General features: G+C 45.2%; 2 protein-coding genes across 3 annotated transcripts; one reads left to right on the forward strand and one right to left on the reverse strand.

Moving 5' to 3' along the window:
* The first annotated feature begins 33,379 nt into the window (after window positions 1-33,379).
* ATRN (attractin) lies at window positions 33,380-164,557 on the forward strand. 2 transcript variants are annotated; one of them, XM_065735982.1, is made up of 29 exons: window positions 33,380-33,729; window positions 61,802-61,885; window positions 65,347-65,460; window positions 72,040-72,168; window positions 74,134-74,339; window positions 75,373-75,541; window positions 76,792-76,882; window positions 78,087-78,330; window positions 79,382-79,565; window positions 81,130-81,284; window positions 85,743-85,827; window positions 88,423-88,643; window positions 89,559-89,680; window positions 90,175-90,313; window positions 91,427-91,608; window positions 93,142-93,358; window positions 95,310-95,495; window positions 96,368-96,601; window positions 97,517-97,654; window positions 102,178-102,271; window positions 103,174-103,226; window positions 104,242-104,336; window positions 105,206-105,284; window positions 105,673-105,830; window positions 126,394-126,455; window positions 136,352-136,430; window positions 148,895-149,002; window positions 162,332-162,446; window positions 163,693-164,557. In XM_065735982.1, exons 1-29 carry the CDS (start codon window positions 33,395-33,397, stop codon window positions 163,815-163,817), a joined length of 4,203 nt encoding a protein of 1,400 aa, XP_065592054.1. In that variant the 5' UTR covers window positions 33,380-33,394; the 3' UTR covers window positions 163,818-164,557. The 2 variants fall into 2 exon arrangements, with proteins under 2 accessions (XP_065592054.1, XP_065592055.1); XM_065735983.1 differs by lacking the exons at window positions 126,394-126,455; window positions 136,352-136,430; window positions 148,895-149,002; window positions 162,332-162,446; window positions 163,693-164,557 and adding an exon at window positions 111,218-111,529.
* Window positions 164,558-174,076: 9,519 nt separating this feature from the next.
* On the reverse strand, window positions 174,077-237,372 carry GFRA4 (GDNF family receptor alpha 4). The gene is made up of 8 exons (XM_065735996.1): window positions 237,035-237,372; window positions 186,961-187,239; window positions 184,191-184,271; window positions 181,006-181,351; window positions 178,093-178,202; window positions 177,048-177,182; window positions 176,802-176,959; window positions 174,077-175,146 (listed from the first exon to the last, which is right to left on the reverse strand). Exons 1-8 carry the CDS (start codon window positions 237,072-237,074, stop codon window positions 175,000-175,002), a joined length of 1,296 nt encoding a protein of 431 aa, XP_065592068.1. The 5' UTR covers window positions 237,075-237,372; the 3' UTR covers window positions 174,077-174,999.
* Between the last annotated feature and the right edge of the window lie 50,986 nt (window positions 237,373-288,358).

The raw sequence follows: 288,358 nt of genomic DNA on the forward strand, positions 1-288,358 counted from the left end.
TGATTGTCCTTTCCAACTTGGGATATTCTATCATTCTGTGAATGCTTCCTAAAAATACATCCGAAAGAAGGAGTGAAGGGGGAGAAGAAGGGGTGTCTGGCAGCATGGCTGCAGTGGACACAACATCAGCTGCTGTTCCTGAGCTTCCTGAGCTTCACTGTCCCACTATTGTTCCATGTTTTGTAGGCTACAAAAGCTGAATGAAATCCATAACAGCTGCCAAGGAAAGGAATATGAATGCAAAGTGATAGGGAAAGAGGGCAAGTTACTAATGATGTTCCTTGGAGGGTTCTCCTGACCTAAATCTTGTCCAACAAAAATCTGGGTAAAGTCTCTGTTTGCTTGGCCTGGATAGGGCTCTAATTATTCTTTCAGCTTGTGTAACTCAACATTGGCATCTGCCTATGGAAGCAGCTGCCTTCGTACCATCTCCTGTGAATATGTTCTTATTTTTAGTAAATCCCTTCAGCACCAATGGAGAAAACAATGCTGGAATGAACATAGAGGCCAAAAATAGCTTTTGTTTGACCCGAGATATGCACCTGGAGAGATCCTTCTTTCCTCCATTTAGGGAACACCTAAACTTTTCACCCCAAACTAATGGCTGCTCATTGCATCTGATTAAAAAATGATTACCTGTATGCCATCCTACTGGGATGTCCCAAACACTGAAATATTTGTTCTGCTTGTTTTGTTGGCTTGGGGGCTGGTGGCCATGGGAAGGCTTGGATCTCCATGCCCATGCCAGCCATGATCCATCTTGGAGGACTTTCCAGGCTGGTGGAAGCCCCATTTTGTAGCTGGAAGCTATTTCTCCATCCCTCGTGTTCAGGCAGAAGCAGCTCCAGAAACAAAGCTGGAGGTCAGATCCCTGGCCCTGCTTCTTGCTACTGGTGCCAGGCACAGCGAAATGCAGCTGGTAACTGGTGGCACTGACAGCACAACTGTTGCAAGTAACAACTAACAGAAAAGCTTTATGGCTTACACAAATCTCACAGTCAGCCTTCAGCCTCCTCTAAGACAAGGGCATGCCTTCAAGGCTTTCAATTTTATTGCATTATTTCATTTTATTTTATTTTTTATCCCCACGTAGCATCAGAAATACAACGAGCCACTCACCCACCGCAACAGCATGTTTAAGGAAATAATTCAAACTTCCTAGAAAGAAAAAGCAAAGAGTGCTGTCCTTCATGGTAAACAAACATGGTAGCCACCTGCTGTGTTTTGTAACAATTGGTTTTCCTCCTTTCCATTCCGATTTATGGGATCCTGTGGTCTTTATGGGATCCCATAAATGTTTCAGCAGAGTCCACCTTCCAAGCAGTGTCCTCAGAGCCACGAACAGATGCACTGCCTGAAGAGCTCCTGATGAAACATTTATGGATAGCACCAGCCAGGGACAGAAGAAGACTGGGGAGGGACAATTAAATAATAAACAGTGGTGGTGGCAAATACTTCCTACTCCATTTATCCAAGTTCTCCAGGCTAGAAGATATTAGTTCTACTCAAGCGTTATTTTGGGAAGACAGATAGGAAGATTTCCTCTACCCTTAAGTTATTGTTTTGTTCTCCTTGCAAAAGTCAAAGACAATAAAAAGGCGAGCTCATTCTCCACCAGGATGAAGCCTGTGTGTTTATACCACTGGGAATCTGGCGCCGAGTGCCCAGGAAATACAGGGTGGAGACACAGGAGATGATAGAGACATAGCACACACCAAGATCCTGCAAGCACAGGAAAGGCATTGCAAAAATAGCATTGCTGACCCTGAGTTACCTGGGTGTCTTTTCCGTTGCTCTTAGTAAGTGAAGAATTTAACTAAGAGAGATGCAGGGCCGAGGGCAGCTGTGAGCTGTGAGGTGTATGGGATGTAGTGATGCATAGAATCACAGAGTACAGTAGTGTATGGAAACTGCTGAGTTTCAGCCTGAGCCACGGATTGAGCTCCTGGAGAAAAGATCAGCCCTGGGAACACAGGTGAAGGCAACTCACCTGTGTGACCAGAAGGGGAGGAGCCAGGCTCAACCCTTCCTAGACCACATTTAAGGGCTGGCTGCCACAGAGGTGGGCTCTTGTGTTGGAGATCTCTCATCTGTGAAGTTTTCTCTTGTGAACTTCAATCCTTGGAGATGGGTGAGCATTTTTTTTTTCCTTTTCTTCTTATCATCTACTTGATTGCTCTGGTCCTATTGCTGTTACAAGCAGGTTGGAAGGGACTCATTATCCTAAGCAGAAAACCTGAATTTGAGGCCATTAGTGGTAACTGCTGAAGTTGCCTTTGACCTTTTTAGTAGGTGGTTGGAGCAGGGAAATAGTTAATGCTGGATGGGGGAAGCACTGTCTCCAAGAATAGTTGAGTGCCTCAGCTTCTCCATCCCAGTGTGTTCTGGGTCATCTCCAGGTGCTATACTTCTTGGTGAAAGAAGATGTAAACGCTTTCTTAAATCTGCTCATCTTCAGTTCTGTGGTGCTGTTCTGCCTGGCTCCACAAAATAAAATCCAGATCTTCTCTGTTTACTCACAGTGTGACCCTGGAGGCAGTGTTTTGACAATGTCAGATTTTTCCCCTGTGGTGTTTTTGCTGATGAAAAGCAGGAAATAATTGTCAGGAATTATCCAGAGTGCTGTACCCTATATTTTAGGATCATAGGGTTGTGCTGGAAGGAACCTGAGGTGGTCTCTATCCCAGACTCCTGCTCCAAGTGGCGTCAACCATGAGGCCAAACCAGGTTGCTGAGGGCTTTATCAACTCTTGTCTCAAAAAATCTCCAAGGATGGAGACAGTGCAACCTCTCTGGGTCCTACAACCCCAGGCCTCATAGACCTGCTTCTTCCTGAGTGCTTAACCACAGCCACCACCACCTCAGCACTGCAGCTGTTCTCCTGCTGGGTGGCCTTCACTCCTGGATGCAGCCAACCCTACACCCATCTTCTTCCCACCCTTTGATGCAGTCATTCTGGCTTCAGGTGCACCAAGGAAGCCAGGACCTGCTGTGCTTGCTGTGTGGCCTCCCGGCACCTTGTTATCTCTAGGAACAACTTCCCACCTCTCCCACCCCACTTCCTCCAGGGCTCAAATCCCAACCTGTGCTGTGCTTCACCCTTCCAGGAGCCTCTGAATGTTGCCTGGGGAAGCACTTCCTAAAACATGATTTAAGTCAACAGCAGCAGATCCTGCAGCAATCCAGCTTGCTCTCAAGTCTCTACCTGCTGGCCTCGGCCATCAGGCCAGGGAGAGGCTGCAACTCCAGGCAATGTACTGCCTTCAAAGGCAGAATGTGTGGGCCAGGAACATCTCTGAGCCTCCATGTGCACAGCAGAGCTCCTCAGCTGGTGGTCCTGGAGAGCACAGACAGTGCCTGAAGAAAGTGAATTTGTCAGCATGCTTAAATTTGCTTTAACTCCATTGCATCATACTGGAAAATTTTTCAGGGCTCTTCAATGGTATCATAGAATTAGAAGAGAGCTGTGTTTGTGTACGTCTCTTAATTTTTCTCTGCTGAACAGACTCCCTAAAGCTCTTTCTGTCTCTCTGAAACCATTTCCCTCTTCTTGCAGTGCACTTTTCCCTGAAAACAACCAGCATTTCTCTTTATCTGGCATTTCCCCTGTTGGACTCTGTTTCCAGTTTGCAACGGTTTCTGGCTCAGCGAGGCTGTGAGCTGACAAAGCCAGGGATGTTAGCAAGGGGAAAATCCACCTAAGCTTTACATCTCCTTTGCCAGCATTTCATATAACTGATGTATTCATGCTGCCCATGCCAACATCTTCAGCTGCTTCCTGCCCACCTCCATGCTCAGTCCACTGCTGTCCCTTTCCTATGCAAGAGGAGGAAATCACAAATGGTGCAGTGATAACAGAGACCCAATTCCTCCGAATCCCTTTCTTCTACAGAGGTCTTCTATGCTTTCATGCACCCTCCCACCACTAACTTCCAGCCTGTGGTCCCCACTGTCTCTCTCCCCTTTCAGCCCCCTTGTATGGTGTGACCACGTACCCCTCTGGATTCCCAGCTCTCAGTGAAGCAGCACCAAGCTCTGTTTGTCAGCAGCTGGGGCCAGGGGAAGGAAACAGCAATGACATCATTTGCAAAGCTATTTTTTTCTGATTATACTTGCTCAACGAGAAGTCTGGGGGCTGATCAGCGAGAGCTGAGTGATGATTGCCTTCACCCTCTATGATAAATGGAACTTAATCTCACAGGGCATCATCTGTGAAAGCACAGGTGATGATGCAAACCAGCGGTGGTCTGTTTTTCTCCTCCACCCTGCCTTGCTGCAAGGGAGGTCCCATGGTGGGGCTTTGGGAACCAGTGGGGGTCCCACGGGTGGGACAAAGCCAACAGCTGAGGTCCCACACCAGGCTCAGCTCATAGGTTTTGTTCAGTGATGTATGGGGCTGAACGCCTGGTGTCCCCTGAGTTGTTTAGTCACAGATTTGATGTTGGGCACAGATCCTCATGATGTACAGCACTTGGCCGTGTGCTCAGCAAGCTTCTCTGCGTGTCAGCATTCAGCACTCATGGGCTGCCATGTCCCACTGTTACCAAGACAAATTGGAGGAATATGGCTCATTTTACAGCTTGCTTTAATTGGATCATCCATGAAACCACTGGGAAAAGGATTCCTTGCAAATTGAAGATGTGCTTCTAAAGATTTGGAAACGGGGAAAGTGTATTTGGTCAATGTGCTGCCCTTTGGCATAGGGCGTTTTTGTATCTACGAGCAAGAAGAACTGAAACACCCCTTTGTGAAACAACAAGCAGAGCCTAAAATCCAGCCCTGGGAGGGGAAGCTGCTCTGTTCTGAGCTATTCGTGTGAACTATGCAGCAAACGGGTGTAACTGCCCATATATCTTCATTTACTAATAATCTCTCCCTACCTCTAGGATAGTTGCAGCTGGAAAGTGAAACTCTGCTGCATGTTGTGTAAAGGCTCGGGAAATCTCCACCAGAAATCAGAGCTGTTGGGCAGGCTTTGGAGAAACTCTACTTCAGCCTCAGTGAGCAGCCTTTCTGCTTTCTGTGAGTTGAACAGTCTTGGGAAACTTGGGAGAAAGCATCTGGAAGCAAGACCCGGTCGTGGAGAGCCCACAGGGGAGGCACAGCACTGCTGCTGGGTCACACATCTTAGGCAACAGTGGCTTGAAATCTGCCTTTGGACCCCAAATCTGCTTTGTGGCTGCTGTGTGCTCCATGCTGAGTGTTGGAGGGGTTTGCTTTGCAGCAAGAGCAGAAATGAGGATCCCATGGGCACTAATTTATTAATCATCATTAATAGCAATCATCCCAATACATCGGCGGAGAGATGAAAGCACCCACCGCACAGGCACGAAACCCTCCCCGGAGCTCTCTCAGCTAGCAAACCCCGCAGGCAGGCTGCCCGAGATGTGCTGCCGCCGGTCCTTTCACACCGAGTAACGCCTTTTCCTCCTTCGCCCCAAACACAACAGCCGTCTCGTCGCCCACGAGTTAAATCCCACGGAGCAAATGCTCTTTGCGCTGTCACCCGAGGTCACCAGCGTTTGAGTGGCGGCTGCTTTGCCCGTTCCCCCAGAAACCGCGGCACGGAGCAGAGCGGGCAGCCTCTTCCCAAGGGTTTTCCCAGCGCTCCCGCTTGCCCTCTCCAGCTTTCCGTGGGGACGGGGCTTTGTCGGCCCTTTCCTGGCAGTCATGCGTAGCAGCAGCTGGGTTATTTATGCGGCTCTGCCCGTCAGCTGGCGGCACAATGCACGGAATGGTCCCCGGGAGCTGCTCGTGCAGGGAAGCAGGGGGCGCGGGCCAAGCCGGAATTTAAATTCCATCTGAGCAGCAGCAGCTCTGCGTGCCTCTGAATAATAGCAATAACAATAAATCTTGAAGAAACCCACTGCCTTTTCGACTCGAGCCTCCTTCAAAGGGAGAGTGTGGTGAATGAACAGCAGCTATCGCAATCTTTCCTTGTGTAAAAGCTTGCTTTCCCACGGATACTTTAAATGGAAACAGAAAGTGCATCTATTGACTCCTTTCCTCGCTGTCTGATGCAGCTGTATCTCAGCTGACGTTTGGTCACCAGCTACATGTCAATGTAAAGACTTCACTGTATATTTGAGGGGCAACGCTGAACGTGCAGGGGATGCTTTGGGATGGGGTGAGGAGAAATAGTTTCAAACTAAAAGAGGGGAGATTTAAGCTGAGTGTAAGGAAAATGTTTTTTGTGCTAAGAGTGGTGGCACAGGTTGCCCGGAGAGCTGAGGGATGCCCCATCCCTGGAGACACCCAAGGTTGGGCAGGACGGGGCTCTGAGCACTGATGGAGCTGTGGGTGTCCCTGGGCAGGGCAGGGAGGGGGAGCAGATGGCCTTGAGGGGCTCTTTCCAACTCAAACCATTCTATGAAAGCGCCTGCTGAGTTCGCTCTGCATCAGCCTTGGGGCAAAACCTGGCCAAGATGACACAGGCATGTCAAAGTGGAGCGGGGAGGATGGGGAGGAGGAGGATGCCAGCTCACAGCATCACTCGTACACTCCCAGATGCATCAGGAAGCAAAATCCATCATCTCAGTGTAATGAGAGCACAGCAGGATCTGAGAGATTCGGTGCTCTTGTGCACAAAGCTCTGGATGCTCCCACAGAGGGGCTGCTTGGTAATGGCTTTTAGGTGGACGAGCACCCAGTGTGCTGCATTTCGCTGTTGGTCCCCTGCAGCTCCCTCCCCTGAATCAAAATCATTTTTCCAGCTTCTGGGGGCAGTTTTGCTGCCAATTTGCCTGGCAGTAAAGCTTCTTGCCAATAGCCCTCGGCAGGCAGCACAGAAGGGGAATTTTGTCTGTAAGCCTGCTAAACAGGCAAAAAAAAAAAAAAAGTCTTGGGTCTCATTGAACAGTGCTTTCGCATGGCTTTTTTCTTCTTCCTCACTCGAAAGGGCCTTTTGTGTTCATCTTTCTCCCAGAATAATATTGCTCATCTTGGTTGTTATCAGCACCGTGAAGCTGGTTATGCCCCAGAATCACGGAATCACAGCATGACTGGGTTGGAAGGGGCCTTATAACCCAGCCAGCCTCACCTCTGCTGTGGGGTGGCTGCCCCCCCAGCTCAGGCTGTCCAGAGCCCCATCCATGGCCTTGGCCACCTCCAGGTATGGGGCACCCCGACTTATTAGGGCACATGACATTGCTGCGGGACCCTGAAGAGGGATCAATATCTGTGCACACTGTGGTCCAGGTGATGATGCTTCTCCCCCTGTCCCCACCCAGGAGGATAACAGTGGGGCTGGACAGTGCTTGAAGGGCTGGAGCACGAGTAGAGCTGTGACAGCTTTCCCAAAAAGAAGCAGGTTGGCACGGAACAGCATCCAGGCATGAACCCAAAGGCTTTGCTGTGAGCTGCAAACATGTACCAGGGCCTGCAAGAAACATATGGGGACAGAAAGGCAACCTCCAGTGTCATTAGCTGGGAAAATAAATAAACCATAGGTGTCTCGCCTCCGTTGTCTCGTTTTATATCTGGAACTAATTGTGTCATCATTCTGATGAGTGACGAGATAATTGCTGCAGCTGTGCTATTCAGCCCCATCCAAAGAAACCCTTTTTTCATTAATTCAGGCGGTGATTGCACACTCTGAGCCAAATTTCTCCTGTGTGTAACCCCATTAAGGCAGTGCTTTTACCCCGGGGATGGCTCAGCCCTCCCTGTTCAAGCAGCGCCTTCACGTTCCTTTGTTCTCCTGGAGACAAAGGGAGAGCTTTTTTTCTTTCCCTCTATAGAAAATATTAAGGAAACCTGTTGTTTTCCTGCACAAAACGAGACGATTGAGATGCAGAGACAGCGAGAAATGAGCTACTCCTGCCCCAGAGATGGCGATCCGGACAGATCTTCAAAACACATTCGACATATTTCTGGGGGAAAAGGAGGAGGAGTGGAGAGGACAGCCACTGGAGAGTGTCCCTTGGGCAGCTGGGAGAGCTCTGTGCAGAGGGAGGACTGCATAAAGCAAGAGAAGGGATGAAGAGGAAGCTGTATGGGCAGCGGTGAGGCGTCTCCCATCTTTGACCTTGACCTTCACCTCGTCTGCCTTCTGCCTTACTGCGCCCGGAGCTCTTCACCCAGGCTTCCCCTTGCTTTGTCCTTCAATGGGAACAATGGGAAGCGGGCTGGCCGATCAAACTGCAGTTTATAGCTGTTGCCCACCTCCAAAACTTGAGTTTTCCTCGGCCTCCTGGCAGCACTGACGGCAGGCCAGCTGCTCCTCCCACTTTCCGACTTGATAAAACGTACTCTCTGTGTACATTCACTCCCATTTGCTCCCAAATAGCCCCAGATATCCGAGGCTGGAAACGTGGCGGGTGGGAAATGGGGTCTGCGGTGCCTTTTAGGTGCCTAACGCTGCAACAGCTCGTCGCTTTGCAGGCACCAGGAGGCAGCAAGTGCACAGTAAAGACGCGGAGCTAACTGTTGAACAACCTGGCCCCAGGAAAGTAATCACCCCCCTGGCTTCTGCACGGCTGTGATGCTCACTTCGGGGGCTCTCCCATTGCTGTGCCCGTTTGGTGCCTTAAAAATCAGCCGTGTGGTTCGTTGTCACAGGATTACTGCTCCCCCAAAGCAGTGCAGCTCTCGCTCACAGCTATTTCTGATACCCCGAAGTCCTTGGGGCGCGCTGGGAGCGCAGATGTGGCACAGATGCTCAAATCCTCACCTTCCAGAGCTGGCTCAGGGGTGCTGGAAATAAATGCCACCTTTATTGAAGTGTCAACCCACAGATTCCCTTGGACTTTTAAGGGGTTAGCCTTGTGTGTCCTGCTGTGGCTGCGTGGAACTGAGCTTTCACTGCCAGACAAATTGGAGACTAAAATCACCTGTGCCGGAGCTGTACCTCTGCAGGGATTGAAAATCCAATTTCAAGTTATTCAACCACTGCAAAGCCTTTAATGCTTGCAAAATTCAAGTTAAAAAATAATAATAATAAAGCGAGAGAAAAAAAAAAAGACCGGAAGAAAAACCCAACAACAAAAACAAGAACAACACACCGTTAGCATCTTTACTGGCACGGCAGGATAAACAAACCCTGCAAGGTAATGCAGTGGGTTCTGTGTGGGTATGGAGCAGGGCAGTGGGTGCTGGAGCCCAGGGAGCACTAGGGCTCTGCTCTCAGCAATTGGGTTTGGGTGGTGCTGTGTGGAGGCAGGGGTTGGGCCCAGTGATCCCCGTGTGTCCTTTCCAGCTCTGTCATTCTGTGATTCTCATGAGTCCATCTTGGAGCTGAAGACCACTTTCCAGTACCCTGGGACCAAGCTCTTCGTGGAGCACCTGCTGAGCTTCAGGCTTTCTTGAAAGACCAGGGGGCAAGCATTTTCTGGTTTGGAATGAAAGCACAGCAAAATATTGTTCTCCAATCCCCCCCAAAATCATAGAGGTCTTTTCCAACTTCAGTGGCTCTAAGACCATCTAGGCCAACCAACAGCAATACTCCACACTAAGTAATGTCCAACCCCTTTTGGCTCTGCATGGACATTGTGTTGGAATGGCTCTTCTGCTGTGGGGTGGCAGGCAGAAGGGAAAGCTGCCAAAATAAGACCTGTGCATCCCTCCTCTCTGGTGCTGGGCTGAAGCTGTGTGCTGGCTGATCTGAGCTGCCCTGCTGACTCCAGACCAGACTGCAGAGCAGGACGAGCTGGGCTGCAGCCCTCCGTTTGGGAATAAGGACAACCTGCCCACAGCCAGGAGTGCAAGCATCACATCACACCCCAGTGCCACGAAGCTTTCAGCAGGAGCATGACAGCTGCTGTTCCAGCAGGCAGAACATAAAGCAGCCCCAGCACAGCATGAGCTCCAGCAATCCCACCCCACACTGCTGTGAGGCACCTCCATGTCCCGACCTGTGAGTCCTTCCAGCCTTGTCATGGTGGTTAATAACGACAACATCTTGGCCCCATTGCCCCTCGAGCAATTCTCATTCCTATCTCCACCCTCCCTCCACCCCGTGCCTGTCAAACCCTGGGTGCTCTTTGAAGTTTGGTGCAGGAATATCAGCTTTGGTTTCTTCATCTGCTCCAGGTCCCTGGACCACGAAGAAACATTTGGTCTGTGCTGGACAGAAGGGATTCAGCATAACCTTTTCCTCCTGCAGGCTCAGACAGATTCTCTGCTTGGCCTCTGTAACCTGTCCATGCATTTCCCTTCTCCTCTGCTGCCCGTACACCCAGGCTGCTGTAAGTAATGCTAAGAGCTGCCAAAACCACAGCAGCCTCCCTTTAGGAAAAACAAAAGTCATTAAAATTAATAATAACCTGTCAGGAACTCATGATACAGTGAATAATTTTAAATCAGATCTCACTATGCTCTCTGCAGCCTGGCCTCGGAGGCCTTGGAAGCTGGAAGAAACAAGTTTCAAGTAATTGTGTGTTCATGCTTGGATTTTAATTATATCCACACGCAGACACTGTTTGACATTTTATGAGCAGCTCTCTTAAAGGCACGAGCTTGGGATAACCACAGAATCCGAGGGAGGCAGTGAGTGAATTAAATACTTTACTTCCAACGACGTATAATTACACTCCTTCATTTCGCATGTATATGTCTTAATGCTCTTTACCCATCCATCCCTCCACCCACCCACCCATCCATTAATTTTGTATCGCTGTCATTTTAAGACCCTCTCTCTGCTGAGTAAATCCTGTGCAGAGGTGATGGGAGGAAAAATACAGCCCTGAAGTGCAGGGTTTGTAAGGAACTCCTGCATAGCTGCTCTGTAAATCACAAGGCTTGCATGACCCTATAAATCACCATCCTAAATAGGGTCAGGGGCTGCACGTGCTACACGAAGCAATGCCAGGTCCTGCTAGGATTGCTGGGTCCCATGGGAAGAAAGCCAGTGTTTCTCTCCACAGCAAACTGCAAATTACTGCAAAGTCCTCATCTCCCAGGGGCCCGGCACTTCACCCTGGTCCTCTAGGGATTCTGCTCTCACCTGACCTAGACGTCTACCTCTGGAGGATGAGGACAAAGAGATGCATTGCCAGATTCAATATCTTACTGTGGCTCCACTTGGAAGCTGCTCAGAGGTTTGCAATGTGAGAAGCAATCCCTGTGGAAATAGGACTGCAGGTGGAGGGGTCGGCCATGCAGAAGAGAAGTCTCTTATCCACATTTCTGACTGCCAGTAGCTACACAGAGCAGAGCAGTTCCCACACTACTATCTGCCATCCAAGAACCTCAGCATGCTTGACAAGCAGCAGATCACAGCTGTCCTGCCCCCTCAGGTAGGAATTCCACGGTTCCTTTGAATCCAAGGAGATGAGGAAGCTGTGAGATTAAGCCAACGTCATCACTACCTGTGGCAAATAGATAATGTTCCCCGCTGTAGTCACATAACTGCAGCTCCCTCAGTCAGCACGTGTTGCAGTGGGGTTTACTTTAGAAATAGGTTGATAATAGGATCTCAGACAAGCTCTCGTGCCAAATTCTTGATGACAGGAGATATCGTGGTTTCTTTATAATAAAGCTCTGAACCTCTTCTGATGTGAGAAGCATGTTGGTGTAGGATTCTTCCTTTCCTTCCAAGACCTTTCCTTTTGTGCAGGAAAAGCTGTCTGCTCCCTCTGGACACGAGCACATCCCATTCCAAATCCTTTTCCCATTGAGGCCATTGCAAAGGGTGCAACCCCAAAATCAGGCCATGTAGCTGACAGTGTTGTCCCCAGTGTTGAAAATGCATCCTCTTCCAGGAAAATGTAGAATTCTCCTGCCAAAAAAAAAAAAAAAGGAAAAAAAAAAATGGTACAAACGGTGCACAGTCATTCACGGGCACAACGAAGGCTGCCAAGTCCAAATGAAGCCACAGATGAAATTTCTACCAAAGGTTTTCGGCATCAGGAGTCTAAATTTAACACCTGAAATCAGCAAAATGGGATCCCAGTGGTTTTCTTGGCTGAGATCTGATGATTCTCACCCGCTTCAGCCAGACTCAGGTTATCCCCACACGGACTGTGCTAATTATGGAGCTGTGCCATTGTGGGGGCACTCCCCTGGACAGCCTGCTCCAGTACCTGTGGTGTATACATCAATCCCAGGATGTGGGTTTTTAGGGACACGAGGTTGAGTTTGTAGCAAAAGAATACATGAGTAGACCCCAAGGTCAGAACCTTGGGGCGATGAGATGCCTTTGGTTCCTTCTGATATTACTCACAGGTTTTGGCATCCCACAGACAGTTGCTTCTTTAAGCAGAAAGAGAAGGGAGATGGGCTGCAATTCTCTTTGCCAACAGCCAGGCCCAGTCTAAAAGGATGGAGGCCCCATCCCTGGAGGTGTACAGGACCAGGCTGGATGGGGCCCTGAACAACCTGAGCTAGTGCCAGATCTGGAGGTTGGTGGCCCTGTCTGTGGCAGAGGGGTTGGGACCTGGTGATCCCTGGGGTCCCTTCCAACCTGAGCCATTCTGTGATTAGAACATACCAGGGAGGGAGTTTTGGAGGAGCTGAATCTTTACCAAATGCGCTGCAGGAACCAGACAGGAAATAAATAAAATGAATCCAGTTTCCCTGGAAGGCTGGAGAAGTTTTTAGTACTTACTGCGAGGAGACGATGGATCTCTTGGTTGGACTCAGCCCTGGACCATATGGGAACGGAGCACAAACCACCGGAGCCCACGCACCTCTGCTCCTTCCCATCACTTGAAGCTCTTCATCTTTGGACTGAATGAGCTCAGAGCTCTTCCCAACCTCAGCAACCCTATGACTCTGTAAGATTTTGCTGGATTTAAGGCACCTCGTTCACTGCGTTCCAAGAAGCGTGAGTGAGCATGCGGTTCCTGGGCAGATTTACAGAGGACCAACCATTTATCATCCTCCTGGTTCTTACAGAGTGCAGACAAATCCGCCCTCCGGTCAGGGTAATTTGTGGCCTTTTATGTTGCATTTTGGAATGTGTCATTCTGTGTATTTTGCAGGAGCAAGAGCAGCATTAAATAATAAACGGCCCTAAATAATAGCCCTGCTGATACCACTAAGGACTTGAAATCTCGTCGTCTTCGGTTAGGAGTGAAATAGAGCCCGGTTTACTGGCAGATACTTTAAGCATGCATCAGCAAAACATCTGGAAGTTTAGCTCTGCGATTAAATAACCGTCTGTGCATCTTTCAGGGCGGTCGTTTCGAGGAGTTATTACTTTGGTAAATAAGCCCACGGACACAAAATGATATTACATAAATAAACATGCTTAATCTTTGGCTCTCTTGTTTTTCATGCCTCTTCACAAGCCGGCCTCTGCAAAAGCTGAAGTGCATATTTTTATTCTCCCGTTGATAACGGGGCATAAAATATCGAGGAAAACGGAGCTCCTGGACCTGCTGGCTATGGAGGGAACAGTGGCAGAGCAAAATCTGTCTTGATTCATGTACACTGAGATTTCTCTATGAACTTGTGATGTTGAAATGCTGTCTGGGTAGAGACAACAGCAAGATAAGCAGCACATCAGCAATGATGTACCCTATAAATAACGTGCAGGAAGCCCTCCTTCCCCACCTCTGCAGGAACAGCACAGAGGAGGGCCATTCTGTCAGCATGAATCAAACCAAAGGACTGGGCAGGCTGGTGGGGACACTGGGTGGTGTGTAGAGTGAACACCCTGAAAGAACAGTACCCACACAAAATAATGAAGGTGGATGTTTGTTTTTTTTTGGTATGGCTTATCCAGCTGGTATAAAGACAACCAGTAAATTAGGAAGGGCTCACCTGTCACTGAAGGTCAAGGCTCACCTGGAACTCCACAGGGCAGTGATCTCCAACAAGAGATCCTTCCCCAGTGGTGGTCAGCCCTTAAATGGGGTCTGGGAGAGGTGGAGCCAGACTCCAACCCTTCTGGTCACACAGGTGCATTGCCTTCACCTGTGCTCCTGTGGCTGACTCAGTGCTCACCTCAGGTGATCCATCAGTGGTTCAGGCCGTGATTCAGCAGTTCCCATACGCTGCTGTCTCTCCCTGGCCATTGTCCAGGGGAAGATTTGGTTGTAAGGTGGATTTGGGTGAAAAGGGCATGGCCAGGAGGTTTTTGGGGGGTGAGGTCTACAGCCCCTTGGCTCCTCTTCCCCATCAGGAGTAGATTACAGAGCTTCCCATGAGGATGGCTGGCAGTTCATATGGAGAACAAGCACTGGCCAGCAACAGCAACCAGAGATCTCTGACCCTTCCCCAGTCACATTTCTAGGTGCTTCCCTAGAACTGATTTTCCCATGCCCGTCACGATGAGAGATCCCTGTCCTTCTTCCCCATGCAATAATACCTCTAAGTAAACCATCCATCCTTTTAATTTCCTTTGATTCCAGCTCTGTGGATTTCTTTTTCTCCCAGAGATCGATATCTAAATGACTGTCTGATTATTACAGCTGCACAGTTCTACAGCTGGAGGTCACCTCCAGGCTTGTTCATAAATAAATCATTACATGTTATTATTTATATAATGTCAACAGTATGATAAGTGCAACATAAGGCAAATTCACTGTGGCAGCCAACTTCCCATCTGTTTTCTTGTTTTCTTCTTGCAGATTTCTGATGCAGTGAAATGGAACGCTCTCTGCGCTACTGTTCAGCTCTTCCAAGAGGTGAAATCAAACCCCATTGCAGTCAGTGGGGATCCAACCCATCCGAACATCTCCTCTCGTGTCCCAGTGCCCACGTGAACACGTTGGGAGCACCACTGAAATCCCATTTTCCCCTTTTCAGTCCTCAGTACTAATGGCTGCCATCGTGGTGTTGGTCAACGGCCAAACAGTTGGAGAGGTTTTCCATTTCTTCTTCATCTGACAAGAAAGGAAGGCTGGACACGATCCTGGGCAACGTGCTCTGGGTGTCCCTGCCTGAGCAGTGCTATCAGACCAGATGGACCCAGAGGTCCCTTCCAACCTCAACCATTCTATTATTCCTCACTGCAATGGAGATGCCCACATCCTCCTGGAGAGCCAGGGGTCAGAGGAAATACTTTTTTCCCACTGCACTAAAAATGTCAGCAAATAGAGGTTCCAATTAGGCAGTGCCTCAGCTGCCCAATTAGACAGCCTCTTCCAAGGAGGTTTTTTTTCCACTGAATAAGTAATCTTCACTGCTGGGACAGTCTCCGATGAGAGCTAATGGCAGCAGATTTGTTATTTTAATTGCTTCATTTGTTCTCTGTAAATATTATCAGAAAGTGACCTTTAGCAACTCTCATCACGGCACAAAATCCTCCCCTGCCTCAGAGGCTGTTCCACGGAGCCCCTGAACCATTTACCTTACATTTAAGCCAGCCACGAGCTGTTTCATTCTGAAAGGGCTGAACAGCCAATTTGCAATGACTCAACACGTGCTGGGTTAGCACCTACAGCCCTGCTTAGCCCTTGCATTTTAAGGCAGCAAGCTCTGACTGGAAGGTGCTGGGACTCAGGAGCATCCCCAGAGCAGTGCTTGCTTCAGTCCCATCCATCTTTTTGAGACGGATGGGGCCATGGAGTGCTATGAGAACCCGACATCTCCATATTTTCTGTAGTTTGTAGTTGTTAACAGAGCAGGCTGAAGAACTTGCAGAGGCGAATCAAAGAGGTAATCTTCCCTGAGACCGAAGATTTAATTAAATCGCAGCTAGGAAACCCACACAATTGTTTTCAAGGCATCAAAAGAGAACATTTTAACATTCGAGTGTGAAGCCCTTGCATTTTTTCCTTTCTTTTCTTTCTTTCTTTCTTTTTTATTTTCGTGTCAGTGTCTTGAGGATGAAAAAGAAGAGTCTAAATAGAAACAGAACATTTTGGCTGACCAGAAGGTTCGGGGGATTTTCAGTGATGCTCACCAGGAGAGGTTGCAATGTTTTCTCTGATTCAGAGCAGCAACGTGATCTGAAAGCGTGGCATCATTTCGCTCTGAAATCATGTGCCCCCCATAACTCAGCAGCCATCGTATCCCATTTCCATGTGGGGCTGCATCTGTGCAGTCCCGTAGGGCTGGAAACAAAGAGGGATACTTCATCGAATAGGGATGCAATGACAGGTTGGGAAGGGGGGCTGGAAAATTGGATTTCTCATCTTCAACCTTTGGAAACAGTGCAGAGACCTCTCAGTGCTGGCAAGGCATCATGTTCCCAGTTTCATCCAGAAGGGGTGGGTTGGGGTTGGGGATCTTAGAGGCCTTCTCCAGCCTTAATGGTTCTGTATCTCTAAGCAATGCATCTCACTGCATCCCTAGCAGGATGCTGAAGTATGGCCCTGTACAGGTTCAGGGGTGTTATGGCCTGAGCCACTGCAGCTGGAAGAAAGTAGTAGTTGGGTAGGGATAGTGATAGGAGGATGGTTGGACTAGATGATCTTGTAGGTCCTTTCCAACCTTATGAAGCTATGAACCTATGAAAAGGTGAGGGGGGGCAGCTGAAAGCATGGGAGAGAGTCCCATCCATAAGAAATAACCCCAAAAACACCTTCCTCCCTCATGAATGTAAAGGTATGAAAAGGCGACGGGGAAAGAAAAAGACAGAAATGCAATGCTGAGTGGCTGTAAGTGGGAAGGAGGGGAAACTGAGAAAGCAGTGGTGAGGGAGGAAATAGGGATGGTGAAGGGAGAAAGGGGAATGTTGGAGGCATCCTTGGTAGGAAGAATTAAAGCTCACATCCTCAGGGATGCTCCAAGGGAAGAAGAGACGCGAGCAGACACCTCCATCACTTGTCCTTCAGCTCCGTGTCCCCTTGTCACTGGGGATGAGACCACTTCAAAATGTGGGGCCCCACAGAGAGGTTAAAACCATGGGTTAGGAGCTGCAGAGAGGGCAAAAGCAAGAGATGGTAACCTGTTTTCTGGGCTAAAGGAGGGCACATGGGTATTTCTGTGGTGTCCTTGTCTTGATTTTGGGCTAAATGGTCTTAATGGCCATTTCCAACCTTACTGATCCTACGATTCTGTGATCACTCAGGGATGGCCGGGCTGAGATCTGCCCATCACATTTCCTTACAGCCAACGCAAACTGAAATTCAACTCCTTTCCACACTGGAACTGCTCATTGCCTTTCCAGGCATGAGGAGCCTCACCGCGCTGCTCTGCTGGGAGCAGGAGCTCTCAGCCAAGGACACTGTGCCAAACGAGACCAGAGGAGGGGCCATCTGAAGAGAGACAGGTGGCAAAGAAGGAGACCCGAGAGGTCCGACCCTTCTGGAGGAGGCAGAAATATCAGAAGTGACAAAGGGAGAAGCGAAGAGCTGAAGAGGCGGGTGATGTATTTGGGTGAAATCCACAGCAACCATCGCTCTCTGCGTGGCAGGCACTCTCTAGGTGAGAAAAAAAAGGGATGGAAATGGAATGTAAACCCAGCGATTGCATGTTTTATGTCCTGTTTTTAGTGCTGTTAACACAAAAGAGAAAAAAAAAAAACCAAACACCAAAACACACCACCACCCCGTCTGCGTGGCTGTGGTGGGCAATGGTCAGTGGGCATGGCGGGGGAGGATGGGTGGGACTCGGTGATCTTAGAGGTCTTTTCCAACCTTCATGATTCTGTGACTCTGATTTTATACAAAGCTGTCTCGTGCAAGTTGTGGCTGTCACAGTGGGACCAGAGGTACATCCTTGCATACACTACGCCGACACTGGTGGCTGGAGCTGGTGGCTGATAGCATGGATTTAATGAAGATCTAACAATCTCACTTGCAAGGGAATGGACTTGGGATGTGAAGTCCAGTGGGCAAGAACAAAACCATCTTTGGCACCACCTCCTTCCTATATCAGCACAGTGGATGCTAAGGGAGTTTTCAGACCTGGGCAACAGAAAGAAAATGTTAAAGGAATCAAAGAATCATCTGGACAGGCTGGACAGCTGGGCTGAAGACAATGGGATGGGAAAACAAGCGAAGCAGCGTGTCACAGATTAGTTCATTTTCCATCATAAAAAGGTCATTTCCTATTAACTGTCCCTGTTAATATCTTGCACTGCCTGGTAATGAAATATTTAATGCCGAGGTCTTTATGCCGCCCTTCAACTTGCCAAGACCACGAGGAGAGGAACGAGGATATTAATTGCAGCAAAAGAAAGATGAGACCTGGAGAGGCCAGAGAAGCGTCTCAGGAGGAGCCTGGGAGCAGCAAAAGCAGAAATGTTGTGATGAACATGTTATTTCCATGGAAATGAGGCAGCTCTCTGGAACGGGGAGCAGGTCTGTAGCCAGCCTGACTGGTGAGCCCATCAACCCTGAGGGACACAGCAGAGACAGCTCCACAACCAGCTCTGCTGCACCGGATGATGCTTATGGGTGGTCATTTTTCCACCTTTATTTTATTCTCAGAATCCCTCTGTGTGGCAGCACGAGGCCCCGTTCTTCCCAGCTCTGAAGCAGAGCAGCCAGGGAAGGGAAAACCCTTCAGTCCTGCCCTGCACCTCAACACCAAGAGCTTCAGCGCAGGCAAGTCGATGCCTAGCAGGGCTGATACACAGGTGCAATGCCTAAGGATATTTTTTCCTTTAGGTTTCTCTCCATAGAAGGAATGCTATTCCTATTTTTTTTTTATCTAATCCGTCTGGATTTCCCCTCCATCAGCTGAGCTCCTGAGTCACTTGTAGCTCAGCAGAGGCAGTGACAACAAGTGATGCTGAGCCAACTCCAGCTCCAAAACGAACCCAACCCTCACAGAGATTTCAGCCTCCCTCTGCAGAGAGAAGCTCTCTGCTTCTTCTTCTGTCCAGTGGGATTAGAAAAAAACACCAGTTTTTCTCCCTCCGTGACCTTCATGAATCATTCGTACGATTCCTGGCTTCTTTGAGATGGAGAGGGCTCAACTTGAAGCCGTTATTATTCTCCATGGGCCAGATCTTCAATGGACAAAAGAATGGTTCTCGTGGGTTTCACACACCTCATTCACACCAGCTGCCATCTCCCATCCCAGGCTGTCCCACCCCTCCAGATCAAGGTGCTGAACCCCAAGCTCAGGTGAAGCACTTGACTTCTCACCAACGAACATGTTTCTTTGGCTAATAAAATAGACTCTGCCTAGAAGGACTCAAGGAGTCCTTTGATTTGCTCTCCTTGAGCAGAAATCAAGCTGCCTCCAGCCGTCCTTGAAGAGGAGTAGTGGATGGGGACAGAATAACTTCATGCAGCTGCTGGTAATAAATTATTAAAACCTTTATGAATACAACATATTATCTGTCCCAGTGCCTTCAGGCATTTTCTGTTCCTTTTGTGCTTTCAAAGCAATTCATCTTGCAACTTCTTATTGCTTTCAGAGCCGGTATTACAAGCCTGGAGAACGTGTGAATGTTGGAGAAACTGCAGACAGTGAAGTGGCAGACGAGCACCGGTGGCCGACCTGCCCTCCGCTGTGGGTTTGTAGGATGGGGCTGTCCTCAGCAGGACGTCTTCTGGAGTCGTGCCTGCTGAAAAAATACAAGTTCCCCACGCCGGGACTCTCCTCTTTTTCTTGGAGAGCTGTTAGAAAATGCATCTTCCTTGCCAGCCCTCTGTTAGTCCCATTACTCCCAGCTCTCCCATCTGTGTGACCCCTGCATCACGTATTCCTTGTTGGCAATGGTTGTGTAGCCCTCCCCTCCCCTCGGGATTTCCCCGTTCTTAGCAGGGTTGGGGAGCAGTGGGGTTTGCAGAGCAGCCAGGAGATGGAGCCCACATCCAAGGCACCGGGGATGGAGTTGGACATCTCATCCTGCCAACCCACAGCAAGCGGGGACCTGCTGGATCCCGGGGTGCTCAGGGAAGCATCCTCACACCAAGGGGTTGCAGAATGGCTTGCATCACCTCCTCCATCTTCTCAAGGGGTCCCCACATTTAAGCAAAGAGCCACCGCTGTGATATTCGCAGTGGCCCCAACACCCCTTGAGGCACAGAGCCAAAAGTAGGAGAGCTCCAAGTGGGAGACCGTGTGCGTAAGGTTGGGATGAAGACATCTATAATTTATTGCCTATAACAACTCATCTTTCCCCCCAGAGAGCAGTGTTTCACAGCTGTTAGACCTAATTTCTGGTGACAAGTGATCAAAGGGGACAAAAATCCTTTCTAGAGCCCATGGCCCTGAATTGGGATTGGGGTATAAGTGCTAATATGCCATTAAGATCCAAGGACTGGATTTCACCAGGTGTTTGGGTTGGCTTTTTTTTTACCATTTTCACAGGAAAACGGGATTTTCTCGGTCTGGGCAATCCAGGAGCCTTCATCCATTTGGGTTTCAGACACATTGGGCAAGTCACATTGCTCAGCTTCTCAAAGCTTCTACGTGATCAGATCGTGATAGGACAAGGGGGAACAGCTTTACACTAAGAGAGGGGATGTTTAGATGTTAGGAGAAAACTTTTCACTCAGAGGGCACTGAGGCCCCGGCACTGCTGCTCAGAGAGCTGTGGGTGCCCCATCTCTGGAGGTGCCCAAGGCCACAGATGGGGCACTGAACAACCTGAGCTGACGGGGAGCACTCAGCCCATGGCTGAGGGTGCAGTTGGGTGGACTTCAAGGTCCCTTCCAACCCAACCATTCTGTGATTCTATGATTTAATGACTCTCTGTTGAGCTGAGCAGGGAGATGGAGCAATGGTCCCATCCCAGCTCACGGGATCTTGGGGCGAGGCTGGCTCCAGTATAAAACACTTCCTGGTGAATCCTGCTTCCCTCCAGGGAGAAACGCCCCGGCACATCCCTCTGCCCGTGGGGCCCCCTGCTCATAATGCCCTTTTATAAGGCTTCACAAAGCCCTTCTTGGTTCATATCCAGGCTGCTAGGAAAGGTTGCCAAGGGTGTCTCTGCAAACAATAAGGGGCCTCTGTTTGGAAGGCGGCTGTGGTCACAAATGCTTTTTTTGTGGCCTCCAAATGAAAATAGCTTCTTCTTTCCCAGCAGATCTCCCAATTCTGTGTCTTCAAGTCACATCTGATTGCTGAAGCACACAAGGGCCATTCTGCTAGCGATGATATTGCCCGGGGGAAGAGAGTCCTCTCGCTTTGCCAATGTCCTTGCCAGCTGCATCCTTGCTGCAAGCTTTTTCATTGCCTGTGGAGCCCGAGAGCCCCAAGGAACAGTTGGCTTCGTGTGGCAGTGCTCTTCCCAACGTGACTCTGCCAATCAGTGCAGGACAGAAATCCTGCAGCACTCCTGGAGAAGTGCAGGTGGGCAGACCAGGTTGTGCTCGGTCTCATGTGCTACAGCTCCTACTTAGGGGTTCTCAGAGTGCTCCAATAAGTCTCCAGCTGTGGCCACTGCTGCACATGGCTGTTAGCATTTATTAAGCTTCTTCACGAAAGCAAGTAGCTCTTCCCAAAGCTCAAAGTGTCCTTTCAACATCAAGGTTCCTCAAAATCTCTCTAGAAAACACTGTCATTTCCTGCCTGGTTGCACAGGACTTTCCCTTTAGGGACTCTTCTGTGACTCTACTGATGGTACACACAGGAAAGCACCGAACCTACAGTGTGAATCATAGCATCACAGAATCACATTTAGATGTTGTACTGAGGGATGTGGCTTCACGGGAAACACCTGTGATAGGTGGATGGTTGGACTGGATGATCTTGGAGGACTTTTCCAACCTCGGTGATTCTGTGGTTCTACGATTAAGGTTGGAAAAGAGCTCTAAGATCCCCAAGCCCAACCCCAACTCATCCCACCGTGACCACATCCCTCAGTGCCACATCTCCATGGTTCTGGAACACCCCCATGGACGGTGACCCCACCCCTCCCTGGGCAGCTGTGCCTGACTGCTCCTTCAGAGGAGAGACTTTTCCTGATATTCAACCCGAAAAGGGAAAGGAAGCACAGAGATTACGGACAGGCTGCTGAGACATGGAGAAGATGCCACTTGGAGCAGAAAGATGCGCAGCTCTCTGCTACCTTCCAGCACTGACTTTCTGCCAGCACATGGGCTCACATGGGGAATTTGGGATGAAGGCAGGCTTTTCTTTCCTTGGTTGAACTGCTAAAGCCCCGTAGAGCTGAGAACACCTCTCTGCTGGCAGACAGATCCAGGGATGCAAGATTTATGAGCACATGTTGCTGCGTACCCGTCTGACCGATGCTCCTCATCCCGATGTGCTTTCCCTATCTCGCTCCCTAAAGAGCAACATCATCTATTAATTAACCTAAATGGTGGAACACATGCTTTCCTCTTAGTGAATGATAAACAAAACCAGATGACCCGTGAATGAAAAATAAGGTGGTGACATGCTCTAGGCAACACTGTTCCATGATAAGGAGATACCGTCAACACAGGATGGATGGTCCCACGATAAAAAATGAGACAGGGCAGTGATGGGCTTGGCTTACAGACACAGCTCTTGAGCAACCTGACACGAGCTTAAATAAATCAGTGCAAGAACTCATCGGGGTCAAGAAGGGACCAGAATCCACAATGGCAGTGCAGCGCTGAGCATCATCTCCAGGAAGGGACCGCTAGCTTTGTGTGATGAGTTTGGTGGTCTCTGCAGATTACAAAGCTGTCGTGGTGAGTAATTGTCTCCTTTCCTGTTCATATCAGAAGGATTCAATGGTGGAGACCGAACCCCTCCCTTCCCATTACGTGCTATGTGTGGGATGAACCACTTGGATGGAGACTTGCTCTGCTGGCGAGTCCTCTGGGACTCATCTCTATGTAATCCAAAACCATTTCTATTGGGAATATTCTCTCCTGACCCACAGCAATGGGTGACTGATTTTCAGCCTTGGGGGAGAGCACTGAGGCAAAACAGACCACGACTCTCTGTGCAAACTCTGAGCTCAGATGTGCCATAAATTCACGACCCTGCTAGCCCAAGGCAGAACCTGCAGAGGAATTGGAAAGGTTTGTCTTTAGGTTGTGCTGAATTCACTGTTTTTTCTCCCATTACTGTACTAATTGTTGTAGGTGCTGTTTCCTTTGGGCCATCACTGGTGGGTCACTGGTTCCCTGTGATGGACATCCTGACAACGCCCCTTGCAAGACCTTCAGAACAGCAGTGGGACTCCACAGTGGCACACACTTGCTCCTCCATGGAGAAGATTGCCCATGCTATCACTGGGACAAGTATCCCAGTGGCACACACTTGCTCCTCCATGGAGAAAATAGCCCATGCTATCACTGGGACAAGTATCCCAGAAACCTACGGTGTTCCCACCAGTTTTTTTTGGTCAAACACGGAAGTATGGAATCACTGAGGTTGGAAAAGATCACTAAGATCGTCTCTGATGGCTGAGGGTGCCAGGAGCAGTGTGGGTGCAGATGAGGAGGAGGATGGAGTCTCCATCAGCTCAGTGTTGAAAGAAAATCTCTGAGAGAAGAAATTAGAAACTAAGTGCACAGCCCTTGTGTTAGTGTGGCAGTTCAGCTCTGGCAATTCCTGACTGCAGGGTAGGAGAGGGTTAAAAGAAAGCTCTGAGCAAGGCCTCAGACTGCATGGGATGATCTCAAGGACAAGCTGCAATCTCCCCAGAAGGCCTCCTACCCTTTTGACCAGGCTGGAAAGAGAATGTCTCTCATCATTAAAGTCAATTCTTCCAGGACGGCAAGGAGGGGCATTTTCATGGCTGATTAGCTTTGTAAAGCTCAGGCCAATTCAGCTGTTATAGGCAGATATATTGCCTTTCTGCCTTGCAACAGCCAGAGCAGGCAATCAGTGTGCACAGAGCAGGAGCCACGGCACCAAGAATAGATCCAGCTGGGGACCAGAGAAAGTCACAGAGCTCAGAAGCCACATCTGAAGCCCTGAAGTTTCCCAGCCACACTCTTGCTCCCTATTCTGCAGTGGGTAACCATGACCTGAACTGCATCTGGGGAACTATGCTAACTACAGCGGCCTGCGTACAATGGCTGAAGGCAACAAATCCACGGGGCCTGGGCAGAGGATCTCAAGACTCGTGCGTCAAAAACTGGTCCTCTTTCTCCAGCACTGCTTTGCAAAGCAGTGAAAAAAAACAAGAGCACTGCTGAAAGCATTTCCAGCCCCCAGTTAGAGCCTTCCCAGCACGGGGATGTCAGCCTCCAGTGATGTTGGCTTCTCCACCCAGCTGGTATCGAAGCTTCATTTGCTTGACCATGCCCTAAGGAACATTCTTCTGCTGACTAACCCATTTCAATTTAAGTCCGAGCTCATCAACTGAGTCACAGAGAATGTTTTCTCCATCCTTTTCTCTGGGATCAAGGACTGGCTGCTGATGGCTTCTCACCCCAAGGATCTTGTCCCCGAAGAGATGCTCATCCCAACACCAGGCGAGCTCCCCTCCCAAAGCCTGTTTAATCCTTATGCCTCTACCATGGGCTGAAGCAAACAACATCAGCAGCCCCAGCTCATGAATTAGGTGTTTCCCAGCAGCTTTCTGAATTTCTCTAACCATCAGCCAGGAGTCCCCCACATCCTGTTGTCTCATGCAGAAGAAGAAGCTGTAAAAGGGTATATAGAAATAGGAATAATACGTTAGTGACAGAACTGCTCTTGCAGAAATATCCACTCTCCCGTGCAGATGCCAGACACTCATTAATCATGACATGGTGTCTGTGTGCAAATTAAGGGGTTTGGGTGTTAAAGCTATGGCAAAGGATGTGGAAAAAAGGTTGGCATCTGGATAGCTGCAGTGATACATTTCCCCTTCACCTCTATCCTGACGTTTTTATGACAGTGTAAAAAATTTTATATTCAACAGCGGCATTCACTGTTTATTTAAGTAATAACCATCGAGCTCGCAGATATTTCCTGGAGATAACCTTCTGGTGGGGAGCTTTTGTGCTCTAACTGCTCATCAGTCTCCCAGATAATATCCTCCTTTGATATTCCCTGTACAGGAACTGCTGAATCATGGCCTGAACCACTGATGGATGACCTGAGGTGAGCACTGAGTCAGCCACGGGAGCACAGGTGAAGGCAATGCACCTGTGTGACCGGGAGGGGTGGAGTCTGGCTCCACCTCCCTGAGACCCCATTCAAGGGCTGACCACCACAGGGGAAGGATCTCTTCCTGGAGATTGCTCCCTTTGGTGTGTCAACTATACAGATGCCATTACTGAGACTGCTGGGACTCTAATGGCATCACTTAATGGGTGGTTGTTTTTCAGCACTTCCTTATCACAGTGTGCTTGCTGTGTGTCACTCCTGAGCAATCACCCCTGCTCCTGACCCCCTGTTCCCACCCATGCCGTCCACATTCAGTTGTTTTCCCCTTGTGCTCCTCTCCCTTCAGCTTGAGATCTGCCTGCAGGTGAAGGATTTTTTTTTTTTGCTCCCGAGCAAAGGGAAAGTGAAAAAAATCCCAGCCATAATTCATGTGTCTGGCTATGAGAAAGAGCCCTTTTACACGATCATGAGATTTCTGTGCGAGCTGAAGGGACGTGTGCTGGCCCCAGGGGCAGGGTTATTTATGGCACCTCTCCAACAGCACACTGGAACTGTTCCGCAAGCCATCACTGCTGGGGTCATTTTCCAGCTCATCCCTCAAACACATCATCCTCGTGACTCCATCCTTCCCCTGCCTCGCAGGCTGAGCTCGTACCAAACAACAGCTCCTTCTTTTCCATCTTAATTCCGTTCTCCAATGAGCTGCATCACTTTGCAACCCCTCGAGTTCGTTATTTCTGTCTGCTTTTGCCTTAGTTCCCTCCCCACTATGGCTTGGAAGGACAGCCCAAAGTTTGTGCACCACAGAAATTCGGTAGCCCTTAGAAAAGGGAGCACAGGACCATTTTGGCCACCAGCTGCATGCTTACATTATGCCTGACAACAGAAAAATTCAATACTCTTTTCACCAACATGTTGCCACTTGAAGCGCATCGATCTCTTTAATGGCAGGATGCAATGCTTGCATTCTCATTATGAGATGTGATTCAATCGTATCTCAGAGGAAACATGTGACCATCATCCAGTGAAAGCTATGTGGGACAACCTGAAATGAGTCAGCTTCTGCTGGGACACCCCTCTATGTGGAGTTCACACCAGGTCCAGGCATGTGGTCACAAGCATATTGGCAAGTGGTAGATTTTAAGATACATGTATGTAAGTCTGGAGCTCAGTGGAGGGCTCCTGGCTTGAGAGACCACCCCACAGTGTGCTGGCAGGGCAGCTCCAGGCTTTCCAGACATTTTTCCATCATGTTCTGTTGTCTCCAAGCTCTCGTGAGCTACCTCTGACTTCTTTATCCCTAAAGCTGAGATTGTAAGGGACCCAACACCTTGCTCAAGCATAGAGTAATAGAACAGAGTAATAGAAGGGACCTTTCCAGGTCATTTGGTCCCACTCCCACAGGGACACCAACTGCTCCACCAGCTGCTCAGAGCCCCGTACAACCTGACCTGAATATCCCCAGGGAAGGGGCATCCACCACAACCAGTATGGACTCATGTCCAACTCACAGCATGGTCAGTGTTTCCTCCCAGGGACCACAGAGCAGACTGCTGCTCCCCTGGTCTATAACAGTGCAGCACCCTTGGCATGGGACAGAGGGTGGGCCAGGGACCTCCTGCTGCTCCTTATACACATACAATTTTATGATTGCATCTTGGAATCATCTAGAGGCACAAATAAACCTAGAGTAGTGATTTTGCCTTACAGGCAGAAGCTTGTTTTGGAAGCAGGATGCTCAATAAGGTGTTCCTCGGGCAAAATTTCCCACCATCACAGCAATGAGACATAGTGCTGGTAAGGGAGCTGGTGACCCCATTCTGAGTGAAAATCCAGGCAAAAAGGAATTTGCAGCTTTGAAAACTGCTGAGAGCACTGTCCAGAAGCAAAGAGGACTCATCACAAGCAACCCAAGGCATTGCTGAGTGTCTGAATCAGGAGTCTTGGAGCTAAGGCAGATGTGATAGATTGTCCTCGTTCAGGATCAAGCATTCTGATAGGGAAGCAACACTGCTATGCTTTAGTTTGTAGGTAAGCATGAGTGGGATCCATGAGTGGGATCCACTGCCATGCAAAGCAGTGTCTATACAGATCATTCAGACACCTTTTGCAGCCCCATGTAGACAGACCCCTCGAAAATCCCCTTCTGAACTACCTATGGTTCCCTACTGCCCACAGAGAAAACCTCCACGACCCGCTCAGACGGAGACATCCGCGCTCTCCATATCCCACGAGAGATGAGTGGCAGCCTTTGAGGCAGAGGCAGCAGTATTGAAAAAACATCAAATAACGTGGAGCAGATGCAGCACTTCTGGGTTGGAGCAAGGACAGCGTTCACGACTTTGCCAAGGCCACCACTGCCCACTCATCGCTGGAAAACGGTTCAGCCAAGGAATGCATTTTCTTGGCTCTCCCCAGCGGCTCCGGGCTTAACCACAACAACTCCTTCACGTTGATCTCTGCATGAAGTTAGCAAACGTGCTGGTCGCATCGAGCATCTGAGTCTCGAAGCTGTTCCCTCGAAGGTGGGTATTACCACATGTACTTAAATAGCATATTTATCCCCCAGCGCCAAGCTCCAGCTGACTCACAGATCCGCAGACAAAGCCTCGATGCAGCGTTGCTTCTGAAACACACAGTGCTGCTCTAAGGACACCTCTCGGGTGCTTCGTGTTGCTGGAGAGCTCCCTTTCCTCCTGCATTTTCTGCAGCATTCACTTTTGTTGCACACGGAGTAGATGCTTTCTAGTCGATGCATGAGGCATTTCTGCTCTCCCCACTCTAGCCCCCATCTGAACGAGGTTGGTTTTTTTCTCTTCCTCTGCCCCTCTTCTTTCCCCTTCCTGCTGCCTCTTCTCAGACTGGACACACACAGTAATGATGCTCAAAAAAAAGCAGGAGAGCCTCTTTTCCTTGGATGAATCATAACAGATTTTACATTTTAATAATGTTAAACTGAAAAAAAATAAAAAGAACCAAACCCAACTCCCAGCTCTTCTTGGATTATAATGAGACACTGCTTCCTCCCAAGAAGCCCGAGGGATTATACAGCAATATTCTGCTTGTGCCAAACCCTCTGCTTCCTCCAGCAGCTGCTCAGGGCTCACTTTGCAGCAGCAGTGCCCCTGAATTGTGCCGTGGCACTGAGCTGTTCCAGCACCCCAGAGATGTGAGACCCACAGCGTGCAGGTGGGGTGGGAGCACGATGCAGTCCTACAGGGCTTCTGGATGGAGGCACACAGCCACAGCCCCTCCAGTTCCTGGAGCCTATCAATCCTACACTGCACTGGGGTCACATCCATTCCCTATTCTTCTCACCTTCCCTCTCTCTGCCATCACATCCCCTCTCCTCCAGATTTTGCAAGGACTCATCCCTCTACTCAGAGACCATCTGCGCGCAGTTTATTCCCCCTGCCCATGCCTCCCAAACCCCACGCCCTGCTCTTGAAGGAGTGACACTGACTTAAACAAGCGCAGAGCGAGCATTCCTCCTTCCAAGTTTCTCTCACTCATAAAATTGGTTTAATCCTCTGTTAAGCCCTGTAATATGTAGGTATTGACAGCTGTGCTGGAGTTAAGTAGCGTGAAACTATTAATCTTGCTTTAGTGGCCAGAGGTGGTGACCAGGCATTTATTTTCAAGCCCCGAGCACTGCTCTGAGGTGCTCTGAGAGCTGGGAGGGGCTGCACCTGGTGATACCTTCCCAATCTCAATGTTTTTTTCCCCCAACTGCACGCTTCTGGTTGCCCCATCCTTTAAGACAAATGCATCCCCATACATTGCGTGTGGTCTGTATATAATTGTGCATACCCCTATGTACCTTTCTGTCATTTCCTACTCCCCAGTGATGTTCACGCTGCTTCTAATATAACACTTGCTCCCATGTTGTCATTAGAGAACTGGTTTCAAACCTGGGTTTAAAACCAGTAACTGCATACTGGTTTGGCCTGTCACGATAGGAGGAAGCAGAACGGGTTGATGCAACCTGGAACCAAGTTCACTGTGTGCTATTTCACCAGGGCACGAGGAGGTTTCGCTCTTGTTAAACTGCAGGCACAAGTTCAACCACACATGCAGGCACTCCCACGGAAGTCGGTCGGAGCATTCAGGCTCTTAATTACACGTGGAAAAATTTGGGTGAAATGTAAATTAACAAGCTTTGTGTAAACACGAGGCTCCAGGTCCCACAGGAACTTCTGGTGGAAACAAATGAGGTTGAGGTGGTTGGACAACATCCCTTGTTACAGTTGGACCAGATGACCTTGGTCGTCTTCTCCGACTGTAATGAATCTATGGCTGAGCAAACACAGTGCCCAGCCCATGATGACACTGGTTTAAAGCAGCACAGTTTCACTTAGGAGAAGGCATTAGGGCAAGGCCAGACTCACAGAATCACAGAACTGTAGGGTTAGGAAGGGACCTCTAAGAGACTGTCTAGTCCAACCCCCGTCAGAGCAGGGTCCCCAGTAGCAGAGAGGCTTGGACATACTGGGGAGTGCCCATGGCCACAAATCCCTGAAGGGAGGTGCAAAGGGATGGAGCTGGCTCTGCTCAGCAGTCCCAGAGCCAGGCTCATAGTCAGTGGGCAGAACCCGGAGCCCATCAGAACCCATGGTGGGGTCAGCAAGCCTTTAGCAAACCCCCACAGGCACCAGCTGCTGCCCCAGCTCAGACCCGAGAAAGCATGGCAGCCCAGCCTGTCTTTGCTGTTTTGTTGGGCTTTTGTTTCCAGCACACAAAACCTCCTTGCCTCCCTTTGTTCCTGCCCAGAACGCCTCGAGGAATCGCGGCGGCTCCTCTCCTTTCAGCTGAACGCTCCACATTGTGCCGGGCTGCCTCAATGCACGGCCCCATTCTCTCCCTTTTGCACGGAGAGCAGACAGAGCTGTTTTCATGGCACGGAGGCTTTCCCCAGACTGCATCTGATGCTGCATTGTTGGTCAATGGTCTTTCAGTCACTTACCACACTCGGGACTTCGGTCTCTTCTTGCAGAAAAGGGATGATGTATTCAGAGCACTCAGTCTGGAGGGGATGGCTATGCCAGGCAGAGGACTGCATGCAAAAAACACGTTGCCTTATAAACAGGAAGAGCTTTGGTAAGTTTACCCTTCCAGGGTACTTTTCCAAATATATCTGTTGGGAACAGCATCTCAAAATGATTCTTCTTTTTCCAAGGAGTGCAAGCTACTTGCTTATCTTTCTTAATTATCCCGGAATAGACAGAGATGATGGCTCTGTTCTGGGATCCCCACTTCCCAAATCCCGACCTGACCTCTGTCCCAGGCCCACGCACACCCACGTTCTCCCAAACACACTCTGTTCTCACAGCCACCCAACTCGAGGCCATCAAATGCTGCTTTTCAGAGCCTGCACATCTTCCCACTAACACAGGCGAGATATATGGGACAAATCTTTCCATAAAGCTCTTTCAAGACAACCTGGAAACTAGAGCACTTTTGATCAAAGAGGCAGCTCAAGGCAGCTGAACGTCATCCTGATAAAGCTTTCCACACTTTGGTCTCATCAGGAAGTCTGGCTCAGGCTTGGCCAGTGTTTGAATGGAAAATCTATAAGAGCTGAGAGTAACTCGGCCACCTCAGTGCCTTCTACTGAGCTGGACCACGTGGCATTGCAGAACTGCATAGCACGAAAGATGCTTCAGGATCATCTACTTCCATCCCTCTGCTGCGAGCTGGTTGCCCCCAGACCAGATCAGGCTGCCCAGGACCTCATGCAACTTTGAGTGTGACCACATCTGTCATTCTCTGAATTTTCTGCTGTCACAGTGGAATTTCATTACTAGTTTCCCCCGACTCTAAAAATAAAGGCATCTCAAGCATCTGTGCGCATGCGAAGTCATTTTCAGCTACTCATCATTATTCACCAGACCTTTGTCCCCTGCAGCACTTTATTTACTATATTACACCCTTTATTAAGCATATTGTCTAAAGACCTTTGGTCACTGCGTTCACATCTAGAGAAAGGAAAAAGAGAGGTCAAAGCAGAACTCCAGCAACCTCCAAGCTCGTGCCTGTATGCACTGTAATAAGTGAATGCACGATGCCCACCATGCTCACAGCAGGATTTCCCTCATGGTGTTTGGAAGACTGCACGTGGTGTTTGAAGATTGTGCAGGGATTGCACACCTCCCAGGCAGCCACGGTGGTGGTGGTGGTGGTGGGGTGCAATGGTCCCAGTGATAAATGGATGGATATTCTTCTGTCCTGCCCATCGTAGAGCAAGGAGTTCTGGAGTTCAGCTCCTCAGCGGGGCTCACTTGAACAGAAGGAAAAATGCACTTATAAGGTGGCATTGGGGCTGTGGCTTCATGTGGTTTTTGACCCCGTGGATTGCTGTGACTCGACCCATTGGAGCTGCAGAGATAAAGAGGCTGAGGGATGGGCCTCGCAGGGCAGCTCTGCTGTTTACAGTCCCAAGACACCCAGCCCAGCCCTGACTCAGCCCTCAGCAATGATGGTCTGATCCTATTAATATCAATGGAAGTCTTCTTAACGAGGACATAATTTCAGCCCAGAGGCCAGCTGGTTAACGAGCGTCTTGGCTATCCTGTCATTGGGCATGTGAAGAGGGTAGCAACTTGACTCAGACACTGTGCAAATATGTGCCGAGTAAATATCTATTTAATTTAAGTATAGTGACAACACACAGGGTCATAAAAGTTTGGCAGCAAGAGTGAAAAAGGGGCGAGTGTAGCTCCTCACATCTCTAACTCAGCGCTGGTGGTTCTTGCCCACTGCAGCCTTGTCTGAAATCAGTATCCAAGGAAATGCTTGCTTACCAATTAATTGCTGTTTTCAAATTGTGTGACAGTCACCCAAGCGTTATTCTGATGACAATTTCTTTTTTGCTGTGATACAGGAGACTCTTCCATTGTCTTGCTGCGCCTGCTGCCAGGAAAGGGCGTTTTAATCATTTGAGTATGTCTATAACAAAGAATTTCTGCTTTCCAACATATAAATAGCCTAGCTTGCCTTCTGAGATAACCTAGCCCCTCCCTTTCCAACCTGTATTTGTGTGTCGGAAAGTTGCTTGACACCAAAGAAAAAAGACATTGTGAACATTCTTTGCACGTTAAAACTGGACAGAGTAAACTTAATTTAACAACGATGATCTCCCACAGTTAATGTTTTATTCCAGATAGCAACAGGGCACAGTGTGATCCCAAACAAGGTCAGGAAAGGATTTCTTCTGTTGTGCAACGCTCACGGATGTTAGTCTCCTCTGAAGCATTTGAGATTGGCCACTGGCAGCCGATGAATGCTGCAGGATCTGAGCGACCAGCGAGCCACGGTGTGGTAACACTTTCACCCTACTCTCATGTGCCGGATGATCCCATCCAGCTGAGCTGATCCTTCTTAACCCTTCATTTAAGAGCTGCAGTTGGCCTGATAACGCCAACCAACCAACTCACTCCTGCACGGATTTGATTCAGTCAGTTATTTAGTAGAATTTCTTCCCCTCAATTTATCCATTTTAAGGGACAAGTTGCTATAGGAAAAGGGCAAGGGAGAGATACGAGGAGAGATGGCGTCTTCTGTTGTGCTAACCAGCTTTGGTTGAAAAAATCCCCGAGCCGTGCAGCCCAAAAGCCCTTCTCCAAGTTGGATGCAGAGAAATTCGACTTGAGGATGTGAGCAGTTCGTCCAAGTTTATTCTCACTGTGTTTTGACTTCGGTCCCAGCTAGCTGCATTTGGGTAAGCAGGTGTTGTGAAAATAAAAGCAGTGTTCTCCCCAATAAATACAGGTGGGCAGATCTGGGCAGAGGACGGAGGTGTTGTTTTGGACAGAGCAGTTAAATCTCTCTGCCCGAGATAAACTTGCAGTGGTGGGAACTCTTTGACTCCAGCTGGGAGCACCTGGGAGCCAGGCTGGCTTTTGCTGGCAATTCTTTGGGCACTGTGGTTTTGTTTATCGAGTTGCTCAACTGTCAAGAAGACACACACAGCTTTAAGATCTTATTTTTTCTGATCTGCTCAATACTGCCTTTTCGGGTAACACACTTGGAAATGAACCCTTTAAAGGCACTGAAGAGTGTCCAGTTTGCTCTCTGCCCCTGATTTCTTTCCGCAGTTGAAACGAGGGATTAATTACCCAATTTATGAGATTGGGTGTAAGGAGAAAGTATTTTCACCCACATAGGGGACCAGGGTTGGATGAGCGCTGATGGGACCCCTGTCCTCTATGAGTCCCTTCCAGCTCACACCATTCCGCGATGCCACGGCTGCGAAGATCAAAATGGAAGAAGCACCTTCCCATTTTGAAGCAGCAAAACCTCCGCCACCATGTGACGGCGTAAAGGAGCTGTGTTGGGACGAGATGAACTTTCAGGTCGTGACAGAGCCCTTAAGGGTCTGCAGGACTGATCCTAAAGGGAGCAAGCTGAGAACGGACACAGCTCCACACAGCCCCCCTCCCTCACACACACACACAATAAATGTGAGGGGCGGGAGGAGCGCGCCCGCCGCGCTGTGACGTCATCGCCCGCGGCCCGGCGCTGCGCGCTCCCCCCCTCCCCCCACCCTCCCGTCCCCGCCGCCTCCTCGCGGCCACCGTAGCGGCGGAACCCCTCCTCGCCGGCCACCGTCCCCGGGTGGAGGCGGATGGTCCGCGTCGTCCCGCCGCCCCCCGGCCGCCCCTCCTCCCGCAGTCGGCGGCAGATGGCGCGGGAGCGCGGGGCGCGGCGGGGCCCGGCATGGCGGGGCGGGAGGCCGCGGCGGTTGCTGCTGGCCGTGCTGCTGCTACTGCTGCCCGCCGTGCCTGGGCTCGGGCCCGCCGCCGCCGCCGCCGCCGAGGAGAAGGAGGAGGATGGGGGAGCGGCGAAAGAATGCGACAAACCGTGCGCCAACGGCGGGCGGTGCCAACCGGGCAGCGGGCAGTGCGAGTGCCAGCCCGGCTGGGTGGGAGATCAGTGCCAGCATTGCGGGGGACGCTTCAGGTGAGGGCCCTAAGCGGGGTGGGGTGGGGAGGTGTCCCGAAGAAGTGGGTCTGGGGGTTCCCGTAATGTGAGAAGGGGTTGTTGGGGGGCGGGGGAGCGGTCTGGGGGGGTCTCAGTGGGGTTAAGGTACAAAGAGCCCACGTGGGAGCGCCTGAGGAGGTGTTGTGGGGGGTCGGGAGGGGAGGGAGAGCCCGTTTGGGGTGTGAGGGGCGGGTGTGGGCTCTCACGAGGCACAAGTGGCAGGTTAGCGGGTTGGGAAGGGGTTTACGAGGGGCCTGGAGCCTGTCTGAGGGTTTTTCGAAGGGGTGATGGGGTGTGAGAAGCGGGTTTGGGGGCTCCCACGGTGCAAGGAGCAAGGTTGGCAAGTCGTAGGGAACTGAGGGCTCGCAGAAGGGTAATGGTAAGAACTGGGTTTCAGTGTTCCTAACTTGCAAGGAGCTGATCTGGGGGCTCAAAAGGGGTGTCAGGATGTGAGGAGCCCATCTGGGGGTTCGCGGAGGCAATGAATCTCTGAGGTTGCTCGTGGAGTGCATGAGGGCAGTGGGGAAGAGAGGCAGACCCCGGCTGGGGTGGAGGTGGAGGGCAGCGGTGGAAGGGGATATTGGAGGCATGGGTGTCCCCAGCTGGGTCTGGGAGCAGTGGGATGTGGGTGCAGGGCAGTGGGGAGGAGTAGGATTTGGGGGCAGGGCTGAGCGTGGAGAAAGGGAGAATTGGGAAATGGTAGCAGTGGATCGGGAGCGGTTGGGTTTGCTTTGTGTTAGGGCTGGAGAGAGAGTGAGGAGGGGATGATTGATGGGGGAAACGTGGCGGGGGGACTGGAATTGTATAAGCAAAAGCCTGAAAGTCTGTGTGTGAATGAGTCCTGTTTGGAGCTGCTCTTGGATGCGTGTGGGGGAGGTGCATGGGGTAGGGGCAGGATCCAGCTGGCAGCAGGTTGAGCAGGGGTAGCACAGGAGGAGATGCTGCTTTTAGAGTGGGTAATGGCCAGCGTGCAGGGTTTGTGTCTCAGCTGGGGCATTTTGGAGGGGGGAGGGAGGGCGAAGAAGTGGTTCTTGGCAGGGCAGCCCCGTGCTTGTTCACACCACATGCGTGTGTGTGTGTGTATGTGTGTGTACAGTGCTGAGGAGTGCCTCCAGGGTGCTCTGTGGGTTGTACTGTGCTGGTGTACAGCAGTGTTGAGACCGTTTCTGGTGTTGATGGGATGCTGAATTGAGCTGCATCTGTCCCACAGCGTGCCGGATTGCACATCCATATGGAAATAGACGGGGAATGCTCCCTGGCTTCCCTTACACTTGCAGCAGGAGCAATTGTAAGATGGTTACCTGCTCTGGTTTTTATCAGTGTGTGTCTGCATGCATTAGGAGAATTCTCAGCAGGATTGATTCTTAGGGAAGAAGGGAAGGAAAATGTTATCCTGGGCAGGGCTGCCTTCTGGGGGAGCTCCTGTGGAAAGCATCATCCGCTCTCTGGTGATGCTGAATGTAAATCTGGGGGAAGACGAGCAGCATGTGTGTGTGAGGAGAAACACTTTGTGTGCTGGAGAAGTTGAGGTTCATATCGATATATGTGATTATTTTTTTTTTGTCTGATTTGTATTTTTATTTACACGGGGTGGATGTGCGATGCAGCTGATCGCAAAGGGATTTTCCAAGGGAACTCTGGAAGCTGAAAGCTTCCTTTTGAATGCTTGTAGCCAGCATCACGACAAGTATTTCCTTCTCATCTTGAGCGTTTTGAAATAGCTACTTATGCCCTTACCATCCTCAAGCACTTCAGGGTGTTTGTAAGTTGAAGGGAACCAAATGTGAATAGAAGCAGAGTGAAGTAAAGTGCTGCTGAGTAACAAAAGAGCTGGTAGACGTGTGCTGCAGACTGCTTTTGTCTGCTCCAATGAAGCTCCTTGTTCCTCCTTCCCACAAATTCCAGTGTAAAATCTCGACTGAAAATACAACCCGTGTTGTTCTCTCCATCTGTTCCACGTACCTGTCTGCATGTTGATTTGTGAATCAAAGTTCCCTGTAATGCTTTTTGACTTTGAGCCCTGAGAAAAGCACTGGTGAGTGTTTTCCAGCTGTGTGGTCAGAGCTTTGCAGCCTTGAGCTTATCCTTTCCCCTGTCAGAAATGGCATTGCAGCTTTTCTGTCATTTTTAATGATATATTTTTGTGGTTGTCAAGAGGTCAGCTTTTAAAGGTTTGCTTAGTAGATGCTGCAGGTAGGAAGCATGAGGACAGGTGAAAATTACTTAGCAAGCGTGGTATATTCCACTTATCTATGTGACTTTGAAATGTAATTACATTCAGCGTGTTAGTCACTCTGTTCTTTATCTAGGTGTTTGTATCTGGGGTCTTGCCTGTTTTATGTTGCACACTGGAGCTGTCATGGCACAGCCCATGCTTCACCTTCACTTCTTCCTATGTTAGCAGCTGGAACCTCATGGCTTCATGCTACAGCCCATAACACTCAATGCTGAGTTAAGCCTTTGTAGTTACAATGTGGTAGAAGTAAGGCTAGCAATCCAAGGGTGGACTGCTTTCTTTCTTTCTTAAACCCAGGGTCAACCCTGGAAGTGTTCAGGAGCTGTGGATGTGTGGCTCTGAGGGATGTGGTCGGTGGGCATGGTGGGGTGGGTTGGGGTTGGGCTCGGTGAGCTTAGAGGTCATTTCCAACCTTAATGATTCTGTGATTCACGGTACACTTGGGCGTGTGTAAGATTGAGGTTTGAATGACTTTAGATGTCCCTTGTCAGGCTGAGGAAGCAATCACCTGAGTTTGTCTAAGGCAGAGCCCAAAAGGTGGTTTCACGCAGTGCTTTGTGAAGTCTTCTTGTTCAGGAGGTAAAACCCATGCTCAGTAATGCTGTGTACATGGCTTTATTGGTTGGAGGTCGCGTTCGGGGTGCTTGCTTTCTGGAAAGATAATCATGTGCCAATTGTCTGTAGGATTGTACAGTCATTAAGGTTGGAAAAGACCTCTGAGATCCCCACCGTGCCCGTAACCACGTCCCTCAGTGCCACATCTCCACGGTTCTTGGACATCTCCAGGGACAGTGACTCTGCTGTTGGGCGATCTGATGTGTAGTTCTAGTTGGAAACGTGAACAGATGATATTTTGAGTTCATAATCCGGTTGCAAATGTTTCCAGAGAACCAGGTCCTGTGCTTCTTCTTTCCTGGTAAAACTTATTTGGTTTACGGAGTGGGAGATGGAAAATGCAAAGCAGTGCTTAGCAATGGAACAGAGCAAGGGGAGGGAAATACCAGAGACGAGCCTATCTTTTTAAGGGCCTTTTTTAAATTAATTCAATGGAGACAGTTACAGGCTGATGACTGCACGTTATGAAGGAGGAGTCTACAGTAAGGTAGTTTCCTTGGCCGAAGAATATTACAGCAAAGAGGGATTTTATCTGCAGATTTGGGGTAAATCATCACCTGAGAGAGCTGCAAGCTGGCAGAGAGCTGTCACAGCCCCCTTGTTAAATAAATGGGAACTTTGGTCGAAAGCTGGTACACAGGACTGCTTTCTTTACGGAGCTACCTGATGCAGTCTGGAGCTGTAGGAAAGTCAGAAGGCTGCTTAATAAATTAGAGGATGCTGGCAATTGGAATCAAATCACTCTAAGTGCTGAAATTAGATTTGGGTGCTGCGTTTGTTCCCGATCCCAATTCCATTCTCTCTTATCTTTGTGCTTGAAGATGATTTTCTCTTCCGCTTTGCTGAGATCTTACTACGGTTACTTTGAGAACAAAGACTCCTGTGTGAAATTATGCTGTATTTTTGACGTATCTGAGAGGTTTTACACTGCTGAATGGCCAACATAAACATCTGACTGAGGTGCAGGTTTTCTTTAGACGCTGCAGTACGCTCCCTTCTGACTGAAGTAACCAGGAGGCAATAGCAGGAAACACAGCCTGGAAGAGAGGCAGTGCAGTGCAGGCTGCATCCGCCTTCCTCTCTGCTTTGTGCACGTCAGATGTTGTCACCGTGGGAGCACAGGTTGTTGGAAGCAGCTCACAGCTCAGCCCAGGAGCCATCGGAGCAGTGTGTGCTTGCCAGCTGCTGAGCACAGAACTCCAGGATGGATGCAGGTAGAGCATCACACCCCCATGCCAGCTCCCCTCCTGCCTGCAGGGGATTTCCTTAGCACCTGGAGCACGGGGCTTTTCAGTCCCATTTCTCTCTCTGAATATCACTCCACCAACTGAGTCAGTTTAGCAGTAGTTTTCTGACGCTGCTCTGGGTTCTTCCAGCATTTCACAATCCGTTTTTTTAATTTCGTTGCAGCTCCAAAATGCCCAACTGGGTGCTTGTTGTTCTCTTAAACAATTTACAGTTCACATAGATGTGTGGCAGATCTCTCTTTCCTGGCTTGTTTCTCTGCAGTGCCTGTGAATAATCGCATTGAAAATGTTGAGCTTAGTGTGTGTAACATCAGCATCGATGACGATCCACGCTGGAAATCCACTGTCTATTGAGATAATGCTGCTGCTGACCAAACTGCTGTATTTCTGCATCAAGTCCCGGTCCCCTTGGGTCTCTTCTTGTAAGCAGTCAGTTTCCTTCAAACATTTCTTTTTTACAATTTGAAGTTCCAGGTGCAGCACTTGGAATTGGCTCCTTGATCTAGTGGGGCTTTGCTTTCTTTCTGTGCTCAAAGTTCTCCTCGCAAGCAGTGCTTTAGGAGCTCTTAAATGATGACTTCTAAACCACGCTGAGAAAAATGCAGTAAAAAAGGGAAAGATGGGATTGAGAATTATGTGATTTGGTGAGGAAAGTGGTTTTGGAGGAGGAGCAAGCCACCTGCAAACTGGAGTTTGCCTGAAGAAGAAGGAGCACTGCCATTTTGTTCCAGTACTTTGTTCTCACATTGCTGTGTGCTGTAGACAGCCCACGTAACCTCCACAGTGCCTTGAAAGCAGAGTGGAAAACTTGATAATCAATAGTACAGCACAGAACAGAGACGATCATTTGCTATTGTGCATGGCTTTGAATCCAATAGTCATGAAGCCACTGAAGTGCTGAAGCAGTGATGTGTGGTTGTTGCTTCCTGCTTTTGTTCCCTTGCTTTGTTTGTGGCAGATCCTCACGGGGCTCCTTTGGATTTGAGACCACCTCTAATATCCTTCCCTCCCTTTGCTTAAAGTAAATGTTTATTTGATATCTCTCTGAACAAATGGAGAGGCAGGTTGCCAAAGGGATTTTAGTGAACGTGTTGCATGCACAGGATTCGGGTGGGATTTTGACTTTTAGAACCTTAAATCCTTGGGATTCATAGAATGAAAGGGACCCATCCTGGTTGTGAAATGATATGGGATGGCAAAGGGACCAGAGCTGCAGGCCGAGCAGTCCTGGTATAAAGCCCCATGAGCTTAGTGTAGTGTGTCAGAACAACAGAGGGTTTTTAGAAGACTGCATCAAAGGAAATAGGACTCAGAATTTGGGACTGGTTGTAGCCTTTGTCATGTGCTAAGAGCAATTCGGATGGTAACGGATGGGCTGAGCCATGTTCCTGTTAAGGAAGGGCAGCTGGTTGCTAGATCACGTGGGAGGAAATACTTTAGGGTGCCCTGTGTCCCATCAGTGTGCCTGGTGCTAGCTGTGGCTTGGTTGGGTAAAAATGCAGTGTCAGCAGAGTCAGAATTCACAGTTCTCTGAAAATGCAGGAGCAGAATGCACTTGATGCAAGGGTGGTGGTGCCACCTGAGGTTTTCCAACATGAAAGATGATGATGGTGATGATTTCTCCTGCTGGGCTTGTAGTACACCACACCCATCAGCTGGGATGTGCTTAATGGGTGTCACAGAGGTACATGCTGGTGTTGTTGCTCTGTGTAGGTATGGAGAGCATTATGCAGTCCACTGAGGTGAGAATTACTTGCAGGATGTGCAAATGCAGTGATGACAGTCGTGCTTCTCCTATTCTTTGCATTCCCTACGTCTCCCATTTTCCAGGAGCCTTAGTTTTTGTTTGCTAGCTTCTCTGCTCTGAAAGGACACACAAGAAGCATGGTGAAGGCAGGAGAAACAGCCTTTGGAAGAGTTTCTTATTAGTCAGTGTTTGTATTGCATGAAAATTTAATACCTGCCTCCGAGGTGGTGCTTGTCTGCTATAAGAAACAGCACAGACAAATTAGCGTTCCTATAAACTCATTTTATGCACTTAAATACAGAAAGCGAGAGCTATTTTTTTTTTCCATTCAGAAAACTTAGCCTGGATTTAATTTTATTTCATTATCAAGAAGAAAGAGTAAGCGTGCCTCCGACTCCAGCACTTCAGAAGTGGTGGTAGTTTTTCCTCCCTGCTTTTTTTTCTTTTTTGCTCCTTAGCAGGCCACCAAAAGATGGCCCAGCAGTGTGTTGTTGCTGATAGAAGGTAGAGCTGCACTGGAGGTGGCTGGGGGTTTTTCAGTGTCTTTGTGCCCACGGTGTTATATCCTTCCTTTCACAGCTTTGCAGAGCTCTCAGCGTCGCTGCGATGGTGCCGTCACCACATTCTTTGCACGCCTTATCTGGAGGGGATCTGTGACTGAGGTTCACTCTGCACACAGGTTTTGGATTTCACTGTTTGCCACGCTCGAGGACGTGTTTGCATTTTTCTAAAGCAAACTTTCACAGCAGCTTTGTGAGAGCCTTTCGGTGGCAGCGTGCAGCACGTTTGCTGTCAAGAGTTGTGCACCTGCCTGTTTAATGATTAATTCACGAGGCTGGTACCTGTGAGTGCAGGCTGGAGGGTACTGTGTGAATTCCAGAGCCACCTCAGTGCTTGGGATCTCCAATATCTGCTGCTGTCACACAGTTGTGATTCTTATTTTTTGCAAACTGAGATGAAGAAGGGGCATAATTATGAGGTCAGCTGCTTGCAGTTTTTCTTGCTGAAAGACGTGGAGCTAAGTTTCTTGTTGTGCAAGATATACCCTCTGCTTCTACATGCCTTTATTTATAGTTGGTTCTTGCGTGCCTGACACTGTTAGCACACTTTTGTTAACTGATTGATTTATAGCATCCAAACACATCACAGGGAGATCTTGAAGCGTGGGTCAGTCGGCGGCTGCCTCTCACAAGCACAGGTTGCAGAGATCCTTTCAAGCTGCTGTTTTTCATTTCGGGAATGGCAATGGGTGTTTAAATGTGCCCTCGTTCAACTACTGGAGTATGAATCATTTTGAGGAGGTGTTGAAGTAGTTCAAAGTCAAAAGCAGAACTTCACTTCTTCCCTATGCACAGTTCCTCTAAAACGTCTGTTCTGACACTGGTGGTAATGTTGGGTGGTTTGGCTTTTTTGTGGTGGCTATAGTTTTGTTGTTAGGTTGGTTTTTGTTTCCTAACAGTGACTATGCTGGTATTTTATTAACACTTTTTGAAGTGATGACATAAATTCAGACAAAATTCCGACCTCGTTATGTAATAATATCAAAATGTCAATTCTTGCATCGTTTGCTGCTCTTCTCAGTAACCTGAACCATTGAAGACTTCAGATGCAGACACGTGTGGTGTTGATACGTGTGTGATTCCCTAATGGTATAACTCCCACCTTGTGCACAGGTTTGGTATTTGACATGAAGGAATGGGGATTTGGTGGAAGTTGGGAATGTAGAACTGGGGGGGTTTCCATTACAAGAAGTCGTGGTGCTAAGTTGCACTGTGAGAGGTGCAGGTTGGATTATAGGAATAATCTCTTCTCTTTCGAGTAGTCAGGCAGTGGCACGGGCTGCTCAGGGAGATGGGGGAGTCACTGTCCCTGGAGGTGTTTAGGAGCTGTGGATATGTGGCACTGAGGGACATGGTCAGTGGTCACAGTGGGTTGGACTTGGGGATCTTAGTGGACTTTTTCAGCCTTAACAGTTCTACAAATAGCACCTCCAGAAGGGTAAAAGGGTGAAAGTGGACTTCAGTCCTGAAACAGGAAAGAGAATGAATCAATTCCCAGTCTAATCTGGCACGTTGTTTCATTTTATAGAGTGCATGAGCCATTTCTTATGAAATTTATGTAACATTTAGACCTCAGTGGGCTGGCTTCGGTTCTCATGTCCCATGTGTGAGCCTTGTGCTGAACTCAGCTGCAGTGGAGATGGGAAATGGGTGTGAAAATGTGGGCTGCCCTCCGTCACCACTAACTGTGAATGCAATGCAAAGATGCTTAGTCTTCATATTCTGTGAGCTGTGGGAGTCCACTTGGAAATGAACTGGCCCAGGTTGCCCCATCGTAGCAGACTTTCAAGGCAAGACTGGATCAGGCCCTGGGCAACCTGATCGAGCTGTGGTGTCCCTGTTCATTGCAGGGGAGTTGGACTGATTGGTTCATAGGTTCATTAGGTTGGAAAGGACCTACAAGATCATCTAGTCCAACCATCCTCCTATCACTATCCCTACCCACTAAGCTACTAAATCAAATCCCTAATGATCCCTGATGGCCCTCAGAGATCCCTTGCAACTCTTAAGGATTCTGTGGTTCTACTGCAACCGGTGTTAGTGTTTCATTTCCTCTTCAGTTCTGCCAAAACCCAAAGTGCCACTGTACCAGGGGATCCATTTTGCTTAGCAAACATGCAGGGTGTAGCTTGAGCATCAATAGGACACGATTGCCTTGAGAGTGAATGACCACACAGCTTTAGCAGTAGAGCAGAAGTACAGCTCATCATCTAATCTTGGTGTACTTTCCCTGTCTATGAAACAAGAATGAGCTATTTATAGATTCAGAAGATGTTCTGATGATGATGTTTCTTTCACAGAAATGTGAAGGTTTAAGAGCACGCTGTAGCAGTGGTTTTTGCGTGGCAAGTGGTATTCAACTTTTGCCTGTTGAGACAATTATCCTGCCCTGCAGAAGAAACGTGGTTAATGTTGCTATAAATATGCCTAAATCAGCATCACTGAGCCTTATGAAAAAGGATGTTGTACGTTAAGAGTGAAGAAGTTTAGGTGTCATCTTAATTTCTCTATTCAGTGCTGACAGGAATTTGTCACGTGGAATTTAAAAAGCCCCAATGTGAAAAATGGTGTTATCTGATCAGAGCTGATAAGAGGCATCAGAGCAGCTTTTGTGCCTGAGGTTTGCTGCTCTCAGTACAAGATGGGTGTGTGTGAGAGCACCGTGCGTGAAATGAGATGCTGTGTTGAAGAAATGATCCATTTTCTGACTGCCTGAAACCTGCTGGTCTTTCAGCATCTCGAGGCATGTTAGGACCGAAACAACCAGGATAAGAGATAATGGCCACGAGTTGCACCGTGGGAGGTTCTGGTTGGATGTTAGGAGTAATTTCTTCTCAGAAAGAGTGGTCAGGCAGTGGCACGGGCTGCTCAGGGAGATGGGGGAGTCACTGTCCCTGGAGGTGTTCAGGAGCTGTGGATATGTGGCACTGAGGGACATGGTCAGTGGTCATGGTGTGTTGGGGTTGGACTTGGGGATCTTAGTGCTCTTTACCAACCTGAACGATTCTGTGGTTGTATCGTGAGTGCAGGCATGAAGGTAGAGGGTCTTGCCCTGTGCAGATGTATGCTTGGCCTCCTTGAGCTGGGTGTTAGTATGAGGTTTGCAGGGGTGGGGAGATCCTGCAGGACCCCCCTGGGCCTTATTTCTCCATCAGATGATGTCCTGTGGAGCTGGAGGGGCAGCCAGGAAGGCTGAGGGAGGGAGGCTTTCCTTTTTTGTTTTCTGCAGCTTGATGAATCTTGGTTCATCATCCTGGGAAAGGAGCATAGCTGTTGGGCTAAAAACAGGCTGTGTCGTGGGACTCACGGTGTGCAGCATCCAGAAATTTCTCCCGTTGATGTCTTGTAACCTCTGCATTCCTCCCCAGTCCGTAGGGCTCTGTGCAGGCACCATGCAGCCTTCCAGCAAGGAGCTGTGGTCCTTATCTCCAGACAATGGATATGAGCTTTTCTTTATATGCTATGAGGAGCTCTGCCTGTGATCCTACAGCTGGAATCAGGAGGGAGCATCCCCTTACTCTCCAAAGTCCCTAAATCTGCAATGTTACCTTGAAAGGAGATACTTCTCCTCTACTGTGGCTAGAGAACCCCAAAACTCAGCTCTCCAAAAGGGTTTGCTCTTTGTGTGTGTATATTGAAGTACACAACGGACATGATGGGGATGGGTTGATGGTTGTGCTCGGTGATCTTAGTCATCTTTTCCAACCTTTATGATTGTATGATTTCTGTCTAACCTTTATACATTTCATGCTGCTTTAACCTTATAGTGGAGTTAGGGGCATCAGAAATCTACAAAAGCATGGACTTGTTGTAGCTGGGCTTCTTGGCCATCTCTGTGGTGCTGTGAGTGCAGGATGGTCACATCCCTCTGCCTCATGGGACTACAGCACTGGCATTGCTCATTCCTGTCGCGTCTTGCAGCCGAGCAGCTTTACAAATGATGTGGCCAGAAGCAACAAATCTGCACTGAAAAATTAGGAGTAGCCAGATGAAGGCCACTTGCCTTCAGTACAGGAGGAAATGCACTGCTGTGAATGGTTTCTGTGATATCTTTGTCACATCTGAAGAAGGAAAGCTACTCATTTCGAGGCTAGCAAGTGACGTGGAGAATTTTTTTATGTTCTGATTTACACATGTAAAGGTGCTGTATCTAATAAGCAGACAGTGCTGGAACCCCTGTGGGAGTCTGAGCTGTTGACAGGCTGAGGATTTACAGCAGGTTGGGGCTGGGACTTGGCACAAGCTGCTTTTACTTTAATCTCCAGTTAAATAAAAAAAAATAAATGGTAGTTTTGATTTTAATAGTGTTATAACGTATATACATCCAGTGTCGTCCTGGCAAGTTGACAGAGGCTTTCCATTCTGCTAATGACTTAGAGCAGAAATCACTTGATAGCAAGAAAAACTTTTGATAAGCCTTTTCTCTAGGCTAAACATGTTGTTAGCTCTTGAGTATTTAGGAAAAGTCTTCACAAAGTCTGGAAAATTGTGGCCCTAATTAGTCTTGTTTAGCTGTAACGGCGGTGTAGGCTGAGAACAGGAGGAGCTACTACTTTCTAAATCTTTTGTTGTTGGCAGTTATCTTCAGGTTGGATATTAGGAAACGTTTCTTCTCACATCTTGAAATTAATCCATGTTTACCATCTAAAAATACAACTAAGTGCTGCTGGGAACTGCTTTTGGAGGAACGCTACCCATGGACAGCTTGGGAGATGACCACACCAACGCAGGCACCAGGAGTTTTAGTTGGCTCAAATTAGATGATGTCAATATGCTGATGCAACCTCATTTCAGGTCATCCTCAGAAATATTTTTGCAGGAGCTGCAGATGGAGCCAAAGGGATCACAGCATGCTTCTCTGCTGTCTTTGTGTCCCGGTGGTATTGACAGCAAACTTGTGGCAGCAAATTACAGCAAGGCTGAAAGCGGGGAAAGGAAAAACCCCATGCATCCCCATGTCTGTTCCTCTCCAGCTGTGGTTTGTATCTTCATTTCTTCTTTTTTTTCCTCTCTTTTTTTTTTTTTTCAATGAAGATTCAGTTGAGCAGGATATAGCACGTTTCCCTTTCTGAGTGAATTAAAGTGGGATGGAATTACGGGATTGATTTGTGAACTGGTTAATTGATTCAACACAGCCCTTGCAGACTGAGCCTTCTGAAGGAAATCAGTGCCATGACTGTCTCAATCTGCAGCTGATAATTGAGAGTCTTTTCCAAATCCTGTGCTGGAGAATGCAAGAGCCCTTTCCCAGAGCCCCAAAGTTTGCAAAGCTCATCGTGGGCACTGGAGATGAGAACGTGGTGCGTCTGCACACGTATCGTATTACTTATTTGTACTGAGGGAGTATGTAGGAGTCCTAGTCATAACATTTGGATTGTGTTTCCCCTAAAATAAGCTATGTTGTAAGTCCTCTCGATTATTTGTAGCAATGAGATTCACGTTCACTGGTTCAAATAAAATTTTCTGGCTCTTTCATTGCTACTCTTTTGTCTTACTGCCTTGGTTATGTTTTCAGAAGTCGTGTTCTCTCTATCATTAATGCACTTCTAAAATCTCTTCTTCACGTAAGCACAACCAAATGTTGCCCTTGGGCAAGCATACTTGTAATTTTTTAGGAGCAGTTTTTAAAAAAAAAAAACATCTTCAAGAGTGAAGAGCTGGTCGTAGAAAATAATGTTAAGTCTTCAGACTGAGGAATAGCACTGTGTTCAGGTGGACTTAGGGACGTGGTTTGGTGAGTCTGGCAGTGGTGGGTTCATGGTTGGGCTTGATGATGGTCTTCCCCAACCTTAATGGTTCTGTTATTCTGTCTTATCCAACAAAAGACCCAGAAGCAGTAATTGGCCTTTGAATTGTTGTTTGCCAGTGCAAAGCTTTGTGTAGGAGAAATAAAAAGGGCAGCAGAGGGAGGGGAAGGTGAGAAAAGCACTGTCAGAGTGCCTCCTATACATCTAATCAGGTGTGGTTTGCTTTTTTTTTTAACCCCTTACTAAGAAGAGCTGTTCTGCCCTTATTATAGGGGTGTAGTCGGGGCTTTCACTGAGACTATTCATGGCTGCTGATCAGCACGTGCTCTCTCCTGCAGCTATTTCTTATCCACATGAGGAACAAGTAACATCACAGTACATCTTGGATGCAACATTTCGATTACAGGAGGTGCACTTTGCCAAGCACGCAGTGCTCATCTTGTGATTCGGAAAAAAACAGAGCAAAGGGCATTTTTTTGCAATGAAGCAATCCCCAACGTATATTATTTTCTAATTGTTCACATGTCAGCATTCTCCCAAATGGAAAAACCCTTTCCTATTATGATTCTAACACTCTTACTACAGAGCAACAGCCTCGAATGGAAATAATTAAAGCCAGATGATGTGTGTGTGCTGTCACTCGGCGCCGGTTGGCACGACAGCAGAGTGAGTGTGGTGTTCTTTCCAGGCTTTGCTTCCTATCAGGGCTTCAAGTCAGCACCACTCCTACCTCAGATTCTCACTTTGACAAAGTCTGAATTTCTTGGGGTACAGGAACTTCAGTTGGGATTGTATTGTTTTTAACACAGTCCTAAAATCGGGAGCACAAACCCACTGTGTGGCTGCTGACTGGGAATTTTTTATGTAAAACTTCCCTGTATTGAGACTTTCATCAATAAAACACTCATCTTTATGGTGCCCCTGTGTTTGGTCAGCATGAAAGCACATCTGCAAGCAAGCTCCCAAGTTCTGTGCAGCACATTAGGGGCAGGACAAGGTTTTGGAGTCTCAGGGCTTGTTTGGCAGAGCAGTATCTGCTTGTTGACAAGTCACAACACTGCTCACGTGGAAATAATTCTGTCTCCAGAGCAGTGAGGGTGAAGAGCCCTGGGAATACACCTGGTTCACAGTTCATGGTGGACCCATGTGGATCCCAGGCAGGAGGCAGCTCTGAACCAAGCCCATAATAAATGAATTAACTGTGGCTTTTACTACCTGCTCTTCATGTGTGAATTGCTTATTGATTATGGTGCCAACCTGCATTAACAGTATGAAGTCCTTTGCCTTATCGACGTAGGAAAGTGGCTGTGCAAATAGCATCTAAATTCATTTGGGTTCAGGAGCAAGAGCAAACAGAGGTATGTTTAACTCGTGTTTTGTACAAACTCTCTAAAAATGTCTCATATCCTCCAGAGGACCTGGATGGGCTGAGGCCAACAGGATGAAGTTCAACGAGACCAAGTGTTGGGTCCTGCCCTTCTGTCACAGCAACCCCATGCAGTGCTCCAGGCTTGGGACAGAGTGGCTGGAGGCTGCATTAGGGGAAAAGAATCTGGTGATGTTAGCTATCAGCTGAACATGAATCATAAACATGAATCAACAGTGTGCCCAGGTGGTCAAGAAGGCATCCTGGCTTCTGTCAACAGTACTGCAGGCAGCAGGAGGGGATTGTCCCCATGTACTGGCACAGGTGAGGCCACACCTCAAGTGCTGTGCTGGTCCTCTCGCTACAAGACGGATATCGAGGCCCTGGTGTGTGTCCAGAGAGGAGAAATGGAGATGTGAAGGGTCTGGAGCACAAGTGTTATGGAGAGTAGCTGAGAAAATGGGATGGCTCAGTCTGGAGGAGGCTCAGATGAGTCATTATGGCTCTGTATAGCTCCCTGGAAGGAGATTGGAGTGAGATTGGGGTTGACCTCCCAGGTAGCAGCAATAGGATGAGAGATGATGTCCTCAAGTTGTACTGGGGGAGGTTCAGGATGAATATTAGGTATAATTTCTTCTCTGAAAGTGCTATCAGCTGCTGGCACAGCTGCTCAGGGAAGCAGTGGAGTCACCATCCCTGGAGCCTCCCAAGAGCTGTGGAGATGTTGCACTGAGGGACCTGGGGATGGTGGAGGTGGGTTAGTATTGGATTTAGAGATCTTTTCCAATCTCAATAGTTCTGTGATTCCTCCCAATGCTAAAAAGTGCTTTTGAGAATGATCTGGGTGGGTGACTGTCATGACTGCCTTTGGCCTTGTCTAGTTTCCAGGATTTTGTGTGTTTGCTGACCAAGAAACGCTTTTGGATTTTACGTTAGAACTGTTCATTGCACGTAACTGGAAATAGAGGTTCTAGCTGAACTTCTAAATTAATAACCCAGCTCTTAGAGTGCTGAGTGTTCCTTATTTATCAGTCTTCTTTCCTTTTTTGGAACTCCTGCCCTTCTGCCCAGTTATCAAGGAGGAGGGAAAATAAAAAATGATGATGTGATTTGTTATGTGGTTGATAGTGTTTAAATGCTGCTGATCCCTGCTGCTTTTGTGGTGTTATTGCCCATTAACCCTCATTTGAAACTGGAGGCAGAGCATGCTGTGCTGTACCTGGGGCAGCTGCTGCTTTCTCCCCTGTAATATTTAACTAGTGAGGAGTGGCTGATGTGCTTTAATCTTACAGCAGAAAGTTCAGTCCCGGGCAATGCCATCTCCTGGTTTGAGACTTATTGGATGCTTGGAACTCTGCTTGTTAAGCTGGAGGTGGGAAGCATACCCCCTGAGCAAGGCAGCTGGAGAATTGGAGTATCTCCACTTTCTCTAGAACAGGGAATGTCATTAGGGGAACAATTTGACAGCAAGTCATTTCAAACAGCCTGGCTTAATCTAAATGAAACCAAAACACTTCGAGCAAGTTTCGTCTCTCTTTTCCTAAATCAGACTTGAATAAGTAAGTTCAGTAATGAGACACAGGAAGCTGAAAATAGTGCTCTAGAGCTCTTGTCAGGCAAGGAAGCATCTGTTTCTGCAGGTGGGATGAAGGGGAAAACATTTGGGTCTCCATCCTCATCCTTCCTTGACTTTGAGTCATGGTGCAAAGTGCAGTGACAGCTCTCCTTTGTCCCTGAGCTTGGGGTGACAATCTGGAGAGCAGGACACCACCTTCCAGGCTGCGTTCCCAGGAGCCACCTTTGCTTTTTGTTCTTCAGAGACAGCTTACAGCTCTGTGTGCTGTGGTGTAAGGGGTCTCTAAGGTGACCTGTGCCATGGGACGAGTACCTGGGAAAGTCCTGGTGCTCAGAGAGGCTCAAGTATGGGACGTGTGTATGGATAACAGAATGAATAATAACAAACAGTACTGTAGCTGAGATATTTTTCAGATGGTACAGTTAAAAAGATTATTGTGATGGAAAGAGACAGTCAAAATAAAATGCTCACCCACGTCCTAGGCTTGCAGTAGGAAACTCCAAAGGAGCAATCTCCAAAAAGAGATCCTTCTCCAGTGGTGGTCAGCCCTTAAATGGGGTCTGGGAGTGGTGGAGCCAGACTCCATCCCTCCTGGTCACACAGGTGCATTGCCTTCACCTGTGCTGACTCAGTGCTCACCTCAGGTGATCCATCAGTGGTTCAACAGTTCCCACAGAGACATGCAAATTTGAAAATTGCAGAGAAAACATTGCATATTATCATCAAAATTTTTATTACATCTTTTCGCAGAGCAATTAGAAACCATTGCATGTGAGTCTTGAAGGTCATAGCTGAGTTTGTAGAGCCCCCTGTGAAACATCTCCATCATGTCAGCAGTGGTTGCAGGTATCTAATCCATTGCATCTGCCTGCCTTTAAATTAGAAGACACCAGTTATGTGACTTCCTATTTATACTTTGCTTAGGTAATTATATCATTAAGGTTGGAAAAGACCTGTAAGATGACCAAGCCCAACCCATCCCACTGTACTCACTAACAGTGTCTCAGTGCCACGACTCCATGGTCTTGAGGACCTCCAGGGACAGTGGCTTCCCACCTCCCTGGGCATCCCGTCCCAGTGCTGCTCCACTCTTGTGGAGCAGAATTCCATCCTAATATCCAACCTGAACCTCCCTTGGTGTAAGCAATGGAAGAACAAGATGGTTCCAGAAAATGTGTGCCTCTGCTGACCTGTATCTTTGTATTACGTGTCAAGGAGAAATTTATTACTGTGATTGCTTCACTCCTTATCCCTTTTTCTATAAATGAGCTCTGGCAGATTAATTTGAAGTGCATGAGACGAGAGGAAATTACTGACCTTATGATGCATTGGTGCCATTCACCTGTAATTGTTGAACTGCTGGGGTTGAGCACTCGATGTCAGAGAGGGTTCCACCTTCTGCTCTGGAGGACTCCATAGAAGTGCTTTTCTACCCAATAATTGGGTATAATTGGAAGTCTTGTGACTTGTTTCTTGGTAATCTGAAAGCAGGAGGGAGCTTTTTCTTAGAGGGCATTAGGGTGCTTGTAGCATTACTCTTTCACGTTCTGTTTTGGGACGTCTTGGTGATGAGTAGAGGTAATGAAATGGCAGTGCAGGAAGCTCATTGGAAAGCTGGGACAAGGCAAAAGCATTCCTGTTTTTCTTAACACGACGAGGAACAGTGTCAACTGAGCAACATTTCGTGCAAAATGTCTCATTAGTGTGAATGTTCTTTTTTTATAGATGTTGCCAAAATGAGGAAAGAATTCGTGATAACTAAATCCTAAATAACGACGTGAGGTTTTTTTCTTTCTCCTGGAGATGTTCAGTTGAGAAGTGGCCTTTATATCGTGCTCAGTTTGGTTGCAAAGTGAGAGGTTATTTCAAAACTTTGCATAGGCAGTGTTGAGCCACTGCCTTTGTTTTTGCTGCTACAAATCTGCTGGGAGCAGATGGAATTTCATTTTTTTCCCACTCCCGTCCAAGAATAACTCCTTTTTAAGGCATTTCAGAGGCAGTGGGAAAGGTGCATATGGCAGGTTTGGGGATGGAGATGATGATTTTTGCAGCTACACCTGCCCTGGGGGTGTTCCCTCTCGGATGGCTGCAAGCCCTGCAGACCTGCCTCGAAATGCCCGGAGGATGCCCGCAGTTGCCTTATTTTCTAGACTGACTCCAGTGTTCATGATGTAGTTCATCTGCCGGGTCAGTTTCTACACTTTTTTTGAAACTGTTATTTGTTTTCAGGGGAAGATTTCGTTGCTCTTCAGCGATTATTGAGAGATCTGTAGATGAAGGCGTTGGCTTACTATGAGAAAAGGAGGAAAATAAACCTGTGTGCACACCCGCCCGCAGCGCTGAGCAGTCGGTGGGCTGGTGGCTCTGACCCTCCCTGCTCTGCCGGGCTGTTCATAGACAAACTGCTCACAGTGTGAAGGAATGCTAGCAGATCCCGGGCTGCAAAGATATTTTAGCATGTCTGTTGCTAAGGCTGCACTGACACAAGCCACGAATTCAGCATTATGTGCAAATCGCTGCCTCCTTTCTAAATGTTCAGCATTAACTCAAAATGGAAAGCTGCTCCTTGGGCTTTGCATGGTTAACGTGCATGTAAAATAAAGAAAGCAGTTTTTAATTAGGTATTTATTTTAGTGGTGATTAGTCCCTTCCCTTCTCCCTTCTCCCTTCTCCCTTCTCCCTTCTCCCTTCTCCCTTCTCCCTTCTCCCTTCTCCCTTCTCCCTTCTCCCTTCTCCCTTCTCCCTTCTCCCTTGTCCCTTCCCTTTCCCCTTGTCCCTTCCCTTTCCCCTTGTCCCTTCCCTTTCCCCTTGTCCCTTCCTTTTCCCCTTGTCCCTTCCCTTTCCCCTTCTCCCTTCCCTTTCCCCTTCTCCCTTCCCTTTCCCCTTCTCCCTTCCCTTTCCCCTTCTCCCTTCCCTTTCCCCTTCTCCCTTCCCTTTCCCCTTCTCCCTTCCCTTTCCCCTTCTCCCTTCCCTTTCCCCTTCTCCCTTCCCTTTCCCCTTCTCCCTTCCCTTTCCCCTTCTCCCTTCCCTTTCCCCTTCTCCCTTCCCTTTCCCCTTCTCCCTTCCCTTTCCCCTTCTCCCTTCTCCCTTCTCCCTTCTCCCTTCCCTTCTCCCTTCTCCCTTCCCTTCTCCCTTCTCCCTTTCCCCTTCTCCCTTCTCCCTTTCCCCTTCTCCCTTCCCTTTCCCCTTCTCCCTTCCCTTTCCCCTTCCCCTTTTTTTATCCATTTCAAGTTTTTCTTGCAGTTTCCTACATTCCAGTAAAGGAAGCAGGGCTGGGTTATAATACCTATCTTGTTCGACTAGGAAAGCTCTCACAGTGATCCAGATTTAGCGCAGCAAAGTATTTGACACTGTGTCCCCAGCATCCTTATAATAAAGTTGAGGAAGTGTGGAATAAATGAGTGGACGGTGAGGTGGGTTGAGTGGGGTCACTGTCCCTGGAGGTGTTCCAGACCCATGGAGATGTGGCACTGAGGGACATGATCAGTGGGCACGGTGGGATGGGTTGGGCTTGGGGATCTTAGAGCTCTTTTCCAACCTCAGTGTTCTGTGATTTAACACGTGTAGCAGTGATACCACTGTTGAGTTATTGGTACTTGGTGGGCACACGTTGAGTTGAGGAACACGTTCTGATGTTTGAAAATCACTCTGTGTCTTCACATGGAGTGGAGATCAGTTGAGTTATTGGGCGCTGTTCACATTTCATTTCTTTTCTTAGGCTATTCAATAAGAAGTGATGGTTTGAGCCGTGTGGGCTTACTTCATTCTTACAAGATATCAGTGGAAAAATTGAGGCTCACTGCTGGAGGGAGCTGAGTGTGGCTCAATCACCATTACCGATGGTGGAAGTTTTGCTTTCAGGGATTGAGGTCAGTTCATCAAATCTATGTCAAATCTGGCCCAGAATCACAGAATCGTAGGGGTTGAAGGGACCTCTGAAGATTCTCCAGTCTAACTCCCCCCAGTAGTTCCCCTACAACAGGTTGCTCAGAAAGCATCCAGGTGGGTTAGTGTATCTCCAGAGAAGAGTCCCCCACCTCTCTGGGCAGCTGTGCCACAGCTATACAGCTCTCAAAGGAGAGAAATTGTTCCCTGGTTCTTCCTGGGTTCCAGCCTATGCCCTGTGCCCCTTGTCCTGTAGTATTTGAGTATAGACTCTAACAGGGGGCTTCCATCTACAGGATGTGAAAAGTATCGTCGTAATCAAAAACTCTACAGTGGCAAGTAAATGAGGGATTCACAGCCCATTCGTACTGTTCATCTTTCAGAGGATTTTCAGGAGGTTTTTAACGTTCCCTAATCAAAATCCACACGTGGGAGCATTTGCACATCTGGATTTCTTCACAGTTGTACTTCACAGCCCTTTTAAGCAGTGATTTTTCTTTCACAGTTGAACACTCAGGTTGGTGTTAATGCACGGATGTGCCAGAGTTGTGTTTTGATCACAAATTACTTCTTCACGTGCTCTGTCCCTACCTTGTTTTCCATGTGTGTGCATCTGGTTGACAAAGTGCTCCAAGTATTCCGTATTTACTTACTTTTTTCCTATCTTGTGGGAAATTGTTTTCATTAAAAGGGAATGATTTGGGGAAAACACCACTCACTTGGGACTGAGGATGCAAACCAGGCCTTGGAGTGGGAAAACAGCTGGTATGAATTGGCAGTGGAAGAACTGATGTGCTAAGTGTTTAGAAAAGGCAGTTACAATTCCCTAGCAAGGGTGTATGTGCAAATGAAGCCCGTGCAAATCCAGCAATTAGAAGAGATGGCTTTTGTTCCTACCTTTCTCTCTTTTATTCTTTAAGGTAATGCACGTGAAGGGGAGGATGCTTTTGGGCCAGCTGTATCCTCATGATGTGGACACACACACACTTTAGGGCACTGCATTTGCCTCTCAAGTTTAAGTTTAATGCTCAGTGCTGATTTGGGCTCCCATGGATGCTGTGCTGTTCCAGATACGTCTGGCATCCCGGTGAACACTTGACTTATTAGCATTTTCATAATGGTATAAATAGATTTCCAGACTTACTATTAATCTGCTTCATTAATAAACATTTTCTTCCATGTTTGTTTTTGAATGCTTAGTTGTCCAACGTTATGTTTGTGCATCACTGATGTCAAGGAGCAGAAGTGAAACCTGTGCAGCTTCCTGCACGTTGTTGGTGTAAGAGCTCTTGTGGATATTCAGTAGAAACAGCAGCAAGTCGATGTAAACAAATCCAGGCTGCTCCAAGCACGTGTTCCAGCCTGGATTTCTCTTTCCCTCTTGATCTCCTGCACTTTGCATGACCTTTTCCATGTCACTTCAGCCAGAAGACTGCCTTAGATTTGTTAGGGATTGGCACTGTGTAGGTACGCAAAACCATCCCTGGATGTTGAGACATCATCTGTGTTTTATTTCTTTCACCATCTGCACCTGCACATCTGCATGAAAACCCTTTTTTTCAGCTCAGAACCCAATGGATGTTAACCTTTCCACCAAGCTGTTTGCTAACTTGTTTGAATTTTGCCATTTTCTTTTTCTTTTAAGGGAACGTTTCCCAGCAGGTAACACCACCTGGAAATTTTTGTATGTCAGGATGAAATAAAGGGAATTATTTCTATCCCTGCTAGGAAAGTGGGTCGGGTTGTGATATTTATTTATAGAATATCTCAGTGTTTTCCTTTTTTTGCTGCAAAATGACTGATCTTTGGCTTTAGCTTTCTGTCAGTGCTGCTGCTGGTTGCTGTGGTCTGTATCTGGCTTAGAAACCAGCAGTGCAGGATGGGGCAAGCTTGCAGCACAGTACACTTGCCACTGTTTCCTGAGCTTAAGTGTAGGACTGGTGGTTTGAGAGCTTGTTGAACTAAAGTGCTCTTCTGCTGGGAGAGAATATTGTTCAGTCTATCAATTCTGAGCTGAGCATCTGTGGTTTAAAAATTATCATTAGGATGCCTCATTTACACGGTGCACAAGTTGGGGGTACTGCACTGGGAAACAGCTGAGAACTCATCCAGCAAACTTTGCCTGCTGTTTGCAACCTCATGTGAATCACAATTAACTTGTGAAGCACAAAGGTGGGATAGCAAGTGGAAAGATATTGACTGCTAACAAAGTGAATTCTCAGGGGCAGAATCAGCAGTGCAAGCCATGTTCTGAAGGAGTGTAAAACAGCTCATCTGGAACATAATATTTTGTGTTTCCTTAAGCCTTCAAGGTAGCAAGATCTTGACTAGTTTCTGTAGACATCATAACTTGGTTTAAAATTCTGTATGGACCAAATGTATGCATTGATTTGTTTCTTTTTTCTTTTTTTTTCTTTTATTCTTTTTTTTTCCAAATTGCACTGGTTGTATTTTACCCTTACACAAGTTAGAGCTCTTGAATGTATGAGCACCTCCCTGGGGGTGTTGCAGAACAGTGGGGATGTGGCACTGAGGGATGTGGCTATGGGCATGGTGGGATGGGTTGGGCTTGGGGATCTTAGAGGTCTTTTCCAACCTGAATGGTTCTGTGATTCTTCCCTCACCCCCTTAGCTTGCATTGGATACCTTGTGTATTACATGAAGCCAGGCAGGATCTCAGATCATGCAGTGAATGTGTTTGATCATCCAGTGGCAGTCCTTGAAGGGACCTGTCTGGCTCAGGAGCTCTTTCATTGTCAGCTTTTGATGATTCTCCTTGAGTAAAGCCCTTTCTCTGTACTTCAGTCTAACAGGGAGCTCAGTTTGGGGTGCTGCTGAAGCAATTAGTGCAGGGTGAGATGGCTTGCTAGAGCTCTTGGCCAAAGGCTGTGTAAGGATTCGTTCTGTGGTTGTGTGCAAGTGAAAGAGGGATGGTTCTCTTCCTTTCCTGCTGCCAAGTTAGATGCTGTGTGATGCACCAGCTCTATTTGTTACTGCTACAATCCAGCAGCCTCCAGGCCTACCGGTGAGCGATGGGAGTTGAGTTGTTCCAGGCAGCATGAACGCTCGCAGCTAAATTATCTTCATTTCAAAGAAGTAGGCCAAGAGCCAATAAATGGGTTTGTGAACAGATGGGGAAAGCATGGAGCAACTGTTAGACCAGCTTCATAGACAACTGCTGGAGCCAACACAGCCTGCACGGCTCTCATCTCAGGTACAGGAGCTGGGCGAAGGTTGGCTTCGAAGGGAGGAATCCAAGTGGCTTTTCAACATGGAAATATTTCCACATATAATATAAGCACTGGAGAGAGTGTTTTGAAAACAAGCACTGAGTCAAGATTGGGATCACGATACTGCTGAATGGTTGGTGTTGAGCTGTGGAGGCAGAGATGGGTGTCTGGATAATAGTGATAGCAGAGAAATCTGCACCTCCAAAGCACTGCTTGTATAAAGAAGAGGATTCTTCAGGGCAACACTGATGTTACTGTTTATTTTTTCCCTCAATCAGTTTGAATGGGGAGAATTTACTGGATAAGATTCAGATTTACACTGCAGCTTGGATGTTTGAGCCAGCAGAGACCCGAGCTCGTGCACTGAACAGAGCCATGGCGTGTGCTGTCTGAGATGGGGCTGGAAATAAAGGTAGAAGGATAGGAAATACAGATACGAATCAAAACATGAGATGACCTCAATTTGACTTTAATTGCTGGACCAATTTAGGAGCTAGAACATCAGGTGGGGCTACAGAATGTTCATAATGTCATTGTTATTGCAGCATCCATAACCTGTGCTTGGGTGACAGTGGGGAAGCAGTGATGTCTTTTGGGATCTGGCATGGATTTTCAGTGCTTGGATTGACATTGGAGGAGGGAAATCAGCTTTTGCTTTGTTGTTTCTACTGTCTTGAATGATGACTTGATGTCTCGTTATGCAATTTGTTTGTGGATATAATTTCCTTAGCCTGCAAATGGAAGGTGTAAGTAAGAGAGGAAACAAGTTTCTTCCATAAAGAGGGGTTGAAGTGCATTTTTAAATGAAATATCTTTGCAGTTCCTTCCCCTGCCTGACAGCAGAGCTGGTAGGACACAGAAAACTTGAAGGGATTAGTGAGACAGCTGGGAGGAGCTGCAGGCTTGGTTTATTTGGGCTGAGGAGGGGACCCAGTTTGAGATCAGCCCTGATGCTGACAGCAGGCCAGGGGCAGCAGCACCAGCCTAAAACGGGGCAGCTTTGGGGTAATTCATTTTTAGTGCCAGCAGAAGAGCAGAAGTCAGGAACAGAATCCTGTTGCCAACTGTAGAGGGGTAAAGTTGGAAAATAACTTGGTTTTTAGCTTGACAACTTAATGATTTTTAAGCCTTTTGGAGCTTTTTCTGCTAGGCTGCAGGCATGGACTCAAGCTTGTTTCGAGCTGAGCATCTTGTTGGATTGAGGCAGATATTTCATTAACAAAGGGATTTAGCATCAGTGGCTGTGGGGATACGTTTCACCTGCTGTAATTTCTCTGACCCTCCTCTCTGACCTTGCTGGGCTTTTTCAGGCTCTGCCCTTCTCTCTGATCAGCAGCCAGGAAATCACCTCTCGTATCTTAGAAATGTCCCACAGAAGGGCAGAGGTAACCTCGCCTTTGAAGAAACTGTGTTGCCTGTCTTAAATTAACTGTATCAGTCGCTGTTTTTTTGAAGCAAGGCATTCTGTGTGAGACCTGGCACAGAAGAGTGGCTCAGCTTGAGCTGTACCTGCGGTGATAGGCATTAGAAATTCATGAAATACATGCATAGATGTTGTTTCCTTCTTTATTTCATCTTGCGTGTGGCTAATTGCTTTCCATGCCTATGCACTGTGTAGGAAACCAGTGTGTGGTTTTTGTGTTTTCATGGTATTCTTTTAGAAAACGAACAAAGCAAAGTTGTTCATCAATTTAGGGTGGAATGCCATTGTTCTGTAATAGGCTGTAACAGCTCTCTCTTTATTGGATGGGACTTTAAATTTACCCAAAACAATGGCTTCTAATTGTGGCATTCTAGGAGACAAGAGGGGAGGGAGGAGGAAAACTCCTTGTGTGCATCAGTCTCTGGTTTTAGCAACTTCAAAATTAGGATGAACAGTTGGTTTTGGGGATGGTTTTGTTTTCTGTTTTCAGCAGAAGGGCTCTGGTGGGAATGCTGGAGTTGCTCTGTTACGTTGTAAGCAATAGAAACCAATGAGATCCACTGAGAATCTCGGGCAAAGTGAGATATATAAAACATCTCACTGCCAGCATGCAGTTGTGGTGTATTGGAAGGAATATAGACCACTCGAGTGGTCCTGTGTGGAGTCAGGAGTTGGACTCGTTGATCCTCATGGGTCCTTTCCAGCTGTGATTCTATGAACGACCTCAACAAATGGTTTACTCCTAAGTTACAAACTCCAAAGAGCTTGCGACTCTTCGTGCTTCGCTGTTTATATTTATTAGATGGCAATTAGAAAGCAGCTTTGAGTCTTCACCTCACTGTGCAGTTCATGGCTCTGTAGGGACTTGGTTGGTGTACAGTAATTTGTATTTAACAAATACTCATGTCTAGAATTGCTGATGTTATTAAGGCAAAAGGATTTCTCTGCTACGCCTGGGTGAAAATCAGTGAGGGATTTACATCAGCTGTAAGGAGTGGTAGCAGCCCTTTGGTAGTGTCTGTGTGCACGTTAGAATTGGCATCTGTTTTAAAATCTTGGGTTTTTTAACCAGAAACGTGCAGGAATTTTTCCACTGTGGTTGTTCTCAAGTCGGTGTCGTTGCCCTGTGGGAGTTCACTGCTCTATCTGTGCTTTGCTGTCTTTGCGTTGCGTGTGTTTTTCCACCGTGTCCACGTATGCTCACACATCACAGAGAACACCTAAAGGACTTTGCTGCTTTGCACTGAGTTAGTTTCACATTTACCCAGGCTGATCAGCCTCAAGAATCGTATCCTCTCCGTAACACTTCCTTGAGCACAGCTACTATAGCTCTTCTCCAAGCAGTCCCTATGGAGGAAATACATCCTTCTCCTCCCAAGTCCATGCTGGAGGCATTGGGAATCCTGACTGTAGTGTATCAGCCGTGGGGATGTGGCACTGAGGGACGTGATCACCTGGTGTGGTGGGGATGTGTTGGGGTTGGCCTTGAGAATATCACAGAGGATGGAAAAGACCTCGAAGATCCCAAGATTTCACACGTGTAGCATGTAGTGGGGTAAAAGACCTCAGACCCCAATGGCATTGGCAGAAGGTTACATGGGTATACGAGGGCTTTTTGTATATATCCTGAGAGCAGCCCTATAGGCATTACCCTGCGAGCATCATGAAGATGTCCCATGCTCAACTGCTTTGCACCTGGAGTGCTTTTCCTCCCATTCCCTTTCTGAGCCTTTTTTCAGAGATGAAACCAAACCAGTGCCTGGGCTGTGCAGTGGCCCTGAGCGAGGCAGCAACACGTGCAGGGGAATGGGATTTGTTTGCTTTTTTAACTAGAGCTGGAGATCAGTTTAGCTTCCTTTATTGAATATAAAGATAAAATCCCAGCATTCCTTTGCTTGTACTGCTTAGTTTTTGTTTCTGTCTGTCTTGGAGCGTGTCACTGCCCGCGTTTCTCTAGCATCCTACCCTTCCCAGCAATGAGAGTATTACACCAATTTCTTCTCCTTTTGGAGGCCTGAACTGATGTTTTTATTATTATTATCTAATGTCCTTCAGTTGTCTGTAGTGGCAGCAGCTTCTAAAGCTTAGCAACCTGAGGAACTTACAGGCTAAGCATTTAACAGCCTATCAAAGAAATAGGATGGGTTATTTTATTTATTTATTTTTAACTAAATCCTGTGTTTTGTTTTTGCTCTGCTGTCATGTGATCTTAAATTGTGTGGATGTTGAAACGCTCTGAGATCAGACACAGCCAGGGTTTAAGGGTTGTTTTCTTGCAGCGTTGCTCTCGAAAGGCGTCTCAGCAGTGAATGATTTAATAATTTGTTGCCAGAGAAAGTTGTTGAAGGAGTTTTCCGAGCTGAGGCTTTTTGAGAGCTTGGCAGGTTGCATAAGGTTGTTTTCCAGCTCAGGTTTCCAGCAACTGTTTGCTCTTGGTTGCGTGCAGAGTGCTGTCAGCACTGAAGCACCGACATGGTCTCATTCCTACCTTTCCACAGTTATTAGATATTATAAAAGGACTAAATGCTATTTTCTACAGTGAGGAATTTCCATCTGGTTTTGCCAATTCCGTGCCAGTAGATAACTACTTCAGATTTTCAAAGATGCTGAAGCCTTAAAAATGCAGTGTGTATTTGTGTGTGTGTGTGTGTCTGTATAGATGTACACACAGATACAAGCACCTATATAATCATATCCATGGAGGGTGCAGATGCTTCCTGGGCTCCTGAACACCAGAATTATTTCTTCTGTTGCCTATATGTAGATCTCTTGCAGTACGGCAGTTCTGGCTCTTAACAATGTCCAGCTGAATGTCTGGGGTTGAGAAGTGCTGTATTAAACCAATATGGAGGAAAAAAAACTGTTGTTTGTTGAGTTGTGATGATGATGATGGTGATGATTATTATTATTTAATTAGGATTGGAAATGAATCTTGTGTAAACCTAAAGCCATTCTACAGAAAGGACTCTGGACAATAATTTTGGCTCAGTCAAGATATTGTAGAAACCTTAGGTGATAACATTAACAGATCACCAGGAAGAGATCACGCTAAAGATACCAAAATATCATTTCTAGAAGCTTCTGATGTTGGTTCCTTCCTTCGTTTTTCTTCCAAATTTGATTTTTCAGTGTGTTTTTGTCTGACTGAAGCTGTTGGAAGTAGGACAGGTGGGATTTGCCAGCAGGCTTTGATCCACTACGGCCGTGTTGGTGATGGGGTGTGTAACCTCCCTGGGTAGGAATCCTCCTCCAGTGCCAGTACTCTGCCAACATGTGGTGGTGAGGCATCTTCAGACACTGCCTCCATTTCTCTTCATCTTTTCCAGGGAATTTATTTGCAATGGGTTTTGCTTCACTTGAGCATGTTGTGAAAGCGGTCTGGAAGTTGTGATTTATTTCTGTGGGCTGGGAGCGTGGCTCTTGGTTTTGTCGTCAGCTCATGGGTGTCTGCACTGAGGCAGAAGATGAAGGATCTCAGTACCTGGCTTTTGGGAACACAAGTGGTATGGAGAACCTTCTGTCTCTAACTCCAACTGGATGCTTCGTTGTCCTCTTGGTTGCCTGTGATCTTTGGAGAAAATGGTGAAGTCATAGCCACAGCCAGTACGTTGCTACCTTCAATGGAGGTTCAGGTTGGATATCAGGAAACATTTATTCTCTGAAAGAGCAGTCAGGCACCAGCACAGGCTGCCCAGGGAGTGGTGGAGTCACCATCCCTGGGGGCATCCAAGAACTGTGAAGATCACTGAGGGTCACGGTGGGGACAGGTTGGGGTTGGCCTTGGGAGTCTTAGTGGTCTTTTCCAACCTTAGTGATTATGTGATTCATTTTGTGTTGCTGTATATGTGTGTTTGGCTGTTAAATTTCCAGTCCGAGTGATGAGGATGTGAAAGCAACCTTTGCATGTCTTTGCTCACTTTTTCCAGTTGCAGGTTAAGCTCAGTTCTGAAGTATGCTTTTCCTGAGCTCCAGGATGGGTTTGTGGCTTCTTCCTTGGTCATCCCACACAGCCTCTGGACAAATGAAGCTGTCAAACACAGAGTGATCAAAAGCTTGTGCCAGAGACTTCATTCGGACTTATTGCAAGCATTCAGTAGTTGATGTAAATAGGAATCATTTACAGATAATTTTATCATTCACATTTTGAATTCCTTTGACTGTCTGTGTCGTGTTAGTCTGTATGTTAGGCTTTTCTGGTAGAAAAACCAGCACTCCTGACTGGTTCTCCAAGTATCCAGTCATCAGGAAGCATGTCCACAGACTTGAACAGGAAAATCCCAATTGATTCACGTTGCATTGTTTTTAGTGGCCCTTCAGTAGGTGCAAACCTAGCCAACGGATCTTCTGAATTCAGGATATCCTTTATGAATGTTGTAACTTTGAAGACTAATGCTTGTCTTTATTATTTTTTGTTTACAGACTCACTGAACCTTCAGGGTACGTAACGGATGGGCCTGGGAACTACAAATACAAAACAAAATGCACCTGGCTAATTGAGGGAAGGTGAGTATAGTCAACAAGTTTGCTTGCAAACAGTGTTGCTTATGTTTTTAGATCTCACAATCCTTTGTTTGTTTGAATTCCTAAAAGTACACAGGGAAACACTTATAGTTGTTCTTGGAAAGTGGGTTGGTTTTATTGTTTGGTTGTTGCTTTATTGTTGTTTTTTTTTTGTTTGTTTGTTTGTTTGTACAAGCTATGTGAAATTGTGGCTTTCTGATGTAAAATTTACTTCACTTGGAAACCACGTGGAAGATCAGAATAAATGCACCAGTCTAAATAAATGAAGGTTTGATACTTACTCAGGCATCATTGCAGTGGGCCATTCAGATGAATGAGATTCAGTCCATGTTCACCTTTGGGCAGCATGAGAGCTCATGAAGAGACAGTTTATGTAATGCTGCACTTGAGATCACAGAATATATATTTCTTAACATGAACTTCAGAATGACCTTCTTTGCAAAGATCTTCTGAACTGAGAAGAGTCCCTTAGACCTCTCCCTTCATTTCCCTCTTGCTGTATATTTCATCTTTGAGATTGTTTCCAGTCTTCACTGGAAGCTTCTTGCAGAAGTTTTAGTTGTATCCCCTTTAGTGTGTACCCTCTGACTGTCACCTGTTGCATGGTACAACAGATGACCTGTTGAAGGGTGTCTTCCACAGTACCAGGACAGTAATCGATCTGTGAAGTCTGTAAAGCTTTGTTTGGTCAGTTATGATGCCCTACATTTACAGCTGTTTCCTAGATCACATTCCATACCATTCCCTGACTCTAAAAGCAGAGTGCTTTGTGGATAGGATCCCGTCTTGTGAGAGCACAAACTACTCCATTTGCATTAAACACCTTTTATTCTGAGGTCTCTCAGCATCTTGAACGCTTAGAACTTAATAAAAGACCAGGGCATGTTTTTCTTTAGTCTCCTCTTTCTTCAGGATGCCTGGTGGGTGGAGGTAGAATGGTATTCATTTCATCCACTCCAGACATTTATTTTGGATGACTGATTTACCTTTGAATGCGTTGGGAGCTTAGGTATGTAAGGGCCAAAGCTGTTCCAGAGAGCACTGCCACTGGGGACCCACCAGCAGCTGTTAACTGGGAGGAGCCCAGTGTTCTGATGTGGTTAAGCTCCCAGTGAGATGCCCTCCATGGCAACACCTCTTAATTTTTGCAGGTAGTAAAAATGCAACTGCATAAGGTTTGAAATTACAAGTGAACAAATGTTTTTAAAGGATATTACAGACAAAGCAGCCTCAGCAATTCCACTGCAGTTGACATAACCCTCAGAGCTTCTTCTTCTTTATTTTTTTCCTTTAGAGGATAATTTGTCTGCTGTTCTTATCAGAACAGAAATGCTTCTCACAGGTCCTTGATAATGTCACCACAACCACTCCTTCAGCCTCTGCTGGTCCCGAGAGGCTCCTTGGAAAGCTACCACATTGTGAGGCTTGAAGTGAGAAATGTGCCTTCTTTTGTAGCCAGGCATTCAGGAAGATGTCCTTTTCCTGCTTCTGGTTGTTTGTACCCTGCTGTCAGATGGACAGAAAGACCACGCTGATTGAAACAGCTGAAATATGCACCCCTGTGAAAATAGCCCAAGCTCTCTGCCAAGTGTGACGTTCCCAGAGAGATCTGGACTTGGAAAACAGCATCTGCAGAGCTGTTAAGTTCTGCTAAGTGCCTTCACCTCGCTGCTAGCACACTGGTATGTAGAGGGCGTTTGAGGTTAGCAAGTAAAGGCACAAGCTAAATAAGCAACTGGAGACACCAGATACAGTCAGCTGTAAAGGAAGCCACGTGCTCCTTACAGCACACGTTTCCTTTTCACACTGCTCCTGACTCTTGGCTGGTGTGTGTGCTGCTCACTCCTCCCCAGAGCACAGGCAAGGCAGATGTGATCCAGCCCAAGGAACCCATCTGAGGCCGAGCCTGTAGCCCCGTGCCTTGCAGCTCTTCAAATGAGTGCTCTCTGTTAATGAGTTGCTAGCTGCACTGTAGGTATTCTTTCTTTTTGTTCTTGGTCTAAACCTTTTATTGGTTAAGGATCCCGTGCTTCTCTCAGCTGTCACGCCATTAAAATAGAAGCAAACCCCCTACAATTTCTTAGAGAGCTTTGTTTTGAAACGACGAGCACTCTCTGTACTTTTTGTGTGTTATCCTCAAGTTATACCTGCCACTCTTCTTCCAAAGGCGTGGAGAAGATCAGCGTGCCTACCAGAAATCATTCTTTTGCAGAATAATTCCCTGAAGAATTCCTCTTCTGTTAGAAAGAAGGACTCGATGGCAATCTGACATTGTATTAATTTCTTTGATTAGGATGAATGGCCATTTCATTTGAATCCAAGGGCAGTATGCTGTTGAGAGATCCTAAACACTTTCATCTATCCTTTAGCAACCATGGGTGGGAAGAGGCAGCGTGGCTGTGGATTCACTGCCTTTCATCTCAGGTCCAAGCACAAAGCTGGTGGGGTTTCCACCCTCCCTGAGCTGAGCGTTAATTAGGTTTCTGCTGTGGCTCTGGAGGGAATCTCTTTAGATTTATCTTTGCGTGTGAGATGTGAAACTAATGGTATCTAAATGTTCCTTGCATGGTTACAGCTTTGTGGGCATTTTTTGTGCACTGAATAGAAGGAGCACTGGTGAGTTTTGGTATCTGAGCTACTCTTCCACCTCCTCACTGAGTAAACCATTTTTCCTGCTGATACATCTCACATCTCTACGTTGAATCATTGAATGGTTTGAGTTGGAAGAGAACCTTTAATACCATCTGCTCCCACTCCCTGCAGCGGGCACGGGCACCCACAGCTCCATCAGGTGCTCAGAGCCCCATCCTGCCTGACCTTGGGTGTCTCCAAGATAGGACATCCACCACTCTCTGGGCAGCTTGTGCCTGCACTTCACTACTCTTGTGTTTCTGATTTCCAGTTCAGAAGGACTTCTTTCAAGACAGCCTTTCACGATCCTGCAGAAGTAATAGGTTGATAAATTTATAGAAGAAAGCTTTCTGCCAGCTCCCAGGCATCTAAATAGTCCATCACAATCGTGCCAATCTTCAGAAAATCACTTGAAGAAGAAAAAGAGGGTTGTTTAATGAAGGCTGTGATACTTTACATGTATTGTACGTGCAGATTTCCTTTACTTACCCCTGCAGAGCCCTATCATTAGAGGTAAAGAGCAGGGGGCTGGTTGTGCCTGCTCTTCAATTTCTTCCCTTGGTGGTGGGGGAAGATTTAAGGACACAGTTGTTTTTCTATCTGTAAAGAATCTGTTCCTTAATAACAGTGGAGTCTGCACGCTGAAAATGAAAGCCATGACACATTTGATGCATTTACATTTATACCAAGCAACACAGTTTCAGCCTTGTTTAGAGGGGAGCTTCACACTGCAGGAGCTTGTTGGAAGGGCTTTGCCATGTTTGGAGTGGCTAATTCCAAATCTATTAATTGTTGTTTTTTTTTTCTTACAGGCCAAACACAATCCTGAGGCTTCGATTCAATCACTTTGCCACAGAATGCAGTTGGGACCACTTATATGTGTATGATGGAGACTCGATTTATGCTCCTTTACTGGCAGCTTTTAGGTGAGTTCACTTGCTAGGAGTCTTAACTGTAAGCAGTGCTATTTCTTTAACTTGGAGCCTGAATCAGATGTGGCTTTTAGCAGCACAAGTATGTTCCAGTAACCTAAATATATAATACTGCCAGTACAGCACATACAGTGTTCTTTTGTGCAGTCATCGGCAACATAAACAATTATGGAGTTGTTTTTGCTTTTACAATGAACAGATCATGTTACTACACTGTGGCATGTGTTAGTTTTTCACTTCCAAATCCTGATTATTTTAGGCACAGTTACTGTCATCTGGTTGAACTTGGGGGTGATTTGGTGTGCTGGCTCCTTCAGAAACATAAAACTGCCCCGTTCCTCAGGTGTAACTGTGTCTTAAGTTCAGTTTGTAGCGTGTCCATGCTGACACAAGGCAGAAGTTCCTACAGAACAGCATCTTGATGTCCAGAAAAAGCAGTGGTAGGTCAACCTACAAACCTCCAAGCTTTTACCTGAGGTCAAAGAAGGGCATGCAGACAGTGTTAGGGCAGTCTCTCTCCATTTGAAGAGAAGAGGAAGCCACCTCTCTTCTAAAAAGAACCTGGAAGCCCTCTCCTGGTCTCATATGCTCAATTGATATGCATGAAGAGGAAGAAATGTCATCTTGACTCATAGTCATTGTGCTCTAATCGAGGTAATTTTTAATACGCTGTTGAAAAGGTGAAATGATCGTGATTTGTGCCTGCAGTTCCTGGTGTGTTTTCCAAAAATTAATAGGCTTTTTAAATTGAGGTTATAAGTAGTTCATAGCATGAACAATTACGGTTCAGACTTGAAAATCATCTCTAAATCACTGGGAAGTCTGTGCCTGAGGACAAGCAGGCGTGAGCTTAATACAATAACATTTTTGAGGTAGGAAAGAAAATTCCTTTTTTTTCTTTCTAATTGCTTCTTTAGATGACATTTGAGTTTCATCTTCATTAGTACTGTGCAGTGTTGTTCACTAAACCAAGTTCAGGATACAGCAGATGCTTCTAATTTTGATGAAGTGCGACAAAGGCGTCTGTCGAAGAATACTTTTCTCCAGTACAAAAATAAATGCTCTACGATTTCCCAGGCAGCATTCATATTTTATTTATTTTCTTGGCTCTTATTAAATTTTAACATTAACCAAAGCCATATTTTACTCTTCACTATTTTTGCACCGTGCGGGAGGAGGACTTGAGAGATTGAGCTTTGTACCTTTGGGCACTGTCAGCTTTCTGAGTTTGTTGGTAAACACTGTAAATTCCTCCCAGAATTCTCCAAAGCTCAGATTTTTTTTTTAACCCTTCCTTCCTTCTCTGCTCCCCTTTAATTTTCTCGACCTTCTGGTGTTCACCTACATTTGTTTAAAACAAGGTATCCGTCCTGGAAATCTTCAGCACAGGATTATGAAACAATTGAAGTCAGTTTTATCCACTTTAACTACAAGAGAGAAACTTCTCTAACCCGATCTCTAACATTTACACAGTGTATCTGCATGAACTAAATTCCTTGTAGCCTGAGTGCATGGGGTGGTCCTGTCCTGTATGCTAAGCTTTGCTTCTGTGAAGCATAATTCAAAATACATTTGCTGGTTTATACTTGCAGTCATAGACAACGTAATAGTGCTTAAATATTTAGCTTCAAAGACACAAGAAAGGAGCAGGGAGCTGATAAAAATCTGGCGTGCTCATCAGCACAGAATGGAGAAAACTGAAGCAGATGAAGCACACTCATTGCCTATGGAGTTCGTTGCTGTTATTTTTCACTTGACTCCATGTTAAACGTTTACTGGAGCTGCTCTTGTGCATTTACCTTCGTTTCGGGCTGGTGCTGTGTTCTTCCTGCTCACAACGACCTCTTTCTGCAAGACCTTTGGCACCTCGCCGTGGGGTCGGGCACAGATGGATGGTCACAGTGACAGTGCTGACAGATGGCACAGGCTGCCCCACAGCCATTGCTGCCCTGCCCTCAGCACACAGGAGCAGTCTTTTTCCTCTGGCTGCTTCTGGGCAAATGTGGCAGTGCCAAGCCCAACTCGAGACAGAACTTGGGGTGATTGGGTTGGAAGGGACATTCAAGGCTCTGAGCTGAGCCCTAACCCAAAGCCTGGCAAGGTTGGATGGGGCCCTGGGCAGTCTGATCTAGCCTGATTTAGTGCTTGGTAGCTCTGTCTGCAGCAGGGGGTTGGAACTGGATGATCCCTTCCACCCCAAGCAGGTCCCTTCCACCCCAAGCATTCGATGATTCCTCATCTGCTTGGCTCCTGGCCATCAGAGTGGTCATTGCTGAACGTGCTCCAGTGTATTTTATGCTGGGGACCTCATACCGGAGCCAGTGTGGTCCCATGAGAGCTCTTGGTTCCACTTCCCACAGCACTTTAGTTAGAAACTTCCTGTTCTTCACTGTTCATCCTTCACTGTGCATCCTTCATCTTCTGTCTCTGACCCCGCTCCTTCCCATTCCCGTGTTAGGATTTGTTTTCCTTCCACTCCCTCAAGTCTCACTTTCTTTGCCATTAATCATAACTTGTATTGCTGCCACAAGCACGTGTAAATACTCGTGCTTTCTTCTGCTTTGTCCTCAGTCCCCCTTCCTGTCCCACTCTGCAAACCCTGCACACATCCCACGGTTGGCTTGTGCTGTATTGCTTGCAGGCATTAATTCACCTGCTGCACGATGTTCCCCACTGCCAGTGACCCCATACACCTGCCTGTGAGGCAGCTGATGCTTTGAATAAGTGTGATTCGATCAATCTGAATGTCTCTGGGGTGGAAAAGGCCACTGTGATCCCCAGCCCACCTCCCTGTGTCCACATCCCTCAGTGCCCCTGATGCTGCATGCCCTGTGTTGGTGCTGCAGCAGCAGTGCTTATTGCTCTCCTTATTGCAACGGGGAAGGTACTTTCAAGAAATAGCTTTCTTTGGGTGTTGCCAGCTCTCAGTAATCAATTGGACTTTTTTTTTTTTTTGGTGATTGGTATTGCAACAGCTTTGTCTCCTGAGGAGCCCACTTTTGGGAGTCATCTCTTTGCCACAAGCACGCTAGCTTTTCCTTTAAGAAAAGAAACATGAGATCTGTTTCCTTATTCTCCTCCCCCGCTTTCTTTTGGCACTGATTTATTTTTAATCTGCTGTAACTTCTATTTTGGGTTTGTTTATTCTCGTTTGTTTTTTGCTGTTGCGAGCGTGGCTGAGACACAGGGAGTGCTTTAATAAGGCACAGTTTTGCACGTGTGTGCCCAGGTAAAAGAAAAAGAATGATTTTGCACTGCATGTCGGGAGATGGAGAAGCCAATGTGCCACCAATTTTTGGTGTCCCCTTTCTCCTTCTGCTTCCCTGGGATCTGAATTCTGCATTCTCCCTGCACCGTGCACATCTTGCTCCTTGCTGAGGCTTTTTTCCTGGCAGGTTCTGTCTCAGGTAGAAGGGATGAATCCACGCTCCTCATCCTGCTTCACAAGGAGATGCCCTTATTTCAGCTGATTCCCATTGGTGTATGGTGCAGGGAAAGAGATGGAGGCACAGTGTGGGGCAGTGGCAAAGTTGGGAGCCCTGCTGTTGTTCTCGCTGACTCCACAAGTCCAGCACATAGCAAAGAGAAGATTTTCAGGCCAAAACAGAGGCTTGCCTTACAGCTTCTAAGCAGCAGTGTCATTGGGCAGCACGGCTGAGTAGGAGTATTTATTTGCTTTGGAGTAGTGGTGGTTGCGAAATGGTCTGCAGCTTTCAAAAATAAATGGAAGCAGTGCATTGTGAAATAGAGTGATCTTGGCCAGAGCCTGAGAAATTCTGGATTGCAGTTGAAGGGAGGTTTCCCTTAAGCTGTTATTCAGATTGTGCCTACAGGGTTTTTTTGCCAGGGGTTGGAAAGGACATCAAGAGATCACTGAGTCCAACCTCCCTGCTAAAGCAGATCCCTACAATGAGTCTCATGGGTCAGCATCCAGATGGGTCTTGAATATCTCCATAGAAGGAGGCTCTGCACCCTCTCTGGGCAGCCTGTACCAGTGCTCTGACAGGACGTGTTAAACTCGTGCAGGTGGGATAAATCACACAGGTCATTCATTTGGCATCGCTTTCCTTATCCAAGTCTGGCTGTGTGTGTGCTTTGGAAATGCCACCAGCTTACAGTGGATGTCCCTCATGCTGTTTTGTCTTCAGGAAAGCAGAAAAAAAGAGGTGAGGAAGGAAGGAATGAGGAAGACTAACACCGTGGAGGTTCCTGCCTTCTTACCAAGCAAATCCCCAAAGTGAGATGTCTGAGAGAAAATGGCCAATCTAGGCCTGGTGTTAATTTTGGTAGAGAAGATGCTTTGAGGGGGGATAGTGTCTGCTTTCATTCCTGCTGTTTGTTCTGTCCTTTGGTTGGTGTTTGCTCTCCCTGCTGCAGGGCCTTCCAGCTGAATTGCTGCGTCGTATCAGAGATATGTGCTGCGAGAATGAGACCAAAGGAGAATAAAACAGAACAAAGGAGTTTTCTCTTTGGTCCCTGAGCTGTAGTTTGCCTTCCCCTGAATTATATTCAGATGTCTGTTTTCCCGAGGTGGAGGCGTGCTGTCCTACAGTTTGCATTACAAAGGAAAACTATATATGAAGCAAATAGCAAAGAGAAGTTTATTAGGCTTTTTGTTCTTTGATATTTTGGGGAGAGGGTCTTTTGGGAGAGATCATCTTCAGATCAGAAGTGTGACATTTCAGAACGAAGCAGGCGCCTCTGATGCACATAGGAAAAAGCGGTGCCTTTTAATCCTGCATCCTTGAGATCTGAAAGGGAAAAATAATTGGCCTTCTCACAAGGAAACATGTACTGAGCTACATCTCTGCAAACGTGCTGCTGTTGTTTAGCCAAAACACGGGGTGAGCTTACAGCATTATTATGGCATGATGGTAAAACAAAGCATGAGTGTTGGTCGGTGAGCTGACTGCGCAGGAAGGGCTGCATATTTACCCTAACATAGGTAACGTGCCTCTGGCATTTATAGGGCAAAAAACCCTCGTTGTAAAAGCCTTCAGTAAGGATCACTGGGTGTCTGCTATTCTTCAAGCACATCATTGTATTGTGTTACGGGCACAGAAAAATTCAGGTCACGAGTAGTGCTTCACAGGTGATGTGAATGCGTCGCTGTGGATAGCTGTGAGCTCTTTCCATAGGTGCAGAAATGCACTTACCCTGTGCCAGGAGCCATCTTCAAAGCCCCCTGTTATGAATGGCTCTGAAAAGAAGAAAAATAAGATATTTTAAGGGGAAAAATTCCTTTCATCCCTTTTAGCTGCTGTTGCCCTTGGATGTGCAGGACGTGAGCACAGGCCAGGTCCTGCTTTTCCAGGACCCCGTGTTTGTGCAGTGTTGGAGGCTCTGCTTTCAAAAAGTTTGCACATGGCCTTCAGTGGAAACAGGACAGACACTGGGGAGAAATAGGTTCTTTGTAAGAGAAATAACAGCCAACTATTAGCAGGCAGTGGTAGACAATATACTTTGCTTAGGTAAAGGATTAAAAAGATTCAGTAGACTTCAAAGTTATGACTGCTCTTGTCTCTTGTGTAAGGGAGGAACTGACTTTGTTTTGTGGGTGTCAGGCTTCTGTTAAAAGAGAGATAAGCATTCCCTTTCAGAGGGAAACTTGTGCAATAGGTAAATGGTGAGTGGTTCATTTTTTTCAAGAGGCATTTACTCTTTCCAGTTTTACTTCAGGTGTTTAGGCAGTATATTCCATAAACCTGTGCTGTGCCCACTTGAGTAGAATCATAGACTCATCTAGGCTGGAAAAGACCTTCAAGAACACCAAGTCCAACCATCAACGTGTCCCATCACTACACCACGTCCTTCGTTGGCACATCTTCTGCATACCTTCAGTGTTGGGAACACGTCCACTTCCCTGGCCAGTGAATCAGAGGATGAGATGTTAATAAGGAACATGACAGCCTTTTGGGTTCAGAAAGATGGGAAACGTGGATGTGATGAGTCAGATAGAGCTCTATAAAGCAGCAGGTGGCAGGAAGGTGGTGTGTGAGGATGGCTGTACTGACTTCTCACAGCGTAGAGCCCAGGAGGCACCAGTAACTGATGGGGCAGCAGAGGTAAAACCAGCAAGGCCTTTCCTCTATCACTGCAGTGTTGAATGGCTGACCATTCCTTCTTTCATACTGAAATCATGCATGCTGACAGCAGTGGTAATGCTGTTTTCAGTGCCCTAGGATTTATCAGGACTCTCTGGTTGGTAACGTGGCCTCTGTTTAGCAGATAGTTAAGACATGTAGGAGGGCTTTGTAAACTGGTCCCTGTGGAATGTAGTTTTATCTTTCTGAGTGGGTCTTGTGGGCTCTTAGTTCGTTTGGAATGGGTTCATTGGAGTGTGCGTACTCACAAGCTTGGTAGATTTTCTTTTCAAATGTTTGAGGAGTTCTGTTGAAGAAAACCTATCTAATAACTGCCCCGTGAAAATTCATGATACTTCAAATAGATGCAAATAAATACCTTTGGTTTCCATTATTCTATTCATTCTGATATCCATGCTGTGTTTGCTCTTGATGTTTTGTTCCCTTTTGTTTCATTTCAACCTTATTTTTTTCCTTTCCTCTTTTGCAGTGGTCTTATTGTTCCTGAGAAAGACAGCAACGAGACGGTACCAGAAGTTGTAGCTACTTCTGGATATGCTCTTCTGCATTTCTTCAGTGATGCTGCTTATAATTTGACAGGGTTTAACATCACATATAAGTAAGTGGTATCACTCCAAAGTGATTTGCACATTACATAAATGTTGCGGGTTGAGCAGAAGGAGGTTTCTTCGTCCCCTCAATCTTGTCTTGGAAAAAACAATTGCCACTCAAGCATGTAATTACGAGCAGATACTTGAATTTAGATTCTATCTTTATTATACTCTTACATTGGCTAATAACTGTAATGTGCTCAACGTCAGCTTCAGTTGCCAATTCTAAGTGTGGGCAAATGTTTGCTCAGAAAAGACATCATCCTCCTTATTTTATATTATTAGATTTATGTGATCATATTCAGGCAGGCAGAACTGATACACTGTGTGTCCTTATGCATTTTGCAGAGATGCTTCTGCACAGAAATGCTTTTGCATTTGAGGATGTGTTTCACTTGGGACACTGGATGGGACCTGTTACTGAGCATCCTCCAGCAGTTTTCCATGGAGCACTGCTTTTTCTTCAGTCCTTGGACTGAATTGCTGAATCTGACTTCTTATTCTAGAATGGTTTTGTTCCATTTAGGTATTTTTGTTTGTTTTGTATTTTAAATATTATAGATGAGTGTTTTCTGTTCTCTGCCTGCATTGGTAAACTTCTAAAGATATCTCTGGGGTACATGGCTGCTTTTAGGAGGTTTTGAGTAAATGATCTCAGTGTGCACTTACTAATGCAGATGGAACTTCTTGCTTCTCATGGGGATCATGCACATTGAATTCTATGCTCATAGAGATACAAGGGATGTATGTGCTACACTTTAATTTGGCTGGAACTTTAAGAAGGTTTTACCTCTATATCTTCAGAAGGAATCAGCTGCAGAGTCCTTGGTCGCAGCTGGGTAAAGCGAGTCACTCAGTTTTGAAGCCAGTTTTGGTGCTTTCCTCCTTTTTAAGCATCTCAGAATAATCAGCTGTTTGAAAACTGTGGGGTGTCCAGAAAGAAACGAGCTTTTGCTGTGTTGCTTGGAGCTCAGGAGCTGAAGCAGTTCATTTTGAAAGGCTGGCTGATAGTGTAAACCACGACACCATCTACTGCCAGCAGTCAGCATTGCACTGTTTCTACGTGAGAAATTGTAGCTGTAGCCATCCCAGTCTTCAAAGGTCTCTTCCAACTGAAACCATTCTAAAATTCTATGAAGTTCACTCCCAAGTGTAATCTGCCTCCATAAGTTCCTCTATAACATCTTCATGTTGCTCTAACTCTTCTCATGATCATTTCAAACCATCTCTAACTATGGCTTTGGATGTTTTTCATCTATGAGTTCTGGTTACTAGATTTCCTCCTAATGTTTTTGGAGAGTGGAGGTTTATTTCTTTTGGCTTGAATGGTCTTTAGAGTTACTAGTGGAGGTAGATATTGTGAAATCGTGATCTTGAAGCCAGTGATTCCACCTGTTGTGTGACAGGGGGAATACTGGGTAGTAGTCCTTGAGTTATTGGGTAGTCACTGAGACTAGTGAAAACTGGATGTTAGGAAAAAATAAGGTCTCAGACTTTGAGTCCTCAATGTGTCTGATTTTGCCCCAGTTAACATTGCAAAAGTTATAGAATTAGAAATGATTAGGAAGAAACACATCTTTGGCTTGGGATTCATCTTGGTGTTGTGTAAACAGATACTACAACAGCATCGCATTGTGAGTAGCTTAAGTCTTCATTGCCAAGACACCACCAGTGGAATTCTTCACTTACTGTTTGGGATTTTGAGACAATTTGTTAGCAGTAGAGCTGGCTAAAAGGCACTCTGGTTATTTTTCAGAGGTTTAATTCATTAAGTGAGGCAGCTCTGCACATTATGGGTGCAGAACAAATGTATGCAGGTCCATTGCATCAAACTCTGGATGATTCCTGTTGAGTTTGCTTATTAAAAAACAACTGAACTGCTCTATTCACTCATGTTCAGCATCACCCTTGTACTTGTTAATAAGAGGAGTCTGTTTCATTACTGATGAACCTTCTTTCTCTGATGTTTGCAGTTTCAATATGTGTCCCAATAATTGCTCTGGCCGAGGAGAGTGCAGGCTCAATAACAGCACCAATGCTCTTGAATGTGAATGTGCCAAATACTGGAAGGGAGAAGCTTGTGATATTCCCTACTGCACAGATGACTGTGGGGCACCAGAGAGAGGGTTTTGCAACTTCAATGATACTAAAGCATGTGTTTGCTCTGCAGGCTGGCAAGGTAAGTGAATATTATGGAGGAGCTCTTGTTAAGAGCATGTCTTATATATATATGGTTCTTGTAAGTGTTTGAGATTGTTCTTGACAACTGCTTGTGCTTTAACTAGGAACGAAGTCAAGCTTCCATCCAGCTTTTCCTACTAATAGATCATTGGGAAGAAGTTCCTGTTAGCAGCTGTGCTACCATGCAAAGTGTTGCCAACTTGATGTGTGCAAGCATCAGATTGAAATAAAACTTAAAAATAATAGTCAAGAAAAATAAACAAAACTGAACCACCCACAACCTTTAAGCCTCAGGGAGCTGGAAGATCCAAATTGGCCATCGTGTGCTGCTTTTTTTCTTGGTTTGTTTTATGAGGATCTGAAGCGTGGATGAAGTCCTGTGGGTCCCCTAGTTGGACTCAGTGATCCTTATGGGTCCCCTCCAACTTGGGGTATTGTGTGGTTTCTCTGACCTCTCCTCTTTCATAGTTCTTAATGGGGTCCCACTCCATGGGGAGCTCTGAAGGGAACCCTGGCAGCAAAGTTGATTTAAAAGCAACAGAAATATAGATAAAACAAGAAATGAGCAAATAAAAAACTCATAAAAGCTCATAAAAACGTAACACTGGGAAGGGAAGGAACAAAAGGAGTGAAAGACAGCAAACAGTGCTCTGTGACTCTCGAGTGTTGGGGCCTCTGAGGGCACACAGCAGCTAGAAAAGGGCTGGGAGAAAGATGGCCTTGTGTTGTGGAGTGGGAAGGGGTTTGCACCATGTCCCCACCATCAAAGGGGCAGAGAACAGAGCTGGGGGTCTGCTTTGCTTCCTGACACCTCTACCTGCTCTGGGTCTGCATTTTGTTTCTGAATCCTCTTCTAGGATGTGGTTGTGGTTGAGAGTTCCATCACAGGAGTCCTTTCGTACCACATCCATCACAGATCATCACCGATGAGCACAACTGCCACTTGGCCGCGCTCTTTGTCACCCATGGTGCAGGATAGTGACCTCTAGCTGAAATGCAGAACCTGTTTAACTTCTAAAACTGTTTCCTAGGTCCTGGCTGTTCAGTTCCAGTTCCTGCAAATCGGTCGTTTTGGACCCGTGAGGAATACTCTCTTCCAAAACTTCCTAGAGCATCTCACAAGACCGTAATCCACGACAATAAAATGTGGATTGTTGGAGGCTATGTCTTCAATCATTCTGACTCTCAGAAGGTTTTAGCGTGAGTATAAACCCCAATTACAGAGTCTGAGCACAAGATCTGAGAATTATTTTTAGAGAACACTGTCTGACATGCTGTGTGTTGGCTTATGCTCCATCTCCAAGGGGAAATAACAATAATAAAAACTTAAACTCAGCACTGAGGTGTGGGAAAATGCTGATAAGGTAGGCAATTTTGGACAAGAAAAATATAACTTTTCTGATGCTCTGTGAGTTTTTGGTTCATCTGCTTACACCAGTGTTGACCTTTTTACTGTATGTTTTGCAGGCTGGCTTATAAATTGCATCTAGCCCTGTAATCAAAGAGAGCAATTCTGCTTTTGTTTTATTAGCCCTTCCTTATACTGTCCGTGTGCTTTCAGTGCTTGTAATGAATTCCTGGGGATGTGGATGTTTAGGGAATGGGATACCAAACTGGGAATGCCATTCATGCAGACTGTTTGGGAGACTGAACTTTAGCTATGATACCAAATAATAATTGCATTTCCTCATTGGAATGCCCCATAAAAGCACATTCATTCTTTCTCTTGATGGCATTTTGGGAGATCCAGGCAAAATCTGAGTTTTTTTGCTTCCATTGACCTAAGTTTTATTTAGCAGGAGTTACAGGGCAGCTGCGAATGTATACATTCTATAATAGTTGCTGATTACATCCATGGTTTACTTTTTCAAAGTCATGCCTGATTTTTCAACAGATAACCTGTGCCTTCATTAAAAACTTTCTCAGAGATTATTTTATCTTGCACAGCTGTAAGCCTGGCAAATACAGTTCATTCGTTTATCTAAAAAGCCAGAGGCCATTTTTCAGGGTAGAGGGTTTATCATTTCTAGTTTACAGAAAAAAATATGCTTGAATGACAAAGACATAATTAAAAATGCCTTCTAACAGTGGCAGTTTTATTTTCATCAAGTAATTGGAATTTACCTGGGCTTAGAGTAACCTTTTTCTGCTCTTTGGGATGGATCATCTGGTGTAAGTTATCATAGCACAAAGATGCTCTTGGTTCTGCAGGGAAGGAAAACTCAGGGTAAAGCCAGTCAAGATGTGGATGCTGATGTGGATGCTGAGTAGGGTTGATGGGATTTTTTTTAATCCATAAGTAGCATGTGTGCATACTTTGTGTATACTGAAATCCTGATCAGGCTTTTGTGAATTAAAAGAATTTCCAACGCGTTCTGGAAAGAGCAAGCACGAATTTTCTCGAGGTGATAGCAACTTCTCAGGAAATCATTTCAATTTTTATTGGACAGGTATGATCTCATTTCTGAAGAATGGCTTCCACTGAACAGCACTGTGAACTCAGTAGAGATGAGATACGGACATTCGCTGGCGTTACATAAGGTGCGTTCTGTGCTGCAGGTAGAGCACCCAGTTCTGCTTCCCCCTTTTCACCCCAACCCCACCCACCCCTTCCATCGATCACTTTTGCTTTGGGAGAAGCCTTTATTCTTCCAGGATTCATCCACGAGTAATGCAGTCTTTGCACTGCAGGGAATCCTTGGGCTGGGATCCTGGGAGGCTGTAGTGCCTTTGCTTGTGTGTTCTTCCATTCCCACTTTTCTCTGAGATTCTAAGGCTGACAGTGGTCAGTGGGTGAATTATTTCCTTCTCACTGTCTGTGCTTGTGAGATGTGCATGATGACTGGGGTTTACTTTTCATCTGGTTCCCCATTTACCTTCTGTGTAGACCACGTGATTATTGTCAGCTCCCAAGGGTCTGATTGTGAGGGATCTGTTGTCCAAAGCACAGTCTGGTGAATTAGGGATTTTGGGGGTCTGTTTTGCAATAAAGCCTCAAAGCTATCCTTCCAGCATCTGTAATAAAGAGGTTTGACCATTTCTTACCTAATTTCTCGCCTGCGCTGTCTTGCTATCAGAGAGCAGAATGACCAAGTCTTTGACTTGCCCATTCATTTGAGAATAAAGTGAACTAACACTTCACTGATCCTTGGTTTTGGATTGTTAAGTAGCTGATCACAGTGGAAGCTGATATAAAGCATAATTTAAAAAACTTGAAAAGCTCTGGACATCACCATTCACAAACAGAACACTGGAAAAACAACCTGAGAAAGATGGAAATCCTTTGCTGCAAGTTATCAGTGTGCATTCTGAGGATAACTGCTTGGAAGTTGGACACTGTAGTAGGTTCACTGTCAGTGACAGGCAGTGCTTTTTAGCAGTTTCCCAGGCAGCACCAGCCATAGTAGTAGAGCTCCCCTTTCCAAGTTTACCATCTTGTCAGCAGCAGCATGGGGCTCCTCTGGACCCTTTGGATTCATGAGTCACTCTGAGGTCTGGAGAAACCCACAGATTGAACTAGATAAGAGTGCAGGAGCTTCACTCTTGAAGAATGATTAATAAAACCTTGTCTAACTCTTCATTCCAAAAGTACTTAGTTTATTTTTTTTTCCAGTATATTTACCTGGGAGACAGTTTTGAATCTCCTGACACAGAGGAGTTTCCATCTTGACTGCCTTTTTTTTTTTCCAGGCTGTTTCCTAAAGGCCAAACTCATTGGGCTCATTTTAAATCTCACTTCTTTTAGGATGACATATACATGTATGGTGGAAAAATAGATGCCACGGGGAATGTGAGCAGCCAGCTGTGGGTGTTCAACATTCCCAGGCAGTCTTGGACTCAGGCAGCACCAAAAGCCAAGGAGCAGTACGCTGTGGTTGGCCACTCTGCCCACATCGTCACCTTGGAGGATGAGAGTGTGGTCATGCTGGTCATTTTTGGGCACTGTCCCCTTTATGGATACATCAGCAACGTCCAGGAGTACAACTTGGGTGAGTTTGGGCCCCACCTACTGTTTGTTTCAACGTTAGTTTGGAAATTACTGAGATGATCCATATCCACATAGCAAGACAAAGGTGGCTGCGTTCTTCTCCTTTGATTTGTACTTAGGAGAAATGCAGTCCAGCTTTGAGTGTTTGTGTAGCTCAGTGAGCAGACACCCGTGTACTTCCAGCTTTATGCAGCTTATTGGGTCCCAAAGATGAAAAAACTGTAATTGAGAGACGAAGCAGGATAAATGAGACATCTGAATTCATTTTCCTTTCTCTTTCTTGCAAAGCAAACGTTTTCAAAATGACTTTTTGTGTCCTCCCAGTACAAGAATGGATGTAACAATTCAGACAAGTATCCACATAACTTGATATCCCAACCTCTGTAGCAGTCATTACTGAATCCTCAGGGGAAAAGGAGAATAACTTTCTGGACTCCCATTTGTCCCACGTCTCGGGGAACAGTACAAACTCTGATTTGAGTGTCCAGAGATTTCCAGTGTTAGCAGTAGAGAAATGTAGGAAGCTCTCCTAAGGCAGCTGCTCTGAAATGTCTCTCTGGAGGCATGTCCTTGTTCTGCTGACCACATAAGGAGCATAGCAAACAAATGTTATTTTAGTGACTGAGAACACGTTAGTTTTTAACTAATGCTCTTCATATTCATACTTGACTTCTGTGCTGCCTGGCCTTAAGTATTTAAAATAAAAGTGCTCGTGTACGGTTCCGAATCAAGCTACAGTGCTGTCATTTTCATGTCACTGAAATGCAATATATTATTTCTGTGCTTTTTATTTCTCATTTACTTAGCTTGCCTGCAAAATTTAATAAATGACTGTAAAAGAGATGTTTCTGGTCTAGTTAAAAACACTTAGCAATAATCCTTCACAGCATACTTACTCCTTGAAGGAGAATATTTTCGGATGTCAAATGGTGGAGACAGTATCTAATTCTGAGCCAAGCGAAACCCAATTTGTTTCACCATCAGATTTGTTGATAGGTTATTAACAGAAGTAAATTAACCGTGTTTTGTCACTCTCTTCCTTCATTTCTCAGCCACAAATACGTGGAGCATCTTGCAGACAAGTGGAGCTTTGGTACAAGGAGGGTATGGTCACAGTAGTGTTTACGATCCTCACACAAGATCCATTTATATCCACGGAGGTTACAAGGCATTCAGTGCCAACAAATACAGGTTAGCAGATGACCTCTACAGATATGAAGTCGACTCCAGGATGTGGTAAGTACTTCTTGTTCCTGTATACACCTCACTTGTGCATGTAGTGGACGAGAGGATGGGTTGTCTGATAAGGGTACAGTCACACATACCTTATGAGGAGTACAGAATCATACAGTCACACATAATCAAGGCTGTGAACAAGCCAAGAAATCCATTTTCATCTGTCATCATATCAGAGCTGAAAGGAGAACTTTTTGATGGTATTTTCTTGCCAGCAGTACAGACTATGCATATGAGCATGGTTACTGTAATCAAGTGAGTGGTAATTCATTCAGTATTAAGCCCTCACAGGAATTTCTGTTACATCCCCATTTTCTTCTGGCCCTGTAACTATTTGAAACATTTCTTTCCTACACTGACATCTTCTGTGATTGGTTTCTGCCCAGAGGTGAGTGTTATTAGAAAGCTATAGCAAAACTTCACAACTTTGAGCCATAGAGGTGAAGTACATTTTCCTCCGTGCTGTGTTTGTCTTAATTTATTGTTGAAGGCTCTGTCCAAATACGAAGGCTGCTGTTTGGACAGGCTTGTGTAATTTTGAGTCACCATCCTTTTTTCTTGAGAATTTAAAGCAGCATTTCTGCAGCAGCTCTTGGCAAGTTTTTACTGATGAGTGAAGTAACTGATTTCCAGAAATCTTGCTTCCTGCTCAGTCATACACACAGCAATAACCACCCTTCCTATCTTGGTTCATTTCATCTTCCTGTTCAGCTTGGCAAATCTGGCTGAATAGGCAGAAAACATCACAAATGGGACAATATTTGCCCAAAGCATTGAGCAACAGCTTCCTTTTCTTATGTTTATTTTGTCAGCACCGTGGGCTGGCAGGGCAGGCAGCAGCCACCCTGGGGCAGGACACCTAGCAGTGTCTGCTTGTCCTTATCTGTAGGTTTCTTGCTCTACCAACTCTCTCTGATGTTCCGTGGATTTCACAGTAAGTTAGGGCAAAAAAAAAAAAAGCCCTTTCCTCATCCTTATCAGTGACCCTTTGTGTTCAGTGCTGTTAATCATGCTGATTAAAGGCAAGGTCAGTGGTAATGCGATTAATGCGAGCCGTGATTTAACCATGGATGAGGCACTGAGTTTTGCAGGTGTTAAGCTGCAGGGTTCCACCCTTGGCAGCTGCACAGATGTCCCTGAAATATTTGGTTAGTTTTGAGCAAGAAATGATACCCTAACTTAAAAGAGATGATTTAGATTACTATAAATTTCTCTGGACTGGAGTCCCTCCCAGGGATCAGCAGGTTTTAATTGACTGTGCTCAAAGCTGTGTTAGCGTGAAAACTTGATCACCCCTTGGGAAAGAACTGATGATTAAGATCCATGGCTTTGGAGAGTTGCTTTCCTAGATGTATTTCTCCTATAAATTGGAAAGCAGATTGGAATTTGAGAGTGAGATTACGAGAGGAATCGAACAGTCTGGAGAGAAAGTTGTTCAGTCTCATTAGAGAAACTTAATTACGTAGTCCCCTCCACCTCTGAGTTCTTCAGCTTGGATTTATTATTCCATGCCTCTGCCAGGGTCCTCTTGCTTTCATTAATACGTATCTTTCCATTTCTGCAGGACGATTCTTAAAGACAGCAGATTCTTCCGCTATTTGCACACTGCCGTGATAATGAGTGGAACCATGCTGGTGTTTGGAGGGAACACACACAACGACACCTCCATGAGCCACGGTGCCAAGTGCTTTTCCTCTGATTTCATGGCATATGATATTGGTAAGTGCTTGCAGAAGCAAGAGCAGTGCAAAAAAAAATATATATCCGCGGAGATTTTGAGCGAGCTGCCTTCGTGAAGCCTGATTTACATGCTGGTTGTGTTGGAGCCAGTGCTACTAAGCATACTGCAGAAGAATGTGTAATCAGGAGAAGCACGTGCACATTAGCAAGCAAATGGACTGCTGCAGTGATTTCTAGGCAAGTGCAGCAGCATTTTGGTGGCCAGCAACTTGTACACCACCTCAGACGTTCAAAAACATCCTGAATAGAGCACATATTCTTCTAATGTGTCATCCTGAAGGTTTTGAGCATGCTTTAATCCCTGAGTTAGGGAAAAAGCAGGCTGTTGGGATAGTAGCAAGCACTGGACGTTGCTGGAGCTCAGCTTCTCCATTGCATGCTCTTCTGTTAAGAGAGGGCTGGCTCTCTTGCTTCACTGAGCTGTCTGCAATAAGTTCATCTGTGTGTGCTTTGTAAGCATAAATGTCCCCATAAGTGCTATTTAATCATAGAGCTAAGAGAGCGGGTTTTATGTGGAAGGATTAGGTTTTGGTGAGGGTGAGTGGCCAGAAGAGGGCAGCATTTATTTGTGAATGTAGGGTCCATCTGCAACTGAAGACAAGGAAGAAAAGGAGATGAAATTCTATAAAAGGAGATGCATGCACCATCTAGATAATTCACACCGACGAATAATGCCGTTCTGTACTCATATCACATTCTGTCTTCTGCTCCTTATTCCTTGAAATGTGGGTTCTGGTGATTGATTCCCAGAAACGATCACATAAACCTGTATTCCTGGAAGGACTATCTGCTGAGATGTCACTCCTCCTTTGTGAAAGGAATATGCCAGTGAATGGATTACTCTGGTGATCAGTCTTTCATCCTTGTGCTATTTTGCTGTCTGGAATTGTTTCCCCACTTTCTTTGGTTTAATATCACCTCCCTGTACAATCTGCTGTGTGCTTCTAGCTAACTTTATTTTGAGTTTTTACTTTGGGATTTGATTTAGTAGTTGAGTAGGGATAGTGATAGGAGGATGGTTGGACTAGATGATCTTGTAGGTCCTTTCCAACCTTATGAACCTACTTGAGAAGCATTCAGTATATGAGGTATTTTGACAAGCACAAGGAAGTAATTTTTATCAGCTTGCATATCACTAGGGATAGCTTTTTCTTAATACACTTGCTGTCTTCCCTGCCCCAACGAACTCTTTATTAAGTGTGAAACATAAATGACACGTGTTTGAAAAAAAAAAATGCCAGCACTGAAGTTTATTTTGATTCATTGCAGTTAACAGGCACTTCCTTTCACAGGAACTACTCACTGCTGTTTGCTAGCACAGCCTTTACCAATTCCATGCCAAAAATTAGAGCTTGCATTGATTGCAGTTGGCACGAGAGTGCTGGGAGTCCTTCTTGTGCTCCTGTGTCCCTCATTTCTCAGGGCAGAGACTCTCAGGTCAGATTGTGGAAAAAACAGTTCTTCGAAGGAAGAAAGATCACTTCTTTTCCCTTCATGTCAGGGCAGTTTTGCTGGCATGATTTGCCTTGTGTCACTGAATAAAACAATGGAAAATGGACCAGAAGTGCAGCCAGGAATATGTTAGGGCACTGGTAGAAGGAGTGGAGAAAATTGAAGTTTGAGTGAAGATTTCAAAGACAGCTCTTCCTTTTAATTATCACTGTTAAAACTTATTTCTGGAATGACTTGTTTTATTTACCTTGCCATGTTTTTTATTCCTTGCCATCCCCAGATTTTGTAGTAGTGAGGCCACATGGTTGCGAGGACGTGCCATCAGTTTTGTGGCACGCAGGGAAATAGTGCTGAGATGTGCAGAGGTTCTTGGAGGGTTTTTAGATAGATCTGAGAAGGCATTAATGCCTCTTATCCTTTTGCCCTTCACTTGGCCATACTTGGGGCATATCCCATCCAATCTCTCTAGCTAACACCTTCCAGTTCTGGAAGGTGTGAGGATGACAGTGCAGCTGGCTATACACAAGTGTGTTTCTTGTTGCTTCCCAGGACCTACTTTGGTTGTGTTGGCTTTCAGCTTGGGTGAGCACTTAGGTAGAGAAGCCTCACAGTATTTTCCTGTGCCCTGAGCACCACAGTGACTGCTTAGCACTTCCCATGCTCCAAATCAGTTTCTCTGGCCTGTATGGAAGAGTTGCCTGTCCATGGCATTTGTGTCTCTGGGTGGATGAGTGCCTTCATCCAGTACTCTTCTTCCCTTCTTGATTCATAGCAGTAGAAGAACTGAGAGTGGGCTGCAGCCCTTGCATCTCTGTATGATCAACTCCATCAGTGAAAAGCAAAGGTTGTCCATTCCAAAGGGTCATGTCCCTCATGTATAGGAACTTTCTGTGTTCAGCTTTTAGGCCATTGCTGCACATAACCAAGAAGAGGCAGCCCTCATCCATTTGCCTCCCACCTCCCTTTAGATATCTATTATCAGATCCCCTCTCAGCCTTCTTTTCCTCAGACTGAACAGACCCAGGTCGCTCAGCCTCATACGGGAGATGCTCCAGGCCCTCCATCATCTTGGTGGCCCTCTGCTGGACTCCTAGGAGATCCCTGTCTTCTTGGAAGTGGAGAGCCCAGAACAGAGCACAGTACTGTAAATGTGGCCTCACCAGGGCAGAGGAGAGGGGGAGGATCAGCTCCCTTAAGCTGCTGGCCACATTCTTTGTAATACATCCCAGGATCCCACTGTCTTTCTTGGCTACCAGGGCACACTGCTGGCTCATGGCCAAGCTGTTGTCCACCAGGACACCCATGTCCTCCAGCAGCTCATCCCCATACTGGTGCATGCAGTTATTCCTCCCCGGGTGCAAGACCCTAATCTTGCTCTTGTTAAACCTCATTAGGTTCCTCCCTGCCCAGCTTTCCAGTCACAATCATTCTCTTTAATTTCTAAACAAATTTTGGCAGGAAATACTCATGCAAAACCTATACTCGTGTAACGGTCTCTTCTCCCTTTGTGACAAAAATTAAAACTTTTATTTCTCCCTTCAAAAATTCAGTTCTGATGCCAAGAGTGGAAAGAGGCTAGGTGTTTTTGTAGCATATGTGTTCTGTTTCAGTAATATATTCAATAAAATCCTGTGCATTGTAAGTTTTAGGCTTGGCTTAGCTCGTAAGTCAGGGAGAAATATATTCCTTGTAGTTTTAGAATCAGTCATTTTTTCCAGTGCTTGATCTTCGGTTAAAGATGGGAAAGAAGCTTAGAAAGCAAAACATTCCAGGCCTTCTGTTAATCTAGAAAAATATGTTTTTTGGCCTTGCATAACTCACAACTTGCTGGATGAAAAATCGCAAATCTCTGTCCAATTCTGCTGAAGTCTCCTGCTCGAAATTGAAACCATGCGTGCTTATTCCATGAGTGATGCAGGCCTAGGTTAACTTCTTCAGAAAATAGAGTAAGTGATGTTTAAAAATAAACTTCACAGTCATGATTTACCAACTGTTAAACCCAACTGACCGGCTCGTATATCTTCTATTTATCAACACTCTCGAACAAAAGTTTCTGCAGGTGCTCAGTAGAGGATCAGCTTTCTCACCCAACAGTTCTCCAATTAAATTTTGTAATGAAGTTGATTTTCTCTGCCCTCTTTGATTTATTTGTGTAGCAGTTTGGGGTTTATGGACTTCTTTTTTATGAGAGGCTCACTCCTTGTAACAACAGCTTTATCTTGCATTAGGAACTCTGTGTTTTGGGGCTCTGTAGATCGTTACAGCAGATTGACTTTTCTGTCTTAATTGCATAAATTGCATACAACTGCCTCTGGGACATTAGCCCCGAGGTGATCCCATTCCCTTTGCGAAGTTGAAGTGCTGTGAATTGGAGTGACTTTTCTTGCTTTTGTTCCTTTGATTGCTCAGTGGGTTATATGTTTCTTAGGCTGTTTTTTCCCCCATGCTGCCTAAAGGAAGAAATTACCTGAGAAGGCAAGTTAGAAATGAAGCAGAACTTATAAATGTTATGCTAATAGAAAAAGATGGAATAATCTCACATTATATTAAAAGAGAAAAACAACCAAAAATCCCTAAGCTATGATGAGTGAAAAATATTTTTAAAAACACGGATATCTACCCTCTAGGAACATAATTGCAATGAAAAAGGAGAGGAAGATAAGTCTCTGTTCTCAGTGATGCTGGTTTGAGGGCAAAACTGCAAATAATTCGCGTCTAAACAGATAAAAACCAAACTTGTTATGCAATGAAATACTCCATTTGCCAAAGAGAAGGAGCAGCTCACGTCACCACCGTTTAATTACATGTGATAGCCATGAAGCCAATAACCTGTGCTGTACAAGGCCACAAATCTGGACTGTTCAGGCAGTGGTGCACAACCACCACGTCCTTCCTTTCCCCTTCCGTCAGATGAGGCGAGGAGGGAGGTTTGGGGATGGGTTGAATTGTTGCCTGTAGCTAATCATCTCCTCTCCTTAATCCTAGCCTGCAACAAGTGGTCTGTTCTTCCTCGGCCGGGTCTCCATCACGATGTGAACAGGTTCGGACACTCAGCAGTGCTGTACAACAGGTGAGGCTGCAAAGAGGCATTTTTCATCACTCAGAGCTGTTGCAGGACACTGGTGCATGTTTGTGCTTGTGTTGATGTGTATATATACACGCAGTTAAGGAACACTGAGAGCAGAGGGTTGAGATTTGGTTGCAAATCTGCTGAAATTCCCAGATCTCTGCTCTTGGAGTGCCCTCAGTTCCTATCAGTGCTTCTACTTATGCATCTCCCCAGTTCCAAAAAGAGATCTCCTAGAAGGAGTCCAGCAGAGGGCCACAAAGATGATGGGAGGGCCTGAAGCATCTCCCCTATGAGGAAAGGCTGAGTGACCTGGGTCTGTTAAGCCTGGGGAGAAGAATGAGAGGGGATCTGATAAATATTCACTCTTTCAGAAGTCATTTCCTCATGTTTTTTATTTCTTTCTGCCCTTTTTTAGCTGCACTGACTGTGTCCAAAATCATATTTTCCCTTACGGTTTCTAATTTGCCCACGTTTTAGTTTACACAGCATATCCTGTGTCGCTCTTTACCAGAGATGTGATGTGTGGTAATTAGGTGAAATCATAGATGAGATTCCTGCCGTTAAGCATTATATCACTGCAATGATACCCACACCTCCAGGTGAACAGCTGTTGCTGTGCTCGACTGCAGAGCTGAGTTTTAGGGCATCTTCAGGGACGTGGTATTTCTTAGGAGTCTTCCATTCTGGTTCCCTGCCCCTTAGAGTACAGTACTTCTAAATCAGTAACGTTAGTTAAAGCACAGTTTAAGCCAGTCTGAAAATACTGACTTTAAAAGGAATGTGTGCTTTCAAGACAAATCCTCTTGTTCCTCAAAATCTCACTATCCCTGATTCAGTGTACACTGATTACCAGCTGTCTGTTTGCTCCCATCAAGAATAGGGAAGCCTCTGCATTAATTCTCTTCTGAACTAGGATGAAAATAATGCTTACAGTTGCTTATTATTCATACAAAACTTCTGCTCGGTTGCAGAAACTCTTCTATGCTGTCTCATTAAATATACATTTACAAACGTTGATGCACAAGGTTGGTTTTTTTTTTTTGAGTAGTGTTTTTGTCTAACTGCTGAAACTTGATGTTATGCCTAAAGCAGTTGTGATGTTATAGGAGGTTTAAAAAAAGAAAACAGAACATCTTTTTCCCCCCTCAAAAACATGAGGGGGAAATGGATCTCTGCTCAGTTGATAACAGCCATAAAAATATCTGTGGTTTTGTCGCAGCAGTGCAGCAATATGTGACAACATTGAATTGTTTTGTCACAGTTCCTGACTGCTGGTTTAATAGTGCAATACTGTCTCCCCTGTGTCAGCCTTCTTCCCTTTCTTGGCGCTGTTTTTACAGGAGGAGCCTGCATTCGTGCAGCATTTTAAGTTTATCAGGTGCCACACAGAATTGTGGCATGATTTTGGGTAGAATCACAGGATGGTTGGGTTGGAAGGGACCTTAAAGCCACTCCAGCTGAGGGCTGGGTGCCCCCCACCAGCTCAGGCTGCCCAGAGCCCCATCCATGCCCTTGGCATCTCCAAGGATGGAGCACACACAGCTCTGGGCAGCAGTGCCAGGGCCTCACCACCCAGTGGGAAAAGAATTTCCTCCTAACATCTGACCTAAATCTCCCCTTTTTAGTTTAAAGCTATTCCCCCTTTGTCCTGTCACTATCAGACTGTACAAAAATTGCTCTCCCTCCTGTTCATAAACTCTCTTTAGATACTGGAAGGGCACAGTGAGCTCTCCCCATTATCTTTCTCCTCTCCAGGCTGAACAACCGCAGCTCTCAGTCCCCCTCCGTAGCAGAGCTGCTGCAGCCCTTTGAGCATCCTTGTGGCCTTGTGGACCTGCTCCAGCAGCTCCATGTCCTTATGCCAGGGACCCCAGGACTGGGCACAGTGCTCCAGGTGGGACCTCACAAGGGCAGTGCAGAGGGGTACAGTCCCCTCCCTGCCCTGTGCCACCCCTCTGCTGATGCAGCCCAGGGTGCACATGCCTTCCAGGCTGCAAGCACACTCTGCTGGCTCTTGTGCAGCTTCTCTCCATCAGGAGCCCCAAGACCTTCTCTGCAGGGCTGCTCTCAGTGAGTTCTTCTCCCAGGCTGTAGACATTTCTGGGATTGCCCCGACCCAAGTGCAGCACCTTGCCTTTGTTGAATCTCATTAGGCTCTTGTGGACCCACATTTTGAGTCTGTCCAGGTCCCTCTGGGTGGCATCTTTTCCTTCTGTTGTATCAGCAGGCCTCTTGAGCAATAGGACGAGAGGTAATGGCCTCAAGTTCCACCAAGGGAGTGTCAGGTTGGATATTAGGAGACATTTCTTCTCAAAAAGAGCAGTCAGACACTGGCACTGCTGCCCAGGGAGTGCAGGATCACCATCCCTGGGGGTGTTCCAGAACCGTGGAGATGTGGCACTGAGAGACATGGTCAGAGGGCACGGTGGGATGGGTTGGGGTCGGATCTGGTGATGGTAGAGCTCTTTTCAAACCTTAATGATTCCACTCATGGCAACTAAGTGACATCAGCAAACTTCCTGAGAGCAAACTCAGTCCCGCTGTCCGTGTCACCGATAATGACGTTGAGGAGAAACGTGTCTTTACTTTTTCCAGCACCATGTATATATTTGGAGGCTTCAACAGCCTCCTGCTGAGTGACATCCTGAAGTACACACCGGAGAGGTGCGAGGCCTTCGTTAATGAATCCTCCTGCATGCACGCGGGGCCCGGTGTGCGCTGCGTGTGGGCTCCTGCCCGGCCTGGCTGCGTGCCCTGGGAAATGGCCACGGTGCAGCAGCAGCAAAAAGTCCTTGAGGACTGTCCTGCCAAGCCAGGTTTGTGCCACGTCCTTCCTATTTCCCTTTCTTGGTCAGCTTTTTCCTACTGTGCTTGCTCGTCCGTCCACCCCAAACAGACAGCGTCAGGCAGGGATAAGGGCTGTTGCTCTGCAGGTGGTGACCCTGAGGACTGACATTGTGAGAGCTTTCTGTTCACTGTGGGGTGAGGGAGGGGGGCCTGGGTCTGCTGTGTTACCCTGAGATAGCAGGATGAGTGGTTCACGTGCTTTCTCTCACCTCCTACACTCTTCTCTGGGCTGGGGCGTAGAGAAAGAGCACTTTTTTTTAAGGTCTGATTCCTGTGTTCTTCCCTACAATAACTTTTCAACAACTTTTCAACACGTTATCCCAATGCATTCATTGCTCTGAATTGAATTATACGAACCTCGATTCTGTAATAGATTGCAGCCTTTAATTATTTAAAAGAAATTGATGTAAAGGGACACTGCTTTGATGGGCTCTGAATGTACAATAAATTCTCACAAAACACAGGCGATAAGCAATTGGGAAGATGAAGTGGAAAGTTCAAGCTTTGCATGAAAATGCTGCGTGCAATTGAAGGGCAGGCTTTCAGCAAAATGGGTCTGCAGTGGGAGATCTCCCTGTCCTTGGGAAACGTCCTCTGGCATCGTTTGCACGTGCAGTGACAGAACATGTGTGCCCTGTGTGCTTCAGTGTCTCAGTGTGCCTTCTGCTGTTGTGTTTTGGTCATTACCTGAGCACTAAAAGCAACTGATGGTGCAAACGAGTGCAGTTCAGTCCAATGAAAGAATCTCATTTACTAACTGGTTGATAAGAGAAAAATCTCCAGGCACTTCTGTTGGGTTGTATCTTTTGCTGTATGTAATCAAGTTCTTTGAGCTCTGTCAGGAAATGCCTGTTTTTGGTCATGCAGGTTTTTTTCTTTAATAGTTGTAGACAATGAAAAATGTGATCAGATTACAGACTGCTATAGCTGTACAGCAAACACAAACAACTGTCAGTGGTGCACCGACCAGTGTATCTCAGTGCATAACAACTGCACGGAGGAGCAGGTAAAGTCTCTCTAATGCTTCTTGAGTTTCTTATTTTGCCTTTGAAATAGCAATTGCCCGGTGGTCTCCATCTGGCAGCATTATGACCCCCATTGTTTTGTTCTTTTGTGCCTTTGTGCCTCTGAGCTGCTCCCACCATTGAATTTTTCATGTGGGTCTGAGGGCTTTTCATGGGACTCCCCACTCCTGAAGTGAGGTGGATGCCTAAGGGCAGAGGGGGAGGGATGAAACTCCTGCTGTCAGTGTGACGTGGTTATCCAGCAAGGCTCAAAACCACATGGGTTTGCAGCCAGAGCCTTCCCTAGAAAAAACTCAGCCCTGGGGATCAGCTCTAGGGAGGAAAATGTCATCTGGGGGAACATCCTGTGTTGCCACTTTGGAATGTGTAGATTGTCTTGTAGATCTGAAATGTGAAGCTGAGCGTGCTAGTCCTTATGACTGTTACAAACGGATATGATTTGGATGGGAGGCCTCATTGGTGCCATTTATTTTAGGTGCCCATTACTGCTTATGAGAATTGTCCAAAGGATAACCCTGCCTATTACTGTAACAAAAGGACGAGCTGTAAAAGCTGTGCCATGGATCAAAACTGTCAGTGGGAGCCAAGGAATCAGGAGTGCATTGCTTTACCAGGTGAGTGTTACTTGGGTTGGTGTAAGCTCCACATTCACCCAATCCAAAACTAAGAGTTCTTTGCTTTGTGTCTCATTTGTTTTTCAAAACAAGACTCCCAACTCTGTGATAGTTTATTTCAGTATAGGAATAGCGTTCTTTAATCAACCCAATTTTGGCATGAAACTCCATTTCAGGTAAATTTAGAAAGTCTGATGGAAAATTTTTCAGTCCCAGTTGTCTGAAGAGCAGTGTAATCATTTGTATAATTATTAGCCTGTATTCCTCTCTCTCTCTTTTCACTTGATGAAAGCAGCACTGTTGATATAATAGGCTTCGGTGAGGTATTAGGTTTAATAATGCATGCCATTTGATTTTAGAAACCAGAATTGTGCAAAAGCAGAATGTCACACACTGGGCACATTAGGCAAATAACACCTAAGTGTATAAGGAAAGTTCTCTTATTAGCATGTTTCCAGTGGGAGCTCATAGCAGTTGTTTATTAATCTCTTCCACAGAAAGGATTTCTTTTTTCCCAGTAACTAAGAGAGAAATATAACATCATCAGTGATTGACGTGTACAATTAATAAAATGTAGAAGGAAAACAACATGGGCAGAACCTCTAAAAAGGCACGGAGGGGCTTCTCCTGGTAACTCTGGACATGCCCAGATCTGCTTTCTGCTAGACTGGGAGGGGGAATAACTGAAGAGACTTCAGAGAGGAGCTGTGAGAGTGAGAAAAACATCATCTCTTAATGTTAAGGACGAAGAGCTTGATGTGTTTAATTGGTTGGAGAGAAGGGAGCGAGGTGATCAAGTCTGTAAAAAGCCCATCTCAGAACCTGACTCTTGATAGATTTTCAGTCTGTTAGATGACTCTAAACCTAGGCTTTGGACCTGAGCATTGGCTCTGCACAGTGGTTTGAGTTGGAAGGGACCTCTAAAGGGCCTCTGGTCCCACTCCCTGCAATGCACAGGGACACACACAGCTCCCTCAGTGCTCTGAGCCCCGTCTCCTGACCTTGGGTGCCTCAGGGGTGGGACACCCACCACCTCAAGATCTCTCACCCCTCAGAACGTTGTGAAAGTCACTAACACCTCTGCTTTTACTCTTTTCTTTCCCCCCTCCCCAGAAAATATCTGCGGAACGAACTGGCATTTGGTCAGCAACTCTTGCCTGAAAATCACAAATGCAAAGGAGAACTACGATCACGCCAAGCTGTCCTGCAGGTCCAGTGGTGCCTCGCTGGCATCTCTCACCACCCAGAAAAAGGTGGAATTTGTTCTGAAGGAGTTGCAGAAGATGCAGTCTTTGGTGAGGGCTTCTCTTTTATGTCCTCTGAGTAATTAAGCTCTGGCTGTGGAGGAGTCCTTGCTGCGGTGCCGTGTGCTCGGCGTGGAGCAGACATGCCTCTTAAGTGAGAAGGACTGATCTTCCTTTTGAAATTCAACACACCCTATGGGTGTTTTTGAAGTGAAATCGTAGAGAATGTAAATGGGAAAGATAAATACAAACATACACAGTGCCTCAAAGGTATCGCTTTCTGTAATGAAATCACACACGCATTTCCCTTGTGGGATACATGACTGAGAGGGGAGTGTGAGTGGTTCTCTCGTGACATGTACACAGTATTTTATAAATAAAGGTCCCTTTGGGGGCGCCGGAGGCATTTAAAATAAAGCATTTAAAACTGTTTATTCTGCTCAGGAAAGCACTGTTTAAAATGTCAGCTTCTTAACTCTGCAGACCTGCTTGGCTTATTGGGACTTACTTACGTTTGATTTAGTGGCAGGTGCTTTGCTGTCTGAGCCAGTGAGGAGTGAGTTGGAATCCATCTCTCCTCACACAGCAGGAAAATAAATATTGTTTTTTTTTTTTACCAGCCACTTGCAGAAGTGCAGAGGTATTTGGGGCAGGTTGTGTGAGGGGTGCTCAAACCTTAGCAAAGAGTGGTGCTCTTGGGCTCTGAAAGCTTGCTCTGAGCTGCAGGTCAGCGTGCCCCCTCCTGGGCCTCGGGGGTGGCAATGAGGAAGAGGTTTCTGTAGGAAAAATGAGACTGGAGGCAGTAGGATTGGTAGTTCTCAGTGAGGAGCATACTTCAGTACTGAAGAGAAATATTGCCCTGTTGAAACGAGCGTTTCCTGCTTTGATTCCCTTTGTGATTTTCAAGTGGCATTTCAACACGTGTAGGGTTTTCGGAGGGGATTCAACTTAGCTAGTGTAAGTTAAGGGTCAGTTTGCACAAGGCTGCATGTTAACTCTTACATGAAGAGAAGCCAAGCCCTGGGATACTACGAAACAGTTCCAGAAGTGTCATGTAAATTCCTAAAGATGAATTAGCAATCCTTCCCTAACAGCACTTGCTCCTTTACATTGAAGGAAAAACATATTCCATGTACATATTTCTTCCTACTATGGTATCCTTTAAAATGTGAGCCCTAGGAATGGAAATATTAACCCTTTTAGTTGGTATTAAGTGGTTATAAGATGGGAAATGGTTTTGCTAAAGGGACATCTGTAGCTAAAGGAAGGCTGTAGGGTAGGTACACTTGAAGTTGTGTAGGGGACTTGCAGCTGACTTCATAGTGAGCTGGTGTGAGTGTTTGACTTGTGTCCCTCCTGATGCAGATAAATAGAAACATAGTGTGAAAAGAATAATAATCACTGGTATTTCCAGAAGAATTTCTCTACCACTGCAGCATTTAATTCACGGAGAAACACATCACCCCCATACACTTTTGCAACACCAATTTGTCCAAGTTACTTACGAGCACTGTGTGGTGATGTTTATTATCGTACCAAAGATAAATAAAGCTGTGTAATAACTCTCCCCCTCTGTATTTCTAGTCCAAAGCGTTGACTCCATGGGTTGGCCTGAGGAAAATCAACGTGTCCTACTGGTGCTGGGAGGACATGTCACCCTTCACCAACACCCTGCTCCAGTGGCTCCCCGATGAACCCAGTGATGCTGGATTTTGTGGTTATCTGGCTGAGCCTTCCAGCCAGGGACTGAAGGCAGCAACGTGCATCAACGAGGTCAATGGCAGTGTCTGCGAAAGGGCAGGTAACAGAGGCTCTGAGAGTGGAAGGGACCTTTAAAAGTCATCTAATTCAATTCCCATGCAATGAACAGGGACATGCACAGCTAGATCAGGTGCTCTGAACCCCATCCAGCCTGGCCTTGAGTGTCTCCAGGGACAGGGCATCCACTAACTCTATGGGCATACTGTGCCAGTCCTCACCACCCTCATTTTAAAAGACTTTTTCCTTTTGTCCAGCCTAAAGCTACCCTCCGTTAAGCCTGAAACCATTTCCCCTTGTTCCATCACCACAATAGTCTATCCCCTTCTTTCCTGTGGCTCCCCTTTAGATAATGAAATGCTCCTGTAGGGGTCACCTCAGAACCTTCTCTTCTCCCCCTCCTTAGGGGGCAGGTTGACATGTTGATATATTTCCCTGGGAGTAAAAAGGATCCCATTTTTTCTTTCCCATTTGCATCACGATTTTGCTGAAGAAAAGCAGTTCTGAAGATGTGTCTTGTGTAGGTATTCCACACAGGGATCAGACGTTATAAATAACTCCATGCTTACGCTGCTAACTGTACAATTCTTAAAGTACATTAGAGTTTAATTATTTTTCTCTAAATTGCATACCTGATTGTGACATTTAGGTTAATTATGGTATGGAGCTGTTTAAAAATAAATAAATAAAAGCGACTTTCCAATTGAACTCCCCTTCCTCCCCTACCAGGCTCCGTTGCCAGAGGAGGATTTTATCAAAGTTTGAAATTAATTGGGCAAGACACTTTGGAGATAGGAGAACTTTGAAAGAGAAGCTATCTGCTTTTGGGAAAAGTCTTCTGGCTTTGTTGGAACTGCATATCTTTTTTTTTTTTTTTAGTGGTTTGGTCTGTTAACTCTGCTCAGTTATTATAGCTGATTATTTCTGAATACCAATTAGTGCCTTTTAAATTTTGAGTAAGTCGGCTTATTACGTAACATCTGTAAGTTTTAAGCTGAGCATCATGGAAGTGCAGGGTGCAGACTGTGAATGTGGAATCCTAACTCAGATTTTTCTCTTTCAACTGAGAGCCTTTGGAATTGTAAATTGCAAAGCTTTCACATGTTTTGATGGTCTCTGATCAGTCACTTGAAGTGGATGGTGAAGCACTGACTCAGACCGGCAGTTCCTGACTTGGTTCTGCTTTCAGTACTTGTTTTATGCATGGAACTGGTCAAATTACTTAAAACACACCCCAGTATGCTTAGTTTGGGTTTCTTCCCTGTCTAGAACTGGAACAGGCTGCAGGGAAGTGGTGGAGTCCCCATCCCTGGCAGTCTTTTCCAGTTTAGATGATTCTGATTCCCAACACTTTGATTGGGAAAATAGGTAAGGAGCACATAAACAAAACTGTTGTGATAAATAGTGTTATAAATGTGATCTTCCAGTTGTTTTCTGACCACTTTTGAAATCATTATGGATAAGCTTAATAAGATAAATGGTTTTACGGTGCTTATGGTCTGATTTTTGGCTGGTGCTCTGTGGAGCCAGCAGCTGGACTCACTGATCCTTACAGATCCCTTCCAAGTTGGGATATTCTGTAATTCTATCACTTTTCTCATTTGAATATCTCATAGAATCATTAAGGTTGGAAAAGACCTCACCAAGTCCAACCATCAGCCCACCCTTCCATGCCCATGTCCCTCAGTGCTACATTTACCCTTCTACTGAAGGGACAGTGACTCCACCACCAACCTGGGCAGCCTTTTCCAATTCCTCACCATTGTTTCAGGGAAAAAGTCCTTCCATATATTCAACCTGAACCTCCCTTAGCCCAACAGAAGTCCATTACATCCGATTACCTGTTGTTGGACTGGGCTCGAGCACCAGCACGCTATGAAAGATCTATTTCACTTTTAGGATACTGAGCTATTTTCCAAGTCTTGAATAACCAACTTTGGGGTTTGTTACCTGTGGGTTTCTGGCCCAGAGCTGACCCTTGCCTCCTCCCACAGCCAACCACAGTGCCAAGCAGTGCCGCACGCCCTGTGCCCTGCGCACCATGTGCAGTGAGTGCACGAGTGGCAGCTCTGAGTGTATGTGGTGCAGCAACATGAAGCAGTGTGTGGACTCCAACGCCTACGTGGCCTCCTTCCCCTATGGGCAGTGCATGGAGTGGTACACCATGAGCAGCTGTCCACGTGAGTCCTTGCTTTTGCTTCCAAAGGGGTGGGGAGAGGTCTGGTGTTTGCCAACAGAGTTCAGTGAGCTCTGCTCTTTGGTTATCCTGTACCATTGTGTTCACAGAAGTCTTCAAAAGCACGGCCCTGGGAGCTTGGAGTGTGCAGCTCAGTCCTGCAGAATCTTCTGTGTCATGTAAAGAGTTAAAGAGAATTGGGATCTGATAATGGGCACTATAGTTAAACTCAATGGCACATAGTCTGGGCTTTCAAATGATGAAATCTCAACTTCTTTTTACAGAAGAAGTGCTTGCTTCGTTATTTGAATTCCTACCTTTCCAATTAAAGCTCTTACATAATTTCATGTGATTAACTTCTTTTTGCATCTCTTCTGTGTCTTCTGTTCCTATGTGGAATCATCAAATCCAAGTTACAGTTTGCACGTGTGTCCTCAATTGTTGCCTATGCATACCTCGCAGTAGAAATCTTGTATTTAAAATTAACAGTTTTCCTTTTTTGTTGTTGTTTCTTTTGCTTTGGAATAGCTCACTTATGGTTTGCGGATCAAAGAGAGATTTTCTGTAGGTGGGAACACTCAGCTCTGTTTTCTGTGGGTGCTATTCAGTGGTTAGAGAGGCCTTACACGGGTTGTTTCCTAACTTCTGTTCCGTTGTTTCCTAATTCACTGATTGGTTCAACCTTTGTTAATTAAGATTCTAGAATAAATATGCTGATGGGAATGAGAATTGATCCCTCTTGCTCTGAATATCAGAATAAATATTTACAGACTTTGGGGAGAAAATTAATTCAAATCACAAAAGGGCTCTCCTTAACTTCTGAGACAGTGACTTATGTCACAATTTGATTTGATTTGATTTTTTTTTTTTTAATAGCTGAAAACTGCTCAGGCTACTGCACGTGCTCTCACTGCCTGGAGCAGCCTGGCTGTGGTTGGTGCACGGATCCCAGCAACACCGGCAAGGGAAAGTGCATCGAGGGCTCCTACCGAGGTCCAGTCAAGATGCCAACCCCCTCTGCAACAGGGAAACAAAGCCTGGAGCCTGTCCTCAATGTCAGCATGTGTCCTGAAGAGAACAATTATAACTGGTCCTTTATCCAGTGTCCGGGTGAGTGGGTGAAGCGTAACGAAGCTAAATGCAGGGTGGGCAGCTTCCTAAGATTGTAGTGATGTCTCTATTCTTAGCTGTTAAATGGAGGGAGAAAAAGAGCTTGGAAGACACAGTGAAGAACACAGTTTGAGGTGGAAATACTTGAGCTATCTTCAGGACAGCTGCAGAGATTTGCTTCTTGAAGACCAGCTTCAAGAAACATGGGATTGTGGCTCTTAAGGATATGAAATAGATAGATAAGGATAGAATGGCTTGGGTTGGAAGGGATCTCAAAGATCATCTAGTCCCAACCCTCAGTGGTTGGACGTGGCTTAGTGGACACGGTGCGAATGGGTTGGTACTGGACTTGATGATCTTTTAGGTCTTTTCCAACCTTTATGATTTTATGATTTTAATTTTTTCCCTAATCCGTGCGTTGTTCTAATGAGATTTTTCCCTTTCTTCAAACCTTTACTGAGTTTTTAGCCTTTATTTATGTATTCATTTTAAGGTTTCTTAAAAGGAATGTCAATTCTTCCTTTGACAGTTGATTCAGCTATTGTTATTTCTTAGGGAAATGCTGAAATAATGTTTTTGACATGAAATACATAGACTAAAATTACTGAATTGCTGTTAAAACCTCTCTTCCCCTTACATCCTTGTAAACTTATCCCATCAGCTGCTTCCATTTCCATCTGTCCAATATTCAGGAAGTGATTATAGAGTTCAGTTTTCTGTTTGCTGCTTTAAATTTCAAGTTTTCAGTGCATGCTTCTCTTTGAGTTTACGTATCTCTGGCAAGACTCCAAGAACCTCTTTGAAAGTTTTATGAAGTGGTTTCATTGGGCTCCTCCAGAAGTCACAGACTTCTGAGGTGCCCTGTGCAAGTGCTGCATTTGAGCACGGATGCTCATCCTTTTCTGTTTTCTTCAGCCTGCCAGTGCAATGGGCACAGTAAGTGCGTAAATGAAAGCATCTGTGAGAAGTGTGAAAATCTGACAACTGGCAAACACTGTGAAACTTGTATTTCTGGCTACTACGGTGATCCTACTAACGGAGGAACATGCCAACGTAAGTGATGCCTGAATTCTTCCTTTGCTGAATGCATTGATGTTTTATTGCACTTTAGTCATTCCTCTGCTGTCTTAACTGAAATTATATCCCAGTAGTGTGTTTCCTTCCTGCAAGCAAGGCACCATCCTTGCTTCTTTGAATCAGAGATACAGAAATGGCATGGTGAAGTTCTTTGATGCATGTCTCACAAGATTAAGATGGTTTTTCCCCTCCTTTGTAAATTTCAAACGACCACGCTGGAAAATGAGCTACCTTTCTTGTTTGACAATCCTGTTTTGAAAAGAAACGGTGTTAATCCCAATGTCTTGGACAAATTTCCACTTATCTAAGGTCCACTTTCTATTACATTTGGTTAATGTGTCGTGCATTTATTATTATGAATGTCTGCTTCATAAAAGGATTGCCATATTTCATTGAGGGGTTGGCTGGATTTCAGTTGAGGATTAGGTGATCTCTGCTGAAATTGCATTTTAAGTTTGTAATGTGCTTTCGGTCTCTTTGGCACAAAGTAATTTTTCGGTTGTGTAAGATCCAGTTAACAAAATGGAAGGAATTCTTTCTTGAAGGACCTGTGTAGTAATACAGAGTATTCAGTAATACAGAGAAATAAACGTGTGGGATTTGGAGTTGTGTCCTTGAACCTTGCAACGGTGTTCAGAAGTGCTGCAAATTGTGCAGTGCTGTAGAGTGGGGACACCAGTTGTAAACCAACATCCAGCTGTGAGAGGGGAAATGCAGAAATGAGGTAATATGGCCCTTGAAGGGCTTTGGTGGAGTGCAGTTAGGTGGAGTGTGTCTTTGACACTTTATTTTAAGACGTTATCTGTAAGATTAAATAATGCTGATATTCCTGAGCTCATTTTGCATGAAGATAATTTGAAGTGTGGGTCTGAATAAATTGAGACTGAGTTGGCATGAGGAAACGTACAATCCTGCTCTGAGCATTTGGGTTTAATCATTGGATCACAGCGTGCCTTTTCCTATTAGTTGCATTTCTGTGCTTGTGAAAATTCAAGAGTAAGTTCCTTTAGACTCTTCCGTACGAGGATTGTCCAAAAATAGTTTCGTGTCGAGATAATGTATGATAGACTGAAGTCACTCAGATGCCTGAAAAAGAAATCAGAAAATGTGTTGAGAGACTTTGGAGCAGCGTTCGTTCGCTATCTGATGAAACCAGTAGCTCATGTCAAAAGTGCTTTGCTCTCAAGTGCTTTGGGCCCAGGTTTTTAATTTGCTGTGGTTTAATGCTGTTTGCTGTGATGGCAAAAGAAATGGGGGAAGCAGGGAGCTGGGCAGCAAGACCAGTGTGGATCAGGGGAGGTAAAACGAGAGGAAATCATCACATCTGATGCAGCCAAAGTGATTACTGCCCGTAGAAGTCCTGCTCTGTGAAAAGGATTCCAGAAGGGAATGCTTCAGATGAGGATCAGCTGATGGACTGTGGATCAAACTCCTGCTTTCTCTCTCATTTAAGCTGCAATCTCTCCCTCAGTGCTGTGCTGATCCCACTCTCCTTGGGCGCTGATGTGTGCTGCTCTGTTTGAGAGCCCATGGTCACATCTGTGGGAATATATATCTGTGGGAACATTTGATAGACTCCATCTCAGTGAACAGGCACTGAACACTTAGTACGAGTACAGAGAGGTTGTGGAGACGTTCAAGTCCTGCCTGGACACCCACCTGTGCAACCTGCTCTAGGGAGCTGCTTTGGCAGGGGGATTGGACTCGATGAGTCCCTTCCAACCCCTACAATTCTGCGATTCTGTGAGTCCAATCCAGGGGTCATAAATATCCCCAAAATGTCACATATTCAATACTGGTGAAACACGGGTGGGAGTATTTCCAATTCTGATGAGATGTCAGGAGGCTGAGAGGTGCTGTAGGGTCAGTAGTAGCCTTTCAAATATTTAAAGCTGTGCAGAGTGAAATGCAATGGAGGAAGAGGAATGAGTGAATAGAACTAGATGCCTTTTCCTGCTGCTCTATTCCACTGGGGTGGGTGAACTTTTGCTATCTCACTTGTGTTTAAGAGTTGTTAACAAACTGCTGTTACCTCTGAACGAATTGCTTGTGTATCATCACAGGCATTGGTGTTTGCAGAGCTGGGCAGATAATAACTGAGTGGCAGGTAAGTCAGCAGTTGCTTTTAGGAAGTGCCCGACGTGGAGCGGTGTTAATCAAGGAAGGGCAGGAATTGCAGTACACCAAATGTAAAAATAGCTGCAAGGTGCTTTCTCTGTATTCAGGACTTTTTTGAAATTTCTGATTAAAAGTTTCCCATGAAAATATGCTGGCGGTAGATAAGGAAGTTATTTGCAAGAGAAGGGAGGGTGCTATTGTGCCAGCAATCAGATTGCTGCTGTGGCAGCTCTTCCATGTGCATCTGCCAAGTGCTTGCTGGTGGCACAGTGGTGCCAGCTCCCCCCAGGTGCTTGGGGACAGGAGTTCTTGTCATGGGAAGGTAGGTCAGCCATCGAGGTGCTGAAGCATCCCAAAGGCAGGAGGATATGATGCGATCCCATTGATGGTCTCTGTATGAATCTGAGACTCAGGGATTGTGAAGAAGGTGGGAGGAGCCTTGCTGTGAGGCAGATCAGGCTCATCTTTGGGTTCACATGGAGAAGAGGAAGTTGAGAGGGATCTGATCAGTGCAGGAGTCAAGGGGATGGGGCCAGGCTCTTTCTGGTGATGCCCAGCAACAAGGCAAGGGGCACTGGGCACCAACTGGAACTCACAAAATCTATCAGAACCTGAGAAAGAAGTTCTATGCCTTTGAGGGTGGCAGAGCACTGGCACAAACTGCCCAGAGAGGTGTTGGAGTCACTTTCTCTGGGGATACTCAAACCCATCTGGTTGCTTTCCTGAGCAACCTGTAGTTGGTAAACTGCTTTTAGGGGGCTTGGACTTGGGGAACTTCAGAGTTCTCTTCCAACCCCTTCTGTTCTGTGGTCCAGCAAGGCTTTCTAGTGCATTTTGTTAATAGGTTGTTTTCAACCTCTTTATGTCCTGAAAAGCCACATGAAAATCTCTGTCCTCTGTGCATCTTCCAGTCCTTCACTGAAAGATCTCCAGTAATGGGACTCATAGGAAAATGTGTAACTAGGGTTGCGTTTCTAAATAGAGATGTTGGAGTGTTAAACCTTCTTGTCTAATGAGCAAAGTGAGGAAGGACCAAGCATCAATGCTCCAGATACCATCACCTGCATGTAAGCAACGCAGAACTGGAAACTTCTCCTTATTTATACACGTTATTGTTGAATATTGAACAGATTTCACTCGGCTTATGTTTTGCAAAGCAGAAGGAAGTAGAAGACATACTCAGTAGCATTAAGAAGTGTTATTTTTTCCAGTGCCACTAATGAGAAGTGTGTTTGCTTCACGGAACACAATGACTTTGTCAAATCTTCATTCGTCCACTTGCTTCCACAATAGCCCTTTGTGCCTCTTCCTATTTTGTTCCGTGTTGCTGCTAGGAAACCACTCATCCACAGATGAGAAGCACAATTAAGTGTCTGTGATACAATACAGCTTCCATTACACGACAGTACAAAAGAGGCATCAAAAGGATCCATAAAATAAAGTGCAAGGTGGACAAGAACACTCGGGATGAGGACTTCCTCTGAGAACCTGCTGGTACATTGTGGCACGTGCCTTGAAATGCTTTGACACCATCCTTTAAAGCGTGCCACTTCAGCAAATGAGGGAGAGACTGCAAATGAGGGATCTTTACATCCTCTTCCCCCTCCTCACGGCTCCATGTGCATACATCTTCCAGGCCACTGACAGAGCAAACTGAAAGGCACCCACGGTCTGGGAGAAAGTCTTAGATCCATTATTTTAATTAGAGGAAAGATGACTTCAGTGACGACTTCATCTTATTTTTTGCACATACCTCTGCTGCTTCTGTATAAACAAAGCTCTCCGAGCGTGTCAACACGAGTGTTTTAATTGCAATTAGGAGTGCTCTTCGGAGGCACATTCACCGTGTGCTGAGGGACATGCAGCTGCCTCAAAGTGTATTGGGGTTCGTGCCCCTAAGTTCTCAAAGCACAGACATCAAAGATCTCACACTGGCAGATGCAGTTCCTTGAAGGACGTTTCCTCAGCAGATTTATTTCTTGAAGAAGCCCTGAAAGCACCGGGAGCTTTGCTTTGCTTGCAAAGAACAGAGATCAGAGTTTTCTCTTTGTTGAAATGAAATGTGTTAGCAAGCCCCAAATAATCTGAAACAGTGTCCTTTTCCCACCCATGCTGATACCTCTTGTGCTCTCTCACGACACGAGGGGAAGTGAAATAGATTTTGGAGGCTTAAAAAGAAGCAGTCGGATTGTGGTTTCAAACAAAACACCATCCCTGGAACCAGTCTGACACACATCTGTTTTCCCACAGCCCCGAGAAACCAGAGGGCACCCAAAGAGTTTTCATGCGCACGTTAATTGTTGATGTGTCACCGTTTGCTTACGAAATGTTCATTTTGCTTTGTTCAACGTTGCAACCCTTTTCCTCCCTCTGCTCTCCAGCTTGCAAGTGCAATGGTCACGCCTCCGTCTGCAACACCAACACGGGGAAGTGTTTCTGCACCACCAAGGGGATCAAAGGAGACGAGTGTCAACTGTGAGTCCCTTTCACTTTGTTGTTGGGAAGCCAAGGGCCGTGCACACGCTGGCATGGAGCCCCCTCGTGCTTTAGGGACTGTATTTATGATGTCTGTGCTCATCTCTTCCTGCTGACAGCTGACTGACTCCATTGGCTGTGCAGCCAGCCATGCTTCCCCCAGGGGAGAGCAGGAACAAAATGATTGCCTGAAGATTTCCATTTTAACGTTTCCATGGGGGACGTCATGCAGAATGGATGGGGCAAAAATAATGCCCCTGCTCCCCTCCCCCCCCCCCAGAATGTGCATATTTTTGCTTCATCCGTAGCTTGATCCCAGTTTCTTTCTAATTGGTTGATCTCCACTCTGTCTTCTGGGGGAATATAAATACGTCTGAAATAAGACTTCAACATTGGGGCATTTTAATGGAGCTGTTTCAGAGCAACAAATTTGCTGGAGGTTTCTCTGCAGCATAACAGAAATGCTTTTAGTGTAATGTTAGTGGAAGTAATTTCATTTCAAATAATTTCATTGACAGGTTTATTTTTAAAGCATTACATTAGCAAATGTTTAGAGGACTGGATCCTGAAATGGACATCAATGCAAATGGAAACTTCAGTTTTTGACTATAGTAACACAGTTCCATCCATTGTGAGGAGCTATTAAACGCATTCCAAGTGAATACAAAGTTAATTTCCATCATTTTGTATTTTATTTTAATTCTCTTCTAGTTTGTCTTGCAGGGATCTGGCAAATTTGTGTAATTTCTTCAGCAGCAGAGTGCAGCTCAGACGTATTTTTTATTTTTAATTGCATAGTGTTATTGGAACAGGTGGTGTTTTCTGATTTTTAGCGTCCGGGTATAAATAGAAGTGGGGAAAAAGAAAAAAAAAAAAACCTTCAAAATATTTGTTTTCTTTAGGTGCGAAGTTGAAAACAGATATCAGGGAAATCCACTTAAAGGAACATGTTACTGTGAGTACATTTGGGATTGTGTTTGTAGATAACAAGTGTTTGACGTTTAAAATACCCTATTTAAAACTCAGTTACCACAGATCAGCTTACAGCCTGGGAGATTAAGGCTAGAAAAGACTTTTTTAGAACTTCAGCTTTCACTGGAAAAAAGTCAGTATGCTCTTCTTGATGTCACTGTTGGGCTTTCACAACAAACTGTTGAAAGTGTTTCACGTGACACGAACATGAAATCTGGTTTTCTGGAAAATACTTGGAAATACATGCCTAATAAGTCAACGTCAAAGCAGGCCTGCAGATTTTTTTGTGAGTGCAGAATGAGTAAAGCTTCAAAATCCCCACATTTCTTCTGAAATGAACAGTTGGATTCCTGTGCAGCTCCAAGAGACTTTGCCAAGATTCAGATTGCCTAAGGGAAACTCTCCAGCTTCTATTTGCAAATATTAGCCATCGTCACGTTGGCAGGCATGGGGAGATGTAATCCGAAATCACATGAAGGTACGATCTCGAGCAGTGTTTTTGTGAGACACAGAGATTGCCAGTGTGTCATATTTAACATATTAAAGCTTGTGTAGCAAAGCAGGGACATAATGGCAGGTCACGACAGTCTCTTTGCATGGATAACTCACCACAAGCTGGTAAAGTGGGCAAAAAAAAGGAGGGAAGTCAGAAGTGTACAACTCTCACCAGAACAACTCTGTGCTAGTCAATTTCAGTCCCACTGGGTTCTCTCCTTCCATGCAAATTTCAGTCTTGGTGCTTCGTCAGAGCTGTGAGTAGATACTGGAGGGTTGCCCAGCTGGTGTCTTCCCAACAGGGGGCCTCTAGGAGGCATTAAAAGGAAAATAATAACGAGAGTTTGTCCCTTTTGTGTGAAATCACACACAGGTTGGACTGATCTGTAACAGCATAGTGACTCCTAGTTGTGCTGTCCCACTTTAGTGATGTTATGCTTTGCTTCACAGAAGTTTGTTCTGTTCCAAACCCTGGGATAACTTGCTGTGTGCATCCCTTGCAGATACTCTTCTCATAGACTATCAGTTCACCTTCAGCCTTTCTCAAGAGGATGATCGTTATTACACAGCAATCAACTTTGTAGCAACACCCGAAGAGGTAAATTTTTCACTTCCTCTTGAAATGTAGAATCATAGATGCATAGAATGGTTTGGGTTGGAAGGGATCTTTAAGATCTACTAGTTCCAACCCCCTGCTATAGGCAGGGACACCTCCTTCATGGCCAGGTTGCTGACAGCCCCATCCATCCTGGCCTTGAATACTTCCAGGGAAGGACATCCACAGCCTCTCTGGACAGCCTATTCCAATGTCTCACCACCCTCACAGTAAAGAATTTCTTCCTAATAACTATTCTAAATCTCCCCTCTTCCAGTTCATAGCCATTTCCCCTCATCCTGTCACCAAATGCTGTCCTTTGGGTATATGCTTGTCTCCCACTGCTGTGGAAATGATGAGCTGTTACAGTACTGGGACTGTACATCTCCAGATGTAGTCTCCTAACATGGCAAGTGTGTCCAGTTCCACAAAGTTCCATGAGAGCTTTGCTTGGCCGTGGAGGTTGAAATATTCATGGGAAAATCTCATTCGAGTTACTACTGATTCTTTACAGTTGTTTAAACAACTGCTGAGCAGCTCTAGCTTTGTTTGTTGCTCAGCCCACACCTTATATCCCTGTTCTTCTTCTTTTGCTTTATGCACATGGTTTGTTTTGTTCTTTATTACGTCCTTGGGGAGGTGAGTACTGCTTTCAGAAAATGGGAATAGTTTTGTAGGCTGTCATTTGCTTGATGTGATGATACCTGATGTACGCTTCATATAAATAACAAACTCCAAAACATTGTTTCAGTGAAGGTTTGCTAGGAAACCTAAATACAGCAAAATTGCTCCTCTTAAAAATTGTTTTTTTTTTTTTTTCTGTTGATCTGCGTTTTGTTGGATTTTGTTGTGTTTTTTTTTATCTCCTCTAGCAAAACAGAGACCTGGATATGTTTATCAACGCATCAAAAAACTTCAACCTCAATATTACTTGGGCAACAAGTTTTGCAGGTAAAATAAGCGTGATCTAAGTTGCTTGCTAGCTTGCTTCAGTTATCAGTTTTTGACAAGTGCAGATTTGATCGTGGAAACATCTGCCCTAACCTCCAAACTGGCTGTGTAATCTTCAGTGCCATGCCTTGGAGCAGAAGTAAAATGTTAAAAAGAACTATATGTTTCCATCTTAATAGTGTATTTTGGGAACGGCGGAGGAGCTGATTTGATTTTTAGCAATGCAATATTGTGGCATGCAGTGATTTTGATAGCTTAACGTAGTCGTGTTGAGATGAATAGTTAATTTTGGAGCATTAGAAGTCTGGGTGGTTGACCTTTTTTATTTGTCACTTTAAAACGTGCACTGAAACATCTCTTCGTGTCACTTCTTCGCATTTGAAAACAGCTGGCACTCAGGCTGGGGAGGAAATTCCTGTTGTTTCAAGAACTAACATAAAGGAATACAAGGACAGCTTCTCCAATGAGAAGTTTGATTTCCGCAACAATCCAAACATCACCTTCTTTGTCTACGTCAGCAACTTCACCTGGCCAATAAAAATACAGGTAGGAGCTCTTTGCATGTGTGGAATTATCTCAGTGTCCTTCCTCTTGAGCAGTGTGGCAGTTCAGCTGTGCTGTGTGCTGTCCTAGCAGCTCTCGGTGTAATCCTGCAGCAGACTTCTACTGTTCCTGATTAAGAGCACCAAGGTTGTGTTGTCTGCTTTTACCTCAGTCCAATGGATCAGAAAGTGGGCTGTGAAATCAGGGGGGATGCTCTTTTATTTACTGAGCTGTGTTCTGATGAGGTCTTTGACTTTAAAGGTGCGGATATGTATTCCGAGGAGAGACTCATAGCCACAAAACCAAGCCTGGAATGAGAAAACAGAGGAAATGTTCTTAGTGTCTCTTTTTAACATCGTGTACTTTTAAGGGCTCTGCTGGAGGGCCATCCCTCTTTCTCCAAAGACTGGTGGTACCTGCGGAATGAGATGGTGCTCATTCTTCCCCTTAATGCAGTGCAGTCAGTTAACACACGCATTGCCTCGGGTGTCAGGCTGTCTGTGGTGATAATGCTAATGCTGCACAAGCAGTGGATGAAGCTCAGTGGATCATGAAAACGCTCGTAGATCACAGAGTGCAGTCACAGGCACTCCACAACTGCTGCTGCAGCTAATAATTCAGGGCAGCCTTGGGCACCCCCTTGGCCTGGGCTAATTCAAGTATCAACACACAGCGTGCTCACAGGGTCCCTTTGAAGGACAAAGCTATTGCTGGCTCTGGAACAGGGATCACAAACAAGGCTCTGTGTGTTTGATGAATGCCTTTTTGAAGAAACTTGATCAAATTGTAGGGGTTGAAAAGGGTCCATCTCCACCCTTATTCAACCAGTGTAAGCAATTACTAAGTGAAAGCTGGAAACTTGGTGGTGTGGATTTACTTGATGTTTTAGACATATCTGTTGCACAGACTCACCACTGGCATCAATTGGTGCACAAACTCACCATTGGCATCACTTCCAACAAAGACAATGCACGCTGAGCAAAGAAGTGAGATTTGCTTGGGAAAATGACATTATGCTGTGGAGATATTTTTCAAGTTGTTTTTTTTCTGTTCTTTTCCAACACATTGAGAGTACTTGTGAAACGTCTGCATCTCTTACTTGTAAGGATAGTAGGGTTTAAACACTTGGGAGACTGTGGTGGTGTTTAGAAAATGATGGATTTGATACCCTGGCCTTGGATTACAGTTTGGTTCCTTTCAGTATCGCTTACAATATTGATAAGCATTGTCTGGTTTCTGCTTTATAGATTGATAAAGCCTTAGCTGTGAAGGAGTTTGGAAGAACTGCAAAGTTTATCTTTGGCTGCAGCACCAGCAAACATTAAAGCTGATTGTTTCCATTTCAAGTTAGGACTGCTCTCAGGAGAGTCCAGCATTGAAAGCTCAATGGCTGATTTAAGTTTCCAGGCTTCTCTTTATCAGACTGGTAATCACAGGTGTCAGGAAGAAGTATGTAATTTATTTTCTCACTTACAAGTTACATGTTGACCGATATAGATGTCGACTGCTGGCCTTCCATAATTAGTGCTGGTCTGTACCCTACAGTGACTTATTTGTTCTGCTATTTCTTGACACAGGGCTGTGTGTTTGCAGTTGTAGGTGTTGAAGAGCAGTACTGTTTGTGTCCCTTAAGCTTCACTGTGGTCTCCACCCTACCTGTGCTTACAATTTTGGTCAGCCTCATTTAATGCTGTGTGGCTCAGGTCTCACCGTTCTTTTGAGATGTTTCTGCGTCTTAAATGGGCTTTTCTAGGTCCTTCTGTGGCAGCATTTTGCTTTGCTCATTCTCATGCCTTCAGTGGTTAATAGTACTTATTCATTTTAATATGGCTTAATATACTCTGCTCTTTCACATCCTATGTTTCCAACTGATGAGCTCCCTGACTGGATAGGGAACATTCTTCTCCATCCCTAATAGCATCATAAAATGTTATCCTGCTGCTGTTACTGGATAACATAGCCAGTCCTGAACATCATCTTAATTTTCTTCCGTGCTATTCTTTCCTGTCTATCTACTGCCAGTTCCCTTGGTCTTTTTCAGCAGAACATGCTTAACACATTCTTGGGGGGAGGGGGGGGTCTGCCATTAATAAAGATATTGGTCCAAACTCAGTCCTTGAACTTAATTCTGCCTTCCTCTGGTTCTTTAAATAATCCTCACCATCTCTATCTCACCCAGGAAATTTCCAGTGTAGCCTTGTACTGAAAGCCATAATGAAATTAGGTAATGGCTTTAAGCTGCGCCAGGGGAGATACAGGATGAATATTGGGAAACACTTCTTCTCTGAAAGAGTGGTCAGGCTGCCCAGGGAGTGATGGGGTCACCTGGAGGTGTCCAAGAGCTGTGGAGATGTGGCACTACTGAGGGCCACATTCATGGTGAGGATGGACTGAGGTTGGACTTGGGGATCTTAGAGGTCTTTTCCTACCTTAATGATTCTCTGATCGCGTGAAACTTACACTGCACATTGTCTATACAGTTGCTTTTATAGACAGAAAGCACTGGGTTGACAGAGCACAGTTCACCACTGCCAACTCTTATCACTTGACATGTTCCAATTTTTGTTCTTCAGTTCTAGCATTCAAAGTGTCCTCTGAAACCTTGCATACTATTTAGGCCATGGGAATGTGAATATCAAGATTTTCCCTCATCCTCTGAAGACACTCACATTTTCCACAGTGCCATGCTTGGCTGGGTAGATAGCTCTGAGCACCTCACTACCAGAGGCACTGCTTCATGTGCCATTTCTTTTGGAGTGCTGGGATGAATGCTGTCTGCTTTCACTGACTTTGAAAACAGGAAAACATTTGTGTTTTGTATCCATCTTGGTTCTCTGTTTATAAGCTCATTCCCGTTAGGCACTTTGCCTTGCCACCCAAGTTCGGTGTCCTTGTCCTTAATGAAAGCTCTAATTGAATTGCAGGAATGCAGCTGATTGATTTTAGTCTCCTGCCTATCCTTACAACATACCCTTTTCTCCTTCCCTTTATATTTTCCTTTTCTTACACGACTGAAGCATCTCTTGCTATTTTGTTTATCGGTTGCTGAGGTCTAGCACAGCTTGACATTCAGCAGTTCCTGTTTTATCTCTGTACCACTTGCAGCTTCTAAGACATTGCTAATGAATCCCATCCTCTGCTTCGTCTGTGGGTTCTTTAATTGTTCTTCATATCCTTTTAGAGGTTAGTTCTCAGCTTTCAAATAGTTCTGTATCTTTGACCTGAGAGAAATAGTTAGATAGCTGCCTTCCCCTTCCTTGTCTCCTTGGTCCACTTGATTTTTGTGTCTTAATTTCTCACTGTTACAAAGAGTGAACTTTGATTTTCTTACACTGCCTATCTTCTTTTATCCTTAATTTAATCTGAATGTTTGTGTGTGCATTCAGTCCAGGGTAATATTATATCACCAGCACTTCTTAATGTCCTTGTAACTTGTCAAAATAAAGTCTAAAATAGGGTCAGCTCTTATTGGCAGAGAGACTTCTTTGCAAAAGAAGTCTGGCAGTGACAGCACATCCAGAAATATATGGTCCTTGGGATTACTCTTAACATATGCTCTGAAGTTCATAGCTAAGAAATCTGTTTCCCCAAACCTCTGTTTTTCTGACATCTTTCTTGGAATACCTGTTGGTGTCTCCACTCGGGAGGGTCATCCCACCTCCTTCACAGAGTCACATAGGCCTGCTTTTGTCTGATGTGCCACTGTACCTTTGGTCCATTCTCCATCTGTTGTAATCATGCTATCATATCTGATGCCACACCAAGGTTCTTTTTTGCCCTGGATCCACTCTTCAGTTTGATGCTGCACCTCTCATACTGCCCAGCAGTGCTGCTTTACTCCAATAGTCCTTTTCCATCCTCCCCATCTTGGTAAGAGCAGCTGCCAAGTAGGAGATGGTACTGTGGAAAGTTACAGCTCCATATAGAGAAAAAAATGGGGAAAATATAGTAAAAAAAAATATATATATATATGATTTCTCTGCAGGACTTGCAGTGTCCTTTTAGGTCTTGTGCAATCTTCCACAGTGGATTGAGCTGCCCTCAATTGCCCTTAATTGCAATCTGTGTTCCTACCTGTCCTTTCTACACCTCTTTCCCATTTGCTTTCCTTTTCTTTTTCCTTTGTAAAGCGTGAGCTTTCTGTAGCGGTTCATCTTCAATCTGATGAGATAGAAGATAACTCAAAGTATGGATTTTTTGGAACAAAGACTTCCCAGCAATTGATCCTTGATTGGGGTTCAGTGCAGGATTTAAGATAGAGCCCCAGGGTGACTGCTCACCTGATGACCCACTCTGCTTTCCTCACTGCTTCTTTGGAGTTTTTGGATGCAGGCTGGTTTTCTTATCTCAGAGACTGCCACCTACAGTTCTGCCCATTGCAGTTGCATTCTTCAGCTTTTTGGAGCTAGCGAACGTGTTTCAATTTACCTTTGGAAGCGAGAGTGTTTTCAATATAGGCAGTGTGATGCTGCCAGACTGCTGTTGGGAAATGCTGGGAAGCATTCCCTCCTTGTGTGCACGTCACCTTGAAGCACACACATTTTGTTGGGTCTGTCCCTGTGCAGTAAAGTATATCCAGCTGCTCGTGATTGAGGCCCGTCTCTCCTTCCATCTCCTGTTCCCTTGCTGAATCTGGACTCAGTATAAATGCTCTTTGTGTCAGAGATAGCTGTGTCCCTGCCAACACCAAATTCTGGCTTTTTTTCTTCTTCCTCCTCGCTCCACCTCTCTTCAAAACCACTTCACTTCGGATTTATTTATTTTTTTTAACTCTGTTGCTTTGGGATGCCTCTCCCTCCCTGCCTTACTGACTCAAAATGGTTATTTGCTACAAGAAGTAAAAGCTGCAAAATGCAGAGAGCCTTCAAAGCACAGCAATCTGCTTCCCACTAACTTTGTCTGAGCGGCTTCTGCTTCTGAAGGCAACGTTACGGAGCTCCTTTAAAGTCCTAGCTTGCCAGGCTTCCCTAAAAGCTCAGGTAAGGATTTGTCCAAGACATCTCTGTATTTCCCCTCTCTCTGCTCTGCAGCTCTTTCTGCTCCTGCGTGCAGTCTGGCACAGCCATGTTGTCTTCAGAAGCATCGTGCAAACCACAGCTGCTCACCTTTCTCTCTTGCTTGGAAAGCACTGCCTGAAGAGTTTCGTGTGTGCCAGTTCAAGCAGTGCATCTCTTCTGAAAGGGCACCAGTGGGTGGTGGAAGTGTTAATGTGTTTCTCTGAACTCGTTGTGGAAATGTAGTATTATTTCCCTCCCTGCCTATTTTATGTGTTTTCTTAACCTGCGTTGCGTGTTGGCTCTTCGCTCAAAATGTCTGCAGAAAAAAGATGCAGAATATCTCAATCAGGAGCAAGGAAACTTGAGAGCAACTTCCATGGGTTTTCATTTCAGGTGGCCGTCTCTCAGCTCTCTGGGATGTGAGACTGAAGTTGTAGATCCAAGAAGTAGCTCGTGGTGAGAGATGGAAACTATTTGGAGCTTGTATTCCTGCTGACTGGTTCCAGAAGTCCATCCCTCTCCAGAGTGCAGCGGGTCAAAGATTAGTTGCTAACTGAGCTAACTTCCTTCAGTGGCTGTGAGCTGTGTCCCATTACAGCTCAGTCCTCCTTTCCACCACTCACTGAATATAAACTTAGAATTATTAAGGTTGAAAAAGACCGTTGAGCTCATCCAGTCCAACCATCAACCCGTCACCACCGTGCCCACTATCCGTGTCTCTCGCAGCTCACAGTCCCACCTTGCTTCATACCCAACCTCTTGCTGTCACTCACATTCTGTCCCATGAGATTTTAGGTTTTGCTCTCCCAGAATTCAGATTCCCCCCTCTGTAAAGCTTTTCCCTTAGATTGCTCGCTGAGTGCATGTTAGGAAGCTCAGGAGCTGATGAAGAAAAAAACAACCAGTTTGTAATTGTGTCATTAAAAGGCAATTGCCTCCTCTCTTTCTCTCGTGTTGGTTGAAGTATTTTAATTTGAATGCGCTTAAACGTTAATTATAAGCCAAATGTTTCAAGGGACGAAAAGAGGTGAAGGAATTTTACAGCCTTTTGCATACAAAATAAGCCCCTTGCAAAACCTCACCGTGTATTGCTTGCTCAGCTATTCATCATCCCGTTGGGCTTTAGGAAAAGTGTCCCCGTGCTGAGTGACGCAGCGTCACCGCGCTGGAGGAGTGCTGCCATGGCATTAAGCATCATGCACTGTTTGGGGCCCCTGCAAGATTTGAGGGAACTTTCAAGGCAATGAAATTGCTGCCTTCTAGCATGATTTAATAAAGGCTGTGCTGGAAAAAATAGCTAGAATTGCTTCTGCTGCCTACGTTTCTTTTAATTTCGCCAACTTCAGCATGGGCTGTTGAAGCTTCTTTCAGGGTTCCTCCAGCTGATTTATTTCACAGCCGAGGGTCTATATAGGCTCTCCTAAAGCTTTATTCCCTTCCACACTGAAAGTTAATGGAGTGTGGATAGCTTAATTCAGTCACATAATGTGTTGTCATAATTATTCTGGATATTTCAAACAGGCTGTTTACAGTGATAGGAGAATGTTTGCGAACCCACTCAAAATGTTGAACTGCTGCATAGTTCATCTACTGAAATTGTGAATGGTGAACCCAAAGGTGGAAACAATTCATCTCTGTTAAATTGATAGCTGCTTTACGCGGAGCTGCCAGAAGTTCAAGCACAGGAATTGTAACAAATGGCAGAGCCAGCCGAAAATTGAGGACAGCCTGAAACGTGCTGCAATTAAATCAGCTTTCTATTTGCAGAGCTCGTTTTTGGTGATAGACCAGGTGAGTGTCACCAACCTGTATGTGTACACTTATGTGTCCACGAGCTTCCCTGCTTCTGTGTGTGCAGAAGCCATGTGGTGTCCCAAGAAACAAGGTGAAGGCTTCCCCATGCAATGACGTACCGTTAAGGAACGATCTTGAGAGTCGTTAAGGTTGGAAAAGGCTACTAGGTTCAAGTCCAACCACCAGACCATAACCACGATGCTTTGGACCTTCCTTTGGTGCTCTGCCGTCACCGCCTCACATTACTTTTGCTTAATTCCTGTTGGCATATTGTTACTGAAATGGCTGCGTCCAACTTCTGAAGCAAGGCACACATCTTGGTGCTCCAGATAGAGCTGAATAAGGTCTCACGTAGATACAGAAGTATGATTCCACTCAGCATAAAGCTTGGTGTTTTGGACCAGTGGCTACTACATCTACTACCTTCCCTCAGAATCACAGAATACCCCAAGTTGGAAGAGACCCACAAGGATCATCAAATCCAACTTCTTCCCTCAGCTGTTGCTCTAAGGCAACCAACTGCACTCTGTTTATTCCTGCACATCAGAAGATTTCTGTTCTGCATCTCATTGAAGATGAACAGTTTGCTCTGGGATTGTATTATTTTTGCTAATGGCCACCTTTGACCTGTAGAACAGTTCCTACTGGTTTACATTCATTCTCTGAAAACATGTATAGGAGTGTAAGGGAACAGATTCCTTTCATGTCTGTTTGGCACCGCAGAGCTGGCAATTATGTGTAAATGTGTCTTCTTCTTAAGCCAGAGGATATTTCCTGTGTTATTATGTAGGCAAAGTTCACATGGAGCTGCTGTTGTCAGCTGTATTTCGGAGCAGAGAGGAATTATAAAGTAGACTGAGGTTCTTGTAAGGAATGGTGCTCTGGCTGAGTGAAGCAGGCTAATTTCCCCTTATGCTGAACATGGCTCCTTAAGTGGGAAATAGTAACCAGTATTTTATGAAGTGCCAGGAATTATATTCCTAAAAAGCCTTAGCAACCTTCAGACAAAGCTCTTCCTCTGATCTCTGTCATCATTAGTTTAATGCCGCACGGTTCTTGTGTCTAGCACCGTGCGAGTACTGAATTCTTCCAACTTCTCATTTTTCAAAGGAAACCTTCATTAAAGCAGATTTAGGTTAAGTTTCTTCTTCTAATACTCTGCTCCCCATCCTGCTATTTGTATTGGCGACGCTACCCATAAAGCAGGTGGTTGCCATTAGCGTGAATCATAATACCACTTCCAATTAAGCCTCAATTTGACTTGCCATTCATTGCTTTCTGTGTGCTGGGAAGCGTTCTGTTACCTTACAGAGCAGGGCGATGGATGAAGCATCAGCACAGCCAAAAACAACATTGGGGTAACTCAGCTCCTGCCAGGTGAGGAGCACTGGACCCCAGGAATGCAGCATCCCACACCTCCTCTTAGCTCAGGCTTTCCACTCCTCGAAGGTGACATGTACACTGCAAGCACGGTGCTCTCTAGGGTTACCTCTTTGAGGTTTACAGCCTAACTAGAAGGCTTTGATAACGCTGGTAACAAGGCAGAGCAAAGAAAGTGCTTTTTAACTAAAGCAGAGTCTGTAACTGACTCTAATACCCTGATGTGTCTCTGGAGGAATTGTTTGATATACGGCATAAATATCCCTGAGGATGGACGTGGCCCGTGGATGTTTCCAGCCTTTCTGTAAATTAATGTTGTTCTGTAATCAAAAGCCACGGGCTAATCAAATGAAAACTCTCCACAGGGGTAAAGGGAAAGGAAAAATGTCTTTGTTGTTGGCCAAAGAGAATAAAATACATATCGATAGATAGGAATTGCTCTGATAAAATAATTAGGTAGGTTTGAGACCTTCCTGAGGATGGTGATCTTGCCTGCCAGGTCCTCACTGTGCCCCGCACACCTTTAATTAGGAATAGATGTCAGTGATGAGATATAATCATCCTTCGCTCTCTGGGACCTTTCTATTCAGAAAGCATCCTTTCACTTTTGCTTCTGAAAGTGCCAGAATGCCAAAGTTGTTTGCTAATGATGTCCCTTGCCTTTATTTAGATGTAACTGCAGGTGCTCGGGAGCTGCTTGCACCGCAGCTCGCTCGCCGTGTGAGGGGCTTGCTTCAAACCGAACAATGAAACGTAAATCAATTTGTTAATCTGATGAAATTTGCTGTTGAATGTAATTACTTTTGGAGACATGCAATTACATGCTGATTTTCAGAATAGGCGAACTGACATCTTCTGCTGGGGATGGAAAGATTTCGCACCAGAACAGTTAAACGATGCTTTGAAACATGAAACAGCTGCCTCCTTTTTGTCTGCTCCTGCCTTCTTATTTTTGGCATCGATCGATGACATTTTTCTCCTCTTGGAAGCCGTCCCCTTTCACATTAAGTCGTATTTTCATAAGCAGCTTCTTCAATCATTAAGACTTGGGGTTTTTCTCAAAGGCAATTAACCCTTTCTCAGGTGGGCTCCAACCTCTGCTTTTGAACCACTACTGAAGTCTTGGAGTTTGTACCCACAGCTCGAGTTGCATTTGATTGCACCGTGCTCTGCAGTGTTGACACTTTGCAGGCGTGGGTTGGTGGCTGAACTAGGTGATCTTCGTGGTCTTTTCCAACTTTGATGATGCTATGACATCTGCTCTGATTGGAAACGTGATGCTTAATCACAGCCTTTTTCAGCTGTACCTATGTGGAAGGAACATTCAAGGCTATCTCAGTCTGTGCCATATTCTTATTTACCTGTTTTTCTCTTCCTTTGAAACTAGGAAAGGTACCGTGTCAGTGCTGGCCACACTACTGATGTTCTTTCATTTTGTTTTCTCATCTCAATCTCATGTAGATGATTTAGCTGTGTTGAAGAAGTACCTCACACATCTCCATTCCCGAGGCTTATCGTAATATGTTCATGAAGCATTGGAAGTCTGATCGTGTGGCTTTCCCAAAACTTCAGCCACGTAAATAAATCAAGTTACAGGAGAGCAGAGATGCGTGGACTGAGATTCAGATTTTAACAATGCCAAGAGGATTTCGTAGGGAGAGTTTTCTTTTGGATATGAGAGGTGTGTGTGGATAAGATATGTATGGGCTATTCTATGATTCTCTTACCTTTAAAGGTAGCTGATTTATTTTTTTTTTCCTCTCCCTTACAACCTGCAGGACTGGAAAGCATAATATCAAAAAAATGTAGAATTAATTTTAGTGGAAGCAAAGTCTGCATTAGATTGCCAATTAACTTCTCCTGGGTGAGGTCCAGGGTGGGGATGTGCCGACTGCTTGCAGGTGCTGCACTTCTGTGCTGAGCAGCTCCTCCTGAAAGCACAGTGGGCCATTGCTGAATGTAAATGGGTTGAAATATGTTTCCCTAAATGAGTGATGTGGGCCATTGCTGGGAAGATTTTACGACTACCAGAAGAGCTGCATGTATTTCCTGATGTGAAAGCTCATTTAAAGAGCCCAAGAACGGTACACAGAGTGAATGAAGAGGAGAAAAGAGCACTGGGAATAAAATACAAGAGGCCACAACACTCAAGCAAGGTAGACACAGCCTTGTTAGTTCACTGGGGAAAAAAAACATCCCATAATAAGCAGGGTGACAAAAGCAGAAGGCGTCTGGCTTGTTTGGCTGCCGGACGTGACAGCAGAGCCACCAGCCCTCACCTAACAAACCTCAGCTGGCTCTGCAGGTCTGCTTTGCTTGAGTTAAAAACAATCCACTGTTGGAATGCTGCCGAAACTTCTTTCTCTCACATTTCCTGCCTTCATATTAAGATGTTTTTACCATATTGGCAAATCTCACTCGCTCTTGGTGCAGAGAGCCAGGGACAGGGGAGCGTAGTGCTATGGCATCCTGGTCTAACGAGGCCACTAGGAATGAAATTCTGGGAACACTGGGTTTGGATTATTATTTGTTCCTGAAGCAGGTGTGTTTTTCCTTAATGATGGGTGTCACGCATACTCATTTCTCAAGACAGTGCAAACAAGGCAGATACCAACCTGGTTTCTCTACTTGGACCCAGAGTGTTGTTTTATTAAGGTATTATTTTGACCGTGGGGATTAAGATAAGGCACGATGGGATGATGTGTCAGTACAGTTGTTTTTGTACTGGGAAGTTCTTTGTGACAGAACGTTGAAATATGTGCTGTACGTGTGATAGGCAGTGACTTCTCTTTCTATTTTAGTTTAGGAGCTTATAGAATCACAGAGTCATTAAGGTTGGAAGAGAGCTTTAAGATCCCCAAGCCCAGCCCATCCCACCATGCCTATAACCTCAGTGCCACACCTCCACAGTCCTGAGTACCTCCAGGGACATCTCCACTCCATTCACAGCCTATGTCAGTGCCTGACCACTCTTTCAGAGAAAAAAATTCTTCCTAATATCCAACCTGAACTTCCCCTGGCTCAACTTGAGGCCATTCCCTATACATATATCTACATAGCTCATTTTTCTCTACTCAGCAGTGCTATTTTTCCACATTAAGATGTCTTTAACACAGAGTCACAACAGAGGCTCTTAAAAAATGAAACCCTGATGCGTGAAGCAGTCCAGCTTATGAATTCTGACTTCACCATCTCTCCTTGAGGATGCAGTTATCAGTACCACGTAATGAGGCCGTCCTTTGATCAGCAGTACACAAGCTCCATCTGATCCACTGAAGGAATCCTCTTGATGAAGGAAACCCAGATCAGGCTGCAGCAGAGAGAACCACTTTTGTTAAAGCTCCTCACATTTTATTTTGTAAGCACACGAGTGCACCATTTAAAAGTCCTGAGATGCGCTGCGCTTTCAATTATTGTGCAGATCCTTTGTTCTTCTGTCGTTGGTTTTCCTCCCTGACAGTGGGAAGAATGGATGGTTTTTATTACTGCTGCTTCACATAGTAGTGTGGCACTGGATTTATAGAAGCACGAGGATTCAGTATTGCGAACAATGCAAGACGTGGTGTCACTAAATGCTATTTTTTCCCCTTATACAATTACTATTTTTGCTACTGAAGTATAATCCTTAGATTTGTCTGGAGACTTCAGAGGCTGGCACATGCAAACCTTTTCTGGGACGGATTGATTAGTGTTTTGAATGATTCATCCTATATGACCCTAAGAAATCACAGCTCCCTTTTGGGGAGGGGGACGGGGCTCTTTCTCCACTGGTAGCACTCAGCTCTCAGCCCTCTTGCTGTGTGTCCCGTGCTTTGTCTGGTCAGAGAAGACTCAAGACACAAGGTTTTGGCCATTTCCATCTGCCAGCTGTTTTGCAGCCTGAAAAAAAGCCTCCTCATTTGTATTTAGCTGCTTTATTCTCCTCATTATCCCTGATTCCTGCTCGCTACCCGCGTTGCAAGCTCTTCAGGAAAACAACTTTTATTCCATTTACATAACTTTTTTTGGAAGCCACTCGGGTGGCTGTGTACTGTAAGCAAACTTTTCCTGGACTTCCAGTGTCCGGGAGTGTGGCTGAGCTGTCACGTGCTGAAGTTTTTAACTTTTTCCATGTTGAAACTGCCCGTGAACAGTCGGTCCGCTCACAGGTCTCACTTACCCTGCACACAGATGGTGTCGGAGCTGTGCTGGGCAGGGAGCCAGCCAACAGGATCCTTCACCCATGCATCCAGACAGCAGCACTGGGTGCTGCAGATGAGCACTTGCAGCAGGGAAGGACGGAGTGCTGCAGTCTCAGTGGCTGCTTTCCATGCCTGCCTTCTGCCTTTTTATTTGCAAGCACTCTTTGCAAAGTAGCTCGAAGCTGCCTCATCTCCAGAATAATTGTTGCAATAGTGCATAAATCCCAATCCATTGAAAACAAGGAGTGGCATCAGCTTTTTTTTCCTTGTTTTTTTTTTTTTTCCTCTCACAAGATTTAGATACGGGTGAGAAATCCCGCTCTGTAACCTGAACATTATTCCCAGCTGTGGGTTAGTACCTCTTCCACCCGTGGCATGAGCCAGGCGCTGTGGGGATGGAGTCCCCACGGCCAAGCTGGGATAACTGGAAACAGCTCCACAGCATAAACACATCTGAGGTCCAGCGTAAGGGTTGAAACTTTAGATAGCTTTTCAAGAGGTCTCCTGTGCTCCCAAAGTTGTTGCTGTTAAACCGAGCAGTGGAAAATGTGCTTTTTTTTCCTTATTTTTTTTTCCTTAAACGAGGGATTTTATTGCATTGTTTTCCTCTGCTGAATTCCTCTTAACGGAGTGAGCTCCTGACCTGCTTTTCATTTAGTAAGCAAGACCTTTTAGCAAAGGGTGAGATATATTTTTTTTTCCTTTTTTTTAGTTTCTTTTTTCCCCTCCTCATTATATCTTTGAAGTCCAGAAGGCATGAAGTGTAGTTCTTGTGCTGTGGTTGAGAAGTTGCTGTTGCTTAGAGGTGGAAGAATTAAAACAAGCAACGTGCTGGTTTGCTCCAAGAATAGAAATCCCTTTTCAGGTGGCTTTTACCAAACCTGTAGGTGACACGTCAAGGTTATGCGTGGATGGACCAAAGTTTGTAAGGAACCAGAAATCCTTTCTTGGACAAATAGAAGAGCTTTGGAAGTGAGCTGTGTGGAGGCAGAAGCAAAGTGACAACATCTCTTTTCTACACTTCTTACTTATTTCTGCTCTCTTCCCTTTGAATTGCAAGCAGAGAGCTTTCAAAGGCATTCAGCTGGATACCTTAACAATATACAGATTTTGAGAGGCCACAGGTAAGTAGAGATTTTATCTGCAGGCTGTATGCAAGGTGGGATGTTTGGGACTGTTTGACTGTTTCTAAGCCTTTAAAATAACTTCAAGGAGTCTGTTTTTTTTATTATTTATGTAGTTATTACTAAAATAGGAGAGTAACGTTGTTAGTCTTTCTCTTCAGGTGGCATTAATAACTTAACTGAGCTTTGTTGTTACCCCAGAATTTCCAGTTTTTAACTTTTGACTTCAGAGTGAGTTCTCATGTAAAAAAATCCCATTTAGTTCAGTTGTTGAGACGTAAGGCAGAATTATGTGTGTATGTTAGGCTCTCTGCTCTGGGGAAGAATCAGCAATGAAATTGTAGAATCACCAAGGTTGGAAAAGACCTCCAAGATCATCCAGTCCAATCGTCCATCTACCCACTGAACTACGTCCCTTAGTACAACATCTAAATGTTTAATGGAATCAGAAAACTGCAGGTGTTGAAAAGGACCTCAAGAGACCATCAAGTCCAATCCTCTTGCTAGAGCAGGTACCTTACAATAGATCACACGGGTCGACATCCAGCTGGGACTTGAATATCTCCATAGAAGGAGACTCCACCACCTCCCTGGGCAACCTCTTTTGGGGAGGAGCTCCAGGAGGAGCTTCCAGCAGCTGACCCCAAGGCCTGGCAACCAGAGGTCACAATGCTGTGAGCTCCATTGCTCCCTGCAGCCAGACACTGCTGCTGCTGCCTTCACAGCCTATGAGGTTCACCACCACCACAGCATTACCATTGCTGTTACTTTAGGTACTCCCTCTTATTTCCACAGCTCTGGAAGAAAGAGCTGAGACCCTTTTATTTCATTTTTTTCTCTCCTGCACTATTGCTACAACAGGCTTAAGTTGGAGTATCCCTCTTCTCTTGCGTGGTCCTTGGTGCCTTCAGTCTGTGGGCACGATGTGGCAGATGGCTATGGGAATGCCTGGTCTTCAGTTTTTAAATATATTCATATTTGATGAGTGTTTTCTGGCCCTGCCTTGAGTTCTTGTGCCAGTTGGTAGTGCGTTGCCATAAGGAAGACAGTAGAATCATAGAATGGTTTGGGTTGGAAGGGACCTCTAGGATCACCTTGGGCTAGAGCCAGATCTGGAGGTTGGTGTACCTGCCTGGGGCAGGGGGGTTGGATCTTGGTGTTCCTCAGGGTCCCTTCCAGCTCAAGCCATTCTGTGATTCTGTGATCTAGTTCCAACCCCCTGCTATAGTCTGGGACCTCCCACTACACCAGGTTGCTCAGAGCCCGATCCAGACTGGGCTTGAATGCCTCCAGGGTGGGAGCATCCTCAGGCACTCTGTTCCAGTGTCTCACTGGGTGTGCTCAGGGCCCAAACAGAGCTTGCCATCCTGGTTATGGTGCTTCCCAGAGCATCGTTTGCTGGTGCACCTGCAATTTAGATGTGCATCACTATTCAGCTCTTGGCTGTTTTTTTGATCAAATACTTCCCATTTGTCAGGTTTGTGTGGTAATTTTTTGTGATGCCGAGAAATGGGGGACTCGATCTTAAGCACTGCTTTTAATTTAGAGGCAGCTATACCCATGTTTGCTCTGCACAGCAATCAGAGAGCTCGCACAGGGAGACAAAGCGTAGATAATTGGCATTTCTGAGCCAAGTGCTGACTGCAGCCAATTAGCTGAAAAGTGACAATTTGTGACTACTGCAGTAAAGCGGCACAGTATTGGAATATAAATCGATTTTCAGCTTGGTGTAAGTTCAGAAGTGAACTAGTTTTTATATTTGCACAATATCAAATGTTTGTGCCATAAAGCTCAATGGCTTAGTTAGTACTGCTGCTTGCGAGGAACAAGTCATTTATCTCCTTCGTTGGCACAGGAGCAACATGGTTCACAGCAGTAGGTGTGAAAATCAAACTTTAGTGGAAATTTTATTTTTATTCGTTGTGGAATATAAATTTGGGCATATGAACCTCTTCAGCTACACCACATTTACCAGAAGTTTTTCTTCTACAAGGTATTGAAGTAGTGGTCTGAGTGTGCTTGGTTGCAGATTGGTTTTGAGCTTCTTGTGAGCAGTGGGGAATGCAAACAGGAACAGACTAAATTCTGGGACATCCCACTGTCACCCACTTCTCCTGGATCTTCAGCTATCTGGTCAGCTGGTGTTGTAGCTATGAACGGTTATGGAGTGATGGAATATCCCAAGTTGGAAGGGACCTACAAGGATCAATGAGTGCAACTTCTGGCTCTACACAGGACTAAAATTCAAACCATATTTCTGGGAGCATTAAATAAAGAAATAAGAGCATTATTTTGGTGAAGTAACCAAGGACAATGCAAGTAAAATGTGTACTAAGCTGATAAAGGCCAAATATTTGATCCTGAGACAGTTACATTCTACGATATGGTACTTCAAATATTAAGAAATGCAGTGCTACACATTTAAAACCTTCCTTCAATGAAGCTTCTGGTACAGCTTTTCAGAGTTACACTTCAGTGTGTTTCCATACTGTGGAACCTTGCCCTGGGGAAGTGTTGCTGGGAGGAGGTGAAGTGGTTCTTATCAGCCTGAATTCAGACTTGAGTTATTCCATTTAGTAAAGTTCTTCCATCAGAAGAAATGCCCAGGCACTTCTGGATACCATTTTGGGATCAGACGAAGTAATGGCTTTAAGTTGCACCAGGGGAGCAAAAAAAGTGGTCCCTGGAGGTGTACCCGACCCGTGGAGATGTGGTTCTGCAGGGCATGGTGGAGGTGGCTTGAGGGTTGGACTTGATGATCTAGAGATCTTTTCCAGCTATAATGATTCTGTCATTCTGTGAGGTGACCTAGAACCATCTGATTGGCAGTGGGTTACCCTCGCACAGGCAGTAAATGGGGTTCTTAGTGTATGCATGAAGCAAAGGGCAAGGATGTGCTGTGGGAATTGAAACCACCTAAATGTTGGAGTCTGCAAACCGATATCTTTGTACACATTAAGTTTTTAAGTGCTATTATAGATGGAATTGTAGTCACAAGTTCTGGAATTGTTCAGGTGATTAGGTGATCACCAAATGTAGAAAAGACCTCCAAGATCGTCCAGTCCAACCATCCACCTACAGATATTGATAGAGCAGCACATGGCAGAGCCAGTACGTCTGTATAGACGGTGGAGTTGGGTTGTCAGGTTGGTTGGTGTTTCCCAAACCTTCACTGCTGAGCGTGTAGGAGTCGACTTCTGCTGCTGTTGAGTGGAGAGTACCATGAGCAACATCAGTTTTTGGCCGTGAGTTTCACAAGGGCGTGATTTTGTGTTTAAAGGAGGACTGCAGCCTGTAACGGTGCTTCTCTTAAGCAGGAGAGCACTCTTTCCCCAAATCATTCTCATAAAAGGGCAAAATGAGTGTTTTGATGACTTTGGCATCACTCAAGAATGCTTCAAAAAAAAAAAAAAATCTGTTTTTCAACTGGTCCTCTGACATTAGTGCAGGCACTCAGCATTCAGGCCACGGCTTCCTCTTACTGTTGTCTGTATTCTCCAAGGTCAGATTGAATCCTTGCCTCTAACCATAAAGAAAAAAAGAAAGAAAGAAAGAAAGAATAACAGAAAGGAGAAAGTGGAGGTACTGGAGAAGAAATTGAGGGTGATGTCATGTGCAGCTTGTTTGGCTGTTGGCTGTATCTCTTTGGAAACCCTTGGAGCTTTCAGCCTTCTGTGCTGCTTTTTTATTCTTTGACGTTGGTTTTGGGGCTGTGCTTAAGTAGAAAGCAAACAGCCTGAGCTCTCTGCATTTCCCTAGCTTTCAGCACCGGGCCATCCTGGAGACTTGGGCAGCACCATGAGGTGCTCCCCACCTACGAGGTGAAGTTGATGGATCGAGCACTAGGGATCCTTTCTGAAGATCTTAAGAACTGAAACTGACCACAGTTGAACCTTACGTTGTGCCTTCTTTGCTGTCCCTCTCCCATTTCTTTAGTATTTTTTTTTCTGTTTTCTAAGAGAGTGTCCTCTTCAGAATACCCTTTCCAGTTGCACTTTCTCATCCCTGCTGTGAAATGGGATTGGGAAGAAAGGCAGCACTGATGAGATTAATACTATACCGGTGATATTTTTCCATCCATTGGCAGTTCTTCAGACTGGTAATCCCAGGCTGAATGAATTATATTTAATGTAAGAAATCGTTTGAGTCTGAGGAGAAATTTGCCCCCACTTCTATTATGGCTAATAGTTCTGCTTTTACCTGTTGAAAATAAGCAATGATTTCCAGCACAAGTGGAAAGAGTTCGCTTCACTATTTCTTCCTATACTTAACAACAAAAAACTCACACGTTTGTGCAGTTTCTCATCAGTTTGGTGTTACTAATTTTTCTTAGTGGTACAAGAAGTCCAGATACTTTCTGTTATGAGCTCTAGGCACTTGAAAATCAAAGAACTGAAGCTTCAATGCCCCAACATGGTGGTAAGTAAGGGCATAAGGTGAAGTTGTTCTAAAATAAGAAGTAGACTAAGAATGACTTGGTCACTTTTGTGGGGAAAAAAATCAAGTAATCTAAGTTATATTGAAATTCCTTTTCTACTGGAACACTAACTGTGTTACTAATGCAAACCACTTCCTGGTATGTAATCATCCCAATTTCTTTGTCAGCCGTTGCATCAGTCACAGGCAGTGGTTTCACTCCAGAAGTATATTGAGTTTGAGATACCAACTGTTACTGAAATTTCAATCGGGTTCAAATTGCTTTTCCTTCAGACAAAATATTCTGTGGCCAAACTGTTGCACATAGGTGATAGTAGAAGTAGACCAACTTTCTTCTTGGCTTCATATTTTATGTTAATTGAATCATAAAGGAACTAAAGGGTCGATGTGGCACTTGGGTTGGCACTATGGTTGATGGCCACGGTGGGGTTGGGTTGGGGTTGGACTTGGTGATCTTGGCAGTCGGACTGGATGCTCTCTAGAGGCCCCTTCCAACCCCTACAATTCTGTGATTCTGTGATGTTCCCAACCCAAATCATTCAATGATTCTGTGATCTTAGTGCTCTTTTCCAACCTTAACGATGCTGTGATTTCTAAGAAGTGCTGTTGGAAGATCACGTGCCATGGAAGTGGCATTGTGACTTGGCAGCAGAGCTGAAGTTCAGCTCGGTGCCTGGAGGAGGCCCTCCCGCCCTCCTGTGTGACACGCTGTGTTTTCCTGCACTTCCCCTGCTTATTCTTTCAGTACAAAATTAGATTTTGAGAATGGATAAATGAATCTTCCACTATCGCCTAAACTTAATTAGAAATCCATACCGCTACAAAATTTGTGCTGTATTTTCCCTATATTCAGAATGAACAGTCTACTTATAATGGCTATTTCTAACCAAACTTTCCATGTAACCGAATTAATTAAGTCCTAGGAACAGATCATATTAGGGGAAATTAAGCTTTAAGTAAGCAAACCATTAACGATTATGATACTAAATTGCCCATGACACAGATTGGTCAGGTTTAATAACATAAAATGTTGTCGGCTTCTGAGAAGTAAACTGCAGAACCCAACCTTGGCATTCTTCTATCTGTGTGTGATGTTCAGCTCCTTCAGTTGATCTTTGCAAAGGAAGAGCTCCAAGGGCAGGCAAAAGAAACACGGTGGATGTAGGATCAGTAGTGCTCCTGCAGGCAGCATTCCAGGCTTTCCTATTTAGGTATCATCTTGATACACAATGTGGTCTTCGTTTGGCAGAGCATCTTTGCCTGTCAGCATCACAGTTATTCTCAGCCCCTCTTTCTGTACTGCTGGAAGCACGATGTGTTTGTATTTTGGGATGCGGTCTTTGACTGTGAAATATCTCTGCCTTAAAGAAAAGCCACAACAGTTTTGCAGACATCAAACCACCTCAGTCACCAGGCTCAGCTTTAAAAGGAAAAGCGAACTCTTCATCACTCTCTTGCTGCTCAGAAAGACACTGGGAAGCACTGAGCCAAAAATCAGCACAGAGTTTTTACGTCTGTCAGAGGCAGTAGCGCTGAGATCACACGCATCTGGTCTGCAGCTTTTCAGTTGCCTTTCCAGCAAGCCCAAGTTATGCACTGCGAAGGAGCTTTCAACTTAAGAGCATCGCAGTGTACTTGTGACAAAAGGATTTTGGTTTCTGAAGGAAACGTGACAATAAAAGGCGTTTCTGAGTTTTGTGTCAAGTTTTGCATGTATTCACAACTTCTGGAAGGGGACTGCTGCTGGGAGGGGAGGTTTCTGCTAATAATACTGTATCGTGCCATTAAGATAGGGAAAAAAAAGAATGAAAAAGGACTCCTTGAGCAAATGTAATACCCACCAGCAGCTTTTGTAGCCGAAATGCAGATTTCAGCCCGGTTTTGAAGTAGACCCAGATACTTCACGAAAGAGTTAATTTCCTGTTGTGGTGCTGCGATTGATAGTCAGAGGAAATAGGAGGTACCTGGAAAGAACTTCTGATTCCTAATGTTGCAGAAGTTGCCTTGCTGTTGGCTTGCCTCCCCTCCGCTTTGTTATTTTTACCCGGGCTCCCTAATCTTTCCCCTTGCCTCTAACCACCTCCCAGTTTCCTGTTCCCTTCTTCCCTCTGTTTTCTGTCCAAAATACGGGGTTGTTTTTCGCTTTTCTTTGCAGTTGGTGTGGATTGCAGGGAAGTGAGCTAAGATGAATGCCATAGCTGTTTTCACAGTCTCTATTATCTTCTGTATTTCATGCCTCTTTGCTGCTCTCGGTGTAAGTTATTTATTCGAGGAGATTTTGTTGTAAGAGTATTCTTTGTAGAGGGGCAGGCGTTTAGTACTTGTTCATGTTGTGCTTTTGCTGTGGGTATGATAATTACAAACACTCCACTGGAGCTCTTTCAGACTTCTGCACTGAGCCGTGCTTTGTCCGCAGTGCTTAGCGTGCACTGAGTGCCATTCCTTGCCCATTGCTGGGAGAGACTTCGTTTAGTTTCTTTTGGATATGTGTGGCTTCAATGTGAAGGAGTAACTTTGCTTTCTTTTCCCTCCAAATATCCCAGTGCTCTTTCAACGACATTATATCATTGTCATTTTTCCAGCCCCAGAAACAATGCACGTTAAATGTTACTTCACTTTTCAGTAATAAAAAGCCTTTGCTTTTCTTTTGCAGATTGCATTCTCACAACACAGCAACTTTATGGACCTGGTACAGTTCTTTGTGACGTTTTTCAGGTACACTTCATTACAGACAGCTAAATGTTTCTATAGAAAAGATCGTTGCTTTTTGTTTTGCAGTAGTGTGTTTGTTTTGCTGTTGTTGTTGTTGCTCTTTTTTTTTTTAATTAAACATCCTGCTTACATGACAGCCCAGAAAATGGAAATTTCTGCTGTGTTTAAAGCATTTAATTAGGGATTATGTTCAGAAAATTGTCTGCCTGCGTTTACAGATGCATCTTGTCCCGTGCATGCTAAGAAAGGGAGGTTGGGGGAGGTGGGAGGCTCTCTGAAGGTATTTTTAAAATGGTATAGGACATGCTTTTTGGGTCCCCACGTCCTGCAGATCAAGTGTGTCATAGAGAAATTGCAGATATTCTCACATCCTCAGACACAAGCTGTAAATTAGTGATTTTTACAGAGTTAAACATGGACTAATTTCGAACTCTGCAGGTAGCACCTTTTGATTTCAAGCTGAACTCTGAGAATACGTCAAATATAATCATATAAATTAACACAGTTGAAGCCAAATACCCATTCAGGAACTGCTTGGTAAAGTTTTTTCCTTAGTGTAAAGTAAATTGATGATTGCACAGGAGTGGAACCAGCAGATGTATTTTCGGTATTTGCTTCCTTTTCCATCCTCCAAAGCAATCTATCCCTGACACAGAGGTTAAGTGTACCCCCAAGCACAGCAGCCATCTCCTTCAGGTTTCACAATCTGATGTCTTGGTCTTTCTTTTAGGAGCTGGTAATGCTTTGCAAATATAAAGCAGTAATTGATCTACAGGGAGAATGCCCCCAGGGGAGGGGTTTATATCTCAGTATAGTCCAGAACTTACAGCCTGTTTTAAACTGTGCAATGTTGTGCCCATTTTAAAATGAGTGATGTGAATAACACCTTGCTTTAGATTCCGTGCTGGATTTAATTAAAGCAAGGAGCTCCAGATGGGTCCTTCAGACAAGTAGTTTCCATCAGATCACAGTGGTTTCTTTCAGCACTGCCTAGTGTGCTTTGATACAGTCCCAGGTAAACACCAGGTTTAAACCACTGCCTTGTTGGCATCGATAGGCAGCAAGTGTGTACTCTTTGATCAGACCTAAGGGTTTGTTCCATCACAGTCGAGGTCTCTTCTAAAAATCTTTGTGGCAGGTTAATTACTTTTACAAGGAGAACTAATAGAGGAGTAGTTGGCTCTTCGTTTCCTTTTTAATGGCACGTGGTTGATTTGTGCTTTCCAAATTAGCCATTAGTTCTTCACAGGCCCAGGTCCACCTGCAGATGAGAGTTTGAAGCCCTTCATATGAGCAATTTGGCTGTTAGAAGAGAGCAGCAGTTTGAGGCAGAAGATGATACGTGTGTTAAATATCTCAGTGAGCACACGTTGTTGGAAACACAGAAGTTAGGTGCACAGAAGACAGGCAGCAGTGATTTCCTTCCCTCCCTCATTGCTATCACGTGGCTCTCCCTGAGAAGTAATGTTTCAACGTCCCTTTAATAACATCTTAACATGCCAGAGGAATAAGAATGTATGTGCTAAGGAGGAAGACAGTTTACTGATATTTTCCAACCGCACATTCATAATGCATTAAGAAGTCTTTGATTCTTCAGCTGTAACTACTGCTAGGCTCCTCTCTCAGTATTTCATTTTACATTCACTCTCACTTGCTAAGGAACCAGTGTATTACAGCAGCATGATTCATCTCTGCTGTGTGGAGGGGAAACTACTGAAACTCTTGTGTTTGTAAAGCTCTAGGGTGCACTCTTGTATTTCTAATGCTGTAGGGTGCGTCTCATAATCACAGTTGAGTCCAAGTTAAAGTATAAAATAAGAGCTGATAGCCCCCTGTGATGCTAATGAGATAAAGTTGGCTGAAAATTTGCACGCTGAGCAGAGGCAATGAAAATGCTTTTTGCAGAGCCTAAAGGCCATTGGTAAAACCACTTTTGAGATACAGACCATCTCTAATGCAAAAACTGAAATGCATATCACTTCTCTGAGCGTGATGGATGTGAAAACAGACTCTTTGTCCTGGAAAGTGAATGTTCAGAATGAATTTGTTATTCTGCAAGTAACATCTCTATAAATCTGCTCTGCTGGGGATGACGTGGCACATTTCCATCCCGTAGAAGCCACCTTGTGCTTTGTTGTAACCCCAACCCCAAGAAAATCCCTCTAATGAGCACTGGGGTGCGAGCCACTTTGAGTATCTCCAGTGCAGCTTAATTTATGGAGGGTCACAGGCTGCTGCAAAGCCCCAGCTCTGTGTGAGGCACACAGAGTTACCAAGAAGCCAGGAACCTGGCAGTGCACTCCTGTGGCATCAGGCAGGGCAAAATGTGACTAGATTAGATTTCCATTTAATTTAAGAGTTGGGCTGTGTTGGGTCACTGGGGGTGAGCATCACATTTGGAGGTGCCTTTAGACTCCTGGAGCTCCTTTTTGACTCAGTGTGGCTGTGTGTGTGCCATTATTTTCTTCTGCAACACGTTAACTGCTTATTTTAAGCAAAGAAAATGTCAGTGGATAAAGGTTGAGGTACAACAGTGAAGTTGCAGGGTCGTTAATATTGCATTATAATTGGAGCTGCAGGAGAAACAATATTCCAACCATTGTTAACCTTTGTAAGTCTAAATGAATTGCAAGCAAACTGTTATTTTTTTTCCAGTTTCCTTCTCTCTCTTTTCCATAGTATGGCTCTTTAATATAAAATCCTGCCAGTTTCTTTTGGCAGAAAGTTTGAGCTATTTTGTCAGTCTGTGGTAAATACTTTTGTTGGTATCTGTACTTCAGCTTCCCCAAATCCCTGTGTGCCATCACACCAGTCTATAATATGTGTTTTTCACCAGTATCTCATTGCATACAAATGATCTGAAAATATCAAAGCTTCTAAACTCGTGGTGTTGACCTCTGGTCCTTTTTCTTCTTTTTTTTTTCTGTGTAAAACATTGCCTCTGTATTTCATCAGTGCTTCTCTGTGTTGTTGGCCAGTTCAGTAGAGACTTAAAAGATAAATATTGATAGGTTTGAGTGAAATTGGGATGGAAAAGCACATATAGGCACCAGAAGATACAGCAGAACAGAAGGAGAAAGCCTGATTTGTGTTAGAACTGATGGGGATCACGGTTGTAACCCCCATTCATCACAGGGAAGAGACCCTGTGCTCCAAAACCTGGAGAGGGTGGCAGCAAAGTCAAAGCATGTCACCATTGCTGTTCCTTTACCTGTTAGCACAGCAGTCCTAAGAAACTCAAAGCAAGGAGACATCCTTTCATTGTCTTGCCTAAAAGGTCAAAAGAAGGAAGTGAGCAAAACCATAAAGCCAAAGGGGTCTGACAGAGAGGCTACTGAGCCCTACATGGTGTGAAAGACTTCAAACCATGCTTGCTGTGTCCAGGATACAAGTGAGGTTGGCCAGATAGCTGCCCGTAGACTTAGTGGCTTGGACTCTGAGAGTGCAAGAGGGTATAATTGCTTTTCTCTAGGATTTTGTGAACTACAGTCACTGTCTCCTTCCATAAGACCTCACCCTGTGCTTTATTCCATTCACATACAATGGATCTCAACGCTTTTTCTACTGCACTTCTGCTCTGTGTCCTCATATGGAGGCTTCACCCTGTTTCTTGGCTGCCCCATCTCTTCTTTTATATCTGTGCTCTGAACATCCTCCCTGGGACACTCAGTGCTGCTAAGTCTCCTTGTAGTCTTACCACAATGCCTTAAGGCAGGGTCCATTGCAAGTCTTGTATTTTCATGGCACCACAGCATTGAAGCCAATGTTTATGGCCTGTGCTGAGGTCTGAATATCAAACTGTGTAGTTCTGTTTTGGTACAAAACAGAAAAAAAACTTCAGAGGGAGCACTGTTTCTCTCCATATGATTGTCAAGCAGGTGGGTTAAGGTGCTCTGTATTGATTTTCACAGCTGTAAACATCTGCCCAGTGTTTTCAGTAAGTAGGAATGACCTGTTTGCAGTAATTCAAACCTGAAGTCATACTGGAGTTATTTTATTTACTCTTTTTGCTTATTAAACAGCTTCTTTCTGCAGCAGAGATATGTGTTTAAAATTCAGTCTAGATCTTTTTTTTTCTGCTTTTTTCTCCAAGGTAAAGGAAAAGCTTGGGAATATCTGGACGTTATCTCTGACGAGATGAGAAAAATTAAGAATTTTCTGTTCATAACTTCCTTCTTTCCATGTCCTCCTCATTCCTCTTCAGTTAACTCTCCGCAGTGGTCACACATGGACCAACACAGAAGGGTCATCTGGTCTCCGCTCCTTAATTAGTCCCATCATTATCCATGCTTATTTATGCTTTTGGCCTCTGCAGCCTCCCATAGTGACATAGGGAACTGGGATGGGATATAAGCACCTTTTTTGTTTGCTTTCAAACCTATTGACTCAGTGAGTTTAGCTTATAGGTTTATAGAGCTTAATTTAGGTTTGGATACGTGTTGTGTCCTAAGTCTTATTATAGTCAGTGCAGGGAATGGACATCAAAGAATAGTTGAGTTAGAAGACATTGGTGTCCACTCTAGGTGAACAGTATGGATCCCAGTACTGCACTGACAACAGTTAATTGGGATGTTTCCCATGAGTTCATAGTAACATTGCAGAATATCCCAAGCTGGAAGAAGACCCACAGGGATCACTGAGTCCACAGAACACTACCCAAACCCTATGGCTGACAGCTGTGTCCCAACAGTCCCTGAGCTCCAGCAGCTCAGGGCCGTGCCCATTGCCCTGGGCATCCTGTTCCACGCTCACCACCCCCTGGGACAGAGCCTTTCTCCCACCTGACCCTCTCCCCTCAGACAAATACACTAAAACTTGCTTTCCAGAAAGACCTCAGACCTCTAGTCAGAATGTTCTTATGATAGTAGACTCTGCCATGGTTCTTGGCAGTGGGGAGGATGCACCTCGAGTGCTGCATTCAGTGTTGGGCCCCTCACTACAGGAGTGTGTCCAGAGGAGGGCTATAGAGCTGTGATGGATTTTGGGATGCAAGTGTTTATGGGGGAGTGGCTGAGGGAACTGGAATGGGGTCAGTCTGGAGAAGAAGAGGCTCAAGGGAGACATTACTGCTCTGTACTGCTGCCTGGGAGGAGGTTGGAAGGAGGTGGGGGTCAGCCTCTGCTCCCAGGTAAAGGTGACAGGGCAAGAGGTGATGGCCTTAAGTTCCACCATGTGCCATTCAGGTTGGATATTAGGAAACATTTCTTCTCAGAAAGAGTGGGCAGGCACTGTCACAGGCTGCCCAGGGAGCAGTGGTGTCACCATCCCCAGAGCTGTCCCAAAAACTGTGGAGATGTGGTTCTGAGCAACGTGGTCAGTGGGGATGGGTTGGGTTGGACTTGGTGATCATAGAGTTCTTCATGATTTTATGATTGGATGTGTTTGTGAGTAAGTAGATCAAAAGGGAAAATATCACCTGCTGCAACTAAGTTGGGTTGTGGCTTGTTCAATAAGGTCATTAATCTGTAGCTCAGGACTTGTAGTTTGCTGTAGGCTGCATAGAGCTGTTAGGCAGAGCCCATCAGTGCACACAGTAATAAGAGAGGCATTCAGCCAGGCTGGTATTGCCTAGCATCATCATATGGGCAATTCCTGCAGCATTTTGTATTTGTTCCAATTACTCTTGAGGTTTAATGCACTGAGTAGTTAAAAATGTGTCCTACAACTCTCCAGCCCATTAAAACTTTCTTTCAGATAGCAATTTGTGATGTGCTTCTAGTAATCATTGCAATGCTTTCTGAAATTATTAAACGACCAATGTATGGTAAGGCATATTAGTATTCAAGCTGCTGTATATTTTGGCATTTAAAGCTGCCATTTTTACTAGCAACTCTGATGTTGATAAACATTGTAGGAGAGTTTAATAATTGGGCCCTAATATGTCAGATGGATTTTCTGCTCTCTTCACAAGAATGCATCACATCATAGTGCTGATGAAGTTTTCCTGCCATTTAAAAATGAAAGCGTGCTTGCTTAGAGAGCTTTAAGGGTACCTGAGGTGGAGAGAATGTGCTTTCTGCTGTGGAAAGGAGTTTCAAAGTACAGTATAAAACCAGACAGGGTATTCAAGTTCATAGTTTTGTATGAAGCATGAAGAGGGCTGAGACGAACCAGGAAACCGTTTGTGCATTTGCTGAGGCCAACTGAGGGAAGACTGCTTACAACCATTGCTCACAATCAGTTAAATAATTAAGAATCACTTAACGTGCTGTCTATCAAATTGAAAGTTCTCCATAATCTCCCTCGACTGCAGTGGTTATGCTGCATTAGGGATGTGTACAAGTTCTGTAGGCCAATGAAAGCTGTATATGGCTGAACCCAAGCCACATGCGGAGCTAAGTTCAGACTTCCTTGGAATGAAAATTTGTCTCTAAGGATCTTTGATGTCTCCACCTGGTCCTTTTTCCTTCCTATCTGATTTCGCATTGGAGTTTTCCAGTGTCATCTTGGTGAGCAGCTCGATTGTCCAACCCCAAAGGCTGAGCTCATCTGTTCAGGAACGATAGATGAGAAGTGGTACCAAAGTGTTGTTTAAGGTGGAAGGAGGTGGAGGGAGAGGATTTGAGTGAACAGGGGGTGAAGGAGGCTCTTGGTAGGCTGCTGGTTTTGGAGAATGAAGAAACAGAATGAAAACATAAAGTAGGTCCTATAGCAAAGGTTTATTTTCAAAGCCATTTTGAATTCCTAGCTGGCACAGAGAGCCCTGGGGCAGAGCACAACGTTTGGCCAGGACATGCTGTAGGCTACCACTCCAGATCCTCTTCCAACACAGCACTTACTCCACCCAGCTGATTCTGTCCTTCCTTCCATACTTTCACAGTTGCTTTCAGAGTGAAGGTATGGAAAAAATGTAGCTTGAAGCTTCTGACATGAGGGCAGGTCTTTTTAAACTTATTTCAGGATGGTTTAGGCTGAGTAAACCCAGCAGACAGATCTTGACTTGACTGCCCCTGGGGCTTTTCCAGCAGATGATGTAGTGCAGTGCAGCAAGCAGGCACTGAGGTTTATTCCTCCCCGAGCACTGCCAAGGGGAGGAAGTGCAAAGGGGAAATATATTTCCATAGTGGCTATATGGCTTTTGTGGGTATTTGCTGCCTCCTTGTGACAGCACCAAGATGCATGGTGCTGTTCCTCTGAAATACTGGGTACTGTGGTGAGCATTTTAGAAGGAGTATTCATTGGTCTTTAGTTGTTTATTCCTCTCTGTGCTTTCTTCAGAAATTCTTGGCTATGGTGAGAGAAGTGAGGCAAGAAGCAAGCAGGGAAAGACTCTTGACATGTGCAGAATTATGAGATACACATTTCCAAAGTGGAATTTTCTATGAGGATAAAGACAATCCTCTTAATTCTTCACTCCCTAGCCTTTGTCTCCAAGGGAATAAATGAATGTGCGGACAGATGTGATCTTACACATTTCTATCCTAAAGAAGAGCCATCCTGAGGGCAGTTCAGTAGATTTTGACATGCATCTTTGGTTTGATATGCACGTTCCTGATAGATGCAGCAGAATGGAGCACATACTTCTTGTAACAGCCTCCTACACACTCATTCACTCTGCAGGTGCTCTGGGTGGTGGTCGTTTTTGTGGTCATATTAGACAGGCAGCCAGGACACCTCTCCCCCCTGCCCTGAGGATTTAGTTTTATCTCCACCCTTGCTATGTACATCGGTGCTGATTATTTTCCTGTAAACAAAACAGGTGGAAGACAAAAGGCTTAACCTGTGGTCCTAGCTATGCTGGTTTTGCTTGGATGCACTTTGGATTTTTGTTCGTCAGGGAGCACTGTTTGGGCCTCAAAGATAGAGCAAATGTTTCACCTGAGAGTTTGTTTCTTTTGTGGGAATGGAAGCTTATAAGAAGAGAAAAGCTCATCAAAGCCTCTGGTGGCATTCCTGCTGAAAGGAGACCCAAGACTAATGTGGGCACTCAAATGTTGTTAGTCCATCATTCATTTGTGCCTGCTGAAGTGTGGTGTGAGTGGAAATCCATTTGGTCGAAGTGTGACCTTGTCCAGGAGAGAAATGCTGTTCCCAGGTGGTACAGTCTGCTCTCACATTTAACATAGCAAGAGGAAGCTTTGGGGGAAAAAGGGAAAGCTGAAGGTATGACATCCTCAATCATCAGTCATGCACGTTTGCTTCTTGACCAAAGCAGCAATTAAAGGTTTAATGTATATTCTTTACTAATTAATGGATGGCATAATGCTTTTCACTACAAAGCTCAACAGTCATCCAACACCTCTCGAAAGGGAAAATAAAATAACCATTAAAAGTGCATGTCTAAACTGTTTGTGTGCCAAACAAACAAATTAAAATAAAACCAAAACAACAACCACACTTTTGCAGTGAGCAAGTGTCAGATTTTAATATTTAGAGAAAATGTGGGGGGAAATAGTTGGGACTCTGTGTATCCCTCCATGGTTCTGCTTAAGTTTGTGAAGAAATGGGCACTGCAGGAGTCTATAAAAGCTGTAAAGACATTTTAATGCTGAAGCCACTCAGGCACCAATTTTTTAATATCTTATAATGTGTGATAGTAAGATAGTAAGACGTATATCTGTACATTTCTAAGCCTGAATAATATAATCATATAAGTACTGGCTTCCCCTTGAGTGCTCAGTGCCGAATCACATGCAGTTTTCCTAATATACAGGCTATGGATAATGATGTGTAATCAGGAGCAGACCCTCCTTTATAACATCTTAGGGGTCAGCTCCTGCTGTCTGTCCTTTTTTTAACAATAATAACATTGCCAAGTCTTGGTGTTCCTCTGCTAATGAATTTGACACTGAGAAAAGGACCCCCAGTTGCTCAAAGGCTGAGATGTAAAGTCCCTTGTAACTTGCATGAGGCCAAACAGGACAGAAGGAAGAGGTGAAAATAGGGAGATCGTGGGATGCAGTGCCTCTGGTCATCATAAACTGTGGTCTTGCAGTCAGTGGCACAACTGTGGGTCACGTCCAAGCAGAAGATCACTGGGGTTGTAGGCATCTGTATGGGAGAGCACAGTGGGAACCACAGGAGGATGGATGTTTGGAAGCTGGATTTATTGCTGAAGGCAAGGAGCACTGAGTGGTCCCTCTGCTGTGAGCTCCTTGGGAGCCCCAGGATGGCAAGGACCAAACTGTGTCAGTGCCCATCCAATAGAAATCCCCCTTCAGAGCACAGCAGCCTCTGTAAATGATGCACTTGAGGAAATAAGTTGTCCGTTCTGGTTAATCTTCCTATAAGCACTCTGTTTAAATACACTCTAGACTCTAGAGGAAGGGTGTTTGGAGGCTTTTCTTTCTTTTCCCCATCACTGTGGTACTTGAGAAGAGAGGTTTTCATTGGAGTAGTTACACAAAAGGATAAATTTTAATCTTAGAAAGCCTGCGTTGCCTTGAAGTTGCTTGTTAAGTATTCAGCCTGATAACATCAGCACTGTCAATAAAGTTGGCTTTTATTATTATTGTTATAACTGCTTTTTTGATGTCTTTTTTTTTTTTTTTTTGCATTTTCCCTCGATGCTGATAAACCCATTCGTCCACTTTTTTCCTCTTTAGACTCAGAAAAGGAAGATAGATTTGGGGAAACCAAGCAGTGCCTATAGTTGTACAGCAACCAGTTAAAAAGAGTCCAACTGCTATGCACTTTATCTCATTTTTGTAATTTGGAAAATGAAAAAATTCAGTGTTCTCTGCTGCTTTCAAGGCTTTTCTTCTGTGGGTTATCTGCTCCATTTACATATTGCCAAAGATAGTCAATAACTGGCTTTTCCAGTGTGATTGTTTTTGCCACGTTATCTTTCATCAAAGTACCTCTAAGTACCAGATGAACTTTTAGTCTGTCTGTTTTTGATTTGCTGTTACGTTATGAGCAAGGACAGTAAGGTATTTGTTTTCTTTTCTCCTTTACAGTTGTTTCCTGTCTCTGCTCCTGGTTGCAGCTGTGGTCTGGAAGATAAAACAGAGTTGCTGGGCATCGCGAAGAAGAGAGGTTGAAATGACAAAATTGAATGCTATCTCTTAAATGACTTCTTTTATAGTTCTTCTGTCTTGTATTTATTCACAAATGCATAGTATTAACCTTCAGTTAAGGATAAGCTTCACTAATCTATAAATGCTTCTGTTTAGGCATTTATAATAGTGTATTTTCGATTACAATTTCAGTGACAAATGGTTCTATTTTAGTATCCTGATACTGCAGTTCTTACAGAGAGCAAAAAATAAGAGTGAATATCCTGTATTCCTGGAACGTGGGCTTTAGACAGCACAAATAGAAAGCCACCAGCAAATTAGGAGACTCTATAGTTGTGTTTTGAAAGAGGAACTATCCCTGTTGCAACACTGACCGCGTTGGTTCGCACATTAACGTGTTGAAAACAGGCAGTCCCCGTTTTCAAGTGAATAGCTTGTACTAGTGTTTAGGGGAATTTTATCTCATTTGCTCTAATTTCAGAAACATTAAAGCATTAAAGAAAGGTGGAGGGAGCCACGCAAGATTTGGAAAGCTATTAGCATACTTCATAAAAAGCAATTTTTAGTACTAGAGCTTTCTTCCTTTCGTCAAGCTGGGGACTGTACCAGCTTCCCAACTGCTTTGTGTTTGCAGCATATAAAAATGCATGCTATAAATCACTTACAACACTGCTTTTCCTTGCTTGTGCCTGATGCATTTGGTGATTTCTCACCGCTCCTCTTGCTTCTCAGCTGAAGCTGTCATTACACATTACATCCTGAGACTCAGGGTGACCAATAGAACAACCCAAGCTGGAAGGCACGAAGGGTCATCAAGTTCAGCTGCTGGGATAGGACAGACAATATGTTGTCATGCAGTAGCATAAAGAATATGTCTTTCTTTCTGGTTTTTTAAGCACGGATGTAGAAACATGTAGTAGAGCAAGCTGTGTTTGTGGAGAAATAAGTCCCATGTGCCACCAGGCAGATGGTCATCTTCTTGTGCAGTGTCATGTGTGAATCCAGGAGAGGTTAGGCTGGGCTGAGCATAGGGTTGTTTTTTGGAGCTCTCTGGGATGAGGGCAGCTGCATTTCCATGAAGTTCTGTGCAAGTGACAGTTTCTTACATACCTTAAAAACCTGTATCTGGTTGTACTTTCCAGTGCAGGAGTGGGAGTATTATACAATTACTCCATCTGTGGATCTCCTTTTGTGTAATAAAGCAGGATGATGTCTGATAATTCTTCTCTCCTTCTTCCTCTTTCTGCTTCAGTTGTTTTTGTTCTTGCTAGTGAACTCAAATGCATAATATAATCAGTGTTTTTCAAACAGATAACCCTTAATCTTTGAAATAATTTAAGTCTTTGAGGCTTTTCATATTCTCTGAAGGTAGATAAATTTTGACTACCATGGCTATTTTTTTTTCTTTATCTCTCTTGACAAGAAAGGAAAATGGAGTAAACATAACGTTTCCTTCTGGCTCCTGGGGTTAAATGTTATCAAGGAATGTATAAGAAAAATAGACTGAGAAATAAATACAGTGCTTTCGAGCTCAGTTAAAATATTGTAGCAGTAGCCCAAATGAAAGAGTTCCCTATAAATTATTTTGAGTCTAATTTGTCTTTTAAGGAAAAAAAAAAAAAGCAGAAGTGCTGACAAGGCATGTTCTAGTCTATTTAAACTCAGTTTACATGTGCACCTATTTCATAGAATCACAGAATCACTGAGGTTGGAAAAGACCTCCAACATCATCCTCTCATACTCTGCCCTGGTGAGGCCTCACCTGGAGTAGTGTGTCCAGTTCTGGGTTCCCCTGTGTGAAACAGACAGAGACCTCCTGGAAAGAGTCCAGTGGAGGGATACAAAGATGATAAAGGGCGAGGAACAGCTCCTACATGAGGAAAGGCTGAGAGAGCTGGGGCTGCTCAGCCTTGAGGAAAGAAGACTGAGAGGGGATCTGATCCACCTCTATCAATATCTGAGGAGCGGGAGGCAAAGGGACGAGGCCGGACTCTTCTCAGCAGTGTGTGGCCATAGGATGAGGGGAAGTGGCCACAAACTGAAGCATAGGAAGCTCTGCACCAATGTGTGTGGGAACTTCTTCCCAGTGCAGTGACGGAGCACTGGAGCTGCACACAGAGGTGGTGGATCTCCTTCTCTGGAGAAGTTCAAGACCCACCTGGCTGCGTACCTGTGCAACCTGGGCTGGGAGCTGCTTTGGCAGGGGGTTGGACTCAATGATCTCTGGAGGTCCCTTCCAACCCCTCAAATTCTTTGATTCTGTGATCCAGTCCAACTGTCCACTTACCACCCATATTTCCCACTAAACTGTGTCCCTCAGTACAATACCGAAACGTTTCTTGAACACAAGAGCACATTTGATAGGCAGTTCATCAGGACATTCTTTTCTTGTCAGATTCCTGTCTGTCTCCATTATTTATCATGCTCCTTCTCTACGTCCCTTGCATCTATCTGGCAGTTCATAAGTCTCTGCTATTGCATCCCTCTGTTGTTGTAAAACACGAGGAAACTGCTTTAAATCTTTGCCATGCGTTGATTAAAGATATTAATAAAGACTGTCCCCAGAAATGAAAGTCTGCTAAAAAATAGTTTGGGTTTTTTGTAGAAACTATGATGATTTTATAGCTCGCAGTGTTCTTTTCATGCAGAACTTCAATAAATCCTATTAAGGCTCCCTTTAAACATTGGTAGTTAAAATGATTAACAGCAGTTTGCTACATTGAGCGTTTTAAGTGTACAGAAGTTTATGCCTCTGTTGTTGTAACGGTGGTTTTGAAGGATGGGATTTTGAGGTTTATTATTTCTCCTTTCTTTGGAAGTGGCTGCTCTCTTTGTTCTTCTCCGTTACCCTTACAGGAACCTTGTGTCACAAAGTTTGTAGGCCGTCCTGGGGAAAACAAATTTTGTTTAATTGCCCTTTTTCCTCCCTGTATAAAGCGATGACATCTTTGGAGACGACCTCTTCCACTTCCTCCTGCCATGCTAAGAGTTCAATGGCTGGGTAAAGGGGAAGCAGTGGTGGCAAGGCTTCTGACTCAGACAATGTATTTTAACCTTATGCTAATGCACAGAATCTTAGAATTGTTTAGGTTGAAAAAGACCATCAAGACCATCAAGCCTTCTGAATGCCATTGCTGTACCGTGTCTGTAAGTGCCACGTCTCTTCAGTACTTCCAGGGATGGGGGCTCCACTGCTTCTCTTGGCAGCCTGCTCTCTGAATTCTTCCTAGCATCCAATCTAAACCATCTCTAGCAAAGCTTGAAGCTGTTTCCTCATGTTTTATCTCTTATCAGCTGAGAAAAGCGACCATGCCCACCTTAACTGCAGCCTCCTTCTGGGTATTTGTAGAGAAGGATGAGGCCACTCCTCAGCTTCTCATTCTGCAGACTGAACAGCCCCAGCTCCCCCCAGTGGCTCCTTGTGTCTTGTTTTTCAGTCTGTGAGCTTTGCTTCTCTTTTCTAGACGTACTCAAGCAATTCAATATCATTCTTGTAGCTGAGGGGCCCAAAACTCAGCACAGTACTTGAGGTGTGGTCTTACCAGGGCCACGTACAAGGGAACAGTCACCTCCCTGCTCCTGCTGGCCACATTATTTCTGATGGAGGCCAGGACTCCGTTGGCCACTTTGGCCACCTGGGCACACTGCTGGCTCGTCAAGCAAAAGCACTGCCAAGTCCTCTTCTGTTGGGCAGCTTTCCCTTCTTCCCAAGCCTGAGCCTTGTTGAATGTCATTTGATCGAACTCAACCCATCAGTCTATCCCATCCAGATCTTCATATAATCCAAGATCTCAGAGCATAGGTGATCCCATCAGCCAGATCATTGATAGAAATGTGAAAGAAAACTGATAAATTGGTCATTGTCTCATAGGAGGAGATCAGGACCTGCCCTTCATAAAGCCATCCTGGCTTTGTTTGGTCACTTGACTGTCCTGTATGTGCCATGTGATATGATGCAGCCCTTACAGAAGATATTTGTCTGATTTTGGCTGTATTTTTAGAGGTGGTACCGTTGCCTGTTTCCTTGTGCTGCAGTAATTCTGTGCTTGTTGTCTAATCGTAACGCAAAAGGGAAGTAAAATATGATGCAATCTGCAGGTAATTCCCAGGTATCAATCACTCTTCCCAATATAAGCATTGCTAGTGCTGCACTTCTTATCACAGTACTGGGTAGAAAATAGATAGCTGAAGCTTAATCCAAAATCTGTTTAGGACAAAAAAAAAAAAAAAGAGTAAGTAGAATGATATAGCAGCCAGAATTATTCAGGTAGTATTACTCTTTGGTCAGCTCCGTGGTCAGCTGCTTGTACATATCAGTGCTGATGTTCCTCAGCCTAATGGTGAAAAGGTCTTTGGGTGATCAGACACAGCATAGCAAATTGTAGATCTAGGAAAATGAGTTTGGAGTGCTGAGCGAAAAGTTCAGGCCTTGCAGAGTATAAAGCTTGACCTGAAGTAAAAATGGGAACAATCTGTGTCGTATCAGGCAGGGAGGAGATGGGATAGTAAATTGTGTGTTTATCCCCTGTGCAGTGAGCACCAAGTTTAAATATCTTCAGACATCTTAAAGAGGGAGAGTGGAAATAAAAAGGTAGCTTTTACAGGAGGCTTAAAATGAAGCAAATGGCATTAGGAAATAGGGATAGGTAGCTTTTCAGTCTCATCTCTGGAAAATGACAACGTTGAATGTATCAAGGTGGTCACTGGGAACAATGTGCAAAATATGAGAGTGGCATTAGAAATTTAACATGCCCATCTGCTCTCTTGATTTTTCCATCTATTGTTTTATCTTAGCAGCCAAATCCTATTCTCTTCACCCTCAGGCTGCTTCCTGCTCCTCCACTTTGGGCAAGAAATAACTCCTGCTAACATGCCTGGTGAATGGAGTATAGATAGTGATTTGGCAGCTGGCTGCGTGAGGGTCAGCTGGATGACTCTCAGTGCCCCACTGTTTTGTGGGATAACTCCATTTAAGTGTCCAGAGCTCAGTTCCAGCTTTAATGTCCATAAAGTTGTCTATGCTTCGCCTTCTTTGTTGCCAGGACTGAATGTTTTTGCTCTGTGCAGTACCCAGCTTATTCAGGATAGGCTTTGCGTATTGATTTACTGCAGGGATTATCCTTCTCCTTCATCACCTCGTTGCTGAAATCTTTCTCCATCCCACGTGTATTCAAAGTGTAGCAGTGCTTCTGTTGTTACTAGCATCCTCTGCTATAATAGCTGTGAACACTGAATATCATTTCAGCAGACTGTCTTCTGTATTCACTTTCACAGCAGAGGCTTTCCAAAGGATGTGTGCTAGGTGTTATTTATTGCCCTGCCTCTGCTTCTGTCTCCTTCCACCTCTCACCTGTTAGCATTACATTCATCTCTTGCCTTTTAGGATGTGATTTAGGGTATCTTTTGTCAAGGGAAAAGATTCAGGGCTGGAATATTTTCACGCCTGGGGTTTCTGCTGGTGTTTGGAGAGGCCTCATATCAACCCCTATGCTGCAACATTGAAAGGTCAGGCTACAGGTACACCCAGATTGGGCAGTGGGCCATCACAGCACTGTTGGAGGGCATATGAGAAACGATATATGCTGGTGCTGGATGTGCTGCTGCATTCATCATGTTCCCAGCCATCATTTGGCTTGTGGACCATCATGTTTGATAGCAGTGACAGTGCTGCTTGGCATCTGTCAGCTCAGGATAACGTACGAGCTTGTTGGCGTGGGATGTAGATGAAGCCCACGTTGCAGGGATGAGGAACTATGACAAGCAGATTACTTCTGCAGAGGTCAAGATGGTGTGGTCAGCACACTCGGTTGTCTTATTACAGTGTCAAATGCAAGTCTGTGTGCAATATCTCTTCTTCAGCAGTTGCAGGAGATTTACTTCCAAGATTATCCGTATCCCGGAAAATGGGCTGAAATGATGGTGGTCGTGGTGATTTAGCAGCTGCGTGTAAATTCCCAGTTCCTGCATTTATAAGTAAAAGTAATAAACTCAGAGCACAGGGTTAGCATTTTCAGCAGCTGCTTATTGGAGTGCTGTGTCCACTCTGGTTTCAGCAATACCCTGGGCGTTGCAGATGGTTCAGAAAGACACCACGAGATCCATTTGTTATCTGAAAGATAAGTGAGAGATGAAAGCATCACGAATCACTCATTCTGTCCAAGGGAAAACATATTGGGATTCGATGATGTGAGCGAACGTCTGTGAATAAGAGTCATAGAAGATTCATGATGGGATGAGTGTCTTCTAAATAATCAGCCAAAGGCACAATGCCCAGTTATCTGTGACTGGGGCTGAAGAAGTTGAAAGCTGCTTTGTTTTTTCTGCTGCTTTGAGGAGCAATGGTATTAAAAACACGGATCTCACGTCAGAAACACAAGTGCTTTTGGAAGGATTTTTTCTAGGTCAGCCCAAGTCACGTGGCTGTGGAAATGACGTGAAATTTGGTGGCTCGCACTACGTGGGGGGTCAGACCAAATAATCATCACTCTGTGCTCTGCCCCTGAATTTAAAATCTATGAATGGGAACCAAGTCATAGTGCCTCTAGGCTTTTTCCAAAATACAAACGCTGAGTGCTCTCCGCAGTGATCTATGTGTCTTTGTCAGCAGCTGAAGGAAATTACAGCAGAGATAAGTGATGCCCTGAAGAGGAAAAACAGCCCAACATATTAATGTTGACAAGAGATTCCAGCTTAGGGGGAAATTGATGGTCCGTTTTTGTTTGAACATGCTACTGCCACTTCTGTGCCTAATTGAGCTCATCTCTGGTTGAACTTGCAGATGGCTGCTTACAGCTGACTGTCTGTGGCTTTAATGTGGCCACGTTGGGTGCCACCGTGGCACATACAGGACAGCACCCAGCTGAGCACTTCTCACATCATGGCCCTGCCAGAAAACCAAGAAAAGCTGCAGTTGCTTGTAGTATGTCGTAAAAAGAGCCACTGGATGGGATTTGGGGGTGGTGATGGTGTGATAACCGAGCTCAACCTCGTCTATAAGAAACAAACAGCCGTACGTGTGTTGAAGCTGTTGTCATCTCAGGCTCCCAGGTCTTTCTCTGATGATAGGAATCAGTGGCACAGGTATCTAATTTAGCTATTTGGGAAACTTAGGGAGGGAAACAGCGCTGTGTAATTATGCTGGAAGAGCTCTAGTCAATCAAAGGTGTGCTCTGCTATTGTGCAATTATCTGGTATCAGTACACGTTCTGGTTTGTCTACGTTATATATACTTCTGGTCTTTTCAAAATGAATGATATCTTATTCATATTAAAGGTCAGTTTCTCTGTGCCCTCCTACTGGGCATGATTATGGTAAATAACTTACTTATCTTAATCAGCCCTGGATTAAATATATTCTGTCATTTCAGCATGAGGCAACTTCCCAGTAGCTTTGCTTTCTGGTTTGTTAGAGTTTTGAAGTGTGGAAATGCCTGTTGAGAAGCATTTGAACATTAATTCTCTCCTCTTCTCTCTTTCAACATAGCCTGCAAAGTCAGTTACAAAACTAATTAGCTAGCATTAATATGTGCTCTGCTCTAGGGGCGTAAAAACTTAATTTTCAGTGATGATGAAAGTGTCAAAGAAAATTGTTTGTTTGTTGATGTACTTGGTAGTTGATGTAATTGTAGCTAAATGCTTTAAATCACTTATTTCTGAAACAATGTCGTTCATCTTCTTGGAATATTTGTTTCTTCCATCTCTGTGTTTTTTGCTGGTGCCCCTTTTTATTTTATGGGCAACTCCATTGATTTTCTCCCATTTCCCTCAAGGTTACCAAGTAGCTGCAACAAAAAGCAAAGGTCCCTGTAGCAATGGAGATGAGCAGGCAGTGAGGTGGATCGAGAACTGGCTCATGAGGTTCAGCAAGGGCAGATGTAGAGTCCTACACCTAAGGAGGAATGGCCAAGTGCATCAGTACCATTTGGAGGCTGAGCCACTAGAAAGGAGCTGTGTGGAGGTAGAGCTGATTGACCCAACAGTTGACCAAATCTTGAGCACAGGATGACCACGAGCCAATCCAAGAAGCTGGTGGGACCCCGGAGTGCATTACAAAGAGCGAGGCCAGCAGGGCAAGGGAGGTTCTCCTCCCCCTCTGCTTTGCCCTGGGGAGGCCACAGCTGAAGCACTGTGCCCCGTGCTGGGCTTCCCAGCTCCAGGCAGACAGGGAGCTTCTGGGAGAGTCCAGCAGAGGCTCTACAGAGCTGGTGGGGACCTGGAGCACCTCCTGATAGGGAAAGACTGGGAGCCTTGCATCTGTTCAGCCTGTAAAAGAGAAGGCTGAGAGAGGATCTTATCAGTGCTTATCAGTACCTACAGGGCTGGGGTCAGGTGGATGCAGCCAGGTTCTTTCTGGTGGCACCAGCAACAGGACAGCAGGCAGTGGGCACAAACTGGAACACAGAACGTTCCATATGAACACGAGGAAGGTGAATTTTTAAGGTCTCAGAGCCCCGAAACAAGCTGCCCAGAAAGATGGTGGAGTCTCCTCCTCTGGAGATAAGGAAAACCCACCTGGATGCATTCCCATGTAGATTGCAGTAGGACCTCTGCTTTAGCAGGGTTGGGCTGGGGGATCTCCAGAGATAACCTTCCAACTCCTACGATTCTGTGATATATTCAAAGTAAGCATTACTTCAAGATAAGCCTGAGCAACTGTCAGTGTTGACTGCATAGAAATTTAAGATGAGACCTGTGAGGTGTCCCCTTCAAACACCGGCTGTTGGGAGGCCACAGATTGTCGTTTCAACAGATGTCATTACAGGAGAGCTCTGGGACCAGTTTCTAAGTTAGCCATGCAGCAGTGCTTGGAAATAGGTAGTTAATTCGGGACAAATAGGACGAGCCAACATCTGAATTCAAGTGAATGATAAAGTGGGGATGATCAGCTGTTAAATCCGTGTTGGAGAATAGCATATCCAGCACTTAGCAACCCTAAACAGCATGAATACAAGTCGGTTTGTTTCCTTGTCTTCTTGATCATTTTCCTCTTTCCATGACACTGTAACTTAAAGACTCACTGATGCTTGTTAGGTCTCTGGGCTTCAGCTCTCTGAACCATTTTATCTTTGCAGTAGTGGTTCAAAACACATCACTTACTTCAGGCAGTGCTGGCTTTTGAATCACAGAGTCCTTAAGGTGGGAAAAGACCTTTGGGATCACCAAACCCAAACCCAACTCCTCCCCACCATGTCCTTTAGTGCCTCATCTCCACAGTTCTTGAACACCTCCAGGGTGACTCCACCACCTCCCCGGGCAACCTGTGTTACAGACAGCTGTTCTGGTTAGCTTTTTAAAGCTATTATTTATAGGGAGCAAGTCAAATGCAAACCGTGTGGCTTCCTTCTGGAAAAACTGGCATCCTTTCATGCCTGAAAATATCAGAGCCTGATCCTTAGAGGCACCAGAGCCCCACGCTCATAAAAGAGGCTCCGCAGGGGGCAATTGCTGAGATTGATGGTAGCAGGACACTTATACAGAAACCAATGACTGGTTTATTACCGTAAATAAAACGCTCAGGCTTTTCTTGTCAGAAAACACAGCACAGTTTATATTAGTCAATTAACCTGGTAACCTGAATAGCTGTTTTTCTTTTGCATGAGAGTCTGTGCTATCGCACAAAGGGAATGATTTTCCTGCATCCTCGGGTGGTTTTTCTCCCCTCAGTCACATGCTGCTCATTGTGGATTACTCATTACTCCATGGTTATTCATACGAAGAACTGCTGGGATGAAACACTGCTTTTCTGCACCACATGTGCAGTGTGAGATGAGCAGCCTCAGTCTCTCTTCCTCCCTGATGTTCTCCTCCACTGTAGACAGCGTATTGGGTAGTCCAAGCATCTGGTCATAGAGTCATCATGGAATGGATTTGGGTTGGAAGGGACCTAAAAATCATCCGGTTCCAACCTCCCTGCTGCAGGCAGAGTTTTCACCCACCAAATCAGACACCAAGCTGCCCAGAGCCTCATCCAGCCTGGCCTGGAGCATCTCCAGGGATGGGGCACCCACAGCTTCTTTGGTTGCCCTAAAGCCTTCAAGTGTCATTTAAGCCCTTCTCATTCTGCCATTGCTTTCCCTTGTGATTCTTGGCAGTAGTTTTTCTGCTAAGAAAAAAAATATATAACCAGTGCAAATAAAAAGTTGTGTAGGTCTTCCTTTTCATTTTACAGTTCCTTCAGTATTAGAGCTCCATGGTGTGTTGCATTACACACTTTTGGATGTGTTTTGATGGTAAGCTTGTCAGACGTTTTGTCTTTGAGATCCTCTTCAGACCAAAGTGATTTAAAATATTCCCAGGTTGTCCTGTTAATTGTGTGATCAAGAAACCAAAGCTTTGAAGGAGAAGTGTTCAGGTTAATTATTTTAAACCTCAGAAAGCAAATCATTAGGAACGAGGCTAAGCCAGGTTTAGGGTATCTTGACATCAGCTGCTGCTGATTTCTAATGACACGCTCCACATCTTGGCTAGGGAAATACCACAATTTCTCCTTCACAGCACTATAAAACCTTTTAATGACCATTTTGTTACACCAGACAAACATTGAAGGATATACACGTGCAGAGGTTAAACACGCACGGTGCGTGCCTTGGGGGAAAGAGTGACATTCTGGCTTGAGAGCTATTATTTCTCACATTTATTCTTAATTTTCAGGGAAGTGGTTTTGTAACAAGAAAGTAGTAGAGAAAGGGTGTTCTTCCTTCGTCCTTTGCCATTTTAGTGACAGTTTGGATCTTTGGTTTTACCTGGTTTGGCCCTTGGTACTGGGACAGCCGCGTGGGTGCCATTCCCTGCCCCGTTTTGAGGATGAGAGCAGGAACATTGCTGTCAGCACTGCTTTTCCCATCTCTCACTCTGAGGCCACTCAGCTCAGGGTTTTGTTCCTCAAAGCTGCTGTTGATTTCAGCAGGAGCCGTGTTGCCAAACTGCACGTTTTCTCCAGTAAGCTCAACCTCCTTCGAGAGAGCTAATAGCTTACAGTTCACGAGCCTCCTGGACATCTTCATCAGGACAGCTTGTTCTTTGATTTTATAGCCATTAAACAAAGCACTTTATGATAGCTGAAGGGGACAATTGCAGGAACAACAACCCAGCAATCTGTTTCACACTTGCTTTCGTCTGCAATCTGCTGGTGTGCTTTAAATATTCGAAAGCTCTGCGACTTCTTCTACCCAAGTGTGAGGTCCACACGAGTTTGCTTTGTACAGCTCCATTTGGGAGAATTTATTGGGTTTTTTCACTTTGTGGCACTGTCTACAAGCTACTGTGATGTGCTTTCTTATTTTTTTGTGGGGAGGGTGTTCTGTAGATCAACCATGGTAGCACCGTGTCACCCCTGGTATACTGGGATCGTGCTGCATTCAGTGCTGTTTCCTTTAACTCTATAAAAGATCCATTAAGGTTTGAAGTGCTCCATCACCCAAACTTAAAGGGGGAATGAGGATGGTGGTGGCACACAGCGGAGAAGGCATTTGGTAGTGCTTCTATTTAGCTTAAAAATAGAGTGTAAGTGGTGCTGCAGCTACGTACACAGCTTAATGCTGAGTGGGCTTAGGTAGTTTGCTGTACTTAAGGGCGGGACTGCTGGTTTTTACAGGCTATACACAGTATACCTCTCTTATTAAGAAGGGGCACTGAGTCTCATCACACCTATTGCTTCTGGAAGTGAGGGTTATGGCTTCTGTGTCCAGTTATTGGCTGTGCAGCTTGCTGTCAGTGTTGGGGATTAGCTGCTGAAACCAAGGAGGAGCATGCCCACAGCTCAGCTGTATAGGAAGCATCATTTTTTGTCTTAAAAAAGGGAGCTGCATCCTACCTCTTAAGGTTCATAGGTTCATAAGGTCGGAAAGGACCTACAAGATCATCTAGTCCAACCATCCTCCTTTAGGAGGATGTTTAGTCCAACCATCCTCCATTAAGGCTGCTTAAGAGTACATTAAAAGATGTCTCGTGTCACGAAGGCTTGCAGAGATTTACTCAGGAAAATGTTTTCTATTTAATGAAACATATTGCAGCAGGGACGTGTTTGCTGTTTGATACATTTGCTATGTTTAGGAAGAGAAGAAACAATTAGAAAAAGATAATTACTCAATAGCTGCCTGACAATGTTCTGCTAGTGCTGCTCTAAGAAATACCAGCATTCCCACAAATCCTATGGAGTCCCCTCATGTCCCAGAGAGGCAGTGACAAACAGCAAGGGGAGCACAGCTTAAAAAAGTACCTAGCTGCTCTGTGGCAACTGAGGGCAACGTGTTTTCCTCCACAAACGAGTCAGGCTGTGGCAGTGCTGCACAACTTCACTCGCATTGACTTGTTAAGCTGTGGTAACCTGAATATTCGCAGTAATCTCTCTGTACCCTTAAGCCTGTTAAAACACCAGGAGGATATTTTTCCACATTCTTTGATATCCTTTTGCATCGGGCTGCTTGATTTCTCATCCTCGTGTTGGAACAGTATAATAATAATATTTTTCTGTTTATTACATTAGCAACTACTCCGTGAGATGCAACAGATGGCAAGTCGCCCCTTCGCCTCCATCAACGTTGCCTTAGAAACAGATGAAGAGCCTCCAGATCTCATTGGGGGAAGCATAAAGGTGAGAGCTGGCGCTCGAGGATGGCCCTGGCCATCATTAATCACGTGGCTGCTTCTTTTAAACTGTGGTTAATGCCGTAATCCAGCTTCTCTTTTGGTTGCATGTCCCTGAGAAACTCTCAATCTCCATGGGCCAGCAGATCTCGTTTCATTGGATTTTTATACCTTCAGGTATACGTTTCCAGCTTGCAGTCCAGTTTAGCTGAAAGCTGTGCTGTTTGAAGGCTGTGGGATTTTGTGCTTGCCTTGTTGGTTTTTATGCCTTGTAATAGAGAAGAATGCAGTGTGTACTCAGCAGAACATTTGGCTAGAAATAGCTATAGGTGCTGCAAATAGAAACTGTTTTTCTCTGATCTCTCAAATCAAACAGGAATATCATCGTGTGTCTGTGTACTGCAATAGTATCAACATATTTCTGGCTATAAATACACGCTCAAATACATCGTGCAATACAGAAATAGGAGTGCAGAGAAGTGGTTGTGTTAAACCTGCCTGGCACGTTCTTCGTCACAGCACGTTGTAGATTTAGGGTAAGCTCATTTAAAGGGAGACAAGTTAATTAAAAGGTCCTTTTTAATGCGGTACTTTCACTAGGAGACTTGTGCTCAAAGAGGAGAAGTTAAGAACCTGAGAATACTGGTTTAAATTCTTTTTTTTCCCCCTGTCCAAGAGAGCAGTTTAATTGCACCTAGACTTGAGATTTTTTAATGTCTTCTTCGTTGATACCAAAAAAATCTGACCCCAGAACTTCTGTTTGGTGAACATTCGTATTTAAATCTTGGCTTTAATATCAAGAAATACTAAATTAAGTTTGCCTATAGAGCCCTGGCAATTCTTTGCATAGATGTGAATGTAGTCTTTCATGGCAAGCTGCAGTACTTGTTCCTCCTGATTCTTGTCATGCAGTGTGTTGTGGATAGGAGAGCAGAAGATAAAGGTTTTCACAGCATTGTCATAGTTTCATTATTTGTCCTGGTTATTCGCTGTATTCCATCCGTACCTTTTGTCCCAAGCTGAGAATGATTCCTGTGACTGCTCCAGAGTGGAGTGCTTCATGAATTAATCATCAGTACCTCTCTCTTAAGTCAGGGGTTATTGTCCTGGTTTGCAGATAGGAGCCTTCTCAGGCAGTGGAAATAAAGGAAAATCTGCAGAGACACTCACTCTAGGTAGTGGAGCGGCACAGGCCAGCTTAGCTGGGACCACTCCTGGGAGGCACTGGGTGACCATCCTCCCATGGACCTCCACGTGACTCCAGATCACTCCTTTTTGGACGTGGCAGATCCTGGGAATTATTAGCCACTAACAGCTCACCAAAGTGTTGAAATACGTGCTTGTATAATCTGGCTGTCACCCAGAAAATTAAGAGCCTTCATTGCTTCATCAAAGAAGCCATGGGATGCATATGGGCGTTCCCATTTGGGGTGGAGGCACCTTTGTGTGACTCTTGCCTGGGTGCTGATGTTCTGGGCTGCAATCTGTCTGTCCAGGGGCACTTCCATTCCTTTCTTTCCATTACTGACATTATTTTTCTGGAAATCCTAGAACCATAGAATGGTTTGGGTTGGAAGGGACCTTAAAGCCCATCCAGTTCCAACCCCCCTGCCTTGGGCAGGGTTACCACCCACTAGATCAGATAACCCAAGGCCCCTTTCAAGCTAAATACACTAACTTAACACACCCCTCCGACAGAATCAGATCACAGCAAAGCTGTCCTTAACTTTTTGATCTCCAACAAGTTTGCCTACGCTGAAAAAGTGCAGAGAAGATGATAAACCTTGACTCTCTAGTATTCCCACGTGTGTTTTGTTATTCTTCTCGTTCAGCCGTCGTAAAACCACGACACAGTGCTTGTTCCTCTTCATTTGGGCTTTGTGGTACACTTTCTCCTCTGTAGCCTTTTATTCTTCTCGGTTTCTTCTTTGATTAGTGAAATGTAGAACTCTCTTTTGAAGTGCTTCCACGGACAGCAGCGCAGACAGGATTTTGTCTTTCTGGCACCAGCAGCTACATTTCCTTTCTTTCCCATGTCTGCTGTCATCCTCCATATCTCACTTGTCTGACCTCCTCGAGTTACTCAAGAAGAGATGGAGAAGCCATTTTCAAGCATAATAACTAAGACTGTGGACAGATGGACATATGCCTATTTTCAGACCCAGAAATTGTTACCAACTGCTAATTACCCTCTGTGCTGATAAGTCCTTGAAGCAATTTGTGCAAACATTCCTTAATCCACATCAGACAAAACCGAAATAATCTAATTCAGGCAAATGGCACAAACTGCGTGCAGCAACATGAAGCCAAACAGGGAATGTGAATGAAGACTGTGCCAGCAGGTGACTTCATCTGCTGAAAGAACTACATGCATAAAGAGGATGCTTTTGTACAAGGAGAGGAGCTGTATTTATTTACTATTCCGTTTTCTGTTAGGTTGCAGAAATAACATGAGCGATGGAGACATTGAAGGTCAGGCTCTGAGCACCTGATTGAGCTGTGGATGTCCCTGCTCATTGCAGGAAGTTGGACTAGATGACCTTTAAGGGTCCCTTCCAACTCAATCCATTCAGTTGTATTCAGCATGTATACAGGCTTGGAGTGTTTCAGCAAGGTTGCAGCTGAGTGGAGAGAAGCAGAGCTTCAGGAGAGCAGTGGGTTGTGAGCCTGAAGAATGCTGCATAGAAGTGAATAGTTGTGGAAGTGAAAAAGCAGTCTCGTTTTTATCTGTCCTTCAGTTACTGGCCAAAGAAAGAGTGAGGGAAATGTTAAGTTGTTGGACCATAAAGCATTTTCCTGTTGCTCTACCATTCACTGTCTAACTTAGAGAGCTTTCATTTCATGTAAGAAACCCAGGCCTGTGTTATCAGACGTGCGTTGATGTTTTTCTTTCCCCACGTGAATCAAAGCCTTCAGTTAATAACAAGTTTATTTGAGGGTTACAGTGTAAAAGTGGAAAATGGGATGTCTTGTCTGCGAGAGATTAATTTCCTTTTCCATTGTACCCAGCCAGTTGGCAGCTTGTGTCAAGCTAGTTCCATCCCAAGCAAATGTTTTCCAGCTGGACAGTATTAGAACCGTGTTTTCAATTAATATTTTTCCTGGGGTACTTAGAGGTAATAGAATATGATTTACCTGCAGGGAAACTATTCATAATACAAGCTGCAGCTAGGCAACACTTAACTAGATGCTTTGGTTTACCTCCCATGCAAAAAAATAAAATAAAATACCCAGTTAATCACAAATCTACCACTAAGTTTGCTTAGTAATTACAAAATCCATTGGCTTTTCTCTGCAGCTTTTCATGCACTCAGAGATGCTATGCATTGCAGTTTCTTCTGTGAGCATTTAATATCTGTGGGTATCTGGGGCCAAAGTGCAGTTTCTCTGCAGTGATTTCCAGAAGATTTTCTGTAAGAATTCAGAAAGTTTTCAGTGTTTACAGTGTATCTTGGAGGTGGCAATATAAGGGAGCTACCACTTGTGGGAAAAACAGTAGAAAGTGTAGCTGGGCAAATGCTTATCTCAAGCGAAACACCTACAGGATCAACAAGGAAGTGATTACATTAGAGAAGTTTATCCTAAAGTTGGGCAGTATTGTCATGGAAGCTTTCAGAGGCTTTGAAAAACACTCTCATAAAGCAGCATTTGCTGAGCAGAGTTGTTATGTGTAGTTATTATTTCGCTGGGCTCTGTTTAGGGATGCAACGTGCAAAGCCAGTGCTTACAGGTGATTATCTTTGCATCTGTGGTCAGCAGACCATCCACATTTGTAGAGCCCTAAATGGAGAGAAGTATTTAGTGAGCAAAACGCTGCTGAAGTTCATTCAGCATGTTCTGTACCTTCGTGCAGGCGTACGTTTAATTCTGCTGTGTTAGGTTTCTGAGGGCAAAATAGCTTCTCTGCAAATCCTTAATCAGGCATTAGCTCACCAAGCTGGCTGACTCCTTAAAAATAGCAGAAGTTTGATGGAAAATAGCATCTTACTCTCATAATTAGTTTATTTTCTTACAGAAGAGACTGTTGTTGAGAGGTTTAAAGACTGCCAGAAGGTCCCATCTGTTCAAGAAGCACGGAGATGTAGTGGTGGGCTGATGGAGGAGTGGGCAGGGGATACCACAGATTTATTTCCTCAGCTTCCTTGTATTTCACATCTGAGCTCTGCTCTTGGTGAATTCCTTTTACATTGCAATGAAGCTGTAACCACCAGAACTAGATCACAACTAAAGACCTGAAAAGCAATGGGATTTAGGGCTGTTATCCTCTTCTGGTGGTCGCTTATAGAACCATTAAGGTTGGAAAAGAGCTCTCAGATCCCCAGGTCCGACCCCAACCCATCCCCACCATGGCTGCTGACCGTGTCCCTCAGTGCCACATCTCCATGGCTCTGGAGCACCTCCAGAGACAGTGATTCCACCACTGGATCCTGTTCCAGTGTATTACCACTCCTTCCAAGAGGAAAGGTTTCCTAATATCCAACCTGACCCTCCCCCTGCACAACTTGAGGTCATCACCTCACGTCCTATTGCTGTTACCTGGGAGAAGGGGCCAACCCTCAATTTGCTCTGACCTCCTTTCATGGTATTTTAGGGAGCAGTGAGGTCTCCCCTGAGCTTCCTCTTCTCCAGACTGAACCATCCCATTCCCTCAGCTGCTCCCGGTAAGATTTGTGCTCCAGACCCCTCTCAGCCCCATTACCTTTCTCTGGACATGTTCAAGGGCCTCAGTATCTTTCTTGTAGAGGGGGAACTGAATGCAGCACTCGAGGTACAGCCTCACCAGTGCCTGTACAGGGGATTATCACCTCCTGCTCCTGCTGGCTGCACTACTGCCGACATAAGCCAGGATGGCATTGGCCTTCTCGACCGGCACGCTGCTGGCTCATGTCCAGCCAGCTGTCAGCTAACACCCCCAGGTTTTCTTTTCCTCTGCACAGCTTCCAGCCACTCTGCCCAGAGCCTGTAGCATTGCATGGAGTTATTGTGACAGAAGTGCAAGAGCCTCGGTCACGTTGCTCTTCATCACATTGGCCTCAACCCATCAATGCAGCCTGCCCAGATCCCTCTGTAGGGCCCTGTCTCCCTCAGGCAGGTGTACAGTTCCTCCCAGCTTGTTATCACCTGCAGACTTACCCACAGTGTACTCAGTCCTCTCATCAAGATCGCTGAGCTGAGGATTGTTGTGCACGTGAACGTGTTCGGATGGCACACTTGAAAAGTGCATGGGCTGTGACATAGAGGCAGCGTCGAGTAGAGACAGCCATTGTGATGTGTCACAACGGGGTCGGTGCGGGTTGAAATCTTTCAGAGCTGAAAGGGAGAAGTGTTCTTTGAAGAGTCTCAGAAGTTCGGAGGACGAATTCGAGGGGTGAAAATACAAACAGAATAATCTTAGTTTGATGTGGCGTGCTGGAGCTGGCTCACACTCGGCTTTGAGGCCAGAAGGCTGCGTTGTTTTGCCTGACCTGTCCGACACAGGCTGTTCAGTCTTGTTACTTTCTGAAGCAGAATTTAATTCCTGATGTATTCATTCCGGGCTTTCTTGTGTTTGTTGGTTCTGGGAGCCTATCCCTGCATCAGAAGCATGCCAGCATGTAACCATCCCTTATAGTCATGACAGAAATGGCTCGCTGCAGCCCTCCTGGTGCATCAGGGCAATGAGGGACACGGAACGAGACGTGACATCCCCACACTTTGTGTTCCCTCTTAATCCTGCTTGTGCCACTTGCTCATTCACAACAAAACCCCTACTCCCCTTTGAATGAGCATTGTGCCTGGGGAGTCGCCAGCGATGAGAAGGAAGGCGTTATCAGGGCGGTGGAGGTATGCACTCAACATTGGGCACAGCCTGGCTGCCATCTGCACTCCCAAAGCCACAAGAAAAACAGCTGATAAGACCTCTGCCTGATGAATTATTTCCAGTTAACCACCGCAGGGAATCCTGTTTGGATGTGTTGCAAAATGAGGTACTCGGGGAAAACTTTTGCCACTTCGTGCGCGCGGTAAATATTTGGGAGGGACGTATCGTGAGATCAGCACAGGCATCTGGTCTGCCTGCGTTGTATTTAGGGAGTATTTGGCTGATAATTGAGCTGAGGTTTAGCTGGGTTTAGATGTGAGGGCTGTGAGGCTTTCAGCAGAAGAGCCTTGATTTGGGCTGATAAGGAGGAGCTTGCTGGAGGGAGAGGAAGCAGCACGGAGCTTCCTACGGCAGAGGGGATTTTTAAGCTCTTTTTTCCCTTCAGCACCAACAGTTGCCTCTTCAGATTGAAACACCAATAATATCAGCAGCTTTCCAAAAACACGACAGGGAACCTGTTTGCATTCATTATGCCAGCTAGTTGTTTTCTGGGTCTCGTGTCTACGTTCTTCAGCTGCTGCCCTACTCCCTTCTGCTGCTTGCACTTTTTCACGTCACAGAAATCCAAATAAATCTGCACCACTCACCACTTGGCCCACATTTGCTACCTCATCCACCCCATCCTCTTGGAAAGAGCTCAACCAGTTGTTGAGTGCAGTGGGATTGAACTCCGTGCCCCGTGGCGTTGCTTTGTATGCACTGCAGCTTCTCAGTGCTCAGCTTCATCTTTTCAGTTTTGGGCTGTTAACATTCATCCAAAGGTCTGAATGTGACTTTTATTGAGTTCCTGGCACATACATTGTGGCTGAGCAGTGAGCAATTCGTTCCTCAGCCCCAGTGTCACTCCCAAGGCAGGTATCAGGGACAAGGTAAATACAGATTTTTAATCTAGGCTCATTATTGCCGGACGTTTCTTCATCTCTGTCTCAGAGGAAATACACATTACTCTGAGAATATGAATTTTAAAGCTTAATACTCTGTATTTATAGGAAATGGCTTGTAACTTATTTTACAAATGTTCACCCAGCTTTTAATGGCACAATTTAAAAACTTGCAAATGGAATTTGACCCTTCTTTTGGCAAAGTGAAATCATCTGAAGAAGCAAAATCAAATAATAAAGTTCAACTGTTTCAATAATGTTCCTCTCCTCTTCCCCCACCATAAGACTTTTGCTTTATTTTAATTTCCTTGCTGGAAATTGAAAACCATGTAAGAGTTATTTGATCAAACCACAGAAATATGTTTTCTTGTTAAGGAAAAATAGTCTCGACAGTATTTTTTTTATACGTTCTGAAAAGCAATATTCTGGCAGTGTATTACAGAACCTAAATAAAATTGATGCCGTGTTTTTGAAATTGCACAAAATATTTATTGTTCCAGCCATTAGTTTTATGTGACATCTTATTAACCTTTAGAGTTTGTCAAATATAAGCAGCACAGGGAGAAATAATGGCGGGAAATAAAATTAAAATAAAAAAAAATAACAATAATAAAGAATTTTTTAAGGTTGGATGCCATACAATGGAACTTGATTTTGAAAAGCATTTGGATGTGAAATTGTCTCCCAAGGGAGCTGGTGGTGCACTCTACACCTGGGTCACCTAGAAACAGCCCCAGAAGAGCACTGGAAAATGCAATATTTGTGTAGAAAATACTACCAGAGAGGTCAGACTAATTAGATGACTTAATAGGTCTCTTGCAGCCTTTTACTCTTATAATTGTTTAAGCTTTACCCGCATTAAGGACATATCAAAACCCATAAACAACAGAAATGGCTTGGTTGTTTAGTGGTGCTCTTGGCCAAGAAAGTCATCTCTGGGAAATTGCTGAGGACGGGTTCCTGCTGCTCCCAGGAGCCGTGGGCTCATGTCAGCGCTCTGTAAAACACCATTAACTTTCTGTTTCCATCTAAAATCTCTGGTTCCAAGCACTGCCCGGTGCAAAACTGGGAGCAACGCTTCCTGGTTAAGAAGCACATGCTGCATTGATTTTAAATCTTTGTCGTTTGTTCTGTCCTAAAGACTTTGGCCCCACCCTCTTGGCCCCAGCCCTGTAGATGTTTATAAGCCTTGGTAAGATCTTTCTCCAGGTGAACAGCCCCAGGGCTCTCAGCCTGACCCCATCAGGAGCTGTTCCAGGCCCCCACCATCTGTGCAGCCCTCCGCTGGGCTCTCTCCATCAGGGCTCATGGTCAACTGTTGGCCAACTGTTGGCCTGCAGGACATCCAGCTCCTGGTCTGCTGAGCTCAGCAGCCCCCAGCCTGTACTGATGCGTGCTGTTATCTCTACCCACATGTAGGACTCTGCACTTGCCCTTGTGCCTGTTTCTCCCTGCTTCTTACCCAAGCAAGCTTGTTCTGCCCAAACCAAGGGAGCAGCAGCATTCTGGTGAGCTCTCAGTCACAGAATCATAGAAGGGCTTGTGTTGGAAGGGACTTCAGAGATCATCTTGTTCCAAACCCACTGCCTTGGGCAGGGTTGCCCAGCACTGATTTAGACACTAGAAGATTGCCCAGGGCCCTGTCCAGCCCGGCCTTGAACACCTCCAGGGATGGAGCATCCGTAACTTCTCTGGGCAGCCTGTGCCTTTGCCTCACTGCCCTCTCAGTGAAAAACTTCCCCCTGACATCATCTCATCTAAATCTCACCTCTTGTAGTTTAAAACCGTTCTCCCTTGTCCTGTCCCAATCTACCCATGTACAAAGTTGATTTCCCTCCTGCTTATAAAGCCCCTTTCAGTACTGGAAGGCCACTGTCAGGTCTCCCCTGAGCCTCCTCTTCTCCAGGCCGACCAAACCCAGCCAGTCTTCGTAGGAGAGGTGCTCCAGCTCTCTGAGCATCCTCATGGCCCTCTTCTGCACCCATTCCAAATCAGGCCTTGATAACCACTGGGACCATGTTACAGTCCCTGCACTCAGCTACAGAGGGGAGTGTGAAGCTGGAACAGTTTCATTTTGACAAGCTGTAAGTATCACAAGCTTTCAGGAACGTGTACTAGTGTGTGGTACTGGTGCTCTATGCTGCTGGAGCACCAAAATGCTGGCTCAGCCCTGCAGGGTTGCTGGACCCTGCAGCTCCCACCGTGGAGCTACGTTCCCATCCACACTGCTGCAGCACAGGACTGCTCACCCCACCAACCCATCCGGCCCCTCTGTACTGTGCTGGTTGCAAGTGTCAGCCTCTGGATTGCCCATGGCAGAGTCTCCTGCAGAGTTTTTCTTCTCTTCCTCCATTTATTCAGATCCATGTGGCATTTTGGCTGCTTCCAGTTGACCCAGTGCACCGAAGGTGAGATCTTGTTGTCCCATTAGCTGCATTCCTGCAGCAGCTGACTGCCCAGCATCCCCTTTGGGGTGGGACACTGCAGTTCGGGCACGGCACGAAGCACACATCATGTGCCAAGTGTCTGATGGAGGCACCTGATTTGCATAGATTTGAATAATGTGTACTTTATTGTGCCATTAAGCCTTCAATAAAAAGGAATTGCTTTGTATGATTCAACAATAGCTTTATCAAAACACTCTAAGTGGAACTCCCTGGCAGAGGCTGCCTTTAACTGTCTCATGAAAGGTGTTAAGAAGTTTGGAGATCTACTTTTCTCTTTATTATTTATTTATTTTATAAGTGGGCCATTAAATGCCACTTTTTAGACTGAATTTATGATTATCAGATCTCCACTTCCTAAATCCACTCCAAACCTTCTTGTAGCAAAACTGCTTCCAGCTTCAACTCGAGCACTCCAGCAGGGAAGGGCAGGCTGCAGAGGTGAGGAGGGAGAGGAGATAGGAGCTCTTCTTCGGTCTCCCCATGAAAATGAGACTTGAGGAAGCCAGCCACCCCTGCACCTTGGTGTCTCGTGTCAAACCGTGAGCAGGCTCCTGGCAAGGTCAGCTGTGGGTGAGATCCACATGAATAGCCATGAAGTCACTGGGTGAATTATTATGTTCTTCCTCCATATCCCCAGGCCACGTTGCTCTGTGGCTCCAGGAGGACTTGGGATGCCCTTCACTCCCAGTCCTAGAGCATGGCCTAAGGGCAAAGGAGCTGTGAAGGGTCTGATGTGGTGGGTCAGTCTGGAGAAGAGGAGGTTGAGGGGAGATCTTATGGCTCTGTACAACTGCGTGAAAGGAGGGAGGTGGGGGTCAACCACTTCTCCCAGGTAACAGCAATAGGACGAGAGGCGTTGGCCTCAAGTTGTGCCAGGGGAGGGTCAGGTTGGATATTAGGAAATATTTCTTCTTGTAAGGAGAGGTAATGCATTAGAACAAACTCCAGTGGTGGAGTCACCATTCCTGGAGGTGTTCAGGAGCTGTGAAGGTGTGGCCCTGAGGGCCACGGTCATTGGGCATGGTGGGAATGGGTTGGGGTCAGACTTGGTGATCTGGGAGCACTTTCCAAACTTAATGTTTCTTTGATTCTCTTGCTCGCATGCAGTTGAGCACTCCCATTGCTCGACGTGTGACTCACCCCATCAGGCTGAGCCTTGTCCCCCGGCCTGGGGACTGTGCTCCACGATGAGATGTGAGTCACAGATCAGAAAGCTGCTGCCTGAACTGGTGCTGTCAAAAAGAAATTCGCAGGACTTCATTCTTCATGCCATTCTTGCTGCTGCTGGCTGCAGCTTGTCTCAGGAAAATGGGTGGTTTTGATGGACACGAGACCATTTTCCCACTTCTTGATTTAAGACCAGGATTAGCTGCAAGAAGATAATCTTGTTCTTTGTATATTCCCTTCAAATTAGCTTGCAACTGCCTGACAGATTTTGGGTGCATCTTTATAAAGTGTACATCCTTGCTTGGCGTGATAAATAGAGCCCTGCCAGCAGTGAAGTCCTAACAATTTCTTACCAACATTCAGCTTTTCTGAGCAGGGCAACAGGGGACAGGGTGGGGAGATCCAGGGGCGTATCCTTTGCCCCCAGCTGTCCGTGGGGCTTTCAGATGGATTAAAAATCCAGGCAGCATGAGGGCAGGGCTCAGCCCTGTGTAAGAACGCTGAGGTTGAAGTGTCTGCGTGGCCAAGGTCTGCTGCCATGCTTGGGGACAGCACCGGTGACACGTGGGATCCGTGGTCCCACGTGGGATCAGGAGAACAAATAGGAGGAAGGTGTGTGACCTTGAGAAACAAAATAAACATTAAAAATAGAAAGGGGAAGGTCATGCCCACAGGGACTCATAATGAAAGTTTCTGCTGCATTCTGCAGGTTCATTAGTTGGAAAGGGCAGAGGAGGAGAAGGGATCCTGCTTAGGGCTGAAGTGTGTTAAATTACCCTCCAAGTCCCTTCAGCTCTTCGACTGAGAGCTGCATAATGAGCTTGGTTTTCCCTTCCTTCCCTTCTCAGCGTGTGCTGGAGGTTCAGGATGCTTTGATACCACTCTCAATTCACTCTTTGTCCAGAGCAGAGAGACACTGCTGGGAGAACCAGAGAAGGGAATGTTTGTGCTCAGAGGAGAAATTCAGAGCATTGCTCATTCACACGAGCCAAACAGATGGGGGTGTTCAGCACAGGGTGAGCATCAGGGAGCTGAAGAACGTGAGTGCGTTCTGATGGAGGAGAGCTGAAGTCCAGAAGCTGGAAGTCTGTGGTGTGAGGACAGCGAGGTCCAGGAGCTTTCCAGGTCAATGGAAAGCTGTGGTGTAGGTGACAGCACAGGGAGGAGGAGTGACTGCTTTTAAGCAGAGCACTGTGCTTTCATGTACAGCCAGCTGCCCTGCAAGGGCTGGGTTCAGCAGCCCCAAGAAGGGCTGAGCATCGCCGTGCCAGTGTTGGTGTCAGCTTGCATTGAACCATTGGTGCCAGGAGGCAGCAGAGGTGCAGAAGCATTCTGATTAATCCAGTAGGACTTAAAAGCAAACCCATTAAAAAGAGGTTAGAGAAGATGATCTCTTTTTGGCTTTTTCACTCGCTCCTTTCTGTTCCCCCACCCCTTGCTCTTATTCCCTTCACTCTTTGCTGCTCCGTGCTGAGGATGAGGGTGGGAAGGTGCTTGGTGCTCCCTGAATGAAAATAAACTTTGTGCTCAGTACACTCTCCCTCTCCACACTGTTTCTGCAGTTGCCTTGTGCATGCTCTCTCCATTACCTCTGGTAATTGAGTCGCCCATGGGATCTAGCAAAGGGTATGCTTGGGTGCTTTGTGGGAAAAGCATTATTTCGAGCTGGAGCCCTTTGTTGGGGGTGGGGAGAAGACAGAAATCTGCAGTCATAAAGCAGGCAGACTGCAGCTGACGTTGTTGTCTGTGGAATACGTATTCCTCCACCTTACACAGACTTAACAAATGCTTGTTGTGATCATTACAGTGGATATGAGATATGGAAGCAATGCAAAGCTTTGTTTTCCTTGCTTTGTTTTTCTTTCTGTTTTTTTTATTGCACAGCAGTGATTCAATGGTGTTGTTTGACTCCTGTTCCTTTTCTCAGTATCGTGCCTCGTATTGGGTTTCTACAGATCATTTAAGTACAGAAGCACAACTAATGAAAAGAAGCAATCATTATTTCATTAATATCAGGATAGAGTTTTCTCTGCCTGCATCAAACAAGAAATCCGTGAGTGTATCAAGCCACAGAGTGTTTCTCAGCTTTTTTGCTCATGTGAAACAAAAGCAAGCAGTCTCTTGAGCCAACACTTACAGTCTTAAGCTTGCATTCTCAACTTGTTCTTGTGACATCCCACAGCAAAGCTGATCACACGTAACTGTGGGTAGGATCGGGACCTAGCTTGGCTAAGGTCAGATTAGAGTAAAGCATGTTATGGGAGGGGGGCTTTCAAAGTGTCTGCAATGAGGAGAAGGCTGGCTGCTCATTGTATCTTCGTAGCCATCACTTCACTTTTATCTGGAAACCATTTCATGGTCGTGGTTGTGATGCGAGTGTTGGGGTTGGAAACGGCCACTAAGATCCGCAGCCCATCCCATCGTGCCCACTGACCACGTCCCTCAGTGCCACATCCCCACGGTTCGTGGACACCTCAGAGATGGAGGACAGAGCTGGAGGACAGCTTAGAGCAGAGGAAAAGGAGATACAGTTCTGGGAGTCACTGCTCTTCACTCAGTGTTAATGCTGAGCTCTGGAAACGGGATGTGAAGCACGAGGTCGCCGGTCGCGATAACGCTGCCGATGGGTTTGAAGAGAAACAAGCCTTAATCCCATTGTTCAGCGTAAACTGCTCCTTCCTTATTGAATTCGGGGAGAAATACAAGCCCTGCACAGCTTTTTTTAATAGCTCTGTTTTATTAAGTCAGTGTGTTTTTGTTGGGTTTTTTTTTCTGATGACTCGGGTTTCGATGGTCGCTAACGTTGGTTTTAGCTTCGCGAGCGACGCGCTGGAGATTTGCCAAGCTCAGCAGTTACAGTTCATGCCCTGGAGCTTGTACAATCTCAAAAAAAAAAAAAAAAAAAAGACCATGCTGCAGGAATAGGGAGGGGGTAACGTGCTCTCTAACATTTGTTTCTCCTCTTCCTTCCCTTGCTGCAGACCGTGCCGAAGCCGATCGCGTTGGAGCCGTGCTTCGGTAACAAAGCAGCCGTTCTCTCTGTATTTGTGAGGTTGCCTCGAGGAGTTGGGGGTATCCCACCACCAGGACAGTCAGGTGAGGAATGTTCTTGTCTTCCCTGCCTTGGCATTATCCTCCGTGCTCCCTCTCCAGCTTCACATTCACCTTAGAGCTTCGCTCTCGATCCTGCGGTGACTGCTGTGTCCACAGTGCAGCTGGCACGGATGTGCTCAGGTCATTTGGAGCTGGTTTGGGCCCTGCTAGCTTCCTGCCTACAGCTAGCCTCCATTTCTTGGGTCTGTTGGTGAATGAATGTTTGCTATTCAGATTACAATTTCATTTAACTGCTTTGAAAAAGTGGGATTTATTACAGACAGGCTCTCAATAGTTAATCATGACTTTTCCCTGCATTCCCAGCTCCATCCACAGAGGGATATCCGGTCATAGCATTTTGGAAAAGACCATTCAGATCCCCAAATCCAACTCCAACCCACCCCCACCCCTCAGTGCCACATCTCTGTGGTTCTTGAACACCTCCAGAGACAGTGACTGCCCCTCCCCCCCACCCCAGGCAGCCTGTGCCACTGCCCAACTGCTCTTTCTGAGACAAAGATTTTCCTAATACCCAACCTGAGCCCTCCCCTGGAGCGACTTGAAGTCATCACCACTTCTCCTATAGCTGTTACCTGGGAGCAGTTACCTTCCAAAGCATCCTTTAAGCTGATCCATCAAGTTTTCTCCATCCACCTTATGGTCTCCCAGCCCTTTCTCACCTAAACCTCATTGCATACTGCTGAGTCTTAATCTGCTGGGCAGTTTGTGGTTTAACTGAGCTTTCTCCACTGACTGGTGAGCATGGATCTTCAGCTCATGGAGCTGACTTTGAGATGGGATGGTTTGGACGGGAGCTGCATTGAGTTGAATCTGAGATGGCCACTGGTTTTTGTCTGGCTATGCTGAGGAGAGGCTGCAGAGCTGAGGGATGTCTGGGAGGTGCAGTGAAACCTCCATGCACAGGTGCTTGGAGCATTTATTTTGGCTCATGTACCGGTGTAGAAAAGGACTTCTCCCTTGAATATTATGGGTTTAACATCCATTATTACCTACACTTCTTATTTCCAGTATTTTCTACAGCATTTGCTTTCAATAGAACAGGCAGCATGTAAAAGCTTATTTCAGTATAGCCACTAGAGTTTAATCTCTAAACCAGAATGCTTTTCTCGTTTGCTTTTTTTTTTCCTTTAAGAACTCGAAGCACGTTATTCGTTTTGTGGCTCAGAGGGCTTTTCTCAGCTGGGGTGGAAGAATTTGTCTCTGTGACTGTTCTGTTTTGTTGCCTCAGGTCTTGCTGTGGCCAGTGCACTGGTGGACATTTCACAACAGATGCCAATTGCCTACAAAGAGAAATCGGGTGCAATACGAAATCGGAAACAGCAGCCCCCTGCACAGCCAGGGACCTGTATTTGATGCATGGACATCAGAAACTCTATAGGGTTTTAAACAAAATGGAAAAGTACCACCTAGGAGGAGGAGGAAGATTTTCAAGTCGTGTCACAAGAGACTAGAAGCACTCAGAAAAACACAGCTTCCTTGAACCCAACCTTTTCTCTCATCTATGTGATAGTTGGCTTTGTTTGGCAACTGCTCCACTTAAGTTTTACTGACACGTGGCTTCAGATGATGCCTTTGTTTTCTTCAAGTTTAAAGTAAAATAATTTTCTTGCAGGTCCAGTAACATCCAGCCACCATTCATGGTCAGTGTAAATAGAACAGTAGTCTATGAATGACACTCAGGTTTATACATGGAAAGTGCTTTGTAGTTCATGTATTTATCAAACTGTACAAAAACAAAAAGATGCAGTGTTGACAGGTGTCAGCTCTCAACACATAAACACTACTATCAATCTTCCAAGCATCTTCATCCTTTTTTTTTTTGTTTTGTTTTGTTGATTCCCACGTTATTTAAATGGAACTCTCTTCCAGATACAGTTTTTTGTCACCATGGTCCACGACATCAGGAAGGTAAAAGCTAGAGTGGCTCAAAGGGTGAGTTAGCATGTTGCTCAGACCACTTGTTAGACCTGGAGAAGTGGAACATCACTGCTGATGGACTCAGTGTTTACATAGTCTTAAGCTACTTGGAGTACACCATACACAAGTGCCTAGACTTGAACAGATCTAGGGAGCGAGGAGACTGCTACACAGTTCTTTTTTAACATCATTATATTTCAATATAGATATATGTGTGTACACACACATATATGTATATAGTCACCCAATGCGACCTGTGTTCCTTACAATATATCACAGGAAGTCAGGGGAAAATGGCATTTTCCTGACCAGCAAACTACTCAGCCAGATGGAAATATCTGGAGGGAAAGCGGAGTTTCAGTATCTCATCAGAAAACCCCTGGTTTCACCAGAGCTTTTAATAGATGCACTTTGTGTTCTGGGTCAGATATGTTGCATTTCTTCTGTGCTGCTCTGCACAGTTTGGCCTCTTTCCCTCTCCCTTCCCTTGGGCCATTTTTATGTGTGTGAGCTGAGCTGTGCTGGTGCATGGAAACACTGCTCCTTGGCTGTGAGACTTTGTCCCAGCTCCTTAGAGGGTGTAAAGAGCAGCACTTTGGTTGCCAGACATTTGAAGGTGAAGAATTTAAATAATAATAATAATAATTAAACAAAGGCAGAGCATCTTCTTTGGGCCACGTTTGAATTTTCCATGTTTTCTGTGATTAATTCTGGATGTTCCCCGTTCAGGTCGAGCTGCTGTGGGTGCTGAAGAAGTTGGCTTGTTGGTGAAAGGAGGGGGCTTGCAAAGAGCAAAATGAAGGTTTGGCTTTTTGGGGGATGTATCAAACCATCCCACACTTTTTAAAGTAAACTACTTGGGATCATAGCTTGAGGCTCAAGGTTGGGTTGTGCCCATCAATCTCCATACTGCTGCACAAGATCCCCTCTGCTTCTGTGAATCCTGCACTGAACTGTAGGGAATGTTGTGCCAAGACCATGAGGAGCTGGGACAGTGAAGCTAATGGGAAGATGTTGAAGTGCCAAATGAGGTGTTAATTGATCATTTTAAGCGTGGTTCCATTCAGGTTGCTGGTTTCTGATGAGGACATCGGGTGGTTAGGAGAAGGAGAAGTAACCAGTTTTGGGGAGCAAAGAGCTATCAAATCTTTTCTCCAAAATGAAAACCAGTTACCTGCATCTTTTCTTGTTTTTTTTGTGCACAGTTTGGTCATGGCTCACGTATCATCCACCCGTTCCTTTCTGTCAGTACATGGTTTGGAGAACCTTTTTGGAGAGTGGCATTGCAATAAAGGTGTGAGCTGCTGTGTGTGTCCAGCCAGTGGTGACGGGCACGTTCATCAATGTGTCACGTAACACATCCAACAGAATGGCAGAAAAACTGGTGGGAATAATGCATCTGCCCATATATTGTGTGTATGTGTGCATGTGTGTGCATCCCACAGTCTGTTTCTATACCAGAAGTGTAGATGCCCACTGGGGAGGATTGAGGGAGGAGAAGGGGTGAGCAGTGTCTTACAAAATGAAGGGTTTAGGCAGTTAAGATGTAACTGATGCACAAATTACCTCAGACAGATTCATCTCCTGAACCTATTTTGCAACTTTCTGTGTGGATAGGGCTAACCTGGACTAGGCTGTACCAGAGAAGTACTACTGGACTAAAATCCCTCCCCTGCGCTTTTGGTACTGATGCACATCCTCACACTCTGAGATGTTTTCTCCCACTTCTCCGACCCTTTTGGGAAGGAGAACTGCCAACCCAACTTGCTAAAATTCTTGTGCTGAAGTCTCTTGTTCCAAACTGCTGGCCTGGAAGGGCGATGCGTTGTTAACATTGGGGAAAAAGATGTGATTATCCCCCAGAGAGAGCTGGGTGGTCCGGTCTCAAAAGGAGCGTAGCCACAGGGGTGTCAGAAAGGCAAAAGATGAGCAAAAATGATCCAACGTTGACGATTGGTAGAACCAAAAAACATAAATAGAGGAACAAGGCATATTTATATAAATCGAACCCAACGGCGCCTCTTGGATGTGGCTCAGCTCTGTGTCTTATCTCCATACTGATGAGGGAAAGAGAGAACTCCCATACGTATCTCCACTGCAAATAGTTTTGTCCCAGCTCAAAGGTAGAAGTGAGGCAGAGGTGGGAGTGCTGCATCACCGGGCCAGTATCCCAGGTGAAGGATTTGTAGGGTGATTGAGCTTGGAGGTGAGGGCTGGGGGAAGAGCAACGTTATTTCATGGGAAAATCTGTAAATAAATGGAAAATAACACACCGATTTTGCACTTGTACATAAACTATACAGTAGTGTGCAGAACGTGGGAAGATTTAAAGTGTATATAAACCAGAAAAAAAAAATATTGAATGTATTTTTGATGCATTTTAAATGACGTATGAGTTTTGTCTTAATAACTTCTTCATATGATGAGTATTAGATGGCTTTCGAGAGCTTTAAAGAAACATCAGATTATATTCCTGATATCTGGTGGTCTAAGGCAGGGAGGCAGAATTTGACTTTTAGGTATTCAGATGCATTTCACTTAAGTGTACAAGAAAAGTTAAGCTCTTCTGTTTGAAAGGGGAAAAAAAAACCCTTGAAGACAGGTAATAAATGTACTTACAGTAGTCATTGCATGGAGGATTAAGTCAGCAGTTTTAAGCCTCTACTACTGAGATTGTGCCAGTGATTTCCATTCAGAACCACTATTTCTGAGCATTCAGCATTCAAGGTCTCAAGCCGTTCTGTTTTGTTGAGAGTAGTGTTGCAGCCTTCTTTTTCTAGAGAGCAGCAGTGCCACTGGATCTCCAGATAACATTGACCATTGACGTTGGAGACCTTGCCACCATATGGCAGTGTGTTGGGTGCAAGAAAATCTTGCATTATCGCCACTCTTCACGGGGTTTAAGATGTGCTGTATTGAAATATATGCCAAAAAAATAGCCTCTGTGTGATGGGGGTAATGCCTGTGATCAACACGAAGTCGTAGTGCGTTGTGTACCAAAATGCAGTGCTGTGGTACCATAGAAACGTGTCAGGCTGCGCAGAGCCATTCTTGGGTTCAGGCTTCCTTTGGGACAGCGTGAGCACTGAATGTTGTTCTGAAACATCACGTTCTCTGTGCTGAATGTTACCAAAACACATCTTCTCTGGGTTCGTGGTACAGTTTCAGTAGGCGGGTTGGTGAGAGGTTGATGAGGTTTGATGAGATCCACGCTCACCCCAGAGGCCAAAATACCATGTCAACGCCAAGCACCATGGTGCAGAGCCCCATCCCTGTCCTGAAGTCATCTTTTGCTGCTTTTGCTTTTCTGCAAGACCCCAGGTTGAGGGCAGAGCCTTGGCCCTTTGCTGTGAGCCTTGACAACCCCTTTTATCCCCACAAATCTGGATTTGTTGGTGCTGAGCTTGCAAGAAAGCGCAGACTTAGCTCAATCCATCCAATGTACATCAAGCTTGTTGGCATCTCTTCTATTCTTGCTCCCTCTTTATCTCCATTTGGGGACGCTGTGGGGACAGGAGGGAGCACTTTGGGATTGGGAGCAGGGCCACGGGAAGACAGAATGTGGGAAGGGGAGGGAGAAATGAGCACCCCCCATTTTCAGCCACGCTGTTGGAGTTGTGATCACCTCCATGCTTTCTCTGCCTCTAGCCACTCGAATGAGGCAAGTTTCCCATGCTGGAAATACAGCAACGTTGTGGATGTGCTGTTTTATTTCTGCTTCTGCATCAGGTCTCGTTCCGTTCGTAACGTTCTAACACTACGACGTGCATCTTCCAGGTACTGTAGTCCTGTAGGCATTTCCTCTGCACTCATCATTGTCTCCACAAAACCTCACCAGAAGACGGAAGGGTAGAAGCTGTGGAGGAGTGTAACATAACGTCAGTCCATTTTTAAAAAAGAAAAGAAAGCAAAAAGAACATAAAAATAGGTTTTATATTACTCTGAAATTTGTGCACAATAAATGTTCTCTACACGAGGGTCCTTGAATTAATTGTATTCTGGATTATTATTTTTTCGTCCTGTAATTATTTACGATTCTTATCTGTGTTCAGACTTAGTTTGTTAATATGTATAATTTAGCATTTATTGCATTCATATGTAAATACGAGCAAGTATTGTAAACTATTTCATTGCTGGGGACTGTGGGTGTTATACATACACACATTTAGGACTGCAGTTTTTGGTATAATTTTTTGTATTGTAAAATAACAGCTAATTTAAAGCAGGATCGAGGAAATTATTGGGAGGTCTGTGCATTTTAAATACAAATGTGAAGTACCTGTACATAAGTAAAAGTAAATAATGCAAATCTTTCCTCTGAAATAAAAAGTAGACGATCTGGTTAAAAACTCCCTTTTCCCCCTCCGCCCCACCCCATCACTTTCTTCTTTCTTTCCCCAGTTTCTTATGATACGGAGGAAATAAAGTGATTGTAGAGTTAGGGGTGAGGGTGTGGGGTGGGGATTTTTGCTGTGAAAGGAGGGAGAAGAGGACGGAGGCATCCTTCACCTTGACATCTGACAAATCCACCCATGCCTAAATCTCCAGGTGGGGTGGAGGGTGCACTAGGGAACGTAGCGTCATAGAACTGTAAGAGATCCTTAAGGTTGGAAATGACCTCCAAGCTCACCAAGTTCAACTGTTGACCCGTCCTCATCGTGCCCACTAACTGCTGTCCCTAAATATCCATGTCACAGTTCTGCCGGGCGCAGGAGCCGGGCTTGTAGTTAAGAAAAGAGGTGGTCCTGTGTGGAGCCGTGGGTTGGGCATGATGATCCTTATGGATCCCTTCCAGCTTGGGATATTTTAGAATTCTAGAATATTCTAGCTCTTGGATGAGTTGCACGGCGCTGGTTGGTATTGAAGCCACTTTTTTGGCATGGTGGAAGAATCATACATCTGATTTTTCCGCATTAATGGGAGAAGGACAGGAGAAAGTGATGTGCTAGTGAGCCAGAGTGCCACAGCTAACATGGATTGCCATTTTGGCAAAACAATTTGCAAAGAGATTTGTCTTTCTCCTTGCAGCTTTTTGATGTTGTTCATAGACTCATCAGAGAAGGCTTTGAGTTGGAAGGGACCCTTAAAGGCCACCTGGTCCAACTCCCTCTGTAGTGAACGGGGACACCCACAGCTCCATCAGGAGCTCAGAGCCCCACCCAGTTGCTTGAATGTCTCCAGACACAGGGCACCCACCACCTCTCTGGGCAACCCATGCAGTGCCTCACTGTTGTTTTGGTGCTTTTCTGATTTCTCATCAAAAGAAAGCAACAAAGCAAAAGTTCCAGTGATGAAAACAATAAATGAGAGATATTTTCTATGCCATAAAGTGGATGGGGTTGACAATATGGTTCTGTGGTTAGTAAGAAGGCAGTGGGACCTACTGATGGGTTTATGGGCTTGCAGTGATGCTTCGTAACCAATGCATCATCGCTGGTGTAGAGTTGGGCTGGGTTCCCAGCATTCCCCATTGCAGGGAACAACACTTTCCCATACTGTGTCTACAACACAGGCAATCCCTACACAAAAAAAAACATGCCAAAGAGTCCCAACTTTCCCAGTGTCATTGTGCTCGCTTTTATCATCTCTGAGCTCAAGTCTGCAGCCCCGGCAAGCGAGACTGGTGTTGATGTATGGCATCCCTGCTCTGACCAGAAATTGTTCTCACCTTTCTTTAGGGGGAAAAGAAAACCTAAACCAAAACAAACCCAAACACTGTGAACATTTTTCACTGCAGAGCCAATGCGGTGGTGCTTCCCTCGGGCTGACGTCCACTTCTCCCATGCTCAGCACACAAACACGAGGTTTTCATAACCCAAGTGCTTTGCAGCCACCCCTATCAGCACATTAGTGCTGTTTGCATGGGCACAGCGGATGGGAAATCGTCGTTTCTGCTCTAAACTTCCCCTGGCAGTGCTCATATGTCAGCTGCAGGGTTTTGTTTGTGTTGTGTCAGCAGTCACAGTGCAAAGGCAATCAGTGGTGCCTCCCCAGTGCCATCCGCAGTGCCATTTCTCTGAACCTCCAGAGGTGGCCCTGTGGGGTCTCCAGATGTTCGGTTTGGGGGTGTTTTTCCTGGAAACGAATGAAAACCACTTCAATTCCTCTTGCCTCAGCCTTTGTCCCTGTCCCTGGGTGGTTTTGGGACACAGTAGGCGTGGTGGGGAAGGCTCAAAGCTGGACTCGATAACCTTAGTGGTCTTTTCCAATCTTAACGATTCTACGATTCTAATCCTATCTCTTCTGACCAAAATTTAGGGTCATCCACAGGCATGCCTGAGCCAGCTTGCCGTGAGCAGGGATGCCCTGGCTCACATTGCAGATGTTGTTTGGAGATTCCTGAGTCCATCCCTGCTGAAACCGTGGGCTGAGTCCCACCTCTGCTGTCCATCCCCATTGGGGCACCTGTCTCTGTCTCCCCAAGCAAAACTCCAGTGGGCTTTCAGGTGCTGACCTCAGGCTGAAAAGCAAGAAAAATGCATCCAACCTGCAGTATTTTCACAGCACGCTGCAGATCCCACTGGCTGGAACTTCACCAGAAGATTTTCTACGTATCCGTAGACACAAATCTCAGAGGAAAAAGTGCAACATTGGACTCAAGCCATTATGAGTCCCTTCCAACTCAAGATTTCTGTCTCTTTTTTATTCTCTTTCAGGTGCTAAAAATGGCCCACGGGTGTTGGTAGCACAAATCATCTCCCCACTGGCCAATGTGAACTGCTGCCCTCCCCTCCCTTCCTCCTACCATGCTGGTGCCATTTTGGAGCTCAACCTTCCCCACATTGTTCCCAGAGCTCCGTGTGTGCCATCCCAGTGCTCGGCTCACACAACCCCAGAACTCGAGCAGGTTTGTGGGTGGCACTGATGGCTTTCCATTGGCTGTGTTCTCCACAGAACTGGTTCCTCCTGGCTGCAATGCACCAGCTTGGAGTTTCCAGCCAAGTGTGGGAGCTCTGAGCATCCCCCCATTCCTTCCAGCTCCCTTACAGTGCAGGAGGAGTGAGTTTGGTGCACAGTGCTTGGGCACAGCCAGCCCCACACCACAGAGAGGAGCAGGCGGTCAGGAAAATGCATGTGTGCTTTATTCATGGATATGTCTTGAATATCGACTCGTACAGAAGAGATAAGTACAGGTTACACCTCAGCAGTGCAGGCAGACACCAAGCATCTTCCCCACGTGCACACACACACACACACACACACTCACCTATCAGCATCCCCTGCTGCCTATGGGGTTCCTTCCCCAGCACCACTTCCCCTCCCTGCTCGTGCTCTTGCTTGGACAGCAACGTGGTGTTTGTACATACACAGTATCTCACAGATGCAAGGAACTGCCAAACCACTGCAAAATGGTGCTGAGCAGCCAGAAAAACAGACTTCAGTGGCTATAGAAAGTTGGCTGGACACTTCTTTTTTCCTATGACTCTTCTTTGTGCTTATGGAAGTCCCCAGGTATGGAGTAATTGCTAAGAAGTGGTGTCCCTTTCTCTCCCATGGCTCACTCAGTCCTTTCCCTCTGCTGCTGTGACTTATTATTATTATTATTATTATTTTTGCAAATTTGTTTTGTGAATGGGCTTAGAGGGAGAGCAAGCATTAAGTACTGGTAAAACAAAAAAACAAAACAAAAAAAAAACCCAACAAAAAAAAAAAAGGTGGAATGGTCAGGAAGATTCATGCATGAAGATTGTTGGATTTTTGTTTTATTCTAACACAGTATTAGCACCCATTCCAACCACTGGTCCTTTCCTGCTGCGTGGGCGCTCGCTGCTCCGTGGCTTTCTTCGTGGTGAAGCATCTCTGGACCTCAGGGGACTCCCGGGAGAGCAGGAGGTGGCCCATTGCTGGGTGGACACTGCTTCCAAACTCTCACCACAGCACAAGGGATGAGGACGAGGAGTACATTTTCAGACCTGCAAGGTCAGCTCTGCAGGTGTTTTTCAGGCCCCTCATTCAAGACCACAAGGAGGAAGGCCTCCAGCAGACCCCCATTTACACTCCTGAGAGAATCCCAACAGTCAACTTGCCTTTATTTTACTCCCTCATGCAAAGCCTCTGTGGTATGATCCATAGTGGTTTGCTGTTGCCTTTCACAGCCTCGGGATGCTCCTGCCATCCTCCCAAAATCGAGGACAGGAGAAGACACCACAGTGGGATCTGAGGGTCTGTTTCACCAGCAGAGCTCAGGGACAGCCAACATCCTAAGACCTTCAAAGTGTGGTATACACATCCCATCCCTTGGAAACCCACCCTGTGCAGACACTCAGCCCCTGATACCAGAAGACAAAAGTCTGATGGGGATCCATCTGCTGAGACCAGGCAGGCAGAAGAGCAGGGCTGGAGTACAGCCTTGAAAGGAAAGCAGTAGATGAAGGCAATTCACAGCACAACCTCATGGTGTTGAGGTAGTCCCTTGCCATTCTCCAATAGGGTTTAATAGGTTCATAGGTTCATTAGGTTGGAAAGGACCTACAAGATCATCTAGTCCAACCATCCTCCTATCACTATCCCTACCCAACTACTAAATCAAATCCCTTAGCACCTCATCTAAACGCTTCTTGAACGCTTCTGTGGCACAGAGGACACAGGTTTTTGGAATTACACCTCATACTTGCACAGATAACCCCACTGATGCCCCGGATAAAAGGGAAATGTTCACAACAGCTCTGGGCACGGCCACACCACATTGAAAGGAGGGCTGGGATCTGTGCCACTGCCTCCCCCACCTGCATTTCCAATACTGGGAGATCCTCCTGGCCATGAAGTTTTGGCACACACATTTCACTTCATCCTTCATGCAAGACATAGATCTCAGCACGTTCCAGGACCCTATCTCCTGGATTAGGACCACCCCAGGTGCAGAACTTCAGCCAGAATGCAGCCAGGAGGGTTTCTGCCATGTCCTACGCTTCCACAGGTCTTCATTTGCGAACAAGAGTGGTTTTATGTTGGACCAAACCCCAAGAAAGTCACATCTCTTTCTCAGCAAAACCTGAAGCATTAAAGCAATGGAAAGGGCTCTGCAGGGAATGGGAATAAAAAGCGCTGGACTCTGCCATTTCAGCTGCTTCTCAACTTTTCTATGCCTCCAAATGCTGAGCAACAAGTTATTCCTTGGAGAGGCATAAACCAAAGGGTAAATGGGCTGCTGTAAAACTGGAAGCAATGAGCTACTCCTGTCTCTCCTGTGGTGGTCAACCTGGGAAAGTGTCCAGAGAAACAGAGTGTCCTTGCTACTTTTCCTTACCACCTTCTTTATCAGCTTGGTCTGGCGTGCTGTTCATCTCCTTGCAAGGCTCTGGGACACCCCAGCTCACTTCCTCAAAGGAAGACCCCTGGATGCTCATGTAGATGTTTTCCTTCCTGTGCCTTGAGCAACCAGTGAGACATTTGTCCTCACTCTCCCTCTGGTTGGGTCACTTTGCCAGCCATTGCTTAAGCCACCCCTTGGCTGAGTAATTAGCACTTAACAGGAGTCAGTGTCCTTAGTGTGACAGACTGGATACAAGCGATTTCCTCCACCAGCTCTTCAAGGAGGGGGACTGTAACCATCCACTACCAAGGACATGAAAACCCTTAGTATACTATCTCTTCCTCATGTAGCTAATGACATCCCTCAGCTGTCTCTCTGCAAGACCAACAGTAGCACAGGTAGCTGGCGAGAATGGGTTTTGTTGCACTGGTATCAAGTGGCCTCACAGGTTTATCCTGCACATAGAGACGTTGGCTGGGAGCGGGATGACTTTGGCCCCTGGCTGCTTGGACATCATGAAAAAATACCTACCCAAAACACTTCACAGGACCAGTAAGAAGAGGTGCCAGGGTTGGAAAGCGAAGAAAGCCAGCCATTAACAAAATGCAACACACGTGTTTCTTCCTGAACATGACCAATACGTGACACGTTTCCTGAACAGGAGGGCCCAGGGAGTAGGTGACATCTTGGAGATGCATGCTGGTTGCATGCCAGCTATAGTTTCAAGCAGGTGGATGGTCCCTGCGAGCCAATTTGTTGTATGGCTGATTGCTCCACCCCAGACGTGTTTCAGGATCCTCTCTGGTAAACAGAACCAACTATCTTCTCATCAGGGGCTCTGGTTTCTTTGCTCTGAACCAGATGGGCTTTGGGTCCTGAGCAGCCCTGGAGATGATCTGTACGACTCATCCTGCAAAACGCCCCACAGTGTGAGCTGGGGCTTAAGGAAATGTCCTGACAGCTCATCCATCAAAAGTCTTTCCCCTCTTGGCTGGGGAAGGTGAAAGCATTTCCATTGCAGCTCTCATTTCTTGACTCAGCTCTCTCGTTCAGCTTTTCCAAGGGAATTGTCTGTGGCTCACAAGCCTGATCCACAGAGAGCTGGAGAGACAAACACTGTGGGGTGAAAGGTGGCCAGGACAAAGGATGAGCTGGTTGTTGGCGATGCTGATTGTATAAAATCAAACAAATTGGCAGATGGATGAGGAGGAGAAAGGGATGCCTACACACTCACCTCTCCTTCCCATCCCTTCCCTCCTCCTACCCCACCTCCCAAAAGAAGTTTCTTGTCTGGTTGTTTTGTTGTTTTTTTTTTAAAGAAACCAACACAAAGAGAGTCACTGCCTGGCGTGATCCCACTCTGCTTCACATCACAAAGAGGCTCAGCACAGTGAGAGTCGGGGGAAGCCACAACTGCAGCAGGGAGGCTGCCTGGAGGCAGGGAGCTGCTGGGCTGGAGGTCTCTGATGACAGACGAGTGGAGCCCCGCAGGAGCCTCTCCTCTCCAGCCACCTGCAAGAGAAAGAAAAGAAGCATGGGTGAGTGTCATGGCTTTTAGCCTTGTGGTCAGCTCAGCTTTGATGGTGGTGAATGGTTTTTTTTGCAAGATGGGTGCCTGAATGCACATTCTGATCCATGCCCATCGAGTCATCAACACCAATGACTTGGTGTGGTGACCTCTTCAGGTGGAGAAGCCCCCAAGTATTGGAGGTATCTCCCTGGCACCAGCAGTCGTTCCACCAAGCAGCAGCTAGGGCCCCGGTGGGTTACTCCGTAGGTAATGGTTTTACATTGTGCCAGGAGAGGTTCGAGTTGGATATCAGGGAAAATTTCTTCTCTGAAAGAGTGCTCAGGCACTGGCATAGGTTGTCCGGAGAGGTGGGGGAGTCACCATCCCTGGAGGGGGTCAAGGACTGTGGAGAAGCAGCACTGAGGTCAGTGGACACAGTGGGGGTGGGTTAGAATGTGTCTTGGTGATCCTAAGAGGTCTTTTCCAACCTTAATGATTCCGTGATGCTATGAAAGTACTGTGCACGTGGCTATCTGGATTAGGCTGTCAATCATGAGAGGCTTTCACAGCTTCTCCATCGCTTGCAAGTGATGGCTTGGTTAAATTTCTCAGTGCAGGGCCTTGACCTTAGGCTCAAATTGCACAAAGGTTTGGCAAGCACCAGCCAGAAGCAAGTCCTCCAGCTCTCCTGCGTGCAAATAGTTTTCTGCCCTGATGAAGGTACCCCTGTGCCCTGAAAAGCAGTTATGGAAGCTGAAGCCACATTTCTGCACCCGCTGCAAGACCTGATAACTGCTCGGTGGAAACACAGTGGTGTGAGATAGTTTGGGAAAAGGTTTTTAAAACCTGCAAGTGGAAGCTCTCAGGAGCTAACATCTAGCCCAGCCCAATGCACATGCTTAGTCCTCAGACTCTAGTGAACTGACAGCTTCTGTTACCTGCATGTTCAGCGAATCAGGGTCACTGTTAATTATTCAACAGTAAAATAATTCAATGTGAAGATTACTCTAGTGGGCGGCGAATCAAGGTCATTGCTTTCTTACTTAATAATAAAATATTTAATGCTTATTACTGTCATCATCAGCAAATTAACCTGTTGGTTGTTTTAGAACAATTTCAATTGAAGTAATATTATTACTTCAGTACTAAAAATTTGCTGATGGTAGAAAAAAAAAATTTTGATGATGGGTAGAATCTTTCAGCTGAGGTTTTCCAATGCTTGGTGATCATTGCTCTGTTAACCCTCAAAGTATGACCTCCAGCAGCTGAAAAGCTTGTCTGCACCTATGTGAATGCCTCCAGACTGGGCAAGGAGCTGAACCAGTGGTCCTGGTTCTCTTCTACACTCCCAGAAAGTGCAGGGATTTCCCTAGAAGAGCCATCTCTCTCATTAGCACCCTTGAAAGAAAAGAGGTGGTGAGCAACAGGACTGAAGGGTGAGGGATAGGATAGCATTGCCTTGTGCTTGGTGTTGGGTAAGAAGACATCATGGCATGAGGAAGAAGATGAGTCAGGGACTCTAGAAGGTGAAGGGGAAGTTGGTTATCTCCATGTAGATGCAATGACACACTTGGAAGAGGGAGCTGAGGTGAGGAGGGCAGGAGGACATGGAGAGGCATGGACACAGCCAAGCAACCCTCGGGCCAGGTTTTCCTACCTTGGTAGGCTGGAGGTGCTCGAAGATGTTCTTGCTGAGGGTTGCCACAGCTCTGTTGGCGTTTCTCTCCTGCTTGTACATCTGCGTGGTGGGGGGGATGGATGGGGCTGTGGCTGCATTCAGGTAGGTCCCATTGCCAAAGGCCTGGATGGCATTTTCTTTGTGTGGGGAAGAGATGGAGTAAAACACCATCAGGGCAATGCTCCTAAGGGCAAGCATACGCGTTCTTCCTCGGGTGATACTTACGGAGACAGATGTTGTCGGTGAAGAGGTGCAGGAAGCTCTCGCACTCCTCCTGCCGGTTGCCACTTGCATTGCACGTGCACCAGGGTGCTATGCTGGAGGTCGAGTTGTCAATGTAGTTGGGAGTGATGGGGCTGCCTAAGGAAAGGACAAAAAGGTGTTACCCCAAAGCTGTGACTCCAAGGGGAATCAATGTCGTCTCTTCTGCTCTCTTGTGTTGCTCTGGTTACAGTCTCAGTCGTGTTCCTTTGTGTTGAGAAAACCCTTCTGATGCTGGTGTTACAGCTCTGCTTTGCTCCCAGGGTGAAGAAGAGGGTCATTTTCCATCTCTTAGTTCACCCCACCACCAATGAAGCATTTGGTCAATTAAAATGTGCTCTAAGTCTAAGGAATGGGCAACTCCCAAGAGCTGGGGTTTCTTAGTAGCATTCAAATATTGTTTGTGAATGTGTGAGGAAGTTTTCACACTGGCATCAGAGGAGCCAAACTCAGTCTCCAGAGTGGTCAGACAGCAAAGGAAGGATTAAACCAGAATGAAATCTTGACCCAAATAACTGTCAGTTTATCCCTTCCCTTTGGGATAGACCAAGTCCAATGGCCACTGGTGCTCCTCTTTGGACTTCGGCTGTGCTTGTGCTAACAGATGCCAGTTGGGTCTCTGCAGCATCTGAAAACACAGTTTGACATCCTCTGAAGTCAGCAGGATGGCAGAGGGCAGTGATTTCCAGTGCGAAATCCAACAGTGGGATCAGGGTACAAGCAGCAGAGCAGGTTCTCTGGGCCAACCCACCATCATGAGCATCAAGCAGGGTCTTGCAGAGACTCGTGATGCATGGTTTTCCTCCTGCAAATGCAGCTATCATGAAGTTACCCCACGATCATGGCTTAGCTTCCTTCTTTCACACAGCAGAGAGAAAGACCTCCATCTCCTTGAGATCCCACTCTCAGATGTGCGCCTGGCTATCCTCAAAGCTTTCAGCTGGCTGTGATGCAGGTTTCCCCACACAAGGAGTGGAAGATAGAGCAGTGGAAGGACATGAGACCTTACCTATGATGCCGGTGTAGGCCAGCAGGCAGGCAGCATAGCTGTCCCTCCGGCAACCGCTCGCAGTCTGCAGGGATGGCTGGCAATTAAACTGGAACTCCGCGTAGCGCGACCTATTGGAGCAAGAGTACAAAGCCATAGAGTGCCTGAGGTTGGATGGGACCTTGAAGATACCAGCTCCAACTCCATCGAGCTCCAACTCCATTGAGCTGCCATGGGCAGAGTTAAAGGAGACTTAAGGGCAGAAATATTTGGGGCAAAAAGGGACGTAATAGCCCACTGGTGGTGTCTACTGCATTTGCACAGAAGGAGATCATATTCACAAGATCTTTGCTGCTGTAGCTGTTGCTAAGCCAGTTTGAATACAAAACACAGGCTTGCTTCTCGCCTGCCCACTTCAGCAAAGCCAGAAGTGGGTTTAATCACCCTGAGAAGAGACATGGAGAGGTGCTGTAGGTCATGTTGTACAAGCATCCTCTGGGACTGCAAGAAAGGTGCGAGCTTGGAAGAAATGTTTGTTTTCTGATGTGCAAAGCTGATTTTCAAAGGAAGAGCTGTTGCAGACAGCCAGATAATTCGTTCTCTATTGCTGCTATCTGACTCCTGAGCACTAATCTTCCCTAGAGACCTAAGCCTTCATTTTTGGACTGAATTGTTGAAATAGAGAAACACTCTGGTCCACTTTCTCTCTCTTCAAAGATTATGCTTTAAATGTTGTTGAGGATATCTTCAGTTTAGAGGCAGTGCACTGAATCTCTGATATGCTCTCATCATCGCCATGGCTGTTGCCATCTCCTCTGCTACTGGTGACCACTCTCAGAGGACTGGACTCCCTGGGGTCTGTGAACCAAGAGGTGCATGGCACAGTGCTCTGACCACTGTTGTGCCTCAGCTTTTGTATGGTTGGGATGAAAGCATCCAATTTCTCAGCATAAAGTGGTTTTACGACCCACCTCTGGGCTTGTTGTGACCCTCCAATCCATGCAAGGAAACAGGGGAATCTTTCAGACGTGCCAGATTACCCTTTTCATGCGGCTGCCCTACTAGCTTGGTTGGATGAACTCTGTGAATTGTGCTGCCAAACAGATATTTGGCACCTAATTCCTTAGGAATGGGACAGTTGTTGGCACATCTGGTGGCAGTTGGACATGGCAGGGTATGTAAGTCATCACGTGGGGCTTTCAGGTAGGACATAGGGCTGTTGGAGATACACAGATGCATCTAGACAGGCAGCCCGTGACCATCACATCAACCTCCCTCTCCTGCACCATGGCCAGGCAAACTATGCTTGCCAAATTTTGACTGTATTATATGAGAGAGGGAAGGATTGATGGCGATTTTTATACTACTGCTGTTAGTAGAGCCCACACCTCCAAGCTGGGAAGCTGAAAGGGATTACAGCTGGTAAGAGGACTTGGCAGTGCAGCAAGGTTTGCCCTGGGGTATTTTACTCCACTTCTTCTAAGTGCCATCATTTGTTCCTGGGCCTTCTTGTGCTTTCCGCACTGCTGGCTTTGACCAGGTCACACTTCCACCCCTTGCTCCTACCATGTCTTTAGAGGTTGTTTTATATTATACATTCAGAGAGCAAGGAACCAGATAATTAACAGCTGTGCTGTTTGTAGGAAATGGTTTCCAGCCTCCTGGGAAGCCACACTCTTCCCTTTTGAACCTCCTCTTCCCCGCTGATCCCACTTGTCTTGTTAGGGAGAAGGCAGAGCCTGTCTGATTTGGATTTTCTTGGTGCCTGGGGGAAATTTTCAAGCAAGAACTAGTGGGGTTTGAGGACTTTGCATCTTTTGGAGTCAGCTTCAGCTCTATCTCAGTTTTTCTCTTATTAGCATTTCCAGGTGCATTAATGCCAGGCCACCTTTCCAAGAGGATGTGTGCTACATGCAGCTGCCCTCCCCTCCCCTTAGGAAAAAATAACTTCTTAATGCACTTTAAGGATGAAGTGCTGGAGGTGTTCAGTTCAGGAAGTCCCAAAGACCAGAATAATTAGGGTCTGGGACAGTACTGGAAGTGCTACACTGGCTTTGCTCTTGTGCTCTCTTCCAGGTGTCTGCTCATGGCAAGAGTTGCACACAGGACAAGGAGCAGGTCTGGTGCAGTACAGCTTCTCTTAACAGTCTTACACCTCTTAGGGATGGGTGGGCTCCACCCAAAGAGCTCCATGTAGGTTAACCTTCTGGAATATCAAAGACTTCTTGAGAAACAGAAGGGTGAAAAAAGTGCAGCTGAAGAAAAAATACATCAGGAGCATGCATGTGAGTATCCACATTGAGACAGGTCTGTGTATGAGTGCATGCATGAGTCCGGAGTGGAATCCACACTGCATCCCTGCTCAGCTAGCACCTTCCTGGGAAATATTTCCATAGTGGGTTTTCCTTTGGGACTGAACCCACAATTGATAGAAAAGTTCAAAAAAGGTTCCGACGTGGACTTCTGTTCATTAACACTTTCAATTTCGGGGTATGAAACAAGGATACAGATCGCAGGGAGAATCCACTCACATAGTGGCCTACGTTAGTTGTGTTGAATCGTGCAGTCATGGAATATCTCAAGTTGGAAGGAACCTGCAAGAACCATCAATTCCAACTCCTGGCTCCACACAGCATCACGCAAAACCCAAACCCAGTGTCTGAGAGCTGTGTCCCAGTGCTCCCTGAGCTCCATGAGATCCTGGGCAGCCTAACCCCACCACCCTCTTGGGCAAAGCCTTTCCCTGAATCCCACCTGACCCTCCCCTGACACAGATCCATGCCGCTCCGCGGGGAAATGCTGAGATCGGTGCACTCAGTCAGGATCCTACATGTGACTACATAGCTTTAGGCACTGGGCTGTCCCCAGTGGAAAAACCTCAGGCTTAGCTGGGTGCTGGCTCCCCATGTCACCCACCCCACTGCACAAACGTACCTACAGACGTAGTTCTCCCGGCAAGAGTCCAGCGGCGCCAGGCAGTTGGGTTTCTCCTTGGACTCGTAGGAACAGGCAGGAACGATGGTCTGCCGCCGGCGTTCAGCACAGGCTGTGTCTTCACAGGGGCAGAAGAGCAGCTCGTGGGTGTACTCGGGTGGCACACGGTCGAAGAATTTGCGTAAGGCCTTGTGGCACTTGGAGCGGTTGCAGGTGTCGGCCCGAGCCAGGCGCCGAATGCAGAAGGAGACATACTCCGTCCGCAGCCGCTGGCACATCTCGTCCACGTTGCAGGCTTTGGCAGCATCCAGGCAGCGGTTCACCTGGGTCACCTCGTTCTCAGACCCTGTGGGTTGGCGTAAGATGGTGATGGAGTTTAGTGCTCAGCTCCCACAGGCAGCAGCACCCCGTGTTAAGACCTTCCTCCCAACATTTTCCTTGAGTTGGCTTCAGGAAGGCAGTGGCCATGTGGAATCCACATCTCCTCTCTGTGTTGTGGTAGAGCCAAAGCCCCTTTTTTCTGAGAGGTGCCATGGCCACACAGCAAAACCTTGCACCCCAGAACCTTCTCTACCTCCTTCCTACATTTAATAAAAGGAAACCTCGCTCTACTTTGGTCACCTTTGCTCTACCTCAGGCGTTTATCATCATGAATTAACCACACTGAGGCCTGGTGAGGCAGCAGTCAGTAGAAGACACATCAATGTATGACCATGACTGGATGTTCCAATGGACTTCCTTTTTCCAAAGTGTTGCCCGAGACCAAACATTGAGTCAACGACCAAGCCAGATCTCCTGACACATCTGATCTGTGCAAACCCTCGCACGGCAGCTTCTTTTCTCTGTGCAGTGAATTTCCTCAGGCCTCTGGAGGTACAGGAACTATTTCAAAGGTGGATGGAGCTCTCTTTTTTATCAGAAAGAGTGCCAGAGAGTCATCACTAGGAATCTGTTGAGTGATTAAGCTCTTGCTGATGGAAAAGATAAGAAGAGGCTCCTGGTGCTACAGAAAATGAATTTGAATACATCCTTCATGTCTCTGAATTAAGCCCATTACCTGAAGCACACTTAGAAGGATGTTTTCCCCAGCAGAGGTTTTTTTGTTTTTGTTTTTGTTTGTTCAGAGGAAAAATCCCCAGAATAAAAGAATTTCTGCTGCAAAGTCAAGCCCTGTCTTTGACCAGGAGTTAAAACCAGTCACCATGACAAGTGCTGAAGCATTGACAGTCACTCTGAGCACTTCAAAACTGGCTGCTCTCCTTTATTTTCACAGCCATTATCAGATGCTCCCTCTCTGAGCTGTTTATTTTCCCCTTCATTTTGTCTCCGCTCTTTCTTTACTAGGAGATGAATTTCAAGTTTCTCAGTTATTTTACAATGGGTGGGATTTTTGCTTGGTGCATTTCTACAACATTAAGTGCTTCTCTTTAAAAATCCCCAGGGATAAATATTGTTCAGAGCATCCGTTCGCACTGGGGAGCTGACAGCAAATGTGTAGGGAAGTTACTTGGAAGGGTTTCATTACCCAATCAGCTAACGAACCACAGGGAATATGCTAACTGTTCTCCTGTTCACATGCAACAATGGAGGACTTACTCTTAACATTCACTATTACAATTAGAGTAGTGGGATATCATTTTGCTTCTGTATTTTTAACGGTGGCCATACACTGCTTTTGTAAAATTGGATTAAAGATGTCTGTCAGTATGACTTGGCATGGCATCATGGGAATGTCTTGTGTTTCCACAAGTTCTTGGGAATTTTTGCAGCAGTACTGATCCTATAATTCCCTGCACTGGACAGGCACAGTGTGGCAGTTCATGAGCTGCATTATGGGCAGTTCTGATGAATAAATAGGGAAGAAAAAAATTAAACCAAAAAACTTCATGAGCCCAGATGGATGCTGAGTCCTTTGGTACATATCCCTGCTGCTCCAGGCTCATTGGCTTTGCTGCCCAACCAGTTTCAATCTGCTTTAAAAACCTGTCTGTGTGTTAATCATGCATAAAAATCCCCATTCCTGGATGGATTTCGCTGTGCTCTGAAGAGCCCCGTAGGACTTCTAGAAAAAATAAAAAGGAAAAAACTCTTGTGAAGAAGGCCGTGACCTGGCAAACAGCTCTGTGCATGCTTCACTTTGCATGCTCAAATCAGTCAAGTGGAGTCAATAAGAAGATGTGAGGTCAGGGAGCATCTCCCTTCCCTTTGCTGGCCAGATTGTCAAGGGCTGATGGGTTAATTTGCTCCTGGACATTTTCACCTAACAAGTGCCTCGCTGTCGAGGGGACTGCAGCCATCCGTCAGCTGCAGGGATGTGCTGCTCCTTGCTCACTTGGATGCACTTCAGCTGTGTCTTCCACCCCAGAGCCGGGTGCACACTTCAGGAAGAGCTGTGTGAGGACTGCTGCCCTCGAACATCTTCCAGAGACACAAGTGAAGCAAGTCACCTGTTTCTGGTTGGGTATTCCAGTAACAAAAAACACTGTTAGTAAAGCTTCCCCATGGTTTTGGTACAGGTTGTGTTGGCAGCTGTGACGCTGGTGATGGATGGCTATAGGCTGTCTCACTGATCTTTTAGCTGCTGAGCCAAAGGTTCATGCCCTCAAGGGGGTTAAAAGGTGGGGCAGCTTTGTTCATGTTATTAAGGGGATTATGTGGTACAGAGCAGAAAGTGAGCCTTGAGTCTGCAGGTTGACCTCAGGGCATGAGGTTAAAGGTTGTGATTGGGATCAAGCCAGTAGGTTGGGCTACTGACCTTTTTGCTTTCGGGGTGTCTGACCCTGTGATTAATGAGGAAGCACCTTCTAGTCCCTAATGGAAAACACCCATCCAATGCTCACCAGGTTTTCTGCATTGCACAGGTCATCCACCTGCTATGAGGAGTCAGCTTACCACAAGAGGCCTTCCTACTTTGTCTCTCGGCCCCAGCCCTTCACAGAATGGACATTTAAAAGACAAAGGATAAAAACTGCAAGTGTTTCTTCCAAGGATATGTTCTTCTACCAAGAGTTTGGCACAAGATTTGTAGGAAGGTCCCTGAAAAAAATGGTTTCAAGACTTTAGCCATGCAATGCTTTCTAAAGAGACCATGAGAGACCACGAAGGACTGCCTCCTCCTTAGCAATTGACAGCCAGTTCTCCCACTTTGAACCAGTCAGTGTAAGAGCATCTTCCCAGCCACCTACCTGCAGTGATGGAGGCCAGCCGGACATAATCAAAGCCCCTGATGAATGGCTCATAAGGAGAACTCTCCAGCACGTTCATGCCTGGTGTGAAAAGAGCATCTGGTGAGAAGGCAGCAGGGGAGGCTGAGATGCAAAACTGACACTCCTCTGGCATAGCTTGAGGCCATCAACTCTTCTCCTATTGCCCACATACACTGTGTTTCCAATACCATTCCTATTTTTTATATATCCCTCCTTTTTGCGGTGGTCCTCATCTCTTTCTAGGATGCAAGCAGGGCAACATTTCGTTTTCATATTTATTAACACCTCTTCTCTTCTTGCCAACAGCCCTTTCTTACTTGGCACTTAGCTAATGACCCACAACTCCTGCAGACACTTCCCCTCTTCATTTTTAAGTCGCTGGGAAGATAATTTTATTCAATTGGTGCTTCTCTTTCATCCGTTCAATGGTCTGTAGTGCCCCGTCGCCCTGATAGATACTAGAGAGTATTATTGAAGCAACCAGCTTGGTATCATTTTTTTTTTATTAGACATTTAGATGGATATGGACAGCAGCAGCAGATGTACTGGCTGGGATAAAAGGACTATCAAACCTCTTGCTCTGGGCATATGCTGATCACCAGCTGCGGTCAGGAAGAAATGGCTCCCAGGGTACACAGCGCTGTGCAATTACCACAGGTGCATTACAAGGCAGCTTTACACCTTCATTGAAATATCTTGCATCGTTACTGACTGGAGAGGGGCCCATTTGTATGTTCCAGCATAGCAGTTTTATGTCCTGGTGATATAGCACCTTATCAGAGAATTGTTATCGGGTTGTCATCATGTTATTGTGTCTCCAAATGGGAAGGTGGCTAAACACAGGCACACACAAGAGAAGCTGAGTAAATAGTACGCTTTATAAATTCCCAGAGCACACACTTCCACAATTGATTTTATAAGAGGGCTTCTAGGAAGCTTTTTATAGCCTCCTGGGTACGTATGACTGAAAGACAAAGCTCTACAAGGAGCACATGGATTGTCTTCCTTTCTCAGTCAATTAAGCATGTGTAAGGACTCTGAAACATGTGACTATTATGAAATGTATTTCCCCCAGGAAATGAAGGTAAGGAAATCAAAGGTTTGAGAGTGTGAATCTGCAATGCAAGTGAGCTTGATGCTTGCAAAAATGCTAAGGCTCAGAACATGACAGCAGAGAAGTAGGGCAGAGTCTTGGCAGTCCCCAATAACCTTTCCATGAGAGAAGGTCTCCAGCTGCTGGACCAACATCCCACTCAGCCTGGCCAGCATCTGGAGATGCACACCCGTCCCCTGCCTGCTCATAGTTGTCTCTGTCATCCTCTCTCTTATCTTCCAGCACTGGGAATCCTCCCAGCACCACTGTCCTGTGCACCCGTGTCTCTCCAGCCCACTTGTTACCCAAGCCCTCCACTCTTCCTAATGTTCTTCACTCCCCTTGCAAGGATCTCTTGCCTCTTAAAAAATAAAATCAAATTCCTCGTAGTTGGAGCCAAACAACTTTCTTAAGGTTGGAGTGATCCCTTACTGACAGTGAGGTTGCCCCACCACAGCCATGTCTTCTCTGTTACTAAAGCAATGTCCTCTCCAAAACTATCTGCACAACTCCCATCATAAAAAGATGACAAAAGAATGAGATGCCACCTAGGAGCCACAGGAGTGGTGAACAGGGACCCAACAGTGTCTATGAGCACAGCCAGGATCTGTTCTGTGAGAAAATCAGAGGGAGGAGGGGGTGGGAGATGGACTGCGCCCAAAACCCCCAGTCCAGGAAGGTCAGTGGGGAAGGGGCCTTGACTCAACCTGTTAAGATGAACAGAGAGGTTGCATTGCTCCTCTCCCCCACTTCAAAGCAAACAACGTCACTTGGTAATTAGGGGAAAGATCAGATCCTGGATGGTGCTGGGGCCTCTTATTTCCCCAGTCAGTATGTATCACCACGCTCTGTGCCCTGCAAGCTGCACTACTGGAAAGCTTTCCAAGAACTTGATCAAGCAGTTCCCATTCTGGAAAGCTAGTGCTTTATGGTCTTCATCCTCTTTGTTTTGCTTGACCTTTTGGCCTATCACCCCTGCACCTTCCCTTCCAGCTTTCAGCCATCAGTGTTTTATTAATCTATTTCACAGCCTATGGTTGGAAGGTTCTGTTTTATTCCCCATTTTAATTTTCATGGTGCATAAAATACTCACCAGCCTGACAATGAAGAGTTATGACCACGGAGGTGCAATTTTATGATGACTCTTAAAAAACGTCAAAATCCAAACTTACTAAACACTGGCTCTGGGAACACTTTAAATTCCAACTCGATGTCACCAGCCCCAAATCTTCACTAACCCAAAGACACCCGTGCACTTGAGATTCTCCAAGAGAGTGATTTGTTTTAAATTTACACCCCTTTTTTTTTCCCTGAATGCACAAACTTTGTGCAGTGCTTCTATAAAATATGCAGCTTCAGGGGTGGCATACTTCTATTTACACGCAAAACATACCATGCATTTCCCCAGAAAATATCTCAAGATATACTGGGAACATCATGAAAAAGAAGACAACTTACAAAGCAGAAAAGAGGTGTCTCAAGCTTTGAGGATTTATTTCCTAAAAATATCATTACTGTGGGGTATCGCTGTTCTTAAGGAAGAATAGGATATGTTATGTACGACCTCCATCACACTGACTTCTGTGTTGGGGAGCTCCATTAGATGGACCTAGCTCTTGGGAAGACCATAAGAAAAGAACACTGTGCCCTACTGACCTTCCATCAGCGTGTGGTGGATGCTCCAGTAGACACTCAAGCAGTGCTTCTCCTTTTTCATGCCTCGCTTGCACTTGCAGCCGTAGAGTTGGCTGGAGAGCAGGGCTGTCACCGTGCTCCGGCACTGGTTCTTGGCATCGGGGCCCAGCTTGTTGGCTCCATTACCTGCGATGCATTGCCGGAGGGTCCTGAATTTGGAGCTGCAGATGGGGTCGTTGGTGCAGGACTCACCTGCCTGAAGACAGTCCCTGCTTGAGCTGACAGCTTCCGCCATACCTTCTGCAAGAAAAACAGAGAAGGACCGTGAGGTTGATGGAGCAACCCCAGGTGGGAAGTGAGTTGTGTCTCACACGAGCTGGATCAGGGTGGGATATCCATCTTCATGTACAGAGGTGAAAATCAACAACATCAGCACCCACTCTACAAGCAAGTATCTTGTTTCTGAAATTCTTAAGCAAGCAGATCCCTCCCCAGGGTGTCAGCTGCAGGTTTTAATTGTGCAGGCCTACTGGTCCTACTCAGGAATTGTACTGTGAGGGGGCTGAAATACTCCAGCTCATGAAGAGCCCCTGCCTCCTACACCTCTCACTGAGGAGACAGAAGGAGAAACACCCCCATCCCTTAAGACCAGGGTCTTCCTGATTTGAGAGAGTGGCCCCAGATGGGATCAGCCAGATGGTACAGGCTTGTCCCATCCCACTTGGAGCACAGAAAGCTCTTTGCCCTCCTCACTTTTCTATCTCATTTCTGCTCACTGACATTAACAGAAGTCAAATCTAGTTGGACACTCCACTCTCTCCTTGCACACAATTTAATCTTGCTCACACTCTCCCTGAAGCTCTGAGTTGCTTCGTGTGGGGCTTTTTGATGCAAAGTCAGCCCACATGTAGCCCAGGAGTTGGCCTTTGTTTGCTGTCACCACCTCCCCACGACTCCCATTGTTTTGTCTTGGCTTTTACCAAACGCCTGCAAATTCCCCTCAGAGTTACTTGTGAAAATACAAAGTGCTCTGTTCTTCATGCTGCAAGGACAGAGAAAAGCACCAGAGGAAGGAGTCACTGCCATATGCACACCAATAAATTAAACACCCCCAGCAAGGTTTGCCAATAGCGTGTCCCTGTGGATTGGAGCAGACCGCTGCTGTGCTACTAAATGCTCTTCCTCTCTACATCAGGATGGGCACATCCAGAGTGTGACTCCAGGGGACAGGACCTCTACAATGGCATGCCAGAGCTAAGAGGGGCATGGTGGAGGGAAAACAGGAGAACCACACTCTTTACAGTTGGTGCAGAGCTCTGGAGCACATTGGTACAGATCAAGGATGGCTACACCATGAGTTACGGGAGTGGTGAAGATGGAAATCCAGTTCAGACCCCATACCTACAATGTAATTTCTGATTTTGCTGTACTATAAAAACAGAAACTGCTGCCACGACCTTGAAGGAGGAATTCTCAAACAATTCCCAGTGGACTTGCTTGTCCCTAACAGTTCTTGTCATCCTCTGGATGGGAACACATTACATCTTCGTAGGGTAGATAACGTGGGGGGAACTTCTCATTTTTGAGCCCCCTACAGAGTGAAAACCATCTCGGACAACATTACAGAAATCTCTCCAAGGAAAAATGTGAGTCCAACATTTCCATCTCCAAGGGCTCCATCGGACCTCCCCTCACTCCAAGAGTCCTTTGATTTCTCCAGAGTTCCTTTCTCCTCCTTCCACCTGCCACCTCCCAGGCCCTGAATTTCTGCACGTGCCTCCGCTACTCTCCCACTGCACATTGATCCCATCACATCCATTCCCTCCATCCCTCCTCCCTTGGCAGTAGCAGGGTGTTTGCTTAGAAGGAGCTGCTTCTGTCGCTCTTTCTGATTAGAGTAGAAGGCAGCAGCTGGAGTTCAGATATTTCAATTATGTTTATTACAAACTTTGGGTGAACCCACCAGGAGGTTTCTCCTGAAATACCCCAATGGTGTCTCAAATGTAAAACCTTTCATCAAACTCCAGACTATTTCAAAGTGCCTCATGGCCAACGTCAGGCTTTCAGTTATCTCAAATCGCACAACACCTCAAATTTGAGTTCCCCTTCCTCTGATTTATTCATAGACCTGGTTTATTTAGCACTCAAGGCTTGTTTGGATCTGCCAAATGTGGAGAGAGAAATTATTTCCAACACGTAGAAAACTCTGCCTTGGGCTGTCATATCTTGAAGAACTCAGAACACAAGGAACCAGTTTCCTTGAAATATCATTCGGTCTGCAATTTCTCTGAGATCTATAATGTGAGCTGGAGCTGTAGTCTCTGCCTTTCAGACACTGCTGCATTTTCCTTGCACAATCTTTCTGAACAGAATCTATAGGGGAAAAAAAAAAAAAGCACTTGACTTAATTTTGCCCCAGCTCCCCCCAAAGGATCTCCTCTGGACTCCAATAACGCATGACAGGTTTTATTCTAGAGGAGATGACTTTGTCAGTGTCATGTCAGCTGCTAGAAAAGTAAGTTAAAATAGAAATTACAGCCCTCCTTCCCCCACACCTCTACGTGAATGGCAGAAGATACTCCCCAGGACAGTTATAAACACAGCCAGCCCATAAAAGCCGTAAAACTCCTTGGGATCTCACTTTGAATAAATCAAGCAGATTGACCATTTGAGAAATTTCCCTGCAAAAATTTTAAGTAAATATATCCTTGCTCGCTACATAGAACAAAGGCCGGGGGTGAATATTTACAGCCCGATCCCAGAGCATCAGACACCCTCGTGCAGACTTTATGGCAGGGGTGTTTGAAGCAACCTTAACTGGAGCGTCACGAATGACCCGTTCCATAATCATGTCACTTAAAATCCAAATCATTCAGGGGCTTTTATTGGTAGCAATGTCTTCACAACTGAGACAACATAACGCTGCGTTTTCCTCCTCGCGCTACCCTTGAGAGAGTAATTTTATGCAACATTAAGAGAGCGCCTCTCGGGGAACAAAAAAAAAATAACAACTCTGAGACCCATAAAATAGATGGTGCTTCCTAACAGGCAGCAAGAGAGCAGCATCAGGTCTGCTCTCCCATTGACAGTGCGGCCTTTATGGTTTCACCTTCAAAAACGCCACTTTACGGATGCTCTGCCATGGGATTTTTCCCCACATCTGTGCCCAGCAGTTTAGTGGGGGTTGCGATATGTGTGTGGCTTGGGTGTTTTGTGCCTTTGCTTTTCTAATAACGCAACTTCCAGCTCCCTCTGCTCTCTTTAAAAGCCCATTTGTCTGGATTTTTATTCCTCGCTTGCTGCTAATTTCACGCTGTTTACGGTGGGCAGATGGGGTAATGAGTTTATTTTCACATCCTGTTTGTAGCCGTGCTCCACATCTGTTTCTGCTCTTGCTTACCTCGGTGACTCTAACACAAAGGCACTCCTAACCTGCAGGAGTAAGAGAAAAATCTGTCTCTTCATTGCCTTCACAGAGCATTGGTTCTTCCTATTTCAAAATGCATTTGGATGGACATGGAGACCTGACTGTACACCAGGAAGAATGTTTCCTTCTCTGTGGAAATGCAGTTGGGTCTAGTGTACAGAAGTGTGAAGGTAACACCACATGCCAGCTTGGAAACAGCATACAGAAGGATTTGTATGGCCATGAACCAACTCTGGGCCATGCACGCTGACTTTCTGATCCTTCCTGCAGCAGGACCTGGGTTGTAGATGCTTTAGGAGGCACTGTACCACACCACACCAGAGGTAATGTCCTCCAGTCACGCACCAGGGGAGGGCCAGGTTGGGTATCAGAAAACATTTCTTCCCTGAAAGAGCGGTCAGGCACTGGCACAGTCTTCCCAGGGAGTGGTGGGGTCACCATCCCTGGAGATGTTCAGGAACTGTGGGGATGTGGCACTGAGGGATGTGGTCAGGGGGCATGGTGGGGACGAGTTGGGGTTGGACTGGGGGATCTTAGAGGTCTTTTCCAACCTTTATGATTCTGTGATGCCTGGGATTATGCCAGCCTTACCATGTGCCTTCTACACGTGCGTGCAGACACAGAGACCTTTTATTTCCTCTCCATATATCGATTCCGGTATCTGACTTGGTCATTGCACTCCTGATGGTGTCACAAAGCAAGTCATCAAGAATGCAACTGTAACTGGAGTTTTTTGAAATCTCCTGCTTTCTATCTTAAATTGTCCCTTGTTGCCACGTGTTTAATAACATCCTCCTCCCTCCAGTGAGGGATGGATTTCTATCTGTGGGGCTGCTACAACCACATCTCCCTTAGAGAAACGCGTTGCCAGGACTGTTTTCACCATTCATTGCACAGGAGAGCTCTGATTTGTCTCACACTCTTCTTCTCAAGGATGTCAAAGGAAAAGAGAAAATCTCACAGCACTGGACAAGGCAAATGGGAATCACTGGCATATGGAGCATTACAGGTGATTGCTCTCTGTTTTAGATCACTCTCACTTCATCCGAATACAGTGACAATTGAAGTGATAATGACTTCTCTTTCAATGGCAGCTTTCACTGGAGGTATTTTGATATGCCAGTAAGAGTTACTTTAAAATACCAGTAATAAATACACATTCAAAGCAATACACTTAGTGCCTCAGCTCTACAGTCCATATATGTTCCCATCAGCTGCATTTTTTGACTGAGTAAACGATAGGTACGAGCATTACTCTCTACATATCCCTCACTGTGCCATGCCTCCCCAAGAAAATACACAACAAATTCCTCTCTTAGTGTCAGGATGCCAACAATTCCTTCTTGGGCTCAGACTAATAGGAAGAATGAAGATAATTCTGGCTGAAGGATTCTTGATATTCTTTCTGAGTCACTTTCTTCAGGATGTGCTTTCACCAGAACAAAGACCAGCCTTGAAGTCACAGGGACTGATGCAATGAAAGGTCTTGTTCGTCTTCATGTTTTAGGTGAATATTCATATTGTCACCAAAATCAGGTATCAATATGTCTGAGCCATGCCCAGCTTGTGGGGAGATGCCTGGATGAGGAATGTAACAGTTCAGAAGAGGGAAAGAAATACAGGAGATATGCTGGTCCTCACATCCTTTAAGCCTCCATTCCAGTGAGATGGATTAATCCTACTTAGGTCAAGTACACTATTCTTTGCAACCAGGTCATGCACTGACCATGATGGTTTAATTTGCCTCTTCATTTCACAAAAACATTGTTTATAGCTGAGTCGGTGATTAGTCTGGATGAGTCAATTGAGTAGGATTGGGCTTTCCAGAGGCGCCTTTATAAAACAAAGGCTGAGGTCTTGTCAGAAAGGATGTGTTAAGTGTAGGGGAATAATGACAACTAGGGAGACTTAACTCCAAGTTAACATGAGAGTTTTCAGGAAGAATTTTTTTCTCCTTCAGGGTAACAAAGGCATGATGTGACTCCACCAGACTACAGACATCCAGAGGGCTAAGGGCTTTCTTCCAGCCTTCAAGTTTGCAGACGTAATCTGGCAACTAATGTCCTAGCTCACGGTTGGTTTGCTGCTATTGTTGTTTCTTCTTTATTTTTTTCTCCCAGTCAAATTCTAATCACTGACTTGGTGAGTGACAAATAAATTGCTTCACCTTTCCAGCCTTCAGCAAAGTCATAGTGACACCTGACTCCTGGTAAAATGGCCACGGGAGCTACAAATGAGAAGGACTATCAAAGAAGAATGTGGGATCGTTGAGTTCATTTCTAACTGTTCACATCTAACCCCAGCTCACCGTGCCCTCCTTGAGTGATTCTTACTTCCATTTAACACTTACGGTCAACACATTTCACTCTCTCTTTGCAGCCTAAGGGAGTCTCCACAGGGCAGAGAATAGCCCACCAAAACCGTGTCTTCATCTTCAGACTTGTGCAGATCCATCATGTCAAATGTCTGGTAGGATTGATTGCTTACTAAATTTCCTGCCACCATCTTTAAAGTTTCAGGCTCCTCTGAAGGTATCTAGGTGAGATGTATTCTACAATAGGAAGATAAATTGGATGAATGAGATTTCATTTCATTCTGATTCTGTGCTGTGAGTAAATTATCTTCTATGTGGATCAACTATTAAAGGAGTGCCTTTGAAGTCCTTGTTGAAGGCATCTAGCCAATAGCAACAAAAATTGCCAATTATCTTAGAGTAAGGGGAGAAAGGTCAGAGATTTAGGTGCAAAGAGTCAGCCAGTGCCTGCTGGAGACACACAGCTTATTGCTGGCTCTAGCATTCTGGCACTGCTTTGGAAGTCTCAAACATTACATTCCTGAGGTGTTCTCAGCAAATTACCCCAGCCCATCACCGACCAGGAAGATCTGCTAGCAAAAGAAGATCGTTTTGCACTGGGGGATTTCATTCTGCGTATGTAATGTTTGTAAACCCATTCAATTCCACAGAGGGTTGATAGCAACGAATGCTGACATCTTCCCTGCATGAGCTGCCCTGATCTAATTCAGCAAAACAGCATCCCAAAGGGCTTTGCAGGGCACTGTGAAATCTGGATGACAGCTGTGAGTTCTGGACAGGGCATGGGGGATCTGGTAGGGCTTTCCTCTGACACATCTGGGGGAAAGACTATCAGTATCTCCAGGTCAGGCGTGATATAGTGTTTTTGTCCAGTGACTCAAGGCCGAGTAAATACACAATAGAGGAGTGCAGACTGCTAAATCCCAGCGGCATTTCCATTCTGGCATGCCCCAGGCACTCCTAGGTGCCCCAGATGCATTGCAAATGGGACCCATGGAGAGAGGGATACCTGAGAGACACAGCTTCTTGCCCTCTTAGAGGAAATCCATGGCATGCAGTGGTATGTGCCTCTAAAATCACATGCTTGCAGGGAAGGCAGTCCACTGCATATTCTGCAGCTATTTCAACAGTAAATGGGAAATTAAGTCTGCGTACGGAGGTTTGCTGCTTAGGTGACACTGAGCACTTGACTGTAAAATCTGAGTATGGAAACACAGTCTAAGCAAGGTTAAAGAGTGACTGACAGTGTTAGTCGCCTGTGCCCATCCGTGCATCATTATTAGCTCTTGAATACATGGGAAATGTTATGACTGTTTCTTCCGGACTCCCTTTCCCATCATTTCTCGCTCCAGGAAAAATGTGAGTAATAACTTATTTCTGACAGCTCTGGGTAAGCAGAAAGTTGTTGGTTATCAGGCAGTTGCTCCAACGTCTGTCCTGCAGTTTGCATTTGAAGCAGCCTATTGAGATGGCCTGATGACCATCATTTCTCCTTGATGAACACAGTGGGATGGCCAGGTGCCCAGTATACACCCAGTAGAGGTGTAGACCTATACTCTGCAGATGTCTCTCACATTAGCACAGGATGGAAGCATACCTTCATGGCATGACATAAGCCAGCCAGTTCTGCAGGAGGAGCAAGGCTGGTAGGGGGACAGCTTGTCATATGCCATGTGGCGTGCCTGGTCAGCAGAAGACCTTTGGAGCATGGCAGGGAAAGGATGTGGCAGAGCAGGAGGGGGTCCATAGCAAAGAGGAGGGGTGACACAGGCGACTCAGCCTGAGCAGGAGCTTTTTTGTGCAAGACTCGTGCTCATTGTGCAAGATTTGGCAGACCTGACTTAGGAAGAACTACGTAAAAGATGTCCAACTAACCTAAACGGACAATAAACCACTGTGGCTCCACTAGAGATTTCAGATGGCTGTTCTCCTCTAATCAACAAATCATGCAAAAGACAAAAAAAAAAGAAGAAGAAAAACCCACACAATCTGGAGTCAACAACTTGTCAGGGAAATAATAACAGTGTTCATCACTTCCTAGCACTGTGCATGGAATCACACCTAAAATATCCAAAATCTGGAGGGGATGAGGAGTTGTGCCAAAACCTTAGGTTGGACACCATCGTGAATCATAGAATCATGAAGGCTGGAAAAGATCTCCGAGATCCCCAACCCACCCCCACCATGCCCACTGACCACGTCCCTCAGTGCCACAGCTCTACAATTCTGGAACACCTCCAGGGTCAGTGACTCCACCACTCCCTGGGAAGATCGTGCCAGGGTTTGACCACTCTTTCAGAGAAGGAATCGTTCCTATTATCCAACCTGAACCTTCCCTGAAAATAGAGACAGTCAAAGACAAATGGAGGCCTACACATGGGGGAAACAGGAGAGCTAAAGGATATTTTAATCAAAGTGACATCACCAACATCTTAGTTGTTTACAATAGACTCCCCCCACGTGAACTCCATGCAGAAGTTCATTGCCAGTAATTGTCTCAGAGATTATTTTCCTGACTTTAGAGGAAACAAAGTGCTCTGTGCATCACCTATTAGTACAGCCATTACTCTGATGCTTGAAATGCCTCTTCTCAAGAGAAAGCAGTGATCATACTATGTCTCTTACCCACAGACACTGGGCTGTGAGAGCCCCAAAAATGCTTAGTGCTGCAGTATCTGGGGGGTCTTCAAACATCCAGACCTGTAGCAGGCTATGCATTTAAAACACTACACAGACCCATATGACACTAGGAGTTTGGATAACATGCTGTTGATGTGTTGTCATGGTCTCTCCCAGATTAACCTGAACATAAACACTTTACATCCTCCCTTTCTGCAAACAGATTTTTTTTCTCAATTACAGTCAATTGCCACTAAAACAGCATTCAGGGGTTACTGACTACAAAGCCTGCAGAAAGTGAACTCCATTTTCATTTGATTTTTGTTCATATATGTTTATCTCTCTGTGTGCCTCAAGATCAGATCAGCTTCTCAGCCCAGATTTGAATAAGCATTATGCTCTGCTTCTAAAGCAGAATTTCAGCTAGTGCCTTAAAGGTTGTCTTCTACCCAGCAGGGTGAGATACACATCTCTTTCAGAGCCTGTAAAAGTTTTATATGCACCTATAAGTATATATACGTAGTTTTAAACTCCCTTGATTCCACTTCTCTTCAAATCATTTGACTACATGTTTCTGACATTTGTCAACTCTTTGAAATCTTGCAAAGTCCAATCAGTATGTATGGACTTTTCCAGGACTTTTGTTTCTGAAAGCCCACGCTTGACAAATAAAAGGTTTATTTTTTTTTTTCTACCTAAGATACCCAAATAGAAGATTCTCCAGTGCGGACACTGGGATGGACTCCCCAGGGAAGTGCTCATGGCACAAAGCCTGCTGAAGTTCAAGTGTTTGAACAGTGCTCCCAGACACAGGGTTTAATTTTTAGGTTGTTGGACTCCATGACCCTCGTGGGTCCCCCCCAGCTCAGGCTACTCAGTGTTTCTGTAACAGTGCAGTCCAGCATACACTGGATAATACAACAGGTCCACTATATCTGAGCCATCATCTGTTCCTTTTCCTCTTCAAGAAAGGCATTATTAACAAGCCGTGCAGAGTCATCTACATCTTTGCATTGCAGTGGCTACAAGTGCACACATTTTTGACATTGCAGTCTTAAAAATACATCAGGCTGTAATATGTTTGACACTACTAATTTTTCTGCCAATACACTACAGTATTAATAAGAGACAGCACTGTCTTGAATTCATATATTATTCCCAAGCCTTCTTCCAGTGACAGGGTTATTTCCTGGCTATGTGGTTCACGTTCACCTTCAGGCAACACATTTCCAATTTTCAGGTGCTTGCTTTCTTCTCTCTTTGTCTTTCAGAACTCTCTGCCCAGGTTGGCAAGCCTGTTTTGAGTCCTTCTGCATAAGAGCCAAAAAGAAGAACCATGATCTCATGTTGCTCCAGGAACCAAACGCTGCAAATCTTTCTTGTCTGTTAGAGCACTGTACCTGCAGTGGCCTGGCTTGGGCCAGGATCTGTATAGGCTTACATGTTTTCTCAAGTATATCACATTTCTGACTTTAAAGTAGATCTCTCCTGTCTTGTCCTTTCTTTGTGACGTATTTCAGGGTCAAGAAACATTTCTTCTGTCGTCTTCCTCTTTTGCTGCTCTGCCCCCTCCATCTTCCAGCATATCATCAATGTGTATTGCAACATCCTCATTTCCTTCAAATGACTCTTGCACTTTGCTGTCAAAAACCTCAGGAGCAAGTTAAAACCCAGAGGGAAACTCTGCTCAAGCCAAAGCTCCCATCAAGGGCATTGGAAACACAGACTCTCAAAATCTTCTTGGTCAGGGCAATTTGCAAGGACCCAAGAGGGCAGCTAACAGCATTAAAAAAAAAAACCCATATCCCCAGTCATTGTCTTGAAAACATTCCCCTGGCAGGCAAAAGAAAATATTTTCTCTAAATATTCCTATTGAGTTCTTTGGGATCTGAGGGGCTTGTCCTTCTTTCCTACTGCTCCTGGGGGCAGACTCACTGCAGTAACTACTATTTTTAAAACCGATACCCAGTGTTAGCAGATTGCCCAAGCCCTTTTAATTTCTGTCTCACGAACAGAGGAACATTTCTGCAGGCTGCAGCATTGAGCACTTGGAATCTGAGAGCACACATCGCTGTGCTTTGTTCTCCATTGGGACTGAAGACATCTCAGCATTGTTGTGTTTTTCCTTTTTTATTATTATGGTTTATCTATTTATTTTCTCAATCAGGTTTATTCTGTCAGTCACTTTGCTTCCAAGTCATAACCTTGCCTACCTCTGGATTGTCACCAGGATGGATCTTGTTTTTTAGTTTAATAAAACGGTAGCATATACCAACTGCAAGAGGGGGCAGAAAAGTAACATATTTTAGCTTTCCAATCCTTACCAAGAATGTGGTTCCAAAGGAGCAGGCAAGGACAAAGAAATGTCCTTTTTAAGGAGGCAGAAGAAGGAACAAGGTGAAGTACAGACCAACCAGGTGAATAAGACTGGCCAGAAGGGTGATGCAGTATGGTTTTACTTTGGCATTTGGCTGAGGTCCGTGTGATGTACCCACGAGAATGGCCCCTGTGCAATTATGGTAAAATGGGTGCTCAAAAAGGAATAGCACATTTTCAGACTAGAAGGTCTTCTAGGGTCTATTCCAAGTCTGGCACTGTTCAATATTCTCATAATGACTCTGATGATGGAATAGAGAATAGATTTATGTAATTTGTGGCTGACAGAAGACAAGAAGGGGGTCACAAGCAGTGAGCAGGACAAGACTGGAATTCAAAATGATTTCAGTTCATTGAAGGCAGTGTTTGAAATCAGGATGACACTGAACAGAAGCAACACCAGGTAGTGCAATACAAGAGGATAGGAGGGGGAAGTCCACCAGTAGCCATGGGATGGGAAGTGGCCAAAGGCTGAAAAAGGAACCGTAGCAGCATGCAAACAGGCAAACAAGTTCTGGGACACAAATGCGTATCATGGAATCATAGAAACACAGAATCATAAAATGACTTGGGTTGGAAGGGACCTTCTCCATTCCAGCGAGCTTTAGCCGGAGTCCAGGTCCACCTCTTTGACTGGACAACACTTGTTAAGGAAGATGAAAGAGATCTCAGAGGAATGTAATGATATTTACAAGTGTTTTTGCGTGCGAGGAAAGGCTGAAAGAACTGGGTTTGTTTAGTATAGGAAGATGGCTGTGAAGGAACAGTTGCATATGTAAACAAGAAGCAGCTAGTGAAAGATAGACCTCCACCGTTGTGGGATGTATGATGAGAAGTAATTTTGAGTAAATGTGCAGCAAGGGAGATTCAGTTAGATATTAAGAAAAACGTTCTACGGGAAGTTAAAAAGTGGAACAGATTATGGAGGGTCTGTTAAATCCCCAGCAGTGGAATCATTTATAGAAGCAATTGTCAGAAATGGCTCCTTCATCCTCCCTCTCTGTTGGAGAATAAAAAAAGCTGTGTATGTGCCTTCCTGCAGTCTCCTCCCTGCTCCCAATTCCTACGACCCTGTTTCAGTAGTGGTTTTGGAGGATCCTGGGGCTGGGATGTCCTTATGAAGTGAGAACAACTGCCTCAAAACCAAAGAAATCATGCTTGGAGTGAGACTCAGATGAAAGATGAACAAAGTTCACGTGAATTCTCTCATCGTTAAACTGCTGTTAGCCAGAAGCAACTTCAGTGAAGTAATTGAGATGAAGGCCTGTGAAATCAAAGGTGAGAGGCCTTTCCAACCCTAATGATTCTATGATCCAGATCCAGGAGTGCTTCTGCCTTGTCCAGCAAATAGGTATATCCAATACTCCCCAGGTTCAACCATCCATCTGTTTAACAAAAGGATTGGGGAAGAGCTGCTTGACCAGGCAGTAGCACAACACTTGAAGCTCCAAAGCTGGCCACTGGCATTACCACCAAAGCAGCAGAAAGATGGCTGGAATTTTTTTTTAAGACAAGTATTTCTGCTTTTGCTGGTGGTCTGTGTCCTCCTTTGCTGTCCTTGCCAGAGAGCTGAGGGAATCAAGCCCAGTAGTTCCCTCCACACCCTCCATCTCTGCAGGCCTGATCTTAAAGCAGAGCACATAATGTCCCCTTGTACACTCCTGCCAATAGCAAAACAAGTGCAATGCCTTCAAAGGTAGAGGACTCAGTACATGAAGTTCAGCAAGCTCTCCAAGGGAGCTATGAATGCCCACTGAATCAAACAATCCTAAAAGCATGTCAACACTGCTGGTTCATCAGGGGCCAGGCCAATTTTCAGGTCACCATTCACACTGTAGAGAAACAAAGAGAAAACTGAATTTTCTTTCTTAGATCTCTGTCACTTTTTGGACCAGCAGTGTTGAGTTTGACCTAATGCCAAGCTAGCAACAGTCAGCAAAATGGGACAGTATTAGAACCATGCCTTCAGTAGGTTCAATGCACACTTTCCTATCCTATAAATCAAGACATAAAGCACTGAAAAAACTTCCCACCCTCCTCGCTTGCAAAATACAAGAACGTCCAAGATGGACTGAGACTGCTGTACAAACCTTGAACATTCATTTCTAAGAAGTGAATCTCTCCCATTTTTAAAGGGTCATTTATCAGTGAACTCCCTTCTTAATGTGCCTCTTTAAAACACTTAAATGACAGCATGTTCTGCATTGCACTGTCATGATAGAGAACCCAGCCATATGTCAAGCAGCAAACTGTGACCCCTTTTTCTGTGATTAAGTTCATTTTTGTTCTATCCACTTTTTATTTTGTACATGATTAACTGGTGAATAAAAACGCTCTTTTTTTTATTTTTCTTTGCAAGGACCAAAGCAGTTTTAATCATACATAGCTCAACACTTGCTGTGTGATTTGCATTCCCAGCTTTAAGATGAATTTGGCACTAAACAACCTCTCAATTATACTCCCCTGCCTCTGTTTTCTCTGGAAGACACAAAATCCATTCAAACAAAAGCTAACCCCTCCCCACCCTCCAAAGTTTTATGAAGATGAATGATGATTAAAATCGAGGAACAGGGATCCTTGTCCCAACTTATGAAAGCACAGACTTCCAAAATATATCCCCCAGTGGTGCATTTCCAGGCAACCTTGGGATCAAAGACAATTGTGTATATGTCTGTATCAGTCCAGGTCATTGCACCCATCTATCATCTTCTCTCCTCATGCCCACACTGTTTTTTGTTTTTTTTTTGTTTGTTTCTGACGAGAAGTTAAACATGAAGGCTGGAGTTTGCAAGCCTGACACATAAGTGAGGCTGAATAAGGCAGAAACTGAGGTTAGAGAAGAAAGCCAAACTGGAAAAACAGGAGAAGTTTGTCTGAAGAGGAAAGGAAGAGATAAAGCAGTGAAAAATGATCAGCGATGAAAGACAGCTGGAATTTAGGCATGTAGCAATATATGCAACTTTACATAGATATACATCTGCATTTACATATAAGTATGCATACAAGTAGACACTATCTATATACACATCTTCCTGCCCAGGGAAGTGGTGCAGTCTTCTTCGATCATCTAGGGAGGACTCCATCCCTGGGGGTTTTCAAGAGAAGGGTAGATCTGCCACTGAGGAACATGATTTAGTAAACTGGTCAGTGGTTGGTTGGACCAGATGATCTCAGTGGTCTTTTCCCACCTTAGTTGTTCCACATTCCTTAACACCTTTGCAGAGAAGGATAGTCAGCACAGAGCTGCTTGAGAATCAAGTAATTCATAGAGAAAACTAAAGTAATTACTTGCAGTGAAGACACTTCTAAGCCTGCATTAACCACACAGAGAGATGAAGAAATCTCACTTAGATGTGATTACCCCCAAAGTCAACAATGCTGATGGGGAGAGGAGAGACAGGCATAAAACACAAGGTTGGAGTGAAAAAGGAGGCTGTGCTGGGGAAAAAAAAAAATCAAGCCATGAGAACCTGTATTAAAGCAAGCAAAACTACACATTGAAAAGACACTAATGCTGTATTTGGACTCAGAAGCTGAGGCGTGCCACGAGTAAAGCAGAAATGACCTAGAACTACACCTTTCATCCCAAATCAGCACTGTGATATTGTCTATACTGATACAGTACCATAATAAATCCAGTCTGTGTATTGATACACCTTTACACACCAGAATGCTTCCTACTATGTGTATCAACAGCGGTCAGAACATCAGGAGTTGACTGCAACTTCAACCCAAAGGTGCTATTTCAAGCATCAAACTTGGGTTAATAATCTGCCTTTGGTAGAATGCAGGCCTCGTATCTGTAATACTGGGTAATATTTGAGGTGCTACACAAAGTTGTAAGAAACAGCACTGCAAGACCTAAGCAGCTTTGGCAAGATTTTTCAAACACATCTCATAAAAGGGAGCGTAAAAGACATATATCATCCAGCTAACTTGTAGTAATAAAAGACATAAATCCAACATGGAGGCCACAGAACAAGGAAACACAGTAGACACAATCTATGAAAGAAAAAAACTTGCCACATCTCACAGTTGTTCCAAAAATAAGATGGAAGATGGACTTTCCCTACAGAAGTTGAGTCAAGGCACTAAGTGAGAGGCAAATAGAAATGGGCAGATAAAGAAATACAGCATTCAGTAAATGGCAAACATTCATTCATCGTATGTATAGTTAACAGAATGAATAATGCCCGATAGCATCAAAGCCAAGATATTTTATAGATGATATAGTTAGAAAGATTATTGCGATGAAAAGCAACAATCAAAATAAAGAAAAATGCTCACCTGTGTCCTAGGCTCACTGTAGGAAACTCCAAAGGACTAACCTCCAGAAAGAAAACCTTCCCCAGTGGTGGTCAGCCCTTAAATGGGGTCTAGGAGAGGTGGAGTCAGACTCCATCCCTCCAGTCACACAGGTGCATTGCCTTCACCTGTGGTCCTGTGGCTGACTCAGTGCTCACCTCAGATGATCCATCACTGGTTCAGGCCATGATTCAACAGTTCCCATACAGTCATAGGGGGGCAAGTCATCTTCTCCCATATACAATGGAAGAAGATGGGAATCATCTTGCATTCATTTGGTCATTTTCATTTGAGCTACGTATCTACAATCCTGAGTCACTATAGTAGCCAATGTATGGGTGTTCAGTGCCATTTGAGATGTCCTGGAGCATCTGAGACGTGAATAGGACAACAGATATGACACAGTCCTGAGGGAAATCAGCATGTTTCTGGTGTATCAACTGGAAACAGAGCAAAGCATTAGGTGGGGCATCCATCCAGTTCTAGGTAGGCACACATAAGAAGTTACAGGAGATTAATCCTGGTCAAATGGGAGCAGGATGTTTGCTTGAAGATGCACTGAAACAAAGTGAGATGGCAATGAAAATGTAAATCCCAGGTGTCAAACAACTCCATTGTTGGGGGAAGTAGCAAGATGATTAAAGCGGAGACCTCTGGCTTGTGTCAGGAATTAAATAAAGCATCTTGAACCAGATACAAAGAGGTAAAGATTGCCCAGGGTGGGGTGGACTTCCGCAGTGCAGCAAAGTGCCAGTAGTGTCATCTACCATAAAGACTGGGTCCCCCAGGAAAGCAACACTTCTGAAACTCCACAGAAGGAAATATCGTCCTGAAGTCACAGTGTCTTCACCTGAGTTAAACCTGCATTTATGGCAATTACATTCCTTCCATCCTAGAAATCCCAGGGGATGGAAGGATATTTAATAATAATAAGTTATTAAGCAAGGTTTGAACTTTCATGCTGAACTTTCTCCTCGTGCCCTCCTTATTTCTGTCCCGGAAATCTGTTTTCGGTCTCAGCTCAAATAACCAAAGCAGAATTTTGCTGTAAGAAATGATCTTGTAATCCAAGATAACTTGATCTGTACAAAGGTCTGGTAACTTGCTTGAAGGCTTCTGTTACTCTTGTAAAGTGAGAGTCTACCCATAGACAAGAGTGAAATCCTAAAATGTAATTACTGGCTTCAAGTTGGCTGCAGTACCCATGCAATTATTTATATCACACTTTCAGTGATTATTCATGAGTTTCCTATTGGGGTAGACAGGGAGGAAGGTTACCAGGTTGCAAACAAACCCAAAATTCAGAATTGCTTCCTGGGGAGAGCTGAGAGGAGGTGATGATGATGGATAATAAAAGAGATGAGCATAAGGGAAATGGATTATGAAGGTTTACAGGAACATGTAGACTATTAAAAACTCTATTGCACATCAGTGAGTTTCAGGCCCATAGATTGACAGTACCTTTAAAGGGAAATCACATTTTCTATCATCTAATCAAGGTAGCTAACAGTGTGGTTGGTCTCTCTCCCCAGCTCTCTTTTGACTTCATTTGGCCAGTTTAGAGAAGTTTAATGTTTAATCTGACATTAAGTGTCATGAAGTTTGAACAGACCAGAGGCAGCAGAAAAGGCCAGAAGTAATAAAGTTCAGCATTCCTCCAACAGTCTGTATGGAGTCCAGCTAATCATAGCTCTCCTCAAATGGCATTTGTTATTTCAATAAACCTTCTTTCCCCGCATCATCATACATTGAGCTCTCTCTCAACCCTGTTCTGCTCTGCTGAAGGCAATTCACAGTTGTGCCAGCATCTGGCTGTGAGGACCCCTTCCTTCATCACGTGGGGAAGAGTAGTTCAGAGCTGCCTGGGACTCTGCCAGGGACAACACCACCAGTCAAGTCCAGATCCTCTGCTGCTTTTCACCTTATAGAGTCATACTCCATACTCCAAAACCTACTGCAGTCAGGGGCTGGCATCCCCGGCCGTGTGCGGAGATAAACAATTAGACAAAGGGCTGCAGCAGCAGCTTTTCATTTTAAAAGTGTTTTTTCAGCTGTGGATGAACTTGAAGTTCCCAGTGCCCAAGAAATATTTGAGCTCCAACTGTACTGCCCTACTCAGTAGCAGAAAGGTCCCGATGCAGAAGGTTGGGAACCATCAAAAGGCACAGAGGGAAAGGAAGATAGCTACCCACACACTCAAGCACAGAAATCGTGTCAGAGAGATTACATCCAGAATGGAATGGGCCTGAGCCTGCCTCCAGACCAGATCCATCCATCTCAAGTTGGATATTAGGGGAAATTTCTTCTCCAAAAGTTTGGTGGTGCACTGGCACAGGCTGCCCAGGTGGTGAGGCAGTCACCATCCCCGGAGGTATTCCAGAACTGTGGGACTGTGTCACTGAGGATCCTGGTTTATTGGGCAATCACTGTGGTAGATTGATCATAGAGGCCTTTTCCAACCATAATGATCCCATGATTCTTTGAATAGCAGGGTGAAATCTCAAAGGAGGATCCTGTTGGATATACAGATGATGGACAAGTTTAGGATGTCGGGGTAGGTGCAAGCTTGTGTGGTCTCATAATGAGTTGTTAGAAGCAGCTACAGAGCAAATGAGACCAAAGGGAGGCAGCAAATTAGGCAAGGCTTTGGGACTGTAGGAGGCTGATGGTTTTTCAGAGGATGGATGTGATCATGAGGCAGAACAGAGCTGTTATGCACAGCTTAGAAGTGGGTCAGTGTCAGGTTTTTAGGAGCAAAAGCCACCAAGGGGACAGAAGAGGGGAAAGGTCTGGAGCTTGGTGGCTCTCCTATCAGGATCTGCATTACAGCCAGGGCATGTGAGCACTGCTGTTCTGCTGCTGTCAGCACAAAGTTGATTAAATCCATCAGTGCTGTGTGTGTGAGTGAGGCAGAGGCCTATCCAAAAGCCAAAGGACTGTATAATTCACAAGTTCAGAGGCCAGGAGGCTGAGCTGACCTCCTCCATAATACAGCTCAGAGGACTTTATCCACTTGCAGTGGTAATGGACCCTGCAATTTCTCTTTGGCTCATGTGTCTTTTCCAAAGAAGCACCCACCCTTCTCTGGAAAACCTCAAGAGACAAAGAAATCTGTTATTGTGGGTAGGTTTGTTCCAAATGGTTAATTACCCTTCTTGCAAAAATGTGCTGCTTTTGGCTCCTCTGGTTGCATCTGGACCAAATTCTTCCCCCACTTCTTGTTATTGCTTTCTTTGGGAGGTTTTTTTTTTAAAAAAAAAAAAAAAGTAATGCTTTTCAGGTTTTTCCTTCTGTTGAAAAGCCTTTGTAAAAAATTCTCTGCACCACATACCTCCCTTCTGCAACAAGTTTTCTTCCTCAAAACCTCTGTCCCTGGAATTACAGATTATTGCAGAATTATGAATAATTTCTGCGGCTCTTTACTCCACTGCTTCAGTGGTTCAAAACCTGCCCTCATACACAGAGGGTTCCTGTCTCCACTTTAGTGGCATCCAACCCAGCTCAGCTGGTCTCTGCCAGCACAGAGCTTTTGTTTCTGTGTCCATGCAAGGCTTCAGTCATTATATTGTGAGCAAACCATCAGGACTGCTTGTTCACCATAGCCTCTAAATCCTTCTCCCTCTGTCAAAATATCCTCATTCTGTGAGAAGGGGTGTTCTTTGTCCTCCCACCCTAGAAGCCTGACCATTCTGCTCAGCTGAAGAAAAAGCTCATTGCATCTGCCTTCCTTACATATCTACGCTGAGGATCTGTGCCTTCAGTTACTCAATACCTCCGTGCTGCAGATTGCTATCGTGTCGTTATCAATATTTTTGATTGTGCCATGAAAGACTGTATCAGAATGGATATGCACCAGGGGAAAGGAATTAAATAGTATGGCCAGCCTTGGATCTGCCATGGCTTGCCCCTCCACTCCCTGCGGGCCACCATGAGGCCTCCTCTTAGGCCCCTCTGCTCTGTGCCCAACAAACCTCGGGACCTCAGTCACTCCTTACACCCCTTGCCCTCCAGTCCTTTCCCCATATCTTCATAGCCCTCCTTTGAACACTCTCTGATAGTTTTATGTCTAGTTCTGGGCACAGGACTATGTCTATGCTCCCATGGCCTGACTGTACCTAGGAGCAGACCCCAGTGTCATTGATATGATGCCCACCAGGGCACAGAGACTCCAGTGCTGAAGGAACCAATTCAGAAGTGTCTAATTAAATGAGGTTGAATCTCTTCAACCCTTGAGAGGCTTTTGATCACTTCAGCCTGGTTTTGATTGCATTTGGACCTGGATCTGCTTTCCTTCATGGAGCTTCTGTCTCAATAGTGAGTGACAGACATGCCCTCGGAAATGCTCTTTTCAAAGTCAGCCAATTCCAGTTTTCCTGCAGCGTTTTCCTGGCGATAGACTAAGTAGGAAAAGAGCTGAGGTATGCTGAACTTCTCCTTTGCCTGTTTAGTTCTTCTGCACTCGGCAAGAAGTTGTCCTCAACTGTCCTGTATCTCCTGCAAGATCAGCTAATAGTTGGGGCCCAAGCATTGAACTACACGACCTTTTCACCAGTGATGCAAGATAGTGCAAAGAGTCAAATGTAATAATTCACATAAGATAAAAACATTTGAGGTCACACTGGGCAGGGCTCTGAGCACCTGATGGAGTTGTGGGTGCTCACTGCAGGGGAGGTGGGCCGGGCCTTAAGGGTCCCTTCCAACTCAAACCATTCCATGATAACCCTTTCCCACTGGCCAGAGGAAACTAAAAATCAGTTCCCAATCATGATGTTTCAGAAGGTGCCTGAATGCCAATGCTAAGGCTGGTCTTGGATTCTAGTACCCTTTCTTCATGGTTTCTTCTAGGAAGGGAATTTTAATTTCCTATAAGTGTCCAGATTTAGAGAGTGTCACTGCAAGAACATTTCAGTCTGATAACACTGATGGGCTGCAGGATCCTGCTTGACTGCAAGGTTACTTATTTTTAAGATCGCTGAGTTGCCTTTGAAGACTGATTCTCCAAGCTGAATTCACAGGATTTCAGGCAGATTGCAAACTTAGTTGTTCACCACCTCAAGGTCCTGAACTGGATGCTATTCCTCTCCATCCACTTCTAGTTCTGTCAAATAGTCCCTCTTCAAGTCACTTTGGCAACCTTTTTAGAGGGGAATTTCGTGCTAAGGTTTTGCTGTTTGTGCATTCCCAGATTCTTTTAATGCCAAGAAATTCCCAGTTCCATGAGACAAGGATCTGGTTCATCCAAGCGAGGACGTGGCTGACTCAGACCACACTCCTGAAGCTGTGCTGATTTACACCAGCCCAGGGGAACACTGCTATAACTCTCTTCTCCTTTGAGTGAGTAGCCACAGTGACAACAGACTGAATAGATGACAAAATAAAACAGCTCGTGAATCTAGAACATGCAGCTGGAATTTCCCCAGCGGAGTCACAGTGTGAAACATCCAAAACAGGCCCATGAAATAAGAATTAATGTAAGGACAAGGTTTTAATCGCAGTTACACAACTTTAAAGCTTCAGTAATTCCACAGAGCTCAGTCTGGTGACTCTGGATTTTTGCTAATATAGCAGATGCCTCTAGTATACAAAGAACAGACCACGGTCTTATTTGGCTGGTGAGAATTCTGCAATAAAGTCAGTGGCATAGAAAAAAATATTAAAGACAAATAAGAGATTAAAGACATGTTTCATGGGCTGAGTGGTTTGCTGGCATGACTGGACAGCTCTGTTCCTCTTCTGGTTGCTCTGGCTCTACCAACAATTATTGCACAGCCTCTGCTCTGAATATTCAGTGATGTTGTTGTGCTGCAAATCAGAAGTAAATGGTATGACAATGAAAATCGGGACAGTCAGTTCTTGTCTGCCCCTTATTTACAAGGGGCTGTATCTGGTGGAGTAGCACAGACTGACCTCCTGCTGAGCACTGCAGATGTTTGGCTGCTCTGAGAGCAAAGTGAGCTACATTCAGCAGCAGAAAAACCATGCATTGAGTCTGTCTATCACATCCTGCTCTTTGCTGTACAACTACCAGAGCCAACTCTTATCAGTCATGTGGGGCTCACAGCCACGCTCTGCCCTGGTGTCACCACTCTGAAGTCATTGGGGGACTGACTTTTTGTGGGGGCACACAGCGATAGAGGAAGGGGAACAATTTTAAACTAAGAGGAAAGATGTAGATTAAATGTTGGAGAAAATTCTTTACTCAGAGGGAAATGAGGTCCCAGCAAGAGCCATGGGCGCCCCATCCTTGAAGGTGATCAAAACCATGGATGGGGCCCTGAACAATCTGATCCAGTCTACAGTCTTGCAGCCACTCTGCCCCACGCCTGTGGCATTGGCTGGGGTTGTTGTGGCCAAAGTGCAGGAACCAGCACTTGGTCTTGTTGAACCTCATCCCACTGACTTAACCTCAGCTATCCAGCCTGTCCAGATCCCTCTGTAAGGGCCTCACTACCCCCAGGGAGATTGACACTTCCAGTCAATTTGGTGTCATCTGCAAACGTACTGATGGTGCACTCAATGCCCTCGTCCAGGTCATCAATAAAGAGGAGAGGCCCCAGTACTGACCCCTGTGGAGCACCACTTGCGACTGGAAATGAGCATTCCTGGCCTGAAAATTGCCTAGATTCTTCTAGGCAGTGCATCCAGGTTTTCTTCCTATGGAGATAACGGGTAGTTCAAGGTAAAGAGAGGTGTGTAGTGAGCCATTGGTGGGATGGGTCAAGGTATGCAAACAGGAGCAGCAATGGAAGATTTCCCATGATCTAATAATTTATTCAAAGCCTGGGATACACATGCTTCTACAATCATAAAACACCTCTGGAAATGAGATGCCCGCATCACATAAGTGCTTCTGAATATAGAGCTCATTATGTGAAAAACGCAGCAGTGCTCAGGTCCAGAAGAACAATAGATCAAGCAGGAAATCAATGGCACTTTTAGTAAATTAAGGAAAAATACTGCATTGACTTTATATGTACATGACTGGGGAAAGGGACCTTCTCCTGGCTACCCATGGAGTAGATAAGAGAGACCCCCTGGCAGCTGGAAGGTCATTATTCATGCTGCATATGGAACAGTGAGGCTGGGGGGGAGCTCAGTCCAATTTCCCTCCCTGGATTATTTCAACCATCATATCCCAGTCACTATCTGCAAAGTCACTCCACGAAGCAGAATAGGCTAAAAATCTCATTCAGTCCAAAAAAGAGGGAGCTTCCTCACAGTCTCTAAACAAGTCTTCAACCTTTTTGCTATGTTTTAGTTTGGGCAAGGCCTATTTTGAGGAGAAATTGTTGTCCCAGACAGCAAATGTTTTAGAAAAATCTTCTATTGTCAGTAAAGAGTTAATCCATCTGTATATTGACACCAACTCTGATAACTGCATTCATGTTTAAGCTTGTGTTGGGATAGCTTAGGGTAAAAACAAGGCATTTTTTTATTTGGAAGTGGAGTGGAATGGAGATAACAGCACCCATTTGGCTGGTGATTTAAGGAAAACTGGAGATGTGGGACTCTGTGCTTTCTGTACAGCTTTTGGTCCAGATTAGGCTGTTTCATTTTCCAGCTTGAGGGAGAGGAATGTAGAAGTAAAATGGGCTTGCACAGAGCGGAGATACATAGACAAAGAGAAGGATGTTTTTACCTTTAAATTGAAAACCCAAATGTCCCCAAACCAAGATGAATGTGGCCTCTGAACTACTGAACTATGGCCGTGGTGAGTCCTGTAATCGTGCTCACTTCTACTCTGAGCTTCACAGCTGGATTTCCTCTCCCAGCATGCTCTACATTTGCAGTTCAGGATCCAAATCGCCTCATTTTCAGCCAAAAACGTTTTCTCTTTTGCCAAAAATTCAGCGTGACTGTCTCTTTTGCCTCTGGTTTTGTCAATATTTCCCACAGAGGGGAAACAAACTCCAAAGGGTTTGCAACCTGTTCTGCTCAGTTGGAATAAATGCCTGCTCCATGGGTTTGGTCATAGGGCTGAGGATGCCCCATGGTCAACATCTGGGTGGCCCCATAACAAACAACTGCCTTGTTTGTGAAGTGAGTTGTAGGCTGCCCGGGTGGCCTTTAGATTCAGACTACAAAAGGCTCTTTTATCAGAGTGACCTCACAGGGACATGGCCAAAACACTATTTGATTGCAAGGATGCAATCATGCATTGTATGGCACATGCAATGCTATGTATGCAGTACAGCACATGGAACCCATCCCTTGTTGCACCCTTAGACTTCAGTGACTGATCACAGGCTCTATGAAGAGCAACTGTGACTCCTGGTCTTGCCTCATGTTTGGCCCATGATGTCTCGCCCTTTGCAATGGATGGATGATGTCCTCAGCTGCTCAAGGCTGTAACTGTACCTACCTGCACCTCTTCTTCAACAAAAGGAACACCATTCTGCAAATATTTCCTCTCAGTCTACACCAAGGGATGGGGCCCAATGATAGCCAGGGATGTCCAAGTGTATGAGGCACATGCATTTCTTACTGCAGCCTCAGATACCTGCAGTTATTACCCCATCATGCTCTCAGATCCACTGACAATCACAGGTCAGTACCAGAGGAGGTAAAACTGCCTAACTGTTTTTCAGAGAGTCTATCTGGTATAAGAAAAATAAATCGGACGCAAGGCAAGATTTAGTGTAGACCTCAGCATGGAAAATCCCCCCTTTACTACAAAGCCTCAGTTTCCCTCTGCTTGTTAACTAACCTGCAAAAAGCCAGGTACAAAGGGGACACCTTACTTAGAGAACTGGATAGAGTAGGGCTCCCTGGAAGGAACTTTGCACTCCCTTCCCCCTCTTGGTCATTTGCACATAGCAAATGTGCTTTTAATCTCATTAATGTTGTTTGAAAGAAGCAGTAGTGGATGAATCATCTGATGCAAATGGTAGCGTTTAGGGAATACATGCATTTTCATTAGCCTAACTTCTCCAGCACTATGTATTAGTATGGAATTAATCCATTAATTCTATTGATTTCTATTAATATTGTGCATTCCATCAGTGCTGGATTCCCCACGGATTCCCAAGCCCTCTCCAACTGTCTATAGGAACTGGCTTGTTTAATCAACATTGCACAGCTAATCGAGGCAACTCTTCGGGTCAAGAAGCAAAGAAGAAAATTGTTTCTAATTGAGACTACGGGAGGAATGTAGGGAGGCATAATTATTACTGCTGGAACAGAGCCAAGGATAGCAGAGATTGCACCCTGCTGGTGTTGTCAAAAGTGCCACAAAAGTTGTCACAAGCGCAGTCACTGGAGGCAAGGGCAGGTCATGTCACCTGGTCACCTGTCCTGAAGTCCAACTGGATAGAATAGGGACAATGGTGCCCTAAAATCCAATGGGATCTTCTCAAGCATCTTTCTGTCTGTCACAGATATTCATGCTCAGATATTCACTTTCAGGAAAAGGGTGGATGTGGCTCAGAGGGACACGGTCAGTGGGCATGATGGGGTTGAATTTGGGCTTTTTTGAATTTTCTTAGTGCTCTTTTCCATCTTTAATGATCCTATGATTCTGTGATTCTATCCAAGTGCAGCAACCCCAGGTAGGATGAGGAAAACAACTCCAAACCTCTCACCAACAGTTTGTTAAGTCACATAGCGAGATGGCATCAGTCAGAGAAGCACAGAAATGAAGGGATGAGAAGGAGCCAGGAGACTGTCCAAGCTGGGTCATAAGATGGACTTTCATGCTTCTGGCTCAAAGATGTTGGGATTTCCTTATTGCTCAGGCGATAGGATGGCTTTGCCTCTTGTAGCTTTTAACGTGAAGAGGATAAGTGAAGTCTTTGATGTAAAAAACCCAAATGAAAGCAGACATGACAAAGTTCCTATTTAAACTTAGCTTATTCACCAACATCTTATTCTGGCAGTCTCCTCCCTGGGCAATCAGTGCAGCAAGCTCGCCCTCCTATTGAATCTGAACACCAAGTCCATATCCTGTGACAATATTTTGTCTCAAAATGCCTTTGCAAAAGACTCTATTTCCTTCATCTTAAGCCCTGCCTCATTTTTAGCAGAAAACCAGCTCCTGTCTCTTACATCCTGGCCTAATCATTAAACTACTCTGTCAAAGTATCCAGTTGTTTGCTGATATTTTACTCACAATTAGAACTATGAATGTGCTCCATTAGGTTTCTAATATCCTTTATGCTCAGGCTGACATTTGGGGAGCTATTTTATTACAGCTGGTGCTCTGGGAAATGGGGCTGCAGTAGTTAGCATCAGTAATGGTGTTATTGACCCCAATTTTATGAATGCAGGAAGGTGTCTGAATATTACACCCTCCAGTGTCCAGCAGGTTCTCATTGTCTTAGACTAATATCTGCTTTGGTAGCTGTCATAGTTTGGTAGGATTAGAATGTTACCATGTCCTGATATCCACCTTGAACCTCCCCTGTCACAGCTTGAGGCCATCACCTCTTGTCCCATGACTAGTGGCTTGGGCCCAGAGTCTTACCCTCACCTCACTCCAACCTCCTTTTGGTGACTTATATGGTCTCCCCTGGGCCTCCTCTTCTCCAGACTGACTCAACCCAGCTCCCACAACTGCTCCCCATTAGACCTGTGCTCCAGACCCTTCGCAGGATCTTGCAGTAACAGGCCAACCACTCCCAGCATCACTGGCAGAATGTCCCCCCAGCTTCCACCAGCCACAAAAACCAAGGAATCCTTGGTGTCACCAGCAAGAAGGAATTTCTTTCATCAGTTTGGGGCTGGAACGTGGAGCTCAGCATCACTGAGCAGATCTGAAAGGATGCACAGCTGTCCCAGAATCCATCATAACCATTATAGCAGAGAGACTGGGAAGGATCTAACTGCCTACACAGGGCTGCTCTGTGCACTTTGAATGCCTTGGGAAGCCATACAGCATACAGGAGTTACATCACCAGGAGCTCCACCTCTTCCTAATAAAGAAAAGAAGCTTTTAAACCAAATGTTCGTCCTCCCCCCAAAATCACAGAAGTAATTTCTTTTTTAACAGCTAGGTCTCCCTTTGGTCAATCACTGAGGGAAGTTTCAGTGTACCCCCCTCTCACCGTTGCCTCCCCCATCACACGCACACCCTCCTGCAACAACAAAGCTCCAGCCTCTGGCTCTGGAAATTAAATCTTATCTCTGCAAACCAATCCAGCCCCACACACCCGGGATCCCATCTCTCCCTCTCATCTGGCTTTAATAACGACATCGTTCCCCCTCAGAAGGAGGAGGACAGAGCCCAGCTTAAAAGAAGCTGTTTAGCTGGCAGCAGCATTACCTTCCTTTGCCCTTTGATTTCTGATTTTTGTTGTTGTTGTTGCTCTTGGATTTTTTATTGAGCACCCGGGTTGAATGGCTGAATAAAATCGAACTTCCCAGCTGAGACCACAGATGCTCAGCTGTGCATACCTTAGGGAAAAAAGAAACGTGTGTAATTTCCATTTTGGCCAATTATTATGCAAGGGAATCTTTTATCCTGGTGGGAAGGTGTATAGCAGGAAGAAAAGCTTGTGGAGGTGCAGATTATCTTTTAAAGGAACGTTGGCCATTTGGAAGTGTTGAACCAGAACTTGGGCAGACGTGAATCAGCAGAGATCCTTCATAGACATGAAGATAAGAAGCTAAACGTTCAGCTGGGGAGCTGGGGCTGCAGCTGGAGATGCCCATACTTATTTACATGCCAATGCAATTCTCTTTGGTAGATATATTTTGGGGAAGGGCATTCCCTTTTAGTGTTTTCACTCTTTTTTTTTTTGTTTTGCTTTTCCCCTGGTCACTGGAAATTAACTGGTTTACTTAGGTTCACAGTTCTGTGACTTAAATTAATCCCAGGACAGACTGCACTCCTCCGTTCCACCCTCTCCAAGTGCACATGGGTCACTCACTGCTGCTTTTCACACGAGAAGAAAGCTTTGTTTTGTTTGTCTTTGTGCTCAGTTTGGCTTTCCAGACCATCTCTCCCTCACTCCTCCTCATTCTGTTGTCTTCCAGCTGTTTGGGATCCAGGGCCCAGTGCTGAGATGGGTTACCTCTCAGTAGATGCACCATAGTGAAGACTTGGTGTCAAACAGAAAACCATCCCATGAGGCAGATTTGCAAAGCTGGGGCCTTGCAAGGTTGCTACCATTTCCTCTATTTGAGTAAGGAAACATTTGTTTACTTAGAAAATGAAATGTTTGGGGTAGGAATTGCTGCTTTTATCTCCAGCAAAAGACATAGGGTCATTCCGAACTCCATAGGAGAAACCACAAGTAACATGCCATGATGCACTTGCTCCCTGTTGGATTTCTAAAGCTTAAGTTGATAAAGGCTTTCAGGGGAGAAAAATAGCAATATTCCCCACCTGGGACCAAAAAATGACAACAGCCCTAAGCAAATAATTCCAGAGAAGCTTATAGAAGTCTCCCCACACCCTCCCCAGTCTCAACCGTTCAAGCACCATTGCAGCCATCCTTACACATATGTACCAGGTTAAAGCCCTCCCTGGTGATGCCATGAGCTCCTGGTACTTCCCTTTGTCCTGAGCACATCTGTTCCTCCATCTTTGCATTTCCATCCTTGCAAAGAGCTGAGAGCCCAGCGAGAAAGTCTATGCAGCTTGGCAAGGATAGAGTGGGGAGGGGAACAGCATGAGGCTGGTGGATTCAGAGGCAGGTCATTAGCTTTACCCCAAGGGGATGGGTAAAGAGTCTGCCTTTAACTTTGATCAGAGCCTCTAAGAAATGTTTTGACTCCATGCTTATCAAAGAGTTCTTTAAACCCTACCCCTCCATTCCTCCTGCCCCAAGTTATTGACTTGGGGCATCATGCTGTGCAAGCTGACAAGGACCTCAGGTGGCTGTGCTGTTTCTCTCTCCCCACTTACTTAGATATCACATCCCTCCTTACCCCAGCAGAGAGGCTGATATCTTTGCTCTTCCCTCACCTGCCTGATCAGCATCAGATAGCACCCTGGGCACAAGCAGCCTAAGGACTAATCCTGCAAGACGTGCTTTCTTCTCCTGTGCTGACACACTCCCCCTTTCTGCCTTTTTCCTCTCCCTTCCTCCCCCTTCCTCCCTCTTTTCTGAACATCATCTCCTCCTGCTGGGTTTGTCTCTCCATCTGTTCTCTGTCCACTTTCCCTCCCTGCCGGGCTGGAAAGCATCAAGGCTGCAGCACAAGGCTGGATTTGTGCTCAAGCCTGGCTTCACCCCGCCTGCATTGCCAAGTCCCCAGCAGCCTCTCAGGAGTGTGGGTGCATTGCTGCATGCAATTAATTTCTTACAAAGTCAGAGCTGTGAAGGAAGAACAAGTCTGGAGAGATGGTGTTTCTGCCATGGTTTGGGTTTTGCTGTTCATGGTCCCCTGTTATAGGATGGATGGCAGCTGTGGTTCACAGAATCACAGAATTGTAGGGTTTAGAAGGGACCTCCAGAGATCGAGTCCAACCCCCCTGCCAATGCAGGCTGCCTAGACCAGAGAAAACTGCACTGTGAAGAAGTTCATCCTTGGAATTTGGACTGGGTCTGCATAGAAAGCAAGGAGAAAAACAAAAGCTTGTGAATATCTGTCACGGTAGGATGAAGCTGAACCATGCCCTGGAGCAGTTATGAATGCCCAGGTATGGTCTCTGAGTAAGAAAGTTTCTCTGCTATTGATGTTGAGCTAGGAGCACAGTTAGGGCTCCCACTGGACTGACCTTTGCTCTGACATCATTAAATCACTCACTGACTCCACAAAGTAGCACTGAACCTTCCCTGACCCAGATTTAGGTAGAAACAGCCATTCCAAGGTACATGTCACCCACCGGTGACCAACAGAAGATGCCTAGGGAAGATTATGACAGTGGGTCCAGAGCATAGTATTGCCCTCTGAAACCTTCAGCCTGTGGATATCCTGAGCCAAAAGTGCTTTCTATGCAAGAAGGGGCTCTCGGTGGATTTGTCTTCTTGAAATGTGTCTGTTTTCTCTATCACCCATCTAAACACCCACTTTGCCACAAATAGTTCCACAGGTCATAGAAGCACAGAAATATTAAGTTTGGAAAAGACCTCTGAGGTCACCAAGACCAACCTGACCTCACCACGCCCACTGACCATGACCCTCAGAGCCACGTCTCCACAGTTCTTGAGCACCTCCAGGGGCAGTGACTTCACCTCTTCTCTGGGGAAAGGTTTTTAGAAGACAAAGAGTCCTGTGGGTGCCTCCAACTAAGACAAGTGTCATTGAGTAACACACAAAAACACTCTTGTAAACAGCACTATGGCCAGAAAGTGTACTCAGCCTCCTCAGCACCACTGCTGCTTTCAGGTATGCAGCACACTGCTCCCATTGAACCCACACAGATAATCTTCGAGGTGTCTTTCGACCCAAGCCATTCTATGATGATTCATTCATTCCATGATTCATTTGTTCTGTGATCATCTGATCCTGGGGCTTTCCCTATCAAAAGATTTTCAGGAGGATAAAAGCTCACTCGACATTTGAAATAATATAAATACAATACTGATGGACATTTGATACAATGTGCACAGCAAATATTGTGTCGTGGGGATAGTAAAAACAACCTTAAAAGATTTCATATAAAGAAAAAATTTGGAAAATTTGAAAAAGGAAGATTGCTTTGTGATGCCAACACTTGTCCCAAGAGGAAAAGGAAGGGAAAAAAGAGCTGGATGATTTAACTACTTGGCTTTGGTTAGTGGATCTCATCTGCAAAGTTTTGGAAAGATCAACTTAGAAGGGAAAAGAATCAAGAAATATTTGGATAATAACCGCCCTGAATTCCTGAGCTGCAGCACAGCTACTGCCATGAGTATACTTTTCAGTATCTTTCTCTCAAGATCAGACCTTCTAGGGGAAGAAGGCACATGGGAAATCAACCCCAGACCCTTCTGCAGGAGGTCCTTCTGCCACCCAGACTGGATGTCCTGGAGCTGCTGACCCTCAGCCCTTGAAACAGTGGGACTGGCAGCATCAAAAAGGCTTTCCCTTCTGCTGGATTAGAGGAATGCTCCTCTTCCTTTCAAAACCCATCACGTTCCTAGTCTCAGGATGGCTGAGAAAATCTGCATTAAATACAGTCTGACAGGCCCCCGGGCATAACCTTGAAAACAGTGTCTTCTCTCAGCATTTCTTTGCTATTAAAAGAGTGTGAAGAGTTCCTATTTTTGCATCAAGGGATGGTGTTTTCCTTGATGCTCAGAAATGGGTGGAAGACACTCAGCCTCTCTGGTGTCCCCCTGCACGGCCCATGCCCAACTCCTGTTATTTTCTGTGCTCTACCTTGATTCAGATTTTCCATTTGGGGGCTGGGCATAAAATCCCTGCTTTCACCTCATTTGTTTCTCTGCCCAACTCGAAGCTCCCAGAGCTGCTCCTGCCCTGGAATAGCTATAACTGTTATTACAGCTCAGTTTGCACACGCAGCACTTGGGTTTTGCATGGATTGCCTCTGCTAACCAAAGTCCCTATCTTTGCTTACAGAGCAGATAAAAACCTCCTTTAGCGGTAGTCTGCAAGGAAATGTGCATGGCAGCATTTCTCAAACAAAGTATTTTTGGGGCCGGCTGAGGAATATTGCAAATTATTTCAGGCTCAAAGGATAAAATATCCGCACATTAAGGTCTAAACACAAGCAGAGAAAAACCACAATGCCAGGGGCTCTCGCCTCTGGTTCTGCATTAAAAGATACGGCTCCTATAATCACAGTGCAGTGGGTGAGTCAGGAGTGTGCGAGATTTCCTTTGCTGTTTGGGGCTTTGATGAGTAGCTACGGGTTGAGAAAGAAAACTGAACAACCTCGTTAAATTGTGCACTGAAATTTTACATGGCTACTTTAATTGATTTGGAATAATCCATTTTTTAATCTGCTAGACTGTTTCTAAAAGAAAAAAAGAAATCATTTGTTTTCTTTCGGACTGTGAGACAAGCATGGTGTTGTCCTGAGGGACATGATTCAGGGGGGAAATGGTGGTAGGTGGGTGGTCGGACTGGATGAGCTTGGAAGTCTTTTCCAACCTTGGTGATTCTATGATTCTATGAGCAGAGCTGTTCTGTCAAAGGAACATCACTAATCCAACTCAGCAAATAGTAGCACTGCAAATCTGGCAGCACCGAAGAGGGATGAGGCACTAGGCTGGCATCAAGTCTGGAGGAAGCCTTAAGAAAGGGTCTCTGCATCCACCACAATCTGGTCTTAGTGCATGCTGCTCCCCCTGTTCAACCAAATAGATGTTGCAGTGGTTCAAGTTCTACATGGCCTCCACTTGCCTTTTCGTATACATCTTTCAGGGGAGGATAAGGTTGTATATTAGATTTCTTCTCCCAAAGAGAAGTCAGGCTTTGAAACTGACTGGGCAGGAAGGTGGGGGAGTCAATGTCCCTGGTGGTGTCCAAGAACCACAGAGATGTGGCACTGAGGAACACGGTCAGTGGGCATGATGAGGGTGGATTGGGATTGGGCTTGGAGATCTTAGAGGTCTTTTCCAACCTTGATAATTCTATGATTCTGTGATGGCTCCCAGACTTCTTTAAAGGCTGGCAATGTTCTTTCCCACTCCCTTTGCTCTGCTATCAGCCAGCACACAGAAAACATTTCATCTGTAAACACGTGCTCTGAACCTCTCTAAAGGCATGTTTGCTTTGGATCAGGGTCACCAGGGCCAGCTCTCCATCCCTCCAGGGAGCAGGGGGCTCGCAGCCTCTGGGAGGCAGACACAGCTCTGCGAAGGTTGATAATGCATTACTACAGCCAAATCTACTTCAGCTGCCAAACACCACCGCAGCACCAAATGTAAAGTTTGGACTGATCTTTCTGCAGCTTTCATGGCTTTATTAGCAACAAAACAGCGAGTGTGGCTTAATTCGTATCTCAGATCTCCTTCACTTCTTTTGCCAGATCAGGCTGTAAGTTTTGGAGTACTCAGCCTTCATCATGAATTAAAGTATCAAAGACTTGAGAGCCTGCATCTCAATTTTTGTATAGCTGAAGACCAAGACTCAGGGCTTTTAGACAGACACAGCTGCTAAAAAACACTTAAAGCTCTGCCTCTCTGCACACTGGTTGTTGTATTCTTTCCCACGCACATCTGAAGCAATGATTTTTGTCCTCTCTCAACATCTCTGCGCTGTGTTTCTCTGACTTGTCTTGAAACCTAGCTTCTCAGAGCTTTTCCTTCCTCAAAACTGCCTCTTCAGCCTTGTATTCTTGTAGGATGTTGAAAAATCTCTCAGCAGAGCTCCCAGGCCTCAAAGGGGTTGTGGAAACCACCTCTTCACACTTCACCTGTTTAAGAAATATATCGAATTCTCCCATATTTTGAGGAGTTTAGAGGAGGTCTTCCTGGTGGCATGCAGCCAAGAGGAGAAGGCAGCTGGATAAGCAGTCATCCTGGAAATACTTCGAAAGGAATCAGCACAAGGGAGTGCTTTTTTGCATCCCAAAGGAGGTGGAAGGACAGTCATTATTTTTTGCTCATGTTCTGTTCTGAAAATGCTTCCTAGCAGTGGTGCACATGTTCTTTATGATGATGTTTCAGAAGGAAAAAGATGGGTAAAATTCCTGGGGACTGGAATGGTGGGTTCTGAGGTTTCAAGAAACACTCTGCTGCATTTCTAAAACTAAGCAGACAAATCAACAGCTTGTTGTAACAAAAGGATGTTCTGCTGCTAGAAGGCCTGTTTGTTTTCTAAGTTTGATCACCTTTCATAACAACCCTGTAACGCTTTTCTTGCTTCCCTCCTTTGCATTCAAGAAGCAAAATGGGGAATATAAGAGATTCATCATCCCACACACAGAGATGAGACATTGCTCCCCTTTGTCTTTTCAACATGAACCTAAAAAAAACAACAAGGATGGGATGATATTTTTACCTATATCACCACGATATAGCAATGAATTACTCTGGGTGTAAGCTACAGTGACTCCAGCAGGTATCTGCCCTGTTATTAAGAGAGTGCAAGGAAGAAGAAAAATTGCTGTTATCTTTTGGATATATGGGTTTTTTTAATCCTCCCCTGAACCTGTTTTCTGTCATCAGATAGAGGAATTCAGACTTCACAATCATGGGACAGGGCTGTTGGTACTTGACAAGAATTACAAGGCTCTGAGTGATGTGCTGAGTAGTTAATGAAGCCACCTAGAAAGGCTGACGTATTTGCATTCATGTTAAAAGAAAATAATAATAATAATTTGAGGCTGATGAAAAGTGCTTCTCTGACAGCCCTGGAGAATGTCTCTCATTTACCTGCAGAAGTGAAGCAACCTCAGCTCCTGCTGTGCCACTGCTGTTTCAGTAGGTCTGAGTCTGGTTTTGGACATGATTGATCTATGCTGAGGGTGAGCCCCTTTCCACATCTCTACTGTCTACAGCCTCATTTCCCAGGCTCAGAAGGAGGCAGAGCTCCTGTGAGCTGTGTACCTGGATTTGGTGTGTCCCAGCCCCTTCCTAAACCCCAGCTTCAGCACATCCACTTCTCCTCCTGTGAACATTGCTTCTTTCCTCCTTTCCTTCCTTTCCCTCACTCCTTCTCCCTTCCTTCCTCCTACAAGCCTTGGAAGCCCTCAGATAAACCTGCCTAGAGAGTTTTCTTTTAACTTCTCTGTCCCAGAAGCTTTCTGGGTCACTTTCTCAAAGAAACTATTCCATAAATCACAGAATCACTGAATTAGAGGGGATAAATGTCAAGTTTGAGGTGACAGAAGATCTTCTGGGACCCTAGTATTGTAATATACTGCAGCCTGGCTTCAGTTGACTGCACAGCTTCTGTGCTGAGATCTGCTTGGGAAACTACTCCAGCAGGGCGCTGAATGGGATGGAAAAAAGGTTGAACTGAAGAAGATCCCACTCTCTGCATTAGGCTTTGTCAGGACACGCTTCACTGCTGAGAAAGGCAGGAAGGAAAAAGCATCCGGGAGAAACAACGAAGAGAAAAGCAAAGAAGAGAACTCAGGACTGGGTAATTTCTGGCCAACGATTGTTTCTAACAAAGTTTGACTCTATTAATTAATTGAGATGTGCCTTGGAGAGCTGGAGCTGCTGCTGATGGAAGTCAGCCAGGAAGAAAAAATCTCATTTTCTCTGCAAACCTGATGATTAGACCACATCTCTGAGGTTCACTCCAGCGGGCTGCGGGGGGACAGGCATCCTTCAGGCCCTGTGACATAGACATAGGCAGCAATTGGCTGTCGTGAGCTGCCAAGGGTGGGGAAGGACAGGGGGTTAAAGCAGGACCAAGCTGGATTGTTCCTTCCTGTAAACTTTCGGTTCAGCTTCCAGGTGGAACCAAATTGCACAAGTTTTCTCTCTCTGTGTGGGAAGAAAATATACATGGGGATACAGATCTCTCATCAGAGGATCATTGGTGCATCTTGTTGGAGAGTGTGTGGCTGAGCTCTCACCCCAAGGGGCGTGCATTGTGTGCAGGAACAGTCACCGTGTGTAGGGGATTTGCGAGGATCGCGTTTATAGCTTCACTGTGGGCTCTTGTAGGACCTGGGTGATGTGCTGGAAAAGGCAGTTTGTGAATCTTTCCAGCCTAAATGCCAATTATGAACTGGTGGGGAGAAGACAAAGCGATCCTTTCCAACTTTGCTTTGCTGCGATGCAGAGAAACTCTGTTCCTTGCTTTAACCGCAGCATGAAGGAATCAGCAGGCAGCCTTTGTGCTCTCAGTCCTTCCATGAGCCAGGTTTCCTGTACTTCTCCACGAACAGCCCTCCCACTGCCACTACAAGGAATGATGGAGGTTGAGAATCATCCTGCAGCCCTGCTGATCTGACAGCCAGTAGCACAACATGAGGCTTAAGCATGGTTATATGCACCCAAGGAACAAGAATTTCAACAGGATATAGGCACGTCTGTATTAGTGACTACTAGTTGTTTTTTCTTATAATTTTCCCTTCCGGACTCTCAGCACTTTTTACATGTGAGCAGAAGGAAACTCTCTTACAGCTGTTCGATTTTCCTATTTAATTTATTTATTTTTCTTTTCTAAAAGACATAACTCCCGCAGCTTGGAAATTAAGGTCTGTTTTTAGACCAGATAGAGTGAAAATGCTGCTGACAGCCCTTGTGACTCCTACAGTGCCAGGATGCTCAGCAGGGGTGGGCACTGGGCACAGGGTTTGTATGTGCAGGAGTAGGAGGTCAATGCTGGGATTCCCTCGTTTACTCCTTCCACTTCTGATACGATTTCAGCACGCTCAGAAAGAAACTGTCCCACTCTTCTGCAGATTCTTCTTCTGCCATAAGAGGAAAATAATCGAGACTGAAACTGCTTCCACTAATTGCCTCACTATTTTAAATCTGAAAAGCTGCCAAGTCGCTGCCTGGGAATTGTTCAAACAGCCTTAGTTGCCCTTCTCTTCTGAAGGCCAGACTCCTTAGTAGGACTTCTGCATAGTGAGCATTCATCTCTCACCTCAGGAGATGTAGTCTGGTCACACAGCCCGGCCCAGCTACCGCCTCAACTCAATCAAACTGTGACTCCCAAGACGTGCTATCTGCCCACTGAAAATGTTGAGGTCGGTAAAGATTACTGCATTTTTTAAATAGGTATGGTTGAAATCAGATACTTTCTGCCAGAAGACAAGCGACTCTCAGTGGCTTCAGATGAAAGACTAATTTTTTGCAGAGGAAAGAAGTGAGAGGAAATGTTTTCAAGCAGCTTTGTTAAACCTGAGACAAAGCTAGCTCCTAAGTCCCTTTGCTTTCCTTAGTGTTCCTACAGTGTTGCCTGGAGCCATCTGACTTCACCACCCTGCTGTCCCCAGGTGACCAACAGTTTCAAAAAGAGCAGTCTGCAGAGAATTCATGCTTCTGGGCTCAACTGAAGCAAATTCACTCGAGATCTGAGCAGCCAGTCGTACACTGAATCTGGTTTAACTCACAGGAGTTCATGAACCTAATTTCTCTTAAGACAACCCTGAGAAGGTCAGTGCCTTAATATCACATAGAAATCTTGGTATTTACAAGATACTGTCCAAACCCTCATGGCTAGACCAGCCTCAGTATCTGATAATAATGTCATTTAACATGCAAGTGTTGCATTTCCTCTAAATGCTTTGAGATTAGAAATGGTGCACTTTTGGTTATTTATCCAAAATGCTATCCCTTCCTCATCCCTCCTGGCCCCAGCATTTCAGTATTATGCACCAATGTTTTCCTTCCTCTTTGAATCATCTACTTGTCCAGAAATCCCTTGCTGAAGCACTGAGTGTATGTTCTTGAAGCACCTGCATTGTTTGCTTCCAAACTGCACTTGCTCGTGATGAACACAGAAATCCAAGTGTCTGAGAGTGGTTAATCCCAAAGGTGCCTGCCTTTCTGTGTGCTGAACCATGAAAATGGTCTCTGGGTGTCCTGGTCATCTAGGTGTGAACACGATGATTGGGGTATACTCTGTGTACAGGGAAAGCCAACAGCAGACCAGATAGGAGAAAAGAAGATAAAATCTGTCCTTGTCATTGCTTGTGAAGAAGCAGGACAACAAACATGGACCCCCCCCATGCAAAATTTTCTGCTTCATACAGCTGTTGGATGTTGTTTCGAGTGTAAATTGGCCTCTGAGTGCCCTCATAGCGCTGAGAAATAGCTGGGAAATGGTTAACTCCATTGGGAAGCACTGGAAAGAAATGTGAAGTGTTTTTTGGATACCAAGGTGAGCCCCTTGCTTCTGACAGCCACTTGGGTTGTATGTGTACCACCAAATGAAACTGTCCAGTACCACATTGTACAACAGCAAAGCTTCCTGGCCCTATTGACTATTTCATATCTAGCAGTGTGTAGCCATTTCATGCCTATGTGTCTATAACTCCATTTGTGAACGTGTTTGAACATTACTACGGTCATGCATGCGCATGTACATGCTCACTGTGAGACTGCCATCCCTATGGGGAACCCGTCTTGTACTAAAAATATTTTAGTGTTTGTGTGTAAATTAAAGTATGACTGCAATAATAGTCAAAAGGGAACCCAAAAGAGAACAGAGAAGATTGATTATGTGCATATTTTAAGTGCTTTGTGTCTGCAAATGTTTATTTGAAAAGTAAGAGCACTGACACTACAAATAAAAATAATATAGGGAAATACATCTCTTCTATTATTAAATTATAGATTAAAATAGCAAACGTGAGGGAATATAGAAACATATATCTCTTTGTGGAGGCTTTCTATAACAATCAGCATAAAATAACGTAGCGATACCTGACAGCTTAAATAAAGATAGGAGCCTCAGCTCCTATCTACACATTTATCTCCTCTGATCCAGACAGAGTAAAGAGGCATAAAAGGCTCAGATAATAGCATCTTTTCTGCACACTGCTCCCAAACGATAGGCAGATTTTATACTCGGTTACTCCACATAATGTCAACATTGTTAGAAAACAAAAGCACCATGAAGAAATTTTTTTCCTCCCTTCTTTCTCTTCCACTCTCTTCTTTCATTTTAGATCGTTTACCTTGTGATTTCTGTATGACATGCTATGGGGCAGATTGGTGCCTTGAGATCAGGCCCTGGGTTTGCAAGGCAGCAGCACATGGGACCATGGGAATAAGCAGTGAGGTTCACATGGGCGCCCACAAATCATGTGCACAGGAGAGGAGAAAGTACCAGCCAATTCACTTAATCCCTGTCCCTTCCTCGCTTCAAGCTGTCGCTATAACTATTGTAGTTGACAGCTATCGACCATTGCATGCCATGCCATTAACCTTTGCCACCCAACACGTCATATGATGGAGAATGAGGACGCTGTGTGTCATATCTGAGTGGAGCAGCACATGGGAGGTGCAAGGAGAGTCACGGCATGTGCTGAAATGTGTACTGAGGCTGCCAGAATGTCATAGAATCATTGAATGCCCCAAGTTGGAAGGAACCTATAAGCATCATCGAGTCCAGCTCCTACAATTGGACGTTCCCTGTTGTTATGCTTTGGCCAACAAGGGAACATCTTGGGAGGCTTTTCCCTGCCCTGGAAGGTTTTGCAGCATGGTCAGTCTATGTTCCCCAGTTCCCTGCATCAATACTTGTTACCTTCTGCATCTTGTGTCTTCGGCATGACCAAGGGGACACCACGGCAAGCAAATCCATCCTGAGGAAGTTCGTGCAGAATTCCATCTTAACATCCATCTCTCTGGAAAATGTAACCCTCCTCAGAATGCACAGCTGGCACAAGAGAAAGGTACTGGGCACTAAAGTTGCCCAGAGAGGTGGTGGGTGCCCAGCTCCTGGAGGCACCCAAGGTCAGGTTGGATGGGGCTCTGAGCACCTGATGGAGCTGTGGGTGCCCCTATTCACTGCAGGGGAGTGGGATCAGACGACCTTTACAGGTCCCTTCCAACTGAAGCTATCCCACGGGTTTAAATTACCCAAGAGATGGCACATCATATTAGCATCCACAATTATGGTACTACGTCGTGGTTAACTTCCACAGGACCATCCTTTCCCTTTGGCATTGCTCAGTTTCTTCTACTTTCTAGGAGCAGTCCTGAATCTACGCAAAGCTCTCAGTTTGCCTTCCCTCTCTGGATTTGCGAGCTGCACAGACTACCTTTATGGTAACAGGTGTTGGGCTCTTACTAGTCCTGCCCAACACTCACCTTGATCCCTGGAAGCCATTTCTTTAGCAAAATGCAGATCTGTGTTATGTACTTTATTGCTTAACTGGAAATAGAACGTATCATATCAACATTGTTTTCCACCTAAGACCACAATACAGCATAGCTTCATACCAGACATTATGAAGAAAATGAACTCAGTCTCAGCTGAAACCAGGACACACATGCACCTTTTCTGCCATGAATTCCACTAACTTCTCCACTAACTGAGGGGGCAACTCTAGGAGCTCTCTCCTTTTTCCACGGTTGATTTCATATCAATCCATGGGACCTGAACATTTTTGGAGACCATTATAACATCTATATTTATCTATTTAATTATATATATACAAATATGCAGAAAACATAGCTGGGGGTTGAGAAGTTGTTTGGGGTGAACAGGGTGAGTGATAACTCTACAAGCTTTATTTACTCAGGGAATCAAAGGCTGAAGAACAGCATAATTAACTTGTTTACCTTTAGCTGGACCAACTTGTTGGTTTTTACTAGCCTGAAGGCTTTTCTCTAGGGACACCTATATTTGGCTTGTTGATTTGTTATGAGAAGAAGGAGTTCTTGGCACTTGCGTGGGGAGACAGGAAAGAATCTTGGCAGCAGCTACCTGCATTTTTTGGAAAATGCTTAATTTTGAGTCCCAGAATAACAGAAGGTGACAATAAGAATGATTGTCCAAGCCAGTCTTGGAACCAGTCCATCAGGGAGCTGCATCCAAACTCCTGCCTTCCCAATCTCCATTTTCAAGGAGGACAGGGCCAGATCTGAGGCACTAAAAGCAAGGTTGCTTTACCAGAGAGGAGCAGCAGCCACCTCATCACTTGTTAACAAGATTCAGGGTCTAGCCAAGACTCCTGGGTGTCCCAGATTCACCCACCACTGGGTCATCATCACACAACTATGAAAACCCTTGGTCAAGCAGCACCACCTTTGCATGGTACCTTCAGAATGAGTGTAGGATACGTAGGGTGGAGGAAAAGAGGGATGAAGGAACTTTGGCTGACCTTCTCTTTCAAGTGAATGAGGTGGACCTGCACCTAGTGACCCTGTCTTCATCTAGGAGTTCACACAGTCTCCTTGATTAGCTCATAGATGCACCTAGGATATAGAGATCCTACATTTAGATGTGTCCTTTAATCCTTATGGCCAAAACCCACAACTGTCCTGAAAAACAGTCAGGTCAAGCTTCACACTTGGCCCAAACTGCAGCCCTTCAATTTCTTTTTCCAGTACAAATGAGAAAGAAAAATAGCTTAGACATTTTGCTCAGCTTAAAACTTTCTTTCTCTGCTTCACACTGTTGCTCTCTCTCCCCGTTCCCTGTCTTAAAGTAGTGTGACTAATCCTCTCTCTTCCCTTACACTGTTACCTTGAAGGTATTTATAGAGTGTGATCATGTTCTCTCCTGTGTCTTTCTTCCCTTTTCAACTCTGGATAATTCAAGAATCCTTAGACTTCTCTCATATGCCTTATCTTTCATGAGGTCATGCTAACTGCAACTTCAAGACAAGGAAAGCTTTGGTGATGGAGAGGACACTTCAGAGTTGATAGAGTTGTGGCACAAGAAGCTTCTAATGGACTCTCTGGGTGCATGCACATCCCAGCCCCTTGCCAGCACTGTGTGCGTGTGGGTTTGCATGCACCTGCTTGTGTTAGAAATGGGGATTTATCTGTTCCCAATCAAATTAGGCAGCACTACCATTTATTTTATATTATCTCACGTCATTGACAGTGTTCTGCCTTCTGAGCTGGAAATAGCAGAAAGGAAGATGAATGTGTGGGGCTGAGATTAAGCTTGAAGCACATTTGCCCAACAGCAACTGCTGGTTGGCTCTGAGAGACGACCAGTGTCTGGGAGGGAAAGGGTGGTCTAAGATTGGTAATTAAACAAACTCGAGATGCTGGTCCAGAACTGCCTCATCCGTGCTATTAAAGCCTCTTCCCCTTCAAAACAGAGCAGCCACATGGAAACCACCTGCTGCTAATGTGCCTTGGCTCATGTTGGATCCTGACCAGTGCCCAGGAGATGGCTAGTTGGCCCTGGCTAAAACCATTTCAGGGAACATTTGGCAGTTTAATGGACTTGAAAATCAAAATTCAGCATCCCCAAAGGCTCGTGGGCACTGTGTGGTTCACAAGTGCCTTCTGGGGCCCCAGCAGAGTCACGAACTTCTCACAGAATCATTGAATGGTTTGAGTGGGTCACTGGCTGCTCACCCCATCACCATCTGATCTCTTGAGGAACATCAGCCTTGGTGCCTTATGAGGGGTACATATGAACTTAGGGCATCTAACAATCAGAGAAAGGATTAAAACTGCCATCTCATTCCTCTTCTAATTCCCTGAGTTGATATGGATCTGTAGAGAAGATAAATGTTCCACTGGACCCAGCAGCCCCTCTCTATTGACTAAAGAAGTTCCAGGTGAATGGTGGGTAGTATGAAGCCCATACCTGCTTTCTGCTGGAACCATTCCTGTCTGGAACTGAGCAGGTGACAGATGAGAAACCGAGTCCATTTGTCTCCATGTCCAGCGACTTTCCAGAAGGAGTAGTGTAATAGGAAGCTGGGTTTTTTTAATTAAAGCAGGTAAAACAGAACAGACACACCCAAGATGTTACTTTACTCCTTGATTTTCTTCAGCTGGAATCACCCTCAATAATAATTTTATTTCTGTTTTCTATCTTCTATTGCAGTTCTTACTATTCCTGAATTGTCAGTGTTGTTTGGAAGCCATGTAGTACAAAAATCCGAGGTTTTTATCTGTTTCCTAGCCTGCTCTTCTATCAGAGGCTTTTAGTTTTTGTGCCCCAGGGCTGCTCCCCTGTCTCCATGGCTCATCACCAAATTCATCTCCTTCTCTTTAGCCGTGCACATCTCTGAACCCAACTCGAAGTGGGACCACTGATCCCCATGTAGGGATGTGGGCAGATTTTCAGAACAGATTAGTCGGCAGCTGCACAAGTGCCAAAATAAGAGCTCAGTCAACTGTGTGAGCAGCAGGTGCTGCTGCAAGTTGCATTGTTTCTCATACAATGATGAGTAATTTTGATCCCAGTTCATAGGTAGCCGCTCAGCACAAGCACCGACATCCCAGGACAAACACTGCACTGTCACCTGTTCTTTGTCTACCCCAAAAATATCCCTCGTCTACACTGAGTTGCAGTGTTTGCATCATTTCCCATTTGCAGAGAGACACACAGAAGTAGATGTCTTAATTGCTGAGTGTAGGACAGCATTTGCCTTGCAGATTAGGAGTTTGTGTGAAAATTCCACTGAATTCCTCTTTGTTATTTGTTAGAGCATTTTTTTTTTTGCTTGGTTTGGTTCTGTGTTATTGTTTTCTTTCTTTCTTTGATTGTTTCTTTGTTTGTGGTGGCGAGTTTTGCTCTACTCCTACCAACTATGATCAATAATTAATTGGCAATGCAACTGTATATACAGAACCCAACTAGAGACCCAGACCCCCTTGAGTCAAGTACTTAATTACCAACAGTCTTTCCAGCAGACATTAAGAATTGCCCTGACTGGGTCTGCAAGAGGAAGAGTGAGACAATATCAGCAGAGGGAGATAAATTTCCTTGAATCACTCCCACGAGGGTGATCACTTGGAACTGCTTTACGTGGTGCGTATGCCTCCGCACTCCATGCAGATGGATGGGTCCCCCAGCTGTCAGTTCACATGCACTTCCCCAGCATGACTCACATCACCTTTCACAGAGAGGGGAGTCTAGCTCATGGCTTTTCCAGCTCCAGAGTTGCTTTCAGACCTTTACAACCTTACACTTTCCTCCTCTCAGCTCCTGGGTCCCCTATTAAGGTTCATCTCCAACTCCTTTCCAACGTTGGAATAGTCCTTTTTCCCCTCCTTCCATCTCCATACCAGAACCATAGAATCATAGGATCACTCTGGTTGGAAAAACCTCTAAGATCACCAAATCCAATCCCAAACCACCCCCACCATGCCCACACTGACCATGTCTCTCTGTGACAAATCTCCCCTGTTCTGGAACACCTCCTGAGACAGTGACTCCACCACCAGTCTGGGCACCCTGTAAATGATAGCTCTTTTGGAGAAGAAATGTTTCCTAATATTCAACCCAAGCCACCCTTGTCACAACTTAAGGCCATTACCTCTTGACCTAAATCAGCTCTGGTCCATCTTCTCTGTTCTTTCCTGCATCTTTTAGTCCATGGAAAGATGTCTCAAGTTTCAAGGTTAATGCAACTCTTTATCTTTTCCCCTAGAGAACCCCAAAGACAGACTTGAACCTGGGACAAACAAGAAACTCAGCACAGTTTATGGCAATGAAATCTGTTAATGCCTACAAACCCCAACAAGCCTCAAAGTGTTCCCCCCATTTTCTGAAGGAGGATTTGCTTTTCTTTATTCCTTTAAGAGATCAGATGTCCAGCTCCCTGCAAGGAGAACAACTCCTTCCATTACATGTAGGGTATCTATGGGCTGTGATCTTGACGACCCCTGAGCATTTTTTCCCATACTAGAAGGAAAGCTCAGCTAAGACGACCCAACCTCATTGGGTTGTGTTCTCTTATAAAAGGAAGAAGCAAAACAAGCCAAAGTGGGGGGAAAAAAAAGAAAAAAAAAAGAGATCTACCATGAAATCACTATAACTCGTGTCAAATCCAGGGCATAAATCAACCAACCCTTGTGAGGAGGAGTGTAATTGCTCACCATGCAGAGGAAACACTTAGGCAAACTCAGCCTTGTCTGAGGTTTTACACAAACAGGTCAAATAGCTTTGATTCATTCCAAGCCCTGTCTAATAATTCAGCATCCTAGTTTGCTCCCCTCTCCATTAGGAGATAGCAAACACGTCGTCCTAACCTGCAGCTTTTATTACAGAAGAGTCAGTGTGCATGGATTTATGTTGCCTTGTGACATCTTTTTAAGGTGCCTTCTGCTGTACACACCGAACATCAAAAGAAAACACAGAGAGCAAGAAAGGAAAAAACATGCAGTGCTACAGCAGACTCCTGCCACCTATTTCCAGATTGCAGGTAATGGAGTGAGCTGTATAATATCTGAGAGATTGCTGTGAAGGCTGTCATGGGGAGATGCATTTTTCTTTGCACGCATGGAAGTTAAAGCCTCAGAAGAAATACTCAGCCTGTTATTAAGAACTTTATAACCAAAGTCACAGAAAGAAGTAGCTCCAAGCAGCTATGAATTTCCCCTTGAATTCAAGGAGCTGGACTCAATGATCCTTATAGGGCCCTTCCGACTGGGGATATTCTGTTATTCCATGACTCCCTTCCCAAGCAGATTTGAGCTTTTTTGGCTTTGAGGAGGAGCTGGGTGTGCTGCAAGTCATGGAACTGTGCTAACAACCAGCACCAGGGAAGCTGGTCTGGAGCACCTAGACACCAGCTACTGGTGATGCTGGTGACCAATGGACAGCAAGAAAAGGCAAAGTTGCAAACTCAGTGAATCTGATGCCATTGGAGGCTCCACTTTGGGCAGGAGAAAAAAAAAACATCAACAACAAAAAAAACCATTCACTAAAGGCTGCCACAGTAAAAGAGAATGAGTTGAGAAACTCAAAACCCTTTAAGATTAATTTGATTGTTTATATAAAACTCTCACGGATAGGACCACATGAACCCTGTACGAGTGGTGGCCCAGACACCAGATTTGCTCCAAAAAACTCACAGCCGTCATCCAAGTGAGGGCTCTTTCCCATGAGGCTGTAGCTGCCCTATGTTTCCTTTGCTGTGTTTAATCGAGGATGATGGGATTTCCCAGGTGGCTGCTGCAGAGGCATCAGCCAGCTTCATTTGATGCAAAGCTCGAAGCAAAGCCTGATGACTCTGCAAAGACTGTGCTCTCTGAATGTGCCCTGGAGTTCCTCCAGAACCTGCCCTGAGCATTTGCTGTGCCCAGCTCAGTTCTGAGCCCCCAGAGTCCTCAAATCACACAGCCCTGGACTCCCAAACACATTCCTCTTTCAGACAAGCACTTCCCTCAGGCACCTCTGCTCCTCGTGGGATTTACAGCCATTAGCAGCTAAACTCCTCCAAGGGAGAAGAGACCTGAAACACACGTTCACAGGGCAGCCTGCAAAGCAGCCTCAAGCATGAACCTAGATGAGGGGACTGAGTGCACCCTCAAGTAAGTCTGCTCAGACAGAAGATTCAGTGTTGAGACTTGACTTGAGTGATACGCTTGGCTTTTTGCTCTTTGCACAAGAAGTAGAGGTAGAGAAAAATAAAAGCAAAGCTGAATGGTTTCTCTGATCTTAACTCCCAGGCCTTTAACATCTGGACTTATTTAAAGCCCCCTAGGCAAAACGTACTGCCATTCCACTGGGGACCAAGAATTGATGGCAGGGCCCAGACATGTATGAAAGATGAGCAACTTGATCCTACTTTTGGAAGAAGCACCAGAAGACTGTTCCTTTCTCCTCAATTAGCTGGACCCATGAACTTGAAACCAGCTGTCTGCACTTGCATGTCAAAATGACCTGCCAACCCACGTGTCAGCAGTTGCATGGGGAGCATTGCTAATAGCTCTGTCAAAGCACTCAGCAAAGGCAGGTATCACGGACAGGTTTTTCCAGTTGGGTTCAACAAATCAAAACAACAGCACAACTATTTTTACTGCATCTTTCATGCAAACTGCTCCCCAGATGGCTTTGGACAGAAAGAGGAACATGTGCAGCGAGGAGCTGCCTGCAGAGCGAGATCAGGGATTCGCATGAAGGGAGGTGAAAAGAGATAAGTGACAGGATGCAGCCAAGGCAGTTCCGAGCTAGGGAATAAAGATCTAATCCGATGGGATAGAGGGAAACACTTTTTCCCCATGAGGACTGTCAGGCAGTTCACTAGCAGCCCAGTGGGGATTTTCTGGTTGGCATCTCTGGGGCTCATCCACTCACTCAAGATGTCCTCCACAAGCATCTAAATCCCAGTTATCCCAGCAGCTCCAGTCAGATGGACCAGGAAATGCTTGATGTGACCGGGTTCTTACCACATTTATGTCTTGTATGGATGCCAATCTCAGCAGCAGGGAAAGATGTGGCACTGCTGGGCCCTGAAAACAGATCTGCAGTTGTAGGACATGTTCAAGGCCAGGCTTGATGGGTTTCTGAGTAGTCTGATCTAGTGGTTGGCAAACCTGCCCAGGGAAGGGGGGTTGGAACTAGTTGATCTTTGAGGTCCCTGCAAACCCAAGCCATTCTATGATTCTATGACAGTTTCCTACCTACACAGATCATCTAAAGTGCTTGGAAATATTCATGAAGACACCAACCTTCCTGAACACCTGTCAAACCCTCTACAGCTCAGCAGATGCCAGCTGTGGCATCACTTGTTATTAGACCAAAATTCTGGAGGAGCCATAGGTGATTTGAATGCAATGTGACCTCAGAAGATTACTTATTCTTTCTGCACACTCATTTTTCTTCCCTGTGGCAGTCCCAGGATCTCCTCGCCCAGGAGAAATGTTGGTTTCACCTTCTGCAGACCCATCCTGCTCTCTGTACAACAGTACTGAGTCCTAGTCCTCCTTCACCTTGACCACTACAATCCCTTCTGGATACACATGGGCACTCCTGGACACACCGAGACACTGTCACCCACAGTGACACCAAAGATGGGTTTCTTCCTGGTTCATTTCCAGAACCCAATGCTCACCTGCAGCTCCACATCCCATCCACCTCTTCAAATTTATCCTCCTAGCCTCGACTTTCAAATATGAATACAACAGAAGTCCAATCCCAGCACCTGTATTTAAGACTTTAAGGCTGTGATAACCACAAGAGTTGAATGCTATCCATAGAAGTGGTGGGCATGGCTTCCCAGCTCCCCCACCCACCATCACACAGCTCCCACCATCAGCCCAGCCAGGCTTGAAGTCAGAAGTTATTACCAGGCAGGATTTTGATGAATGTATTTGGAAAAACCTAAAACAGAATTGAATTGAAGATTGACAGGGACAAGTTTCTTTTTATTTCTTTCAAGGAAACGTGCCTTGAAATGTACGTTTGTGGCACTGAGGGACATGATTTAGTGGTCGTGGTAGTGATGGATTGGGGTTGGACTTGCTGATCTTAGAGATCATTTCCATCCTTGATCATTCTATGATTCTATGCCCTTCTAATTCTTATTTTTTTAGCAGAACTTCCTTTGAATTTGTTCTCTTCCACCTTTGGGCTGAGAAGAAAGAGATCCATCATTTTTTAAGGTAGCAAAAGAAAAAAGAAGTCCACTGAAGAGAAAAAACATGGATATCTTGATCAGAACATGTTTTCATTGAAATGTGACAGGCTTCAACCACAATAAAAGTCATGCTTAAAAATGACCAAATGGAAAGTTATAAAAGTGAATGATTCTCATGCAGAAATGGTGATGTGAATTACAGGCACAAGAAGGGCTTTCTGTGAAAACTGCCACGAGAGCAGAGAAGACATTTCTTTCTCTGAAAGCGAGATTAAGCACTGCTCACAGTAATTCACACTAATTATTAGACTTAACTAGTACTAATTTTTACCCAGGAGTAATTATAATTTTTAGGCTCTGGAAAAGAAAAACGTGTTCTGGGTGTGGCAATCTCCTAGCAGAGGAATTTGCACCGTGTCTGAGGGCAGCTCGTGGAGAGAGAAGTTTTATTTCTTCTCCACGCCAATACGGAGAGGCATAGATATCATATTCTTATTGATGCAAATAAGGCATTGCTCCTGTCAGAGCTGACAATGGCACTAATTTAGGGAGCGTTTCCCTCTCTCATACACACAGATGCATTTTTGTTGAGATATTTGCTCTCCCTGTGGGATGTGTGCTCTCAAAACGGGTGAAAATCCGCCAGATGATCTCTTGTGTTTGATTGCATTTCTGAAGAGGCTGTGGGTAACATATGCCAGGAATGATGCTAACTACCCTGTGCTATAAAACTTCCCAGGTAAACTCAGCTGTTGTCAGAGGAAGACATCCCAGATGCCACTTAGGATCCCGCTCTCCATCTCAGTGATCTGTTGCTGTCTAAGGGTTGGGCAACATTTTGGAGGCTGGTTAGAGGTGCTGTTTGATATTTGTGTAAAATTAGTGACATTCTTTGCATTTAATGATATCAGTGCTTTCAAGAGGGTGTATTTTATTGTAGAAAAAATAATATACATACATACATATTATATATATATGCAGTAGAATGGCTTGGGTTGGGAAGGACCTCAAAGTCCATTTTGTTCCAGCCTCCCTGCCAAGGGTAGGGTTGTCAACCACTAGATTCATCCTTCCCAATGCCTTCCACGGTTACATACATACATCTGAACAGTGTCCTGTGGGTGGGATTTCTAGCCAATGCCACAACTAAAAGCAAGTACTAGGGGACATTGAGTCAGCAGTGAATGCCCCCAGACCATGGCCCTCTCCCCAGTGGTGTAGTCTTACACTCCCCTTGCCCCCTTGTACTGGCATCCTTGTGGCTGCTGGTGAGAAAGATCAGGGAGCTGATCTGGATGAAAAGTAACTGAGAAAGTAAAAATCTGTTCATTTCTATTGTTATTTTTTTGTCCAGTTACCCCTGCATGCTTGTGCCAACAGAGAGCTGAGTATGAAGTGTCAGCAGGAGATCTCCATCTTTGGTGAACGATGGTGATTCTGCCTAGTACCCCAGGGATCCTAATTACTTCTAGCCTGCCTCCTCCACCCTGCATCATCCCAAAACAAGGAAGGAAACACAAAAAGAGAGGCTCTCCCACTGCAGCCTGCATGTTTTGCAGGATATTGAGAGCTGGATACTGCTGTGCTTGTAGGTGCAAAGGCTCCATCACCAGCCCAGCACCTCATCAGCCCCGACCCCCATGACAGATATCTACACATCTAAACAAGCAGTTCTTGTCCATCTGTAACACAATCATCCAGGAAACATCTACAGAGCAGACAGAGGGCTTGGGATGGCATCTGCTGAGATGGCACTGAGCATGCAAGAGTCGAACGCTTATCCAGAGGTGGAAAGGTCCTTCTGGAGTCCCTGAGATCAGAAGGTGAATACTATCTGATAGTTTTGCTCTGGTCTGGATGTGAGGCAATGAGTTCATCCTTAAATCCTGCCCACTAATCCCAATTGCATTGCTGACAGTGGAGAGCTGGCCATTTGCAGAAGCTCTTTTCTTTAACTCTGCTTTCTCTAGAGAAAATCAGTCAGCCCACTGGTCAGTCAGTCAGGTGGTCAATCAGTTACCCACTCAATCCGAACCACTTGGAAACAGGATCCTGAGAGACCTGACCTCCCACCCAGACATCCCACAAACCTCACAGGAAAGATCTCCAGCTCCAAGATAGCCCGGGACCTTCCCCAGCTCAGCTCCAGTCTCTGCAATCAGGAGCCAAACCAACCTGGATCCTGTCCATACCACAAACACCCGGAGTGAACCGCTCCAGGGCTGGAGACAGCTGTTCTTGGGAGTCAAAACCTCCCACTGCCTCGTGGGACTTACACGAGTTGCTGCTGGTGACATCTAGTGACAGGGAAAGTGAGCACGAGGAGTCCCTTGGAGCTCTGACAAAGCCATCTTCATTGAGCAAAAAAACCTACTGTGGTTTTCACCCAGGATGTGGGCTGAGAACGGGGATGCTCAGGGTACAAACAGGTGGACCAGGATGTCCCAACCACTTCCAGCCATTTCCAGCCTTTTCTTCCCAACAGCCACTCGAAGAGGACTAGCACATCCTAGCCCCTGCTTTTCTGCAGCCTTTCCTGCTTTATTTGAACCCACGTTTTTGGGGTTTGCCATCTCAACGAAGCACAGAGCGAGGGGGAAACACACCCTATGGGGAGCTGTCAGGGTTGCAGCCCAAGCAATGCAGAACCCAGCTGCAGCTGCCTGCTGCCAAACACATGGAAACTGCTCACCCCAGGGACTCGGGGACCCCTGAGCATGGCACAAGGGTGAGATACGGGTTCTAAGTGGGATGCTCCAAGCACGGATGCTGCGGGCTGCATCCCAGCTGATACAGCAGCATCCCACGGGGGACAGCATCTCCCACCTGCTTTGTGGCTCGCATAGGGGTAAAGGGAGGCAGCTGCCGGTGCAAAAAGCCCTGAGGGTACTCAGTTTTGGGAAGGACCAGCGGGAAGCCTCGCTGCACAGCTCCACACAGTGCGGGGCTGGGGCTCACGCATTGCCATCACCCTCCAGCACCGAACCCCGACATTTTCCATCTGCTCCACCGCCCGTCGCCGTACTAAATCCTTTTCCTCCCAACGCCTCCCGCCAAGCTCCTCTTCCCCAGCGAGAAGTGCATTCATTCCCTCCTTAAATTAGCCATTCCCGCGGCAAACAAAACTATCCCGAGTGATAGCAGCAAAGATCCAGCGCTTGGGTCCAGAGCGAACACAACAGACAGCGGGCTGATGCTCCCGGGGTGCTGCGAAAAGGAGAGATCACTCACACCCGGAGCTGGCGAAATATCCCCGCAAGCAAACCCCGGCAGAAAGTTATCCCCCGGCGTTACTCACCCAAGAGGATCAGCGTGCAGAAGTAGAGGACGCCCCTCATCCTAACCGCTCGGCACTGCTCGGTTCACACCGACTCGGCACGGCTCGGACCGAGCGGCCCGGCACGGCTCGGCACGGCGCGGTTCGGCACGGCACGGCGGCTCCGGAGGATGCGCGGAGGCTGAACAGGGGCGGGAGGAGTCCCCGCCGCCCCAGTCCGGCCCTCCCGGGGTGAGAGCTCAGGACTCAGCCCCGCTCCGGCCCCGGGTGGTACCCGGGCAGCGGGAGGTCCCGCCGGTCGCGCTCCGCCGCATCCCTCCGAGGCAGCTGCGGGGGGATGCTCTTCCTTTTTTTTTTTTTTTTTTTTTTTCTCTCTCTATAATTATTCCTCTATTTTATTTTCTTCTTTAATGATGATTCTTTTTCCTTTTTTTTTTTTTTTTTTTTTTCTTCCCCTTTTCAGCGATAAACTTCGGATCGCCCGACTCCGTACCCGAGCGCCGGGGAAGCCCTTCGTCTCCTTCCCCTCTCTCCCTCCGCCGCCGACCCCGTCTCTACCGCGGCCCCGGCCCCGCGGGGAGGGGCTTGGCTGCCCGGCCCCGCTCCTCCCCGCCTCCCCGGCCCCTGCTCCGTGATCCCGGGTGGTTCTCCCCCAGCCTGGTGGATTTGTGTCTCGGAAGAGCTCCTCCGCATCCCGCGGTGTTCAATTCCTTCAGTCCCGGGTGTGCTTTATCCCCTCCCTGCTGCCATACCGGGGGGTCTCGGCATCCCCAAGCCCCCATCTAATCACCAGCACCTGCTTTATTCATTTGAGACTTGCATTCTGGTCTTAACTGCTTGCTGCTGGAGCACTGATGACTTGGGTCAAACCCTACACTCTCTCCTTCAAGCAATCCCATAGAATAAGATCCACCGAATCTCCTCCCCGAACCCTCTCTCTAAATTCAGGTATGTTCTCCCACCTCTATAAATCTCCATTCAGAGAATCACACAGAATCACAGAATGACTGGGTTGGAAGGGACCTCAAGGATCATGAATCTCCAACCCCCCTGCCACAGGCAGGGCCACCAACCTCCTCATTTAATACTACACCAGGTTACCTAGGGCCTCACCCAATCTGGCCTGGAACACATCCAGGGACGGGGCATCCACAGCCTCTCTAGGCATCCAGTGCCAGCACCTCACCACTCTCATAGTAAAGAATTTCTCCGGCATTTTCCCCTGACATCCAACCTGAATCTTCCCTCCCTCAACTTAAAACCATTTCTCTTTGTCCATTCAGATCCCTGTGCTGCCCTGAGCCCATACACCCTTACCAAAGTGCCCCTCACCACCATCCCATAGTGTTTCTCCTGTGCCCCATCCTCTCCCACCTGTCATCCCTATGTTCCAACATATGACCCTCCTATAAGAGGCCAAGCAGCAGAGCCTAGCTCCTTGAGCCACCTCTTAAATGATGATGAGTGAGCATCATTTTCCTCTCCCTCCATTTCATGCATGGAGTGGCTGAGACACAGAACGTGAAGTGATGTCTTCGGGTTCACCCAGTAATTAACTTTAAAAAACAGCTACCCAGCCTGTTCTTCCCCCAGCCCTAAAGCTTCAAAGGTCCTTTCCCTTCCTCCTTCTTTTTCTTTCCTTTCCTCTTTCTTTTGCCCTTTCTTTTCCTTTCCTCTTCTTTTCCTTCACTACTCCCTTTCCACTCCTCTCTTTCTCCCTCTTTCCCTCCCTCATTCTTTCCCTCATTTCCTCTTCCCAACACAGAGGTTCCTCTGAGGATGGAGAGAAGCACCAATCACTTTTTCCTCTCTGAAATCTCAGGAAGTGCTTTTGAACATTTGCAGCGAGAGATTTTCTTGAGTGCTGGGTCAGATATTTTGGCTAAACAGATGTTTAAAAGCTCCTGGGTTGTTATTTATTTATTTATTTATTTTTGCTGGAGCTGTTCAGGGTTCTTAACTTGATTTCCGTGTGGCATCACCTCATTAATCCTCCCACAATCCCTCCTAGAAAAACAGGGGAACGACGCTATTTTATTTTATTTTGTGAGGAAAAACAGAGAAGGGAAATAATTCATAAAGCCACATTTGTAGGACTTAGGCACAGAGCATAAATGGGCTGAGAAAATACATTTTTTTTTGCTATTTTATATCCCCTGGCAGATAAAACAAATAAATAAAAGGGTGCTCCCTGGCCCTTCTCTCCTTCTGAAAGTATCTACCGTGTTCGAGTCTGGAGCTGCTCAATTAGCAAGCCCTTAATTCTCTGTCAGAATGGGAAAGCTGTAAATAAATGAATGTCTTTAATAACTGTATTTATTTCACATCTCAAATGAGCTTTCCCCGAGTTGCTCAGTGGGGAAAAATAAAGTGTTAATAAAACCTCATTTGGAGGGAAAAAAAGCATTACTCTTGAGCTGTTCTGTTGTTATGTTTTGGGAGTTTTTTGTTTTGTTTTTTACTTCTTTGAAGAGAGTATGATTATGCTTAAGTAAATTTCAAAACGAAATTGCAATGAGATGCAATTGAAATGTCTAACTGGGAAACTTGGGAAACAATTACATTTTTCTGCTTATTATTTTTAAAATATTTTGCAGATCCTTTTTTATTGTGCTGTACTTGACATAGTTATTTGGCCACAAAAGAAACATCACTGAAACATATATTACCCTTTGTGTTATTCTGATAAATAAATTAATATTTTCCTTGAAAAATGCCTGCTCTCTCCTCGAGAATGAGGTCCTGTGTTGCAGGTTGGACTGGATGGATGATCTTAGTGGTCTTTTCCAACCTTAATGACTCTGTGGTTCTACCTGATGCTGCTGGACCTAAGGAGGTGACCCGATTCCAGTCAGCCCACTCATTCTTAAAGGGATGAGGTCAGATCTTTGTCCCACTGCATGCACCAGCATTGAGAGCATGGACATGGAGACTCTGCATCTCATCCCCTTGATAAACATGAGCTGCAGGGAAGCTTTTCTTTTGGTCACGTCGGGGAAGAAATATCAACCTCCTTGTAGAATCAGAGAATCACCGGAGTTGAAAAGATCACCAAGTCCAACCATCAATCCATCCCCACCATGCCCACTAACCACACCTCTGTGTCAATACCTCCTTCATTTGCACGGCAGGAGCCAGTGTGGGAGCTTTAAGACCATTTCCAACCAAAGCCATTCTATGAATGTAATCAAGGATCATAATCCTTGCTGTCCCCTCACAAGCTATGGTCAGGCTCCAACCTATCCTGCCTAAAGGAGAGGGAAGCTGCCAAGGAATCAGTGCTATGAAAGCAATATTTCTTCCTAAGTTTGCAGGAAAAAAAAGTAGGATTTCTGGGAAGGAGGGAAAATCCAAACATAGGAAACCCAGTGCAGAGGCATTTCCTTTCTTTTCTGTAATTAATGAATGCGGGGGAGACTGACACAGTAGGAAAAGCCACCCAGAAGAGACATACTGCAAACACTGTGAAGAGAGAGGGGTCATTGTTCCTTTCTGCCTCATTTATCAGATCTGGGCTTCCTATTAATTGCTGGGTGGATGCTGAGATGAACAGAGTTAATTAAAACACTCTTTCCATGCACACACACCCCTCCTAAAATTACCTGCTAACTTTCCTTACAAAGGAATCAAGGTATTGATCAGTCAGGTCTAAAAAATGTCACTGTTGCTCGTGTTAGATCTATTCCAAAGTGCCACTCCCCAGAGTTCCGGATGAGAGGTTTAGTAATGCCAGTGAAAGAAAGAATTGTTTGGGTAGTCCACAGAGAAATTGTGGGGCAAGGAAGGCACGTAGAACATGCTGATAAAAAGAAATGCACTTGTAAAAGCGAAACTGATCTCACTAGAAACTGGAACACCATTTTTTGTCCGTCTTCCTTTAGTAAGACCACTGTGAAAGCCAGTTCTGTGCACTGCATGTCCCCTTGGTCATAGGTCATCCAAGAAGTAGCTACAAAAACAAGGCAATGGAACTGCTGTTGTTTCTTTTTACAAATGAAGAAGTGGCAGCAGATATATTAAGTGATTCGTGCAATTCAAAGAAGTTGGAAAATGGCAAGAACCACCATAGGACACACATGATGGCATGCATCTTCCCATCCACCCATCCTCTATCCTTCCATCCACTCAACTCTGTTTAGAATAAGAAGAAAACTGTCTAGAAATCTGGATCAGGAAACATGAAAAACTGGGCAAGACATTTGATTACCATTCACAAGGTCAAGATAAACTAGCCAGAGACATAGAGCAGAAGTAGCAGATTTCAGTGATGTTGAGAGCACGTTTGTCAGTGGGATTTTGAAGCTGTTAGACCCTTCCTGAATAACATATCTCATCAACTGACTGCAGTTAGAGGTAAGACTGTTTTCACTCATTTTATCCACACCATATCATCCAAGGTGAGGATGAGCTTCTGTAGTTGGAATGACCTTAGCCTGGCTGCCATCAGAAACAGACTAGACTTTTCCTGATCTGACCAAGCTGATCTTACATTCATTCTTGTCTGCTGCATTAGGGTACCAGCTTGTGTTATCTGTGTTACCTCTTTAATAAGGTGCTGTCTCTGCAGGGCAGGAGAAGGGTCTCAACTCTCAAGGTTTTACAAGAGGGTAAGAGCAGTGAATTTTAAATTTGTTCTTTTTTTTTCTTTCTTATTTTTTTCCATTCAGTTTTCGAAGTGTTCTTCCACCTACTTTTTATTCTTTGCATGAGTTAATTTGGGATTCTCTGATTGCTGATCCTCTGGGAGAGTCACGTAGATCTGGTTTAAATGATCTGAGAGGACAGTAGGAAAGTTATTTGCTACCATTTAAGAACTAGTAACAATAACAACAGCAATAACAGTTTCTAGGAAGAACGCTCCAGGAGCATTTATCTAAAGACTCCAGAATATCTCAGCATCTGTAGGATGTTTAAACTCATTGCAAGCAGGTGTTGCTTTACAGGGATCTGCAAGGACCTTGGGAATTCTTGTACGTTTTGCAAAACCTGCAGAGTATTTGGAGCTGAACTCATGTGTTGAGAGCCTGGAAAGCCTGAACTCCCAGATGAGTCAACTGAAGGACCACACTGACTTGCAGAATTACACCATTAATAAACATAGCGGATCTCCTCACAGCATACTCCTTTTCCACGACCACTAGAGTGCAGACAGCCCTTGGGTGAGATACATCTGGATTAATCTGCCTCACTTTGCAATTATCTTTAAGTGAACTGAAGGAGAAGGGCATCAGTGATAGGAATCCCAGTCTTCCTGTATTCCTCATAGAATCGTGATAACCTTAGAGGTCTTCTCTAACCTTAAAGTCCAACCATCAATATATGCAGTCATGGGATACACTGAAATGAAACACCCAGAAGAATCCAGTCAGGGAGTATACAGTGAAATGAGGGATGATGATTATGGTTGATTTCCATATACGTGTTCTGTCATAATGCAGGTAAAATATCTTGAGGAAAAAAAGAAAGTATTTCACCTGTCTTCAGTTAAGAAGAATGGGATGGTAAAAGCCAAGCTTGTCATGGAAATGTATGGAGATTTGGAAGAGAGAACTACAGGGAAGCTCTAATCCAAAAAGCACTAAAGTCAGAATGACTAGACTCCTCATCAATGCATCTACTAGATGATCTACCTGATCGTATAGGATGAGAGGTAATGAGCTTAATTTGTGTCAGGGGAGGTTCGGGTTGGATACAAGGAAGAATTTGTTCTCTGAAAGAGTGGTGAGGCACTGGCACTAGCTGCCTGGGGGATGGGGTTGGGTCACTGTCCCTTGATGTGTTCTAGAACTGTGAGGATGTGGCACTGAGGGTGGTGGTCAGTGGACATGGTGTGGGCGAGTTGGGCTTGGTGATCTTCAAGGTCTTTTCCAACCTTAATGGTTCAATGATACAATGGAAATCATGAGCAACTTCAGATCTGGAAGTAAGGAGTTGAAAGATAACAACTGAGGCAAAGTGCAGCTTCTGGAATGGGGAGCAGAAAACAGGGTTTGTATCTGAAAGAAAGAGGTAATCCAAAAGATGATAGAGCGGCTTGTTTCTTCTCAGAGCTTTGCTGGACTTTGCTACAACATAGAGGGAAGGAGGTACTAAAGACACAGGGAGCAACTAAGAGATCATAGCACGTGAACCTGATATTTCCTCAGATAAAATGAAGTTTCGTATGAAAAGCAGGCATGTGAATAATCTCCTTTTTGGGGAGATTGAGAAATGAGAAATAGATGAGGTGCCACGGAGTAACCTTGTTAGTTCCTTGGGATAAGACAGAGTTTGATGAGGGAGCTGTGAGACAAATAAGAATGTGGCTAAAGGGAAACGATATTGAACAGTGCTGGAAGGGGAGCACATCTATTAGTGGAGTTTCTCTTGAGTCTTTCTTACTATTGATTTGTTTAAGGTTTGCAATAATGATTTTGGCCCCCAAGGTAGAAATGAAGTGCTAATGAAGACTGTTGATGGAAAAAGCTGAGAAATATCAGTGCGTGAGGGGGGGGGAGGGAACTGAATAGCACTGAGAAGACCCCATTGATGAGCAAAATCTCAGTGAAACAGTACAAAATGGGAGGTCATGAACATGAAAGCAAGAGTTTCCGTAAGTGGGACACTTATTCAGACATTTCTCTGTTGGAAATCACTCCCGGCTTGAGCCATGGCAGTTAAAAGCCATAATAAACATAGACAGACATAGACCAAGGGGCTACATATCTTGGTACTTGGCTAAATCTCACCATTCAGACCAGATGAAATGCTGGAGATACTGTACCACAACACAAGAGCTGACTTCACTAATGTGCAAGGAGAGTATCTCAAAAAGCAAACAAACATCCTGCTGCTAGTAGCTTCACATTAATCCAACCAGCACCTGCCTTATGAAGTATGGGAGGGGTGAGGGGGATGGATGTATTTGGGGAAAAAATCCCTGGATTAGGCAGACCCAACCAGGTGCTGTCCGTGCCGGGATGTGACACAGTGTCTGGTCCAGCTTCTGATTCCCAAGATGGAGCCACTTCTAAATCCACTTAAGATGTGCAAACAGACCTGTCAATAATAGCAGTTCATGGAGCTGTGTGCTGAACTGTGGCTTTCTCTGGGCTGCAGTAGCCTTGGTAACTCTCAGGGAAAAAATAACCTAATTTTCTCTTTCATCCATAAACCGAACCCTTTAATTTGCTTTCAAGTGAATTAAACATAAGCCTCCATTTTTCTAATTCCTTTGTCCTCATTTAAAAATAGTGACATTTATCAAAGGAGTTTTCTCGATTTCCAGTTTCCAGCTCATTGTTTTAGTGTTTTTTCAAATAAACCAGAGATTGACATTTTTATTGCTGAAATGCTTCCTTCCCTCCTCCTTTTCTTAATAATTGGTGATATTGTTTTCATTTCTAAAGGTTTTTTTTTCTAATAACAAGGAGAGCAGCCTGTGTCCTACTGCATAATCAAGGTGACCGTGTTTTATAATTTAGCTGTGCTCATTGGCTTGTGTAACGTGAGAGGATCTTTGAAGACTAATAGCCTCAGCTGGTTCATCCTATGAAGTTATTGAAGATACCATATACGATGGAGGGATGATGATTCTATGGAAGCTGTTATATACCAGCACCATAGAATCATTAAGGCTGGAGAAGACCTCTGAAATCATCTAACCCAACCATCCACCTGCCATCAATATTGCCCACTGACCACGTCCCTCAGTGCCACATCTCTATGATTCTTGAGCACCTCTGAGGTTGGTGATTCAACCACCACCCTGGGCAACCTGTTCGCTTGCTCACTCTTCTAGGAAAAAAAATACTGCCTGAATAACTTTAACACTACAAAATGGATTTGGTGCACTTGATCTGGCTGCCTGGCTTTTCCAAGAAAGGCATGTATCTCGTCCAGTGTTTGTGTAATACTGTGTACATTTTTAGGCCTTCTTCTCACAGTTGGCATGAGCACATAGCATAAAACATGGCCTGGGGCAAAGAATCTTCTTTGTAGCTGAGTTCTCTCCTGGAAAGTCTGTGCATTTATTTTTCAAATTAGTTCCTCTTTCAGTAAACCATAGGGGTGATTAAATGACCTCAAAGCTAACGGTGAGCCCTTGGGAACCAAAGCCAGCGTTAGACTTCATTCCACTGTTTTTCAGTGGCTTGTGACATATCTCCATTTTCCTTTTGAAGTTTGCATTGTATTTACTCTTACTTTTGGACACTGATAGCCATTCCACTACGCATGAAGTTATCTAAGAGTAGCCTGGAGTTATCTAAACGTTATCTTCCATCAGTGCCAATGAGTGCCCTCTTGGGTCGTGGCATCTGTGGGGAAGTGATGGAAAGTTCTTAGCCTTAGGTAACACAACATATCTCATGAGATTCTTGCTGAGATCTGGAGACATCTGCCATGAATGCTTCCCATTGGGATGAAGAGTTTTGGCTGGCACAGCACTATTCCCTTGCAGATACTGCAGTTTCCCTATGGTATTCTATCTTACAGTGCTTTCTAGTTTGGACAGCATAATAAATGGAGTTGGTCTACTCTGTGCAGGTATGAATTACTTCCAGAGGGTGAGTTAAGATTTGTAGTAAAGAGAGCTGCTTGGAGCCAAAATCTCTCACTATGGCATGAAGTGGAGGAATAAGCTTGAGAGCATTGAGCTTTCAATGGACTTCTGCCCCTCATTCCCTGATGGACTGTTCTCTTTTTGGAAATCACCCCTTAAAAGTAAAGCAAGATCCCAGTCTCTTCTGGTGGCAATTAGAGATGTGGGGTATTGCTACCTCTGAAAATTGAGTCTCTTATTAAACTGTCTAAATACAGATTTAATTTTCCTGCTTTTGGCACCTAGACTTGAAGATTTTCTTCTCACAGATGAAAATAGAACATTGTAGAAGTTGAACCTGTGCCATTTTTTCACTACTTTTTGAGGGGAAAAGAAAAAAAAAGATTTAGCAATTTATCTGCATTTGCACATCCTTTATTCTACCCACTTGGAATTAAAATCATAGATATCTACTCTACACGATTGGGTGTACTGAATAAATGCTTCCTCAAAGCTAGAGTTAGCCGACCCATGGCAAGTAGGCAAGTGTAGGCCAAGTTCTGGGGTTTCAGTGGGGAGAGACAGGAGCAAAAAATGGACTCCATAAGTCTATAAGGAAGACATAAAATTCTAGCAGAATCCTGCTATAACACAAACCAGCGTAGTGCAGCATAAAATAGTCTATGGGAGGTCTGTGCTTTCCAGCACCACACTTTACAACCCACTTTGGGCCTGGGGATGTCACCTGTTCAGCATGGCTCCATCTCACTTCGTGGGATGGTGTTAGCAGCTGATGCACTCTTTATAGCACAGTCTGACACTTCAGCTCCCACAGACACAGCAATCTGCAGCACAGCAGCCAATTCAAGCCATCCAGCTTTCTCATGGGAGGTGTGCAATGGATATGATGCAATAGGTATGTTTCCTTCATAGCACACCTTATAAAACTCTCTCAGACTTCCCCTTGTTTGCTATTGAAAGTTTTTTATGCCTGAGGGGAGGTTATGGAGTAAGGGGAGGATTCAGAAGAGATGGGAGATATACTCCTGTCTGTATACTCTCCTGACATTGGATCCAGGGCAAGACAATGTGCCTGTGCAGCCCCCCTTCCCTTACCTCTTTCCCCACTCCAATCAGTACTTCTCTGGAGTAGATTCTACCTATTTTCCAACTGCACAGCTATAAAGTCTTTGATCTCAGCAGTGGTCTCTGGAAACTCCTGGAACACAATTAAGAAAGCAAGTGCAAAATATGTGCATCACTCCATGCTTCTATGTGTTTCCTCTGCCTCCTGCCTTTCATAGGTTCATAGGTTCATTAGGTTGGAAAGGACCTACAAGATCATCTAGTCCAACCGTCCTCCTATCACTATCCCTACCCAACTACTAAATCAAATCCCTTAGCACCTCATCTAAACGCTTCTTGAACAGGCGTTTTCTTTCCCCTATGTCTTGTGCCAACCACATTTCCCAAGGTGCTGTACAAGTCATGGGGGCCAGTCACCTTCCCATTGTATTGCACAGGTCATGGAGATCAGGCTCAGGCTCTCAGAGGCTAATGTGTGGTGCAGAGGAACAGGCCCCTGGGCCTATCAATGTGACCATGACTTCATGTTGTGTATCATCTCTCTATGGGAAGCAGTTTGTGGGACGAATGAGATGGAAGGGAGGATGGGGGATGAGGATCTGTGTTACAGAAACCAGAGGAGGACGTATTTGTCAGCTTTGGTGATAATGGGGAAAACAGTACAACCAGGGCTGTCTCTGGTAAATGCGTCCCTGAATGGGGTCCATGTGTTGCATTTGTTTCTGAATTAATGAGTAGAAATTCAGCACAGAGAAGGGAAAAGCACATACAGAGGGAAATGCCTTACCTGCTCTGAAGGGCTGGGAGTGTGGTGTGGTTGGAGGGGGACAGGGTAGTCCACAGAATTTTCCACATTTCTGGTTAATTGGACAGGTTTAGGCAGGTGGACCTGACAAAATGATTGTGGGGAGACCTATGAGGTTTCTCCTACACCACCATCCCTTCAGCCAGGTGTGTCTTTGGCCTCAGACTGACAGAAGGATTCGGCCCTTTGCAGCACCCTGCAAAAAGCACTGGCTTTGCTCTTCACAACCATGAGTGAAAACAGCTCACACACATCTGACGTAGTTCAGGCAGAGTCAGAGAAATAATAACATGTTGTTGTTTTGACTAATTTTCTCATTTTTTCTTTTCCCTATTTGTCTTCTCCTGGATAAGGTGAACAGTAAGAAGAGTGAAAGGGAGAGCAGAAGTGTGAGAGAAAAAGAAAGAGAAGAAAAAAAGAACAGTGAAGAAGTGAAAAAGATAGGAAGTGAGAAAGGCGAGAAAGAAAAGGAAATGAAAAAGAAAATAAAAGGGAGAAAGATGAGAAGAAGGAAGAAAGGGAGGAAGGGAGGAAGGGAGGAAGGAAGGAAGGAAGGAATAGAAAATAAAGACAAATAGAAAATAAAGAAAAAAGTTGTGAAGAATAAAAGAAAAAAGAGAAATAAGAAATAAGGCAACAGGAAGGGCAGGAAGAAAAGAGTACAGAAGGAAAGGAAGAAAGGGTGGATTAAAGAAAGGCAGAAGTGTGAGTGAGTCCAGATTTTTTATTTAATTCAGTATTTTTTTTCCAAACCTGCACTTTCCAGTTTGCCTGGTTTCCTATACATTTATGATACCTACCCTCCCTCATCCCCCAACAGTACTGGCCATTATTTCTTCCCAGCCACAGTCCCACTCCTTCCTTTCTTTGCAACTCTGCCCTGCATGTCCTGCCTGAGAAAATGTGCCCGTTTGTCCCCAGAGCTGAACCTCCAGCTTCACATACCCGCTGAGTTCACCGTAATTGCCTTAATCTGCTGCCTATTAAATCTGATAGCTCTGTTATCACTGTTAATAACAACTAATTAGAGAGGCTGTCACAGGGAGTGGTTCTGTAAGGCAAGGTATTTGTCCTTAACTCACATAAAGGCTCGATATTAAATCAGAGGGAGGCACATGGCTTCAAGGGCATTGGCACTCAGTAAGTTTCAGTCCCTCGCAGTGAAATGGAAATGCTCTGCAGACTTCTCCCCGATGAACTAGTGTTGTACTTTTGCCAAAAAGGAAAAAAGAAATTGCTGGGAAAGAGCTGCCCAAACTCCCTCATGGCAGCAAAAATGAAAGGCAAGAGGAAAAATGCAAGCAGGGAAGGAAAACGAGAACTGGGATGGAGAAAGTGGTGGCATGCGGGAGGCTCTGTGAGAGGATGCCAGAAAAGTGCTCACAATTAGGGGGTGGAATCATAGAGGGAAAATAATGTCTTCTTGTGACATCGTTGAAAGTACCAAATCCCCTGCACAACTCAAAAGATTTGCTGAAAACTGACAGGGATTGCCACTGAGCAGTGAAGGATGCTTTCTGTTCCGATGATGAAACACGAACACTTTTTCCACAGTCATTTTTTTTCCAGCAAAAAGGAAAAAGCAACCATCGTTTCTCGTTTTTAAGTCTACAATTCCATCTCTGACACAGAACTTTCACAAACCAGAACATAAATAGCAGATTTGCCAGGAAAGAAGAGCTATTGAAAGGAGACCATTACTCACCCCAAACCCAGATGTGTGAATTTGCGTTGGGATTGCCCAAGACTTGGTTCAGGTTCCTGGTTTTGAAACATACACTGTCAAAGCTGCTGCAGCAGTAGAAAGGATTGAGAGAATGTTAACGGGACAAGGTAGTGAAAAAAGATGACTCTGAAGCCCTTCTCCCACACGAAAGGACACTAGTGTCAGATGAGTGCCAAGTGGGAAGAGGAATCCCTTCCCATAAGCTGTTGGCTCTGCAGATGAACTACTAACATAAGGGCTACCAGAGTAAAACCCAGCCCATCCAGGGCTGGGCCCCTTTGCTTCTGAGGAGAAACAACCTTCTCTCATCCATCATAGATGCTTATTGAGTGCAACTCCTGCTTGTGAATAGCAACGAACCCTTTAATCACTTTGGCAGTAAGAGAGTGTCTTTGCTTTCCAATATTTGATAAATACATCCAAATCGTTATGGTCTCACTTTAATTAGAGCAGCAGCAATTTTGTAGGATGATGGATGGTCCCTTGATGACTTTGCTAAGGTGGCCTCACGCTGCTGCCAGGTTCAGGAGGTGAATCTGCTGGCTGGGTTTATTTTACTGCTGCTGCCACTTCTGGGGTTTTGGCATCTGGTTTCACTCATCATGCAGAAAAGGACTGCTCCTAAAAGCTTCCTTAATGTATGGCTGAGACCTTGTAATGGGAAATAGTTGTGTAAAAGGTGCCACAAGGGATGAGCTTTGTTTTTGTCCTTTAATCTTCCTCCTTTTCCTTTTCCCTGTACAGCTGCTGCCAGCAGGGTACCCACAGCCAATATCCTCCCTCCCAGTATGGAGGGAGGGCAGTGTGACATCCAGGGGAGTACATTTTCTAAGACTCAAAGCATACACAGAGCTTCACCTCCCCACATTTAAAGTCCTTGGAGCCACCACTTTTGCTACCACAGCCTAGAATCATAGAATGTCTTTGGGTTGGAAGTAACCTCAGAGTTCATCTAGTTTCAACCCCTCTGCCATGGAGTATGCCTCAGTTTCCCCAATTATAAAAATGTCTGGGAGAGGTGCCTGGGAGTTAAGAATTATTTGAAGGTAAGAAGCTCGTGAAACTTGCAAGAAGTCAAGCATGTACTCTGTACAAAGGTCCTGTTGTTCTCAAATCCGTGTGTTTCCCAGGAGTCATCAGAAATATTCCCTTTGCATTTCATTGCTGTCAGCACCTACAGATGTTTGCAAAAGAGACAGATTTTGGCAGCCTCTGTGGATGGTGAGCCAACTGACAGTGAGGAGCCTCTTTGCCAGGGCTCCTCTTTCTGACACTCCTCTATCTTGCCCTGACATCTCAGAGGCACTGTTGGCAGTGTGTCTTCTCTGGTAAACAAGGAAGACAATGCTGGAACTCAAAATACATGGTAGGCGGATGGCTGGAGACATCAGGAGGAACAACAAGAGCTTTAGGGTGCAACTTGTCCCAAGGTTCACATCTACATCTGCTCACAGGAACTGTGTCTGGTGGCATTCTTGCTATAGCAAGAACTCAATGATCTTTAAGGTCCTTTCCAGCCCAAGCCATTCTGTGATGAGTTGATTCTATGCTGGACTGATTTTACAATAGGTTGATCCTGTGACTCTATGATAGATTCTGTGATGTAAATAAATGGCACCCAATCCTATCTATAATGATCCAATCCTAAAGACCACAAGTCCATTATAACAGTACATACTTCTGATGCTCACGGCTGTTTGTCCCTGTCTTATTCTGCCTTCAGAGTTACAGCCATGGGCAGCAAGCTGTGCCCCGTGCAGCTGTCAGGTGGAAGAGATTTCTATGAGAAAAGAAACTTCTCCATCCTAACGTGGGCAGATACATGCTTTCAATTGCAGACTACAAAGCCAGTGATTTTAGGTGTTGGGTTTTGATATCATAATGTGCCCTATTTTCTACCTTTCAGGCACGAATAATGGAGCACTGCATCTGCAAATGCACCAGGCTGGCGTTGAAGGAAGTGCAGGGCTCTCCTGTGACTGCTCTCCTTTCATCTAATCCTTAAACCAAGAAAGGCACTCAGTGGATGGAGAAGCTGGTCACAGAGTAGTGTGCAAGTGTAGGGAAGAATCCAGCCAGCTCCACTCCACAGGCTGCAGTCCACCTGTGGGATTAACTGTGTTTGCATCCTGCAGAAATGCTGGATGTAAATCTGCTCATGGAAAGGCCTTGCTAACAGTGCGTGCAGCCACAGGAGGTAAGGCTCCCTAGAAAGTATCAGCTGAGTTGTGCAGAGATGGTGTTGTATTTGGATATGTCTAGCTGCAATCCCAACCCTTCTCTGTGTTAAGGAGCATTGTTATGGGGCAAGGAAATCTCCAGGAAAATGATGCTTTCAAAAGGCCTGAGGTGTGCATAGAGGTAACCCACTGGTCTCATGTGCTGCAGAGGTGGAGGCATTGGCCATTATTTGGTGATATTCTATCTCTTGGCCGTTGTCATGGAAAATATGCTGGGGGATCCAAGCTGATCAGTTCCTTTAGGTTAGAAAAGGACTGTGAGAGGTGAGTTGAAATTACCCCACCCTTGGGCATTCAAAATCAAACTTAAAAATCTGGCTATACGCTAGATATAACTAAAAGCTATGGTAAGGGAAAAGATGTGGGAGAGTCATGTCTGCCAGAAAAGGCTGATTCCGAGATGATATTTCCCCTGAGCTTCTTCACCAATGCACCTACTTAAGGAACTCATGGATTTTTCCTTGGTTGTAACTTCTTATGTGTCTTAAGTGAGAACAAACTCACTTTTCTAGCTCTATTTCTAGTCTATCAGGATAAGCAGTTTTCAAGCTGGAGCCCAACATGACTAAAACCCCTGAGGACATCAACTCAAAATGAGTTCCCTGTGAGCCCAGGGAAGCTGGGCCTATAATCTCTGAGGCTTGAAGCATGCCATGTTGAGATGTGATCGTGTCTCAGAGAGCTCCACACAAGAGACTTGAAGCCTGGTTTTCCTGTTTGCAATGTTGCCTGTGGTCACATTGCTCCAGCATCAGGGTGAGACCCATTCCCATTTGAGAGGTTTCATCTTCTGCAGCAGAAGGCTTGCTAGGGCCAAGTCAACCTGAACTCTACTCATTTTGATCAACCTGATCACTGTGACAGCAAGCTGCTAGAGCAAACCAAGACTGATGCAGAGCAAGCAATCTTTTTGTGTATACCACTTGTCGTACCTCCTGTCTTCCCTCTCAGGAAGCAGCAATGAAATATAAAAACTTCTGCACTGCTGAACGATCTGGGTTTGTTCTGATTGGATGTTCTGGAGCTTCTGATGCTTTTTGAAGACATTGTTGGGTGGGAAGGAGGTGTTGTAGGACAACTCAGATCCAGACTTCGAATCAAGTTGCATTTCAAATCACTCAGATCTTGTCTTGGATTAAGGGAAATTTGGGGCTGCCCTTGGAGCTGCCTCCACAATTTGGAGATCGAAAGACAGAGATTGAATTGAATTTCAATCAGAGATTGAAACTGGTGTGTTTTTTCTTTTTCCACTAGCCTCTGGGGCCTTGATAATAGTATCATCCATTGATTCATTGTGTCAAGTGATGTAAGTACAGCCCAGAGGCAAGTTTGAACTGAAACTTCTGAGACACCATCCAAGCCTTCTCATATATTCCAGCCCCTTGCCCTAACCAACCTTTAAGGTGAATTTGGCTGGCAAATGTTTTCTTCTTTCCTGAAAACAGAGGCAAAATCAAAGCAAGAAGTCTTCTGTTCTTCAAGGATAAAAAAATCAACCTTTCACTGAACTCGATGTTTTCGGAGGTTTTGGCATAAAGCTGCCCTGAGTACAGTCTTAGATGAGAAATGGGAGTATTTTCAAAGGAAGAAGACACTTACCGCACACAAAAAGTAAAAAATAAAATAAAAAAAATAATAAAAAAGAATTGCTTCATTTCTTTCAAATCGTTTTATAAAAATGCTGTAATTGGAATCATTTTGACAGCTAACCCCTGGATGAAATGTTCCATTTGAACATACTGAATCACCTTCTAGGAGAAACCCTGCCAAAATCTGCTTTTCTTAAATCCTGACTGTCTGGCCTTCTTCGTCCTGCACCCAGTGATTGATGGATGTCATATCTACTCTTCTTCACTCTTGGGTAGCTCACTGCATCACACACCACGATCGTCCCCTTTGGCACACCGTGCTTTCTGCAAAGCCAGTGCCCAAATAATTGCTCCTTTGCTGGCTTCCCATCGGACTGCTGGGCACAGCCCTGCACTGTACAACACCTCCTGCAGGATGACTCATTCAATTACTACTTCAGAGAGTGCTTTCCAGTTTATTAGATGAGAATCTTCCATTTCATTAACCAGAATGTTGTTTCGTGTGCATGTTGGCTTTTTATTCCTTGCTTTTTCAAGCACAAGGCATCCTAGATCTTACCCTGTGCTCTCCTATTAGCATTTCCAATAACCACTCCAATAGAGAGGGAAAACTTTATTTTAAAGGCCTGTGTTCCCCAACTTATTTTCTCTCAGCTTTTAAAATTAGGTGCCATTACGACTTTCCTCCAGGGAAGCATTTGAGGATATTCTTTGCTTCCAATCACAATTATACTCTATCCCCTTGTAGTGAGTCGTGCCCCTGGGCTGGAGGATAGCAGCACAGAAGCGCAGCTTCCTGCTCCAGAGTTTCATCAGCTGTGATATTTTTCTGCCTACTCCAGGAAGCTGAACAGAAGAAGAGAAGGATGTCAGCAGGAGCTCTGCAAGAGCTATTTTTTCCTTCCTTCTACTCCTAAAGATCTTTGTTCAGTTCAGAGGGAAAGTCACTCTGTTCTAACCCTGATCCTCACGTGGCACCACTTTTCTGAGAGCTTCATTCCCTAGCACTGTTCTTGGGACTAAGTGTGGTTTTCTTCACTAAGAATTATTGAAGAAAAATTAATGATTTTCTTCTGTTGCTAAGTTTTGTCATCAGCTTTCCAAACTTATCAGGGTGTGCTGTCAAGATGCAAAAGCCAAGAGATTCCTCTGTGTTTACTCACTCCAGCGTCCGCTCAGCATTTTCCAGTTGCAACCTATAGAATCATGGAATCATGAAGACTGAAAAAGACCTCTGAGATATCCAAGCCCAAGCCCAAAGCACCCTCACCATGCTCACTGACAATGTCCCTCAGTGGCACATCTCCATGGCTCTAGAGCACCTTCAGGGATGATGAAGCCAGCACCTCCAGAGTAGCCTGATCCAAAACACCTGGCAAGGTGATGTCATATGGTTCATACACTTTGGTTTGGTGTGAATAAGTCATGATTCAAAAAATAAGAGAGCTCCTTTCTTGTGACATAGTTTATAACTCTCATGTATTTGAGGGCACATTTCTGAAGGGTCTAGTCTGGAGCTGTGTGTCAATGTGATTTTTCCAAGCTTTGCTCCATCACTGAATTATCTGGTTTACCATTAGGTCATATCTCATGGTCAACAGAAAATATTTTTGTCTTGTACTCTCTTTTATCTAGAAAGAGTAAAAACGCCAAGGAAACCAGTGGTTACAACTTGACACATACTGCTTGCACAGTCCTTTTCTACCCCAGAGACCAGAGGTGAGCTCAGGGATATTGTATTTATCCTGAAGTATGCCAAGATTGACCTGTGCCATGTTTCAAAGTTTCTATAACTTGAGAAGAGAATCCAGAAAAGCTCCAGGTGCATCTGATCTCAAAGCAATCTTTTTCTTTTTAAGAGCTGCAGTAACAGCTTATTCTGAATCTCCAAGCTAATCCCTCCTGTTACAGTATCTCCCACTGATGACTTTGTGATGTTACCATCACCCTCATCCAACGTTCAGCTTTTGGAGGGGCTTCTTGTGGTCCCATCAGCACGCTTCCTTCCTTGCCTTGCTACATGCACAACAGGTTAAAGGCAGCCCACCCCTCCCCAAGAAACTTGGCTTAACCTCCCCTCCCAGCTCCAACATCAATTACATGATCCTAAAAAGACAGCATTCCCTTACTCTCCTTTTTACTTACATGATGCTCTGGCACAAAGGAGGGTGTGCTGCAGCAAAATCATTGCTTGTCCTGAAGCTTTAACAGCACAAGTTGACCTCAGACAACTCTCTTTTCCTGTTTATATGGATTTTATACTGCCTCCATCTCCTTTACTTCATTCCTGGGGGGTGGTAAATTAGGATTCATTGTTGTCCATATAATTAGAACCTCAGGATTTACTTCTCAGTTGATGTAAATAAGTGTATATCCACCAGCTCTGCTGGTATTGATATGCACTTGAGATGAGCATCAACCTCCTTTCTCCCCAGTCCATTTTAGTCCTTTCTACAATGTTCTAAAATAAAACACACCTCATAAAAGAAGTTTTTCTTTTTGTTTTTCTTTTTTTTTCTTTTTTTTTCCCAGTAGACATTACAAAGGAGCAATTTCTCCAAAGTGTACTCTAGAAGCAGCAAAAAGTGTGGCTTGATTAGTTTGCAAGCTTTATTGGTGATGCAGAATCTGCCCAGAAATCAGTCTGAGAGCAAGGGTGGGAAACAGCAGCTCAACACCTCGGTGCAAAGAAATTCAACCAGTTTAGTTGGTCTCTGGCCTCCAAAAATGGCTCTTTTGCTGTGCTTCCCCTCTGAGACTGCAGAAGCAGATCTATTTTGCCAATGATTCTTCTTGTTTCTTTCATTCCTTCTGTCTTTCATTTTCTGTACATAAAAATGGTGCACGTAGAAAAGGAAAGTTGCTGAGTGTTGATTCATGGTTGGATTGACAGGACACAGAACAGTCTTCTCTTGGGAGACTACAAATGTGTCGGGAAAGGAAATCCCAGACTGCTTGAATTTCAGGGCCAATGACCCCAACATGTGTTGGAGCCTTCAAGGGAGATTTACAGAGGAGATTTCGATTTGTGGGGCAAGACACAGAGGTTGAGGTTGGATGTTAAGAAAAATTTTTTCTCCAAAAGAGGGGTCAGGCGTTGGCACAGACTGCCAATGGAGGTGGTAGAGTCATTTTCTCTGGAGGTGTTCAAAAACTGTGGTGTTGTACTGAAGGACATGATGATTGGGCATGGTGGGGAAGTGTTGGAGTTGGGCTTTGAGATTTCAGAGCTCTTTTCCAGCGTTAACAATTCTGTTTCTATGAAATCTTTTCTTTCCATTTCCTCTCCATTACTGCTGAAAGCCACCAGTTCCCTACTTCTGTGATGGGAGAAGCTTTTACACCATTGTCTCTCATTGTCTCATGCCAAATCCTTCTCTGCCTAAAATCACAGACAGTGTCAACAGGAGAGAAGAGACATCTTCAGCCTCCTTGGGTCCTAAATGCCGTGAACCTGAGCACTGAATTCTGTCCTGTGCTGATATATATAGGATCAGGATAAAGCAATGCCCAGGACAATTAAAAAAAAACAACAAAAACCTCAGAATGCAGCCTTGTTCTTCAGGGAGGATTCTAAACCATGCCCTTAGTGACTGAAAGCCAGGCTGAGCTGTGTTGTTCAGCTGTATAAAGAGGAAAGTACAGAGGCTCAAGGTCATGAAATGTGAACACCATTCTCCAGTCAACCATATCCCTCTGCAAATAAATCCCCGTGTTTGAGAGCAAAATCCACTGATCCTCTTCATTTACAATAGTAGAGACCAAGAACTTTGTCCATGGCATTTCCCAGTCTCTTTCCAGTATCTGACTGAATTTATTCTACCTTAGGATATACACGTAAGCTCTCTTGCCTGTTGTGACTTCTCTGATGCCTCTTCACTGGAGGTGCTCAAGGCCAGGTTGGATGGGGTTCTGGGCAACCTGAACTGGTGCCTGACATAGTACTTGGCAGTACTACCCACAGCAGAGGGTTGGAACTAGGTGGTCTTTGAGGTCCCTTGCAATTCAAGCCAATCTATGATGATTCTAAGATGAAGTCTAATATAGGACCCTGTGTTTCACCAATCTCACCTGAGCCCTATGTGTTGTGGGTCTCTTCCCTTACATCTCACTTCTTCTTTTCCCAAGCTTCATTAGCTCTTCGACCTCTCCCTCTGAAATTGTTTGTAACTGATAAATAGTTTCAGGTGACTTTAGGAGGAAGACAAGGAAGAGGAGAGAAGAAAAGACCTATAAGTTGGCAAAAATTATCCCAGTTCTTTAAGAATTGAGTTGGATGAGGTAGACTCATCAAGGAACTATTGTAGATGTGTTCCTTTGTCCCTGATGCTCCTTCTAACATGAGAAGAGAATAAGCTGGCAGTCCCATAGTTGTGCTCATTAAAGCGACCCTAAGGAACGTCACCTTATCTTTTTCTTGTCAATCATCTTACCCCATCACTGCCTCCTTGTACAGCATTTAAGGACTTGTCCCTTGTCCCTGGAGATGTTCAATGTCAGGCTGGACAGGGCTCTGAGCCATGATGGAGCCATGTGTGTCCCGTTCATTGCAGGGGAGTGGACCAGATGGCCTTCAATAGTCCCTTCCAACTTAAGCAACTCTACAAGTCCATGATTCTATAACTGATGCACTTTCAGCTAAAGCCCTGTCAGAGACAAGGACTGGATTTTTTCCTGAAATCGTTGTGTTTTCAATTACTACCTATAAACACAGACTATTTATAAGAGGGAGACAGTACTCCACCCACACTACCAAAAAATGCAGCAAAGTTCAGAACTCAGGCATCTTCTTTTTGACATCCCTTGTTTCACGTGGAAATCAGAAAAAAAAATGGTGTCAGTCAAGCCTGAGCATTTCTCCCTCATTTTTATTTTATTTATTTTTTTCTGAGAAATTAAAAGAAAACAAGAAGCCAGGAAAAAAAAAAAAACAATGAACACAGATTATGGTCAACCCCAAAAATTTCCTTTGACAACCTAATTAATTTTTCTTCATTTCTAAGCTATTAAAAACAGTTTCATTATGAGAGAAATTTCACTCCAAAATGACAAATAGAAGCTGAAAAATTTTGCTTTGAAATCGCCCTGATGTTTCTGATGCGAAACATATGGCAGGCTGAAATGAAGCATTTCAACATTTCCCTTCCATCATCCCTGTACTTTCATTTCTAGCAGAAGCCATCAGCCACGCTCAGCCCATACTCCCAAATAATCCAGTGCCTCCAAAACTTCCATCTTTCACTGGACTAATTATTAGAGAAAAATGACTGGTAGAGCTCTACTCAACGTTGGATACAAGAAATTCTAATTGATGTTTTCTTCCTTTGAAGTTTACCAGTCATCCAGCAACCGTGATGACAGTGGTGACCACAGTTCAACCTGAGAGGGAGAAGAGCTCACTCCCTTTCCCTGTGGAAAACAGCAGAATTTTAAAAAAGGGAGAAATGACATAAAAGTCTTTCCCGAGCCAAAGCCCAAGTTGCTGTATCCAGGAGGAGTGTTTTTACTTTGATCATTCCTTCATCAGAGGTACGTTCGACCCGTACACCACAGTGTTTGGGTTTGAAGTCAAACACAAGTGGAGAACCCTCACCAGCCACCCTGACTAGAAAGAATAGAACAATGAATTCTCCCGGAGTCAGTCTCAGGGGTAAGTTGTAAAGGAGAACCTCTATTTCTTTGTGAAATTCCTCTTTATAACATCCTTTCCCTTAACAGCCCTCTTCAGGCAGCGCTTTCACAGGCTGAACTTAAAATTGGATAATCATCTGGGCTGAAGTAAATCTTCCTCTTGTTGTAAACAGGCCATTATTCTACTGGTTTTCTTGCTCCTTACACACATCTTGCTATAATTGCATCAAAGAGAGACAGGGCAATGCATTTGTTGGTTATAGCCACCAAGAGAGCAAGAAGACATTGTTTTGTGATACGTGACATCTACTCCACAAGCTTGCAGATGTGCTATGGCCCAGCTAGGGACTCTAGGCTTGGAGGAGCAATTTTCCAGGAGGAGAGTATCTTGCCCATGACACTGGGATTTCCAAGGGCTCAACTCATTTAAAATATGAACTGCAACCAATTGAAAGCTCTGTTTGGTGCTTATTCAGAGAGCCCATAAATTTTCAAAGTCTGACTTTGCCTGTTGGACTGCTTTCGGAAGACCGAAAATAAAGCCAGAGTTTTTCTAAATATTTAATGTCCCCATGTTCCCAAGCTCAAGTGAGTTTGACAGCTCTGGTAAGCTGTAAGGAAACAACCAGAAAAGACCATGAATCTCAGAAAAAGAAAAGCATTTCATACCACTTCTGAAGGGAAAATATTTATTTTGTTTCCTTTTCTTTTTAGATAGAGGGAGACAAACTGAAGGGCTCCTGTTGATAAATTGCTGTTGAAATAGAGGTGCTGAGGACCCACAGAAGCTTCTTGATCATCTGAAATGGTCTGCCTGGAGAAGTATTCCAGCAAGCTGCTATGAATTAGCTGCAAGTAAGCTATAAGTAGTGGGAGATATTATTCTACCTGAAAGTGCATCTTCCTATCTGATCTCTCCTCATTAAAGGTGGTGGGCAGAGAATAGTGAGACTCAATGGCTCTTTTCTCTCTGTCCCCTTTCTGAGGGTAAACACAGGACCACTTTTTTCCCAGGCTGTCAACGTGGCACTTTGGACTGTGTCCCAAATTCACTTAAAATAAACAAATCTGTATCAGACCAACTTTCTCATGCTAACCAAGTCACTACAGAGAGTGAAGACAAATGCTGTGTGACATAGCCTGTGAACTTGCATTCGCCAGGGAGGCAGTGAGACTTCTGCCTCTATTAAGGCCAGGCTCGTGGCATGGGGCCTGTGCCTATCCCTGAATGAACACCTTTGTGTGCTTCATGAGTATGTTTGCACAACTGAAGGTCACTGCACAGCCAATCCTATCCCTAAACAAGACCCAGGAATGGCTAGGGACCCAAACTTGTTCCCACCATTGGGTGATGGAAATGTAACCTTAGAAGCATAGAATATCCTGAGTTGGAAGTGAACCACAAGGATCGTTGAGTCCTACCCCTGCCTTCACACAGAGCCACACAGAAATCAGAATTTATTTCTGAGGATGCTGTCTAGAGGCCTCTTGAACTCCAGCAACCCTCAGTGCCATGAGCAAATCCCTTGGAAGCATGTTCCAGTGTCCCACCACTGTCTGTTAAAAAACCCTTTCCTGTTATCCAACATGAACCATGGATTTCTTGTCCTTTGACTCAGGGCTTCTGAGATGCTGATGGCTACAGGGGCTATTTTATCATAGAATCATTTCATCAAAATAATCCAGCCCAACTATCAACCCAGTGCCACATCTCCATGGTTCTTGAACACCTTCAGGGATGATAACCCCATCACTTCCCTGAGCAGTCTCTTCCATCACTCTTTTGAAGAATAAATGTTTCCCAGTATCAAAACTGAAACCTTCTCTGGTGCAACTTAAAACCATTACCTCCTGTTAATATGGGTTGTGTCCAATAGCTGAGAACAAAGCGTTGCTTCTCTTCCTAGACTTTGTGATGTTGGCATCTGTACCTACATGAGCTGCTATGTTCAAACTATAGTAAGAGGAGTCCAGCAGCTGTACTGTCCTGTCTTCAGGGAAACTCTGCTTGTCAGGATCGTATCTGATAGCTCACAGTAATCAATCACAGGAAGGGCTTTGATTTACAACAGGTGATAATCCAGTCTGCTGTCTAACAGCAGAGGGAAGAGGCAAAGTTCCATAAAAACAGAAGTGGATGCCTGGAAAACTCGTTAAAAAAACACAAAATACAATGGATAATGAATCCTCAGTGGGCTATAATGTCTATGTAACCCTGTGGGCAGCCAATACTACATTTATCTTCCAAATGTTACCTCTGGTCCCTTAAAACACATTATCAGAGCAAATCTGTGTTGCTGGAGGACTGGAAACATAAACACTCCAATTAAAATCTTTATCAGTCAGACAATGCCTGAGAATTGAAGTCCTGTGTTGAGCCTGCCCGTCTCCCACTGATGCACCCTAAGATACATTGCTAAGAAACCTTTGCAAAGTAGACTGGGGAAAACACCATTCTTTTGCTGCTTGTCAGCTAATTGTGGGTTGATGCCACTTCTCCTTTTTTTTCTTCTGCTGCTGTTGTGGTGATGTTTTGTTGTGATTTTTTTGTGTTGTTGTTTTTTTTTTGTGGGTTTTTTTTCCTCTATCCCCCAACACTGAAATTCATTAGTCACAGGGGCATGAGGTTAAACGGCACTGCATGCAAATCACATTTTATTTTAGGTTGCATAATCTTCACCAAATCTCTGCCTAATGCTTTTGTATTCTCTCACGCCCTCTCCTTCTCCTTTCCATTGTTCTTGTCGTTCTAACAGCTAACAAGACTGATCTTGCTCACTGCGTTCTGATCCCTGCTCCCCCTCCCAGCTCTCAGTTTACAGTAGTTTTTGTTGCAATACAGCTGAATAGGGAAGATTCAATGACACTAAGGACCACGAGGGATTTGCTTCCTGTCAGTCTCTGTTGAAGCACAGGTGTCTTTGTGCCCTTGAAATCTCACCACCATGGGGAAACTGTGGGATCTTAGGCTGATCTTTGAACTCATCCTCATGTTGCTCTCATTCTGCCCCCTCCCAACTTCTTTTCGGTGCTCAGGTTCATCGATCAAGGAGTATGGAAATGAAGAGGTAGCAGGTTTTCACCAGCTGGGAAGCTAACCTAGGAAGCCTCTGTAATAGCAGAACATGTGGTCTTGGCTCTGTATTTTTATTCTTGCTCCTTATTCTACAAGCACCATAATGATGCTGGAGTGTCTTTCCTTCCTATTTATGCTGTAATTATGGTCATTTGGATTCAAATCGTTTGAAGTCTTCAGACTTTAAGACTTGAAATCAGTGTATATATCTCCGTCCGAATTAGCTGCCCACCCTCCATTGCTAATCAACGGAGCATATCGGGTACTTCTAGAAATGACTCATCGCCTCCTAAGTACATTTCTTAAGTAGACCAGATGGCTTGTATTCTGTTTCATCCCATTGGCTATGAAGGGAACCCAAGGGGCTAGATCCAGCACAGACATCTGTACTTGAAACCTTTCTGCTTGGCCAAAGGAATCCCACTGTAGATGACTGGCTCAAGAGCAGATGTGTACAATGAGGTCATTTAACCCTGGGGGAGATTTGAGTGGAACCAGTGTTTTTGGGGTGGACACTGAGACATGAGGCTCGGTAGTCTGAATTGCATGAACATCACAAGCAGTGATGATGTTCCCTTTCTGAGCAGGCTCTTTCAACCATAATTGTCACTTAGTATATAGAAAAAAATTGTTGGGTGTGTACCAAACTAAAGAGAAAACACAATGACAGCTCAGAATTGGAAACCATGAAACGTTTAAAATAGACATAGGGATGGTCAAGCATGAACAGAACTGTCAGAGCAATCAGGAGAGTTTCTAGTGTGTATCTACCTATGGTTTTCTTGTTTCAACTGTTCACCTGTCCTTTCTGAAGGATCTCAGGAGGATACAGATGGAACTTGTATTTTGTTGTATCCCTGATTTTTTGAGCTGTATTTACTGCTTGTGCCAAGCTCGGGAGATGATGACACTTGACGGCTGCTGAAAAAGATAAAGAAGGGTGTTCATGTTCATCCTGACAGTGATTTGGTGTTGATGCTCTTGGGAGATGCTGGCTAATGGGAGACATGTGGGAGCCTACTCTACACATGATGAACATGGCTTCCAAGGAAGTCACTCCTTTGGACGAAATTACCACACACTCCCAGCTAACACACCCACCTGTCTGCCGTTTGGTCAACACTTACTTTGATCTTCCACAAACAGGAGCAGCAGTGCTCCCATGTTCTGCTATTGTCCAGCCAGCTCAGTAAAAGAATGTTCAACGCAGTGTCCAGAAAAATACTGTCTGCTCTCTTTGATGTGGACACCAACAGAACATCCCCACCTCAAGACATCTGAAGGACTCAGAAAGGCCTGAGTTTTTTGTTTTTTGTTCTTTTTTTTTAAGCAAGAATAAGTATTTGGCATAAAGAGACCTGGACTTCCACAAGCCATGGAAATTTCACTTTGGAAAATGCTCTTGGGGAAGCAAACTGGAGCAAGAGGTAGATGGATGTGAGACCAGTTAGAGGCCAGCCACGCACTCTATCAACCTTAAATGAATGAGCTGTCACATGAATATACAGGGAGAGGGACACAGGTTAGTAAATTAAAACCCTGACAATTCTTGACTCTGATCCAACGCGCTAATTGGAAAGACTTCAACTGTTGCCATCCCCAGAGACCTATATCTCAATCACAGGCCTGCCCTCCCCAGGTCAACCCAAGAGCTGTTATCGTCTACTGCCTGATCTTTTCCTGGAAGAGGCTTGGGAGTATGAGAACAGGACAAAAGATGTTTTCTTTGTTTCTATGTGACTTTTCAGAGCTCTGCTCTTCCTGAGTGGGAGCACATACAGGAGGGCCAGATCCTCAATCAGCATCTCAATGCTGTAGGGGTGCAGCCGTTATCCAAGAGAATACTCCATGCACATTGGAGACCCTCTGGTGGTGGTTGATGGCAGTTACTCCACTTTAAACTGTGAGAGGATCAGTCCTCATCACTCTGATGTAGTAAACAGTGAAATTTCACACCCTTAATTGCGGCTGTAACTATTATTGGTTAAGTACCAATTATGCAGATTTACAGTAGCCTTTGGCATTGTCTATATCCAGCATTTGATGTCCCAGAATGGTTTGGATAAAACTGTATTAACATCAAGATGTAGGATCTGAGATACTGCTCTTGTTCAAGGGGCAGGAAATAACTAGGTTACCTGGGTGGTATGTGCAGAGGAAACCCCAATTTTTACGGTGCTACTCTGACATAACTAGCTGGATCTGTCTCATCTTGGTTCATGAAATCATCTTGTTTCCCCTAAAGGATACTAAAATTGTCAATACCTGTTGGCTGCATTTTTAGGTGGGCACTTTTCCAGCTTGACTGGGAGTAGTCGTCAGCTAGAGCTGGTCCTAGAGATTTTATTACAAAGCCATATACTGTTGCATTCTCTCGATCCTCCTGTGGAACTTATGTAAAAATTCAGCACTGTGTATTTTTTTATAGCATATCACAATATATCACACAGATGTTGACCTGGGAACAGGTGTTCTGAAGTTATTGGAATGGTTGACCTTCCCAGGAGTAAAACAGGATCCTTTCCTTTAAAACCAAGTAAAAAACACAAGCTAAACCTTTATCTCTTCCAAGAAAGCCTCAGAAGCTACAACTACCTCAAGAGATCAGGATTGCAACTCCTTCCTATGACCCGGCAGTATCAGTTGAGGAAAACATTCCTCCAAACATTTGCTTCAAGTTGAGACTTATCTAATTGGTAGCCCCAAGCAATATGAAGTTTTCTTAGCGAGTGATCCCATGCTGCCATGCAGTCTCTGTGTTCAAGAGGAGGACAAGCTGTTGCGACCACATGGCTCCAGGTGAAGAGCCTGGCTCAGGACTTGAAAGCTGGGCAGCCCTCCCAGCTCAGCACTGCTCCAGAGGCAATTAGCTCTGCAGTGCTGAGAGCTGAGGCACAAGGCATGTTTCACTCCTGAAGCAGCCACTTCAGCGCTGTGCCTGGGACTTCACCCAGGCTGACCCTTCATTGAGTATTCACACTCGACTTTTAATTACTGCTGCAATTAGCATTGCTTTCTTGGCTTCGCTCTCTTGCAGCTTTGCAGGGAACAGAAGCTACCGAAGCCACTGCTGTAAACTCACTGTGGAGGAAGGGGAGTCAGTGAGCAGAGCTGAGAACCCATCAGGATGAACCTGGGTTAGAAATACCGAGGGTCCTGTTCAGCGTCCAGAGAGGGAAACCAGAAGTGATCTGAAAGCAATATACTGTCCTTTGAACAGAACCTTTTGAACAGGTTGCCCAGAGAAATTGTAGATGCCCCAGGCCTGGAGGTGCCCAAGGCCAGGCTGGATGGGGCCCTGGGCAGGCTGAACTTAAAGGTCTCAGGAACCCCAATGCTTACCCATTCTCCACACACTTATATCTCATTCATGTAAAGTTAAGGGTGTTGTCCTGTTCATTCTGCCTGCTTCATGACTCAGATTTGCAAAGTCATCTTGACTTCATGTTGGGCATTTGAGAAGTGATAATGCACGTGTGCTCTTCCTAAGTCCTCCTGAAGGGCATGACTTTCAATTACAGCAAACTGCAAATGACGAATGTTCCTTGACCTTCTTTCTTTATTTCCATTGCTGAATGTTTCCTCAGGTTTTCTGGGCTCTGTCTGGCATGTCCTGGTCATACACTTGAACTGCTCATACATTGGCCTTGTCCAGACACAGTCCTAAAACTGGGACAATACAGGTTCCTGCAGGAAAGCATGTCCTTCTGCAAAGCCTGTCTCCCAAACACAGCTGTGTCCACAGCTCCAAGTATCATGGAATCACAGAACATCCCGAGTTGGAAGAGACTCATAAGGTTAATTGCATCCCACTCATGTCTCCACACAGGACCACCCAGAAATCTGACTGGATGTCCAAGAGCCTTGTCCAGAGGATGGTCCAAAGATCAGGTATGAATTGCTGTTGCCAGCTCATCCATTTCAAACAGGTGGTTTACACCATAATCCTCTAACAAAGAGCTTCCAAAGTGTACTGTAGTTAAGGCATCGTTCCACTGACAAAGAGATTTTATCAGACTCTACTAGCACCTTGTCTCATAGGTTTTAAGGACGATATAGCTCGAACTCAGGGCCATGGGAACCCAGGCAGTCTCTTCATCATCACAGATCTAGCTCTGAGACTTTATTATCATATGCTGGATGTGTCCTGCAGCACACAAAAGGTTACTGTGCAACTAAGGAGTTTGTGGTGTGGCAAGGACGTACAAGGAAAGCATTAATCATGAGGAAAAATGTGAGGAATGTCACCCTCTGTAAAATCAAGCCCTTGTTATCAATTTGAATGAATGCCATTCCAAAGCAGGCTGGGGTTGGTTTTCTTCTCAGACCTCCATCAAGCCAATGCTACTGACACAAGACACCATTTACCTTTCACTCTGTAGGCTTGGGACTGACACAGTCATTTCTCACCCTCTGCAGTGACAGAGCCCTCACTGCCTTGGTCAGACTCCGTGGTACCTTGAGGGACTGCAGGGTTTTGAACTCCCAAAAGCCATGCTTGTGGTAGACCAGAGAAACAAGCAGCACCATGTTCGGGAAGAATGACTTTAGCAGAGACCAGAGAGACTTGTTGAAAGCAGGGGATCTGAAGGAAAGAGGAAGAAAATCATTGCCTATCTGGCTGGGACAAGTGGGACAGCAGGGGTGGAACAGTGATGATGATGGTGAGCTTTGTGAGGGTGTGGGGAAGTTGCTGAGGGAAGTAACACAGTCTCCAAGGATAAGATACAAATTTGCATGAATAATGCTGCTGCCAACTCCATCCTAAAGCTTTTATTTACCTGAAATACTATCCCTTTCCCCCTGCTATGAGTCACTTTGGTTTCTGGGCTGGTTAGATAGAAATATCCCAATGATCCAAGTAGTGAAAGAAGAATATCCCTGATAAACTTCCAGGAACATAAAGATTCTTCAAAGAGTCTGTGCTACATATCCTTTTCATATTTCTAAGCACAGCCTCAAACTGTCTCCTCCCGAGCCTTTAAGCTTGCTCTCCACAAAGTATTCTCAGTTGAGCTTCTGTTCTGGTGACTACCATGAATGTCACTGAAGGGATGGACACCTATAACCTGAAGCCCCGTTCCTGGAGGTGCTCAAGGCCAGGTTGGATGGGGTACTAGGCAACCTGAATTAGTGCCTGATTTAGTGGTTGGCAACACCACCCATGGCTGGGGAGTTGGAACTATATGGTCTTTGAAGTCCCTTCCAATCCAAGCCATTCTATGATTCTATGCTTCTCTCCCTGTGGCCACATTTCTCAAACGCTGCCAGTAAAAGAAATCCACTGTTTGGAAGGTCTGATCCTTGCTAATTCCTGCTAAGGACTGAGCAGATGTAGTGCTGTGACTCCTTTCCTCCATTCACCATCAGATGGCAGAAGGAGCTCCTTACTCTCTGAGCTTTAAACCACAGCATGGATGTCCCTGTACACCTAGACAGAACTTGGAGAAATGTTTCATTAGCTAGCAGAACTGCTTATTCTTGGCACTGAGTTTCACCCAATCACATCATTTCTTCAAAACATGGGTCGTACACCCGAGGTCAAAGATGTAGAAGCTGAACTGTGACTCCTGGCTCTTTGAAGCAGAGGTTCAGTTCATACTCTTCTCATGACTTCTGCTCCAGATGAAGTAAAAGGCAGGTCTGGGCTGTAGAATAATTCTTCAATGGCTCTTATCCAAGATTTTGCTGTTTGTTTGTTTTTTCACTCTGGACTTTTTTGACACAATAATATTTTGTACTGGCAGGGACTTTTACATGGACACATGAGGGCAGAAATGCAGCATCATGTTCTCCCATGGACCTGTGATAACAGCCCCAAAGTGATCATCTGAGGACTTGGGTCTTTATTCACGTGGCAGATAGTGACCTATTCCCTAGAGGAGAATTGCTGAAACAATGCCTTCACACTGAGTGCACACATGAAGAAAACACCAAAGAAAATAATCTTCCAGGACTTGAAGGGCTGAAGCACCAATGCCATCTGCATCCTTGGATATTTTCAAGACCAAAATTGGATAAAGCCCAGAGTAACTTGGTCTGATCTTGTATCTGATCCTGCTTCAGGCAGGAGATTGAACTGGGAAACTCCTGAGGTCCTTTTCAACCCAAATGAGCCTGTCACCTTCTGAATACAAGATATGGAGTGAATAAAAGCTCCACTGCATCTTGCAGCCCCATAGACACATCTGGTGCAATAGCCCAGCCTCTCAGTGCTGTGTATCTCTAAAAAGTGATGGTTTGCAGTAGTGCTGTCACGGCCAAAAGGACTTCCAACCATTATCCAATGGTTTAATGCTTCTCTACGTGGCTCCTTTTGCTACTCTGATCCCAGCCACAGCTATAACTAGAAGCTGGAGGAGCCTTCCCTTGCTTTCCTTGCTCTGTTGGAGATGTGTTAAGCCAACACATGCAGTCTTTGCAGGTTCATTAACTTCTAGGCTAAGGAAAATGAAGATGAATTTTGCAGAATAGGGATTTGGTGGGAGAAGATAAATGGGTCATCTTTCATTTTCATTAAGATAAAATAACAGAAACGTGGAAAGCATTGAGATGGAAGGGACCTTTAAGGATCACCTAGTTCCACTCTTCCTGCCCTGGTCATGGCAGAACTGGGTCAGATTGCTTAAAGTCCCATCCAAACATCAAAACTGGCCTTAAGCACTCACAGATAGAGGACATCTTCATATTTCCTGGGCAACCTATATGCAAAGAGGTTGGAATGAGGACCCAAAATGAAGTTTACCTTGTGGGTGAATATTCTTGCAGATTTTGGGGGAGAATTTTTCACTTCTACTCCCTTAGGAGGGAATAATATTCAAAAAATTAAAAGCAACCCCCAAAGAAGTGCAGAATCAAAGGAGTATTTTCTGATTTATCCAAGTGGGTATGGACCTGGAACACTGAAAATCTTTTGCATGTCCTTCATGTGATGTTGCAAAGATTGTGTCACGTATTCGTGATGGTTGCTCATGATATTGGGCCAGTGAATTACAATGCAAAAGAAACAACAGCCACAAAACTGTTTGTTTTCAACTTGCAGTGCTCAAAACCTGCAGAGATCATATATGTTCAGTGACCTCAAATGGCCAAAAGCAGCTTTTACATCTCTTTGGGAATCACAGTGATTCAGTACTAAGAGAAATTGATGAGAAAATTGATTTTAACTGAACTTCAGTTGAGAATAATCCAAACCAGACTTTTTATTTTGCACTCTCTCTCATTTCTGGGTCTGCTAGTTCCTCATGGATGTAGCAGTTCCCTGTGTTGCTAGCCCCAGGTTTGCTTTGTATGTCTCTCTTTTGACCCAGACAACACCTCACAGAGCATGTGGCATTCCCTTCCATTGCCTGCACTACATCTTACCAACACGTAGGCGTACATTTTTCTGTTATTCTGTCCAAATATTTTTCAGCTTATTGCTATTCTTGACTTAACTTTCTCGCTCAGTTCAAGAGAAGAACAAATGTCAAAAACAGAGAATTTTTTTTTTTCAGCAAGTGAAACTTCACATTTCTAAGTCCTTGTTAATTAACTCTCCCTTCTGGCTTCCTCCCCAAAGCTGATCCAGTCACCCCCTTGATTTGCTGGGAAGAGCTGATGAGATCACAGCCTAGTGTGAACATAAATCCCTGCCTTACACCTCTTGCAAATGAAGGAACTGACTTATTTGAAACCCAGCGTTATTCTTTAATCCCGGCATAGCACAAATCCAACAGCAGGGAAAAACGTGCTCCTTGAAACTAGACTCAAACCATTTCTAATGAAATGCTTTGAGAGTGATTCTTGTTGCTAAGCTCCAGAACCACGCTGACTTCTTAGCATAAGTTTGCAGAATCGCTGTATTTTTCACTTTTTATTTAACCTAAGCCGACATCCTTTCCTGTCTCAGGAGAAATTTCTGTATCACAATTAGAGCAGCAGTTGCAGGCTGAAAGCTGCACGCGCAGAGGGACACTCCAGCAAATCAATCCTCTTTGCTTTTTAGAACAGGGCAATCACTTAACAAGGAAGACAGCAGGATGTGCACTGCACAGCAGTCTCCTTTGGAAGGTAGCTGGGTTCAAGGCTGGCCTCTGCTGCCCAGTCTCTGTGTCACCCATTGCATGTCACTTTGGGCCACAACCTCTGCTCTTTGTTCATCACTGGAGAGGTTACAGCCTCCCTAAACTCAGCTTCCATTCCACAAACCAGACCAGTTTTATCTCTGCTGCCTGATAGTAGCCATCTCAGGTCCGCATCACACCCTGATCCACAGATGAAGAGATTGATGTTCCTAGCAATGGGGATCCTTGTGTAGTCTTTGTGGGGAAAGAATGGGATGCACCTTGGCTTTCCTTTGAGCACACAGATGTCTCCATCTATTTGAAGAGCCCTCACTAGACGTCTTGGGTAAAATAGGGCTTAGTGATGGTTCTACCACTGTCTTGACATGAATGGTTTGACTGAGAGAGGTTAACACCACAGTGAGGATGGTCTTTGCCACTCTGCTTGAGGGCATGAGTTTACCCCTCAGAACTGCACCAATTGCCTCACTCACTAAACCTAAAACCACCTTTCTACCTGGGCTGGGTATCCCCTGGGTTTTTCTCTTCTACCTGAAATTCTGTTTGTCAAGCAGTCTGATGCTGGATACCCTTCTCCAATGCTTTGGAGACCTTCAGATGTTTAGGTAGGTTCACAGATCTTTAAGGCAGAAGGAATCACCTGTGAATTGCCAGCCTATCCTCCTAGACAGCCCATGCCAGAAAAAGCATCAGTGACCCCTCCAAGGACTGTCTGCTTGAGATGTGCCCCACTCAGCTGATCTTTCAGTGGTCCGTATGCAACCTGGCCTGACTCTTCTTTACTACATCATCTGCTTTGGAGGAGAAGGCAAAGACAGCCCTACAGTGAGGCAAGAGTGATACCTCTGCTCAGGTCATGAGGTGCCTCATGGATATCCTATTAATGAGTCCCACCAGACTGGTGTGGGGATAGGGCATTGCTAAGTCTCCAAAAGGCACTATTTGGACCTCTTTGTTTTCCTCTGTTGGTCTCCATAGGCTCAGCCACCACCTCAGTAAGAAGTGCAGTGCATAAAGAAGGCAGAGATCAAACAGTTTTTGTTTGTTTGTTTGTTACAGTGCTGATCACATCACCAGCCTGAAGGCCAGGATTGTTCCAAGAGCACTGTGGGAATTAGATACCCTGGAGAAATTCATGTGAGCCTGGCTGCATTTCAATAAGATCTGGGCTCCTGTGTTCCTTTGGCTCCCTTTGAAGATCTCATCCTTTAACAAATTAATAACAACGGGGAAACAAACATCACATTTTAGAGTACACTATGTCCAGTCCTTAGCAGAAGTTACAGGAGGTCTGCCACTCTGCAGCAGCTGAGGATCTGACCCAGAGACCATTTGCTTTGTTTGGGGGAAAAAATATTCCTTCCTGAGCATCTCAAACAGGCAAGCTTTGGACTTTAAATCCATCCAATTACTTTCAACACGAATGTCCTTCAACCACACGGGAACATTGGAAAAAATGCAGGAAAGGTTCCCTATGTCCAAAATGAATTTAAATAACCCAAGAGTAGAGCAGCAGACTCATTAGTCTCACTGCTGTGTGTAGCCTCTTATTCCTGCCATGGCTTTGCACTTTCCAGCAGTTACTTCTGCCAGGGGAGACCCCTCCCCTCCCAGCTGGGCAGGAAGATGGAAATCTGGACATCCAACCCTGAGCTGACCAGCGTGCTGGGCTGTAATTGCAATCTGCCATCTCAGGGAAACAGACAGATTTGTTTAAATAAAGACAGACCCAAAAGCACCTGTCCCCAGATGAAAATGATTCTGCCTCCAAAGCCAGTGTGAAACATGCAATTTGTGCCTGTGAATGAGTTTTATTAAAAGCTCCTCCAGACTCTCTCATAGCATTATCAGAGTAGGCACCATCATGCTTTTTGTCCAGACTCATCAATATTGCTACAGAACTAGATAGAGAAGTTGTTTTGGGGCATGTAGACCAGTGTAGGAGTAAGTTACCCGTAGTAAGAGTTAACAGTATACTCATATGCTGTTATCATCAAATAGCTCTGATTCAGATCATTCACTCCACAGCTTGCCTTGCTGGCCAGTTTTTATTCCAGATTCAGTTATTAAATCCTCCCCATCAATCTGTCTGCTGATTCATCCCAGGAGGGCTTGCCCAGAGAGGTGGTGGATCCTCCATCTTTGGAGACATGCAAGGTCAGGCAGAATGGGGCTCTGAGCACCTGATGAAGCTGTGGGTGTCCCTGTTCATGGCCGGGAGTTGGATCAGATGGTGTCTAAGGGTCTCTTCCAACTCAAACAGTTCTATGATTCTATGACGTACCATCCTTGCTGTGCACCTACAGCCTCTGCTACTGACTGTGCAAGCTGCTTGCAGAGCCCAAAGGTGAGTTGTTCCATGTGATAGCTCCTCAAGGAATGCTGGAGAAAGCCTGCCTTCAGTTCACAGTCCTTCTATCACATTGCATGCTGTGGTATGGACATCCCAATGGCTGTTCGTTTCCTTTCTACCAGCCTTTACTGTGCCCATCCCTAACAACTCTGGTCTGAACGAGAGTAGTTCCTGGCTGGGATGACAGAGTGGATATGCACCTGAAGCACGAAGCACCCAAAGCAATGGGTCATGGTGCACAACCACATGACACAGCTTTTCACAGCCTCAAATGGCTGCAAAGGCTGCTGCCTTGGGGCACAGTACAGAAGCAGAAATCCAAGAAAAATCCCCAAATTCCCACCAGCCTTTTCAAGGGAACACTCACTGCTTCCTACCTGCTCATCTCACCCCTCCAGGATGGTCCCTATAGTCTCCAAATCCCACGTGGTCCTGTACTCGATCTTCATGCTGCTCTTGTCATCCTCTCCCTCTACTGCTGTCTTCCTTCCCTTCCTTCATCACCCTGGTAGTGTTTTCTCTTATCTCCCTCATTTTCCCATTTCACATCTCATTTCACCTCATAAAGCATTTGTCAAAAAATAGTGGCTGCTGAGATAGCTACAAAATAAAACTCTTGAAAAACACCCGAACTCTGTAAGGGAAAGCAAGGTAACTACTGAGTATTTATTCTTGAAATAATAAATAAATAAAATAAGATAAAACAGATAAAATAAAGTAAAATAAATGAAATCAAAAATAAAGAAATGAAAGAGACTCATTACCCTGTAGTTAGCTCTCCCAAAGAGTGGAACATTGGATGCATGTAAGGATGGATCTTGTACCAGATGAACGATGTGCACACTCAGTTATTCAGATTTTTTTCTCTCATCTTAATCTTATTTGTCTAGGTGTAGAAAACCACAGAGAGGAAAGAGGATGTTGAGGTAACCAGACATGGACATGGAATTCCAGCTCCTGCAATGTCTTTCTGCTGCACGATGACAGAAACTGCATTGAGCACCAGTGGCTGCCAAAGGATGTGCCCACATGGGTACTTTGCTGCATCTGCATGTTTCTGATGAGATCCCTGGCCTCATGTTTGCTTTTTCCTTGGCATGGCATCTCATATTCTCCCAATCAGTGATATATAGAGCCACAGAATCACAGAATGGTTGGGTTGGAAGGGATCTTAAAGCTTATCCAGCTCCAACCCCCAACCACAGGCTGGCTGCTTGCACCAGCTCAGGCTGCCCAGGGTCCCATCCACGACCTTGAGCACCTCCAGGGATGGGGCACCCGCAGCTCTGGGCAGCAGTGCCAGGCTCTCACTGTCCTCTGAGTGAAGAATTTCTTCATCATGTCTAATCTGAAGACTCTCAACTAAATCTAAAACTAAACTAATCTAAAGCCTTTAAATTAAAGTTCAACGCTTCTATGCTTTGTTCTATCACCACATCCACTATGAGGATCTCCCCATCTTTATTGTCAGCCCTTTTTGATACTGGAAGGCTGCAATGAGGAGGTGTCCCAGATCTTTCTCTTCTCTAGTCTGTATTCACGTTTGGGATTGCCCTGACCCAGAGCAAGGCCTTGCCCATGGCCTTGTTGAACTTCATGATGTTCATGTGATGAACAAAGACACCCACAGCTCCATCAGGTGCTCTGAGTCCCATCCTACCTGACCTTGGGTGTCTCCAGGGATGGGTCATCCATCACTTTTTGGGGCAACCCTTGCCAGTGCTTCTCCACTCTTACTGTAGAAAACTTCCTTATTTCCAATCTAAATTTCCTTTCTTTTAGTTTGAAACCATTTCTGCATCAGACCAGATAGAAAGCTTTCCCCAGGAGGATCTGTACTGGGACCTATGGGCAGCAAGGATTTGATGCTGGACACATAACTGCTGGGGAAATGATAGCTCTCATCTCTGATTTTTGGTACGTGGCAGTCATTAATATGATGCTATTGCTCACCTCCAGCAAATGAGTCCTGGATTAGCAGCAGTTCTGACTGTCAGAGAGAGGAAGGAAGGGAAATTAAGAGACCCAGGTAAAAAGAAGGATAGATTCACAGTTCAGCTGAAAGACTTGTGTTCTCCTAGTCCCTCCCTCCTGCACTTTCCCTCATGCACATGCAAGTGTATTGCCCCACCACCCAGCATCAAGAGTGATCTTCTCCAGAAACACAGGGAGAACTGGGTATCCTTCACTCCCACTGCTGAAAGTATCAATTAGCATTAATCAGATCATAGAATTATAGGCTCCTTAGAGCTGGGAGGAACTTTCAAAGGTTGTATAGTTCAACTGCCCAGTCATTTTAGGATCAGCTTAGGGTGAGCAGATAAGGTAGGGGGGGCATGGACAGTGACTGTAAGTCTTAGTGAGTTTCTTTCTTCTTCAGCTTGAAAATACTTATTTCCTATGGAAATATCTTTATTTCCATAGGAGTTTCAGTAGGAAGTTTTCTATGGATGAAGCTTTTATTCGTATAGCATATTCCAAATTCCCCCCATGAGACACTCAGCAAACTACCCAGAGCCAGAGGAGAAGCAGGTCTGGATTGATGCCTTGCACTTGCATTTCCCATGGAGCAAAAAGCAAACTACAAGAGTGTAAAAAGTATGTGAGAATCTTTTAGATTAGATAAGACGTGCTTTTATATTAGACTTGGTCCCACAGATCCTGAGCTCTCCTATGGTTCTATTTCTCCCCTCCAACCTATATGAAAGCCCTCGTCTGTCTACTCCTACTGTCCTATATGTGAGTGCCATTTCACTTCTGATGCTCAAGGATATTAGAAATCTGAGGGAAAAGGACTTGCTTCGTGCATTGTTGTTATTTTTATTGCCATCAGACAAGCGTTCTGACCTCTAGAGCTTCTACATTTTTATGATCTCCCATACTGAAATCTCCTCAGATTTATGTACTGTAAATGGTAAGTGCTTTGTTCTTTAGATCATGTGCCCAGGATCCAGATGGCTATGTTGTGATGGTCTGTAAAGTTTAAGGGCATTTGGGGAGCTCGTAAGAAGAACTTCTGTGCCATTCAGAGCTCTCCCAGTAGATACCCTTCATGCACCCCTGATCTCCAGCTTTCACATGGGTGATGCCTTCATCTCTTCTCTTCAGGTTTCCTAATATTTTAAGAAATAGGCACAAGATTCTCTGCACAAACAGGAAAAGCAGCTCCCAGGCAAAGTTGTTCATTCTTCATGTGGGATAAACCAGCCATTTCCAAAATGCATTTCATTCTCTGGTGGTTGAATCTCAGTAGGAGGGGGAAAGATGGCAGGGGTGATAGGGAGACAGAGCCAGAAATAGCTGAGAGATAAAACTCCTTGCTTAAAACCAGCCTGTAATAGCAAAGACAAATTGTGAAGATGTCTGGAAAAGCAGGAAGGCTATTGATAAAGAGGCAACAAGGGGATTCTCAGAAGTTGTGAACAGACACAGCACAAATCAACCACCCAGTTTGGTGCTACAGAGGATGCTAAGAAATTCACTAACAAATATTAAAACTGGAAATTGCAGAATTAAGATATGATGAGGACTGAGTAATGACCATTCTAAAGAGAAAGGGACGGTGTTAGAAAGAGCCTAATACTGAGGAAGAGATACACTTCTCACTCTTTCTCCTTTGATCAGCTCAGGCTGTTTGGAAAGATGCTTTGTGCCTTCAACAGCTGTTGCAAGAGGCATGGTATGGACCCAGAGATGTATAGGAAGAAGACAGTGAAAAAGAAGAGTGATTTGATCAGTTCTAACTGTAACTAATAGAATATGTATTGAGAGAAATCAGCACTTACACAGTGGATAAATAACAGAAAAATAGCTCAAATCCACAAGCATATGCCTGAGTTTATAAAGAATAAGTCTCTGCAGAGAAATGTGCTGCCTATTTTTAGCTGAAACTAATAGTGGATAAAGAGTTTCTGTTTGGGTTTTATTAAAATCCTTGCAACTCTGTTCTCCAAATGAAGTCAGAGAAGGATTGCTTAGCCAGGCTGAAACGAAGGGAAAGTGGGGTGTGAAATGTGTTAACCATGGATGGAAATACGACCATGATAATCCAACTGGATTTCAGAGAAAGAGTAGGTCCTCCAAGGAAAGATGCAAGAAAGAGAGAAGGTAGAACAAAGTACTTTTGCAAAACTCTTGCTATATTACCTGAAACACATTTTTCTGATTTAGCTCAAGCAAATCCCATGAACTAAGCTCTGCATTGCTTTGCATTACTTCAGAGAAGAAGCTCTTCTTGCAGTACTTCCCAGTATGACCAGAAGCATGCAAGAATGGATGCAGAATGGGATGTCAGGAACTTGTAGATGTCTCCTCTAAAATTACAGCTGTCTGTCTGCAGGTAAGATACCTTTGTCTGAGCACATCAGCCTGAGGAGAGCTTGCTGGTGTCTTGCTGGTGGAGTCTAGGTCATGGCTCATCCCATGCTAAAGAAGATCATTGAATCATAGAGTGGCTTAGATTGGAAGGGACCTTAAAGATCACTGCACATTTAGAATGTATGGAGCTGTTGATGCCTTATTTTGTGATATCTTGCCCTGAGTGCTAGATTGGGCCTTCCAGGTAGATAGGCTATGCCAACCTCACCAACAGAAGGCTCTGCAGACCTGCACATGCATCTTGGATACCCCAGTGTATCTCAGATGTCAGCTTTGCATGGGCAACTGAGCCCAGTATCTTCTACATTCCTATTCCATGTCTAGGTGTCCTCCAAATTATAAAAGGAATCTCTGCACTTCATGTATAGGCACCTGAACTTCAGTGTCACCACCCAGTAAATTAATTCTCCATCACCCAATGCTAAAGATGAATCCTCTTCTTATAGGATTTTTGATTTGTAGGTATCACATTATACTGAGTGTCATGACTCTCCAGACATGACCACCTTTGGATGGTCATCTTCATACTGAGGTTCTGTTCAAGGCCCTGGCATAACTCCCAAGGCTTCTCTACCCTTGAGACAACGACTCTGGTTTTCACCTTGAGCAAGAGTTGGAACTCTGTAGGTATTTTCCATGCCTTGGAGCACTGAGGGAATGCTGCACTTCACAACAGCAATCCCTGTCTTGCTGGCAAGAGGCTGTGATGGAGTGCCACAGGGCACACGGAGAGATTAAAAGCAGAGGCTCCAAGTCAGGGACATTTTAAAAATGTGTGTGTTCAAGTAAAGGGCTTTTTAATGTTTTAATAACAAATATTACAAGATATTTTTCTCCATGCTCAGTGCCTGCTGAGCCATCATGCTGAGCTTATATTTATGGCACTGTAAAACACAATGAAGGCAACGGCGCTAGGAATACTAATAGCCTCAAGTTTATTACACTAAGGCTGAGTGCTTCATTTTAATTGCATGGAAACATTTAATTTGTTAGATGAGGTGTCATGTAGTTTTCCTCAGGCACCAGTAACTCATATCCACAGTGGGACAATCTAACAGTCCAGGGGAGGCTTTAAAGTTAAGTGGATTTTACTATGTCTTACCTCTTTGGAGCATGTGGGTGACAGGATGCTTGAGCCTCATGGAGTTAAAATATTTCTGCCTCTTTGCGGTGAGATTTGACTGGGGACAACCATGTGTTCAGTGCTGTCCAAAGCAAAAAGGAGTCTTAAAGTCGTCACCACAGATGGTAAGCAGCCAAGTGGAAGGGCCTTGTGTTCTCACGTCTCTCCCTGTCTTGTTAGATGGACTGAGGATGCTTTCTGCCTGTCCTCTGCAGTTGAACTTACAAAGGCTGCCAGCCAATGTCTCTTTACTATAGCAATGGGGGCACAACATTTTCTTTGAAGGAAGGGTAGAAGTTCAGGGCACAGCTGACTGGTGGATCAAAGGCACTGTCATGCTTCTCCTCGTCATCTTTTTTTCTGACCATTTATATTAACAGCATTTAAGGAGTATGGGGGAGAGGAAAGCCAGCTGAGCAGTAATGGATTCATACTTTGAAGTGATGTCAAACCAGGACATATCAGGAAAAATAAAAGGCATTTTTATAAAAAAAAAAAAATCCATTTAAGAACAAAAAGGAAACTTGCCAGTGTGTCCCACAGGGCAAAGGGATGGGGCAGTTGGAGACAAGCTGGGTCTGTCAAAATAATGATAACAACTCCAATTTCCTGCATAGTTCAGACACGTGCTCAGACAGCAATGATGAACGTGGAATAAATTCCCTAGTCAGTTTGTTTTCATTTACCTCTGGTGGAAGGGGACCTGCGGCTCACATTAGTCTTGTTTCACCACATGGTGAGCCAATAGGTTTAGATGCTGAAGTCAGAGAACTTCACGTAGGAAATGAAAGATGATTTTTGTATTTTTTTTTTTTACAGTGCAGATAAGTAATGACTGCAACAGCTTTGAAAAGCCAGTGGTAAATACCTTATCACTCCAGGTTTTAAAGTGAGATAGGAAATCTCTCTAAAGGATACACTGTAGTTCAGCTCCAGCTTCATGGACTCAATGCCGTCATGTCTGGGCATCAGGAGAGTAGCCCTCCCTGCAGGACTTATCAGAAAGTGGAATATTATGCAGAAGATGAGACACGCTGATGTCTTTAAAATCTACATCATCAACAAAACAGAAGCCGCAGCAGTAGGCAAACCTTCTGATATACACATGATATGAAACTGTGGGCTCCTAATGACAGAACCGGACAAGGCCTGCATCATTTGGTTACCTCAAGTCTTGAGGATGGTGGGATTTGCATGTCACGATGGGTACAGTCCCAGAGCACACCTGGATACAGCTGTCATGGAAGGCAATCAGCAATGCGAGCAATGGAGAACCAATGTCAACGTTCTTATCTCCATGGACTTTTAGCTCCTGAATCTGTCACACTTTCTGAATTCTCTTCTCCATTTAAGAGGCTTTTAAGAGAAAGATGGAGGTTGTGTTCACTGCAAAACACAGTGTAGGAGGCCAGACATGTAAAGCAGGAGGCTGCAAGAAGGACTTTCATCTTGTTGCCATGTTTAAGGTTGGATATTAGGAAACACTTCTCTGAAAGAATGGTCAGGCACTGGTACAGGCTACCCAGGAATGTGGGGGAGTCTGCATCCCTGAGAGTGTTCAAGAACTGTGGACATGTGGCACTGAGGGACGTGGTCAGTGGGTAAGGTGGAGTGGGTTGGAGTTGGACTTGATCTTTGAGTCAGTTGGTCTTTTCCAACCTTTATGATTCTATGACACACAAACAGAAGTTGTGGGAGAAGGACTGATCTTTCAAGCGTGGAATTTTGCTTCCAACAAACGCTTTGGCTATTCTACCAATGTTTGCTGGAAATTTTAAACAAACCTCTTCAAATGTGTCAGTGACTCTTTTTTGAGTGTGCATTTTCTGAAAATAGTCCTGGCAACAAGACTGTTGAGGCAACAGCTACAGAAATTGGCTGACCCCATCTAGCATCCAAGAGCGGCCATGAGGATGGAGTTATGAACTGATTTATGAGGCTAAAAGAGGCCCTGTATGCAGATGGTTATTGGATTTCAGTCTCTTGCTCCCATACTGAAAGCCATAGCTCATGCTTAGATAACACACTATTTCTAAGAAATTGCTTCCAAGTTTCAAAATTGCCCCAGAAACCTGGTTTTAAGTTTCTCACCCAACAAGAAGCAGAACCTTCAGTATGTCACCTTTCTGAATTAATATCTCAGTACATTTCTACTTGGCCCTATGCTGACATTAGCACAGAAGCAGCTCACAGACATGAATAATTTCATCATTATCATCAAAGCAGTCCTTACTATGGAAGGAAAGGTCCAGCTCAGGTGCAGAGTCAGTGGCTCAGAGGCATTAAGTGATGTGACCAAGGTCAGCTGGAGATGTGCCGTCCCACGTAACTCTCCTGGAAGCCAACTCCTGGACCTCAGCATTGTCCCTGCTTTCAGACATTATCCCACTCACATACTCCTTACAAACAGCAGAAAAGTCCAAGTGTATTCACAAGGTCATCAGTGAATAATTCTGAATAATATGCAACCTTGGGAAAATCACGAGTTCCTTGCAGAGAATTCGTGAGCAGGAAGAGGCAAAAATAATGGCAGAATTAATTCTTTCCTGGACACCTGTGGCTGTTTTAGTTTTGTTTAAAGTGAATGCAAGGAAATAATATTTTTGGACAATGAATTGGTGTGCGCTGACAGCAAAGAGAAATCTCCATTGCCAAAAGTTTTTAATATCAGAAAGCTGTGACTCTATGAGTGAGCCTAATGGCTCTCTGCTGCCAAAAAACAGTTACCCTGTTTCCTCTCCCCACACTTGTTCACAGCCATGTGGTTGTGTTCTGGCTGTGGGGCTCAGGGATTCTCCCATGGTCTGGTTTGGTTCCTCAGCATAGCAGAAAATTGACCCTTTTCGGGTGGGCTCTGAGCAAGGCCCCTTTGAACCCAATTAGCCACATGAGACATGATGAGGCACCTGACCTAAAGGAAAGCAGGGATGTGGGATTTGCTGTGGGGTCAGGGCACAGACTACACCTCCACCCACCTGACTGCATATTTAGCAATCCAACGATGAGCATTTAATTTTGTAACTCTTGACCAAAGGGCCAAACTAATTTGTAGTGGTCCTCTCATCTATTAATTAACTCCTAATAGGAGAAAAACCTGTCTCTCTATGCCAAAATAAGTACATGCAGATGTGTGTAGGGGGATCACTATTTTTTCCTTTTTAAGGAAAATACAAGGCTACTTTGTGTCTGATTTGAATTGCAGACAAACATTTAACAGATCACTTTGCTTCCCCAAACGTACAGTGCAGCCTCTAAGAGCAAGCTAAATTGCTATAAATTAAAGTTAAATGTCAAAAAGGCAAAGATGTGCAGGAATGCAGGAGTCGATCTCTGCACAGTTGAGGTTGTTACTGAGCTGCTTTTATCCACTTTGCTTGCATATTGTTAAGTGCTCTTCCTGGAAAGGGGAACTTTTTGTTCCCCCCTTTCAAATAAGTCCCAACCCCCTTCTTCCTCCGAAACGAGATGTTGTAATTTTGCATTTCCAATTATCACTGGTGAAAGAATTGCGATTGTCCACTTGCCATGCTTATCATTTCATTTGAATTCTGCAGCCTGCTCTCAGAGAAACGCCATCCTCTTGATATAACAGGTATCATATAACAGGTATCAACCAACCCAGTAAAAAAGGAATTAAGATGCCATTTCCACCTATGTTGAGTAGCTGGCCTCTGTGGGAGGGAAGTGAAGAGATCCCTGCTTCTTCTGTCACTTTAAAATAGCAAATAAAATTGGAAACGCACTGCAAGCTCTATGTAACTGATGAGAAAATAACTACCAGTGTCGCAGTAACTGCATCTCACCTATAAAGAATTACTTCTGTTCTTTGCTTCGCTGGGGCCAACCCTGCCTGCTTGCAGCAAGCCTCCATCCCCAACCCCACAGTGCCTCTGTGCCGCATCGGCTGCAGGCAACAGAGGAAGGGACAGTGCCTGCTGGCTGTGCACTGCACTCCCTGCCCCCTGAGCTTAGGTAGTCCAAATGTTCCCCATCACTCTATCCATAAAACCACCAGTATCGATGTCTCCAAGGGATGCTTTCAAAGCAGTTGCATTCTTAACAACTCTGGGACACTCCCAGGGGCGTTACTCATCCTATAATGAAATGCAGTAGCACAGAAGAGCACATAGCATGCTACGTAAGCAAAATCAGCCCTGCTTGCTCCAGGAGCCGTGCTGACTATCAGAATCCTGGATTCATTTTTTCAGCAGTGGAGCACTGTCAGCCCACCAGAAAGAGGAACATCTCCATCAAATGCTGTGACCTGAGCAATACAAGCACTGCTCTTGTAGGACTCTTGTTCAGCCAAATGACACCACCACATCCCATGTTTTTAAGGAACATGCTTTTGATGTTCTCTGATGCCTGTACAACCCTTTCATGTGACAGATGCTTGCATGGCCCCCACAGTTACTTGGCACGCTGCTGTAGCAACCTTTTGACGTGACTTTTTTCATGCTGTGTCAAGCACCCTCTGAAGAAGAGTTTGGGTGATTCATATGTAGGCTGTGAGTGCCTGAAGGCCACTGCTTAGCAGTGCAGAGAACCTGGGAAGTTATTTAGGACTGGGGGAAATGGTACTGTAAGTAGAGGGAAGTTATTTCCACATTGCATGGCAAGAAGTGGTATGGCCAATTTGATCTTGGATTGGAGACTCCCATTCTCAAGTGGAAGGCTGAACTGAAGAACTTCGGATATCTTCTTGATGAACACTTCTGTAGTTCTGTGAATGCACTGGACTGTCAGCCTCTTAGTTGTCCCTTTGGTCAGTCTTTTCTCTGTGATTTTTTCCTGATCAAGTCAAGCCCACGTCCCATCCTTACACAGCTCTAATTTGGTCATAACAATTATAGCTGCCAAGCTCACCATGCTGGCCGTTCCTCTTGAGGTGACTACAACACAGGGGACTCCTTCAGATTTAGCTACCTAACGTCACTGTCGCCAGTGAACATCTAGTCAGTGCAAATAAAAGAGCATTTGCCATGATTATTCTGGTTCAATATAGATGTTTGTTGGAGGATCTACCTTGTCTACTACTGTCTTAATCACCATGTGAGTCAAAACAGCCATCTCCCATTTGGATACCTTGAACGTGGCTTAAAGAGTCATACTGAAAGTCTTAAGCTCAATTCAGATATTCAAACTTGCTGTCTAATGGCATTTATGATGTTCTGTAACAATAAAGTCACTCACAAGAGGCTGGTAGATGGATGGGTCGGAAGAATTACAAGAGACACACCAGCTCCATGGGTTCAACAACAGGCTGGGGGAGATAACCTAGGTCATCTCTGATCCTAGTCATGGAATCACTAAGGTTGGGTTAGACCACCAAGATCATCTAGTTTGTACGTCAACCTATCCCCACCACTAAACCATTTCACCAAGTGCCATATCTGTGCTTTTCTTGAACAAATCCAGGAATGGTGACTGCATTACTTCTCTGGAAGTAGAAATCTATTCCACTGGATTTCTGTATTAGATCCCTCAGCACATCCCACATGACTCCAAAGATACTTCTGACCTCAAAATATACATCTCAACACCTATGACAGCTGTTTTGAGCTAATCCAGTCTGTCTTCATTTGCAGTGTAATGGAGAAACCAAAGGTGTTAGTGCTCTATATTCCTCACTACACATATACCAGCAGTGTTTCTCCTTTCCACGGATAAAGCAAACGTAGTAAGGAAAGCCAGTGTTTCTGACTGACTGTGCTAAATGATTGAATTACTGAGTAGTGACATATCCTGTGTGCTCTACCCAGCCAGGAATCAGGAAAAGCAATCTGTAGAAGATTTCAGGAGGGAGTCAGGAGCTTGCCTGGGTGTAAGGATCCTTATTCGCTGAAGAATATGAACCAGCTGTATATGAGTTCTTCTGCAAATCCAATCAAGGCAAATGAAATGGGAGTCCAGTGGGTAAAGTATGACTGCTCCTGAAGCTGGGAGAGTCCTCATGCTACCAGATTTACAGCTCTAACCTAGAAAGTCATTAACAGGACTTGTTATTTTTGGCAGGTATGCTTGAAACCCTGAAGAACAAGAGCTGTGGACTGAAACCCTGTGAGATGTGAGGTCTCTGCTTGGCTCTGACACAAGACACGTCTTGGATGGGATAAAAGCTTCCTGCCTGGATCTCTGGGTGAGACAATATGGGTGGGAGGACTCCTCTCCAGTAAGTATCCTGAATGTGCACGTAGTTCAGGCTCTTATCTGATGGTTCTGTCTACATAAATTTTCTGTGAAGGGCACAATTATTTTTTTAGGATGCGTTCCTGGGGAAATGAGCCCTTTATGTAACTGAAATATCTGCTGTCTGTCTTCGTTCTCCTTCACAACTTTTGAACCCATCGACAAATTTCAGATGATTTTTTTGGCTCAAGGACCTTATGTTTCTATAAATCTGGTGAAAAAATGCGTCTGGCTGCAAATCAACAGATTTGAAATGATGCTCCCAGTGAGAAAAATGTCACAGGAAGAGCTCAGACACACTGTGAGATTGCAGAGGCCAAGTTCAAGAAACCTGATTCCACCAAGTCCACTGTGCATGGAACTATGAGTTTTCTGGTTTGATGATATAAATAACATTTTTGTGCTAAGGAGAACAGATTAACAATGTTTGTATAAGAAACACAGGGTTTGGTATGGCAGCAGAAATGCACATACTACAGTTTAATGGAGGTCAGATGCAAAGGTTGAGTCCTTTAACATAGTCACCCACGCACAAACAGTGCAGTTACGGGTTTTGGCTGTCCAAGAGCAAATTACAGACAGGGTGAGTTGGATGTATGATCAATCTTGTTAGGCTCACACTGCAAGTTAGGATTATACCCAAATTTCAAGAAGTATTTCTCATTTCTATGCACGCAGATGCCCCATCCTATGATAGCAATTTGGTCCCATTACACACTGTGACCAGCTTGGATGTCAGAAGGGAAGGACAAGATTGCTTGCATGGTAGAAATTCTTTCTGGAGTTTTCCTTCTTATCTTTCAGATACATTTTTCCTAGATGGGAATTGCTGTCCTCGGAGGTGTTTGAGAACCGTGGAGATGTGGCACTGAGGGACGTGGTCAGTAGGCATGGGAGGGATGGCTTGGGGTTGGGTTTGGGGATCTTTTCCAACCTTAGTGATTCTATGATTCTACAGGTACAGGATGACATCCGAAACTCATAGCAACTGGTGCTTTAGTTTAATTACGACTGTTTAATTACGAATTAACTATAAGGAGAAAGGATCCATATGGATAAAATCTGTGAAAATTCCAGGCTAATATTCCAGTCTCCTACATGAGGAGGACAAGCCCTCTTTATAGAGCAGATAAAGGTAGGAGAACACACAGATTGATGTGCACTGTTAAACATGATGTCACAAGCAGTCCCCAAGGAGTCACACTGAGATAATCTTTTCTATTTACATCATATCCTACAGACTGTCCCCCTGCCCTCTTTTGTGACTACCTTCCTACAGTTTGCCTCTGGCTAGTCCTCCTAGAGAACTGATGTTCCTTCCATTGCCAAGAAAAAAATCTTAGATAACAAGCCAACAGATGCTCTGCTGAATGTCTATCTGACTGCATTTCCATTGCAGCCCATCCACTTTCAATGGATAACCTCTAGTCTTGCCTTCTTTGGTGTTTTGATGCTTTGTATGAACTCAGGATGGATATTAGGAAACATTTCTTGTCAGAAAGAGTGGTCAGGCATTGGCACAGACTGCCCTGGGAGGTGATGGAGTCACCATCCCTGGAGGAGGCCAAGAACCATGGAGATGTGGCACTGGGGAATGTGGTCAGTGGGCATGGTGGGACAGGTTGAGGTTGGGCTTGGGGATCTTTTCCAGCCTCAATGGTTCTATGATTCTACGATATTATTCCTTCACAAAACAAATGTAAGGTACAAGCTCAGAGCTTGAAGTCTTCTCCGGAAGTTTCTGCTGCTCCAGTTTCCCCATTGGCTTATATATTCCGTTCCATTGATGCAATAGTCAAACCAAATCGTGGATGTGAGCACAGTGAAAAATGGACACTGTCATAGATCTGAAAAAGTGTGGGTCATGTCCATTGGCGTAGACTTTTATGAGTGTGGTATGTAGGCTCTAGTTCATATGCATAGCTAATTGTGGTGACCATGCTGAAAAACAGTGTTTTGTAGCTGAGCGTTTGCTCTACCATACAGTGTTTTTGTGATCTTTGTATCTGTTGAAGTTTCCATGGATATAAATAGAAGGCATTACTTTCAGATCTACATATATACATCTGCCTGGAGCACTATATTTCCTACTCCAGCAATGGGCACATTCTCTCCACAAAGAGCTCAGCACTCCTTTTGCAGTATCCAAACTGAAAACAATGCAGAGAAAATTTACTCCTGTGCATCAGCAACAAAAGCTTGATATATGGCCCATTCATCCGTGACCTGAGGACTCACAAAGAAACTTTAGAAATCACTGTCCCAAGAGTTTTAGAGCCATAGAAGATGGTGACTGCATCTAAGTCACAAAAAAAGCTAAACAAAGACGATGACCCTGATAACTCTCTGAGCAACTGAGCTTGGAGACATTCCTGCCAAGGTTATTCATGACAGCTATTCTTTCTCTTGACCCGATGGAGTCTTGTGCTGCTTTCAGCATTTTAGGGCTTGCATGTTTGTCATTATAATATTTTTTATAGCTTTTTGTTTTGTTTTGTTTTCTTTGGATTTCAATTCATTATTCCAGAGGAAAAAATAATTGTAGTCATCCCCACCATTGCCATGTATACATATATATATACATATATAAAAATATATATGTGTGTACACTCACACACTACACATATATAAGTTACACTTCATAAAATTCCTAGAGAAACCACCAGCAGGATTGATTGAAACAGGCAATTTCATAGTGAGCCGCAAAGTTCTTTCCTGAATCAGTGAGTCATGATACCCTATAAAACACACACTAAAACGTCATAATGACCTACCACTATTATTTCTTCCTTAAATCTTTACTGCGAGAGCAAAGGGATTGTGTAGAGCGAGGGCAGGAGGAATTGAGCTGACTGCAGCACAAGCTGAGGCTCACTTCTGTGGGCACACTAGGCAGGTGAGGCTCTCCGTGATGACAGCACTGTACCCAAGGAGAAGGCAGGAGATGTTCTTCTAGGGTCAGAAATCCTCAGATCATCTAGGATCCTAAACACTGGAAAAGACCTCTACGATCACAAAGTCCAACCATTCACCTACCACCAATATTTCCCACAAAACCATGTTCCTGAGTGCCACGTCTATACATTTCTTGAACACCTCCAGATATGGGGATTCCACCACCTCCCTAGGAACAGGTTCCAATGTACTACCACTCTTTCAGATGAGTTTTACCTAATAACCAACATTAATGGACCAACTGGACCCAAACTACTCCTAGCAGATGTTTGCCTCTCTCCTGTTCTCAAAAGCTCCACTGTCTCTCAGCCAATCATTTCACTTATTAAAATGTGCTCATGGTTGAGATGTTTAGAGATGGTGCCAAAGTTAAATCTTCCTTGGTAAGCTTATTATTTCCTGTCCTGCTCACACTGGACCAATAAACTGATCTTCAGCTGGGTTACTTCCTCCTCTGGTGGGCCTGGAGGTCAGTGAGAAATTAGCCTCAGTGGCTGCAGTTGCTATACAAAAGCTGCCCAATGGTTTCCAGGAGTTGATAAATTCAGGAGGCAGATGAGGAGTGAGGTCTTCACTGGCCTTCTAAAACCACAAGAAGTCTCAACTTTTGGAATGAGAATGACTAATGTTATTAGAAGAGTAATAACATAGTAGAGCCATGCCTGGCTTGGCTTGCTCCATAGGTAGGGCTGGAACACAGTCTTTATGCATGTTGCCCTTGATGCTTACTTACTGATGTGGTTTCTACTTTAGTGCAGAAAGGGAAGGGTCGAAAAATGAGAAATGAACTTAGCAGTCACCTACTTGCTTTTATTTACTCTGATAAGGGGTGAATTCTTCTTTTTGGCATTGGTAATAGTAGCAATATTTAAACTGTAATTTAAACTCTTGTTTCACACCGTATTTGTGCAGTATCTAATGCAGCACACTGCAATGTGGGTTCACTTGTTTGCATTCCTAGGAGTAGGATAGGTTGGAAGTTGGATGCATTAGACATTCAACCCCTAATTTAATTCAGTGATAAAGAAGGGACGAATGAAGTATATGTCTCCATGCACACACATAGTCACACTCCACTGCTGGGTTTTCTCACACTCAGCTTCACAACTATATGGAGTCATAGGATCACTGAGGTTGGAAAAGACCTCTAAGATTATCAAGTCCTGTCATCAATATATGTAACGGCGCATTTTTTTATCAAAGAGTCATAGAATCATGAAGATTGGAATATCAACACATCACATTCTTTCTTTGTGTTCTGATAAGACCTTTCTATATTTTCCAGCCTCCCATATGCCTTATCTCCCAAAGGTTTTACATATATATATCTATAGATAGATAGATACATATTTTTACTGGATAATAATGACATTAAGTAGAAGAAAATGCGTAAGCTTGAAAAAATGGATTTCTGGTTGGAGGATTTGTTTATTTGTTTCTGGAAAAGAGCTAATCAGAAAAATTTTCCCAGAAAGCAACAAGTTTTTCTTGATAAATTCTTTCCTCTTCATGAACCATGTCAGCATCAATGTTTCTGCCAGTTCACAAGTTTTGCTGCCAAATTAATCCTGAAGCTCAAGTGAACTTAAAACAAGTAGTCTTAACTTT

Source organism: Cyrtonyx montezumae, unplaced genomic scaffold (assembly GCF_038088225.1).
Source record: "Cyrtonyx montezumae isolate F1298 unplaced genomic scaffold, pur_monq_1.0 scaffold_2, whole genome shotgun sequence".
In the NCBI taxonomy this organism is placed as follows: domain Eukaryota; kingdom Metazoa; phylum Chordata; class Aves; order Galliformes; family Odontophoridae; genus Cyrtonyx; species Cyrtonyx montezumae.

Coding starts and splice junctions, on each gene's coding strand:
- ATRN (XM_065735982.1), top strand. CDS start 33,395: ATGGTCCGCGTCGTCCCGCCGCCCCCCGGCCGCCCCTCCTCCCGCAGT. Junction 74,340..75,372: donor TTGCTCTGCAGGCTGGCAAG/GTAAGTGAATAT, acceptor ACTGTTTCCTAG/GTCCTGGCTGTTCAGTTCCA. Junction 93,359..95,309: donor CAGTGTCTGCGAAAGGGCAG/GTAACAGAGGCT, acceptor CTCCTCCCACAG/CCAACCACAGTGCCAAGCAG.
- GFRA4 (XM_065735996.1), bottom strand. CDS start 237,074: ATGAGGGGCGTCCTCTACTTCTGCACGCTGATCCTCTTGG. Junction 176,960..177,047: donor CACCGACAACATCTGTCTCC/GTAAGTATCACC, acceptor CCCCACACAAAG/AAAATGCCATCCAGGCCTTT. Junction 175,147..176,801: donor AGCACCTCCAGCCTACCAAG/GTAGGAAAACCT, acceptor TTTCTCTTGCAG/GTGGCTGGAGAGGAGAGGCT.